Here is a 238620-nt window from a genome sequence, read left to right on the forward strand (position 1 = left end):
TATTGTTATTACATACATTTTGCCATTTCTGAGCAATTTTTGTGACCTAACTAGTTATATCATAAAATTATGTTTACCTTTCAATTTTTTCACATTTTCTTTTTATTTCTTGCCATGTGTATTAGTCAGGTTTCTCCAGAGATATAGCACCAATAGGATACATAGATAGACAGACAGAAAGAGATTTATTATGAGTGACGGAGGCTGAGAAGTCCCATGATCTGCCATCTGCAAGCCGGAGGCCCAGAAAAGCCAGTGGTGTCAGTTCCAGTCCAAGTCCAAAGGTCCAAGAATCAGGAGTGCTTATGTCAAAGGGCAGAAGGTGGATGTCCCAGCTTAAGCAAAGAGCACATCTGCCCTTCCTCTGCCTTTTTGTTCTATTCAGGCTCTCAATGGATTGGATGATGCCCACCCACACTGGTGAAGGTAATCTTTGCTCGTAGTCTACCAATTGAAATGCTAATCTCACAGACGCAGCCACAAATGTTTTACCAGCTATATGGGCATGCCTCGGCCCAGTCAAGTGACACATAAAATTAACCATCACAGCATGTCTCTAACACTTATGACTTAGCACCATATTTACTACTTATTTTTTAAAAGCAACCACTGAGCTCCAAATAGCCCTCAGAACAAAGCACCCAGGGCACCCTTGCCCTTTGACAAGCTTGACCATCTTGCTGCATCAGCATTTTCTGCATGCAGGTGGCCAAGTTTGCAAAGAGTCCACTCAGATCTTGGACTTTACTCAAGTCTCAGAAGAAATTCACTGGGGAGGCCTTCAAATACCAGGGAATTAACAGCTACTTCCAGGTCTCAAGAAATACTGTTGTATAGCCCAGCAACTGTAAGATACGTGAAGTCTCTTCTTGTTATCTGGTCCTGAAAGTCAAAATCCTATGAAAACTGGTGGGAGTGTCTGCTCCCATAAGGCTGTCATGAGGAAGCAGCCAACTTTTAAGCAATGAAGCCCTGGCTCTTTTGGTAAAGTTCTTTATACTTAACAAAAATCGTCACAGTAAACATGCCAATACACACTCTTGTAAACTGAATTATCATTGTTTCTAAGCCTAGGATAGAAGGCAAGTTAATTTACAGGATGTTAGGAAAGGAAATATTTTTGTTAAAACAAAGAGTATTTGGAATTTGTTGTTACTTCAACTAAGATTTTTCTCTGTAATTATAGTTGTCCTTTCTTTGTGACTTTACAGTAAGTGAAGACTAACAAGTTTAAATTGGGGAAGAATAGACTTTACAAACTGTCACCAGTTGGTTTCTTTGGGAGCAGCCTCTAGGATAGCGTTAGATGTGAAACCGTGCCATGTGGAGAGAGGGCAAAGTTGGATTGCCTTGTCAGATTCCATGTCAGGCCAAGATGTCCAGGCCTTTGTGCCCCACCTTACTCCGTCATTGGTGTGAGTTCCTGGGAAGGACATGGCTTCACACTCAAAGCCTCTTTCCCTCAATTTCTTTTACCCAGTGCATCATGCCTGACTTTTAACAAAGAATTATACAGCATATTAAAAGACAACAAGTTTGAAGAGACAGAACAAGCCTCAGAACCAGACTTATGGCAGAAATGTTGGAATTATCACACCAGGAATTTAAGACATGACTAATATTCTAAGGATTCTAATGGAAAAAGTGTACAGCATTCAAGAACAGATGCGTAATGTAAGCAGAGAGGGAAACTTAATGAGGACATAGTGGAACCAAACATCAGTCGGCTGGATCAATTGACATTTGTTAACATACTCATCCAACAATAATAGAATACACCTCAAACTTACCCAGAACATTCACCAAGTTAGACCACATTTTTTAGCCATAAAACATACCTTGGCTTTCAGTCAAGATGGTGGAAAAGACAGTCCCCAGTGTCACTCTCTCCCACAAATCAACCAATTTATACTATTAAAAAGCAACAATAGCCAAGCTAGGGCTGCTAGAGCTCAAGGGAAGAGGAGGAAAGAAATACAGAGTTCATGAAGGAGGGAGAGGCCACAATGACAGAAAGAAAAAACCCCTCTGACTGTTTTGAGCCCCAGCCATTTCAAGGCTGGAGCTGGTGAGCACGTGGAGCAGGGGCTGTCAAAAGCCACAGCTGTGCCCTTCGGATGGAGTTGCTTGGAGGCTGCAGGGTAGAAGAGGACCTTGATGGCCCCCAGGCCAGCAAGACTACTAACAGGGTTCCTGTGGACCCACATAGGAGTGATGAGCTACCACAACTGAAAAAAAGGAGCCACTCAGAGGCCAGTGAGTCATCGCAAGGGATGGATGCATGGCCCGTCCCATGGGAAGTGTTTGGAGCATGGGCAGTATGGGAGATGGGCTCGCTGGGAGAACACTGGGGCACAGCAAGGACAGCTGGTCTGCCCCCCAATCAGCGCAGGACCACTCAGTGGAGACCAGTCAGGAATACAGAACTGCAGGGGGTGTGGTTTGCTGAAAAGATTCAGGCTCAGACCAGAGTTTCCACACAGCCCAGGTGCACCAGATCTCACAAGACCTGGAAATACCTACAAAGTCAAATAGTAAAACCTGATCTTCACAAAAAGTCTTCCCCAGGGAATCAGCAGCAAAGTAGCAATTTAGCTCAAGCAGACTTCAAGAGCTGGTCCACACCATAAGTTCTCCCATTTTAGAAGTAAGCAAAAGACAACAAATTAGTTCCAGTGCAGAGTTTAAGTGGTGGGAACAGCAAAAAAATCCAACATGGAACTGGAAGAAAAAACAAAATACCCACAAACCAGAGACAAAGTTTGATATTAACTAATAAAGGTCTCACATCACCAAAGAACACCTATAAAACCTAGGACTGGAAGTCCCCTGGGCTACCAAGCCAGGGAGCGGGGAGGGCTGGGGGCCTCAGCCATGACCCCCAACACCCACAACCAGCCCAGTGGCAACCACCAGGCCACCACAGGTAGTGCCCTGGGCTCTTTGGAGCTGGAGCAGTGGGGAGCCAAGGTCCTTGGCCAGACCCCAACAACACCCGCACCAGCCCAGCAGCAACCACCAAGCCACTGGAAGAAGTGCCCCAGGCTCCCAAGCTGGGGTGGTGGGGTGGTGAGGGCTTCAGCTACACCTCCCTGACATCTCCACCCAGCCCAGCAATGACCAAACCACCACTGGAAGCCCTCAGGTCTCCTGCAGGAATGAGGGGGTGCCACAGGCCTCAACCCTGCCACTCCTTCCTCCTCCCACCCTATTTCCTTCCCCCTTTCCCTCTCCCCCTCCCCCTCAACTGCTCTGCAACATCATAGAATGTAAAAAAAATAATAAACTTAAAAAAAAAAACCTTAAGAAATTTTTAAAAATATAAATCATGCAAAGTATGCTGTTGGTCATAATGCAAATAGAATGAACAAACAGGCTAGAGGAAGTAGGCTTTATAGTAACTAGACGGTAGGGTGAGCCCATGATCCTGCAGGAGGATGTGATTGGTTTGTTTGGATAATTCTGTGGCTGGCAGGGAGGTGAAGCCTGCTGGATTGAGGAACAGGCAGGGTACAGCTGGGCAGGCTGGTAGAGGAACTAGCCAGGTGGTAGGAATATCTGGTGAGAGCAGGAGAACTCACAGGGCTTTCTAAGTCCCTATGAGGCTCAAAACTGTGAAGGGAGCCCATGAAATTTTGGTCCTTACAATGCAGGAGTGAAGTAGGGAGCTGAATTCATTCTTTTGCATGTGGATATCTAGTTATTCCAGCATGATTTGTTGAAAAGACTCTTCTTTTCCCCCAGTGAATTGTCTTGGCACCCTTGTTGAAAATTAATTGTAGATGTATAGGTTTATTTCTGCACTTCAGTTCTATTTTATTCATCTATAGGTCTATCCTTTTGTCACTACCACACTGTCTTGATTACTGTAGATTTGTTCTGCAATCAGGAACTGTATATCCTTTGCTTTCATTCTCCTTTGTCAAGATCGTTTTCACTATTCTAGATCCCTTGCATCTCTGAGTTTTAGGATCACTTGTTTAGCTGCCAAAAAGGCCGTTGGAATTTTGATAGGGACTGCATTAATCTGTAGATAATTTGGGAGTACTGCCATCTTCACAATATTAAATCTTCTGATCCATGAACATGGGATGTCTGTTCTTTATTTAGGTCATCTTTAATTTTTTCTAACAAATTTTTTTGTTTTTCATTGTACAAGTTTTATACTTTTGTTAAATTTACCCCTACATACTATATTAGATGTTATTATAAATGGATTTTTCTTCATTTTATTTTCAAATTGGTAATTGCTAGTATATAGAAACTCATATCCTGCAACTTTCCTGAACACGTTTATCGGCAGGTATAGGTTGTGTGTGTGTGTGTGTGTGTGTGTGTGTGTGTGTGTGTGTGTATTCCTTAGGATTTTCTGTGTACAAGGTCTTGTCATCTGCAAATATAGTTTTACCTCTTCCAGGCTGAATGGCTTATTTCATTTTCTTGCCTAATCGTCTGGCAAGAAACTCCAGTACAATGATGAATAAAACTTTTTAGTTTTAGAGAGGATATCCTTGTCTTGTTCTTGATGTAAGGGAAGACTTCAGTCTTTCAACATTATAAGTTTAGCTGTGAATTTTATGTAGATGCCTTTTATTGATTTAAGGAAGTTTCCTTCTTTTCCTGTGTTGTTGAGTATTTTTAACATGAAAGGGTGTTGAATTTTGTGAAGAAAACCCCACTAGGTCTTACCATATAATCTATTTTAGATGATGTTCAAGTCAGTTTGCTAGTGTTCTGTTAAGAACTTTTGCACCTATATTCAAAAGGTATATTGATCCATAGTTTTCTTATATTGTGATTTTGGCTGATTTTGGTAGCCTCATATGCTATTGGACAGTCTTTCTAGAAATTTGTCCATTCATGCACTCTATCTTAATTTGTTGGCATACAGTTGTCCAAAATATTCCTTTGTAAGCCTTTTTATTGCTGTAAGGTCAGTTGGAATATCCCCTTCCTTTTTCTCAAGTTTAATAATTTGAATCTTCTCTTTTTTTCTTGGTCAGTCTAACTAAAAGTGTCAATTTTGTTTGGTATTTTCAAAGAAACAACTTTTTTGTTTTATTGATTTTCTTATTTGTTTTTCTACCCTGTGTTTCATTTATTTTCATTCTAATCTTGATAATTTTCTTTCTTTTGCTTGCTCTGGGTTTAGTTTGTTCTTCTAATTTTAGTGTCTTAAGGTAAAAACTTAGTTTATTGATTTGAGATCTTAGTGTAGCCATTTACAGCTATGAATTTTCCTCTAAAGCACTGCTGTAGTTGCATCTTGTAATTTTTGTATTATGTGTATTTTTATTCATCTCAATGTATTTTCTCATTTCTCTTCTGATTTCTTATTTGACCCATTGGTTATTTAGGAGTGTAATGTTACATTTCCATGGATTTGTGAATTTCTCTGATTTCCTTCTGTTATTGATTCCAAATTTCTTTCTGTTGTGACCAAACAACATACTTAGTACAATTTAAATCCTTATAAAATTATTTAGACATTTTTTTATGAACTTACATCTGGTCTGTTCTGGAGGATGTTCCATTGTACATGAGAAGAATGTGTATTTGCCTGTTATTGAGTGAAGTGTTCTGTAGATTTTTTTTTTTTTTTTTTTTTTTTTTGTGGCTGGCCAGTTTGGGGATCTGATCCCATGACCTTAGTGTTGCAAGGCTGCACTCTAACCAATTGATCTAACCAGCCAGCTAGTTCTGGAGATTTCTTTTACATTTAGTTGGCTTAAGGAAATGTTTGGATCTTCTGTTTATTCTTCTGTCTGTTCTGTCCATTATTGAAATTGACATATTTAAGTCTCCAACTATTGTTAAATTGTCTACTTCTTTCTTTAATTCTGTCAGTTTTGTTTCATGTATTTTGAGTTCTATGTTAGTTACATATGTGTTTGTAATTGTTTTATCTTGCTGATGGGTTGACGATTTTATTATCACAACATGTCTCTTGTTTATAGTAACAAATTTTGTCCTCAAGTCTATGTTGTCTGATAATAGTGTAGCCACTCCTGCTTTTCTTTGCTTTCTTTTGCTTAGTATATATTTTTCCATTCTTTTAGTTTTCACATATTTATGTCTTTGAATCAAAAATGTGTCTCTTGTAGAGAACAGATAGTTGGATTTTTTTAGGTCTGTTCTGAAAACGCATGTGAATCCACTGCCTTTCATTTGGAGAGTTTAATTCATTTACATTTAATTTTATATAATTACTGATAAGGTAGAATTTATATCTGCCATTTTGCTATTTGTTTTCTAAATATCTTATGTTTTTGTTGTTGTTGTTGCTGTATTCCTCCATTGCTGCCTTTCTTTGTGCTAAATATATACTTTTAGTACACCATTTTACTTCTCTTGTCATTTCTTTCACTGTATAATTTGAGGATTTTTTAGTGGTTGCCCTGGGGATTACTTTATAAGGTAATCTAGTTCAGATTAATAACTAATTCCTCTTACAAAACATTCTTGGGGTTGACAAAGATTTCTTACATAAATTTATAAAAGGAAATGTTGGTAAATTGGGCATCATCAAAAGACATTGCTAGGAAAATGATAATACATGCCATAGACTGAAAGAAAATATTTGTAATTTAAACTTGAGGATTTTTTGTTTTTGTTTTCGTGTGTGTGTGTTTCTTTTTCTCTTTTTTCTTTTTCTTTTTCATGGCTGGCTGGTACAGGGATCCAAATCCTTGACCTTGGTGTTGTAAGGCTGCATTCTAACCAACAACAGAGCTAACCAGCCAGCCCTATGTCTGACTAAGGATTTGTATCCAGAGTATGTGAAGACTCAAAATCAGTAAAGTTCAACCATTTTTTAAAATGAGCAAAAAACTCAAACAGGCAAAGGAAATACAAAAATGGCCAATTTAAACCACATTGAGACACGACTTCACACCCACTATAATAGCTAATATTAAAAAGATGAACACCATACTGGCCAGCACCCTGCCCAAAAAAGACTGACAATGTGAAATATTGTCAAGGATTTAGAGCAACTGGAAATCATATATTACTGGTGGGAATATGAAAAGATATGAGCACTGGGGGAAAGTATATGACAGTTTCTAACAAAGTTAAATATATCCACACCTAAGAAGCAGTAACTCTGCTCTTAGGCAGAGAAATGAAAAAATGTGCCCACATGGAGATTTGTATATAAATATTCGTAATAGCTAAAAGCCGGAAACAACCTAATGACCATGAAGAGGTAGATAAACATTGTAGTATATCCATACAATGGAATGCAGTTCTTCTGTAAAATGTAAGATTGTTGATACACATAACAGCATAGATGAATTTCAAGAACTTTTTGCTTTAAAAAAAAGCCAAACTTAAAAGGATTCATATCTGATTCCATTTACACAAAGTTAAAGAACAGGGAAAACTAGTCTATAGTGATAAAAATTGCAACAGTGGTTGCCTCTGGGCATGACATGCTACCTGAAACGGGCAAGGGGAAACTTTCTGGTGGTAAAGGAAATGTTCTGTATCTCTTGGTTACACAAGTATATGCATTTGACAAAACTTATTGAAGTTTTAAGTACATTTAAGATCTGTGCATTACTGTGTATAAATTACACATCAATTTTTTAAATAAAGTAATTTTTAAAAATTCAATACAATTACCGGTCACGAAAAAAAAAATAAAATAAAATAAAAAAAATAAAAATAAAAAAAATAAAAATTCAATACAATTAGACACCATTATACACCTATTAGAATGACAAACAAAACAGAAAACTGACAATACCAAGTCTTGGCCTGGTGTGGAGCAATTGGAACTCTCATACATTGCTGGTAGAAGTGCACAATGGTATAGCCAATTTGGAAAAGAGTATTTAGGTTTTTAATAAAGTTAAACATATAGTTATCACCCAGCAATCCAACTCCTAGGTATTTACCCAACAGAAATGAAATGCGTTCACACAAAAACCTGTACACGTGGACTGGCCCCGTGGCTCACTCGGGAGAATGCGGCGCTGGTAGCACCAAGGCCACGGGTTTGGATCCTATATAGGGATGGCCGGTGCACTCACTGGCTGAGTGTGGTGCTGACAACACCATGCCGAGGGTTGCTGATCCCCTTACCGGTCAAAAAAAAAAAAAAAAAAAACCTGTACACAAATGTTTATAGCAGCTTTATTTATAGTGCCCCAAACTAGAAACAGTCCACATGTCCATCAGCTAGTGAATGAATAAACAGTTCAATTCATACAATGGAATACTGCTCAGCAAGGAAAAGACGTAAACTTGTAACAACTTGATGAATCTCAAAAACTGTTAAGTTATAGAAGCCATTTCTGAATGACAACATGATGTAATGTATATGATTTTCTGGAATGGCCACAATCCTAGGACAGAGACCAGATAAGTCATTGCCAGGGGCTGGGGATGAGGGATCGACAACAAAGGGGATGTAGAAATTTGGGGCATAATAGAACTGTTCTGTATGTGACTGAGGTGGTGGGTACATCCACAGAACTGCATATTTAAAAATGATTTTTACTATAAATTACATCTAATAGACTTGAGAAAATCTACAGACTTGTAAAAGAAAGTCATTTTACAAACCAGTGTTAAATAGAAAACTTATTTCAAACTGAAGTTCAATATAGTGTCCTAATTCAATGCAAAGAACTGGCTGGGTGTGTATTAAAGCAGCACAATCACCCTTTGTCTTGCAGCTGAAATACAGTGTGTGGATCTGATTCCAGTCTGTGTGAAGAGAGGCAGGTTCATAACATGGGTAACCTGTTTCATTGCGCTAGATACTCATTCAACAAATAGTGAGCACCTACTGTGCACCTGTCCCCATGCCAGGGACTGATCATAACATGGTAGACAAGTCAGTCACAGGCCTGTTCCCAAGGATCTCACACTGCAGTGAGGAGGACAAGCATATAATAAACAAATATGTAATTCTGATAAAGGACACAGTTATCTTTAGTAAATTAATCACACCTTGTCATTCTTACCAGCAGACAAAGGAATTTCCATGTTCATTACAATACCTTTTAAATGGCCATTTAATTATCTGAAACACTGTTCTTTCTCTATTTCCTTGTTCATTTTAGCTGGGTTGTGAAATTAAAAGAGTCAATTAAGAATTGCCTTGCATGGCACTGATATTTTATGGCTAATATAGGGATGTATACCCATATTTGCCATCACTGTGATAAAAGATAATTTTAAAATGCCCATCAAGAGATGAATAGCTTTAAAAAACTGGTATGTATACACAATGGAATGCTATTCAGCTAGAAAAAGAAATGATATCCTATCATTTGCAGCAACGTGGATGGAACTGGAAACCACCAAGTTAAGTGAAGTAAGTCAGACACAGAAAGACAAATATCACATGATATCACTCATATATGGAATCCAAAAAAAAAAGTTCTCATAGAAGGAGAGAGTAGAATAATGGTTACCAGAGGCTGGGGAGGTGGGGGCGAAGGAAAAGTAGTGAACTAGCAGGTGCAAAACTATGTTCTTTACCCTAGGTGAATCACTGTGCAGTGTATGCATGTGTTAAAACAACACAATGTACTCTACACACATGTACAAGTAAATGTTAAAATTTTTAAAATAATAAAAATGACCAAAAAAGTGGTAGGAAAAAATTGGAAAAATCAATTGCGTTAAATTGTGGAGGGCTTTGGGTATCATTAAATGTGTCAGTTATGACACTTTAGGTTGCAAGTAACAGAAATTAATTGTAGTATTCACTGCTGCACAACAAATTACCCCGTAGTTAGTGTTTGTGTTAGTTTGTTTCTGTTGCTTATTACAAAATACCTAAACCTGGGTAATTTATAAAGAAATAAAATTTATTTCTTACAGTTTCAGAGGCTGAAAGGTCCAAGGTCCACACATCTGGTCCTTGTCCTTGGTGGTGACTCTCCACAGCAATGCAGGGTGTCACATGGCGAGAATGGCTGAGCAAGAGAGCGCTAACCTCACTCCCTATCCTTACAAAGCTGTCAGAACCAAGCCCATTACTCCATAGTGAATGGATCAATTCATTCACTATGGCAGGGTCCTCACTATATAATCACCTCTTAAAGGCCCCACCTTTCAATTGCCATAATAGGATTTCCTACTCTCTTAACACTGTTACAATGGAGATTAAGATTCCAGTGCACAAACTTTTGGAGGACACATTTGACCCAAGCAATGTTTTAAAGCAACATTTATCGTCTCACAGTTTCTGTGAGTCAGGGATTTGAGTGTGGTTAACTGGGTGCTCCTGGCTTAATCAGTCACTCAGAGCTGCAGTGATCTCATGGCTCTCAGGATGGAGGGATCTGCTTCCCGCTCATGCACATGAGTGTCAGCAGGCCCCATGCCCTCACTGGCTGTTGGCCAGAAGTATCAGTTCCTTGCCACGTGGACTTCTCTACAGGGCCACTCACAGCATGGTGGCTGTATTCCCTCAGAGCAATGGATGAGAGAGACCCAAGATGTAAGCCACAGTCTTTTTATTACTGTTATTAGAGTGACATCCTATCACATCTGCTGTATTCTGTCCATTGTAAGTGAATCCCCAAATCCAGCCCATCCTCAAGAGACAGGCTTACATAAGGGAAAGGATTCCAGGAGTCAGGGATTTGGGGGGTCATGTCAGAGGCTGTCTACCACAGTCTGCCCTCTGGCTTCCTAATCATTCGTGTCACTAGAAGCATCAAAATACATACACTCCCTTCACAAGCCTTCTGAAAGTCCTATCCCACTGCAGCATCAGTTCAGAGTTCAGAACATCATTATCCAAATCAAGTTCAGGTACTGATGGGGCATCTCAGTGTAGTTCCTTAGCTACAGCTCCTCACTAAGTTTCTTTCAATCTGAGCATACGTGAAACTAAACAGACAGCACATGCACCTGCATACAATGGAGGGACAAGCAAGGATAATTGTTATGGGCATTCCTGTTCAAAGGTGGGGCTGGGGGTGGAGATAGGGGTGAATTCATAATAATCCTGTAACCCAGCTAACCTAATGTGGACATTCCTTGAGTAGGTCTGAAGACCTGGGAATGATATTCTGCAGCTTTTGGTCCTGCCCTCTGATCTCTTGGTTCTGCTTTCAGTCATCTTTCTTTTCTCTAAAAGGGATCACATTTGCAGCTGAGTAGTTTTCTCAGGCTCCTCCTGCAATAGAATTATGGGGGTCCAAAGACCTTTCCTCAATTATACAATCTCAGTTCCTGTCAGTCCAAGCTGGCAGTTGTTCTGGTGACAGAATACTATTAAAAACTTTGTGGGTCATCTGAGAATCTTTACAGGTTCAACTCTATTTGTCAAAAGCCACAGCCATAAATTTAATTGAAATGAACCCTTCTCTGCCTTGGATCTCTTCTGAGTAGCAAGTCCCATAAGCCTCCTAATGACCTTGTCATCTGAGAGGATCTGTGAGACATACCCAATCTATTTACAGAGCCTTTTGTGTCACTGAATGATAGTTGAGGCATAACTTCTGATCTTTCTGAAGTCTTAAGAAAAGAGTTTACATACAGTCACATCCTCAGCTTCATCTTTAGGGGATATTTTCTTGGCAATGCCATATATTTGTTCTTTGCTGTACAATCATTTCTTATTTTAGCATCATTTGCCATATGTAGAGGCTGAAAATTTTCAAAACCATTGTCTCCTTTCTGTTTAAAAATCCTCTCTCAGTTGATCACTCGCCTCTTATTTTACTATAACCAGCAAGGAGAAACCAGGCAGCATCTTCAGTACTCACTCGATTAGCTACATCACTCAGTTATCCTGTCCTTTCCATATGAATTAATCCATTTCTGTTGCTTATAACAGAAATACCTGGAACTGGGTGATTTATAAGAAAATGAAATTTATCAGTTCCAGTTTCAGAGGCTGTGAAGTCTGAAGTCCAGAAAACACATCTGGTGAGGGTTTTCTTTGGTGGTGGCTTTACAGCAATGCAGGGGTCTCACATGACAGAAAATGGTGGAGCAGAGAGACTCTCATATGCTCTCCTTTTAAAGCCCTCAGAACCTCGCCACCATTATTAATCCATTCATTAGGGCATGGTCATCAGAATCTAATCACCTCTTCAAGGCCCCACCTTTCAATTGCCATAATAGGATTTCCCACCATCTATGGTTACAGTGGGGATTAAACTTTAATGACTTTGGGGGACCATTCAATCCACTGCACCATGTAACTGCAGGCAACAGCACTGCTAAAGTTTCTGCTTTTGCTTAACAAGGATCTTCTTCTAGTCTCCAATAACATATAACATCTTTCTCACTTTTTTAAAGCCCTCTTCAGCAACTTCTTAAAAGTCCAAAACTCTATGAACAATGTGTTCGAGGCAATTTAATTTCATCAACACTCTCCTGAAACCCTGGTTTTAGAACTACACCCACAGTTTAGGTCGTTGCAACAGAAGCATCTCCCCTTGGTACTAAATTCTATATTGGTCAAAGTTCAATCCAAGAAGCAGAATCACTAATATACAGATGCTCCTCAAGTCATGATGGAGTTATGTCCCAATAAAACTACTGTAAGTTGAAAACATTTTGTTGAAAATGCACTTAATACATCTAACCTTCTGAACATCACAGCTTAGCCTAGTCTACCTTAAACATGCTCAGAATACTTACATTAGCCTGCAGTTGGGCAAAATCATCTAACACAAGTCATATGTTATTATAAAGTTTTTATAAAGAAATTTTTTTTTATAAAGAATTTTGAATCAAAATTCAAAGTTCCATTTCTACTGAATACATATCACTTTCACACCACTGTAAAGTTGAAAAATCATAAGTTAAAAGCATCATAAGTTGGGGCCATCTGTATATATATTATCTGCGTATATGGATAATCATATAAGACCTTGCTACAGGGATTGGCCTTACACAATTAACTGTGTAAACTGATTAGTCACTATCTATAAGGCTGTTTATTGTCTGCATCTGATGCTGGATATGGATGTTCACTGGGCAGGCAGTCAAGAAAGCAAGACTGATGGAAACTGAGAGAGAGCAAGAGCAAGCTGGAGTCTACAGTGCATGCTGGAACCCCATAAAGATGGACCGAAACCCATGTCTGCTTCTGACCTTGGTGATACAGAGGTCCTGCACAGGCTGGAAGCCTTCGTCATGAAGCTAAACCACACGCTTCATTAGGAGTCAGAGGATTCAGGGAAAGGCCACAGTTGCAGGCCTGGCCACTGCCTCCTGGCAACAGTGTGAACCGTCAGATACACAGCAGCATCTGTGAGCTCAAAGTAGCTGCTGCTTCACTCCCACTCCCCAAGTTTCCCTTAGGAACTTCCCTGTGGTCCTCTAGAAACATACAGGAAAGACAGTTCTGGTAAATGAAGGTCAGCATAGCCAACTTGACACATCACAAAGCCACCCTATCAGTTTGAGGTACCACTGAGTTATGAAAGGGTAATTCATGTGAGGGAAGTCCTCATATAACCTGAGGCCAGGAATGTAGGGGTTTGAACCCAGAAATGGGAAAGTGTTTTATACTCTGGTTTCTATTCCTCTTAGCCTATTAGCTTTAGTTTCTTTCTTGGGAGAACAACTTTCTTTGCTGTACTTTTCCTGTGGTGGGTGGAAGATGGGTGCTCACAGTTCCCAATGCCCATGACCTGTTCTTGGTTTCTGGTGGTTCCTGTCTGCCCCAGAAATACAACCTAAGACAAAAATGTATGTGCTTCCACTTTATGGTGGAGCCCAGTGCCAGTAGCAGGAGTCAGAGGAGAGGAGAAAGTCAGAGGAGGAGAGAGCCAGGGATGTGGGTATACTGGTAAGCTGGCCACTGCCAAGGATGCCTGCCCCATCTCTCAGGATGTCCCCAAGAAGCCACATAGGCTGCATCAGGGAGAAAAGAGAAGATTTTTATCTCCTAGCTCCCCTCTCTTATTACTCAAAGTCTTGCCCCATGTGTGTTCATGTGTGAGTTCCACAGACTCTGATGCCTCATTGTTGACAGGGAAGCCCCAGGTCAGGAGGTGAGAGGCGCATGTGGCACCTGAGGAGAGGTGCAGTTGGGTTTTTGGTTGGAGTCCACACAGACCCGCTGCACATGGAACAAAGGTTCTGAAGACAGAAAAGTGTGGTGTGACTGAGACAGTTCTATTTCTAAACTCCCAGCCAAGGTTTGCACATCAAGTCAATCAGGTCAGGTGTTCACCCCAGGTTTAGCAAAGTGTGTCAAGAAGTATGAGATCAGATCATACAAATGTAACTGCTGACATTCTATCAGTGTGGAATTGTGAGAAAGTTAAGAAGGAATTAAGGCTCTTCCTGGTTACTACAACAAGAAAATATATATATATACTAATACTGAAAACAAGACAAAATTATAATTATTTGAATATAATATAATTGGCTTTCTATAATCCCCTACCCCAAAACAAATTTTTAAAAATGCTCTTAAAAGATAATGCTCTGTAACTAGTATAATTGTTTTCCTATATATGAATATATATTATAATACAGTATATTTATATAGTATAGTATATAATATAGTATATTTTCTTTTTTTTTTTTTTTTTTTGTCTTTTTGTGACCGGTAAGGGGATCGCAACCCTTGGTGTGGTGTCGCCCGCACCGCGCTCAGCCAGTGAGTGCACCAGCCATTCCTATATAGGATCCGAACCCACGGCGGGAGCGCCGGTGCGCTCCCAAGCGCTGCACTCTCCCGAGTGCACCACGGGGCCGGCCCTAATATAGTATATTTTCTAATATACTTATATACTTATATATTATTATAAGTATATATAATATATAATATAAAGTATATATAATATATGTTATATATACTTATAATAATTATAATAATATATACTATATGGTATATTTATATATAGCTATAATATATAATTATAATATATATAATTAAATATATACTATAATAATATATAAGTATATAAGTATATTAGAAAATATACTGAAGTAAAATTCCCCATAACCCAAAAGATTTCTGCTACAGTCACACTAAGGTGTGTAGACATTCTCCTATGCTGAATGAGGAATATATCAAGATTCGGTTTAGTTGCAATGATAAAAACCTCAAATACCAAGCGCATAAAGATATTAGAAAACTGGCCAGTTAGCTCACTTTGGAGAGTGTGGTGCTGGTAACACCAAGATCATGAGTTCAGACCCCGGTGCCACCCAGCCACTAAAAAAAAAAGAAAAGAAAAATCTGGGATTAGTCCAGCTCAGGTTCTTGGTGACAAGGTCATAGGCTTCTATCTTTTGGCCCTTCGCCCTCAGCACAAAGCTTTCATTTTATGTTTCATGAGGGTTGCTTTGACATCTGCATTCAGCCAGCATGAAAAAGAAATTACTGACATCTCCATTTAAAGACACCTTCCAGTAGCTAAATTACACCAGTTTCTGCTTAGATCACATTGGCCAGAACTTTGCTTCTAACTACACCTCATTGTGACCAAGGCAGAGAAATGTGTACCCAGCAAAAAAGGCAAATGTCATCCTGGTGACAATCTGCCCACCAACAAGGAAGAGGGAGAAGTGGATATTAGTGGATCACTAGTAGTTTCTACTATAGTAAGAGCAAGAGAGAGAAATTATCAGCACCACACTTAACTTTTTGTCTTGTTTTGGTTTTGGTTGTTATTGCTTTCAAAACTGATTCTGGGAGCAAATTGGAACTGGCATCTCCAAGGCCCCATCTGCTACAAAAAAAAAAAAAAAGAAAGAAAGAAAAGAAAAAGAAAAGTCAAGCAAAATGATCAGAATCGACTTCATCAGAACTCTGGAATAGTCAAAGTTTTACAGCCACCAGGCACACATTGAATCAAGAAAAAGGCAACTTAAAAACTATAGGAAAACTTTGTGCCTTTTTATTTGTCCTTGTCCCACTCCCTTCCCAGCTTGACAGTGATCTTGAAGACAGGAGCCCACATCCTCAGTGCAGGACTCTGGTCTTTGGTTTCAGAGGGAGCAGAGCTCACCTAATTTGCAAAGAATTGTATTTGTCTGTTCTGACTTGCCTGGGTAAACCTGAAGTACTGATGCAAGGTGCTTGCCTTTGTTTTGCCTAACTCAGAACTTACCTGAGGGCAGAAAAACAATGGACATTCCTAAAAGTCTTGTAAGGTAAAACAAAACAAAACATCCCACAGCTGTCTGAGGCAAAAGATTATAGGCAAGGAATACAATAGAGAACTGAGAGCCTGAGAGAAAAAGCTGGGGAGAGAGTTTCTTGATGAAAATAAGACATTCAAAAACACCTGTATACTGTGGAATTCAGAAAGCCATGAACATATAGACATACTCAGAAAAGACCTGAGGAGACCCTAAATATTCACCTCTGGCTGATTTCTAAGCTCAGTGCAAGCAGGAAGTGAAGGCTAAGGCAGAGTTGTAAATAGCCTGAGTGTTGAAGGAGTGTCCCAGCACAGAGCCAATCTGAAGCCTGGGACAGGTTTTTTTTTGTTTCTCTTTTTCTCCTCCTCCTGTCTTTTTTCCTCTTCTTAGCTCTTGCAAGAAAATATTTGTCAAAATACAAGCTAAAGAAACAAAGACTTCAAAGGTCACACATGACAACGAATACAGACTTGACATAGTTCAGATAAGTCACTAAACAAACACTTACAGCCTATAGCAAGCAACAACAACAAAAAACCCTGAGGAGGGAGAATAATCTGACTTCCAGAGTTATGACATTATAATATTCAAAATGTTCTATTTTTAATGAAAAATTATGAACATGAAAAGAAATGAGAAAATATGGCCAAGAGAAATTATCAGGAAATGACCCTGAGGAAGTAAAGACATTGAACTTACTAGGCAAAGAGAAGAAAAGACTTCCTAACTCATTTTATGAGGTCAGCATTACCCTGATACCAAAGGCAGACAAAAACATCCTGTTAAAAGAAAACTACAGTCCATTATCCTTTATGAATATAGATGCAAAAATCCTCAACAAAATACTAGCAAACTAAATCCAACAGTATATTAAAAGTGTTTTATACCATAAAGTGGGATTTATCACAGGAATGCAAGGATGATTTAGCATAAGAAAGGGGAATGGGCTGCACCACATTAATAGAATGAACGATAAAAACCACATGATTCTCTCCACTGGTGCAGAAAAAGAATTTGACAAAATCCAACACCATTTCATGCTAAAAACACTTAACAAACTGAAAATAGAAGGAAACTTCCTCTATATGATAAAAGTCACTTATGAAAAACCCACACCAAACATTATCCCCAATTGTGAAAGCTAAAACATTTTTCTCTAAAATCAGGAAAAAGACAAAGATAACCACTTTTACCACTTCTATTCATATTATACAAGAAGTTTTATCTAGAGCAATTAGGCAAGAAAAAGAAATTAAAGGCATCTGAATTGGAAAGAAATAAGTAAAACATGATGGCATAATCCTATATACAGAAAATTCCAAAGATTTCACCAAAAAACAAACAAACAAATGCTAGAGCTAATAAATGAATTCAGCAATTTTAGGGTACCAAATAAACACACAAAAATTTCTATACACGAGTGATTAACAATTTGAAAAATAAAGTAAGGAAACAGTTATATTTGAAATAGCATCCAAAAGGATAAAATCTAAGAATAAATAGAACCAAGGAGGTGAAAGACTTGTACACTGAAAACTAAAAAACGTTGCTGAAAGAAATTAAAGATTTAAATAAATGGAAAGAAATCTTACATTCAAGGACTGGAAGACAATATCATTAAGGTGGCAATATTCCCTAAAGCAATGTACAAATTCAATGAGATTCCTTTCAAAAATCCAGTGGCCTTTTGGCAGAAATGGAAAAGTTGACCCTCAAATTTATATATAATTGCAAGGAGCCCTGGATAGGCAAAACAATCTTTAAAAAGATCAAAATTGGAGGACTCACATGAGCTGATTTTAAAACTTACTAAAAAGCTGCAATAATCAAAACATTGTGATACCAGCATAAAGATAGACAAGTAGACCAATGAATGACAGTCCAAAAATATATCCATACATTTATGGCAAATTGGTTTTTAGCCAGGGTGTTAAGAATATTCAGTGGGGAAAGAAATGGTCAACAAATGGTGCTGGAACAACTGGATATTCAAATGCAAAAGAATTAAGTTGGGCCTATAACTCATGCCATATACAAAAATTAACTCAGACTAATGACCTAAATGTAAGAGCTAAAACCATAATTCAGACCAAAACACAGGGGTACATCTTTATAACCTTGGATTTGGCAATGAGTTTTTAGATGTGACACCAAAAGCACAAGCAACGAAATTAAAAATACGTAAACTGGACTTCATCAAAATTTAAAACTTCTGTGCATTATAGCACATTATCAAGAAAGTGAAAAGACAGCCTACAGAATGAAAGGAAATTTTTGCAAATCATGTATCTGATATGATTCTAGTATCCAGAATATATAAAGAATTCTTACACATCAACAATAAAAAGACGAATAACTCAATTTAAAAATGGGCAAAGGACTGAAATGTTTTTGAGGTTCCCTCTTGGGTCCAGTGAAGGCAGTTGGTTGAAGTAGCAAGACATTGACTCTCCTGGGTTTCTTTCTCTCTGTGGGCTCTTCCCTGACCTTGGACTTTGGCATGATACTTGTACGTACTTGAACGTGTCTCATTGCACCTCTCCTCAATGCAACTCTTGTGTCATTTGAAAAGACTTTTTCCGACCATAAACCAAAAATCACCCCTTTGAGGTGGTGACAGTGCGTGCTGGAAGAAGTAGGATACCTGCTGTGTGTTCTGGGATTAAGCGGTGTTGAAAACAGTCATTCCCTCGGGTTGCAGTCCTTTCATGTGCTTGTGTCTCATCTCTTGTGACACTTGTTTTCCTCCCTGCCCCTGTGGCTTGTCTTCAAGCTACTGACTTCTGAGATTTGCAGATTTTGCAATACGGTACTACTTTTTTGTCTGTAGGTTATTCCTCCAGGGGAAAAGGCAATAATTTCCTAAAACTCATGTGAATGTGAAGAAAAGTGGCATGTTACTGGTGGTGATTCTTGTTTATAGTTCAAAATAGAAATAGTAAAACTATAAAAATTTTTTTTAAATGGGCCAAGGATTTTGAAGACCTTTCTCCAAAAATGATATAGAAATGGTTAAAAAGCATGTGAAAAGATGCACATCAAAAGCAAATCAAAACTACAATAAGATACACCACTAAAGTGGCCATAATTTAAAAAAGACAGAGTTAGCAAGCACGTAGAGAAGCTCTCCTTCGTGGCTGGTGGGATCTAAAATGGTTCTGCCAATGGAGAAAACAGTTTGCTGTTTTCTCAATCAGTTAAACATAGAATTACCATGTGACCTAGTCTTTCTACTCCCAGATATGAGTATGTGCCCCAAAGAATTGAAAACAGGCACCAAACAAGTACATTTGCATACATGTTCATAGCAGCAATATTCATAGCAGCCAAAAAGTGAAATTACACAAATATCCATTAACAGATGAAAGGATAAACAAATTGTGGTATGTACATACCATAGAATATTTTATTCATAAAAATAAATGAAGTACTCATACATGATGCAACATGGATGAATTTTGAAACTGTCATCTTTAGTGAAAGAAGTCAGACCCAAAGGTCATGCATTGCATGATTCCACTTCTAGGAAATAGCCACAGTAGGTAAATTCATAGAAACAGGAAGCAGATTGGTGGGTGCCATGGGCCAAGGGAGGGGAGAACAGGGAGTGACTGCTTAATGGGTATGGGCTTTCCTTGGGGGATAATGAAAAGATTTTGGAACTAGATGGAAGTGGTGGTTGCACAACATTGTGAATGTACTAAATGATAACTAATGGTTCGCTTTAAAATGGTTAATCTTATGTTATATAAATTTCACCTCAATAAAAAAGCAAACACGGATCCTAGATTTTAATAGCACTGGTTCAAAATTTGAGAACATTTAAAACAAAAACAAAAATGAAAATGAAATTTGAGAACATTTAATTGCCATGTTAATTGACAGTTTTTAATTTTGTCAAATTAATATTTTCCGTGCACATTTATATTTAGGTTAGATTATTTCATCTACATCTCAAGTTGGAATTTGACTTGTAACCATGGTCACAGAAATACAGCATTTAGAAAGCTTTATTTGGGAATCATATGCAGACTTAATAAAAAGGGAGAGATTCGAAGTAGAATTTCACGTGGGTTATTCTAGTTCTGTAGAATGAAGTAGCAAACACTTCGATATGGCTAAATGATTGTTGTAGTGAGTGGGACTGAAGCCATGCTGGGACCTAAGACTGCAGGGGCTTTAAGGACACAGTTTTTTCTTGGCATGCATTTTTCTGAGTTTCCTCGTTTCCCATGGTTATTTGATATTTTGAACCTCGGTTATGGGGCAAGATGACATTATTTACATGAATGTAAAGTTGTTTTCCAGTCATCCTGGAGCTATCCAAGGAAGACCGAGGAAGACATCAATAAAGCTATTCTGATTCCACCGCTTAGCAGGACCATGAGATAACACCAAGAAAGGGATTAGAAACCAGGTGGAGTCTTGGCGAGACCTTGCACCTGGCTCCTTTCACGGAGCCCCCACAGCTCACGTCCCCCTCCCTCTTGCTTTTCATTTCCCTCAACCCCTTCTTTAAAAACCCATCAGTAAGACTGAGTCTCTGAGATGGCTTTAGTCTGGCCATTCTCCTTCAGGTTTACTGGAGAGTTGGGTTAGCCAACATCTCTCCTCAGGTCGCTGGTATTCCTGAATAAATGCTGACTTCCATTTTCACCAACATTTGACTTTTGGGTGGTTTACTTTTGTTTTTTTTGTTGTTGTTGTTGTTGTTTGTTTTGGTATTTTATTTTATTTATTTTTTTTAAAATTTTATTTTGTCAATATACATTGTGGCTGATTATTGCTCCCCATCACCAAAACCTCCCTCCCTCCTCCCTCCCCCCCTCCCCCCGAACAATGTCCTTTCTGTTTGCTTGTCGTATCAACTTCAAATAATTGTAGTTGTTACATCTTCTTCCCCCCCCCGTTTGTGTGTGTGTGTGTGTGTGTGTGTGAATTTATATATTAATTTTTAGCTCCCACCAATAAGTGAGAACATGTGGTATTTCTCTTTCTGTGCCTGACTTGTTTCACTTAATATAATTCTCTCAAGGTCCATCCATGTTGTTGCAAATGGCAGTATTTCATTTGTTTTTATAGCTGAGTAGTATTCCATTGTGTAGATGTACCACATTTTCCGTATCCACTCATCCGATGATGGGCATTTGGGCTGGTTCCAACTCTTGGCTATTGTAAAGAGTGCTGCGATAAACATTGGGAAACAGGTATACCTTCGACTTGATGATTTCCATTCCTCTGGGTATATTCCCAACAGTGGGATAGCTGGGTCGTATGGTAGATCTATCTGCAATTGTTTGAGGAACCTCCATACCATTTTCCATAGAGGCTGTACCATTTTGCAGTCCCACCAACAATGTATGAGAGTTCCTTTTTCTCCGCAGCCTCGCCAGCATTTATCGTTTATAGTCTTTTGGATTTTAGCCATCCTAACTGGGGTTAGATGGTATCTCAATGTGGTTTTGATTTGCATTTCCCGGATGCTGAGTGATGTTGAGCACTTTTTCATATGTCTGTTGGCCATTTGTATATCTTCCTTAGAGAAATGCCTACTTAGCTCTTTTGCCCATTTTTTAATTGGGTTGCTTGTTTTCTTCTTGTAAAGTTGTTTGAGTTCCTTATATATTCTGGATATTAATCCTTTCTCAGATATATATTTTGCAAATATTTTCTCCCACTCTGTTGGTTGTCTTTTAACTCTTTTAATTGTTTCTTTTGCTGTGCAGAAGCTTTTTAGTTTGATATAATCCCATTTGTTTATTTTTCCTTTGGTTGCCCGTGCTTTTGGGGTCATATTCATGAAGTCTGTGCCCAGTCCTATTTCCTGAAGTGTTTCTCCTATGTTTTCTTTAAGAAGTTTTATTGTTTCAGGGTGTATATTTAAATCCTTAATCCATTTTGAGTTGATTTTAGTATACGGCGAGAGATATGGATCTAGTTTCATTCTCCTGCATATGGATATCCAGTTATCCCAGCACCATTTGCTGAAGAGGCAGTCCCTTCGCCACTGAATAGGCTTGGTGCCTTTGTCAAAGATCAGCTGACAGTAAGTGTGTGGGTTGATTTCTGGATTCTCTATTCTATTCCATTGGTCAGTGTATCTGTTTTTATGCCAGTACCATACTGTTTTGGTTATTATAGCTTTGTAGTATAGCTTAAAGTCAGGTAGTGTTATGCCTCCAGCTTTATTTTTTTTGCTCAGCATTGCTTTGGCTATGCGTGGTCTTTTATTGTTCCATATAAATGTCTGGATAGTTTTTTCCATTTCTGAGAAAAATGTCTTTGGAATTTTGATGGGGATTGCATTGAATTTGTATATCATTTTGGGTAGTATGGACATTTTCACTATGTTGATTCTTCCAATCCAAGAGCATGGGATATCTTTCCATCTTCTTGTATCCTCTCTAATTTCTCTCAGCAGTGGTTTGTAGTTCTCATTATAGAGATTTTTCACCTCCTTGGTTAACTCAATTCCTAAGTATTTTATTTTTTTGGTGGCTATTGTAAATGGGCAGGCTTTCTTGATTTCTCTTTCTGCATGTTGACTATTGGAAAAAAGAAATGCTACTGATTTTTGTGTGTTGATTTTGTATCCTGCTACTGTGCTGAAATCATTGATCAATTCCAGCAGTTTTTTTGTAGAGGTTTTAGGCTGTTCGATATATAGGATCATGTCATCTGCAAACAGGGACAGTTTGACTTCATCTTTTCCAATCTGGATGCCCTTTATTTCCTTCTCTTCTCTGATTGCTCTGGCTAGTACTTCCAACACTATGTTGAATAGGAGTGGTGAGAGTGGGCATCCTTGTCTAGTTCCTGTTCTTAAAGGAAAAGCTTTCAGCTTTTCCCCATTCAGGATGATATTGGCTGTGGGTTTGGCATATATGGCTTTAATTATGTTGAGATACTTTCCCTCTATACCTAACTTATAGAGGGTCTTTGTCATGAATGAGTGCTGAACTTTATCAAATGCTTTTTCAGCATCTATAGAGATGATCATATGGTCCTTGTGTTTGAGTTTATTAATATGGTGTATCACATTTATTGATTTGCGTATGTTGAACCAACCTTGCATCCCTGGGATGAATCCAACTTGATCGTGATGAATATTTTACGTATGTGTTGCTGTATTCTGTTTGCTAGTAATTTAGTGAGGATTTTTGCATCTATATTCATCAAGGATATCGGCCTGTAGTTTTCTTTTTTGGTTATATCTTTACCTGGTTTTGGTATCAGGATGATATTTGCTTCATAGAATGAGTTTGGGAGATTTGCGTCCGTTTCAGTCTTTTGGAATAGTTTGTAAAGAATCGGTGTCAATTCCTGTTTGAATGTTTGGTAAAATTCTGCTGTGAATCCATCTGGTCCTGGGCTTTTCTTTGTTGGGAGCCTTCTGATAACAGCTTCAATCTCCTTTATTGTTATTAGTCTGTTCAAATTTTCTACGTCTTCACGGTTCAGTTTTGGGAGCTTGTGTGTGTCCAGAAATTTATCCATTTCCTCCAGATTTTCAAATTTGTTGGCGTATAGTTGTTTATAGTAGTCTCGAATGATTCCTTGTATTTCATATGAATCAGATGTAATATCGCCTTTTTCATTTCTAATTTTTGTTATTTGTCTTCTCTCTTGTTTTTTTTGTTAGCCATGCTAATGGTTTGTCAATTTTATTTATCTTTTCAAAAAACCAACTTTTTGATTCGTTGATCTTTTGAATTGTTTTTTGGTTTTCAATTTCATTCAGTTCTGCTCTGATCTTAATGATTTCTTTCCGTCTGCTAACTTTAGGTTTGGATTGTTCTTGTTTTTCTAGTTCTTTAAGGTGAAGTGTTAGGTTGTTCACTTGCCATCTTTCTATTCTTCTGAAGTGAGCGTTTAATGCAATAAATTTTCCCCTCAATACTGCTTTTGCAGTATCCCACAGGTTTTGGTATGATGTATCATTGTTTACATTAGTTTCAATAAATTTTTTGATTTCCTGCTTGATTTCTTCTTGGACCCATATGTCATTAAGTAGAATGCTGTTTAATTTCCATGTGTTTGTATAGTTTCCAGAGTTTCGTTTGTTACTAATTTCTAGTTTTAATCCATTGTGGTCTGAGAAGATACATGGGATAATTGCAATTTTTTTGAATTTATTGAGACTTGATTTGTGACCTAATATGTGATCTATCCTGGAGAATGATCCATGTGCTGCTGAGAAGAATGAATATTCTGAGGTTGTTGGGTGGAATGTTCTGTAGATATCTGCCAATTCCAATTGGTCTAGAGTCTTGTTTAGATCTTGTGTTTCTCTACTGATTCTTTGCCTAGATGATCTGTCTAATATTGACAGTGGGGTGTTCAGGTCCCCTGCTATTATGGTATTAGTGTCTATTTCCTTCTTTAGGTCTAATAGAGTTTGTTTTATAAATCTGGCTGCTCCAACATTGGGTGCATAAATATTTATGATTGTTATGTCTTCTTAATGGATCAGTCCTTTTATCATTAAGTAGTGTCCCTCATTGTCTCTTTTTATGGTTTTTAGTTTAAAGTCTATTTTGTCAGATGTAAGAATAGCTACTCCAGCTCGTTTTTCTTTTCTGTTTGCTTGGTAAATCTTTTTCCATCCTTTCACTCTTAGTCTATGTGAATCTTTATGGGTGAGGTGGGTCTCTTGTAGGCAGCATATAGTTGGGTCCTGCTTTTTGATCCAGTCGGCCAGTCTGTGTCTTTTAATTGGGGAATTTAAGCCTTTTACATTAAGAGTTGTTATTGAAAGGTGTTGATTTATTCCTAGCATTTTATTGGTTGTTTGGTTGTCTTAGGTGTCTCTTGTTCCTTGCTTTCTGATTTACTGTTTGTTTTCTGTGTTTGTTGGTTCCTTAGGTTGTAGATAATGTTTTTGTTAACTTGTTTTCTCTTCATGAATGCCATTTTTATTATACTAGTGGGTTTAGATTTTTCTTAGGTTTTTATGGCAGTGGTAGTTATTTTTCAGGAACCAAACCCAGTACTCCCTTGAGGATTTCTTGTAAGGGTGGTCTTCTGGTAGTGAACTCCTGCAGTTTTTGTTTGTCTGAGAAATATACTATTTGCCCCTCATTTCGGAAGGATAGCCTTGCAGCGTAGAGTATTCTTGACTGGCAATCTTTGTCTTTTAGTATTTTGAAAATATCATCCCATTCCTTTCTAGCTTTTAGGGTTTGTGATGAAAAGTCTGATGTTAACCTGATTGGGGCTCCCTTATAGGTGATTTGACGCTTCTCTCTTGCAGCTTTTAAGATTCTCTCTTTATCTCTGAGTTTTGCCAATTTGACTATGACATGTCTTGGAGAAGGCCTTTTTGGGTTGAATACATTTGGAGATCATTGAGCTTCCTGGATCTGAAGATCTGTGATTTTTCCTATACCTGGGAAGTTTTCTGTCACTATTTTGTTGAATATGTTTTCAATGGAATCTCCGTTTTCCTCCCCTTCTGGAATACCCATGACTCGGATATTTGATCGCTTATGGTTGTCTGATATCTCTCTCAGATTTTCTTCAATTTCCTTGATTCTTTTTTCTTTCTTTTTGTCTGCTTGTGTTATTTCAAACAGCCCATCTTCAAGTTCAGAGGTTCTCTCTTCAACTTCCACAAGCCTGCTGGTTAAACTCTCTGTTGTGTTTTTTATTTCGTTGAATAACTTCTTCAGTTCAGCAAGTTCTGCTACATCTTTTTTCAGGACATTGATTTCCTTGTACATTTCCTCTTTCAGATCCTGTATACTTTTCCTCATTTCATCATGATATCTAGCTGAGTTTTCTTGTATCTCATTCAGTTTCCTTAGAATTATCACTTGAAATTCCTTGTCAGTCATTTCAAGGGCTTCTTGTTCTATAGGATCTAGAGTTTGAGATTTATTAACTTTTGGTGGTGTACTTTCTTGATTTTTTGTATTTCTGGTATCTTTTTTTTGGTGTTTATTCATTGTGGCCGGGGGTTTCACAGTTCACCGGTTTGAGACTAATGACTAACTAGGATGTTGCTGTGGTTGCCAATTTCATATGGCTCCCTCCGTGACTGCTCAGTTGGCCTCTAGTGCCTTGTGTGTGTGGTTGTCTCGGGTCTTGGGCTTCTCCGGGGAGCCACCTTTCTGGTCAGCTTGGACTCTGCTGGGCTGGTGGATCACGTACCACAGGGTGTGTGATCTCTGTTGAGCTTTCACTTCTTGTGCAGGACTTCTCCCTGTTCCGTGTGCTCTGGCCCAGGCTGTTAGATCGTGCAGTGGCGACCCCACTGGGTGTGTGGTTTCTGTCGAGTCTCCCCCTCCCTGGCCGCATGTCTCCCCACTCTGTGCGCACTGTGCTGGGCTGGGGTGTGTCTTCTGCACCCCTCGTCTATCAGCTGGGCCTTCAAGACCCTGCTCGGCACCGCCTCGCCCAGGAAGTCTACCAAGTTTCTGCTGGGCACAGACGACTGGTCTCTCTGGGTGCCTTTGTAGCACTATGTAGATCTTTCTCGGGTCTTGTTCACCTTTGTATCCCCCCAGTATAAACCGAGTCTAGCGCCCACCTGCAGCCTGGTCTCCAGCAGGTTCAAGCGGACCTGGGAACTCTCCTACCACACTATTCCCAACCAGACATTCGTTAGGCTTTTTTCCAAACTGGTGGCCGCAGAGATGGTATCTGCCTCCCAGTAACAGGGAGTTTACCTGGGGCCGGAGTCCAGGGTATGGTGGAGTGACAGTCGGCCCGCCCGTACTTCCTTGCCCTCCCGACACTGGCCCGGGACACCCCCTCCACCAGCCCCGCCAGAGAACGGCGGAGGGAGTGCGAGCGGAGGCCCCCGCGCCAGGCCAAGCAAGTGGGAGGGCTCAGTGATGGCCGAGCAGGGCGGAGCTGCCCGCACCTGGGAAAATGGAGGCAGCACCGGGCGGTGAGTGGCCTGGTGGTGCAGGCGGGAGCCGCGTGGGCACCCACCCCCCGAACAGAGCTGTGCCAGGGATCACTCACAGTGCTGTGCCAGGTCGGGTGCTCGCTCTCTGTCTCTGGTTTGCCGCCTTTCCCAGTTCTCGGCCGCTGCCGCCTCGGGCTGTTCAGTCGCGGCGCGGCTCGGGCGCTCCCAGGAATCTTCTTTAATGCCGGCCTGAAACCTCGAATCCTGAATAGGGCAGCTGGCCGCCTTCAGCGCGGCCCCGGCCTCCGGGATCCTGGCTGCATCCACAGCAGCCCTGGCGCCGTGTTCCCTGTTTCGAGACTCGCTTTTGCAGCTAAGAAACAGTTCTTTTCCTGCTCCACACTTCAAAGCTGTTGTCTGTAAATGAGGCAGCCTCTCCTGCCGGGGGCAAAGTGACGGTCACCCCCCACGACCGGTCAGCATCAGCAGTCCTCCCTTAAGAGATGGTGAGAGGAAGGTCCACAAGATTCCCAGCTGCCTGAGGCCCAGTGGCCACCTTTTCCACCTCAGCTACTCAGCGCCAGCCGCCGCAGCCGCCGCCATCTTGAAAAGCCCTCTTTTTTTTTTGGTGGTTTACTTTTGAAAGGGGCGGGCAGTTTGGCCTGTGCCCAGTAACAGAACTGCCTATACCTAGGAAAATAGTAAACAAAAAACAATTACGTATTCTTGGGGAGACTGCAGAGATTAGTGCCTCCATCAAGGACTTGAAAGATGCAGGGGTGGTGACTCCTACCACATCTCCATTCAACTGTCCTATTTGGACAGATGGATCCTGGAGAATAATAGTGAATTATTGTAAGTTTAACTACATGGTGACTCCAGTTGCAGCTGCTGTACCGGATGTGGTTTTGTTGCTTACGTAACACATCCCCATGTCAATGTTCACCAAAGGGCGACCTCAGCAGAGGAGGATTTGGATAATGAAGTGAATAAGATGACCTGTTCTATGGATACTAGTCAGCCTCTTCCTCCAGCCACCCCTGTAATTGCCCAGTGGGCTCATGAACAAAGTGGCCATGGTGGCAGGAATGGAGGTTATCAATGTGCCGAGCAACATGGGCTTCCACTCACCAAGGCCGACGTGGCTACAGCCACCACTGAGTGCCCAATCTGCCACCAGCAGACACTAACACTGAGCCCAGGGTGATCAGCCAACTACCTGGTGGCAAGTCGAACTGTTTCCATCATGAAAGGGGCCATGTTTTGTTCTTACTGGAATAGACACTTACTCTAGATACAGATTTGCCTTCTCTGCACACAATGCTTCTGCCAAACTACCATCCCTGGGCTTACAGATTGCCTTACCCGCCATCATGGTATTCCACACAGTACTTCTTCCGATCAAGGGACTCACCTGCTGGCAAAAGAAGGAGAGCAATGGGCCCGTGCTCATGGAATGCATTGGCCTTGCCATGTTCCCACCATTCCGAAGCAGCTGGCTGGAGAGAATGGTATAATGGCCTTTTGAAGAATCAGTTACTGCACCAGCTGGGTGACAGTTCCTTGCAGGGCTGGGGAAACGTTCTCCACCTGAGTGCTCAGTGGTGTGTGTAGGGGGTGGGTGTGGGGGGGGTCATCTGCCTGGATTTCTCTTGCTTTCTTCACCTGATGAGGAACCAGGGCAAGGACAATCATGGTCCCAGTATCAGCATGCCATGCTCAAGGTGGAGCCTCCACTCCAAGAGTGAGGACTGGGTACAGGAAGGGAGCCCACCTCTCTACCTCACTTGCCTGGGTCTTCATCTCAGCAACAGGGGGCTGGGGCAGGATGAGAAATACTGAAGTTTTGCTTCTGCCAGGAAGAAAGCCCTCCCACTGGGATCTGGGGCAAAGGCTGCAGCAATCTGCACAGGAGTCTGCTTCTCTGTTCTGGGAGCAGGGATGAGGGAGTGACACTCATTCAAATCCCACAGACTCTTGCCTTTCATACTGAATTTTTATAGATTTTCTTGAACAAATCTTTCTTCATTGGCTGTTTGCCCTCAGGCCCATTTCCAGAGGCTTTAAAGGGTTGTTTTTAGTAAGTGTCATCAGTGTCTCTGGGGCATAGGCCTGTGCAGCAGCTCACACTGCCACGCTGGAAGTCCTAATCTCTCCTGCTGTTTACAAGTTACCTTTTCTTGATCCAGCATTCATTTTGTTGCTGTAAATCTTGGACTTTCAGAGTTCCAACAAAATCGACTCTGACAGTTTTTGCTCATTTTTGTTTGTTTGTTTGTTTTTAGTGTTTCTATGGAGGGATGGGCCCTTGGAGCTTCCTATTCTGTCATCTTTGATGATGACATCTCTATATATGCATAAATGTTTTTCTTTTCTTCTGACATAAAATATATGAATAATAGGTCATTTATATCACTGTTTTTGAGTTACAGGATATCAGGGAGAAAAATGAACATCACCCAAGAACTTTGCACCCTTTCCTCCGGGGAAAGGGTTTGCATGTCTGTGGTTGTACACAGTTTAGTCGTATCATGTTAGGCAGAAGTATGATTTTATTATTGTCTTTATTTGGAGATTGTAGTGGATTGAATTATGTCCCCCCAAAACTCCATGAAGCTTGAAATGTGTCCCCCAAGTTTTATGTATTAGAAACTTAGCCCCCACTGTGACTGTTAAGAGGGTGGGAAATCCTAACTGAAAGGTGGGCCCTTGAAGAGGTGATTGGATTGGAGGACCGTGCAGTAGTGAATGGATTAATAATGAGGGTCAGGGGTGTGGTTCTGAGGGCTTTAAAAAGAGAGTGAATGATGAGGTTACTCTCTGCTCCTGCCTTTCTTGCATTATACCCTGTGTCAGCACCAAAGAAGACCCTCACCAGATGTGTTCCCTGGACTTTGGACTTCCCAGCTTCTGAAACTGTAAGAAATAAATTTTGTTTTCTTTATAAATCACCCAGTTCCAGGTATTTTGCTATACGCAACAGAAACAGACTAATACAGAGATTAAGAATTAATATGGTTTGAATGTGTCCCCAAGGTGGAATCTTTATGAGTGAGGGCTTTGCCCTCATAAATGGATGAATGCCACTATCCCAGGAGTGGGTTTGTTATGAAAGCAAGTTGGATCCTCGCTTGCTCTCTCTTGCATGTGCAAGTGCTGTCAGCATGTGATGCCTTCTGCTGTGTTGTGATGCAGCAAGAAGTTCCTCACCAGGTGTGGCCCGTTGATCTTGGACTTACCAGCCTCCAGAACTGTAAGGAATAAATCTCTGTTCTCTACACCCAGTCTCTTTATGACCCAGTCTCAGATATTCTGTTATAGCAGCATAAAGCAGACTACATCACAAGTGTGACTTAAAGAGATGGGTGCCAAGTTGAGAGGAGTGGGTTGTGATGGGCTTTTCGTTGGAGTGAGCAGGACTGGAAGCAGACCTTCAGCACCAGCAAGTCAATCAGAGCTCTGCAAAGCGAAACTATGCAATAGACTTTGTAGAAGAGTTGATTCTACTCTGGAGCAAATCACAATCTTGCAGCATCCTGAAATAAGAGAAGATGACATCAGAAACCAGGTGAGGTCTTGGTGAGACCTTGTACCTGACTCATAGACATGGGCCCCTCACAATTCACATCTTCCCTCCTGCTTTTCACCTCCCACATTCCATTCCTTCACACACACACACACACCCTTAAAAACCCCTCAGTAAATCTAAGACTTTGAGATGGATAGCCTACCATGTCCTTCAGCTGAATACCTCTGCTTTTCTAACACTATCCATTTGACTTCTGAGTCTTTTTTTCTTTCCTTCTCAAGGGGGCAGGCAGCCAGACCTGAGTTTGGTAACATTTTCAATGTGGTGAGGTTACTGCCCCAGTTGCTCTATCAAACACATACCTAATGTTGTTGTGAAGGTATTTTGTTGAAGTGATTAAAGTCCCTTGTTAGCTGATTTTAAGTAAGGGAGATGATTCTAGATCATTTTAATGGGTCTGATTCAATCAGTTGAAGGGCCTTCAGAGCAGGGTTGAGTGTTTCTGAGAGAAGAAATTCCACCTATTCCACCTGTAGAATGTGGTAGGTAGAAAAATGACCCCAATGATGTCTACTTCCTAATCCCTGGAACATGAGACTATGTTAGGTTACATGGCAAGAGAAGCATTTTAATTCTTTAATTGCAGATGGAATGAAATTTGCTAATCATCTGACCTTAGGATAGGGAGGATACCCTGGATTATCTCGTGGAGGCGGATGTTGTCACAAGGGATCCTAAAGGTGGAAAAAGAGAAAGAAGAAAGATGGGAACACAGAAACCACATGAGAGAGAGGCTACAATGCTGGCTTTGAGGGTGCAGAAAGGAGGCAGGGGTCGAGGAATGTGAGCAGCCTCTAGACGCTGGAAAAGATAAGGACACGAGTGCTTTCTTAAAGCCTCTAAAGAGGAACCGAGTCCTGCTGACATGTCGATTTTAGCCCAGCGAGACTCAAGTTGGACTTCTGAACTACAGGGCCATAATATAATACGTTTCTGTTATCTTAAACCACTGCATTACTTTCCTGTGGCTGCTGTACCGCATCTCCACAAACATGGTGACTTAAAACAACAGGTATTTATTCTCTTATAGTTCTGGAGGCCAGAAGGCCAAAACTCAAGGAATTAGGAGGGCCATGCTTCCTCCAGGGGCTCTGGGGAAGATCCCATACTTTACCTCTTCAGCTTCTGGTGGCTGTGGACGTTCTTGGGTTGGTGGCCCTGGGGCTGCTCACTCCAATCTCTGCCTCTGTGTTCACATTGCCTCTTTCTCCGTGTGTCTGATTTTTGAGTGTCTCTTGTAAGGACACTGCTTATTGGATTTAGGGCTCACTTAGATAATCCAGGATGGTCCAGTCTCAAGAACTTAATTATATCAACAAAGACCCTTTTTTCCAAATAAGGTAACTATCTTAGTTCATTTGGGCTGCTATAACAAAATACCATAGACTCGGTGACTTATAAACAACAGAAATTTATTTCTCACAGTTCCAGATGCTGAGAGGCCAAGATCAAGGTTCCAGCAGACCTGGTGTCTGGTGAGGGCTGCTGTCTGGTTCACAGACAACCATCTTCTCGCCGTGTCCTCACAAAGTAGGAGGAACAAGCAGCTTCCTGGAGTCTTTTTCATAAGGGCACAAAGCCCATCAGGAAGGCTCAGCCCTCATGACCTAATCACCCCCAAAAGGTCCCACCTTCTAATAACATCACCTCGGTGACTGGGTTTTGACATATGAAATGGGGCAGGGGGAGGGGCACAAACATTCAGACCAGGGCAGTAACATTTACAGGTTCCAGGGATTTGATCTGGATATCTTCAGAGGGCCCTTTCTCCAGCTTACCAGAGCCACTGAGTTTGTGGCAATTTGTTATGGCTGAGACTGAAATCTAACACAGGACATTCACTTTAGTCTGTGTCTGAGAGTTCCAGCATGAACTTTCTGACAGTTTACCCTACAGATCTTAGACTTTCCTAGCCAGCTCCTATAGCACATAAGCCATTTCCTTGCAATAGATCTCTTCATATATATCTCCTACTGGTTTTGGTTTTCTGGTTGAACTCTGTATTAGTCCGTTTTGTTGCTTATAGCAAAACACATGGAACTGGGAGATTTATAAGAAAACAAAATTTATTGCTTACAGTTTCAGAGACTGGGAATTCCAAAGTCCAGGGAACACAGCTGGTGAAGGTATTGGTAGTGGTGACAGTGACCCAAGGGTCTCACATGGCAGAAAACGGCAGGGCAGAGAGAGCAAACTTCTCATGTGCTCTTCTTTTAAAGCCCTCAGAACCACGCCCTTGACCACCATTTTTAATCAATTCACTAGGCACAGTGCTACAATCTAATCACCTCTCCAAGCCCCACCTTTTAATTACCATAATAGGATTTCAACAGTTACAGTGGGAATCAAGCTTCTAAAATATGAACTTTGGAGACACAATTCAGTCAATCCACAGCAAACCCTGACTGATATAATACGCCTGTGTAAATATCAGCCTGATAAAGATATAGAACATTTCCAAGTTCCCGGAAATTTCCCACACGCCCTTTTCAGTCCATCCTACTCCTCCCTGACCACTTCACCCGGGAAAACACCCTCCACTTCTATCACCATTGATTAGTGTTTTCTATCGTGGGTCTTCATATAGATGGAATTGTACTGTATATTATCTTTTGGGTCTTATAAAATTACATAATCATTTTGAGATTCACCCATTTTGTGATACTAGCATCAGTTGTTCTTTCTTTCTGTAAAAAATTTTTTAAATAAAATTTTATTATTAGTTGTGGTAAAATACACCTAACATAAGATTATTTACCATCCTAACCATTTTTAAGTGTATAGTTCAATAGTGTTAAGTACATTCAAATTGTTGTGCAGCCATCACCACAGTCCATCTCCACCACTTTCCATCTTGCAAAGCTGAAACTCTGTATCCATTTCCCCCTCCCTACAGCCCCTGGCATTCACCATTCTGTTTTCTATCTCCAAGGATTTGACTAGTCTAGATACCTCATATGAGTAGAATCATACAGTATTTGTCTTTTTGTGACTGACTGATTTCATTTTGCATAATGTACTAAAGGTTCATTCATGTGGTAGCATGTGACAGAACTTCCCTCCTTATAAAGCTGAATAATATTCCATTGTATTATCCATTCATCCATCAATAGACACTTGGGTTGCTTCCACGTGTTAGCTATTACAAATAATGTTGCTATGAACACCGGTATACAAATATCTCTTCAAGACCTTGCTTTCAGTTATTTGGGATATATGCCCAGAAGAGGAATAGCTAGATCATACAGTAATTCTATTTTTTTGTTTTTTAGGAATCATCACACTGTTTCCACAGCAGCTGTGCCACCTTACATCCCCACCAACAGTGCACAAGGGTCCAATTTCTGCACATTCTCATCAACACTAGTTATTTTCTGTTTTTGTTTCTTTGTTTTTTTTTTATAGTAGCCATCCTGATATCCTGATGGGTGTGAGGTGATATCTCACTGTGGTTTGTTCTTTCCTTTTTATCACTGAGTAATATTACATTTGTTTATTTGTTTATCCATTCTCCTATTTTTGCACTTTGGGTTGTTTCTAATTTTTCACTATTATGAACAAGCAAGTAAAAATATTCATGTTCATGTACAAGTCTTTGTGCAGAGATTGTTTCATTTTTATTGAGTAGAATTACTGTGTCTTAGGATGTATGTATATTTAACTTTATAAGAGACTTCTAAAGTGTTTTTCAAGAAGTGTATCTATTTTCTCTAAATACTTAAAGTTATTGCAAAGAAGTTTTTCATACAATTCCTTTAATATCCTCTTATTTTCTATAAGAAACTATTGGTATCTCCCTGTTTATTACTGATGTTGGTAATTTGGATTTTTAAAATACTTTTGCTAGGGTATAACAATTTTATTACTTTTTTTTTTAGATTTACAGATTTTTTCTAAAATTTAATTTCATTTTGACAATATAGAATGCGGTTGATTATTGTGGCCCATTACTGAAACCTCCCTCCCTCCTCCCTCTCCCCCCTCCCTCCAAACAACCTCCTTTCTGTTCGCTTGTCGTATCAACTTCAAGGAATTGTAACTGTTGTGTCTTCTTCCCTTTCTGCCCCATTATTTGTGTATTTATTTATTTATTTTTAGTTCCCACAATTAAGTGAGAACATGTGATATTTCTCTTTCTGTGCCTGACTTGTTTCACTTAATATAATTCTCTCTAGGTCCATCCATGTTGCTGCAAATGGCAGTGTTTCATTCTTTTTTATAGCAGAGTAGTATTCCATTGTGTAGAAATACCACATTTTCCATGTCCACTCATCTGATGATGGACATTTGGGTTGGTTCCAACTCTTAGCTATTGTAAAGAGTGCTGTTATGAACATTGGAGAACAGGTATATCTTCGACTTGATGATTTCCATTCCTCTGGGTATATTCCCAGCAGTGGGATAGCTGGGTCATATGGTAGATCTATCTGCAATTGTTTGAGGAACCTCCATACCATTTTCCATAGAGGCTGCACCACTTTGCAGTCCCACCAGCAATGTATGAGAGTTCCTTTTTCTCTGCAACCTCGCCAGCATTTATCCTTCAGTCTTTTGGATTTTAGCCATCCTAACTGAGGTGAGATGGTATCTCATTGTGGTTTTGATTTGCATTTCCTGAATGCTGAGAGATGTTGAGCATTTTTTCATCTGTCTATTGGCCATTTGTATATCTTCCTTTGAAAAATGCCTATTTAGCTCTTTTGCTATGGGACCATGCCCTTTTTCTAAGCAAAAACAACAGATGGCCTAAAAGGATAAAAGGTGGTGCACAAGGGAAGTTAAGGGGGAGGGCTAAGCATAGAGAGGCAAGGCACGTGCACATTTGACCTTTTCAAGGATTGGCCTAAGCTTGGAAACCCCTGCCTGCTAAGCATATAAATATGAGCTTTTATGTTACAATAAACGGAACTCCCTAACAGAACCCTCACTGCATGTGTATGTGTTTGTTCCCTATCTAGGAGAGCAGCGGTGTGCTCACACATCTCTTGGAATCTCTTTTCACCCCGTGTCTTGGAGGGGAGAAAAGGGCAAACCCTTTGGCCCCAACCCTCTAGGGAGAGGAAAAACCTGTTGGGGTCCTGTGAGGCCACCAGAGATGCCCACATTTTGCCCATTTTTTAATTGGGTTACTCATTTTTTTGTTGTAAAGTTGTGTCAGTTCTTTGTATATTCTGGATATTAATCCTTTATCAGACGTATATTTTGCAAATATTTTCTCCCACTCTGTTGGTTGTCTTTTAACTCTGTTAATTGTTTCTTTTGCTGTGTAGAAGCTTATTAGTTTGATATAATCCAATTTGTTTATTTTTCCCTTGGTTGCTGATGCTTTTGGGGTCGTATTCATGAAGTCTGTGCCCTGTCCTACTTCCTGAAGTGTTTCTCCTATGTTTTCTTTAAGAAGTTTTATTGTTTCAGGGTGTATATTTAATTCTTTAATCCATTTTGAGTTGATTTTAGTATATGGTGAGAGGTATGGGTCTAGTTTCATTCTCCTGCATATGGATATCCAGTTATCCCGGCACCATTTGCTGAAGAGACAGGCTCTTCCACAGTGTATAGGCTTGGTGCCTTTGTCAAAGATCAGATGGCTATAGGTGTGTGGGTTGATTTCTGGATTCTCTACTCTATTTCATTGATCACTGTGTCTGTTTTTATGTCAGTGCCATGTTTTTTTGGCTATTATAGCTTTGTAGTATAGCTCAAAGTGTTATGCCTCCAGCTTTATTTTTTTGGCTCAGAATTGCTTTGGCTATGCGTGGTCTTTTGTTATTACATATAAATGTCTGGATAGTTCTCTCTATTTCTGAGAAAAATGTCATTGGAATTTTGATGGGGATTGCATTGAATTTGTATATCACTTTGGGTAGTGTGGACATTTTCACTATGTTGATTCTTCCAATCCAAGAGCATGGGATATCTTTCCATCTTCTTGTGTCCTCTTTAATTTCTCTCAACAGTGATTTGTAGTTCTCATTATAGAGATTTTCACATCCTTCGTTAACTCAGTTCCTAAGTATTTTATTTTTTTGGTGGCTATCGTAAATGGGCAAGCTTTCTTGATTTCTCTTTCTGCATGTTCACTGTTGGAGAAGAGACATGCTACTGATTTTTGTATGTTGATTTTGTATCCTGCTACTTTGCTGAAATCATTTATCGACTCTAAGAGGTTTTGGTAGAGGCTTTAGGCTGTTTGATATATAGGATCATGTCATCTGCAAACAGGGACTGTTTGACTTCATCTTTTCCAATCTAGATGTCCTTTATTTCCTTCTCTTCTCCGATTGCTCTGGCTAGTACTTCCAACACTATGTTGAATAGGAGTGGTGAGAGTGGGCATCCTTGTCTAGTTCCTGTTCTTAAAGGAAAAGCTTCCAGCTTTTCCCCACTCAGGATGATATTGGCAGTGGGTTTATCATATATGGCTTTAATTATGTTGAGATACTTTCTAGCTATACCTAACTTATAGAGAGTCTTTATCGTGAATCAGTGTTGAATTTTATCCAATGCTTTTTCAGCATCTATAGAGATGATCATATGGTCCTTGTGTTTGATTTATTGATATGATGTATCACATTTATTGATTTGCATTAGGTATCAGGGTGATGTTTGCTTCGTAGAATGAGTTAGGGAGACTTGCCTCTGTTTCAATTTTTTAGAAAAGTTTGTAGAGAATTGGTGTCAATTCCTCTTTGAACGTTTGGTAGAATTCTGCTGTGAATCCATCTGGTCCTGGGCTTTTCTTTGTTGGGAGCCTTCTGATAACAGCTTCAATGTCTTTTATTGTTATTGGTCTGTTAAGATTTTCTACATCTTCTTGGCTCAGTTCTGCTAGTTTGTGTGTGTCCAGAAATTTATCCATTTCCTCCAGATTTTCAAATTTGTTGGCATATAGTTGTTTATAGTAGTCACGAATGATTCCTTGTATTTCAGACGTATCAGCTGTAATGTCACCATTTTCATTTCTAATTTTTGTTATTTGGGCCTTCTCTCTTCTTTTTTTAGTTAGCCATGCTAATGGTTTGTCAATTTTATTTATCTTTTCAAAAAACAGACTTTTTGATTCATTGATCTTTTCTATCATTTTGGGGGTTTCAATTTCATTAAGTTCGGCTCTGATCTTAATGATTTCTTTCCATCTGCTAACTTTGGGTTTGAATTGTTCTTGTTTTTCTAGTTCTTTAGGGTGAAGTAGTAGGATGTTCACTTGCCATCTATGCATTCTTCTGAAGTAAGCATTTAATGTGATAAATTTCCCCCTTAATACTGCTTTTGCAGTATCCCACAGGTTTTGGTATGATGTGTCATTATTTTCATTAGTTTCAATAAATTTTTTGATTTTCTGCTTGATTTCTTCTTGGACCCATATGTCATTAAGTAGAATGCTGTTTAATTTCCATGTGTTTGTGTAGTTTCCAGAATTTCGTTTGTTATTGATTTCTAATTTTAATCCATTGTGGTCTGAGAAGATACATGGGATAATTCCAATTTTTTTGAATTTGTTGAGACTTGATTTGTGACCTAATATGTGATCTATCCTGGAGAATGATCCATGTGCTGATGAGAAGAATGAATATTCTGAGGTTGTTGGATGGAATGTTCTGTAGATATCTGCCAAGTCCAATTGGTCTAGAGTGTTGTTTAGATCTTGTGTTTCTCTGCTGGTTCTTTGCCTAGATGACCTGTCCAATATTGATACTGGGGTGTTCAGGTCCCCTGCTATTATGGTATTAGTGTCTATTTCCTTCTTTAGGTCTAATAGAGTTTGTTTTATAAATCTGGATGCTCCAACATTGGGTGCGTACATATTTATGATTGTTATGTCTTCTTGATGGATCAGTCCTTTTATCATTATGTAGTGTCCCTCATTGTCTCTTTTTATGGTTTTTAGTTTAAAGTCTATTTTGTCAGATATAAGAATAGCTACTCCAGCTTGTTTTTCTTTTCTGTTTGCATGGTAAATCTTTTTCCATCCTTTCACTCTTAGTCTATGTGAGTCTTTATGGGTGAGGTGGGTCTCTTGAAGGCAGCATATAGTTGGGTCCTCCTTTTTAATCCAGTCAGCCAGTCTGTGTCTTTTGATTGGGGAATTTAAGCCTTTTACATTAAGAGTTGTTATTGAAAAGTGTTGATTTACTCCTAGCATTTTAATGATTTTTGTTTGGATGTCTTAAGTGTCTTTTGTTCCTTTCTTTCTGATTTACTGTTTGTTTTGTGTATTTGTTGGTTCCTTGGGTGGTAGATAAACTTTTCTTTTCTCTTCAGCATTTTTATTTTTCTAGTGGGTTTTGATTTTTCTTGAGTTTTTATGGCAGTGGTAGTTATTTTTCAGGAACCAAACCCAGTACTCCCTTGAGGATTTCTTGTGAAGCTGGTCGTGTGGTAGTTAACTCCTGCAGTTTTTGTTTGTCTGAGAAATATACTATTTGCCCTTCATTTCAGAAGAATAGCCTTACAGCGTAGAGTATTCTTGGCTGGCAATCTCTGTCTTTTAGTATTTTGAATATATCATCCCATTCCTTTCTGGCTTTTAGGGTTTGTGATGAAAAGTCTGATGTTAGACTGATTCGGGCCCCCTTATAGGTGATTTGACACTTCTCTCTTGCTGCTTTTAAGATTCTCTCTTTGTCTTTGAGTTTTGCCAATTTGACTATAATGTGTCTTGGAGAAGACCTTTTTGTGTTGAATACATTTGGGGATCTTTGGGCTTCCTGAATCTGAGGATCTGTGTGTTTTCCTATACCTGGGAAGTTTTCTGCCACTATTTTGCTGAATATGTTTTCAATGCAATCTCCTTTTTCCTCCCCTTCTGGAATACCCATAACTCAGATATTTGAGTGCTTAAGTTTTTCTGATATCTCTCTTAGATTTTCTTTAATGTTTTTAATTCTTTATTTTATTTATTTTTTTTTTTGGTCTGTGTTATTTCAAACAGCCCATCTTCAAGGTCAGAAGTTCTCTCTTCTGCCTCTGCAAGCCTGCTGGTTTAACTCTCTGTTGTATTTTTTATTTTGCTGAATGAATTCTTCAGCTCAGCAAGCTCTGCTACATTCTTTTTCAGGGCATTGATTTCCTTATGCATTTCTTCTTTCAGGTCCTGTATAGTGTTCCTCATTTCATCGTGTTGTCTAGCTGAGTTATGTTGTATCTCATTTAGTTTCCTTAAAATTAGCACTCGAAATTCCATGTCAGACATTTCAAGGGCTTCTTGTTGTATAGGATCTAGAGCTTGAGAGTTATTACCCTTTGGTAGTGTACTTTCTTGATTTTTCATGTTTCTGGTATCTTTCCTTTGATGTTTAGTCATTGTCACAGGGGATTTCACAGTCCACTGGTTTGACACTATTGTCTGGCTAGGATGGTGCTGAGGCGGCCAATTTGGTACAGCTGCCTCGGTGTCTGTTCGGTTACCCACTAGTGCCTCGATGCATGGTCGCCTCAGGTCTTGGGCTTCTCTGGGGAGGCGCCTCTCTGGTCAGCATGCACTCAGCTAGGCTGGGGATGGAGCTGGGCGGAGGCAGCAAGGCCTACCTGCTGGGTTGTGTGCTGGCACTGCAGGGCACGTAGTCTCCATGGATCTTGGGCCTCTCTGGCTGGGTGCCTCTCTGATTGGTGCACACTCGGCAGGGCTGGGGATAGAGTCGGTCAGCAGTGATGAGGCCTACTTGCTGGGTCATGCGCTGGCACCGCAGGGTGCGTGATCTCCACAGATCTTGGGCTTCTCCGGCTGGGCGCCTCTCTTATCGGTGCGCACTAGGTCGGGCTGGGTATGGAGTCAGGCGGCAGGGGCGAGACCTACCTGCTGGGTTGTGTGCTCGCACCACAGGGTGTGTGGTCTCTGTGGAACTGGGCTTCTCTGGCTGGGCGTCTCTCTGATTGGCACCCACTCGGCCGGGCTGGGGATGGAATCACGCAGCAGCAGTGAGGCCTACCTACTGGGTTACACGCTGTCACTGCAGGGCACATGATCTCTGTGGATCTTGGGCTTCTCCAGCTGGGCGCCTCTCTGGTCAGCGTGCATTCGGCTGGGCTGGGGATGGAGTCCTTATTACTTTTTTTTAAAGCCAGCTTTTTGGGATTTTTTAGTTTGTTCATCTGTTTTCCATTTAATTGATCTCTGTTCTTGTCTTTTTATTTGTACACTTCTACTTTCTTTGGATTTAATTTGTTTTTGTTTTCCTAACTTTTTTGAGATAGAAGTTTAGATAATTGATTTTAATATTTTTGTTTTCTGATATACGCACTTTGTATGTAAAACTTTCCTTCTGAGCATTCCTTTAGCTGCATCTCACAAAATTTGGTGTTTCTTTTTTTTTTTATTGTTTAGCTCAAAATATTTATTTTCAAACTTCCATTGTGATTTTTTTTCCTTGATGGAAGGGATATTTAGAAGTGTATCATCTAATTCTGTAATATTTGGGCATTTGAAATGTTATCTTTTTTGTTACTGCTTTCTAGTTTAATTTTGTGGTGATCAGAGAAGGTCCTACTGTAGTCTCCTTATCTGTGGTTTTGCTTTTTGCAGTTTCAGTTACCTGAGGTCTCAGTTACCCCCAGTCAGCTGTGGTCAGAAAATAGGTGAGTACAGTACAATAAGATATTTTGAGAGAGAGGCCACATTCACATAACTTTTATTACAGTATATTGTTATAATAATAATAATTTTATTATTGTTTTGTTAATCTCTTACTGTGCCTAATTTATAAATTTCACTTTATCATAGGTATTTAATATAAGGAAAAACAGTATATATACAGTTTAGTACTATCCATGGTTTCAGGTATCTACTGGGGGTTTTGGAACCTATCCCCCAAAGATAAGGGGGGACTACTATAATATTACTTCAGTCCTTTGAAATCTATTGAGACTTGTTTTATTTCCCAGCATCTGGTGTATTTCATGAATGTTATGTGTGTATTTGAAAACTTTAATTCCTCTAGATAATAGCTTGAGGTCTTCATTATAAAGGGGTTGAATGCCTTTCATTCCATACAAAGTATTTTGTATTCTGTTTTGTGGAAGTACTGTTTAGGTCAAATAGGTTAATTGCTTTTTACATTTTTCTGTATCTTTACTTATTTTTATGTGTGCCTGTCCTATCAATTACTAACAGAGATGAGTTAAAATCTGTAATTATGAGTCTGTACAGGGTACTGCAAAGAGTTCATGGAAACATGGGCCGGCCTGTGGCTCACTCGGAAGAGTGCGGTGCTGATAACACCAAGTCAAGGGTTAAAATCCCCTTACCAGTCATCTTTAAAAAAAAAAAAAAAAAAAAAAAAAGTTCATGGAAACATTTGTATTACCTTTTAATTCTATTTTTCCATGAACTTTTTGATGTACCTGTGTGTCTGCCTATTTCTTCTTTTGATTCTATCAATTTTTTCAAGTATTTTAAAGCTTATTCAGTGTATATACACACTAAAAATTATTTTTTTCTCGATGAATTGACCCATTTATCTTTATCAAATGTTTCATCTGTCGTGGTTCTCCTTGAAGTCTACATTGATTTTTTTTTCTCAATATTTTAAAAGTGTTTTAATCAAAGGGAATCTCAAAGTCAACTCAACAACATCATTTTCCTCCTCAAAAAGCCTGACTTTATGTCAGTAAACAGGAAAAAATACTTTTGTCCAAGGCCCCTTCTACAGGGGTCTCCCATGGGAGTCAGAAGAGGAGGTGGTGTCCTGTCCTGGCTCCCTCTGGGCTACAATGATATTAATATAGCCATTCCAACTTTCTTATAATTAATATGTGCATGGTAGATCATTGTGCAACTTTTTAATTCCAGCCTGTGTCCTTATAGTTAAATTATGTCTATTTTAAACATCATATATTTGGGTCTTGTTTTTTTTTTTTTGTCTTTTTTGTGACTGGCACTCAGCCAGTGAGCGCACCGGCCATTCCTATACAGGATCCGAACCCGCGGCGGGAGCGCCAGCGCCGCACTCTCCCAAGTGCGCCACAGGCTCAGCCCAATTTGGGTCTTGTTTTTATCCACTGTGACAATTTCTGTGTTTTAATCATAGTGTTTAGTCCATTTACATTTAATGTAATTATTTATATGGTTGGATTTCAGTCTAACAGCTTGTTCTTTGTTTCTGTTTGCCCTATGTGCTCCCCAACACCCTCTGCCCCTCTTCCCCTCCCACCTTATTGGTACAGTGATGGAATCCCAGACCTTGGTGTTATCAGCACAAGGCTCTAACCAACTGAACTAATTGGCTATCCCTATGTGCTTTTTGCTATTTCTTTTGGGTTGATATATTTTAGTATTCTATTTTATCTCCTCTCTTGGATTTTTAGCTATATGTCTTTTATTAATTGCTCGAGGGAGTACAATATTTTAAAATTATCACAATATACCTTGAATTTGTGTTCCATCACTTCATCTAAAGTGTAAAACACTTGTAGAATGTAACTCTGAGACTCAGCCCCAGGCAGAGAAAAGCAGCAATCTGCCGTTTGAAGGTGTGTGGTATGGGAACAAGAGGTCACTCAGAGCCTGTATTTTGCAGGAGTGGAGGGACCTCCAGGAGCTTCCATAGAAAGTGATCTCTGAATATTGAGACAACTGGTAGACTGTCTCAATCCATTCGCCGGTCAGGATCCATTCGCTGTAACTTTTTGCCTTATCTGGAGCACAGCCAGGGTTAGTTGAACCTCTTGTGGTTGTCATAATGTGGAGACCAGGCTGGAATACCTAATACCCTTTATTATTGTTCTCCATAAGAACAGAGTGTGCCACGAACGGGGAGTGAGGTAGGTGGGGTGCGTGGGGAGTTCAGGGCAATTTTTCTCCTAAGCGTGCTTGTGATAAGCTCACTCCATCCACCGTTTCTATATACATCACTTACCCCGCCTCTCAACATTTTGGGGGACTAGTTCAAGTAGAGTCTTCTTCTGTTAGCCATTCCCACAAGTTTGCGCACGCATTTGCCCATGGCTTAGAAAGCAGATAGGGGCTGTAGAGATGCCATCACTGCAGGGAGGGTCCAACGGGGTCATTTTCTCCCAGTTGGCTCCCGCTCGCAGAGTGCAGGTGTGTGGGCCTCCTGCCTCGCGCGGGCGTCGGACCGGTGCGCTTTGGGTGTCCCCTAAGTCCCTTCTGTCACTCATCCCACCCACCGCCTTGACCCCGTGGAGTCCCGGGACAGGGTGCGCATCCCAGCTTCTTTTGTACCGTGAGCTGGGCGGCTGCTGCGAGGTGTTTCCCTCAGAACGCCTTCGCGACCTGCGGGGAGAGCGGCTGGGGCCGCTGGAGTCCTCCCCTCCTTCCTGCCGACGCGCGCGGCGGGGCAGCTCCTGGCCGCGGGCAGCGGGAGGCGGGCGTCCGGACGGGAAGAAGGAGCGGACCGGGCCGCGGTCGGAGCCCGGGGGAGGAGCGCCGGGAGGAAGAGGCCGAGCCGGGAGAGCCCCCGCCCCGGGAGGAAGGGGAGGAGGCCGGGTGCTTCCTGGAGCATTCCCGGCCCGCCCGAGTGACTCACTCGGGCAGGAAGCTCCCAGGGCCCGCCCGGGACCCCCGAGCCGCCGACGCCGTGGACCGAGGTGAGGAACGTCGCCTTGCCCGCCCCGCGCCTCCGTGGGGTCCGGGCCGCCCTCGGAACCCGGGCCGGGCAGGGAGGCGGCCGGGACTTGGCCCTCGGCGGCGCGGCCTCCCGGGATAGTTACGGTCCCCACGGCTCCCGACCCCTGCTCGCTGGCTCCGGTGGCTCCCGGTTCCCAATTCCCCACGCACGCTGGACCGCGCACCCGGATCCTGGATCCCACGTCCAGGCCCCGGCCCCCGCGCACCCGGATCCTAGATCCCACGCCCAGGCCCCGGCCCCCGCGCACCCGGATCCTGGATCCCACGTCCAGGCCCCGGCCCCCGCGCACCCGGATCCTGGATCCCACGCCCAGGCCCCGGCCCCCGCGCACCCGGATCCTGGATCCCACGCCCCCGCACGTGGCAGCGCTCCAGTGGGGACAGAATACTTTGGTGTTTTGCCTGTTTGGCGTTTTACATGCTGGGAAGTAAAGAACAGACAGATCGTTAATCTCGCACCAAGGTTGTGCGACAAGCAAGATCTGAACCCGTTTTTGTTGTTGTTGTTGTGTTGGTGTTTTTGTGCTCCCCTTTGAGGAGAGGAGGGAGACGTGGTCGGGGTTTGGCTTTGTTAGGAAACGGGATTGGTACGTGGGCAGCGCTGTTCCGCACAGCAGTCTGAGTTGTGTATTTTAAGCCCGAGATGCGTGCGCTTAAGTTGCAGCACATTGTGGATGTGAGAAAAAGGGTGGAAGAGTAATTAGGAAATGGGTTTTGAGCGGTGTTTTCTAAGCTGAGAGGAGTCCGGACGGTGTAGATGGCGGTTGCTTGTTGCGCTCCGTGGGCAACGAGACTTTGGGACGTTTGTCTTTTGCTGCTTTGTGAGCACAGTGATTTTGCTTGATTGAGGCAGCAGTGACTGTGGCTCGCGCCGCTGTCCCACAACTGGGCAGTTGTGCGCGAAGTCCCCGCGGGTTTACCCGCCCGAGGCTGCAGCCGCCCGGCGCTGCCGGCTCGCGTGTCTGGACCACAGGGTCAGCCCCACACGGCCGTGCCCTGTCCCTGCCGACCTCTGATGGTTTCCCAAGGAAAGCCTAGATCTACAGGCTGGGAGCCTGAAAGGACTAATCACATTTTAAATGAACGGCACGGCAGGGATGCGTTTGTAGAAATCCAGGAAGAGGACTGTGCTAACGCTGCCCTCTTCCCCAGTTGTGGTGGAGAACATTTCTGTTAATTACATGTGTTTGTGTGCTGATAGGTCGAGCAAAGAAAACGTGTCCCCTAAGTTTGTGTATGTTTATTTCTATTTATTTTTAAATTTGCACGTAGTAAAATTCACGTTTTGGTGTACAGTTCAATTAATTTTGACACAAATGCATAGAGGCAGGTGAACCACCACCACAATCAAGGCACAGAGCAGCCCCGTCCCCTCCAAAATCCCCTCCTGCCGCACCTGGTCCTCACCCTCTCTCCCTGTCCTCAGTTGCCGGCAACTGCTGCTCTGTTCTCCATTTCTACTGTTTTGTTTTTTCAGAACGTCGTGTACGGTCTACGAGTCTTGCATGTTTCACTTAGCATAATGCATTTGAGTTTCAACCATACTCTAATTTGTCCCTGAGGGGTAAAGATGCCAAGGTTTGAAAGATGGTAGCTCTAGGATACAACATGGAAGACGAAAACAGTATTTTAAAGTGATGAGAGAAATTACAAAACTCAGGCTCATTAAGCAATTTAACCGGTACAGAACTGTGTATGCTGTGTGGATGCTCCTCCATACACTCCATACATGATTTGTCAGTGTGACATCCCGATAAACGCAGCCTAAGTTGACAATATCCTAAGTTGAAAATGCATTTAGTATACCTAAGCTACCAAACATCCTAACGCAGCCGAGCCTGCCTTAAACACATTAGCTTACAGTTTGGCAAAATCATCTAACACAAGCCTATTTTATAATAAAGGGTTGGCTGTCTCATGTAGCTTTTTGAATACTGTACTGAAAGTGAAAAACAGAATGGCTGTATGAATATTTGAAGTATGGCTTCTACTGAATGCAGATCACTTTCACACCATCGTAGAGTCAAAAAGTCAAAAGTTAGACCATCTTAAGTTGGGGGCCAATTGTATACTAAAAGTAAAATTCCCTTAGTACTTCGATAGCCTTTTCTGTGCATGCACAGCTTTTGTTTTCTTGGTAACAGAATGAGAGTATATTGTATATATTATCATATATTCTCACCTAATGTTCAGTTACGTAAAGATCTTGGATATCTTAACATGTTGGTGTATGTGAAGGTACTTCAAAAAGTTCACGGAAAGGTTGTATTTATTATCTTTTATTTTTTAATGTATTATTTTTCAATTCTGTTTTTCCACATACTTTTTGAACTACCCTTGTACAGTTATATATTCACAGATTTGCCTCTCAGTCTTTTTTGTTTTTAGTGTTTTTTGCAACTGGCCAGTAAGGGGATCAGAACCCTTGACCTTGGTGTTACCAGCACCATGCTCCCCAAGTGAGCTAAGTGGCCAGCCCTGCCTCAGTCTTTTTAATGACTGTGGATCCATAATGTGGATGTATCATAATTTATTTAATCAGCTTCCTTTTAATTGACATTATTGTTATTTACCATTTCCACCACTACAGTCAATGCTTGTGTCTGTATCTTTGTGCACATACTCAAGTTTATCATTCTGAAGGTGAATCTGGGTTTAATAGTAGCTAACATTTCTTGAGTGCTTCCTATGCTCTAGGCATCACTCTAAGCCAGGGTTACCTTTCCTGTAAAGGTCCAAATAGTGAATATTAAAGGCTGGACAGTATGTATGAATGAGCATGGGTGCGTGCCAGTAAAACTTACTTACAGAAAGAAGCAGTGGCCTGTAGTTTGCTGACTCCTCTTCTAAGTAGTTTACATAGTAATTGTTCTCACAACCCTCAAACGTAGATGCAATTTCTGTTCCCACTTTGTGGATGAGGAAACTAACACAGAGAGATGAAATACAAATCTAAGGCTACATGCCTGGTAAGTGACAGAGCTAGATTTTGAATCTAATTTTCTGACTTATACTTCAAGTCTTAAAATTGGAAAGAAGCTGCTAAATACTTTCCTCAAATGTTAGGCCCTGTGACCTCAGGCACATACTGAATCATACTCCTATGATGCTTTGAAAGTGATGTGCTTGCTCAGGTACCATGCCAGGGCACCTTTCCTGCTCCCTGGTGGGCCATTGCTCTCAACCCCTCTCATGGGGTGTCTGTCTGTAGTCTGCCTTTTGATCTGTTTCACTAGCATCAGCTGGTAGAGAGGTCAGCTCGGTCAGTGCCCGTGGCCCTGCGGCCACCCAGCTGGCCAGTAGGAGAAAGGACAGAGACTTCTTCAGCAGAGGAGGTCAAGTTGGGTCTTGGTAAGTTTGACTTCTGTTTATGTCTGCTCCAACAGTGATCACCTGAGCCCAGGAAGGCTCGTTGCTAGGCCTATTATAGCCGTGTTCCTTCTCCAGTAACATGGAACCTAACAGATTGTTAGGAAGACCAAATGAGAAAATATAGGAAAAGTACTGTATAAGGGATGGTTACTGTTCGTGCTGTATTTTCTGAAGCTGTTATGTTTGAAAAACATGTTTTATAGTGTGAAGTCCTAACTAACATGTCCCAGCTATTCTCATTGTTTTTGTTACCAAAATTTAGCTGGTCCTTAGAGGCCACAGTAGAGGATGGATTAATTACACCGATGTAATTTAAAAACCTTGTTTTAGCGAATGCAATAAGGTCAGGAAAAGAAATAATAAAAGGCATACAGATGGTAAAAGGAACATAAAACTATCCCTATTTGCAGGTGACGTGATTATCTGTGTAGCAAATCCAAGGAATCCAAGAACTAATAAGCGAAGTTAGCAAGGATACAAGACACCATGCCAACACACATAAGCTGATCTTACTTCAGTATACTAGCAATGTATAATTAGAAATTGAAAATTTTTTAAATATCATTTTGATGACTTCAAAAAATTCAAATTCTTAGGTATCAATCAAATAAAACACATACAGCATCTGTGTGCTGAAAACTACCAAATGATCATGAAGGAAATCAAAGATCTCTTAAATAAATGGAGATGCACACCATGGTCATGGATTGGAACACTCAATACAGTAAAGATGTCAGTAAAAATTCTCTCCAAATTGATCTATGGTTTAACACAGTTTCAATGAAAAATCTCAGCAGGATATAAAAACAAAAATTTTATACAACGGTGTTGAGGTATAGTGTACCTACTTTACAAAATGTACCTACTTTAAGTATACAGTGATTTTTACTAGATTTACAGAATTGTACAACTATCTAAATCCAGTTTTAGGACATGTTCATCACCTCAGTAAGATCCCTCATGACTGTTTACAGTTAATTCCCATTCCTTACTCCTGTCCTCGGTAATCACTAATTTACTTCCTGTCTCTTACAGATGTGTCTTTTCTGGACATTTAACATAAATGAAAGAATGCAATATGTGGTCTTTATATGTGGCGTCTTTCAGTGAACGTTTTTTTGTTGTTGTTTTTTTTTTTTAAAGATGACCGGTAAGGGGATTCTTAACCCTTGGCTTGGTGTTGTCAACACCACACTCAACCAGTGAGCCAACCAGCCATCCCTATATAGGATCTGAACCCGTGGCCTTGGTGTTATCTGCACCGCACTCTCCGAGTGAGCCATGGGCTGGCCCTACTGAACATGTTTTTAAAGTTCATTGGTATTGTAGCTTATATCAATATTTCATTCCTTTTTGTTGATTAATTCCATCGTATGGATATCACATTTTATTTGTCCATTCACCAGTTGATGAACTATTAGCTGTTCCCACTTTTTGTTTGCAACTTTGTCTTTTTCTTCAAGATTGCTTTGGATATTCTGGGTCCCTTGAGATTCCATATGAATTTTAGATGAGTTTTTCTATTTTTGCCAAAAAAAAAGAAAGATGTTGGAATTTTGAAAGGGATTGCGTTGAATCGGTAGATGGCTTTGAGTTGTATTGTTATCTTAACAATATTCCATCTTCCAGTCCATGTACACAGGGTGTCTTCCCATTTATTTGTATATTTAATTTATTTCAGCAATGTATTATAGTTTTTGTAGTGTACAAGTCTTTCACCTCCTTGCTTTAATTTATTCTTAATTTTTTTCTTTTTAATGCTATTGTAAATGGAATTGTTAATATATATATTTTTTTCTTTTTTTTTTTTGGATTGTTCATTGCTAAAGAATAGAAACGCAACTGATTTTTATGTGTTATTTATTTATTATTTTTTTTAAAGATGACTGGTAAGGGGATCTTAACCCTAGGACCTGGTGTTGTAAGCACCACACTCTCCTAAGTGAGCTAACCGGCCATCCCTATATAGGGATCTGAACCTGTGGCCTTGGTGTTATCAGCACCACACTCTCCCAAGTGAGCCATGGGCTGGCCCTTACGTGTTATTTTTGTATGCTGCAGCTTTACTGAATTCATTTATTAGCTCTACCAGTGCTTTTGTGGAATCTTTAGGATTTTCTAAATATAAAATTATGTCATATGCAGTTTCATTTGGTATGAGTCTGTGTCATTAGGTGCATGTATTTATGATTGTTATGTCACAATGATGGATTTACCCTTTTATCATAATGTTTCTAGTAACAATTTTTGTCTTTAAGTCTATTTTATATAATACTTGCCTAATGTGAATATAACTACTTCTACTCTCCTTTGGTTTTTCTTTTTGTGGTATATCTTCCATTCTTTTAATTTTTGAATTTTTTTTTTTAGGTTTATTTATTAATATTACTATTTTTTTTTTACATTCTGTGATGTTGCAGACCAGTTGGGGGGAAAGGGGAGAGGGGAAAGAAATAGGCTGGGAGAAGGAGGAGGGGTGGGATTGAGGCCTGTGGCAGCCCCCTCATTCCCACAGGGGAGACCAGGGGGCTTCCAGTGGTGGCTTGGTCATTGCTGGGCTGGGTGCAGATGTCCAAGGGGTGTGGCTCAAGCTCTCTCCCCATACCACCCCAGCTTGAGAGCCTGGGGCACTTCCTGGGGCAGTCCAGTGGTCATCGCTGGCTAGGTGTGGGGGGGGGGTGTGTGCATGGCTGAGGCCCCTGGCTCAGACCTGTCCCTGGCTTAGTAGCCCAGGGGGCTTCCAGTCCTTCTAGGTTTTATAGGTGTTCTTTGGTGATGAGAGACCTTTACTAGTTAGTATCAAACTTTATCTCTGGTCTGTGGGTATTTTGTTTTTTCTTTCAGTTCTGTGTTGGATTATTTGCTGTTTCCACCACTTAAACTCTGCACTGGAACTAATTTGTTGTCCTTTGCTCATTTCTAAAATGGGGAACTTCCTGTAGGGACCAGCACTTGAGCTCTGTGCTTGAGCTAAATTGTTACTTTGCTGCTGATTCCCTGGGGAAGACTTTTTGTGCAGCTCAGGTTTTAATGGTTGACTTTATAGTTGCTTCCAGGTCTTGTGAAGTCCAGTACACCTGGGTTGTATAGAAACTCTGGTCTGGGCCTGAGCCTTTTCATCAAACTGTACCCCCTGCAGTTCTATATTCCTGACCAGTTTCCTCTGAGTGTTCCTATGTTGATTGGGGGCAGATCAGCTGTCCTTGCTGTGCCCCAGTGTTCTCCTTGTGGGCGCATCTCCCTCACCGCCTATACTCCAAACACTTCCCATGGGATGGGCCTTATGCCAGTCCCTTGAGGTGACTCACCAGCCTCTGAGTGGCTCCTTTTATTCAGTTGTTGTGGCTCCTAACTTCTATGTGGGTTCATGCGAACCCTATTAGTATTCTTACTGGTCCAGGGGCAACCAAGACCCTCTTCTCCCCTGCAGCCTCCAAGCAACTCCATCCAAAGGGCAGAGCTGCAGCTTTTGCCAGCTCCTGATCCGTGCACTCACCAGCTCCAGCCTTGAAGGGGCCAGGGCTTGAAATGGTTGGAGTGGTTCTTTCTTTCTCTCATCATGGCTTCTCCTACCTTCATGCACTCCATAGTCTCTCCTCCTTTTCCTCTGAGGTCTAGTGGACCCAGCTTGGCTGTCGTTGCTTTTTAATAGTTGTAAATTGGTTGATTTGCGGGAGAGAGTGATGCTGGGGACCATCTATTCTTCCATCCTGATCAGAAGCCCCCATTCTTTTAATTTTACCCTATTTGTGTATTTGAACTTAAAATGTGTTTGTCATGGACAGCATATAGTTGGTTTGAGTTGTTTTATTCATTCTATAGATCTCTGCCTTTTTTTTTTTTTTTTTTTAAAGATGACCAGTAAGGGGATCTTAACCCTTGACTTGGTGTTGTCAGCACCACACTCTCCAAAGTGAGTGAACCGGCCATCCCTATCTGGGATCCGAACCCATGGCCTTGGTGTTATCAGCACCACACTCCCAAGTGAGCCACGAGCCGGCCCTAGATCTCTGCCTTTTGATTTGAAGTCTTATCCACTTATATTTAATGTAAATATTTATACGGTACGATTTACATTTGCCATTTGGTATTTGTTCTTTTTTGTCTTATTTCTGGAGAACTGATGGATGCACGTGGGGGCCGTAAATATGGCAGGTATGGCCTAATTTTAGGTTACCTAGTAGGAGGATTTCAGAGCATTCCACGGGCAGGATTTGTATTTGTATGAATTTTTGCGTTGAAGGCCTCTTAAAACGTGGTCTCAAGAAAATAGGGTTGTGGGTTTTTTAAAATCTCTGTGTTGGTTTTAAGCCTGGTGTGCATTTCTGTTCAGCAGAAGCCCATTGAGCATTCATCTTCCTGGTTGCTCCCCCATCCAACTTTTTCTTGATTGCCTCTCCTTCATGTGTGGCTGTGGAGACAGAATGATGAGCATTGAACTCTGGCTTCTAGATTTGTTAGTTGTGAATAAGACAAATGTACAGTGACCTTGAGACCAGCTAATTTGTGATTTGTATTTATCTCAGGTGCTCCACTAGCCAAACTCATCATGTCCTGTTCTTTGCTCTGCCCCAGCACACAGAGGAGTTTTGCACCACAGGGGAGAAAACCCAATGCTCAGAAGGCAGTGGGTTCCATCTTCGAGCCGCCTGTGTGGCCACTTCTTGTGCCTATGTTGTCCTGACAAGGACAGTGGGGATGAGTGTTGATTTCTCCTTGAAGATACTCACAGAAGGACGAGTGCATTGCTGTGAAGAACCACATGGCCCCAAGTCAGAAGTGGTAGTGAGGATGTGCATTATATTTGAATGGCATTCCAAAGCTTGTCTTACCCATGCTGTTCCATTTTAAAGAATTTTCTTTTGTTCTCACAAATGCTGCCTAGAAGGACCAGACTCCAACCAAACCAGTGAGCTTGAAAACCCCTGTTCTCTTGGCTCACTGGGGTTGGTTGCCCCCAGAAATCATTGAATAACTAGGAGTGTTAAATTGAGCAGGATTGTACACATGCACGAGAATTTCACAGGCCCTGGGGAGTCAGCCTTGTTCCTGTCCTGGAGACAACACTGATAGGATTTTGTGCACACAAGCTGTGTTTGTTTGCTTTGATGGCAGGCATGTGGGGGTGGTAGTGGTGGTGTATTATTCAGGGTTCTCCAGAGAAACAGAACAAATAGGATGTATGCACATATATATAGAGAGAGATTTATTTGGGGGAACTGACCACACAGTTGTGGAGGCTAACAAGTCCAAATGTTGCAGGGCAGACAGGCAGGCTGGAGACCCAGGGCAGAGCTGACGCTCCAGCTCGGGTCCAAGGACAGTTTGGAGGCAGAATTTCCTCTTTCTCATGGAAGGTCAGTCTTTTTTCTTTTAAGGCCTTTAACTGATTGGTTGAAGCCCATCCAAAATATAGAGAGTAATCTACTTTATTCAAAGTCTATTAGTGTAAATGTTAATCTCATCTAAAAACTACCTTCACAGCAACATCTTGCCTGGAGTTTGACCAAAAACTGGGTACCCTGGCTTAGCCAAGTTGACACATAAAAGTAATCATCTCAGGAGGTGAATTTTATTTTGTGTTTTAGTAATTTGCATTTTATTTATTTATTTATTTATTTATTGCTGGCTAGCCACTATGGGGATCTGAAACCATGACCTTAGAGTTATAAAGTTGTGCTCTAACCAACTGAGCTAACCAGCCAGCCCCAAATTGTGTATTAGAGAATTGCCTCCTCCTCCGAAGACTTGTTGAGTGTGTACTGTTTGGTAAGCCTCGAGCAGAAGGTATTAGGTGGGGTCCCTGCCCTAGAACCACAGCTGACCGAGGAGAACCAACAGTGCCAGCCATCCCTCCACCAGGGACAGGGCCCACACCCTGGTCACCAGCACCAGTCAGACCTTGTACACAAGCTGCGAGAAGCTGTAAACCCTCTCAGCATCCACACATGGCCCCACATCTACCAGAGGAGAGCAGAGCTGGGTGGGCCCCCTGGGGGATGCCTCTGCCCTTTGGCTGAGGTCTGGAGCAACTGCTATAGGGGACACTGCTGTCTGCCTTGCACTCTTGTGCCACCCTGGCAGATAGTTTTGCCAAGAGTCTGCTGCATGCTACTCGTACTTCAGTCACACATTTTGGGCTCACCTCCCAGGTGGTGTGGAATTGGTCGTGGTCCTGTGAAGGACATTTGAGAAGCTTCTGGAGCTCTTGGTTGCTGTGATTCTGCCCCAGGTCCGGACATGAGGGCAGTTGTGCTGTGTCATCGCCTCTGGGCTGTGGCTGAGTGGTCCTGTGGGCCTCAGGAGGTGTGTGCAGACTCATAGCCTGGTACATGTCTTCCCTACACGCTGCATATGAAGGGCTCAAGTGCCCTTGAGTTCTTCCTTCTTACATATGTCAGGTGCATTCCTGTAGTTAGTGAAGATTGCGTATTCGAAAGTGTGCCTCTAGACCTTGGACCTTTGTGAATTCATTTCGAGAGGTCAGGGGCTCCTGGTCAACAGCTTCTACTGGCTTTCCCAGTCACCATCGCCTTCACCGCAGGAGGACATGCACACCTGAACCAAAGCCCCTGGCTAAGCCCCTCAGCCAGGAGGGCTCTGCTGGGGTCTGTGCAGGCCATCATCACTTGGGGAGAGCTCTCCAAACTTTAGAAATAGGGTGCCCCACTCACAGGCTCTGCCAGCTTCTGCCAGCAGCTCCTGGGAAGGGCTGACAGGGAGCTGTTCTCTCATCCTGTGTCTAGGGTCGATACTTCCAGGTTACTCGGGTTACTTGGAAAAGTTTACAGAAATTACATGTACCTATTCAGAATTTCTCCTTTCATCTCTTATCAGCCTTGTTATTGGCTTCCCCTCAAAAAGAAAGTGGAGGTGGTTTGGGGAAGTGCAGCACATCCCATCCCAGTTGTTTCCCTCTGCTGGCCCCCCAATGAGCCTCTGTGTATTTGTTTATAAATATGAGAGGTGTCTCTGGGGACCATGAATCACAACCTGGGGGTGCTGGATGGGAAAATGTCTTTACCTCGTTCACCGTCAGCCTGGCCATCCCCCAAGGTGCAGCCCAAGGAGGGGCCCTTGTGAGGTCTCCTGAGTCAGGATTTTATGGTTCTCTGAATAATGTACTCACAGTGCCAACTTTGTCGTAGCCTGAAATCATTTGTTTGTTAAAAAAAAAATCTTGCCTTGAAGACTTTTTGATAGCCACTGGAAAAAAAAGATACAATGAAAATTAGCCAAAAAGGAATTTAAGAGTTTTAAATAGGTGGGAGGTGGGTGCCAGGCCATTTGCATGGATTCAGGGATGCTCCTGTCTGCAGGCAGAGCCTTAGCAGCTGCCTCACCCACAGGACAAGGGAGCATCCCATGTTCAAGCTCAGTCTGAACCTTCAAATCTAACATCTATGTATATTGTTAGTTGCAGGAAACCCCACAATGTAAAGAGGCACAGAAAATAGTGCAGTGAACTCTCAACAGTGATCTCATTTCATCTGTAACCTCCTTCCCACAACTGCTTCATCTCATGAGTAAATACTTCAGTATGTAGAAGGGTCCTTCAAAAAGTTTGTGGGAACATAGAACTAAACAATAATACTGATTATCAAATTATTTTTAAAAGCTCTTTCCATAAGCTTTTGAAGTACCCTCGTATCTCTAAGAGATCGAGTTCTTTTAAAAACGTAATTGATATTAGAATTTTGGTGCTTTTTTATGAGACAGAAATGGAAATGGTTTTGATTTTTTAGGATCTCTCACTATTTTCCATAGCTGGTTTCTTTGAGATCCTAAAGATCTGGGATGTGTGAAATTATTAAGTAATTGAAGATGAAAGTTTAGAGTATACATTTTAAAACAAAACCCAGCACTTTTGTGTGTGTATGTACACACACAAACAAAATGGAATACTATTCAGCCTTAAAAAGAAGGAAATCCTGTCATTGGTGACAACATGGGTGAACCTGGAGGATGTTATGCTAAATGAAATAAGCCCAGCACAGAAAGACAAATCCCACGCGATCTCACTTACATGTGGAATCTAAAAGGTGTAACTCATAGAAGCAAAGAGTAGATGGTTGTTGCTGGGGGTGGGGAGAAGAATGGATTGGGGAGAGGTTGGTCAAAGGGTACAAAATTTCAGGTAGACAGGAGGAATACATTTGGGAGAGCTATTGTATAACATGGTGACTCGAGTTAATAATACTGTATTATGTACTTGAAAATTGCTAAGAAAGTAGATTTTAAGTGTTCTCAACACATATAAATGGTAAGTACTTGAGGTGATGGATATGCTAATTATCTCAATTTAACTATTTCACAATGTATACATATATCCAAACATCACATGTGTGCAGTAAATATATACAGTTTTTATTTGTCAACTGTACAAAAATGAAAAATGTAATGAAAAAATGTAAAAACAAGTTATTGAATAGTTTTCTTTCTCATAAAATAAATGAGTTTGGCTCATTCACACAAAAAACAAACAAAAACTCTGTTCTTTTCCATTCTGATTATAAGACTTAAAGATTTTAGTCATGGGGCCAAGGAGCAGAGTTCAGTTCAGGCTTCTGGGCACAACTTTCCTGTGGCAAACGTGGGGCTGCCAGGGCAGGGGCTCTGGTCGGGACACTGCAGTGAGGGGCACATTTCCATTCAGGAAGTTAAGGCCAGCCTGTTGGAACGTTTGAAATTCCTTTTCCCTTATGCTCACAAAAAGTTTTCAGGGGGATATTCCATTTTTTACTCTTTTTAAATAATTTAAAGTTTACAAACGATTGCAAAAATAAAAATAGTACAAAGAACACACACGCAGACTAAACTTTTTTCCATCAGTTTGAGGCCCTTTGCCCTTAAACACCTCAGAGTATATTTCCTAAGGATAAGGATTTGTCTTACACACCCACAGGGCAGTTATCAGCTTCTGGCCTTTTATAAAAAGAATTCACTGACCGCTACCCTAGAGAGTGACATGTGTTAATGTGCAAGAGTGTCCCTCACAGCTCTCGGTAGCCCAGTCTGTGAACAGCCCCAGTGCAGATCAGCAGGAGCCCGGGTACAGAGACCGTTTGTTCAAGGGAGTAGTCTGCACCTGTCACCACAGCGCTTCTGTAGTGCCCTCTGACAGTGTGGATCATTTTAGTAATATAATCGGAGTGGAAAAAGTAGGTCAAATGATTGTAAACAGCAGGTATCCCTTTTATAAAGACTAAACTTAAAAAGTACCTTTTAAGAATATGTAAAGGTATAACTTAAAGGAAAGAAAGCAGGGGGTGGATGCCCAGGTGGGTGGGGTTCGCTGAGTCTCGGCAGCATTCCCGCTTTGTCATGGATAGTGTTACCCATGACATTATTAAACATAACTAATTATTAAACATAATTAATTAAGTTGAGATTGAGTCAGGGTCTAAGAATTAGTATGTATCTGAGGGTCCAGTAAAAAAAAAATTCCTGCCTCTGTCGGTTTACAGAATTTTTTATGGTTCTCAAGTTTTTAAATTAGTACTTTTGAATTAATTCTCTGAGATTACCTGTTGCCATCAGAGTATTTCTCACACAGGTGATTGGCTTCTGATAGTGGTGACAGCAGTTTGCTGAGACTGGGGCTGTGATTAGAAACTGCTTCCTTCCCTGGGTCTGGGCTGCCAGAGTTCTTCCTACTTGGTAAATTTAGAAGTGAAAGAGGAAATTACAAAGGGAAAAGGCTGAAAAGTTTGATATGGTAAAACGTGAAAACTTATGTTTCAAAGGAAAAAGTTATAAGTGAAATGAGCAGGCAAATAAGCTTGACCTGGAAAATGTTTTGCAGCAACTCTCACAAAGTTTTAATATCTTTAATATCATTAGTATAGTGAGTGCCTATGTCAATTGATGAAGAATAAACCAAGATTCCAAAAGATTAAAAAAACGCAATGGGCAAATAACCTGGGGGTGCTGTGGCACAGCCTATCTGCAGAAGGCGCTTCTGTTGGGAAAGTCTCCTGAGAGGTGCCGGTGAGGGCACAGGTCACTGGGCTCTGTCTGTGGGAACCATGTGGTCTCTTGGCGAACACAGAGGGAGATGACAAGGCTGATGGTCACACTTCCAGCCCAAGTGGCTTGACAGCAGGACCCTTGGTAGAGACTGGGTGCCTAAGACCATGGACTCGACCGTAGGCTGGATGCCATCAAGGAGCTCAGATGACACTGGGTGGAGTCTGACCTAGGACGCAGGATGGTCTGGAGTTCCCTGTGGCTGTGCAGGAGCAGGAGGAGGCTGGGCTGTGGGTGGCCAGGGGCTGGGCTGCAGCAGACCCCAGCGGGTGCTCAGCCACACTCAGACTAGCCAGATGGGGATATGGGGGCCGGGTCCTTCCTGGGTGAGGAAAGGACAAAGAGAGAAGAAGGGCGCATATGGGTGATGTGTGGTGCCCAGCGAGGCTGGATCCTGTGGCTGCTGTGTGTCCTTCATCATCCTGCAGCTTCTCCTGATCTGGGAGGAGAGCCCAAGAAGCCGCAGGGAAGGCGGCCTCCAGGCTGTTCTTCAGCCGCTCATTGCAGCCAGCCATGCGTGGCTGCTGATGGCCGCGACATAACAGGTGGGCGACAGAGGCAGCAGGGACTGGAGAAGGCTGAGGACCCCCAGCCAGCATGCCAGGCAGCGTTCCCTTGCCGAGTGCCAGAGGTAGTACCTGGTGCACAGTGGCGCTTGCCCCGAGCCCACCCCCGCCAAGCAGTTGCTCTCTCGTGTGTCCAGGTGGGACTGCTCAAGCCAATTTGGCCGTGCCCTGGAGCCATGGCTGTGGGATGTGTGCCATCGGCTGTGGCAGCCTCCTCTGCCCCCCAGGCTCAGCTGCTGCATCTGGACGGGGAGCCCCCAGTTTAGTCTGGAGATTGGTGGCGCCCCTCAGTCACCTGTGCCAGAGACTGCCATCCTCCTGGTGTGTCTCCTCACTGTGCGTTGGATTCCATGGGGAAGAGGGAGGAATGCCACCGTCACCAAGAAACACTTCGTCACTGAGAAATCACCCTGTCTCTATGGGTCCCAGTAGAAAACCACCACCCCCCAGCAAGAGCCCTGCCCAATCCCGGCGTCCTTCAGACGGGGCAGCAAGTCAGGTTGTCTGGCCCTCACCTGTGTGCCGGGCACGCCTGGCTGTGGGATTCCTGGTTGGCATTTTCACTTTCCTTAGGGATCCACTTGGGGCGAGCGCGCGGGGAGCTGAGGGAGGCCCTGGGCTGTTACAAGAGGGATGGAGACTGCTATGGATTGAACTGTGTCCCCCAAAGTCCGTGTATTAGAAACCTAACCCCCACTGTGACAGTGTTAAGAGGGTGGGAGATCCTATTATGGTAGATGAGAGGTGGGCCCTTGAAGAGGTGATTGGAATGTGAGGACCCTGCCCTAGCAAACAGACCGATCCACTGATGGTTTAATGGTGGTCATGGGTGTGGTTCTGAGGGCGTTAAAAGAAGGAGTGAGGAAGTTAGTCTCTCTCTGCTCCACCATTCTCACCATGTGACACCCTGCATTGCTGTAGGGTCACCTCATCAGATGTGTTCCCTGGACTGTGGACCTCCCCGCCTCTGAAACTGTAAGCAATAAATATTGTTTCTGTATAAACTACCCAGTTTCAAGTATTTTGTTATAATCAACAGAAACAGACTAATACAGAGACCTTATTTGGTGGAATACTGTACCCCTTCCCTGCCTCTTATCAATTTATTTATTTTAACATCAGAATAGTTTTCTTGTGCACATCTGATAACATAGACAGAGGTAGAGCTGTCTCCAGTGCCCTTGCAAGGCCCCCAGGGTTCTGTGGTTTGCAAACTACAGCTGTGGGAAGAGAGAGCCCGTGAGGGTGTAAGCAGGAGAGTGACGTGATCAGAGCTGTGCTTTCTTTGCACAGTTAAGAGGAATCCACGAGAAGATTGCCACAGGCATGTGCAGGTCTGGGGTCTGGCAGGTGGGGGGCAGCATTGGGCCGTGTGGGGCAGTGGCAGGAAGCCTGGGGAGGGGATGTCGAGGGCAGAAAGACCACTCTGTCTTGGGAGACCCCCTCCCAGAGACGGCGTGACCCCAGTCACAGGGGCTTCCGACTGAGGATGAGTGGCCGGGAGCAGCATCCAGGAGGGAGGGCTGAGCCTGAGTGGCATGTGGGCGTTTGCTCTGGGACACTTGGGATTTCTCGGCACACCCCGTTCAGCCTTCAGTGCCTCACCATTGTGATTTTGAAGCTCAATTGATTTTTGTTTCTCTGTTGATGAGGCAGGTGTTTTGAGGTGGTTTTGAGTTCCTGCTTTCAAGAATGGAATCCGAAATTTTTGTACGTTAAAAGAAACAAATTTCTTCAGTAGTGAAGCTGGGCTAGAGGATGTTTGGTTTTTAATTATGGACTCTCTGCCTAGCTGGCCTGCATGCAGCAGCTCCTGCTCTATCTGGGGAGAGTCAGTGGGAGCCTCTGCCAGCACTGCGCACTCCTGGCCACATGGAAGAGCACATTCTGTTAACATGTGGAGAGAAAGGGACGATTGCCTAAAGTCTGCTTTTCATCCTCAGATGATGTATTCTACATGTGAACAAATTCTACAAAAGTATTGAGTTTCTGCTTTGCTGGGAAGTGCTGTTTGCATATAGAAGAGGAAGGAGATCAGCTCACATCTTGCGCGTGTTAGCAGAAACATTTCGTAGTTTATCTTTGGTTATGCTGTGTAGTTGGACAAGCAAAATACTTTCAAGTTGTAAAATTTAAAAATGACTAGTTTGAAAATGCTGAGAGGACCCTCTTTCTAGCAAAACACCCCTCCCTCTGGGTTTGGGCCACGCTGACTTGCAGTTTACACCTGCCATGCAGGCCCTCTGTGTGCACTGCCTGGGCTGTGCAGGGCTGTGTTCAGCTCTGCGTTGTCCCATTGAGGCTTCACCACGCTGTGCAGTCTCTGCGTTGAGATGCCCCAGCAGTTCTATTTCAACAGACACAAAGATGACTCCTTTCAATCCCTGTAAAAAGCCCCCGTGCGCCCCAGGGTGGGAAAAGAAATGGATCTCAAACGCTTATCCTGTAATATGGTAAAATACAGGGCCCCTCTGTGGCCTGGGGCTGGCTGGAGCAGCCAGTGCAGGTTGTCCCTGTGTGTGTGGCTGCCACTTCACGGTGCTCTCGCTGGCCACCAGCCTCACAGGTGTGAGTCCAGTGGGAATCTGCATTTCCACTGCACTCTTGGGATGGTGTGGCCCCGCCCTTCCCTGCCACTTGCCTTGAGCCTCACCTGAGGCACCACCTGCAAAGACACTGCTCTTGTCTTGCCCCTTTGCTTTGTCTTGACTCCGTGGCTGTTTTTCTGGCTTGTTGAACACATATGCCCGTCCTCGCACTCACACCCACATGCACACACTCAAATGCACACTTTTTCCCTCTTTCCCTTTTACTGTCTTGGCACACACACCCCCCCCCCCCCCCCGCTCCAAGATTGAAAGTCAGTCTCACTGCTTTAATTTCCATGAGTTCTTTGCCACCTGAGTGTCCTTTTCTTTTCCAAGACTCTGTTGAGTTTTGCGAGGACTGGTTGTCTGGGATCAACTCGTAACTGAACTAACTGCCAGCTGAACAGTAGAGGCTTGTCTTTCTTCCCAGCCACCTGCCCTCAAGCTGCCCAGAGACAGAGAAAATGATAAAATCATGTTTATTTTTTTAAAAATGTTCTATCATTCAGTGTTCTTGGCTTTAAAGCATGTGATAAATGTTAGGTTTTACAGAATCATCTTGTCTTTTTCTGGAATGCTCACCGTGTGGAGAAGTGGGGTTAAGGAGCTCTGTGAAGGTGGGGTCCCCAAGGGGCAGTGCACAGCGACGCCCTGAGCACATGAGTGTGCACAGGGGAGTGTGGGAGCACCCAGCTCCCAGGGCTGCATGGCCTGGGGGTGGAAAGGGTGGTGGGAGCCGCTCTGCCCTCTGTCTGTCCTGGGGCCTTCTCTCCCCCACCACCCTCCCGTGTCCTCAGGCCTGGCTGGCCCAGCTCTCAGCAGCTGCACTCGCCCTGGTAAGAGTCGCCTTACCTGCTTCTCCATCTGCCTGCAGCGTTGGCCCCAACAGGGCCTTTGCAGGCCCCCAGTGGGCACGCCACTCTGACACTGGATTGTTCTGGGCCCTGGGCCCCGGGCGAGCTGGGGCCTCGCTCTTCTTACTCGTCAGCGTGTTGGGATGACCCCACTTGAGGCAGCCTTGTGGATCACTTGTTAAGAATACGTCAGGGTGAATCTGCAGTCAAGGCGCTGTCTGCGGCATGTGGAAGGAGGGAAGGAGATGGCCGTGGAGCCTCCAGCAGGCCTTGCAGGCACTGCCTTCCAGTGGGTGGCCTGGAGGCCCTTGGCCTGGCACCTAGGAACCTCGGTCTTCTGCCCACATGTGGTCCGCAGATGCCCACCTGTGGTCCCATGAAGCCTACCTGCATTCTCATTATCCCACCTGCTATCCCCTGACACTCACCTGAGGTCCCATGATCAAGCAGGTTAGTGAGGTGTGCAGCATGGTGTAAAGTACTTAGCAATCTTGGGCCATCTGCTGGTCTTCCACCAACCTGTGGTTCTAGCTCACTCTGTGCAGACCACCACGTAGCTGCCCAGAGCAGAGGTGTCCCCTGAACGATGAAGATACTCCATGGACGACTCAGGGACACTCAGAAAAATCACCTGAAGAGCAGCAAAGTAAGATCTGCATGTCTTCCTTTGAAATCTTTATTTTTCAAAATTCTTAAGTTTACAAAATAAATGAATTGATGGCTTGTTAAAACAGCAGTTCCCCTAACATATTTAAGGGGTAGAAACTGCTGATGATAGAAAATCAGTCAAGGAAGAAAAAACATCTCTTTTTGTTGTTAAATGTCATAAACTGAGGGAGAGCATGTTATTTGTGGGTCGATTGACCCCCTGGGGAGGCTGGGGGCCATGCAGACGCAGACCGGAAGTGCTGGATGTTGGCGCTTTGTGGCTGATGCTGGAGCAGGTCCAGTGGCTGTGGTTTACTCCCAGCAGTTTGCTTTTTCTGCTGAGCAAAACACCAGCAAGTGTTGGTTCTTACCAGCCAGTCAGCACAAGGGTGTCCGAACCCTGCCTGGGCCCTTCTACTCAAGCCTTTCTTGGCTCTGTGTCAGTCTGCTAGGGCTGCCATAACGAAACCCCGTAGACTGGGTTGAAATGTATTTTCTCACAGGGTTGGTTTCTCCTGAGGCCTCTCTCCTGGGCTTGCAGATGGCCATCTTCTCGCTGTGTCCTTACATGGTTGTCCCTCTGTGCCTGTTTACATGCTGCCCATGTCTGACCAGATCCTAAGCATGGACAAATATGTACATGTCCACACGAGCTGAACCAGTGGAGACAGAAATGTGATCCTGTCATTAAATTGTTAGTTGATAGCATCGGCAGGTTTGAGTGACGTTCAACATATGTGATTTCAATTTTGCTGTTGGATATTTGCATTGTGGTAAATAGTTATGAAAGATGGTCAGATACAGTCGAGGCTCTGTCCCAGGGTCTATGGACACTGGGCATGTGGTAACCAGGTCAAGCAAGGTGCTCCTGCCCAGGAATGCAGACTTCATGGTGGGACTGGCAGTGGACAGGGAAGGAGACCAGAGGCTGCACTGGTCACCGGTGGAAGGAAATCCTAGTAGGTGACATGCGATCATGGCAGGGCTCAAGGCAGGCGATCCCAGGGTTGGGGTGGCTGGAGTTGGGCACCATGAGTGTGGACTTTATTTCCAAGCAGTGGGAAACTGATGACCAAAGTAGGGTTTGCTGGCAGCAGTTAGAGATGGAGAAAAGTAAACAGATTTAAAAGACATTTTGGAGGTAAATTGTGAGGTGTCAGAGAGAAAGATGTGACGGAGACTTCAGAGACTTGGAATCATAGCGATTCCAAGTTTTCACTTAACAGGGTTGAGCAGAGGCCATCCACATGCGGGTTTGTGGAAGATGCACAGATGGAGAGGCCTTGGAAGTGGCTCTGGCCCTGGCAAGCTGGGTCCAGTCTGTGTGTGTATTCGTGACAACATCTCCGCTTCACATGCCAAGGTGTGTGTTGCAGGGGTGTTTCACTATGAAAAACTTGAAATATGAAAACATGATCAACAGGAAAGAACAGCAGTGTGCAGCAACAGGGCCTTGGCTAGTCCACAGGACGCACTTGTGTGCAGTAGCTAAAAAGATGTTGCAAAAGAATGTTTAACAACTTGCAAAATGCCATGGTTTGAATATGTCCCCCAAGGTTCATATGTAAGCCCCAATGCAGCAGTGTTCAGAGGGGTACTGAAAGAAAGTGAGCCGAGATGCCGGCTACCTTGAAAAAGGGGGACAGCTGCAACAACGGTTTTGCGAGAGTTGATATTAGCTTTTGGGCATGAAATGTACAGAGGAGGGACTATTAGGTTGATGTAACTGGGTGGAGAACTGGGCCGATGCTAAGTTAGGAGGCTTCTCCTAAAGGGAAGGGGGAGGGGCTTGGTGCTGGAGGGGAAGACAAGGCCAGCGGCTATTTCATGCTGGTACTTATTGTGTGCACAATGGCGCTGGCCACGTCCAAAATCCATCATTCCTGCCCTTTCAGTATAAGAAGAAGGGAAAAGGGGCGAGTGTCTCATTCTTCTGAAGCTACTTCCTGCTGGAGATGGGCGAAGATATGAAAAAATAAAAGATTTATGTTGGTGGGCAAAACAAATAGGTGGCAGGGTACTGGTTTTGTGTGGGGAGGCTGTATTCCTCCGGGGAAGGGTCGCTGATTCTGAGGGGCTGATATCCTCCTCGCAGGAACATTTTGGCGACCTTTTGGTTGGTGAAAGCCTGTATATGTTCCTGCAAGAAATTAGAGAAACACCAAAAGAGACAGGGACCAAAAAGTAAGATGAGGCACAGTTAGGGATCCTAGTAGGGGCATAAGCCAGGGTATCCCAGGGTTCAGTGGAATGGTTTAAGTTGTCTTGTATCACCCCAGACTCATTTACATGATAACAGCATTCCTTCCCCAAGAAGAGGCAGGTGCCTTCCTTCTCAGCTGTAAGAAAGTAAAGGGCCCCACGTGTAAGAAAGTAAAGGGCCCCACGGTTCTGTAAAGCAACTGTCGTGAGTGAGGTGACCTGTCACTGGAGGGAGGAGATGCTGTCTATACTTAGTTCTTCTGAGAGTTTTGGATAGAATTGAGAGGCAGTAGCAAGGCCTACTACGCCAATCCCAGTAGCAGGAAGGATCCCTGCCCCAATTGAAAAGGTACAATTAGTGCCCTATGGGAGTGGGGGGCACTTCCTGAGGGGGGTGGGCAAAGTTAGTCCCAGTCCCATCTCCATCCCTACATCTGTCTGGAGGATGATGTCAGGGACAAGTTAAAAGAATATGCAAGATATTGCGTTGTGGGGCAGGCAACAGGATAATGTAGTTTTACAAAGGAAATATATTCCAGTTTTAGGGCATGGATGAGGAGGGGGTAGGTGAGTGGCAGCGTTTGGTATTAGTAAGGCAGAGTGAGGGCAGGCCCCGCATAACGCTGACAGTCCCCACTGAGGTGGGATTAGAGGAAAGTGAAGAGACGTTTGTCAAAACGTTGTGGGCTGCATCGACAGGGAGGGGGTGGCCACAAAAAGTTTCTCACAAAGTGGGAGACAGATGAGTCACTTGGGGACCAGTCTGATTCATTGAGGACTCCGTCATCCCTGTGGACCTGGAACCTCCATGTTCCAGGTAAGGGGGACCATTAAGATAGGAAGAAAAACATGGGAAGGATGCAAAGGGTTAGGGAGCCAAAAGAATCTAAGGGGCACTTGCCACAATGAAATTGCTAAGAAGCATCCTACCGATAGGAGGTAAAGGAGTGCCAGGAGAAATGTTCCCATAATGTTACAATGTTTTCATGCAGCACTGGCCAATCCTGTAGCAAGTACTAGAACAGATAGTATAATAGTAGCTGTGGTTTGAAGGATGTGGAGCAGGCCTGCAAGAGTGAGAGGATAAACGCTGGGGGATAGATCATCCTTTGGGGGGTTTGGGGAAGAGCGGAGGTCCTGGAGATTTTCGGTTTTGTGGGTCCTAAAATGGACGAAGTGTGAGGAGATGTCGGGTTGGAGGTTGAGCAGAGGAGCACCTCTGGCTTGGTGTTAACAGATTCTTTGGGTAAAGTCGCAGGTGCTAGTTTTACCAAGGATGAGTGATACCAAGGGGCCTTTCCTAGTACTTTTACTGCCATGCGGTTGGTGAGAAGTACTGTATAAGGCCCTAACCAGCATGGTGAGAGGGGCTTTGGGATTCAGGTTTTAATATACACTTGCTGTCCCGGGCTCAGTTTACAGTCTGAGAGGGTGGTGGAGAAAGGATGAGGTAATAGAAGATTGGCCTGTTCCCCAAGATCCCTAATGAGTGAAAGAGTAGGGAGATGCTGGCCTAAAGGCGATGAGCTGGAAGGGAGAGGTGTGAGAGTGAAGGGCCTGCCATACATAAGTTCAAGAGGGCTGAGTCCTGTGTGCTTGCGGGGGGCAGCCCGTAGGTGAGTGAGTGACTGACTGGTGGGGAGGCCAAAACAAGGGATGATTTCTGAGGTGAGAGCATGCGTGACGGCTGTAGCATCCTCTGAAGTGAAGGGAAAAGCCACAAACCAATCTGAAAAGGCATCTACTAAGGTTAGAAGATAGCGTGACCTTTTGTGGGGAGAGTAACGTAAGGGCTGAGGAAGCTGTAGCAGGAGTTCATGGCCTATATGAGCTGAATTATGGAAATCTAAAAGGATTTGCTCAGCTTGTGTGGTAGGGAGGACATAGCAATCGGAGAGAGTATACCAGTTGTCCTTCCTCTGTGCTCCCAACTGTTGGAGGTGTTGTATTTCTTGGAGTGTGTATTGGGATAAGGACATGGGGGCCATGAGAAGGACCTGAGCAGGAGACGAAGAGTGGGGGCCTGGTGATTGAGCAGCCTGTTTTCCGGTTAGACCCACCAGTTTGTTTCCCTGGGCTGTGGGGTCATTGGCGGTTTGGTGTCCTCTGCAGTGTATAACCCCAACCTCCTTTGGGAGTTGTGCAGCCTCAATAGCTTGTGTTAGATTTACTGTGGCATAACCTGCCCAGGGAGCAGGCGTGGAGGTGGCGCTCCCATCTATAAACCTTGTAATGGGATGTGGAGAGTGTAGAAAGGGATTGAGAAAGAGGTCTAAAGCCTCCATGCAATTGTGTTCTAAGGGTCATGAGTGTTTGGGGATGAGAGTGGCTGGATTTTAAGGGAGGGCAAGGTTTAAAGGAGAACTGGGAGTTTTCAATGAAAATAAGGTGAATAAGTTGTAGGTGGGAAAGGGAGAGAATTGACTTGGTCTTATGGCTGAGAGGGTCTTGACTGTTTGTTGTTTAAAAGTTAATTTAGAGCTTTCTTATGCTAAAAGGGCAGCTGCTGCCAAGGCTCATAAACAGGGGCTCATTCTTGAGATGTGGTGTCTAGTTGTTTAGAGAGGTGTGTAACTGGGGAGAAGATATCTCCTGTCTTTTGTCCCAAAACCCCGACTGCCAATCTTTGGGTTTTGGTGATTGACGTATAGGATAAAAGGATGAGATAGGTTTGAGAGAGATACAGCTGGGGCTGTGAGGAGAGCAGCTTTTAATTGCTGGAAGGGAGAATGAATGGGCTTTGTGGGATCCAAGGGAATGGCAGGATCCCCTTTGGCTGCCCCATAAAGTGGCTTCACCAGCTGCCAAAGTTAGGAATCCACAGGCAAAGATGCCCTGCAAGCCCCAAGAAAGAAAGGATTTCATCCTTTGTGGTAGGAGTAGAGAGTTCAGAAATTAGACTCTTGAACTGAAGGAGAAGAAATTTGGGTCTTGCTGGGGACACTGGATATCCCCTGGAGGCCAGGAAATTAAGGCGAGCAACAGTGTGAGCCTGTGAATCCTCATAGGAGGGGCTACAAAGGAGGAGGTTATCCACATGTTGTACTAAAGGGCTAGAGGTTGGGGGAAGGTCAGATAAGTCTTGAGCTAAGGCCTGGCCAGAAAGTGGGGGCTGTCCTGAAACCCCTGAGTTAGTACTGTCCAAGTAAGTTGTTGGGATGGCATGCGTCAGGATCAGTCCTGTACTAAATGGTATGAGCTGTTAGGCTTTATAACTGGAAGGATGGGTGCATTAAAAGGCAAGTGGGTAGGCCATGAGAGATGAGAAGAAAGGAGTTGGTGTATGACGGGTTTTAAGCCTGTTAGGTGTTTGTTAGTGATAGGATACTGTGGGACATCAGGGAAGAAAGAGGGGTTCTGCAATTTAACAAGGATAGGGGAATGGTGCATAGCTGTGGAGGGAGAAGAAGCGTCCCATACTAGGGATTAACCTTGTACGAGGGGGAGGAGAAGGTGGAAGGCTCAGGGGCCAGGTCTGGGGCAGCCTGTAATAGGAGTATTGTAGCTGGAGTTAAAGCGTTTAGGGTAAGAGTAGCTTTGAATTTGAAAAGGATGTCCCATCCCAGTAAGGGGACTGGGCATTTAGGTATTATTAAGAATTTGTGTGAATTGGGTGTGATGTAGGGTGCAGGAAAGGGGTTGAGAGATCCATGGGCAGTATTCTGACCCTGTGACCCCTACTATTGTGATAGAGGATGGGGTTGTTGGTCCTGCATATTCAGTAAGGGTGGAGTAAATGGCCCCTGTATTGATGACAAAAGAGATCAGCTTACCTGCTAGGAGGCGAGTTACCCTGGGCTCACGCGTGGTGATCTCTATGGGGGCCTCGGGCTCTGGGCATTGTCAGTCCTCCTCCTGGGCAAAGCCAAGAAGCTCTGGTAGGGATGGCCATGAAGCCAAAGATTATAGGTTGGTGACTGGGCCACTCCCTCTCTGGCAAGTGGCACAGTCAATCCCCCAGTGACCTGGCTGTTTGCAGTGAGGACAGGGCCCTGCATGGGGCCATGGATTGGGACATGCTTGTGCCCAGTGGCCCGGTTGACTGCATTTGAAGCAGTTCTTTGGTGGCTTGCCTCTTAAGGCAGCCAGCTTAGGAGTATGTGAGCCTTGGATGGTGTATTAGTTAGGGTTCTCCAGAGAGACAGAATCAATAGGATATGTTATAATTATATGAGAGGGATTTATTAAGGGAATTAGCTCACATGGCTATAAAGAAAAGTCCCACAATAGGCCGTCTATATAGCGGATGCTGGTAGCGTGGCTCAGTCCAAGTCCGAAGGCCTCAGAACCAGGGATGCTGATGGTGTCCTTGGTGTAAGTTCTGGAACCCCAAACCTGAAGAGTCTCAAGCTCTGATGTCCACGGACAGGAGAGAAGAGTGAATCCCAGCTCCAGTGGATCGAGAGAGAGCTTCACCTCTTTCCTTTGTCTTTTGTTCTCTCCGGACCCCCAGTGGATTGGATGGTTCCCACCCACACTGCGGGTGGGTCTTTCACACCCAGGCCACTCAGACTCTCATACTAATCTTTGCTGGAAACACCCTCATGGACACACCTGAAAAGATTGCTTTACCAGGTTTCTCAGCATTCCTTCATCTGACCAAGTTGACATCTAGAATTAACCTTCACAGATGGCATTAGCCAGGAGCTGGTATTTGGCCAGATCTCTTTTATAGTTTTTTTTCGAATATCAGGGGCTGATTGGGTAATGAAATGAAAGTGTAAGAGGGCCATGCCTGCAGGGGAGTTTGGGTCTATACGTGTGTATTCATGTAAAGCCTCAGAGAGGCAGTTTAGGGACTCACTGGGATTTTCAGTGGATCTCTGTGTGATTTCTCTAATCTTGTCATTATTGACCACCTTGTGAGTAGCCTTTTGGAGGCTGTGAAGTAGGTGTGTGATCATGTTATCCCGGATATCTCAATCCCTGTGGCCAGCCTGGTAATTCCAATTTGGGTCCATGCAAAGAACAGCAATGGCTCCCACAGGCCGCCTACTATTTTGAGCATGTCCCTGAGCCGTCATCCAGACCTGCTCCCTGTACGTGGACTCAGACAATTCCTTCCATCACAGCCACTTCACGGAAGGGTTATAAAAAGCCGGAGCTGAGGTGGGGGTTGTTACCTGAGAAGGGGGAGAAGGGGAGGAGTTGGGCTGAGGACGAGTGTCTGAGGCCAGGTGCGGGGAAGAGAGAGAAATGTGGAGGGCTGACGGATCAGAAGATTGATACAAGTCTGGAAGGAGAGGTCGAGCATGAGCTAGAAGAATTTGAGACACAGGACAGTTGTGACAGAGAAGAACGTGTTCAGAGATAGGAGAAGACCTGAACAAGGAATCTCTACAGCTTTTGCCATTTTGGTGAGTGTCTAAATCGAGTGCCATCTTGTGGCCACTGGGATCCATTGTAACAAGGCCTTTGAGTTTTAATGTCTCCCTGGAGGCCGAGAAATTGGCCAGGAGACAGCCCAAGGGCGTAGACCTTGGAGGTTTGGATTCTGGGGATCCTGTATAGAGGGTGAGAAAGGGCAGTCAGTCCTGGTAGAAGAAGAGTGCCTGCAAAGGGCATCCCTTTGGTGCCCACCTTCTTTTTGAGAGAAAAGCCACTTACTGGCTAGAGGAGCATCCTCCAATAGCTGGGGGGCACAAGAAGAGTTCCTTTGGCCAGGCGCCTGGGCTTCGTAGAGAGCGGAGTCGTAGAGAGTAGTTGGGGGAACGCTTAGAAGTAGGCAGGACAGACCCACTGACTCACCCTGAATTGAGGCCAGTGTTGGATGCGTTGGTCTGAAACGGCAAAAGGAGAGAGTCCCAGAGGAATCCAGTTTGGGCAGGTCCGGGAAGGGCAGCCGAGGGCCAATCATCCCAAGAGAGGGGATCGTCCACAACGTCAGCCACAACGCATCCCAGGTTTCCACACCATTAAGAAAGTGAGCCGAGATTCCAGGTACCGTTCAAGCTTTATTAAAGAAAGAAATCTATACTCAAAATGGAGGACAGCCCCGACAATGGATTTGCGAGAGTTGATATTAGCTTTTGGGCGTGAAATGTATGGGGGAGGGACCATTAGGTTGATGTAACTGGGTGGAGAACTGCGCTGATGCAGAAGCCGGAAAGTTGTTTCCAAGTCAGGAAGCTTCTTGTAAAGGGAAGGGGGGAGGGGTTTGGTGTTGGAGTGGAAGACGAGGTCGGCGGCTATTTCATGCTGGTACTGATTGTGTGCACAGTGGAGCCGGCCACATCCAAAATCTATCAGGTACCTTTAAGAGTGGATTTGGTCATGAGGGCTCTGTTCCCATGAATTGCGAGAGTGGGTTTGTTATCTTGCAGGTGGGCTTATTATGAAAGCTGGTTTGGCCTCCCTTGCTGCTTTGCTTTTTCACACGTGCTCCCTTGCCTGCCTCTCACCGTGGGATGACTTAGCAAGGAGGCCCTTGCCAGATGCTGGCACCTTGATCTTGGACTTCCCAGCCTCCAGAACTGTGAGAAATAAATTTCTTTTCTTTATAAATTACTCAGTATTTGGTATTCTGTTATAGCAACACAAAACAGACTAAGACAACAATTTTATGAAAATTGGAAGAAGCAGCTTACAAAAGTTTGTATTATATTATCTTGTTTTTGTAGGGGATCGTGGGATTATGGATAATTTTTCTTTTCCATATTTTCAGATTTATCTACAACAAATATTGCTTTTTTTTTGCTCTCAATTTTTTTATTGTGGTAAAATACGTACAACAAAGTTTATCATCTAACCATTTTTAAGTGAACAGTTTGTGGCACTAAGTACATTCACATTGCTATGCGACCATCACCACTGTCTTTCCCCACAACTTTTCCATCATCCCAAAGTGAAACTGTGCCCATTACACAAAACTCCCCACTCTCCCCAGTTAGCCCCTGGTAACCACTGTTCTACTTTCTGTCTCTATGAACTTGGTGACTCTGGATGCCTCACATAAGTGGAGTTATCCAGTATCTGTCCTTCTGTGACTGGCTTCTTTCACTCAGAGTAATGTCCTTGATGGAGTTTGGATGTGTTGTCCCCTCCAAAACTCATGTGGAAATTTGATCTCCAAGGTGGCAGTGTTGGAAACTGATTGAGTCATGGGGCAGATCCCTCATGAATGGATTAATGCTCTCCCTGGGGGAGGAGGGGTAGTGAGTGAGTTCTCGCTCTGTTAGTTCCTGCAAGAGCTGATTGTTTAAAGGACCCTGGCATCTCCTCTTGCTTCCTCTCGCCATGTGATCTGCTTGTATCCGCCGGCTGCCTGCCACTTTTCTGCCATGAGTAGAAGCAGCCTGAGGCCCGTGCCAGATGCAGCTGTCCCAGAATTGTAAGCCAAATAAACCTCTGTTCTTTATAAATTACCCAGTCTCAGGTAATTCTGTTATAGCAACACAAAATGGACTAAAACAGTCCTCAAGGCTCATTCATGTTGTAGCATGTGTCAGAATTTCCTTCCTTTTTAAGGTTGAGTAATACTCAGTTGTATAGATATACCACATAAATATTGCTATTTTTATACAAAGAAAGAAGTCCATAACACTGATTTGGAATAAGTTGAGCATCTGGTGTCTTTCCTTGGAAGTGATGTAAGCATGTCACTAATATGAACCAGTCGATACGTTAGCAGTTCTCACTGAGCCTGGCTGCCGCCCTCTTCCACCTCCTCTTCCCCTGCTGTGGGTTCATCTCAGCCTGTCCTGGGCAGAGGCAGGAGGAAGGAGGGTCCCCATAGGCACTGGGTGGGAGGTGGAGGCTTTGAGGCTTCCCAGGGTGCTTGGCCAAACCCATTTTATCATTGACCAATGAGGGGTGGCATGACTGGTGCACTTGGGGCTCAGGCCACAGAAGCGGCAAACAGTGGGACTTAGGTCTGGATCCACAGGCCCTGGCAGCCCCTGTGGGGCCAAGGCATGTCCTTGTGTAGCCCAGTGCCCTCGGAGGCATCGTCAGCTTTCAGGAGCCTGGGTGGGACACCTTGCTGGCTCTGCTGGGTGGTGGCCCAGGCCTGGACTGGCCAGGGCTGCTTTGTGCTGTAGCTGTTCTGCACTTCTCCTTTCTTAAATACGTGCAACAGGAAGATATGATGACAGAAGGAAGTTAATAATGGAAGAAAAAAGGTCATCTTCCTTATTTTGAAAAGTTTCTGCTACATCTATTCATTTATAGTTAGAAACATGAAGAATAAATCTGCTGTTGTTGGGAGAAGTGTTCTATAAATGTTCCATGAAATCAGGTGGTGTTGAGTTCCTCTATGTTCTTGCTGATTTCCTGTCTGTTACTGAGAGAATTGTTGAGGTCTCCAAATGCTGTTGTGGATTTATTTGCCCATTCCTCCTTCCAATTCTGTCCATTTTAGCTTGGTGTGGTTTGAAGCTTTTTGGCGAGATGCATACCCAAATTAGCATTGTTCTGTCTTCCTGGGGAGCTGACCCTTCCCATCATTATGTAATCTCCCTTGTTGTTGTTGTTTGTATTTTGTTTTTGGTTTTGTTGTTGTTGTTGGCAGCAGTGGGATAATGTCCCTTCTTATGCCTGGTAACGTCCTTGCTCTGGAGTCTGTTCTGTCTGCTGCCAATGTAGCCATTCCAGCTTTTGTGTGTGTGTATGTGTGTGAGTGTGAGTGTGAGTGTGTGTGTGTGTGTGTGTGTGTGTGTGTATGTCTGGTAAGGGGATCTCAACCCTTGGCGTGGTGTCACCCACACCGTGCTCAGCCAGTGAGCGCACCAGCCATCCCTATATAGGATCTGAACCTGCGGCCTCGGCGCTCCCAGTGCCGCACTCTCCCGAGTGAGCCACAGGGTCGGCCCTTCTTTTTGACCAGTGCTTACCTGGTTTCTCTTTTCAACCTACCTATATTATTGCATTTGAAGTGAGTTTCTGGTGGATGGTGTACAGTTGGGTTAGGATTTTCTTATCCATTCTGACAATCTCTGTCTTTTAATTGGTGTTTTTAGATTATTTATGATTTATGTAACTATTGATAGGTTTGGATTTAGGTCTACCATTTTATTATTTGATACCCATTAGATCCCTATTTTTTCATTGTTATGTTTCCTTTTCCTGCCTTCCTTTTTTTTTCTTATCCATTCTGACAATCTCTGTCTTTTAATTGGTGTTTTTAGATTATTTATGATTTATGTAACTATTGATAGGTTTGGATTTTGGTCTACCATTTTATTATTTGATACCCATTAGATCCCTATTTTTTCATTGTTATGTTTCCTTTTCCTGCCTTCCTTTAAGTTATTTGAATATTTTGTAGTATTCCATTTTAATTTATCCTAAATTATTTATTTATAAGTTATCTATATTGCTTTGTATTTTTTTTTTAGTGTTTGCTGTAGGGATTGAAAAGTACATGTTTATTATCTTTTCACAGTCTGCTTAGTATTTTACTACCTTTATAGAGTGCAGAAATCTTACCACCACATAGGTTTGCCTTCCCCCTCTTAGGTTATGATGTGTCTGGGTGTGGATTTCTTTGGGTTTATCTTGTTTGAGGTCCACAGAGCTTCTTGAATCTAGATGCAAGTCTTTCTCCAAACTTGGGAAGTTTTCAGTCCATTTTTTCAGCTATTTTCAGCACTGCTTGTGTTCTTTCCTTGCACTCTGATGATACAAATGTTAGACTTTTCCTCAGGTCCCAAAGGTCCCTTTTTTAATAAAAATAAAACATCTTCTTTTATTTTTTTCAGTCTTTTTTTCTCTCTGGTATTCAGATTAGGTAACCTATATTGCTCAGTCATCAAGTTCAGTGAATCTTTGCTCTTGAGCTCATTTGGGGAGTTTTTAACATTTCAGCAATGTATCTTTTAGTTCTAAAATTTCCATTTGGTTCTTCTTTAGATCTTTTTTTTTTCTGACTTTTTTTTATTCAATTTGTGAGTGATATAATTGTTAAAGCATTTTCATAGTAGTTGCTCTAAAGTCTGGTAGATAATTGCAACTCGTGTTATTTTGGCATTGGTATCTGTTGATTGTCTTTTCCCATAGGAGTGGAGATACTCCTGGTTCTTTGTGTGCTGTATAATTTGGATTGCAACTGGAAATTTTGTTTGAATTTTTTTGGTTTTTGTTTTTTTTGTGGCTGGCCGGTAAGGGGATCCAAACCCTTGACCTTGGTTTTGCAAGGTGGTGCTCTAACCAGCTGCGCTAAGCAGCCAGCCCTACAACTGGAAATTTTGGATATTGTGATATGAGACTCTAAGTCTTGTTCAAATCCTATGAGGATGTTGCTATTTTCATTTTAGCAGGCAGACAACCTGGTTAGATTTAGGCTGTGGTTCTGACCTGCCCTCTGTGGGCTATGGCTCAGTGTCAATTATGTTTTCACAGCCTCTTCAGTGCCATTTGGATCTGTCCCACTGGGTACTGCCTGTGGCTTCCCGGGACCTGGCTGTGGTCTCAGGGTTTGGGGTGTGAAGTGAGTCTGATCCACACCTGTGTGGCTTGAGGATAGGCTCAAAATTCATGAGCAATTCTGTGGGCTCTCTCTTCCAAGCTTCTTCCTCTCTGCACTGCCCCTGGGACTTTCTGGGTCCCTGGGGCTTCCCTTTTTGGTTCTGCAGCCAGCATGCTGGGGCTTACTAATCTGTGCCTCTGTGCACTTCCACACCCGTGGGGCCCAGTGCTGGGAGGAATGGTTTGGGGCTCCTTTGAGTCATTGCCTGGTCTAGCCCATCTGCTGCCCTTTCCTTCTCAGAATGCCGTGAAGCTGCCCCCGCATCCTGCCCAGGGTCGGAGCTGCCCCCCTGTCCCATCTGGGGTTGGAGCCGCATCCAGTGAGAAGCGGCTGGAGTGTGCTCACTCCCCTTCCTGGAGCTGGCCCAGAAGCACCGTGTTGGCGATGCCTGCGTTTCTGTGCCTCTCTATACCAGCTGCAGCATCCGTGCTTTCTCTCCCCTGCTACAGCCACCTCCCTGGTTCACCATGCACACTGCGTCTCCCTGGAGATGGTCCCAGGGAGCTGTCCCGGTCTCCTTGTAACCTCAGCCTGTTCGTGCAGCAAGACAGCTGGTGCCGGGGGCAGGGCTCTCTTCTCTTCCATCTCAGTCCCCTGAGTGTTTAAGGGAACCACTCGGGAGACTTCTGCACTCAGGGAAAGCATTGTGGTGCCCTCCGTGGCTATACTGGGCAGACGAGCTGTGGGAGAGGTGCTGCCTCTCCTCTGGCCCTGTGGGGGGTTGTCAGATCCTCCCAGAGAGCCCTGAGCACCAGCAACCAGGGACAGCAGCCACAAGGTGGGAAGGGTGGCAGGAAGCGATGGCACAAGTGGTGGCCCTCGTCCCCTGCACCGTAACACTCCTGGAGGCCGGGAGAGCCTGTCCTCAGTGAGCGTGGAGGAAGGACAGGCTGCACGGGACTCCCAGGCTCCTGACCATAGTGACCAGGGGCTGCTATGAGCACTCAGCCATCCCCAGTGCCTACAGGAGAGGGAGAAGGGGATCAGGTATTGGGTACCCACCTCAGAAGGCTTGTTGGGTGCCCCCTGCCCTTCATCTAAGAACAGGTGACTTTGTGTTCTATTCTAGCCCAGGATGGCGGCCCAGGTGACACTGGAGGATGCGCTGTCCAATGTGGACCTCTTGGAGGAGCTGCCTCTGCCAGACCAGCAGCCCTGCATAGAGCCCCCGCCGTCCTCGCTGCTCTACCAGGTGGGCACCCGAGCAGCCGCGGGTGCATGGCCTGTGACCCTGACCTCTCTTCATGATGGTCTTTCTCTTCCTTTCAGCCAAATTTCAACACTAACTTTGAAGACAGAAATGCATTTGTCACTGGCATCGCAAGATACATTGAACAAGCAACTGTCCATTCTAGCATGGTAATGCTGTCTTCGTGTCTTTGTTTCTTTCTTGGGAATGGCACATTTGGATGGCAAATATACACTGTTTTGGTATTATTATGATAGGCTATGTAGTGAGGAAAGACAGAAGAGAATGAATGAAATGCCCTATATTTTAAAGGAAGGCTTTACTTTTCTTTTCATAAAAACAATGCATGCTCTTTCTGAGACTTTAGCAGGTATGGCCCGGAGGAAACCTTTGTCAGCGTTACAAGGGTGCCCCGTCCTCTTAGTGCCCCTTGTCTCTCTGTGTCTGTGCTCACACAGGCGGGTGTACACCCACGGGGGATGTAGGTTTGTACATGATTTGCATCGTTATTATAATTACATATTTTAATGATCTCATGAACATTTTCATATATCATGAAAATGTGTAAAGAAAGTAATCTTTAATAGCTGTATTATCCATTTTGTAAATGTCCACAATTTAACTACTGTTTCACATTTACCCATTTCTCCTTTTGTCTAATAAAAAATGCTATGATGAACATCTTTATAAATATTGACTAGACTTATAGAAGTGAAGTTAAAGGGTCAAAAGTTGTGAACATTTTAAGATGTGAACATCTTAAAAACATTGTCAGGTTGTAGTTGACATTTTAAAGAGCATTTATGTGTTTTTTACCATTTGATGGCAGTCCTCTTCCCATGGATGCTGTCCATGGATTTTAAGTGCTAAGGGAACTCCAGCTTTTCCTCCTGCACATCCAGGCTGGCAGCCCTGCCTCTGAGTCTTCTCTGTGAACCAGGAGGCTTGGGGGATCCAGTGGAGAGACCAGGAGGACCTGGTGTGTGCTCATGCTGCCCTGGGCAGGGCGTTTGCCTGAGCCCTTCCCCTTATGTCCCCCAGGTCTCCATTGCCAGCAAGTTGTTCAGGGCTGGATGGAGGCAAGTGTATGGCCTTGCTCAGAAGTGCCAGTGTGGCACTGACACCCCTCTCCAGCCTGCAAAGGCCATGGGGGTGTTTTACGTGGTTGTCGTGGCCCCACCACTGCACCCCAGTGTCACTAGCTTCTTAGCAGCTATTTCTTGGCACACAGTCCACACTGCTTGTCTGTCCATTACAAGGAGACAGGGAGAGTCAGGGTAGTTTATGGCGCTTTGCCTAGATTTCAGCCAAGTGGCACCTCCTTCTTCATGAGTTTTCCCCTACCTGCCTTAGATTTGCTCTGCATTCCCTTGCAGAATGAGATGCTGGAGGAAGGCCAGGAGTACGCGGTCATGCTGTACACCTGGAGGAGCTGCTCCCGGGCCATCCCGCAGGTACCCCTCCCGCCCCACCCACCCCGTCGAGCCCCGCCCCGCCCCGGCCGGCCGGCCCGCCCAGAGCATGCTCAGCTCCGCCCCTTCCTTCAATGCCCCACCCCCATCCCTGCCAGGCGAGTCCTCACCACAACCTCAAGCCGGGGTTGGAGCGCCAGCTGGAACAGCTTTGCAGCCACTTCTAGCTGCACTGAAGCCTCTTTAAGTCATATTTGTTCCTTTATTCCCAGGTGAAATGTAATGAGCAGCCTAACAGAGTGGAAATTTATGAGAAAACTGTGGAGGTCCTTGAGCCTGAGGTCACAAAACTGATGAATTTTATGTACTTCCAGGTAAAGAGCAAAATAATCCAAGGGTTTAATGCAGAGGAGTGGGATGCTGGCCTTCCACACATCACTGCCACCAGAACTCACTAACAAAGTTCATGTAAATTAAAGCAGCCACAACAGTTTCTGAGGCAAAGGGAGCTAAAGCCTTTGACAGTGCAAAGCTGGACTGGCCCTTTCAGAATAAAAACTTCTTTTGTGTTTCACTTCTCTTCTGTATTTGAGAGTGAATTTGTGTTTTCTTCGTGAGGCCTGCTTTTTATCAGTTTCAAGCACAATGTTTTGACCTTGCCAATTTGTGCTTTCGATTCATCTGGTTTTTCAGATATTTTCTCTCAGCCTTGCTCAGACATACCATTCCTGGGCGTCCCTGACCTGGCCTTGGCCTCCTTCTGGCCCCTTGGTTAGGGAAAAAGTGGTCACATGGAAGGGACTTGCTGGCTTTTTAAAGAAGTCCTTTGGAAATGTCTGAAGATTTTTTATTATAGCTTCCTTTAACAACAGAAGATAGAACTGACTAGGAAATGAATTTCTGTTTTATCTTGGCCAGCTGCAAAAAAAAAAAGTTGTCCACAGAAAGAAATACCATATTTTTACTCGTATGTGGAAGCTAAAAAAGTTGCTCTTGTAGAAGTAGAGAGTAGAACAGTGGTTACTAGAGACTGGGAAGGGGAGATGGGGAGAGAGTGGTCAATAAACACAAAATTGTAGAGATAGAAGGAATAAGATGTAGTGCTCTATAGCAGTCAAGGGAGATTACAATCAACAACAAATTACTGTATAACTTCAAGTAGTGGGTTGAGAGGACGTTGAATATTCCCAACACAAAGAGGTGACAAATGTTTGAGGTTATGGACATGTTAAATACCTTGATATGATCATTGCACACTGTGTAAATGTACCCAAATATCACTGTACTCCGTAAATGTACACAATTATCATGGGTCAATTAAGAAAAAAAAAAAAGAAAAAAAATTCAGAAACAGAAGTAGATTGCAGGGTATTAGAAACTGGGGGGAAAGAATAATGAAAAGTTATTGGTTCATGAGTACAGAGTTTATGTTTAGGACAATGACAAAGTTTTGGAAAAAGAGGTAGTAGAATGTAATTAATTCCACACAATTGTACGTTTAAAAATGCTTAAAATGGCAGTCCTTATATATGTCTCGTCACTATTTTAGAAAAAGATATTCTCAAAGAAGTGGAGAGTAGCATAGTTACCAGAGGCTGGGAAGGCAAGGGAGGGGGGCTGGAGGAAAGGAGGTGGATCGATGGGTGCAAAGCTACAGGTAGGTGGAGGAGGTTCTGGTGTTCTAGGCTGACTATAGCTAGTAATATTATATTGTCTGTTTCTAAATAGCCAGAAAAGAGGATCTTGAATATAATCACCACAAAGGAAAGATAAATGTTCAGGTGATGGATATGCTATCTACCCTAAGTGTGGATATCTACTCTAAGTGCATGTATTAAAACAACACGCTATCCCACAAATATGTACAGTTAAAAAATAAAAAAGATTTTCAAGAGGAAAAATCCTCTCCTCTTTCCTCACCTCTGGAAGTTACAACTCTATTCTATTGGTGTTTTATTGGAGCATTTTGCTCCGTAATTTTGCCGGAATAATCAGCAAAATTCTTTTACTTTAGGGACGTAGTTGGTAGAGTGCAAAATAATGATTGTCACAGAGCAAAGGCAGTGGGCTTTGCGTTGTAGAAAGGAGTCTCCTTGAGTGACTTGTGGAGACGCTATCCTGGAGCCTCTGAATGTTTCATTGGTGAGCGACAGTGAGTCAGGTGCTGTGCTTGAGATTGGGCAGGGCCCCGTCTCTGACCGGCAGCTTTTCTGCCTTCTGCTCCCTCTGCCCAGCGAAATGCCATCGAGCGCTTCTGTGGGGAGGTGCGGCGCCTGTGCCACGCGGAGCGGAGGAAGGACTTCGTGTCGGAAGCCTACCTGATCACCCTGGGCAAGTTCATCAACATGTTTGCCGTGCTGGACGAGCTGAAGAACATGAAGTGCAGCGTCAAGAACGACCACTCGGCGTACAAGAGGTGTGCGCTGCGGCCGCGTGAGCACCGCTGCTAGGCCGGGGTGCGGGCGGGGGCTGGCCGGGCAAGCTCCGGGTGCTTTCGTAAGGCCGCAGGAGCTCCGGGCACTCAGCTTGGGCCGCTGCATGCTCAAGATGCTGGAGCATGTGGCCCGGGAAGCGACTGGGTAAGGGGCGGGTCGGTTCTGCAGTCCGAGGGGGCACTCGGTGTCGGGGCTGCAGTCACAGAGTAGACGCTGCCCGCTCTGGTCGACACTCGCAGGCCGGGCATCCCCGGCCCGTGTGCACCGTTGCAGCAGTGTGTACACACGCCCTGTGAACTGTCACGGGTGTCAGGGTCACACTGAACTTCCAGATCCTCAGGACAGCTCTCTTGCATGTGGTTTTCTCTTTTGAATGTGGAGAACTTCTGGGGAAGAAGCCATGGTGACTTGGCCTGTGCTTCTGGAACACTGGGGGGTGGTTGGTGGCAGGCAAGAGGGGGGCAGTCGGTGATACAGAGCGAACTGTCTTCCAACTTCTGTTTCCTCTTCTGAACAAGGAATCTTAGTTCTAACATTAAATTGGAAAGGAACTGAATGTTATTTTGCATCTTAGATTATGTCTTTATGGTATAATTGACTTGATTTGAGGATGAGGCAGCAATGAGGATGGAGCAAAGTCACCCAGCGTCCTAAGCCTTAGTCTGTGAGATAAGCACAGTGTTCCATTCATCACCTAAAATCAGCTCTGCACAGAAGCTTAAATCTTCAGAAAAGCCTAGATTCCAGAAAATGTATCTGGAGTTGACCTGTTAATCCCTCTCAGGTAGGAAAGTTTCAAGTTGTCTCCGTTTGGGAACAGCGTTTATGGGATTCCAAGGGTGTATGACTTTATGGTCTGAGTGAGGGAGGGCTCTGGGGGCAGAACCAGCCCCGCCCCAAAGAGCAGTTGCTGTTCCCAGCTGCACAGTCACTGGCTGCGAGCTTTTGAGCAGCTTTCTCAGCCTTTTTGACTTTGTCAGGAAAACAGGGAAGGTGGAGAGCAGCAGTAGTATTTAATATTTAAAAGTTGTTATTTTTTTCTCTCTCAGCAGTAGTACCTTTATTCTAAAGCCCAGTCAGTAAAGTAGTTTAAAGATGGGGCTGCTGTGTGGAAGACAGGGGTACAGGTCCCCCTACAGCAGCTTATCCCCTGCCCCCACATCCTCACCACTCCAAGGTTCCCCTGAGCACTCAAGAGTGGGCCTGGAGCCCCACCACAGCCATTCCGCTGCCTCTTCCTGTGACCTCTGGGACCCCCCCCAAGCAGTAACCCCCACTCCTCGTATGTCCTCACACACCCACTCACCCCCCCTTACACATATCCCTTTTTTTGCACCTGCTGGTAGCTACCAGTACAACCTCTTCTCAGTGTCAATGCCAAGTTAACCCATATGGTTATGATGAGACTTGAGGAAAATAGAAAACAGTATTCTTGATTCCTTCCTTAGTCTTCATGTCTCCTACTCCAGCAACTACTCAAAGCAATAAAGTGGACATGTTTAAAAAGACAAGAAATGTTACCACATCAGTTAATACTAGCTTTAACTATATAATTTTTTTAAAACCCACAGAAATAACAGTGGCTTAAAGAAGATTGCAGTTTATTTCTCTCTCACCTGAAAAGTCCTGAATTAGGTGGTCTGCACCTGATTAGGGGACTCCATAGTGTTCAGGGCCCAGGACTCCTGTTGTCTGGCTGCTCTGCTGTTTTCATGCATTGCCTCGTGTTCCAGGATGGCTGCTTAAGCTCCAGCTGTCATTTCTGCATTCCAGCCAGGAGGAAAGAAGGAGAAAAGAAATGCTCCACTCTCCCTTATATGTAAACTTTCTAGTGCCTTACAGTGTCTTGTATTATATCTCATGGCCCAGCCCTTGGTTTCGTGGCCACAGCTAGCTGCAGAAGAGGTGAGGCACATTGCTGCTCCATGGAAATTTGGGGCTTGTTTCTAAGAAAAAAAGGGAAGAAAGAAATGTTGGGGTAGGTTATCAGTCTTTGCTATGGAAACTTTTCTTTAATTAAACCCCCAAGTTTCTCGGTTGTGCAGGCATACCCTTTTGCAAGCAGTTTCCACTAAACTTTCTTGGGGGACAGCCCTAGAAATGCAGAGTTCCCTCCCTCACCCTGTCACACTGCTTTGCTAGACCTCCCAGGCTCAGCATGTGCCTTGAGGTATTACTGAACCTCACTGCATAGGTACTTTTGTGTGCATCAAGTTGCATACTGCAAACTGGTGGCAGAACCAGAACTCTGGGCGCTTTGGGCACCAGTGGTCCCTGAGATGGCATGGCCAGGAACATGTGCTCCTTGTTGGCCCAGAGGGTTCCCAGCACTGAACCTCAACCATGCTGGCTGTCTTCATCGCAGGTCTTATGGGAGTCACAGAGGGGCAGCAGCCCTTCTTAAACTTGGGGACTGGAAGCCCTGTTCCCCGTGTGGGAGGTGGGTTTCCACCAGCATGGGGGAGATGCCTGTGTGCAGGGGCCCCTTGAGGAGGTCCATCAGCATGGACAGCAGAGTGATGGGCTGGACATATAGGTGGACAAAAGACTGAATGGAGTCCAGGGCTGGGGACTCAAGGAGGCTGAAATCATAACCAGCTTCTAAGATCCACATTTCTGCAGATAACTACAGAGAGAGGAAAGTAAGCCTGATTTTCCCAGATTTTTTTTTTAAGTCAACATGTTGGCACATTGTGAGATGAACTCTTTTTGCTTTCAAAGGGCTGCTCAGTTTTTACGTAAAATGGCGGATCCACAGTCTATCCAGGAGTCGCAGAATCTGTCCATGTTCCTGGCCAACCACAACAAGATCACACAAGTAAGGCTCACGTTCTCGCTGCTCTGCTTGACAGGCTGTGTTGCTGGTAGGGCTGGGAACTGCCGGTGGCACAGGTCTCTCGTGTGTGTTTCAGTCTCTGCAGCAGCAGCTCGAAGTGATTTCTGGCTATGAAGAGCTCCTGGCAGACATCGTGAATCTGTGTGTGGATTACTACGAGAACAGGATGTACTTGACTCCCAGTGAGAAACACATGCTGCTCAAAGTATGTGCGTGGGGTGGACAGCCTTCCTCTCGTCAATAGGCTGTGCTTTGTCTAGAATCCTTTTGCCAACTCTTCCTTACTCTCTCGCTGTCGTGTGTGTGGACAGCAACCCTTCCCCTCACACAACGCGCACTGCAGGCTCTCAACACATCCCGTGAGTGTGTCCCAGCAAGTCACACCTGGTTCTGGGAGAAGGTTCTTGTGGGCCAGGGAATCTTGGGTCAGGGGTTCTCTCAGTAGTAAACTGGTTTTAGTAGAGCTTATCCAGGATTCTACTCGTTAAAAAGCATGATTACTAGGAATTAAACATATTGTGTCACCATAATTAATGTAGGCCTTTGTTGGTCAAGAAATGTGGCCGTTCACCACATTCTTTATTATCATCCTGTGTCATATTGGGGAGGTTTTCACCTGGCATTGCTCATTAGAGAGATGAGAAGGTGGCTTCACTATCCCCTTTGCTCTGTTCTCCACCTCCATGCAGGGTGGCCTTGGGGAGGCCCTCTGCTGGTTGTCCACTGGCCAAGTCCCCAGACCTCTTTCCCTGCAGGAGAGCACCACGAGGCAGTCAGGGCGAGCTCTCTGATAGGGGAAATGGCATGTCTGTGCCACTGGTGCACATGAGTCCATGAGTCCTTATGGAGCACTTGGAGATGTGCATGTGGCTCGTGTCATGTTAAAAATTGTTAGATCACATACATTGAAACTTAAATAGTCATGGGTGGCTATGTATTGGACAGTGCAGCTCTAGCATAGCTCTTCTTCTCAGATTAGGCTAGTAGAAGATTTGCTTTTTCAGCTTTCAGTAACTGGCCTAGAAGTCAAAAAATGTGCCTAAAAAATATATCTTTGTGAGACTGTATGGGGGAACTGTCTGGGGATATAGAATATTAAATCAGAGCAGAGCTTTGCCTAAATACAATTTCTTACACACACGCACACACACTCTCACCCGCTTTCAGAATGAGCTGGGTGACTGCTGAATCTGATGTCGAGTCATGTTGCTTGTTAAATGTCCTAAGCTGATTGTGCATCTGCCCATGCTTGTTAATGCCACTCTGGGGAGAGTGCTCACCCTAGTGCTTGGTGTTAGCAGGTATGAGGTTAATACTGCCAACCTGGAACTGATGACCTGGAACAGTTGCAGCTGTCCTGTCTCACCCTGGGCTTGGCGAAAGTTGGTGCTGGTGTGTGTGCCCTGGGAGGAAGTTGAATAGCCAGAAGAGATGATATACCTAACAGTACAACTTTGTAGGAAGGGACAGCTGTTCCCTAGGATCTTTGAAAAGTGCCTTTTAAGAGAAGAGTGAACTGTGATTTTGAAGTTATCGGTGTAGAGTGTAAGTCCTTCTGGGTACTTAGATTTGCAGGTCTGAGTTTTTTTGCACTGTTTTGTGGTCTCTCAGGTCATGGGATTTGGTCTGTACTTGATGGATGGAAGCGTCAGTAACATCTATAAACTAGATGCCAAGAAAAGAATAAACTTATCCAAAATCGACAAGTACTTCAAGGTGAGTTACATTTTTTATATAAATGTTTTCATTGATGTGTGTGCAATTTGAGTTTTTGGGAAGTGACCACAATCCACTTCAGGAAACACGGGGGCAGGAGGGGCTCTCAGAGTGTGCCCACTCTCCATCTGCCAAGGTGACTGCTCTCTCTCTCCTTCCAACCTACATGGGTTTTGTTGGGTTGAACTTGATGGAAATAGGATTGTGCCATTTGTACTCTTGCATCTGGCTGCTTTCACCCAGGCTCTTCTTTGCAAGATGCATCTCTGTGCAGCCTGTGGCCATCGTTCTCAGGTTTTCAGTCCATTTTATAATTGTGCTGTAACTTGTTTATCCATTCTGGTGTTGGTCTATAGGCATTTGGTTGTTTCTGGGTTCTGGCTGCCCAAATGGGGCTGCTCTGATCTAGTGCACGCTGTTGGCTACATGCCCAGGAGAGGGGCTGGAGTCCTAGGCACACCTGTGTTCAGTGTTAGTGGCCACAGCCTGGTGACTTTCTCACACAGCTGTACCAATTGGCTCTCCCAACAGCAGTGAGCGAGTGTCCCATCATTCTGTGTCCTTGCCAGCACCTGAAGCTGTCATTTGGGGGTGAGGGATGCATGTGTCATTGCGATTTTATTGGCTAGTGTTTCATTGTAGTTTAATTGACATTTCCCTGATGGCTTTCCATGTTATTAGCCTTTTGTGTGTTCCCTTTTGTGAAGTGCCACTTCAAGTCTTCTGGGTTTTTCTCTCCTACTGATTCGTACTTCTTTTTTTTTTAGGTCAAGAAAAAGACTTATTTATTTATTTTTTTAATTTTATTTTGTCAATATACAATGTGGTTGATTACTGTGGCCCATTACCGAAACCTCTTTCCCTCCTCCCTCGCCCCCCTCCTACCCAACAATGTCCTTTCTGTTTGCTTGTTGTATCAACTTCAAGAAACTGTAGTTGTATGTCTTCTTCCCCGCCCCGGGTTTTTTTTGTGTGTGTGTGTGTGAATTTATTTATTTTTAGCTCCCACCAATAAGGGAGAACATGTGGTATTTCTCTTTCTGTGCCTGACTTGTTTCACTTAATATAATTCTCTCAAGGTCCATCCACGTTGTTGCAAATGGCAGTATTTCATTTGTTTTTATAGCAGAGTAGTATTCCATTGCATAGATGTACCACATTTTCCGTATCCACTCATCCGATGATGGACATTTGGACTGGTTCCAACTCTTGGCTATTGAAAAGAGTGCTGCGATGAACATTGGGGAACAGGTATAACTTCGACTTGATGATTTCCATTCCTCTGGGTATATTCCCAACAGTGGGAGAGCTGGGTCATATGGTAGATCTATCTGCAATTGTTTGAGGAACCTCCATACCATTTTCCATAGAGGCTGCACCATCTTACAGTCCCACCAACAATGTATGAGAGTTCCTTTTTCTCCGCAACCTCGCCAGCATTTATCGTTCAGAGTCTTTTGGATTTTAGCCATCCTAACTGGGGTGAGATGGTATCTCAGTGTGGTTTTGATTTGCATTTCCCAGATGCTGAGTGATGTTGAGCATTTTTTCATATGTCTGTTGGCCATTCATATATCTTCCTCAGAGAAATGCCTACTTAGCTCTTTAGCCCAATTTTTAATTGGGTTGCTTGTATTTTTCTTGTAAAGTTGTTTGAGTTCCTTATATATTCTGGATATTAATCCTTTGTTAGATGTATATTTTGCAAATATTTTCTCCCACTCTGTTGGTTGTCTTTTAACTCTGTTAATTGTTTCTTTTGCTGTGCAGAAGCTCTTTAGCTTGATATAATCCCATTTGTTTATTTTTCCTTTGGTTGTGTGTGCTTTTGGGGTTGTATTCATGAAGTCTGTGCCCAGTCCTATTTCCTGAAGTGTTTCTCCTATGTTTTCTTTAAGAAGTTTTATTGTTTCAGGGTGTATATTTAATTCTTTAATCCATTTTGAGTTGACTTTAGTGTATCGTGAAAGGTATAGGTCTAGGTTCATTCTCCTGCATATTGATATCCAGTTCTCCCAGCAACATTTGCTAAAGAGGCAGTCTCTTCCCCAGTATATAGGCTTGGTGCCTTTGTCAAAGATCAGATGGCTGTAGCTGTGTGTGTTGATTTCTGGATTCTCTATTCTATTCCATTGATCAGTGCATCTATTTTTAGGCCAGTACCATACTGTTTTGTTTATTACAGCTTTGTAGTATAGTTTAAAGTCAGGTAGTGTTATGCCTCCAGCTTTATTATTTTTGCTCAGCGTTGCTTGGGCTATGCGTAGTCTTTTGTTATTCCATATAAATGTCTGGATAGTTCTTTCTATTTCTGAGAAAAATGTCATTGGGATTTTGATGGGGATTGCATTGAATTTGTATTCACTTTGGGTAGTATGGACATTTTCACTATGTTGATTCTTCCAATCCAAGAGCATGGTATATCTTTCCATCTTCTTGTATCCTCACTAATTTCTCTCAGCAGTGGTTTGTAGTTCTCATTATAGATATTTTTCACATCCTTGGTTAACTCAATTGCTAAGTATTTTATTTTTTTGGTGGCTATAGTAAATGGGCAAGCTTTCTTGATTTCCCTTTCTGCATGTTGACTATTGGAGAATAGAAATGCTACTGATTTTTGTGTGTTGATTTTGTATCCTGCTACTGTGCTGAAATCATTTATCAACTCCAAGAGTTTTTTTGTAGAGGCTTTAGGCTGTTCAATATATAGGATCATGTCATCTGCAAACAGGGACAGTTTGACTTCATCTTTTTCAATCTGGATGCTCTTTATTTCCTTCTCTTCTCTGATTGCTCTGGCTAGTACTTCCAACACTATGTTGAATAGGAGTGGTGAGAGTGGGCATCATTGTCTAGTTCCTGTTCTTAAACGAAAAGCTTTCAGCTTTTCTCCATTCAGGATGATATTGGCAGTGAGTTTATGATATATGGCTTTAATTATGTTGAGATACTTTCCATCTATACCTAACTTATAGAGGGTCTTTGTCATGAATGGGTGTTGAACTTTATCAAATGCTTGTTCAGCATCTATAGAGATGATCATATGGTCCTTGTGTTTGAGTTTATTAATATGGTGTATCACATTTATTGATTTGCGTATGTTGAACCAACCTCGCATCCCTGGGATGAATCCCACTTGATCGTAGTGAATAATTTTATGTATGTGTTGCTGTATTCTGTTTGCTAGTATTTTAGTGAGGATTTTTGCATCTATATTCATCAAGGATATCGGCCTGTAGTTTTCTTTTTTGGTTATATCTTTACCTAGTTTTGGTATCAAGATGATGTTTGCTTCATAGAATGAGTTTCGGAGATTTGCGTCTGTTTCAATCTTTTGGAATAGTTTGTAAAGAATCGGTGTCAACTCCTTTTTGAATGTGTGGCAAAATTCTGCTGTGAATCCATCTGGTCCTGGGCTTTTCTTTGTTGGGAGCCTTCTAATAACAGCTTCAATCTCCTTTATTGTTATTGGTCTGTTCAGATTTTCTATGTCTTCATGGCTCAGTTTTGGGAGCTTGTGTGTGTCCAGAAATTTATACATTTCCTCCAGATTTTCTTTTCTTTTTTTTTTTTAAAGATGACCGGTAAGGGGATCTTAACCCTTGACTTGGTGTTGTCAGCACCACGCTCACCCAGTGAGCAAACCGGCCATCCCTAAATGGGATCCGAGCCTGTGGCCTTGGTGTTATCAGCACCGCACTCTCCCGAGTGAGCCACAGGCCGGCCCCCCTCCATATTTTCAAGTTTGTTGGCATATAGTTGTTTATAGTAGTCTCGAATGATGCCTTGTATTTCAGATGAATCACTTGTAATATAACCTTTTTCATTTCTAATTTTTGTTATTTGAATCTTCTCTCTTCTTTTTTTTGTTAGCCATGCTAATGGTTTGTCAATTTTATTTATCTTTTCAAAAAACCAACTTTTTGATTCATTGATCTTTTGTATTATTTTTTGAGTTTCAATTTCATTAAGTTCTGCTCTGATCTTAATGATTTCTTTCCGTCTGCTAACTTTAGGTTTGGATTGTTCTTGTTTTTCTAGTTCTTTAAGGTGAAGTGTTAGGTTGTTCACTTGCCATCTTTCCATTCTTCTGAGGTGAGCATTTTATGCGATAAATTTCCCCCTTAATACTGCTTTTGCAGTATCCCACAGATTTTGGTATGATGTGTCATTATTTTCATTAGTTTCAATAAATATTTTGATTTTCTACTTGATTTCTTCTTGGACCCATATGTCATTAAGTAGAATGCTGTTTAATTTCCATGTGTTTGTGTAGTTTCCAGAATTTCGTTTGTTATTGATTTCTAATTTTAATCCATTGTGGTCTGAGAAGATACATGGGATAATTCCAATTTTTTTGAATTTGTTGAGACTTGATTTGTGATCTAATATGTGATATATCCTGGAGAATGATCCATGTGCTGATGAGAAGAATGAATATTCTGAGGTTGTTGGATGGAATGTTCTGTAGATATCTGCCAAGTCCAATTGGTCAGGAGTATTGTTTAGATCTTGTGTTTCTCTGCTAATTCTTTGCCTAGATGATCTGTCCAATATTGACAGTGGGGTTTTCAGGTCCCCAGCTATTATGGTATTAGCGTCTATTTCCTTCTTTAAGTCTAATAGAGTTTGCTTTATAAATCTGGCTGCTCCAACATTGGGTGTGTACATATTTATGATTGTTATGTCTTCCTGATGGATCAGTCCTTTTATCATTATGTAGTGTCCCTCATTGTCTCTTTTTATGGTTTTTAGTTTAAAGTCCATTTTGTCAGATATAAGAATAGCTACTCCAGCTCGTTTTTCTTTTCTGTTTGCATGGTAAATCTTTTTCCATCCTTTCACTCTTAGTCTATGTGAGTCTTTATGGGTGAGGTGGGTCTCTTGAAGGCAGCATATAGTTGGGTCCTTCTTTTTAATCCAGTCAGCCAGTTTGTGTTTTTTGATTGGGGAATTTAAGCCTTTTACATTAAGAGTTGTTATTGAAAAGTGTTGATTTATCTCTAGCATTTTATTGATTGTTGTTTGGTTGTCTTAGGTGTCTTTTGTTCCTTACTTTCTGATTTACTGTTTGTTTTCTGTGTTTGTTGGTTCCTTAGGTTGTAGATAGCCTTTTTGTTTGTTTTCTCTTCATGAATGCCATTTTTATTATACTAGTGGGTTTTGATTTTTCTTGGGTTTTTATGGCAGTGGTAGTTATTTTTCAGGTACCAAACTCAATACTCCTTTGAGAATTTCTTGTGAGGCTTGTTGTGTGGTAGTTAACTCCCGCAGTTTTTGTTTGTCTGAGAAATATACTATTTGCCCTTCATTTCAGAAGGAGAGGCTTGCAGGGTAGAGTATTCTTGGCTGACAATCTTTGTCTTTTAGTGTTTTGAATATATCATCCCATCCCTTTCAGGCGTTTAGGGTTTGTGATGAAAAGTCTGATGTTAGCCTGATTGGGGCTCCCTGTAGGTGATTTGACACTTCTCTCTTGCAGCTTTTAAGATTCTCTCTTTGTCTCTGAGTTTTGCCAGTTTGACTATAACATGTCTTGGAGAAGACCTTTTTGCATTGTATACATTTGGAGATCGTTGAGCTTCCTGGATCTGAAGATCTGTGATTTTTCCTATACCTGGGAAGTTTTCTGCCACTATTTTGTTGGATATGTTTTCAGTGCAGTCTCCTTTGTCCTCCCCTTCTGGAATACCCATGACTCGGATATTTGAGTGCTTAAGGTTGTCTGATATCTAAGATTTTCTTCAATGCCTTTGATTCTTTTTTCTTTTTTTTTTTGTCTGCTTGTGTTATTTCAAACAGCCCATCTTCAAGTTCAGAGGTTCTCTCTTCAACTTCCGCAAGCCTGCTGGTTAAACTCTCCATTGTGTTTTTTATTTCACTGAATAACTTCTTCAGTTCTGCAAGTTCTGCTACATTTTTTTTCAGGGTATTGATTTCCTTGTACATTTCCTCTTTCAGGTCCTGTATACTTTTCCTCATTGCATCATGATGTCTAGCTGAGTTTTCTTGTATCTCATTCAGTTTCCTTAGAATTATCACTTGAAATTCCTTGTCAGTCATTTCAAGGGCTTCTTGTTCTATAGAATCTAGAGCTTGAGAGTTATTATCCTTTGGTGGTATACTTTCTTGACTTTTTGTATTTCTGGTATCTTTTCTTTGATGTTTATTCATTGTGGCAGGGGGTTTCGCAGTCCAGAGGTTTGACACTATTGACTGACTAAGATGTTGCTGTGGTTGCCAATTTGGTATGGCTACCTCAGTGACTCCTCAGTTGGCCACTAGTGCCTTGCGTGTGTGGTTGACTTGGGTCTTGGGCTTCTCTGGGGAGCCACCTCTCTGGTCAGCTTCGAGTCTGCCGGGCTGCAGTATCACAGGGCGGTACCACAGGGTGTGTGGTCTCTGCTGAGCTTCCACCTCCCATGCTGGACTTCTCTCTGTTCCATGTGCTCTGGCCCAGGCTGCTGGGATGCACCGAGGCACTGCAGAGTGTGTGGTCTCTGCAGAGCTTCCCCTTCCCCTTCAGGATGTCTCCCTGCTCTGTGCGCACTAGGCAGGGTTTGGGATGGAGCTGGGCTGTGGCAGTGAAGCCTACCTGCTGCTGGATCGCGTGGCAGCGGCCCCCCCCCACAGGTGTGTGGACTCTACGGAGCTTCTATCTCCCTTGCTGGACGTCTCTGTGCTCCGTACGCATTGGGCCAGGCTGCTGGATCGCACAGCAGCAGTGTGGTCCCCATGGAGTTCCCGCCTCCCCTGCCGGATGTCTCCCTGCTCCGAGCACACTAGGCCAGGCTGGGAATGGAGCCGGGTGCCTGCAGTGAAGCCTCCCTGCTGGATCATGCAGTGGCGGCCCCACAGGGTGTGTGGTTTCTGCGGAGCCTCCGCCTCCCCTGCCGGACGTCTCCCCACTCTTGTGCTCTGGGCTAGGCTGGTAATGGAGCCGGGTGGCGGTGGTGAAGCCTGTCTGCCAGATTGTGCGATGACGGCCCCGCAGGGCATGTGGTCTCCATGGAGCTTCTGCCTCCCCCGCTGGACGTCTCCCCATTCCATATGCACTTGATGTTATGTTTTTATAGTTTAAATCTGTTGATTTGTGGGAGAGAGTGACGCTAGGGACCGTCTATTCCGCCATCTTGACCGGAAGTCAAAAAAGATTTAATTTTGAATTTGATTTGGGGAAGTTTGTCAAAAATATCAAAGGTTTAAAACACTTGATGAAAATAGGATCACAGGTCACCATGGACAGTAGCACTCATTTAATCATCAACGTGATAATTAAAAGGGATTCTGGGACAGCTGCATCTGGCACAGGCCTCAGCCTGCTTCTACTCGTGGCAGAAAAGCGGCAGGCAGCTGGCGGGTACAAGCAGATCACATGGCGAGAGGAAGCAAGAGAGAGCAAGCAAGAGCCTGATTTGTACTTCTTTATACATTCTGGATATGTGTTCTTTATTGGATACATATGTTCTAAAATGCATGCATTGTCCCCTATGTGGCTCACCTTTTTACATTTTCCCCCCAGATTTATTAAGGTATAATTGATAAATAAAAGTTGTGTGTATTTATGGAGTACAAGGTGATGTTTTGATACATGTATACATTGTGAAATGATTAAATCAAGCTAATTAACGTATCCATCACCTCACATACTCATTAATTTTTTGGTGAGGACATTCTTTAGTAATTTTCAAGAGTACAATTCAGTATTGTTAACTATAGTCATGATGCTGCACATTAGATCCCCAGAACTTAACCTTATTCATCCTGCCTGAGTGAAATGTCGTACCCTTGACCAACATCCCCCTCTTCCCCCCACTACCTTTTCACTTTCTTATTGGTGTCATTTGATGAACAGAAGTTCTGCATTTTAGTGTAGTTCAATATATCAATCTTTTCAATAATGTCTACTTTAAGAACTCTTTGAAGACAGTAGGCTCATGAGAATTTCCTACTTTGTTAGCTTCTAGAAGCATTTGTTTCCATTTTCCTCTCACTCTACAAGGTGTCTTCAGAAAGTTCATGGAAGGATTCATATTTTCTTTTAATTATATTTTTCCACGAACTTTTTGAAGTACTCTGGAACTGGCTTCTGTGTATGGTGTGTGGTAGGGGGTTGACATTCTTCTTTTTTTCTGATTATGTTCTGATCAGTTGACCCTGCCCAATTATTGCAAAGAATGTCTTTTCCCCCAATGTTCTACAGTGTTGCCCACATCATAACTCAGGCGTCTCTCTGTCTGGCTCTGTCCAGGTTACTGTCCCATCCACTGGCCCCTCTCCCTGCTCCAGGACCACTGCCTTAACTGCTGCAGTTTTCTAACAAGTCTGCTGATCTGCAAGTTTATGTTGTCTAGTTTTGTTCTTTAAAATTGTCTTGGATGCTGTCCCTTCACCTCTTGAAACACATTTTAGAATTGGTTTGCTGATTTACACATACAATCCCCCAAAAAACATTTTTTCTCTTGGAACATTGGTTGGGATTCCATAGAATGTATAGATCAATTTAGGGAAAAGGGGACATTTTAAAAATATCAATTCTTCCAATACACAAACATGATATATTTCTCCTTTCACTGAAAGCTTTCTCTAGAATTTTTGGGGTGGTATTTTTTTTTTTTTTGGCTGGCTGGTACAGGGTTTGAACCCTGGACCTTGAGTGTTATCAGCCAATGCTGTAACCATCTGAGCTAACTGGCCAGCTTATGGATCGAATTTTTGTTTGGAGGTCTTGCATATCTTTCATTAGATTTATTCATGCTTTTTTTTTTTTTTTATGCTATTGCAGATTGTTTAAATTTTTGTTTTCTAATTATTTGTTGCTAGTATATAGAAATGCAGTTTTTACAAAATGACTAGATATAGATACAAGGTATGCTAATTTTAATGTTGAATAGTGTGTAGGTGTGCTGGTTCTCAAATTGTATTTTGTTCTCAAAGTAAAGGTAGGAGTTCCTTACACTCTTTTGTAGTAGGCGATTTACGAAGTAGCTTCAACCCAAAGTAATTATTAGCATTAGTCATTTTCCTTGTGCTTATGTGCTTGGTGACTAAACGTACATAATGACCTGGGTTTTTTGTCTTTTGACTACAGCAGCTCCAGGTGGTTCCGCTGTTCGGGGACATGCAAATAGAACTGGCGAGATACATCAAGACGAGCGCCCACTACGAGGAGAACAAATCTCGGTAGGAGGAGAGCTGTCTGTGACGTCCTCATTGTGCAGTGTCATAACACTCTCCTTTGACATTCTCCATAGTCTGGAGCTCAGTGTCCGATATGGTAGCCCTTGCCACATCTGGCTGTTTCCATTTAAACTCATTAAGAAATGCAGTTTAAGACTTAATTTCCTTTGTAGCACAATCTCATTTCAAATATTCAGTAGTTAGTGGTTACAGTATTGAACAGCACAGAGTATTACCATTGTCCCAGAGATTTCCACTGGACGGCGCTGGTCAAGAACGTGGAAGTGTGAAGCAATTCTCAGGTGGTGCTGTGCTGGCGAATGCTTAGCAGCCAGTCCTGCAGCGGGTGGGATGTGTGTGTATGTGTTAATTGAGTTTACAGAACTGTCACCTGAGGGCCAAATCAGCCCAGGCCTGTTTTTGTGAGATCCCTAGAACTGAGAATGGTCTTTAAATTTTTAAAAGGCTGTCTTAAAGAAATCAAAGGGTGACTATGTGACCTAGACAGTGTGGTTCACAAATCCTAAAATGTTTACTGTCTGGCCTTGTACAGAGAAAGCTGTGCAACCTCCCTTACAAAGGATCTGTAGCTCACAGTTACAAATGATAATAAATACACAATACAGTAGCCCACCTCACCCACTGGGAATACATTCCAAGACCCCCATGAATGCCTGAGCCGCGGTAGTACCGAACCCTATGTTAATGGTTTTTCCCTAGGCGTACATACCTATGACAAATTTTAATTTATAAATTAGGCACAGTAAGATTAACAACAGTAATTAATAATAAAATAGAACAATTATAGCAATATACTATAATACGAGTTATGTGAATGTGGCCCCTCTCTCAAAATGTCTTATTGTACTGTATCACCTGTTTTCAGATCATGGTTGACTATGGCTAGCTAAAACCATGGGAAGCAAAACTGTGGGTAAGGGGGGGGGACTACTGTACTCTTTCTTGTAGATTCCACATAGCCCGTCGAGCCTTACAGGGTGGTTTTATTGACTTTTGCTGGTTGCCAACCTGTAGTCACTATGATTTTGACAAATGAAGCTGTATCTCAGTCTCAGGGGTTGGCAGACTTTTTCTGTAAAGGCCAGATGGTAAATACTTTAGGCTTTACAGGCCATAATCTTCTTTGTTTCGTTTTGTTTTTTTAAACAACCTGTTAAAAATATGAAAAGCATTTTGCATGGCTCTAGGGCCACGCAAGATGTCCTCAGCCATCCCTGCTGTTGCTGTGCGTCAGCATTTTGCTGGTGCCTCCTCAGGTAATGCAGGTCTTTTCCCTCCGTGACCAGATGGACCTGCACATCCTCCAGCAGCAGCCCTCAGTACAACATCTGCGAGCAGATGATCCAGATCCGCGAGGACCACATGCGCTTCATCTCAGAACTGGCACGCTACAGCAACAGCGAGGTGCGTGGGCACCCGAGTGTCGCCTGTGTTCTTCTGCACCCAAATATTAATGTTAATTGCTTTGAAAAACATAATTTCGTACTACTAAAAAGTACCCATTGTCATTGACAAGGCAGTGAAATTGGTGTTGTCTGAGTTCAGCTGTGTAAAAAGCATCTTTTTTTCAGGAAAGCATAATAGACTTCCCAAAAGAAAGGACAGAGAAGAGGCCATTAATTAAGTGACATTTCCTAGGCTAGTGTCATGATTCCAAGCAGCTAGACGAGAGTGGAGAAGGTAGGACATCCGGAAAGAAAGGGAGTCCTGAGGCTAGAGGTGAGCAGGAGGATCTTGAACATTACGGGGCAACCTTGTGGACACTGTCCACACCCACTGCAGGATGATGAGCTTACCTGTCCCCCAACCACCAAACACTAGTCACCATGTGACCAAAATGACTGAAAAAGAGCCCAGTAGTGCGTGTGCATCGGGGCCTCCTCTGCCCCCCAGTGCAGACCCCGGCAGGTGTTGGAGCCTGTGGCGTGTTTGCCTGCTCTTGTCTCAGCTCTGGTGGCCAGCACAGCCTGCAGGGTGGGAATCAGGGGCCAGCCCCTCATGACTTCAGGATGTGATCATAAACCAGGTTAAGGGGAAGCTCTTACACCACATGGAGAGCTGGTCATACCCCTCCAAATAGGCGTTTTACACCATGCACTTCCTACCTTCCTTCCTTCTGGAGTATTAAGTAGCACCTATATAATGAGATGATGGTTTTAATAAGGAAAAAATCTACCTTTGAATGCTTTGCTCAGTTTATTTTTTAAGAGATTTGTGGAGACGTAATTCACACACTGTACAGTTCACCCACAAAATTGCACAGTTCCAAGACTGTTGAGTTGTGTGATCATCACCACAACCCATTTTTGAAAATTTCATTATCCTAAAAAGAAACCTGATACCCAGTAGCAGCCACTCCCCTCCTTCCCAGCCCCTGACAACCTACTTTCTGTCTCTATGGATTTGCCTGTTCTGGACATTTCATTTATGTGGAATCATAGAATATATGGTCTTTTATGACTGGCTTCTTTCACTTAACACTGTTCTCAAGGCTCATCCATGTTGCGGCATATATCCGTATTTTATTTCTTTCCATGGCTGGACAATATTCTGTTACATGGATATATCACATTTTGTGTATCCATTCATTAGTCGATGGACATTTGGGTTATGAACATCAGTGTGCAATGTTTGTGTGGAGTAAGGTTTCATTCCTTTCAGGTACATACTTAGGAGTGGATAACGTCACTCTGTTTAACATCCGAGGAACTGCCACGCTGTTTTCAAAGTGGATGCCCATTTTACACTCCCACCAGCATGTGTGAGGGCTCTGCTTTCTCCACATCCATATCCTCACCAACACTTGTTAGTTTCTTTGATCCTGGCGATTCTGGTGAATGTGAGGTGGTATCTGGTTGTGTTTTGATTTACATTTCCCTACTAGCTAATAATGTTCAGCATCTTTTCAGTGTGCTAGTTGGCCTCTTTTCAAAAATGTCTATTCAGATCCTTTGTCTGTTTTTCAATTGGGTGATTTGCCTTTTTTACTAAGTTGTGTGAGTTCTTTATATGTTCCATATACCAGACCCTCATTTGACAGATGATTTTCACATACTTTCCCCTATTCTATGAGTTGTCTTTTCACTTTCTTGATGATGTCCTTTGAAGCATAATTTTCAGTTTTTGGTATTCAATTTTATATGTTTTTGTTGTTGCTTGTGCTTTTCCTTCTTTGAAGAAACCATCGCCTAACCCAAGGTCATAAAGCATTACCCCTTGTTTTCTTCTAGAGTTTTGTTGCTTTAGCTCTTGCATTTAGATCTACACTACATTTTGAGTTAATTTTTGCATATGGTGTGAGACGGGGTTTGGTTTCATTCTTTTGTGCATGATATTAAGTTTTTGCAGCACTATTTGTTAAAAAGATTATTCTTTCCTCATACAGGTGCTGTCATCAGATCAATTGACTGTAATCACCAGGGTCTACTTGTAGACTCACTCTGTTCCATTGTCCACATGTATATCCTTATGCTAGTGCTTCACTTTCTTTGTTACCACAGCTTTGTAATAAGGTTGAAATTGGGAAGTGTGAGAATTCCAACTATGCTCTTTTTCAAGATTGTTTTGTCTTTTTTGCCAGTATTGTTTGTGGATCTTTTGAATTTTCATTTGAATTTAGGATCAGCTTGTCAATTTCTGCAAAATGGCAACTGGAATTTTGATAGGGATTGCATTGAATCTGTAGATCAGTTTGGAAGTATTGCTATCTTAACAGTAGTGAATTGTCTAATCTGTGAATATGAGATATCTTTCCATTCATTTAGACCTTCTTTAATTTCTTTCAACAACGTTTTGTCATTTCTAGAGTACATGTCTTGTACTTCTTTTGTTAAATTTATCCTTAAGTATTTTATTCTTTTTGATGCTATTATAAGTGGAGTTGTTAATTTCATTTTCAGGTTGTTTACTCTACTCTTTTGACTAGAGGGTAAGGATTTGTTTTGAGGTGGGACGGCAGCTGGGTTCAAGTCATTCAGAGAAGGTCAGTGGTGCCACCTGCACAGGCCACATTGCCTCCCAGAGTCCCCAGACTGGTCATCTCCTGACAGTGACCAGCTCTAAGTTCTGGGCAGTTTTTTTAAACTCCTCATATTGTGAATTTTTGAGCACAGGAGGGAGAGGGACCAATTGTGGCCTTGCACCATCTCAGGCACTGTCACAGTTTTCTCGCCCAGCACCGTGCCACGGCCCAGGTCAGTTTGAAACAAATCCAGGACAACGCAGCAATGCCTCTGCAGCTGTTTCTCATGTCTCCTTGTAAGGACTCTTTTAAAACATAACCATAATATTATTATTAGACTTAAAAACATTAAGTATTCTTCAGTGTTGAATAGCTGGTCATTACTTGCATTTCCCTATTCGACTCATAAATGGTTTATTTTTTCAAGTTTGTTTGCCTCAGGATCCAAAATAAGATCCAGACACTGAGTTGGTTGGTTTGTCTCTTTGTAGATGTGTTTCTTTTCTGTCTCTCACTCCCTGTGGTGTCCTGTGCTGTGACCTCTGTCCCCTGTGCTTCCAGCACATTGATAGTTAGATCTGGAGGCCTGATCAGACTCTGTTCTTTCAGCCCACGTGGCCCTTCATGGGCTGTGCCGTGGACTGCTGCAGACACACAGCGTGCAGCTGCATCACTGTGACGTGGCCTATCTGCTGCACAGACTCATGAATTCTCTAGGGCTGTGGAATGGTGGTGTTCAAGTTTTGTCTTTCCCTCGCTGCTCCTTGGGACAGAGGAGCCTTGCTCTGAGGTCTAGTTCTTGCAGGTGAATCAGGGTTGTAGCTTGATTTCCTGAGCTTTATGCTTCAGTTTTGAAAATAATTGGTTCCCTAGCATTATCTAAGTTAACAAATTAATTCTTTTTTAGCGCTATTTTGAAGTCAGTCTACTTCAGGTTTATTCTATCTTTCTCCTTTTTCTCCCATGCTGAAAATCCTGGTTCTTAGTGACCCCAGTAACAATCTAACAATACCAGCACTACTAATTACAATGACCAAAAATTATTTTAAGGTTAGTTTTACAAGTAACTTTGACTTTCACATTTCTTCCTTTAGGGGTGTTACATCAAACCATGGTGTTTCAAAGCTGCTTGGGGTGGTTCCTCTCTGAGTGCTCATGGTGTCATCTTGATACACAGTTTTATCCATTGTTCCATTTTTCATTTGAGTTTTAGGGATTACTTTTTCCTTCTAATTTAATCCTATGTCTCAATTACATGAAATACTTCATGGTTCCAATGTCACATCTAAAAATGATATATTCAAAGAAGCCTGCCTTCCCTTCCACCCTATCCCTTCCTTCCCTTGGGTTACCCCTTCTGAATTTAGATTTTTATCTTTTGATGTAAGCAGACACTCATGACACACTGGCTCTGCTGTACTGGGAAGCATGGAGTGAATATGTCTCTCCTAACACCACATCCAGAAGATCCCTCTGGGGGTTGGCAGCACCTTTTCCTTTGCTTTGGAGAGCTGCAGAGCACCTGTTGTTCAGGCTCTGAGGTTGCCCTCCTTCTGCTGCAGTGGAGGGTTTTGTGGCCAAATCATTTTGTATTTTTGCGCATGTGACTTTAGGATAGATTCCTAGAGTCAGTTTGTTGGGTCTGCAGGTAAACATGTCTGTAGTTTTTCTCTTGATGTTTGTGGTCTAGGTAGTCACTGGGTCGGGCCGCCAGGAGGCCCAGAAGACGGACGCGGAGTACCGGAAGCTCTTCGACCTGGCCCTGCAGGGCCTGCAGCTGCTGTCACAGTGGAGCGCGCACGTAATGGAAGTGGTAGGCGCTGCGCCCCCGTGTGTTTGGAAATTCAAGGAACTGAAAGCACAGCCACCTCCTGCTTGGTTAGAAGTGCTTTTCTTCCCAAGCTGTCATGAAATTGACTAGATATTTTTTCTGCAGTAACTTTGGATCAAGAACAAATCAGCTTTTCTTAAGTCTTTGACCCTAGAAATAAGAATATGGATCAATATAAATGTTCTAAGGTGACTCAAGGTCCATTTCATTGATGTCTTATAAATTAAGGGCCTCATCTTTTAAAACATATCAATGGAATTAAATTTGTGCCATTATTATGGTCTTTGATTCTCATTTTTAAAAACATTTTCCTTTTGGGGATCTAGCCATTACTATCTGTTGTTTAATATTAGTAAAATTGTTTCTGGTGCCATATAAAGATTTCAATACCTGTAAGTCATAAGTGTTTTCCCTTTGTGGTTTATTTTAATCAGATAAAATGATCATATTGGGACATGATCATTTGAAAGGAAATTCTCATTTTTAATAGCAATGAAAGAACTAGAGTCTTAGAAATTCAACACACAAAATCCAGGCCCTGTTGCCCGGCGTGTTTCTTAAATCTGAAGTCACATGGCCAGGGTGTTTGCCCTTTCATGGAGATGGACAGTGTGTGTGTGTGACTTTCATAATGCAGCAGATTATGACCTTTTGGTGGCTCTAGTATGGACATGTGCGTCAGACCGAAGTCAGGCAGGTAGCCTTCAGTGCGGAATGTCTCTCCTCACAGTATTCGTGGAAACTTGTGCACCCCACTGACAAGTACTCCAACAAGGACTGCCCCGACAACGCGGAGGAGTACGAGCGGGCCACACGCTACAACTACACCAGCGAGGAGAAGTTCGCCTTGGTGGAGGTGAGCCGCTGTCTGTCCTTCTCACACGCTCTGCCTCCCACTGCCTTTCCTGTCAGGAGCAAAAGCAGAAACTCAGACAAAACTGCCTGCCTCACATCCTTGCTTCTACGTAGGGCAGCCCTTTGCATGATCAGAGTAGTCAAAGCAGGAAAAAATAGGTAGAGAAAGGGTGGTTGTGGTTCCCGGTGTGCGCTGATGCTCCCTGTGGGCAGGTGGTCGAGGCTGTCACGTGCTATGAGTTGTGCATGGGGGCAGTTTCTTGGGTCGGGGACATGAGCCGGAGGAGAAGCGGCCCCACTCCATGCTCTCGGGTACGTGACTTGGCTCCACACACTCCTCGTGGCCTTCGGATGCACAGAAGTTCTTCTTTTCTTTTATAGTGTACTTTTCCTGTCTTGTTTAAGGAATCTTTGTGTACCATATTCTCCTGCATTGTCTTCTGGATGTTTTCCTATTCTGCCTTTCACATTGAGATCTGAAATTCACCTGAAAATTTTTGAAACACCCTACTCCCTCCCCACCCACTGCTCTATCTTGTCAACTTTGTAGGAAATCAGGGTCGCTGCATGTGTGGTGCATTCCTGCTCTCTGTTCTAATCCACTGGCCTGTGTGTGCATCCTTGTCCAACAGCACTTCAGCTGCATTCGGATCTGCCACGGCTGGTGCGTGTGTCTGTCTTCTCAGGAACTCCTTGGTTATTCTTGCCTTTGTACTTTCCTATACATTTTAGAATCAGCTTTATATATGCCACAGTCAAACCTGTTAGCATTTTTATTAGGATATGAATAAATCAGGGCTGGCCCGTGGCTCACTTGGGAGAGTGTCGTGCTGACAACACCAAGTCAAGGGTTAAAATCCCCTTACTGGTCATCTTTAAAAAAAAAAAAAAAAAAATGAATAAATCTATAGATCATTTTAGGTAGAAATGACAAGCATGTCTTTTTTTGAGTATAGTATATCTCTTCATTTGTGCAGATTGTCTTTTACTTCTGTTTTATAAACTACAGAAATATGGGACATCTTTTGTTAGCTTTATTTTCAGGTGTTGGGTATTATAGACAGTATATTTAAAAATTTTTCTAAATGTTTGTCACTGGTGTTTAAAACGTAAAATTTTAAGATTATTTTTTCCTTATATGTACCAACTTGTCTAAACTCACTTATTAATTTTGATGAATTATCCGTACATTCTTTTGAGTTTTCTCCTTAAACGATCATATCATCTATAATTGATGACAGCTTTATTTCTTCCATCCTTCTGTCTTTTCTTTTTTCTTTCTTAAATCCCACTGGGTAGGTCACTAGTTGTTACATAGAGTGGAGGCAGCAGACATCCTTGTCTGGCCTCTGTCTCAGGGGGTTTGCCTTAGGACGTGCCTGCTGTAGGCCATCCTGGGCACCCTTCCTCAGATTAAGGAACTTGCCTTCTATTCCTAGTTTGCTAAGAGGTCATATTATGAATATACATTAATTTTGTTAATATTTGCATCCACTGAAATACTCATATGACTTTTTTATTCCAGTAATGTGGTGTGTTTCCCTTGATTGGATTTTTTTTAGTTTTTCACTTTTTTCTTTGATTGAGTTCTTATTGTCAAGCTAGCCCTGCATTCCATGTATAAACTCGTCTTGATTATGCTGTATTATCCTCTTTGCATATGGCCGGATATAGTTTGCTAATATTTTACTTAGGATTTTTCTATCAAAGTTAATGAGTGAGAGTAACCTTTAATATTGCATTTTTAGAAAAATTAACTTTTTATTTTAGAACACTTAGATTTATAGAAAAATTGCAAAGATGGTATAGAGAGTACCCACATACCCATTTTCCCTTATTATTAATATCTTACATTAATATTGTTACAATTAATAAATCAATATTGATATACTATTATTAACTAAACTCCATACTTTATTTCGTCATTTTTTCTATAATGTTTTCTGATGCAGGATCCCACATGACATTTAATCGTCATGTCTCTTTAGGCTCCTCTCGGCTGCAACAGTTACTCAGACTTTCCTTGTTTGTGATGACCTTGATAGTTTTGAGGAGCACTACTCAGATATTTTGTAGGGATTTACCTGATGTTTTTATTTTTTTCTTGTTGGACTGGGGTTATGGGTCTGGGGAGGAAGACCGTAGCAAGGAAGAGCCCTTCTCGCCACACACATCACGGGCACTGTCCTAGTGGCTTACCACAGGCAATGCCGACCTCCAGCACGTGGCTGGGAGCACATCTGTCAGGTGTCTCTGTTGTAAAGTTACCTCTCCACTTTCCACAGTGTACTTTGGGGAAAGAAGTCACTGTGCTCAGCTCACACCTATAGAGTAGGTAATATTACTGATTTATAAGCTTTAATTCAAGTTTTTTGGATGCTGACTTCGTAAAATGACTCATGAAATGCTCTCTTCTTTTCTAACATCTGGAAGAGTTTGTGTGAGGTTCACATTATTTCTTCCTTAAATGTTTGTTCGCATTTACTGGTGAAGCCTTCTCTTTTGGGTGTGTTTTTTGAAACGTTCAGTTTCTTCATTAGATATAGACGTATTCGGATTTTCTATTTCTTCTTGTATCAGTTTTGGTAAGATATCTTTTCAGAGAATTTTTCTGTTTTCTAATTTTTGACAATATTTTTCATAATAAGTTTCATAATAAGAAATATATCATACTCAAAAAAAGACTTATCAGTTTGTCATTTCTCTGTCAAATGAGCTACAGATTTATTCATATCCTGATAAAAATGCCAATAAATTTATTTCAAAGTAAATAAGTTTTCATAATAAGTTCATTCTTTTGGTAGCATCTTTTTTTTTTTTTCCCCACATACCGTACAATTCACCCGTATAAAGTGTGAAATTGAGTGCTTTGGGTATATCCACAGAGTTGTGTGATCACAATCAAATTTAGAACATTTTTGCTCTCTCAGAAAGAAGCCTCACACTCGTTATTAGCAATTCTTCCCTCGCTTCACCCCCAGGCGACCACCAGTCTTTCTGACTCCGTAGATTTGCCTACTCTGGACACTTCATATAAATGGATTATACGATATGTGGTCCTGTGTGACTGGCTTCTCTCACTTAGCAGGGTGTTTTCAAGGTTCACACAGGTATTTTTGTTCTTTCCATGGTTGAATAATATTCTGTTGCACAGATATATCACATTTTTATTTATCCTTCCATCTGTTGAGGGACATTTGGTTTGTTTTCACCTTTTCACTATCATGAATAATGCTGTTATTAACTTTTGTGTACAAGTTTTTGTGTGGATGCATATTTTCATTTCTTTTGATTATATACCAAGAAGTGGAATTGCTGGATTATATGGTAACACTGTGTTTAACATTTTGAGAAACTACCAGGTAGTTTTCCAAAGTGGTAGCACATTCCTACCAGTAGTAAACGAGGGTTGCAGTTTCTCCATATCCTTACTAACACTTGTTATTATCTGTGTTTTTTATTCTTGCCGTCCTAGTGCATGTGAAGTGGTAACTTATTGTGGTTTTGATTTCATTTTTCTTTTTTTTTTTTTTTTTTTTTTTTTTGTCTTTTTCGTGACCAGCACTCAGCCAGTGAGTGCACCGGCCATTCCTATATAGGATCCGAACCCACGGCGGGAGTGTCACTGCTCTCCCAGCGCCGCACTCTCCCGAGTGCACCACGGGCTCGGCCCACGTTTTTCTGTCACCTCTTCCCCAGGTGACGGAGACACAAAGGAATACTCAAAGCCCATTTCTTCTGAGCAGTGAGAGAAAGAGGCCCCAGCAGGGTTAATTCCAGGCAAATCCTTCAAGGGAGAAGAATTCTTGGAAACTAACCCTGAACGAGGTTTTCTCTCAGTTTTTATGAGGTTTTCTCTCAGTTTTTATTGTCCAGGCAGGAAAGTTACAGAAAAAGAACATAGGTGGTTACAAAAAGAACAGTAAGATATTCGTCATGGTAACAATCATTAGGTTTAGCTGCACCAAGGACATCTGCCCTTAGAGCCAGCATTTTTGCCATGTTACAATTCTTTATCTACAACAGAGACTTTAGCCTAGGAAAAGCTTTCTGTCTTTCCCAAGCTTAGTATTTCTATGTGCAATTCTAAAAAGTTCAGCCCTGTAAAATACATGTGCTTAATAATGTTAGTACCCTCCACATTTGCCTAATAACTGATGGCGCTGAGCATCTTTTCATATGCTTATTGGCCATTTGTGCGTATTCCATATTCCTTGGGGAAATGTCTACTCAGATCCTATTCCTATTTTTTAATTGAGTTATCTTTTTGTTATTGAGTTCTAAGGGTTTTTAAAATATATATTCTAGATACCAGTTCCTTACCAGACAGAATGATTTTCAGTATTTTCTCCCATTCTGTGGGTCGTCTTTTTACTTTTTTAATGGGGGGCAGGGGGGGTCTTTAAAAGCACAAAAGTTTTTAATTTTGGTGATGTCCAATTTATTTTTCTTTTGTTGCTTGTGCTTTTGAGGTCATATGTAAGAAACTGTTGCCTAACCCAAGTTGTAAAGATTTCCTTGTGTGTTTTTTTCTAAGGGTTTTATGGTTTTACCTCTTAATTTGGATATATCATCCATTTTGAGTTAATTTTTTATATAGTGTGAGGTAAGCATTGTGTCAAGGGTCTGTAAGTCACCCTCAAATTCAAGGAATCATTACGACTTACAGGACTCAGTAGTTGTTATATTCAAGGCGACTATGCTTTATTACAGTGACAAGACACAGATTAAAATCAGGAAAGGGAAAAGATGCATGGGTGAAGTCCAGGAGAAACCAGGTGCAAACTTCTAGATGTCCCCTACTACTATTGCAATTGCATGGGACATTGCCAACCAGGACAGCTCACCTGAACCTTGCTGTTCAGGGTTCTTATTGGGGGGTTGGGGGGGATGTCAGGCATGTGTGGCTGACCTCAACTACTCAGATTCTAGGCAACCTCCTCCCCCCCCAAAAAAAGATTCTAGGCCCCCAGATCAAAAACAGGTGGTCGCCATTAGTCACATTGTTAGCATAAACTATCTGGTCAAACTAGTACAGCAATGATCCAAGGCCATGGGCATACAAAAAACACTCTTTGCAGACAGAATATTCCCAAGGCTCAGATTTCAGTTCCTAGATGTCACCCAAAGGCCAGTCCTGAAGATAGGCCTTTCTTGGAAATGTGCAGGGTTTGAGCAATCTAGATCTGCTGAATTAACCTTTTCCTGCACAGGGGTCCAACTTTATTCTTTTGCACACGGAGAGATATCCAGTTGTCCAATACTGTTTGTTGAAAAGATCATCTTTATGCATTGAATGTTTTGGCACCCTATTAAAAATCAATAGGCTATAAATGGGAGGGTTTATTTCTGGGTTCTTAATTCTGTTCTGTTGATCTGTATGTCTGTCCTATGGAAGTATATTCTCAGAATATCCTAATATCTGTAAAGTGTGAAGTAAATGTTAGTTTTTCATTCTTAATGCTGGTAATCTGTGCCTTGTCTCTTTTTTTTTTCTGGTTAGTCTTGCTGAGCATTTGACTATTTATTAAACAGCTTTGTGTTTGTTGATTACTCTTGATTATAATGCTTGTTTTCTGTTTCATTAGTTTTTCTTGTGGCTATTTATTTCCTTCTACTTTGGGGAGGTTAATTTGCTGTTCTTTGTAGAAATTCACAATGAATACTAGGTGATTATTATTTTCAGTGTTTTGACTGTCTGCTTGCCTTTTGGCATGCCTTTTTCTGCTTCCTATGGATATGAATATGTAGTATTTTCATTTTCATTCAAATGAGTTTTTCCCATTTGCATTTTTTATAGAAATTTCCTTTTTTCTTTTTGTTTGATTAGAAAAGCAATGTAAAATCATCAAACAATTCCCTAAAGTAAACATATCGGAAACATAAGTGTGAAATGAGGAAGGTACAGTGCGTGTGAGGCCATTGCAGGGGTGGACTTTACACAGTCTAGTGTATCTTTTCCAGGCCACTTTTATGCACACTCATTGAATGTGCCATTATTGTTTAACAAGTGGGATTTGGGCTACAAATTCCTGTAACCTCTTTTTTTCTTTTCTTGTTAATGTCATATTTGCTTTCCTGAATCTTTTTATTTCTTTTCCATTCAAAGTCTGTTGCAGGAGGGAGTGCCCTTGTGGATGTGGGTTTGTTTTGAGGCAGATGTGCCCTTGTCCTCAAGTTGTTCATGTTCTGATGGGGAGGGCCAGGGAGAGGAGCTGTGGGCGAGGAGGAGGCAGCTTCCCAGCATGGCATGTGCCAGGCCGATGAAGCTTGGTGCTGCTCCTGACAAGGGCCATCCCTGGTCACCCCCAGAGCTAAAAGCTCTGTCCCCTGCAGGTGATCGCCATGATCAAAGGCCTGCAGGTGCTGATGGGGAGGATGGAGAGTGTGTTCAACCATGCCATCCGGCACACTGTCTACGCTGCACTGCAGGACTTCTCCCAGGTGACCCTCAGGGAGCCGCTGCGGCAGGCCATCAAGAAGAAGAAGAACGTCATCCAGAGGTTAGCTGCCCACACCCCTTTCACTCTCCATCTAGAAGTCCTAAGACAGACTTGGGATAATTAAATTTTCATGTATAGACTCAATGCACTTACCTTCAGCCTCCACACGCCCTTTTGGTAAATTAGCTCTAAATGTAATGCAGTGGGTCCAGTTATTAACCTGAACAACCAACACCTCAACTACAGAGTGTCTTAAGGAGTCTGCAGACCAGGGATGGGGAGTATTTACTATGGAGAGGAGTTTATCAAAATCTACCTGACAATTCTGATTCCACAGGCTTGTGGGGACGCACAGTCCCACACTATCCCCCTTTCAACGTGTATTGTCTTCAATAATTTTGCTTTTATTTCTTCTGGTCTGCCCTACAAATCTGTCAAAAGCTATGTAGATATTGCAGAAATCCAGTGGAGATCTTGAGCTTGTTTTCTCTTAATGTTGAGCCTTTAGGTAAAGTTGTCTTTCAAAGACATTCATGTAAAATGAAGCTTATGGGCATTTGCAAATATTTGTCACCCAGCATGGTATTAATTTTTAGTGTTAATAACATTTTACATGTGAGGTTTACTGGTTTACCTTCTGTCAACTCAAGGTTTTCATTTCCCGAGTCTTGCCTGCTGTTTTGCAAGGGCTTAGCCTCACAGGAGGCTCGCTGTGCTGTGCCTTCTGCATGATGTTCAGACACGTGCCTCCCGGGGTCCCTCCTGACTTTAGAGGGGTAGTGTTTACAGATAGGACTTGCTTGGGCATGCCAGGTATAGAAAGAAAGTGCTTGCCTTTGACAAGGAATAGAGCCTCAGCAACAAAGCCTATGGAATGTGCAGCGTATTATCTGACACGTTCCACACGAGGTGACCAGGTCCGCGTGGTGGTGCGTCTGGTCCGCGCGAGGTGCCCCAGGGTCTCAGCAAGTGGAGCTTTGTCGGCCACGGGTCACGTTCCCCCCACCCCGTGGGCTCGTGCCCAGGCTCCTCGAGTGTGTGGGGCCGCAGGCAGGTGCAGCTCCATTGTCGGGGCTGTTTGTGGTCTCCGGCCGGGACCCTCAGCAGGACCCAGGCTGCCTTTCTGTGGTGAGTGTCCAGGAAATACAACTTCGCTTCTGGGCCAGTTGATGCACGTTGCAGCTAAGTGAAATCTTGTGGGAGCAGTAGTGTTCTCGGGAGGACAACCTCTTAAAATTTCGCGTTGAGCTAGTCTGTCCACACGCCCGGCCTCGCTGACCGCCGCACGGGGCTGCTCAGTGTCCTGCAGGCCATCAGGAAGACCGTGTGTGACTGGGAGACGGGGCACGAGCCCTTCAATGACCCGGCCCTGCGGGGCGAGAAGGACCCCAAGAGCGGCTTCGACATCAAAGTGCCGCGGCGCGCCGTGGGACCCTCCAGCACGCAGGTTCTCGTCTCCTCCACCCTGCTCGTGGGGGCGGCCAATCCTGGGCCGGGGGCGGGTCGGTGCTGGGCCGGGGACGGGTCCATCCTGGGCCGGGGCGGGTCAATGCTGGGTGGGGGTGGGTCCGTGGTGGGCGGAGGGGCGCGTCCATCCTGATCCGGGGGCGGGTCCATCCTGGGCCGGGGGCGGGTCCATCCTGATCCAGGGCGGGTCCGTGCTGGGTGGGGGTGGGCGTCACTGTCACCGCTGTGGGCTCTGGCAAAGAAAGCATTGCCTGCGTCTTTTCTGCTGCCTCTGTGGTCCCCACCCAATTAAATCTGGAACATTAGCAGAGACATCGTCTGAGTCTCTGGCTCGTTTTCATTCAGAGTGAATTTGAGTCCATTTCAACTCCTGTTCCCAAAGTAGAGGTGGCAGTCTACATGTCCAGTACTTCACAGAATTCATGAAAAAATTCACACTCTTTTGATTCTGTTTCCCACAAACGTTTTGAAGTACCCTCATACATACTTGCACTGTGTTTCTTGATGGGTGTTTAAGTGCATGATTGTGATTTTTTTCTGTTGGGTCTACAAACGGTCATCCCTAAAGATGAAGAGTTGGGACATGGTGACATGGCTTCTGTGTGTCCTGGCCTTCAGCCGCCCTCTCTCCTGGTGTGCTCAGGCCTTCCCTGACTCTCACACCTGACGTAATCTCCTCCTCGCTTGTCTGCTCCCATCTGGGACTTGGAACCTCTCGCTCCTGTCACTCTGTAGAAAATTACTGGCGAAGCACACTGCTGGCTCTGTGTGAATCGTCTCCAAAGTCTGGGAGGACGGCGCCTGGCCTCTCCACGAGGACGGCCCTGCCTGCCTTCACTCCCCTGTGTCTGTCCCGCGTCCCCGCCCGGGTGTGTGTCCTGTGACTAACGGCTTTCTCCCGCCTCCCCTCCCTGTCTGTCCTGTCTAGCTCTTCCTGGTGCGCACCATGGCCGAGTCCTTGAGCTCTGCCGAGCTGCTGAGGCAGCTCAAGTCTCTGGGCATGGAAAGGCTCTTGCATGTGGTAAACACGTTTCTGAGGCAGTCGTACACCTATCCACCTCTTTTAACCTTTGGTGGTAAGACATCGTTTGTTTTTCTTGTTGACCTTCGTAGTGTGGAGATGAACTTCTCCAGAACAGGTTGTTCTCCCTCAAGCAGCAGCGGCTTGGCCACTTAGATGGGCACTGGACCTCTTTGGAGGAGCTCACCGAGCTGGGCCGAGCGCTCGGCTGTGCAGTTCGGGGCCGGCTCCTGTCAGGGTGTAGCAAGCAGTCCTTCTCCTGTGGTTTTTCTGAGTTTGGTATAACTAACGTACCGTGTATATTTTCTCCCCCACAAATGTTTCCTTGGATAATGCAGCTTTACATGGTGAGAACCATGCTAGAGTCCCTCATTGCAGACAAAAGTGGTTCCAAGAAAACCTTGAGAAGTAGCCTTGAGGGGCCCACCATATTGGACATAGAAAAATTTCATCGAGAGTCATTCTTCTACACTCACTTGATAAATTTCAGTGGTAAGAGATACTGCTGACCAGCGTCTAGCCCGGCATGTTCTAAAACCACTAACAACTTTATCTAGAATGCTTCTGCCTGCCTGGTCATCCCCTGCCCTGGCCCCTTCACACACCTGGACAGCGATGTGTCCTAACCTTTGTGGTGGTGGCTACACGTCCTGAGGCTCCCCCATTCCCTTGCTGGCCCTGGCCTTGGCTGTGTGCTTCGTGCGGCATGGCTGGCCCTGCAACATGAACACCAGGTCTCTGCAGCCCACGCAGGGTCAGAAGCACAGGCAAATGTAAACCAGTAAACCATCTCCTGGAAAGGGACCCATTGATAGATATCAGAAACAGCCCTTGCATGATTTAGTGTGCAGGCAGGTGGGAGGTGCCCTGAGCCAGGTGAGTCCTGGTCCCAGGTGACACCTGGCTACCTTGATTGGGCACTGGTGGATGTTTCCTGAGTGCTCAAGTGGTCTGTGTCCACTCCTTTGCCACTGTCTCTTGGTTGGAATAGCAGGCTTCTGTCTTGGCTGGGGTGCTGCAGGGATTGGAGCAAATACTAATGCTTTTGTTGTTAACTCCAGGAAAGGACAGAAACATTTTTTTTAATCTGTATTTTTGCATTAGCTAGACCTCCCCTGAGTGTACCTGTAATGATGTGTCCTAGATATTGGTTTTTACTCTAAATAAAAAAACCATGATCTCATTTTTTAATTTCTCCTTTTAAAAAGGACATTTCCCCCCTCCCCAACCCCACCAAGAGGCTCAGACGGTTGATGAGTCCTCTGCTGGCAGGAGGGTACTGCCTGCTCAGAAAGCCCAGGGTCCAGCCGATCTTGTCCCTGGTGTGAGGCGCCACAACCCCTTCCTGTCCCATCCTCGCTGCACGGCTGTCGCGGTTGAGCATGGAGGAGCCGGCACCAGCACACAGCCCCCTCTTGTTGTCTCTGCTGAATCTCTTCCTGCTTGGGAAGATAACGTGGTGTTGTTTGAATCCTTCAAGAAACACTGCAGCAGTGCTGTGACCTCTCACAGCTGTGGTTCCGAGAGTTCTTCCTGGAGCTGACCATGGGCAGGAGGATCCAGTTCCCCATCGAGATGTCGATGCCCTGGATCCTGACGGACCACATTCTGGAGACCAAGGAGGCATCCATGATGGAGTGAGTGTTGTCTGTGGTGACGGGGGTCCTCGAAGGCATTTGGGAGCCAGGAGGGGGGGGGTTGGGCTCTGTTTAGCATTTCATTTAAATTGTGTTTCCTGGAGTAAAGCTTCGGAGATTAATACAAGCAGCCAGTTTCTTGGCTTCAGACTGATGTCAGGAGTTCAGGCAGTGAAACTGATCAAGCTCCTGCCTTGCTCGGGTGCTGGGCGAGGCTTGGGCGTGCACATGGATCAGGGGGATGAGTGAGCCTGGGCCTCCTGGGCCTTTGTCACGCAGGGGTGTGGGCTCTTGGGCAGCACAGCTTTTGACCTAGATGAAATTGGGAAAGGAAATACTGAAGGAACAGCTTGGTTTTCAGGGTCAAGGCTCTGCCAGGGCAGAGGGGTCAGAGTCTTTCAACATATGAAGTCTGTGCAAGGGAAAGCAATAAAAGGGGGTGCGTGGGTTGTGGTGAATGATTGGGGACCAATCCTGCAGGTCAGTTCTTTGCTTATCAGTCTTCATGGATCCCTCGTAACACCTGGGTGACCCAAGACCTTCATTGTTTTTTTTTTTAAGTCAGTTCATTCTTAAAATAAGAAAATAACTCAGCTTTGTTGTTTTTAAAAAAATACTACATACTCGTGGTGAAAAAGTTTAAAGCATGGTGAGAAGACACAGGTAGGTGGAGGCCCTCGTCTGTTCATAGCCTGAAGTGAGTGTGCGCCTCCCTGTGAGATAGGCCACACGGCTGTCCCCGGCATTCCCCTTGCCTTGGATATGTGGCAGGTGGTCTCTGGCACGTCTACCATGGGCTCTGGACAGGAACACTGTTTGGTGTTTGAAGTAAGAAATTGTTTTTCCTCACATAGAGGAAAAAAATGAGTTAAATTTCTTGTGGAGTGGGAGGCTGGGAGTGACCACCGCCCACTGCCCTCTGCAGGTACGTCCTTTACTCCTTGGACCTGTACAACGACAGTGCCCACTATGCGCTTACCAGGTTCAACAAGCAGTTTCTCTATGATGAAATCGAGGCAGAGGTAAGGGCCCAGGTGCCTTGGTCCCTCTTAATTTTCTTTAATTTAATTTTCTTTTTCTCTGAGTGTTCAAGGAATTAAACTTTCTTTAAAATACAGGGCAGTTTAATGAGTGAACTAGCATGTTGGTGTGAGCACTTCCACCACACCTCCCTCTCCGTGTCTGCACATGTGGTGATCGATCACTGGGGCCAGTGCCAGTGTCCCTCTTTTTCCTGTTGTGAACACCATCTTTGCACTGCATCGCCCATTTTTTTCTGTAGTACTTTATTTTTGGTTATTATAAATAGACTTCAATGAACTTCCTGGCACATACTTTTTTATTTGCGTCAAATTATTTCTTGAGGACAAGTTCCCACAAGTGGAATTATCAGGTCAGCGTACACAGAGCTGAGGAGACGAGTCTTCTCCAGCTTAAGATATGAGAGAATTTTACCTCAACATACTGCTTTGTGCATCAGGGCCTCCTATGCCTCCTCACAAAGACCACCTGAAAGTGGTTCTTCAGAGAGATGTCCCAGTCCCTGGGTCACCTGTGATACAGGCACCATCTGTCAGCCCTGCAGGTCCTGGGCCGCTCCCCTTGAGCACATGTGTTCTGATCCTGTTGCAGGGTGTGGTACTAGCACCGTCTGCAAGCGAGGGTGTGGCTTCTCAGGGTGTCTTCTGACCAACCTCCTTGCTCAGCACAGCCTTCCTGCTCCAGGGGAAGCAGGGGTTCCCAAGGGTGGGGATGCCAGATGGACAGCACATCAGCTCCCTGGGAGCACATGGTGAAGAGGGACTTTTTTCATATTCATTTGCATTTAAGAGAGTTAGGAACGTTTTTCTCCCTCAGTAAGAACAATTCTGACATCACTTTCACTGGCTATGAAGTGGTCACTCCTGGCCACACCATAATTTGTTTAATCTGCTGTTGTTGGACAGTCAGATGGTTTCTAGTTTCTCTTTCCTAGTAAGAGCCTCAATTAGTTGCCTTAAAATATTTTGGTTTTTAAGTTGTGTTATTTGATCTTGGTTTAGGGAATCAAAATCTAATGTGTGCTTTCTTTTCCTTTAGGTGAATCTATGTTTTGACCAATTTGTTTACAAGCTGGCAGACCAGATATTTGCATATTATAAGGTTATGGCAGGAAGGTATGTGATTTGTGATTTTGATAGGAAATCTTGGATAATTTGATCTGATGTTTCGTTAAAATTTACAATGTGTGAAAAATATTCTCTTCCTTCTATACTAGTTTGCTTCTTGATAAACGGTTACGATCAGAATGCAAGAATCAGGGAGCCACAATCCACCTGCCGCCATCCAACCGCTACGAGACACTGCTCAAGCAGAGGCACGTGCAGGTGGGTCAGGCCTCTCCTGAGCCATGGTGAAAACATGGAATGTATGTGGAAAATATTGGGGTTATCTTATAGCTAACCAGGTTTTCATAGATTTCAGTATGTTGTGTAAGTGTGTGAACATCGTTATAAAGTATTACACTTTTAAAGACAAAAAATTTCTATTGGATAACATCCAACAAAAGGAAAGATGCACAGCACTCTGCAGCCACCCCACACGGGCTCCTGGGAGCAGGTGTGGCCCAGAGGGGTTGGCCCCTCTCCAGGAGCCAAAAAGCCAGAGTATACAAAAGATTGAAGGTGAGGAATTCCTGTCAGCTCAGAATATCACAGACAAGCTTTCTCCTGGCCAGAATGAAGAGTTTAAAATAAAGATTACAGTGCTTGGTTTTTGTCACATTTTTAAAAACATCACAAAAAATAAAATTTTAAAAATGTGGAGAACTGTAGGAAAAATTCCATTTAATTTTACTATCTACGGATAACCACCATTCACATTTTAGAACATTTCTCACCAGGGCTTTGCCATATTTTTACATTGTTGAAGTTATATTGAGGTACAGATATGTTCTTAGGACTCTGAACTCTTACTGTCATTGCAACCCCTGTGAAAAATGAGACATGTGCAGGCCACTCTGTGTGGTGAGAGACAGGTCCTGCACACTGCTGAAAGCAGTGCTGTAATGACAGATCCAGATCCTTCAGTGTGTCTGGTGAGGTTCATGTTTTCTGCCCATGATTTAAGGTAAATTCAGTGCAAAGGACACTGCAGAAGTCATTTAAGGCCTTTGCATGCAGAATTTCAGCTCCAGGAAAGTAGGGTATTTGGTTATGACAACTAAATATATAATTTCATCAAAAATGTTTAAATTTTTACCATATCCTCCTAGAAATCAATTTTGCTCATTTTATCTTTTTTTTTTTTTAGAATTTATTTATTTATTTTAAATTTTTGTTAAATCAAAATTGATTAAACATATTTTGGGGGTTCAACATTGAGATATATTGATCAAATCAATATGACTAGCATAGATATTGTTACAAATCGTAATTATTCTTTATGCCCCTTGTCCAATCTCTCCCCATTTGTTTTATCTTTTGAAATAGGTTTCTGGGTGAAATTTTTTTTTTTTTTTTTGCCTGTTTTTTGCTCTTGCGGTTCTCAGGGTTTTCCTGTCGGCTCTGTCCCTGACGTTCTTCACCCTCTCCTCCCCTCCAGCTTCTTGGCAGGTCGATAGACCTCAATCGGCTGATCACTCAGCGTGTCTCCGCAGCCATGTACAAGTCTCTGGAACTGGCAATTGGACGATTTGAGAGTGAAGACCTGACATCGATAGTTGTAAGTACCACAACTGAATTTCCTTTTGTCCTTATTAATAGGGCGAATTAGTGGTAGGTCCAATTCTCGTACAGGTAATAAAAGAAATGCCTAGTGGAGTTTTGCATATCAAGTATCATTTTTAGCATCTACTTTTAGTATTCAATACTCTAAATTGACCTCAAAGAGCAAATAACCCTAATCTTGAATAAATTACACCTAACTGTGGCAAAAGATAGATAGCATTCTACTTAATTCAATAACATGGTTTTTTTTTTCCTCTTTTTTGGTGTCTGGCCTGTATGGGGATCTAAACCCTTGACCTTGGTGTTACAATGCTGTGTTCTAACCAGCTGAGCTAACTGGCCCACCTCCTTATATTTTAGTAGTAATGAGCTACTAGATATAGATTTTTAACTCTATCACAATAATCGCAAAAAGATGTACATTTTGGAAATGAATTTGATGTGATAAAATTTATACAGGGAAGTCTGAATGCCAAGGCAGATGAAGGGTGATGCAAGTAAATTGGAAAAAGCATGTTCTTAGTTGGAAAGATGAATAGTAAAGATTTAGTTCCCCAAGTTTATTTGGTAAAAGATTATCAAGTGCTCCTGTGACTTTGAAAAGGAAAATGAGGGAGGACTAACCTTGTAAGATATTAGAATGTGTTATATATCAGTAATAAATGAAACTGCATGGTCTTTTTTTCACAAGCAGAAAAAGAAAGGCCAGAGGAACAGGACAGAGTTGGGTGGGGGAGGGAAGTCACACCGTGGGGTTACTCGCTGTCTTCGTGGAGAGGAAGAGCAGCAGGTGCCTCTGTGAGACTCTGTTTCAGGGAGGGTGCAGGGCTTTGTGGCAGGCCAGCAGTCCTGCAGAGGACAACCCGAAAGCAGAATAAAATACAAAAATGAAAATGGAAAAAGCCTTCCCTCCCAGTACTACAAGTGCATAAGGACTCAAAGGTCTCCACTTCCAGAGAGGGCAGACTTCTCAGCTGTGGGGCGTTTGCCAGCTCTTGACAGGGGCTAGAGGCTGGAAATCTGGGCGTGGCCCAGGCAGCAGGCTCTGCTGTACAACAGAAGACATGCAGAGCTTTGGGCAGTTGTGAGGTCTCAAGTAACAATGCTGCAGACTGGATGGGACTGCAGCATGTAGCTGGGTCACACTGGAGATATCTGCCAAATTCTGGTGCAGTACAGGACAGCAGGCTAAAGATCTAAGTGGTAAAATCTCCAAAAGCAGAGCAGAATTTCTCACAGTTTCTTCATACTGAAGGTCAAGACCTGCTGGGCTCTTAATTAAAAGCCTCCTGGAGGGCAAATCAGAGGTAGGAAGAGTCTCACTGGAACTGCACAGCCTCACCTCAGCTCGGTTGCCCGATGGACCACGGTGTCCAAGCCCCAGCTCTGTCTGCCTTGCAGAGGGTATTCTCTGCGGAAATAACTGCTTTGGGAGCCTCCACAGTTTTTTTTATACACAATATTTAGCATTCAATAAACAACTACCAGACTTAAGAGACAAGATCATATAACCACACTTAGAGAAAAAAGCAACAATAAAAACAAACCCTTTGGTGACATTGAGTTAGCAAATCAGGACTTATCTACAATAATTATGATTGATGTGCTCAAGAAGACGGGAGAAAACATGGATAAAAGAGACGAAGGAAGGAGGATTTCTTCAGTTAGAATCCGTAAAAAAAGAATCAAACATGATTTATAGCAATTTGACCACAGGAGAAGACAGGATTAAGGAACAGAAAAACAGGAGATTAGAAAACATCTAAACTAAGGAACAGAGAAAAGTAAAAGTCAATGAAACAGGAAAAAGCATCAGATCCACCTGGGAAGCAGTAAAACTACCTAACGTGTGGTTGGAGTCTCACAGGAGACAAGAGAGGAGGCACCACCCAAGCCTTGTCTGGAGAGGTCATGGCAGAGAAACTGGTGGCAGAGATAGAATTGGCAGAAGATGCTGGCCCTGCTGTGCAGGAGTGTCACTCCAGGTGTAAATCCTGGAACTGGGGACATAGCCACAGCCTGTGGATCATCTGACCTCACCAGACTGACTGTGGGGCTGTGATGTCTTTGAAATGTTAGGAATTAATGTCAGTTCAGAGCTGGCGTTCAGTACTCCTGAGCATTCTCGTTACCTCCTTATCTCCCCTTCTCCAGTGCACGGTCGTTAAGATAAATGGCCACATGTCCGTCTCACTGGGGGAGCCTGGGTGGAGGATTTACACTGTGCACTTTCGTTAGTCTCACGAAGTCCTTCCTCCCCTTCACTCAAGGAGCTCTGGGGCTGGGGACTGGTTGGCAGCAGTACTTTCTTTCATGATGATTCAAGTCAGATTTCAGTGTAGTAGACCTAGAGTGGGGGGATGGTGCGGCGGTGCCTGCAGTGGAGACGGGTGATGGCCTAGTGGGAGCTACCGTGGAAGGGAGGGGGCACTTCAAGGGCTGTGGGGAGGGCGGATGAGCAGTGAGCTTGTCACCTACCAGACCCCTGCTGGGTGCATGCTCGGCCTGGCTTGCTGGCAGCCTTTTCGGTGCAGCCCCTCCACATCCATGTCCCTGTCAAGAACCACATAGCCTGGGTGGGGACTAGAGGCCACTGGGTCAGGGCCTCCTTCCTGCCCATTTGTCCTCACACCCCTGCCTTTATCATCCCGTAGGAGCTGGACGGCCTCCTGGAAATCAACCGCATGACCCACAAGCTGTTGAGCAGGTACCTGACACTGGACAGCTTTGACGCCATGTTCCGGGAGGCCAACCACAATGTGTCAGCGCCCTACGGGAGAATCACCCTCCATGTCTTCTGGGAGCTCAACTACGACTTCCTGCCCAACTACTGCTACAACGGCTCCACCAACCGGTGAGCAGGCCGTTCACAGGCACTCTGGATGCCCTGCTGGGGACATCTGCCCAGGGTGATCTTGGGGCCGCTTGCCCCACAGGCTTCCTCTATGTCCTGGGCCATTGTCCTCTCCTCCTCCTGTTCCTCCTTGTTCCTCATGGGCACAATACTCAGCCCTCCTGGTCTCTTCTGTTTGCAAGAGCAGGTGTGGGCCAGCCCTTGGGTCATGACTATGCATATGGGGATTGTGTGCCTGGGCCAGGGTGGGGGCCGGGCCGGGGAGCCATGGCTCCAGCCAGTGTGACATTGAAGGTGGCACTGACGCCACTTCTCAGTCTCCATCCAGGAACGAGGTGGTATGAGAGGGTCGGTCAGTCAGCTGCCCTCCTGCCCACCAGCCATTTAGTGCCATGTTGAACACCACCACCAAGTGGCCGGTTTGGTGGTGAAATATTGAATGCCAGCAGTATAGTGTGGTTCGGCCTCGTGATATGGCCCAAGTCCTGGGATGCCCTGCCTTGGCCTCTGCACAGTGGGCTGTGGCCTGCCTGGCTGAGGTTTTGTCTTTCTCAACACTAAGTTCTCCTCCTGCTGTGTTGGTGTGTGCCAGAGATGTGTGTGCGCACACGTGTGCCATGAGTGCTTTGAAACATGGGTGCCTTTTGCTTTGCTGCTGGATCTTAACATCCCACCTGTGTATTGGCTGAATTGTTACTGAGTGTTTGGCCCAGAGTTGAGCCAGGACGCTGAGCTCTGCAGCTGGAGAGGAAGGGGTCGTTCTGTGGCCCCCTCATGCCTGTTGCTGCCACTGTCTGTTCAGGACCCCTGGGGGTCAGGGTTGCTTTTCCTGGGGGGAAGCGGCAGGCCCTGGGTGTGCTTGCCAGGCGGCTCTTCTGATGGCCACAGGGCTGATGCTATCCTCAGTCAGAGGCAGGGGGGAACATGGCCGTGGGCTCCCAAGCCACACATGGAGGAGCCAGGTGGGCTTCCGCAGCTCAGGTGGCCTTCTGGGCCTGGCTGAGTGTGGTCCATGGAAACCAAACTTTAAAGACTTTTCAGCCCTATTTAACTAATCTTTAAAATGCCCATTTTCCTGAAACATGTATTTTAAATTGTTATAGTCTCAATTAATTAAAAAAATATTTTATTGCACAAATAATGCATCTTAATTGTAGAAAAATTAGAAATCATAAATACAAAGATGAGGGAAGAAATTAGTTACATCCCCAGAGGTTTCCCTGTAAAAATGTGTCTGCTAAAGTTCTCGCCATGCCATCAAAAACATATATGCATTTTGCATTTTGCAAAAATGAGATTAGGCATGCTGCCATGTACACATTCCCTTCTCACCAGTCGCCGGGGTTGCTCTGTGTTGGTGAAGATGCACTTGCGCTTATGCTGCTTTCTGACCAAAAAAATGCGATGGCCAATGCTTGCGGAATCCTGTTTTTGTTGGTCGCTGAGGTTACCCCCAGGGCGCGGGCTGAGCAAGCTCTCTGGGAGGAACCTGCGCTGGGGATCATCCCTGCATGATGTTCCTGAGGTCAGTGTCATGTCAGGGGGATTGACTTAAAAAACTTCCGCTGCTCTCTGAGAGTACCTGGCCAAGTATTTTTGGCTATTGTTCTCGCTCTCTCAAAGAAGGGGGGGGGCCTTCCCCAGCTGTGCTCTTCTCTCACTTCCTTGGGCTATTCCTCTGGGTTATCTGGAGTCCACACCACTTGGAGCATTATTGAGGGCCACTTCTTGGGGTTGTGGGTACTGCCTGGTCCCCCCAGTGCCTGTGAGCTGTCGTCTCCTGGACATGTCGCATGCTCCGTGGGCAGGCTGGTTTTCACGTGTGTCCCCTGCTCTCTTTGCAAGACTCAGAGTTACTGTCTCGGGCACACCTGTTGGGCAGGGTCCGGTATGCAGTGACCTGAGTCTGGAGCCCAGGGACACCTGAGGCTTGTCATGGGGCAGCCCTCAATGGAGACTCTGCTTTATGTGGTCACCTCCACCTTCCATCAGTGTTGTACATGCTGCTACTTCCCATAGTTTTTGTAAGTCATTAAAGCTTCATTATCTGGAAAAGGCATTTTAAAACAGGATTTTGTATATCTGAATATTATTGAAACCGGAGAAGACACATAAAACTGTGCCACCCAGGATTTTAGTGCCATGCCTGAGGGTTTTTTGAGAGCTGCATGTGTTAGATTCTTGCGGCTGCTGTAACAAAGCACCACAAACTGGGTAGCTTCAAACAACAGAAATGTAGTCTCTTACAGTTCTGGGGACCAGAAGTCCAAAATCAAGGTGTCGCAGGGCCCTGCTTGCTCTGAGACTCTGAGTGGAGTCTTTGCCTTGTCCAGCGTCTGGTGGTGGCCATCTGCTGATCCCTGGCTTACAGCTGCTAACTGCAGTCTCTGTCCCTGTGACACATGGCATCTCCCTGTGTTTTTCTGTCTCTGTGTCTCTTCTCTTCCTTTAAGGACACCAGTCTTACTGGACTAAGGACCAATCCTACTACTCCAGTATGACCTCATCTTAACTAATTGCATCCACAATTACCCAGTTTCCAACAAGTTCACATTCTGAGGTATTGGGGGTAAGGACTTCAACATATCTTTTTTGGAGAAACAATTCAACCCATAGTGTGTGTGTGTGTATGTGTGTGTGCGTGCATGTGTGTTTATTTCTACGTAGTTATCTATATTGTAAAACCATGAGTGCATACTGATATCTCCAATTCCAGTTCAGCACTGCAGAGTTCATTCTAGTCTTTTCTCTTTCCATTTTTCTAACTTCCTTAAACACTGAGAATCCTTGCCTTATTATTCTTAGTATATTTACCCATTTGTTCAATTCTAGAAAACACAGAAATAAGTTTTGGAATTGCTAATCTTTACCACTGTGAAACACAAACCCACCAACTAGAGTTCAGTATTTGTTTTGATTTTTTTTGCCTATAGTCAAAATATTTTGTTTAAAATTTATTCATGATGATGTAGTAGCAGGGTCTGGATTTATTCTTTCGCCTAAAATAAGTGAAAAACTGGAAAAATATGTCAACTGTTTTCAGAAACTGGACATTTCGAGGAAACACATGGGATGAGCCCTCTTATCTCCCTGGCTTTCTGGCTGGAATCACAATTCAAAAGTAACTCAGAAGTCTTGCTTAGTAGAGGAAACAAGTTGGAATTTGGAGAAGCTGAAACAGCTGGAATTTGCAGGGTGCATTATGGGAGAGGAGAGAGCTCCTGAAACCAACACAAGTGCCCTCTGTCTTTACTTGAATGTTCAGTTGTGCATGTGCTTGACAACTGTAAGCTGAAAAATTCACAGCATGCACATGGGGACATCTGAGTTTCTACCGGTAAGAATGGAGGAACCTCACTGAACACCTAGACATTCAGTAGGGTTGCCAGAAGGGTCTTGCCTTAGTGTAGCACCAAACTAGCTCTAGGGTGCTGACTACTATGCCCACTCTACAAATGCCAAAAACAAATCATTAAAAGATGCACCTAATTTGCAAGTAACTTAACTGCTTGCCAAAAAAACCTTTACACTTTCTAAACCATAATAACAAAATGCAGACACTTAACAACGTGACATTATAATGTCCAATACCCAATCAAGAATTACTAGACATGCCAAGAACCAGGAAAATGCAACCTATAACCAAGAGAAAAATCAATCAGTGAAAAGCAAACACAGAAATGATAGAGATCATGGAATTAGCAGACAAGGATGTTAAAACAGCAATTGTAAATATGCTCAAGGACTCAAAGGAAAACAGACAAAATGCAGAGAGAAATGGATGTTATATAAAAGAATTTAATTTAAGATGAAAAATATAATCTCTGAAATGAAAAATTCACTTGGGCAGAATATCAGGTTATACTTTGCAGAAGTTTAATGAATTCAAAATTACAACCAATGGAAACAAATCTAAACTGAAGCACAGACAAAAAAAATCATGAAAAACATGTGAAGAGCATCAGAAATCTGGACATATTGAGTGTTCTAATATGCCAGTATTGGAATCCCAGAAAGAGGTTATGGGTGGGCAGAAAAGAATATTTGAAAATTAATGGCCTAAAATTTTCCAAATTTGAAAACTGTAAACCTGCAGATACAAGAAACTCAACAAACGTCAAGCAGGATGAATACCAGGGAAGGTCCCTCCTGGGCCCAGGATTCATCAGGGTCCTGATAAGGTGAAAACTGAGTCTTGGTTTTGCTGAGACATATGAGTAGGGCCTTAGGATGCTGGTGCCAAACCTTAGTTTTTCTGTTAGGGGGTTGCAATGAGTTTGCCAGACTGCAAAGTCTGAGAGCACAGCCCTCCACAAAGTTGCCTTCATTTCAGACACCAGCCACAGATGTGGGGTCCCCAGAACCACCCTCACTTCTGACCACCTGGCTACAAATTCAGGCCCTCCTTCCCCTGTGTGTGAAAGACTCGACACTTACAGTCACAGTTAGTTGTAACAAAAGGACACAAATTGGGAGAGACACATGGGGCAAAGTCTGGGAGGTTCCATGTGAAAAGCTTTCCTGTCCTTGGAGGTGTACAACCCTCCTGGCATTGGGTGGAACAATACTGAAGGAGGACTGCCATCCAGGGACACTCACTTGAACTTTGGTGTCCAGAGCCTTTATTGGGGTCTCATTACATAGGGGGTATTGACCAAATCATTGGCCACATGATTGAGCTTGACCTCTATCCCGCCTCACCTCCCAGGAGGTCAGCTGACTTCATCAGACTCAAAGCCTCAGCCCCCTAATCACATGCTGGTCTTTCTGGTGTGGCCAGCCCCATCCTGAGTCACGTCATCAGCATAAATTATTTAGGGGCCACTGTGAGTCCCCTCAACCCCTCATTATTGTAAACTCAAGCATGGTCCAGCGGAACCCCACCAGAAATAACAAAGTCACTCCTCTCATCCAGAAATTCCAAGGGTTTAGAGAATGACTCTCAGAACTGGGGACAAAGGCCAGCCAAATCCTTCTACCCAGGAATCAAAAAAATACCTAACTTTGACAAATCAAGAAAAAGTTGTAGGAATGTATTATTTAGAATTCTAGTCTGGCTGGTTAGCTCAGTTGGTTAGAGCACAGCCTTATAACCTTAAGGTCATGGGTTCAGATCCCTGTACTGGCCAGCTGTGCAAAAAAAGAAAAAAAAAATTGTAGAATAAATACAGGTATTATGTGCCATATACAGAATTTTAATAACATTATAGGTAGTAATTACATTACTTGGACAGACTGTATCTCAGCTCTATCATAGACACAATAATCAAGGCCTGTGTTTAAAATCTAAAGCCAGCATTTGGGGCATTCTTACTTTGGTGATCATGGTATCTCCCCTGCCAGGTAAGTATGGGGGCATTCTTACTTTGGGAAATCATATCTTGTTCCTACTGTGTTCTCAGCAAATGAAGGAAAAATTTCTGACACATAGGTGATGTGTCTCACTTCAGAGCACGACTCTCTGCAGTTGATTTGTGCTCCGATTTTCTATTTACTGTCCTCCGCTGCCCCTGCCCCGTCAGAGCCGGACAGAGGCCGATGCATGTGCAGTTTTTCAGCATGGTGCTGACAGGGCTGTCCCAGTGTGGGCAGAGCCTGGGGTCTCTGGGGAACTGGATGCCTTCTCCTGATGGACTTTTTCTGGAACAGGCATGTGTGCGTACACACACGCACACACCCCAGTGCATGCTCACACACATGTGCAAACATAGATGCAGATAGACACAAATACATAAACACACGCATATGCAGACACACAGAAACACACACAGAGAGAAATACATGCAGATAGACACACAAAGGCACAGACATATGCATAAGTAGGCACACATACACATTGTTGAGTGTTGTGATGTGCCAAGGATATTGACATACTGACAGCACAGAAATCCAGGATCCTTTGAAAAATCACACCCGAAAGAGGGAAATGGGTAGTTTTCTTCTGGGACATGAATTGAGGAAATTTGAGGCCCATGGTGATGGGGTACAACAGCAGCACTGCAGTGGGCAGAGGCTGGCCTAGTGGCAGCCCGGTCACACTGTGTCCTGTCTGCATGATGCACTCAGCACTGCAGGCTGCTGGCCACCCCTCAGATTCACTGTGTATCCTGTGTTTCGACAATTACATCCTCTTTTATTTACTAAAGTGCAAAAGGAGTTGATCAGATTTTTAGAATTAAATAGCAAATCCATGTTTCTTTATTACACTGCTTTGCAAGAGTTTTTTTTATGTTTAAATGAACCTTTCCAATTGCAAGTGATAGCCAAGTTTGATCAGCCATCAAAATGCCATCTCTTGACTGAATGAGTGTGGTCACAGCACCTGCGTTTGCCTGTTCTCTCTGGTGAGCCTGTAACTAGCGACCTTGCCACTCATATTACAGGCTGAGGTGCCTGCTGTCATCCAGATGCAGATGTGTGCCTGCGTCTGGAGGCATGTGTCAAGGGCGTGGGTTGGGCTCAAGGTGGTTAGGGTGCCAACAAACCAGACTCTCTCCCTGAGTCTGTCGACTGTGTGTCTGGGGTCAAAGGACACTGGGTCTTCTTTCTCAGGCACCTGATCTTGGGATACATTTATTATATGTCACAATTTTTTAATTAGATAGTGTTTATATCTAATTCATTCTGAGGTTTTTGATTTGCTAGAATTTTCCTATTTGATGATTATATCATTTAATTGGGAGGAAGATTGAATAGATGGGTAATGGAAGAGTTCTAAATTGTAAAAGACTATGCTAAATTTGGTTTTCTTTTCTTTAATTTTTCTTGTTTAGGTTTGTTCGGACAGTATTACCATTTTCTCAGGAATTTCAAAGAGATAAACAGCCTAATGCACAACCCCAGTATTTGCATGGATCCAAGGTAGGTTGTTTTGTGTTTGTATTAAGATTTTTAAGTTATAATGAAGCATCTTTTGAAGTTTAATTTAAATTAGTTCAGTTGCAATGACTTAAATGTATCATGCTATGTATGAAATGTTATTTTTTCCCTTCCATTAGCATCTTCCTGAAAAATAGCAATAATTTAAAACAGAAACTAACCAACCCACCCAAAAAAACCCTGATCTGGAATTAGCTCGTACATGATGTTGGGACAACTCTGGCCATGTGGTAGGTGTCAGGGTAGGCCTAGCCTCATTCCTGACACTAAAATAAGTGAGACTATTGAGAGATTCACGTTGATGAAGCAGAGGCCCAGGAGCTCACCTGAGACACGCAGGGTGTTGGCTGGGGGTGGGGGGACTAGCCAGGTGCGACACCCCAAAGGCAGGTACAGAGAAGAGTTGACATTTAGAAGTGGCAAAGTCAGGCATGCGCATGGCAAGGACGGGCTCCCCAGCACACCTGTGTCTGGTGAGATAACAGTGTCCACGTGGGAGTGTCTGGATTTGCAGCAAGTATCAGTACTATTAAGGGCTTGTATTCTTAGTATTTAACGCACTTTTATGATCCAATATAAAAAAGATCAATGCTCTGTAGTAAAAAAGAGACAGATGAAATAAGCAGACACTTCACAAAAGTATAATAAATAAATAAGCAGGTATCGAGGCTCAACAGTAATTGAAGAAGAAGAATTACAGCAGTAAGAACTACCCTAGAGGAATTGTCCTCAGGGTGGCTGGTGGAGTGTCCCTGAACCCTGTGGTCCTGGGGGCAGGTTGTCCACAATGCTTCAAGATTTACATGTTCCCACCTGCAGGAAGCCGAGCACCTGAGGAAATAGGTGCAAAGCCAGGTCTCCCGGGGTGATCATCGGACGTTGTCTGTCCCATTGCCTAGAGCCAGGCATCTCAGGGTGAATGTGGCCCTTCCTTTAAGCATGTGGTCATGAGCGGATGGCTGCTTTGCCAGCTGTGCATGTACAAGGCTGGGAGAAGGGGGATGCGCTCATGCTGGCTCAGGCGGGGAACTGGGGACTTGGAGGACTGTGCAGCCCCCATAGGGTTTTGGCAGCTGTTTGAAGCCTTGTGATGACAACCAGGGGTAATGAGGGCCAGACCTCATTGTCCTGGGAGCTGTATTCCGGGACTGAGCTTCATTTGTTTTAATATTAAGTGACACAGGTGGATGTATTTTTTGTAGTGATTGTCAAGCTGTAGTCATGGTTTTCAGGCTTGCTCAGTAGTGTCTACCTAGTACCTGCTGTGTTCCTGGGTGTCTCCGGCCTTGATGCAGGGGCTGAGTTCTCGGTGAATGCATGGGGGCTTCAGGCTCTGTAGAGCAGCCACGTGGGCCCCACACCTGAGGGGGCTGTGGATCGGCGGGGCCCACAGGTGCAGATGCACTCCTGTCGGTTTGGTGGCCCAGCCAGCATGGCCAGCACGGCAGGGAGGGGCTGGAGGGAGTAGAAGGCTGAGGACACACAGGGCAGGGTCGTGTTCCACTGTGCGGTGGGCTTCAAGCCCCAGCCCCTCAGCCTTGGGTTGGAGGTCTCCACCTCTGATGTCTCACCTGTGGAGGGGTCCCCAGTGGCAGCTGTCCAGAGATGGGAATGAGAAATGGAAACCCTTGCTGCTTCCCAGGAGACCCCTGGGGTGGGACAGGTGGCACTGGCTTGGGTAGGACACAGGGCAGGGTTGGAACAGAAACTTCCCCACAGCTCGGATGCCCCCATCCCCGTGCTCTGTGCACCCCAGAGAAGCCTTTTCCGTGCTCTCGCACCAGCTGTGGAGTGAGGCTGTCAGCAGCGGTGGACGTGGGAGCATGGAGGCGAGCTGGGGTTCTGCAGACAAGCACAGGAGAGGCTGGGCCTGCCACCCCCACCGCACACAACTGCACACTTTATAAGGCCCAGCTGGGTCTGAGAAGTAGAAAGATATTTCTAACCCTCTCCTTTCAGTCCTCCTGGTACCTTCCTTCCTCTCCCTACAAGGCAGCGGCTTGACCTTGGCCATGGTGGGCACGTTTGCATCCTGGAAGGGGATAGACACCCCAAATCAGGGCTTTGGCTCTGGAGAGCCACCCCTCAGAAAGAATGAATGGTGGGGGTGGTGTTTTCAGCACCATCAGGGTGTCCCCGAGCAGGAGAGGGGGCCTCTTTCAATGTCTGTGAACTGTGGGCAGGGATGTGAGGAAGGGGATGTGAGACTCCTGTTCAGGATTCAGGGATGGAGGGTGATGCTGTAAAGATGATGAGAAATTAAGTTCTCTTTAGTTTTTTAGAGGATAATATATTTTTTTGCACCTCTGTGATGGCAGTTAAAAACATAGTGCAATTCAGTTACTCCGTGACATGCTGATGTTTGAAGGTAGTGGGCTCTCCCTTCTACACACCCAAGATTAAAGGCTGGGAGGGGCCTTGCTCTCCGGGGAGAAGGGAAGTGTTGAGACTGGAAGCCGCATTGACACACGGGAGGCCGGGCGCTGACACTTAGGGAAGGTTGAGACAGGCACAGCCCCCACTCCCGAGACTGGCCACAGGTGCTGCCTGCAAGACGCTGCTCCGCGTGGTACTGTCCTTGCCACTACCCGATGGCAAGTAACTGAGCGTGGACACACAGGGCTTCGTGATGGGCTGGGGCCACCCCAAGTCTGGGCTTCATGTGTCTGCGTTGGCGACCCGGGAGAGCATCCGGGCAGTAGCCAGGTGCCGAGAGCGCAGTGAGCGGCCTCTCCTCCGTGGGCAGGAGGGGCGTGCACATGTGGGCAGGCTGCACGGTCCAGGTGCTGGGAGGCTGTTCCTCTCCTGAAACCTCTCAACAGGTAACTCACACGTTCTTCCCAGGACAGACTGGAAGTTGACTTTCATGCTGTAATCAGTTATACCCAAATCAAAAGGATGTTTTAAAAAAGGATTAGAACAAGTGCTCTAATGCCCCTTTTCTGAAATTAAAATGTAGCGTTTTACCCCTTTAGAACAAAAAGGAATTTTGTGTCATTTTTGAAGACAGGACTAGAAAGTTTGACAAGGAAGGTAAAAATTTCTTGGGCCTCTATGCACTAAAAGATTTGCTATGGACTTGGCTTGGCTCTGAAATTTTTAATCCCTTTCAGACATGACCACAGAATAAGCGTTTGTTACACCCTGATAAAGAGAAAAGAGTTACGGAAGGAGGCCAGGCAGTGAGGCTCTTCTTCCCTCGTCTGCTCTGCGGCTCCTCCCCACCCAGAGTTTGTTGGAGAGGATGGCCTTAGAAGAAGGGGAGCTGGGCCTTGGAGGAGTGCCAGGCCGCCTACACGTGCGGGCTGCCTGGGCGGCGTGCTCCTCCTGTGGTTTGCCTGGGCGGCGTGCTCCTCCTGTGGACTGCCTGGGCGGCGTGCTCCTCCTGTGGACTGCCTGGGCGGCGTGCTCCTCCTGTGGACTGCCTGGGCGGCGTGCTCCTCCTGTGGACTGCCTGGGCGGCGTGCTCCTCCTGTGGTTTGCACGGACTGATCGTGGGAGAGGGTTCGTCGGAGTTGGCTTTTGAGGAAGGGTCCTGAGACTGCACTGTGGGTCCATTCTTGCTGGCCAAGTGCTGTCTGTTGTGGAGCTGAAGGCTCAGGAGACATGTTTTCATTTTCCAGGGTCTTTCCCAGGAACACAGGGAGGCAGCTTTGTGTCTGTTCCCAGTAAGAGGCAGATGTGATCCTACAGTTCTGGAGGGTTCTAGAGTCTGCATTTGCCTTGAGGCAGTCCTTGCAACTTCCCACAATCAGAGAGCACCCAAGCCCTTTCTGTGCTGGTCGGCACCTTGCTGATGCCCCCACAGGAGTGTGCCCACTTTAAGGAATCCACAAAGCCGGTGCCGTTTTGAGGGGACAGAAAGAGTAGAATACTTGAATTTGATTTTTTTAGTGCAACCGTTTGTGACTGAACTTGCACCTCACTGTAACAGATTTCAGCCTCAGTCTGAGAAATTATGTTTGTGTAACTTTTGTTCTTATGACCTAAACCAGTATTTTATAGTTGTTAGATTGTTTGGGCTGTTATACAAGTGACAGTGATATTGACTGTTTATATCATATATAATATATGATACTTTTTTGAGGATGCTTCCCACAAAAAGGCAGAATGCCAAACATTATGATGTCAGGGTTACAGAGAGTATTCAAAACAGATAGCATCACCTGCAAGCACTTGCACGTGTCAGATACTCTTTATTCTGCTGCAGCGTAATTTATAGTGTTTGTAGCTATGTGATTAGGGAATACACAGGAATCCAATTCAAAAACTCCACTAGTTCTTTCTTATGAATCATGAGCTAGGGCTAGCGTCTTACAGGAATAAGGTCAACTTAGAGGAGCGACCCATTAATGACAATGTTATACTTTTGGTTCCTGGTAATGTCGCCACTTACAGAATGCCTGCTCTGAGCAGAACGCCCTTGAACACATTACTGGTATCTTTTTCCTATCATTTTCCTGATTTACGTGAAGTTTACAGGAACATCATGGAAGTTAGAGAACCCGAGCTGCACCACAAGTGAGTCTGGAGCCGTCTCTGGGGGGTGCCACCCACCTGCTCAGTTGCTGGACAGGGCCGCAGTCTCTGCATCAGGCCTGGGCAGCACAGTCTTTTTTGAGCTGAGCTCTGAGGCCAGGCATCCGGAGTGCTTCCCTCCTCTGAGTTTAACTATTTTACAATGTGGTACTTGTAGCTTTGCCCTCCTCTCCTCCCTCTGAGTAGTTAAGTCATGTCTGCTTTTTGTTACCCTCATCGTGCTGTCTCTGAGACGGGTTGTCTCTGGAGTGAGCCTCATGCACAGGGAAGCCAGGCAGTGGTGTGGTCAGGGACCGTGTATTCGTTGAGCAGCACCTTCTGTGACATGAGGTCATTAGAGTTCACTAATGATTCTCATGTTTTTCTTTTTGAGCATTGAACCTGTTATCAAGCAAAAATGTTACACAGAATTCCAGCAGCCAGAGCACAGTGGTGGAGTTGGGAGGAAGGAGTGTGTCTGAGCTGATGCTCTGCGGAGTCTTTCCAGTCTGAGAGGGTTGCAGGGCTTGGGCACAGGACAGGCACTTGGCAGGGCTTCAATTCTTTAATGTGTCCAATTTGGTCAGTGTAGTTTTTTGTTTGTATTTTGGTGACTGGCCAGTACAGGGATCTGAACCCTTGACCTTGCTGTTATAACACTGTGCTCTAACCAACTGAGCTAACTGGCCAGCCTCAGTGTACCATTTTATAATCAGTTTAGACTCAGACTCTGTTTGGGGGGCCCTAACCACTCACATATCTGGTGATTCGCTAGAACAACTCACAGGATTTAAAGTCAGTTGTATTTATGGATACGGTTTATCACAGCAAAAGGGTACAAAGCAGGATTGGTAAGGAAACAGGTGCAGCAGATGGAGTCTAGATGGAACCCAGCACAGGCTTCCAAAGCTCTCCCTCACAGGAGACACATGGGATGTGCGAAGCGTTTCTGCCTAGGGAAAAGAAGCCAAGTGAACCTGGGGCTGACACATAGACACATACCACCTGTGTGACTGGCCGTGGTTTCTGAAACTCCAGAACCCCCAGAAGGAAAGGAGGTGTTGGCCATAAATAATTCTATTTGCACAAATGACCTAGACAAGCTTGTACAGTACGGTCAGGTGTCCCAGGTATAGAAAACAACCTTATCAATTCATAACATAGGGAACATTCCAAGGACAGGCTCTCCTGAAGACACGTGAGAGCTGAACAACCAGGCATGCCATGCTGACTCTTCCTTGCACTCTCTCAGAATCCTTGCAGTCCTGATGTGGCTCTTTGTATGCATAGGAAATATTTAAGACAATTACAAAGGGAAGGATGATAAAGGGACCTAAATGGATGCAGTGTTGGTACACTTCACTCAAAGTAGTAAAATGTTGATTACAGTAGACTGATAAGATATGTATATATGTAATACTTAGAGCATCCACTAAAAAAAAAAATCTATACGAAGAGGTACAGTCAAAATGCTACAGGTAAATCAAAACGGAATTCTAAAAAATGTTTAAGTGACCCATAAGAAAATAGAAAGAATGAAACTGAGGGATGAAAAACAGGGAACAGATAGAAAACAAAGAAGAAAATAGTAGGCATAACCCCCAAAATATCAAAAATTACATTATTTGTTAACATATTAAGTATAAGTAGTCTAAATACAGTTAAAATACAGAGCTTGGGGCCGACCCCGTGGCTCACTCAGGAGAGTGCGGCACTGGGAGCGCAGCAGCGCTCCTGCCGCGGGTTCGGATCCTATATAGGGACGGCCAGTTTGCTCACTGGCTGAGCGCGGTCACAAAAAATAAATAAATAAATAAATAAAAATAAAATACAGAGCTTGGCAGGATGGATTAAAGAACATGACTCAACTATATGCTACAAGAAACTTTATATTGATGATACAGGTAGATTGAAAGTTAAAGAATGGAAAAAGATATACCATGCCAATAGCAATCAGAAGAAGGCAGGAGTGACTATATTAATATAAGATAAAATAGACTTCAGAGTTAAGAATGTTACCAGAGACATCACATAATGATAAAAGAGTCAAAGCACCAGGAAAACATAGCAATCCTAAGTATTTATGCACCAAACACAGTGCTGCTGTACATGAAGCAAAAACTGATAGAAGCGGAAGGAAAAACGAACAACCCACAGTGATAGCTTGGGACGTCAACACTCCCTTCTCTCAGTAATGAATAGAACAAGTAGACAGAAAATCAGCAACAATAGAGAAGAACTGAGCACCACCATCAACCAATAGAATTTAATTGTCTTGCATAGAATAACTCCACCCCACACAGCAGAACACAGATTCTTTTCTAGTGCCCGTGAAATATTCACCAAGGTAGACCATATCCTGGGCCATAAAACAAACCTCAACAAAATTAAAAGAATTGCAGTCTCACAGAGTATGTTCTCTGACCACAGTGAACTCAAACTAGAAATGAATAATAAAAAGATGACAAGAAGATCTCTAAAAGCTTGGAAATAATACACTTCTAAATATTCCACGGGTCAGGGCCGAGCCCGTGGTACACTCGGGAGAATGCGGCGCTCGGAGCGCAGCGATGCTCCGGCTGCGGGTTCAGATCCTATATCGGAATGGCCAGTGCACTCACTGGCTGAGTGCCGGTCACGAAAAAGACAAAAAAAAAAAAAAAAAAAAAAATTCCACGGGTCAAAGAAGTCTCAAGAGAAATTAAATAATACAGTGAACTGAATGAAGTGCAAATATAACAAAATTTGTGGGATGCACTTGAGAAGTGCAGAGAGGGAGATTTATAGCATTGAGTATTTACATTGGGGGTCTCCCTGCCATCTGCACCCATGTCCTTCAGGAGCTTGATGGTGTCCTCTACAGGAACCACCCCGACCACCTCCCACTTGCAGGGGCTGCTCTCTTGGGGCACCGTGTACATCCCTGAGAAGGCAGCTCCCACTGCCTTATGAGAAGTTTGCCTTTCGCAACAGGTTGAAGACTTACATACCAGCAAGGGCAGTATATTTCATAAGTAAACTCCCTGGATCCCTTCATTTGAAAGTGTTGTGTCTGTTGAGTGCGTCTTCGTGCACTGATTCTTCGTCCACATGTGTGCACAGGGACCATGTTGAAAGCTCTGTTCCTTGTTCCCCAGGCTTTGAACCTGGCTTACTCCAGCATTTATGGCAGCTACCGGAACTTTGTGGGGCCTCCACACTTTCAAGTCATTTGCCGGCTGCTTGGCTACCAGGGAATTGCCGTGGTTATGGAGGAGCTGCTGAAAGTCGTCAAGAGCCTGGTAGGTTCCTCCCGACGGGCCTCCTTCACACGGTGTGGACTCACTGAGGTAGAGCAAGTCAGGGAGTCTTCTCTCTCCATCTGGACTGAGATTCTTAACAGATGAGTAGATTCAGTTTAGCTTCAGACACCTGACCATATGTAGTTTGAGTTCTCCCCATCCGTCCTGATTCAAGAGAATGGATCCATGTTATTTTAACTGACTCACAGGAGTTTTGAATTACCAAAATATTGCCTTCCATATAAGAAAATATTGCTCTTTTTATGTGCAGAAGTAGTCCCCCCCCCTGCCTTGTAAAGGACCACTGCTGTCGCCCAAGACTTATAGGAGAACACAGTGCCCTGGAGATGGAGGACAAAACAGGAGCCAGGAGGTCGTGATAGAAACACACTTGTCTCAGCCTGCTTTCTCTGGCTGGCGAGTGTCTGGGAAGGGGCAATTCTGTGAAGACTCCCGTTTCTGTTTATGAAGTACAAGTTTTCTTAAAACGTGGATTTCAAGGAAACATCTGTGTTGGGAATGTACTAGAAATTATTGGCCACGCAGAGCTGGGAGTCTGTGGAGGCTCTGAGGGGTTTATTGGGGCAGAGGGCTGCAGAGAGGTAGAGGCCCAGATGCGAGGCCATGGGGCGCCAGTGGGTCTGTGCGCCACCACTGTGCAGAGGCTCCCATTACGTCAAAGTGAGCGTGGTAGGGGTGATTTGCATGTGTAAGTTGGGTGGTATGTGTCCTGTTTCTGGATACTAGGGGTTAAGTAATGTAACTAAAGGGTTCAGATGCATGTGTATCTGACACCAGGTTGAGGTCAGAGGTTGTGCTTGTACTACCATGTGCATAGAAGCCTTTGGAAGTCACTGAGTTTTTGAAAAGGGAAGGGTAGGATGGTACCATTTGTAGGCTGTAATGGATTTAGTTTTCTGAGAACTTTTTAAAGACTTTCATCTTTTTTTATTATTTTAATATTCTTTCTGTAATCGAGCTCAGTTCTTTAAGTTTCTTTATTGCCAAGTATAGATGTTCATATCTTTTCTGTGATTCACACACTAGCCAGGAGAAACCTTGAAACTGAATTCGCGGCCACCTGATTACAGCCGCAATCCATCAAGGGAAGATGATCTGATCATGAAGTTCATGACTGCAAAGCAAAGCAAAGGCCAATAGAATTCTAAGAAGCTGATAAAGCTACAATTATGTAGCACAGGATCAGAAATAAGTTAGAATATAGAAGAGTTTGGTGGTTTGGCACAGCCGTAACCCCATGACCCTCCCAGACCCTTCCAGGACCCCCTAGGACTCTGCCCCAAAGCACTTGGTAACCTGGCAGGTATTAGCATTCCTGGCCTTGCCACACTAAACATGAAGGAGACATGGTCCAGCCTTAAGGCTGCACGCAGTCCACCAGAGGAATGAGAGCCCGTCCTGGGGGAACTGCCATTGTGGAGCTACCAGTGCGCATGGTGTTGACAGTGCATCTGCGTGGGCAGTACCTGGCCACCTGAGCTCTCCTGCCCTTCTCCTGGTCACACCTCAGTCCACTTGCGTCTTGAGAGGGAGGTTGTGTTTTAGAACATGAGTTTAGTCAGGCATGTAAAGACACCTAGTGAAGGTTGCTTTCCGTGATGGGATTTCATTCCCAGCCAAAGTGATTCTGCAGTCCTGGTTATCGCCGTGCGTTTTGCTAACAGCCTCATTTTCAGAACGTTCGCCAGCCACAGCCTTCCGGAGAGTGGAGGCCAGTGGCGAGCGCAGCCTGTCTCTCCCACAGCTGCAAGGTACAATCCTACAGTACGTGAAGACGCTGATGGAGGTGATGCCCAAGATCTGCCGCCTGCCCCGGCATGAGTATGGCTCTCCTGGTGAGCACGGTGCCTCGTGGCCAGGCGCAAGAGCACTCCTCTAGGGCCCCTCGACCACAGTAAGGGAAATCAAGTCAGAAATTATTGAGAAGGCTAAGGTTGCCTTCCCCGGGTGGGAGGAGGTAGGAGAGCCCCAACCAGAGCCTGACTGTTGACAGCAGAGCTGGGAGGCAGGTCTGTAGGAAGGTATTGGGGCCACATTCACAGATGAGGCACCTGAGAGGTGCTGGAGCTCTCCTACAAGAAAATCACTGCCAGCGTGGGGCAGTGGTGTGACCACCAGTGCTGCTGCCCTCTAGGCTGAAGGGGGACAACGCCTCAGGTGCAAGCCCATGAGGGGCACTGGTCCTGACCCTCCTCCTGCTCAAGCCTATCCAGCAGGACCTGTGAGCAGATGTGCCCTTCAGGGTCCAGGCCCACAGGGCTTGCCACAGTCTGGTTTTGGGCTGTCCAAATAACTAGACTTAATGATGTTGAAAAGTATTATGTTGTGATAAAATTGGACAACAAATTTGTCACTTAACAAAATTGCATTTTGTCTCTTATCTGCAAATATTTTTTTGAAAGCTGGGCAGTTGAACACCAGCCTTGTCTTGTTAAGTGACTTGAGCTCACACATGGTAACCAACGGGACCGTCCTCGTGGGCAGTCCATGGAGAAGGGAAACAGCAGCCGTGCAGGGGCCCTTGTTTAGGAGAATCTCATTTGAATTTGCTGTCAGAAGGTACATGAGTAATGTTGGGGTAGTAACACTAATGCCTACATCCTGACTAGAGATGGGAATTTTAAGCATTGAAGAGGAAGCCCTTTAGGCCAGATCCATCATAGGCAAGGCTTCATGCAGGGGCTGTTGCTGGCGGCGCTCCCTCACGCGTGTTGGGGGATAGCACAGTAAGGGGCGTCCCTTCCTTGAGGGGTCTGAGCTCACTGTACAATGGGAGATGAGCCGCTGGTGTGGGGAGAGTGGGGGGTGTGGGCTGCAGTGCACAGAGGGCCATCTCACAGGTGGCTGGATCGAATCCCATACTTGGTTCTTCTCAGGGTAGTTTTGGCTACTCCAGGTCTGCATGACCACACACATTCTGGAGTCCGCATGTCAATTTTCAGCTGGGTTAGCGCTGAATCCACATATCAAGCTAGGGAAGGCTGGCTCTCTTTCCAGTCTTTTTGTGCCCTATTACATTGTCCAGGACACACCCGCCCTGCTCTGGAACTTGGGGAGAAAGTGTGCAGGATTCCTTACTGAGCATGATGTCAGCTGCAGGGTTTGTAGAGGCCCTTTATCAGATCATGCTTGTTCCCTTCTGTGCCTATGAAGGGATATCGCATTTTATTAAATACTTTGTCTGCCTCAGCTGGAGATGACAATATGGTCTTTCTCCTTTATTCTGCAATGTGGTGATATTTCCTGTCGTCACGGCCTTCTTGAAGATATGAGGTTGACTGAGGAAGAGGTGTTGGTGCTGAGGCTCAGGCTGCGGGGCCTGGGGAGGACATGCCCAGGTGGTGAACAAACCACCGTTGCAGGGAAGATGTCGGGGATGGGACGCTGCAGCCCTCCCCACAGCCGGACACAGTGGCAGTGTCAGGAAAGCGGGTGTTCTTGGCTGTGGACCCCCGCTGCTAGGGCTCTGGCCTCTCCAACCTCCCCCAACCCTGCCTCTGACTTCTGTCTGCCCCACAGGCATCCTGGAGTTCTTCCACCACCAGCTGAAGGACATTGTTGAGTACGCGGAGCTGAAGACAGTGTGCTTCCAGAACCTGCGGGAGGTGGGCAATGCAGTCCTCTTCTGCCTGCTCATCGAGCAGAGCCTGGTGAGTGCGCAGCTGCCCCTGCTGGTGACAGAGAAGGCTTTCTTTATTGGCAGTTCTTTAGTGGGGTGTGGGGAGGGGTGGTGTTGTAGAGCACCGTTTTTTCATGACTATTCAGACTTTAATCTAAATTTGTTTCCTACAATTGAAGACCAAAATGTAGTGTGTCTCAAGAGTGTTTTTCTGTGTGAACATCATAAAATGTTTTATTCTGTGATATTTGCAACCTCTAAACTGACAGATGTGATGCACGTGCAAGGTGCAAAGCACTGCTGCCCAGGAGAGCTCTGCAGCAAGGGAGGGGTCCACACCCGAGGCTGCCAGGCACCTGAAGTGTGGCTTGGTGTGACTGAGGAACTGATTTTAACTTAAATAGCTGTATGCACCCTGTGCTGTGTTGGGGACAGCGTAACAAGGTCACAGCCTGGCCACCCTGCTGCCTAAGCAGTGACATGGCGGGTGCAGCGCTTCCTGGCCCTTTACCCCCATGGGGGTTGTGCAGCTGTTCCTCCAACCTGTGCTTCCCTACAGCTCACGGTTTTATCTTAGAACCAAAATTGTTGATCTTATTCTAAACTTGTACATTGGGTAAATCCATCTTCTAGCCTCCTGAAGGATTGTTTCATTTTGTGTTTTAAATCCTGCTCCTTAAACCCAACCTGAAAATTCTGGTAGCTTGTGTGTGTGTGTTTAATAAGCTTTTTGTTTTAGAATAGCTTTAGATTGCACATTTGTTATTTTTTGTGAGTGTGTGTATCTTTTTCGTGACCGGCACTCAGCCAGTGAGTGCACCGGCCATACCTATATAGGATCCGAACCCTCAGCGGGAGCACACCGCGCTCCCAGCGCCGCACTCTCCCGAGTGCGCCACGGGCTCAGCCCGCACATTTGTTTTTAATACTGGGTTTTACTACCATTTTCACTGTCTTTCTGGTTTGGTTTGGGGGCAAAAATTTGAGCTCGTTGCAGCAGCACATGGATGCATCATTGGCGGCCAAGGGGACGGCCCTGCAGAGCCAGAGTCTGGCCCCCCATCCCGCCCTCCACATGTTGGCCTGGCCACTCAGGTCAGTCCCCTCGTCCCACTGGGCCCCACCCTCCTGCCCTCTGTTGGCCCAGGTGGGCCCATCGCCTCCCTGCTTTGTGTTTTGTCACTGCACAGCGAGCATACCCTGGAGATGACGCCACATTGGAATGTAGGGGCATTCCTCATCCTTCTCATAGCTGCTTGGTACTCCCCTGAATTCACCCTCTTTTTCGGGTTTGCACAGTGTGCAGTCACCATCTGATCCTTCCTGCCCCACCCCCTTCACCTGCGTAACCTAGAGCAGGAGCCCCACGGAAGCAGGCCCTCCTCTGTGCACTGGCCCAGAGCTGGCTCTGCATGCAGATCTTCATGAGGAACTCAGCACTGCTGTGCGGGCGCTGGCCTCAGGAGTGGAAGATAGGTGTGGCGTGGTTAGCCTCCTTTTGGAGCGTCCTGGTGGGGCAGATGCAGCTGACTGACTGCTAGCACCAAGTTTGTGTTAAGTGACAATGGGACACTTGCTGATGAGTACAGAAAGGTCTTCTCTTCTTCCTCTTGGTCTTAGTGTTGCCGTCATCTCTGGGGGGATCCTAAGGGGGTAAAATCTTATTAGTCAGTATACATCTTGACGTTCCAATAACTGTTTCTTTCTTTAATTGCTTGCATCGTTCCTGTGGAATTCTAAGATTTCAGGGTTGCTGTAGAATAGGAGGCAGCGGTGGCTCCTTTCCATCTCCACTGCCGTGGGCTGGTGAATGCACCGCGACCCGCGAGGCCCTTCCCTGTGGCCTCAGAGCTTCACAGTGTGAAGATGAACAGCATTTCCTCTGTTCTTGACCATCTCTGGGTATGTGGTGGGTTTTAGGAGTTCTACACCTCTGTGGTGTGGAAGGTACTTTCTCTCTACATGTGCATCATCATGGAGAATGGGCCTGGTGTGGGGTTTTATTACCTCTGTAACGGAGTTTTCAATACAAGACAGGTTCAGAGCGGCAGCTCACCATTTGTCCTGGACTCAGCGGGGAGAGCTTGACACTTGTAGCAGGGCAATGCTCCCTGGTTCCTTCTGCCTCCCGCACCATTTGCAGAGAACACACACTTCCTTCCGTCAGTGCAGCAGGTCTTGTCATAATCTCTCGTTCTTCTTAAGAGGCTGGTGGCAAAGCAGCAGGGAAGAGGGGGAGAGGGCTGCCAAACTGGCTAATCTGGGAAAATAGAGCCCACATTCAATGCTCGTTTTTACCCATGTCTATACTTAATTAAAAGTAACTAAAATTAAAAACTCAGTTCCTCAGGTGCACTAGCCACATTTCACGTACTTAATAGCCACACGTGGCTGGTGGCTGCAGTAGTGGACAGCACAGACACAGAGTTTTTTTGACAGGCTGCTTAGAGTATTTATTTTGCAATATTTTACACTTGTTTTCAGCACCAGGTTTCCAGTTGTGAGATACACTCCTTAGGTGACCTTTTCTTTCTCTGCTCTAGTCTTTAGAGGAGGTGTGTGACTTGTTGCATGCAGCCCCTTTCCAGAACATCTTGCCGCGAGTCCATGTGAAAGGTGAGCCTGTTTGTCTCTGGCTGGGGAGTCCAGAATCTGCTTTGCAGTGTGGTGTATACTTGGTGTAGCAGGACAGCTCAAGGCCGTGCTGTGAGCTCAGGGCCTGTTCAGTCATAACTGGAAGAGTGGACATAATCTAGTTAAGTGAATACTGAAGAACTGAGATATTTATGGCTGAAACAGATTTATGGATGACATCTATGACCAATATGATGTCTTGGATTTGCTTCAAAATAGCATGGGAGCGGGGGGTTGGGTGTGTATGAAACGAGTGACCCAGAGTTTGATCACTGTTGCAGCAAATGATGGGTTCATCACACTATTCTCTGCTTTAGGTTATGTTTGGAATTTTCAATAACATAAATTCCATCAGTTTGAATTAAAATACCAAATGAGCCAGTTCTGTAAAAGAATTATAAAGAGACTCTACATACATAATGTTAGTTAACTCACAAAATTTTCATTTTTTAAAACAAAATTAAACTTGCAATCATATTTTCATACAAAGGAGAATATAATAAAATATTTTTTCCACTTCAGAGGGGGAGAGACTTGATGCCAAAATGAAAAGACTAGAATCCAAGTATGGGCCACTGCACCTTGTCCCTCTGATTGAGAGATTGGGGACACCTCAGGTAAACTGTGCTGTGACAGCTGCAGCCACTGCAGGCCACATGGTGGGGCTGGGACCTAGGCCCAAAGGCATCGTGTGGTCGAATGGGCCTCAGTGTCTAAATTGGGGTTTGTGACAGGACTGCTTCAGGGATGGTCGTGAAGTTTAAACAAGCCAGTACACGGAAAGGGCTTAGCACACCACTTGGCACGTTAAGACACACACAGTAAATGTCACTTGTTTGTTGTCCTTGTCCATCTCTTCATGACAAAGCCTTTTTCATAGATTTTTAAGAGCAGAAGGAATTAAGACCAGGGTAAAGTGCTACGTCCCCATCACCTTGTGCTGAGTCAGATTTCTCAGCCTTGGCACTGTGCTATTTGGAACCAGATAACGCGGTGGGGGGGGGGGGGGGGAAGAGGCGGGGGGCGCTGTCCTGTGCATTGTAGGATGTTTAGCAGCCTCCCTGGCCTCCACCCACTAGATGACAGTAGACCCACTCCAACTCGTGACAACTAAAAATGTCTCTGGACATTGCCAAATGTCTCCTGGAGGCAAAATCACTCCTGGTTAAGAACAGCTGTGCTCAAAAATTCCCCTTGACCGTAGAATATATTTAATCTCGTAAGACACGATTGCTGACGTGCTTGTTTTGTTGATGCTTGCTTCTAGAAATCCTCTTCTGCAAGCTAAGAGTTTTCCCCCAAGTTATAAACAGAACTGGAATAGTTTGGTTTCAGCACTCTTGTCCTTTCTGCAGCAAATTGCAATCGCAAGAGAAGGGGACTTGCTGACGAAGGAGCGGCTCTGCTGTGGCCTATCCATGTTTGAAGTCATCCTGAAGAGGATCCGGACCTTCCTGGATGACCCCATCTGGCGTGGGCCCCTGCCCAGCAATGGGGTCATGCATGTGGATGAGTGTGTTGAGTTTCACAGGCTGTGGAGTGCCATGCAGTTTGTTTACTGCATTCCCGTGGGGACCCACGAGTTCACTGTTGAGTAAGTGTGTGCTCAGCCTGACACTTTGAAATAGGACAGAGTTCCAGTGAGGTGGAGTAGCTGCTGGGGGAGGCAGGTGCGGAAGTGGGTTGTTCTGGAAATGACCGGACACTTAATGAGCTGGTTTAAAGCTTCCTAAGAGGGACTTCTTACTTGATGCCACAGAGATGACTCAGAACTAGTGTTCAGAGAGCCGCTGAGCCTGTGGCAACTGTATGCAAGTTGAGTGTGCATTTTTCTGGGTGGGAGATCTGCAAAGTTGTTCTTCAGGGAGGGTTTATGATCTTAAAAAAGGTGAAGAAACACCATAGCAGAGGAACCAAAAAAAGGTATTTACCAAAAACAGGGAAAAACCTACTGCTCAGCATTCTCTCCCAGCTGTGGGCAGTGATATATATGGTGTGGATGTGGTGCCAAGAAAGACCCTTGAGAGCGTGGTCGTTTGACCACTCCACTAACTGCTTCTTGTTTCCAGGCAGTGTTTTGGCGACGGGCTCCACTGGGCAGGCTGCATGATCATCGTGCTTCTTGGGCAGCAGCGGCGCTTCGCGGTGCTGGATTTCTGCTACCATCTGCTTAAAGTCCAGAAACACGATGGCAAAGATGAGATTATCAAAAATGTGGTATGTGGACAAAAGTCTTTCACCATATACGGACATTTCGCAAAATTATACTCTATATTTATTACAAGTTTTTTCTGGGAATGTTCTTCACCTAGTACATAAAGGTACCACCAACTGGAGCTTTCTTTTTTATTCCCAAAATGAGTCTAAATATAATTGGCAAGTAAAGCAGCCTGGCAGATAAAATACTAATTCCATTTTCCTTCTCTTTTCAAGGTACTTAGATCTCCTCATATCTTACCTTATAGGATCTGCATTTTCAGAGTACTGGCATGCTATTCCAGTGTTCTGGCTTCCTACAAGCCAAAGTGTGCTTTTTAGTGCTTTTAAAGATCTTTTTGTCTGTGCCATTTTATGGATTCCTTGTAGCTGAATTCTAGAAAATACTCAGCCATTATCTTTTCAAATATTGTAGCCTTTCTTCCATTCTATTTTCTTCTCTTTGGACTTTATTTAGACATATATTAGACCTTCTTGTTTTACTTTGCACATCCTTTGCCCTGTTGTATTTGTTTTCTCTTGCTCCCATAACAGATCACCACAGGCTCTGCAGTTTAAACACCACCATTTATTTCCTCACAGTCTGGGTCAGAAGTCTGGGAACAACATGGCCCAAGCTTAGACTCACGCTATTAGTCAGTCTTCTGTCACTTGTAACAGAATACCTGCAACTGGGTAATTTATAAAGAAACAAATTTTTTCTTACGGTTTGGGAGGCTGGGAAGTCCAAGGTCCACAGAGCACACCTGGTGAGGGCCTTCTTGGTAGGGACTCACCACAGAGTCCCATAGTGACACTGGGTGTCACATGGCAAGGCCTGAGCAAGAGTGCATTCCCACATGCTTCTTCCTGTCCTTATAAAGCCCCCAGTCCACTCCCAGATAACCTATTAAACCATAATCCATTAATCCACAAATGGATTAATCCATTCATAAGTGCACAGTTCTCACAATCCAGTCACTTCTCAAAGACCCCACCTTTCAAATAACACATCGAGGATGAAGTTCCAGCGTGAGCTTTGGGGGGGACGTTCAAACCATAGCACTCACAGAGCCAGAATTGACATCTCAGTGGTGCAGTATTCCCTCTGGAGGCTCTGGGGATGAATCTGCTTACAGGCTCATTTAGGTTCCTTGCATTCATAGGACTGAGGTCCCATTTCCTGCTGGCTGTCCATGTGGCCCCTTCTGCAGCAGTGCACCAAACCTTCTCAGCTTGCGATTTTCCAACGTTCCCTTCTGCCACATCTCTCCTGGCTCTATCCATCTAGAGGAAGTTCTCTGCCCATATGATTAGAGCAAGTCAACCTGGCCAGTCTTCAAGTCCATAGCCTTAGCTACATTTGCTAAGTCTCTTTTGCTGTGTAAGGTCACATATTCACAGGTTCCAGGGATTGGTCGTGGATGTCTCTGAGGAGCCGTTCTGCCTCCTACACCTCCATTTTCTTGGCTCTCTGGGTTATATCTAGAGTACTTTCTTCAGATATATCTAATCTGTTAACTTTTATTTTTAAAAATCATTAGCTTATTTTTTAAAGCTCAATTTGGTTCTTCAAATCTTGGTGGTAACTGATAATTTTATTATCTTAACTAAATTTTTCCCATCTCTTAGTTTTTTACGTACTTCATGTATTATATCTAAATATCTGAAATGTTCCTTTATGTACAAGATTTTTATTACTGGGCTCTTACTTGATTCAACTTTATATAGTCTTCCTCTCAAGATTTGTGTTTGCTCCTGCTCATCTCTGGTTGTGCTAGTTAGAGGGTCCTGCCTCCAGGGTTCTCCGAGTACAGTCCAGCTTACTTCTGGCCCAGGCTGCCTCCTCACCTCACTGCTGCTGTTGGCATTTGCCCCTGAGGGAGCCCTGCTCCGCTTCACCTCCTGCACGGGCAGAACCAGCAATGCTTTTATAAAACTTGTAATACATTAGTTTACTCTTTCCCCACCAACCATATTATCTTCATCTTTATACTCCCAGCTTTTAGCACACAGTTTAATAGCTGTCTGTTGAAAGAATAGGCCTGTAAGTTGTAAAAATGAGTGACTATAGTAAGCATGAAACTGACAGAGAAATGTGCTTAAATTCAAAATCTATTCTTTGTTTTACTAGTTGCATTAAAGAGCTGATAGGTATGTCAAAACAGTTTGCTATAATTTTTCTGAGAAAATGTGAAAATCTTGGCATTTTGAAACATGAAGAATAAATGTACATGTGTTAATAGTTAAATATCCTAATTTTAACTGTTGCAGCCTTTGAAGAAGATGGTGGAGAGAATTCGCAAGTTCCAGATTCTTAATGATGAGATCATCACTATCCTGGACAAGTACTTGAAGTCAGGTGACGGGGAGAACATGCCCGTGGAGCATGTGCGCTGCTTCCAGCCGCCCATCCACCAGTCCCTGGCCAGTAGCTGAAGGTGCACCACATTGCCCACAGCCTTTAGAAACTAACGTCATGTTTTTCTCATCATAAATGGTTTAGTGAGATTTTTAGGGACTATTTTTTTGCGTATCTCTATACCTGATAAACGGGGTGTTTTTTTGGATCTAAAAGCTTAATTTTATAAAATTGACTTATTTTTCTAGACTAAAATTGTATACGCTTTTGTTAGTTAGGATGTCTAAGAATATTGGCTGCGGTGTTGCTGTCATGTTCTTACAGAATTATTTTCAGTTATTCTATGGAAAGTTCCCGTAGGTAGCTGTGTCCTAAAATGCTGCTGAGCACATTCTTCATCCCTTAAGAAACTTACTACCAGTTAATTGTATTAAAATCCTTTACCAATTACCATTAAATTTAATAATTAACTATTTAGGTTTTGTTTAGGGATTTTTCTGATGGTCTTTTATGAACAATCTCTTCTAAATCAATCAGTGTTCCTGTCCCTTCTTTATGTCATTGTTTCAGAAAATAGTGAACTTGATTCCTCTGCTTTCATTAAATCCAGTTGTGACAAAATCTAATCTGTGAGATATGATTTAAAGGTTACAGAAATAAAACTAATGAAATCTATTTGTGTTCATTCATTTTCTACAACCTTGTGCTCACTGGCTCGGGCAAGGTACTCTACCTGAGGTCAGACTGGTCCCAGGTCAGAGGCTGGGTCACCCCCAGGATTACAAGGTGGGACAAGATCATGACACCTTTCAAAACACTGCTCTTCTCAGCAGTATACATACACTTGTAGCTTTACATTTAGGTTTCTGCAGGGATGAAAGGTAAGGCAACAGCCATGCTGGCTGCTCCATTCTAGATGTGATGGACACTCAGTGCCTCTGTTACATGCTTCCATAACCTGGTGGTCAGTAGTTTGAGAAAAGTAGACTGGCCTGGGACAGTGAGTGCTGCAAGAAGGGACTGAGGATTGAGTCCTCATCTCAACAGCCTCAGCTCTCCTTCCCAACTGCTGGTGAACTGTCTCATGTGGCTGGATTTGGCCCATGTGATCTCTAAATGAGAGTCCAGTCTACTACTGGAGTCATGGAAATGGGTAAGAATTGAGAAACTAAAGCCAAATTTTAAAGTATTAGGAATATAAGTTTCTGAAAATCCTGAGTGATGATAATAAATTCTATGCCTGTCTGTTGTGACTGAACAATACAGATAGATACTAGACCAACATTAACTGAATTCACTTTATGTCTTGACCTGGCAGTCATTTCACATCTGAAGTATCACAATTTTCAGCAATCCTAAAACTTTTCTATGGATGCCATTTTCCCATTAAAAATTAGGAGTACCTTCCTTATGCCTTTGGAAACAACACCGAAGTCTAGGAGCACCATGCATAGCACAGAAATAAAGCACATGAACTATTGTGCTGTACTGTTAACCTTGAGTTACATGAAGTTTATTTTAACAACTATATTTTATAAAAGTTACCTAAAAATGTTGCTTTTAGTAATGTGAATTAACAACCCTGAAGCCAGCATTCTGCTACAGACTAAGAGGTGGTATTTGTTCTCACCCTGTAAAGTATGGCATACAATGAAAAATTGACTAGTTTATATTACTTTTTTAAGGCTTAATTATATACCAAATAAAATGTAGTGCTTATGTACAAGATGACTTCAAGTGCTATAAAATATTAAGTAATTAGAATTTATTAGCATTAACCTACACATTCTCAGGGTACTATCACCCCCCCAATGGGTACATAGCACAGATATATAGTACGTAAGCAGATATCTAGCACATCTGTGGTATTAAAATGATGTGGGTGGAGATGGTTAAAAATGATATCTAAAATGGCTCCTTAGAGGGTCAATAATAAAACATAGTTGAAAAAAAGGGAATTTACTCCATGAAACTTGGCAACAGTCAACTCTGCCCTGACAAAGTCAATCGAGTGTGGCATGAGATGTCAGCCCTAGAATCACATGGGGTCTTGTGGGCCCAGTGGTGGCTCAGCCCTGACCCACCTGTGTCACCTCAGAAGTAGCAGACTGGGACATCCAAGCCCATGTTCTCCCTACCAGCCAGGTGGAAATTCGCCAATACTTTTTTCTCAAACGTTAATCAATGGCTGAGTGGATAGGTTTTAAACCTGGATGGGGTTTCATTACACTATTCTACCTTTTTTGCATGTTTGAAATTTTCCATAAAAAATTTTTTTCGTTGTAGTGGGTTAGAAATGATTCTCCTTTGATCTCAGAATAGGATTTTTAGGTAATGAATGAATGAGCCAAAAGGCTCTTGAGTAGGGGGACAAGAGTCCACAGATAAGTTTGGCAAAAGCCATCTAATCAATTCTAATCACTGTTTAGGGATGGGATTGTGTACTTTGACTGTTTTAGGTTGCTGGTTTGATTGTGGCTTGAATGACTATTGACTATTTAACCTACTGATTGTTCTTAAGATATGGTACGGGAACTGCTTGAATGCTGTTTAAATATGCTAAGGAAATTGCTATAGGAAGTATGAGGAAAAGAAAATGTTTACTAAAGACAAAGCTGTTGGTAAATTAACCTAGTTTTTTACAAATTACATTCTGGAATGTCACTTTGTTATTACAAGTTTTACACAGCCTGTTTTTATGTCCTTCTTTGATAACTGAATCAACTGACTTTCCTTGTGAAACTTCCTTGTCTTGTCAATAAAAAGAAAGGCTGATTTTGAATTGGGGCTGCTCCCCTGATGGGTGGCAGTCCCTCCAGGCCTCATTCATGGTACTTTGAGTGAATTCTTTCTCTTTTTTCCGTCTCAGTTACGTAGAGGAAAGTGTAACATTTCACCATATTTTCTGAAAGACCAAAATATACAGAAGTCCAAACACTTTTTTTTGCAGACGGTGGTACAGGCACTGAACCCTGGACCTTGGTGTTATCAGCACCACACTCTAACCAGATGAACTAACCAGCCAGCCCCAAACAAACTCTTAAGTAAAATACCTGGTAGGAAGAGACCATATTTTACAAGCATTTTAAGTTCGTTCTAAGCATTCAGACTTAGAAATCTGTTTCAACTTGTCTTTTTATTATAACGTGAGCTAAATTTAAGAAATAACCCGTCTTCTGATTTTACTTCCCAGAGTTGTTAAAAGGTCTAAATGACAATTTAACTCATTATGAAAATATAGTGAAAGGTACAAGGACTGATGTAAAATGGTAATCAAGGTTCCAGGCATCATGGGATTAGAGTAACTAAAGCATAAACCCAGCCAGGGTGCAAAGTGGCCCTGCAGATGCAGGATGCGCTGACTCAGCAAGGTGCTGTCTCAGATGGCCGCCATATGCACGCAGGAGACCAGATTCACGGTGACAAATTGCAGCCTGAGAAATATTTCCTTGGTGTGATTTCCTACCCTTTTTTGATCTGTGAGTTTCTCTCATAATAATTTAGGATTCCTTTAAACTAACATTTCAAAATTAAAATAATTCATCAAACAGGAGTCATTTTTATAGGAAAGGTAAATCACAGAATAATGTACTTGGATAATTTTGTTCTTTTTTAAAATCGAAAAGCCTTATATGATCAGGGATTGATGAAGTAGGGATGACAAATGTGTATTTCAGACTTTCATCACCAATGAAAAAATAAAGCATTTTTATAGACTTAAAACTGTCAGTGCATTTGGATTTTGGAGAAGGAATCAAAATGTAAAGTACCTCCACAATAAGACAGTGTTAGTAGAAACTGGCCATATACTGAGGTCAAATTGTAAGTTACCACTGTTTAAATATAAGAAAAGTAATTTCTTGGTCCAAATTAGTGAAACTTTAGAAAAGATTGTCTTTAGAGAACATTATTTGAGGACAGTGCTTTTTTAGACACATTCTGATATTCAAATTCACTTTGTACCAAAATCACAGACTAACCATTTAATTACGTCTTTCTTAAAAAGTTGTCAGGTTTCCATTTCTTCGGGAGATGTTTTCACCAGTGTGCTGTTCAATTCCACAGGTTAAGCCTTCTTCATTATTATTAAGAACTTCGTACATACCAGAGAGACTGCCATTCACTGCTTTTTCATCTTTTCGAAAAGACACAGGCAGACTTGCTAGACTAAAGCTGACGTCTTTAAAGGCATGCAATAAGAATATCCCCACAATGATTGTCAAGAAGCCACTCAGAGTACCAATGACATCGTCAACAGGCATATCTTGCCACTCCTTAAAAAGAATAGCTGAACAAGTTAAAACTGATGTTGTAAAGAATACGTAATATATTGGAGTCACGATGGAGGTGTTGAATATATCCAGGGCCCTATTTAGATAATTAATCTGTGTGCTCACACAGATGATGAGGCTCAGCAGCAGGATCCAGGCCAGGGGATGCCGCAGCACAGGCTTTCCAGCAAACAGCTCTTTGATAGCAATGCCCAGGCCCTTAACACAGGAGACTGAAAACGCTCCAATTACAGAGCAGATTGTTATGTACACAAGAATGTTTGTCTGTCCATGGCGAGGTCCCACCACGAAGATTAAAATCAAAGACACAATGACCACAAGTGTTGCAAAGACCACAAAACCTGGAGGAGGCAAAGAAAACTTATATTTAGTCAAATTTCTCCAATATTCCACAGAAGATCAAAAAAAATTTATAATAAACTTAATAGGAAGAAAAGATATGGCCCCCAAATAAAAACCTGTGGAAGATATTGACTAAAAAGTTTTTAATGAGATAGAAATAACACACATGTATTTTAGAGGACCAAAGTCCTTAGCATAGAAGGCCAAAGCCTCTAGTATAGGGGACCAAAGCCCAACCCTTTAGGAAAACACCTAGAAATGCTAAGATTGAGAAAGATCAGAAAACTTTCACAGGACTAAAGCCTTTGATATACATATGAGAATTGAAGCAGAACAGGGATTGTTCTGGGGACAGTTGCTCTTAGTTTAGCTAAACCTAAATGATGGGAAAGTATGTAAGTTAAAATCTTCAAGGACATTCTGTTAGATTAATTATTGCTTGGGGAATGTTCCACATCTCGCCCTAAGCTGTTTCTTTGAGCTTCTTAGGGAGTTAGGCACTTTGCTGATTATCTCATTGTTTCTTTTTGTATACGTCACATAGCTTAGTTTTATGACTCCTTTTGATGGTAAATTGCTTAAACTATTTTAAGTTACACATGCTTTAATGAAGATTGTCACAGCCAGTCTGTTTATATTTTCACTATGATTGATTAACCATCTGTTTTTCTTCTGAAACTTTTGTCTTTACAATAAAAACTGAAGCAAAAACTGACTTGGGGCTGAGCCTGGGCTCTCCTCTCTCGAAGCAGTTTTCCCTTGGTGCAGTCCCTTCAGGCTTCTCACTGCTCTGAATACATGCGCTCTAAGTAATCTTTTGTGTCTCCATCACTGTGAAAGGTGACAAAAACCAGCTTTCTTTTACTGTCTCAGCAAAAGCACACCCACAAAAATTTAGTTAAATGGAAGATTAGAGTATGCTTCATATTCACAAATTGTTATACCACTAACATTTTTATTTTTTTATTTTATTTATTTTTTTGTTTTTCAAGGAATATTTTTAATAACAAGATAGATAACAGGCTTATCTAACGTAATTTTATGTCATTGCGCAAAAGCAAAACATCCTGTTCACTGGGCAAAAAGGACCTGCTTTTTGTGTATATGCTCAGTGCAGTTTTAAAAATACTGTAATTATATTTTCAAAACTTCAGATTTTGAGTAAGTGCCAGTATTCTCTCCTTTTTTCTTAAGGGAAAAGAAAATTCCTTTGAAAATCATTTGAAGCTTGGACAAAAATTCCACAGTTGTATTCCTTAGGATCACTCTGTAGAGTCTTCAAGATTCCTATGATACAAGAGAAGCTTCAAATCAACCTTTGAAGACATTCTGGCTCGCATGATCTCATCAATCAGGAGAATGTTGGTGGCTATCACAGTGCAGGAGTGAAAAAGCTATTTCTTTACACAGTTGTTATCCCATATGCCTACTTCTGCTGCTACTATTGACTCACCTGTGTTCAAGTCCACACCCACAAGATGACCTGATTCTGAATGTTCTGCTTGAATTTTAACTAATGTTTCCTGAAGGTCAAAACCAGAGTTCTGAGCAAGAACCTACGGTAAACATATTTAATGCTTGAAAAGAAAGGATCTAAGCATTGATGGTGAAGTCTACAATAAATGAACAGTATTTTCAATTAATTTAAAACTATACCTCCAAATGAGTACAAAATAGACTATATTCGTCTATTTAAAACAAAAACAAAAAGCAAGCTTGTACTCAAGTATAACCCTTATGCTGCAAATCTTCTTAAAAGTTATCTCTTGCCATCTGAACCTTCGGATATTCAAGCCTCCTAAGAGGAACCAAATACATTAGGATGATCAAACTCGTTTATCAGAAATCCTCATTATGAACAAACCTACATTATCAAAATGGTTTAGCACAGTCTAGAAAATTCACTGTTAAAAGTAGCCACACCTTGGGAATAATGAGCAATACATCAGCAAATGCTTGGACTCCCAGTTGGGCCCTCCCCTTCACACTGGGCTTATGTTTAATCAGGGCTTCTGCCATTGCCACTTCCACTGCCCCAGCACCTGGAATCACACAGCTATCATCAATAGCATTTTTGACAGCCCTCAAGCCATCTCTTATTGTGTCTTTCATTTGAGTGAGTGTGTGCTTATTTGGTCCTTTGATTAAGAATGTGACAGAGCAAGGATTGTTACATTTCTCAATAAAGGTGAACGTCTCTTCTCCCTATGTATACTCATAGACAAGTCCTGTGTGTCCCAAAGAATTAGGATTTAGGTCATCAAAAGAATTTAGAGCTACCCCACCACAAGTAAGAGTCAGCCTCTCCATATTTCTCCTTTTAGCTCTGCACAGAGCTACTACACCTTCCTTTGCGAGAGCATCTAAGGAAAGAGGGTCAATTCCTTTTTGATTAATAACAAATCCTTTATCCAAATCACCACAGACTTTCTTTTTCAGTTCTATTATTTTTTAACTCTATCTTCAATGAATTTTCTTTCAGCTTTTACTAGTTTTTCTCTCTCTTCTGCACTCTTGTAGAAAAAGCTAGAATTCACTTCTGTTTTTTCATATTCTAATGACACATTACACGTGAGGATGTAAGCATCTTCTACTCTTTTCTTCATGTGAGGATACCATGCCCCACAGTCTAAAACAAGCCCTCTGATTAAGCTTATATCAGTTTCAGATTCATATTTCATTTCCATGATCTCAATCATGAAAAGGTTAATAGGTTCATCTTGTTTTTTAATGGCCAAAATGGAGTCCACTACAGCCTCTGTTAAGACATCTGCAAGTTCAGCATGAACTTTAGTACGAAGAGATGTTCTGGCCACATCTATAAAGGGTTTCTCTGTCCATCTCTCTGCTTACTTTGACTTGTTCCAAAAATTGAAGGGCTTATTCTTTTGCAGCTTCAAATCCTTCAGTGATTATTCTGGGATGAAGATCTTCTGAAATGTAGAGATCCACCTATTTCAGCAGCTCTCCAATGATAAGGACATTGGAAGTAGTACCATCACCAGTTATGTCATCCTGGGCTGTTGCTACTTTTGCTATTAAGAAGGCTGTTCGATGATGAATTTGCATTTTGTGCAGGACCATGTTGCTGTCTTTGGTAAGCTGATGTCTCCAGCACCAGAAACAAGCATCTTCATGGTGCCCTTGGGCCCCAGGTTGGTCCTCAGCACATCCTGCAGCCCCGGCGCCACACTGATGTTGACCGCCAGCGCCACCTGGGTGCGGGCCACCTCGGCCTTGGGGTTCAGCATTTTCATGGCCGCCATGGTTGACCCAGCTGAGGAGGAATACGAGACCACTAACATTTTTAAAGCAGCATCTTATGTCTACTTAAGTGTTCTGACTCACAAGGCAAGGGAGACAGGTGCAATTGGAACAAGGACAGAAACTAGTGGAGGAGAAATTATGAGATGCTTCTGAATATTTAAGAACTTATAGATGCTAAAATTGAACAGAGGAGTTATAAATCAATTTTTCCCGAAAAGTGGTAAAATTATCTAACATTCAGGGACAAGAGCTGGAGTAAACAGTTAAGTCAGTAAGAGAACTTGAGGGGCAGCTGGCCAATTAGCTCACGCAGGAGAGCATGGTGATAACACCAATTTCAAGGGTTCAGATACCCCTACTGGCCAGCTGCCAAAAGTAAAAAAAAAAAAAAAAAAAAAAAAAGGACAAATTGAAAAATACTGCTGGGGTTCTGGCTGAATATGGGGAATTGAAACCAGCATGATAATAGCTAATAATTATGTGGCACTACGGGCCAGACACTTTTTGTTTTTTGGTAGCTGGTGGGTACAGGTATCAAACCCTACACCTTGGTGTTATTAGCACCAAACTCTAACCAGCTGAGCTAACTAATCAGACCTCAGCAATTTTGCACTCAACCTTACTTTATGCAGCAATTTGCACTCAACTGCTCTCTTACACAGATACTACCATCTGCATCTTAAGATGAGGAAACTGAGGCACAGAAAAGTCACATGAATTTACTCTGTTCCTTCCTCAAACTCCACTAAGAAAATATATAGTAATAGGATTTTTAAAGAAGCAAATACACAAAAACAAGAATAAGGAGATGATAGCAATAGAAAGCAGAGGATAACTAATAACTGATATTACAGATCCAAGAAAGTGGAATCTTACAACCGTGGTGATCAAAGATTAGAAAGCAACACAGTTCACAGCACAGAACATGCAAAAAGTACAAAGTGCCTCTGAAGAAGGGTCAACATCCCAAGCTACCACTTGAGAGCCAGAGGGACTAAGTACAAGAATAAAGGCAAACTGGAAAGAAACCAGACCCATCAAAGCTTAAAACGACACCTTCGAGGTGAAGGTGATCTATTGTACTCTTATCTGCGTGCCAGAGGGAACTGAAGTTCTCTCTGAAAAAAGAAAACATCATAAGGAACCTTTACACTTTTTAATATCCTAGGTCCAGTATTCAATCAAAAATGCCAAAGACAAAACTAAATGCCTGAAACCAAAAGAAAAAACAGATCATAGAAACAGGCCTACAAACAATCCTAATACTGACGTCAACCTGTAAAAAGACTTTAAAATAACTAAGATTCAAAGACAAAAGCAAACTCTTGGAAATTAAAAATATAACAGCAGAAATAAAAACTCAAAAGAGCTGGAAAATAAAACTGAGGAAATCTCCCAGAAGGCAGAGCAAAAACGAAAAATTAAAAGGGGGAAAAATATAAGAAAATTAATGGTCTGGTTCAGGAGGTCCATTCAACAGATAAATTTCACAAAGAGAAAACAAGGAAGAATGTCAAAGGGGTAATTCAGTTCAGTTCCCCAGAGTAAGACATACATTTTGAAATTAAAAAGACCCACCAAGTACCTAGCACAATGGACAAACATGGACCCACATCTAGGCATGTCAGTGTGAAATTGCAGACACCAAGGGCAAAAGGAACAACCTAAATGCTTCCAAAGACCAAAAAATCAGTCACGTATAAGAGATAAAGAATCAACTGCTTTTGATTTCTCAACAGCAACACTGGAAAGGAGAAGACAATGGAGATCACGGTAGGTTAAAGACACTTTGGGATACAGGAGGTTTCAACAAGTCCCATCTCCTCTTTGCCCTTTCTCATCTCCTCCTAGAGTGACTCCTTTAAAATGGAGGTGCAAATCCGGGATTCAAGAAATAAAGAGATCCAGGAAAAAGTGAGAAGTGAAGGCAATCCCCAGGAGAATACAGGATGGCAACTGCTCTGGCATTCTCAAGATGCTGGTCTAGACTGAGGCCAAACAGAGGGCCCTAGAAGAGAAATCTTGAAAAGAAATGAAACTAAGAATACCTAATATGTTTGAAATTACTGAGAGTAGAATTAGACAACTAGGGAAGAATTTTAGGATGAACTGATAAATTCACAGAAAACTGAGCAAACAAGATAATTGTTAGTTCAGGAAAACCACAAGTCATACAAGAAAAGAAAAGTAGTCATAATATGACTAAGAAAAAGGTAGTGATGGTAATGTAAACAAATAATTTAAACGAAATTACATAGGTACAATAGATAACAGATATAAAAGTTGATGTCTAAAGCCAAAGAAGTAGTAGCAATACAAACATGTTATTTAGAAATACAGAGTTTAAGAACAAAATAGGGGCATGGGTTGGGAGGGTAGGGATGGAAGGGAACGTGACTACTATGTTTCATAATAAGCCATGTAGAACAATTAATGTGCACATAAAATTTTGACTAAAGTAAAAACTAACTTAAAAAGTAAAATGCAGTAAGACTAATAAAACTTTTCTTTTTTCTTACCTGGATCACCTAGCTTGTGAGACATTTCATTTAAGGTCTCAATCTCCTCTTCTTTCGGAGCATGAATGACCATAACTGTGGATCCTAGAATACTTAGCAAACATCCAATTTTCCCATGAAGATTAAGTCTTTCATTTAGAAAGTATGAAGAAAGAATGGCACTAAAATGGGGAGAAAAAGAAGGTTAAGAACTTTAAAATAATCACTTACTTTTCTCATTTTTAAATATCAACACAACTCGTAATTTAAATCATTGAACTCTAACTAAAACTATGAGTTTAAGATTCTTTCTTTCAGCCAAGGTAAAGAAAATGTACATTCAATCACAAAATGAAAATTTCTAGGTTATCACCTTCATCATACACTAAACCTGTATATCTACCATCTTTCTACTGTAAGAAGTCACTATGAAATTTACAATAAAAAGAGCAACAATTAGTACAAATTTATGTTCTAATTAACAATCTATATGCAAACCAATACTTAAAATTTGCTCAATTTTAATTTATTTCCACTGGTTGATACATCTCTCTTATGTTTCATTGAATTGTATATAATTTGCCTATTAAATTATCAAGTTTCAATAACATAGCTAGTTTTATCCATCATAAAAAGAAAATATAGTATAAGCCAATAAATATCATAATGGTACAATAAAAAAATAAATAAGGGTAAAGACTTGTACCATAACCCTATTTTAATATATAGTTTCTTAGGGTGGAAAAAAGGATAGAAATTTCTATCAATCAGCTTTGGGAATAGTAACCAAAATCCAGACTTCAAAATGGGCTGAGTTGTTTGGACTAATGATTAAAATAACAGAAACCTGACAATTCATGAACTGCTTGTTCAAAACATGCACCCCTGGCCAGTCTTCAGGAGGAGCATGTGACCTTGCCCCAGTCAGTAACTATCTGTAGTAGGTATGGAAATCTACTCATCACCAACCACAACCTACCAAAGTGTATGGGTGTTAAATGATAAACGTTCAGACAAGCTAACTTGGAATTTTAAAAATTTGAAATTAAAGTAGAACTAGTGCTGGTTCTGAATACAAGCAAGACAAAGCATAAAATCATTTTCTCCCAAAAACTCATAGCTTGCCTATGCACAAAACTAACTTTTAAAAGCAAATTACTACATAGTGTAAAAGCGAAAGTCAAGGTTGCTGATATATAAATTATGCTGAACACGTAATAAGACAGTACTGAGTATTTCACAGACTAAAACACTGACTACTGTTTCCACATGTGAAATGTAGTGTCCTTACCTTACTAGGACGCTGAGAGCTCCCAGTGGAGTCACAAGTGTGGCTGGTGCAAACGCATAAGCAGCAAAGTTGGCCACCTCCCCAGCTCCCACTTGGATATGAATGGAAAAAAAGGTCTCAGATAGGAATTCATGTAATCAACTTAGAAATGCCTGCATTTTATGCAACATCTATATATTAGTCCAACCATATTTAGTAACTTCCATATTTCTTCCCATCTACTAGTAAGGGTTATGGTTCTCCTGTAAATTACCAACACTAGAATAGAGCCCAAATCAATTAGAAACAACACAAATCTATAATTTAAATTGAAGGAATCTAGTTAATGCTCACATACGTGTTTGAGGAAAAATTTTAAATAGATATTTTTATCCTAGGACAAGAAACACCAATCAATTAAAAGATGTCAGCACTGATATAAAGGCACTCCTCCCAAGTCTTTTTCACTGGCTCCTCTTTTTTTAAACCCTAACTCATACTATGTGCCAGTTCCTGTTCTAGGATCAGAAAATGCATCAGGAACCAAAACAAAGACACTGCTCTCATAAAACTCACATTTTTCATGGGGGAAGGGAGACAAACAAAATGCATATGTCAAGTGTTTAAAAGTGCTATGACAAAAAAACAAAGCAAAGGAGGAAGTAACCTACTTCACGCTGTGGTGTTAGTTAGGGGCTCTCACGTAAGGAAATTTTTGAACAGTCTGAAGTTGAGCAAGGAGGTTTATACCATGCACCTATCTGGGGTAACACTTCCCAAGCAGGGAGAACAGCAAATACAAAAACCCTGACTGAAGAAAACCTTGGGCATATCTGAACACCAAAAAAGCCTGTGTGGCTCCAGCAAGGGGAGACTGGCTGGTGAGTCAGAGGGTGCCAGGCCACTCTGAACAGGCCCTTTGTGAGTCCGATTATGGATTTTATCTGAGTTGAAAAGCCACTGTAGGGGAGAGGCGTAATTTCACAAAAGGATACCTCTTGGCTACAGTGTTTTCTAAAATGGCTATGCCAATTTTCACACAGCAGTCAGTGTAGAAAGCTCCTTTTGTTCCACATTCTCCCCAACACTGGGCATGGTCAGACCTAAATATCTGTTAATTTGTGAGGGTACAGGATGTTTTCAATTGCATTTCCAATTTTCATTTCTTTATTGGCCATGTGAAATCTTTCAAGGAAATAGCTGTTCAAGGTTATCCCCTATTACTGATTTAAGGTAAGTAAATATTTTGGGCATGAATCGTCTGCTGGTTAACCATGTTGCAATTTTTTTTTTTCAAACTTTGCAATGTGCCTTTTCATTCACTAAATAAACTTTTCCCTTTAATTCCTAAAATGTACTCTATAGATGGTTAGTTCCTACTGGAGTTGGTTTTTAAAATTTATTATTATAAGCATATTCATTATTACAAAGTGTGATTTTTCTTTATGCCCTTTACCCAATCTATCCCTCCCCAAACCCCCACTCTGCCTCCCCACCATCTCTAGTGTCCTTAAGTTTGTTGTCTCCTTCTGAAAGTTCAATGTACTGTTTTGGTCTTTTCTTTTTTTGTCTCTTTCTCTCTTCCTTCCTTCCTTTCCTTCTTTCTTAGCACCCAGTTATGAGTGAGAACATGTGGTATTTCTCTATCCTCGCCTGGCTTATTTCACTTACCATAATTTTCTCGACTCATCCATGTTGTTGCAAATGGCAGAATTTCATTCTTTTCTATGGCTGAGTAGTATTCCATTGTGTATATATACATTTTCCTTATCCAGTCGTCCATTGATGGACACTTAGGTTGGTTCCATACTTTGGCTATTGTAAATAGAGCTATGGTGAACACGGCAGTGCAGGAATCCCTCTGACATGATGATTTCCATTCCTTTGGATATATGCACAGTAGTGGGATTGCTGTATAATACAGCAGTTCTATCTGTAGATGTCTGAGAAATTTCCATACTATTTTCCATGACAGTCCCACCAACAGTGTAAAGAGTTCCCCTTTCCCCACATCCTCGCCAGCATTTGTTGTTCTAGGTCTTTTTAATTTTGGCCAGTTGAACCAGTCTGAGGTGATATCTCAATGTGATTTTGATTGCATTTCTCTGATGACTAGTGATGATGAGCATTTTTCCATGTACCTGTTGGCCACTTATATATCTTCCTTTGAAAAATTTCTACTCATCTCCTTTGCCCATTTTTTAATTGGATTATTTGGTTTTTCACTGTACAGTTGTTTGAGTTCTTTATATATTATGGATATTAACCCCTTGTTGCATGTATAGTTTGTAAATATTTTCTCTCATCCCGTAGGTTGTCCTTCTGCTCTAATTGTTTCCTCTGCTGTGCTGAAGCTTTTTAGTTTGACATAGTTCCATTTGTTTATTTTTTATTTTGTTGCTTGTGCTTTTGGGGTCTTATTCATAAAGTCTTTGCCCAGTCCTACTTACTGGAGTGCTTCCCCTTAGTAATTTATGGTTTCAGGTCTTATATTTCAGTTTTTAATCCATTTTGAGTTGATTTTAGCATATGGTGAGTGGTACAAGTCCAGTTTCATTCTCCTACATACAGAAGTCCAACTTTCCCAGCACCATTTATTGAAGAGGCTGTCTTTTCCCCAAAGTGTGTTCTTCCAGCCTTTGTCAAAGAACAGTTGGCTGTAAGAATGTGGGTTGACTGCCGGGTTTTCTATTCTTTTCCAATGATCCAAGAGTCTGTTTTTATGCCACTAACATGCCATTTTGGTTACAACAGCTTTGTAATATAATTTGAAGTTGGGTAGTGTTATGCCTCCAGCTTTATTTTTTTATTCAGGATTACTTTGGTTATTTAGGGTCTTCTATACTTCCATATGAATTTTAGGATTGATTTTTCTATTTTTGTGAAGAATGTCACTGGTATTTTGATGGGGATTGCATTGAATCTGTAAATTGCTTTGGGTAGAATGGACATTTTCACATTAATTCTTTCCATCCAAAAGTATGGTATGTCTTTTGATCTTTTTGTGTCCTCTCTAATTTCTTTCAGTAGTTTTGTAGTTCTCATGGTAGAGATCTTTTGCCTCCTTGGCTAAAATGATTCCTAGGTATTTTATTTTTTTGGTAACTATTGTAAATGGCCTTCCTTTCTTGGTTTCTTTTTCTGCTAGTTTGTTACTGGAGTAAATAAATGCTACTGATCTGGGGGTGTTAATTTTATATCATGCAATATTACTGAAACTGTTAATCAGCTCTAAGAGTTTTTTAGTAGTCTATAGCTTTTTCTATATATAAGATCATGTCATCTGCAATCAGGGATACTTTGACTTTATCCTTTCCAATCTGGATACCCTTTCTTTCTTTCTACAGCCTGACTGCTCTGGCTAGTACTTCCAATATGATGTTAAATAGGTGTGGTGAAAGTGGGCATCCTTGTCTTGTTCCTGTTCTGAAAAGAAAAGCTTTCAACTTTTCCTATTAAAGATGATACTGGCAGTTGGTTTGTCATAAATGGCTTTTATTGGCTTGAGATAATTACCTTCTATGCCTAATTTGCTGACAGTCTTAATCATGAAGCAATGTTGAATTTTGTTGAATGTTTTTTCTGCATCTCTCGAGATAATCATGAGATAATCACATGGTGTTTGTCCTTGGTTTTGTTGATGTGGTGTATCACATTTATTGACTTGCATATGTTGAACCATACTTGCATCCCTGGAAGAATCTCACTTGATCATGGTATGTAATTTTTTTTTTAATGTGTTACTGTATTCTGATCTCTAATATTTTGTAGAGGATTTTTGCATCTATGTTCATCAAGGATACTGGACTGTAATTTTCTTTTTTTGCTATATCTTTATCTGGTTTTGGTAACAGGGTGATACAGGCCTCATAGAATGAGTTTGGGAGAATGGCTTCTGTTTCAATTTTTTGGAAAAGTTTCAAGAGAAGTGGTATTAATTCTTCTTTAAAGATTTGATAAAATTCAGCTGTAAAGCCATCTGGTCCTGGGCTTTTCATTGTTACTGCTTCAATCTCTTTGCTTGTTATTGGTCTGTCTAGGTTTTTTATTTCTTCTTGGTTCACTCTTGGAAATTTGTATGTGTACAGTAATGTATCCATTTCCTCCAGGTTTCCATATGTATTGGCATATAGTTGTTTATAATAATCTCTGATGATTCTTCATATCTCTGTGGTGTCGGCTGTAATATCTCTCTTTTCATTTCTGATTTTTTTTATTTGGGTCTTCTCTCTTCCTTTTCTTGTTAACCTAACTAATGGTTTGTCTATTTTATTTATCTTCTCAAAAAACTTTTCGTTTCATCGATCTTTTGTATCATTTTTTGGGTCTCTATTTCAGTTAGTTTTGCCCCGATCTTACTTATTTCTCTTCGTCTAGTAGCTTTAGGATTGAATTGTTGTTTTCTAGTTCTTTGAGGCATAGATAGGTAATTTATTTGAAGTCTTTCCATTCCTTTTTTTTTTTTTTTTTTTAATCTTTCTCCATTCTTTTGGTGTGTTTATTGCAATAAGTTTCCCTCTTCATACTGCTTTTGCAGTATCCCACAGGTTTTGGTATGATATATCTTAACTTTCATTAGTTTCAAGAATTTTTCTGATTTCCTGTTTAATTTCTTCTTGGACCAATAGGTCATTGAAAAGTGTTGTGTAGTTTCCATGCACTGGTATAGCTTCCAGAATTTTGCTTGTTATTGATTTCCACTTTTAATCCATTGTGGTCTGAAAAGATACTTGGAATGATTTCAAGTTTTTTTAAATTTGCTGAGACTTGATCTGTGACCTAACATGGTCTATCCTGAAGAATGTTCCATGTGACAAGAAGAATGTGTATTCTGTAGTTGTTGGATGAAATGTTCTGCAGATGTCTGCCAGGTACAAATGGACTAAGGTGTAGTTTAAGTCGTTTGTGTTGACTTGTTGCCTGGAAGATCTGTCCAATGCTCAGAGAGGGGTGTTCAGGTCACCCACTATTGTTGTATTGGAGTCTATCTATTTTTTTAAGTCTAAGAATGTTTGCTTTACATATATAGGTGCTCCAGTGTTGGGTATATACATATTTATGATTGTTATGTTTTCTAACTGGATAGATTCCTTTATTGTTATATAATGGCTTTTTTTTTCTTTTTAAAGATGACTGGTAAAGGGATCTTAACCCTTGACTTGGTGTTGTCAGCACCATGCTCAGCCAAGTGAACTAACTGGCCATCCCTATCCCTATATAGGAATCTGAACCCACAGCCTTGGTGTTATCAGCACCACACTCTCCCAAATGAGCCATGGGCTGGCCATATAATGGCCTTCTTTGTCTCTTTCTATGCTTTTTGGTTTGAAGTCTATTTTATCTGATATAAGAATAGCTACTCCTGCTCATTTTGGGGTTCCATTTCCATGGTATATTTTCTTCCATCCCTTCACTTGTAGTCTGTGCTGTCTTTATAGTTGAGGTGGGTCTCCTGAAGACAGTATATAGGTGGGTCTAGCTTTTTAATCCAATTAGTCTGTGTCTTTTGAATGGGGAGTTTAACCCATTTACATTTAGGGTTGTTACTGATAGGTTTGCTTTACTCCTGTCATTATATTGCTTTTTGTACTGATGTCTTATATCATCTTTTCCTTACTTCCCCTTTTATTTTTCATCTTCAATGTTAATTGGATTTTTGAGGTGACAAGATGTAGCTTTCTCTTTCTTCTTACATTTTGGTTTTAAGAGTGGGTTTTGCTCTTACAAATCTGCAACACTGATTATAATTTTTCAGATTCTGGAGGCAGGACTCCTTTGAGTATTTCTTGCAGGGCTGGTCATGTGGTAGTGAACTTCCATAATTTTTGTTTGTCTGGGAAAAACACTATTTCTCCCTCATTTCTGAAACACAATCTTGCTTGATATAGAATTTTTGGCTGGCAGTTTTTATCTTTTAGTATTTTGAATATATCATCCCATTTTCTTCTAGCCTGTAAGGTTTCTGTTGAGAAGTCTACTGTTAGTCTGATGGGGGTTCCCTTACAGTTGACTTGATGCTTTTCTCTTGCTACTTTTAGAATTCTCTCTTTGAGCTCTGCCAGTTAGACTACAATGTGTCTTGGAGAGGATCTTTTTGGATTGAATCTGTTTGGGAATCATGGGCTTCCTGGATCTGAAGGTCCGCATCTCTCCCTATACCTGGGAAATTCTCTGTTATTATTTCTTTGAATAGGGTCAAAGCCTTTTCCTTTCTCCTCCCCTTCTGGAATACCCATGATTCAGATGTTTGTGTGCTTGAGGTTGTCTGCTAGCTCTCTTAGATTTTCTTCATATTTTAAAATTCTTTTTTCCTTGTTTTGGTCTGGCTGGGTTATTTCAAAAGGACCATGTTTGAGGTCTGAAACTCTTCTGCTTGCTCTAGCCTGCTGCTCAAGCTGTGTTCTGTTTTTTACTTCACTGAGTGAATCCCTCAGTTCTAGGATTTCTGTTACATTCTTTTCTAAAGTATTAATCTCTTTGCAAATTTCCTCCTTCATATCCTAGGTATTTTTTCTTATTTCATTGTGTTCTCTAATTGATTCTTCTCTCTTTGAGTTTTCTTAAGATCAGTGCTCAGAATTCCTTTTCAGACATCTCAAGGGTTTCCTGCTCTATTGAGTCTAGTACTTGAGAATTACCATATTCCTTCGGTGGTGTCAAACCTTCCTGTTTATCTGTAGTTCTTGTGTTTTTTCATTGACATTTGGTCAACTTGTAGGACACCTGTTTCTTCTGTTACTCTGCAGTGTGCTATGAGGGAAAAGACTTCCTCCTCTATTTGTAGGTTCTGCTGGTGACTCTTCTTGTATCAATGCAGTTGAGTATGCGGTAGGCTACCATAGCTCCTGCTTGGTTGATGGGCGAGCCTCTCTGGGGCTCAGTCGGTCAGTGGGCAGGCCTTCTCCCCCTACTAGAATTCAATCAAGGAATTTGGCTGTAACGCCTCAAACATCTTTTTACCTATGATAGTCTCACAATCCTATTTATGCATGACATTGACTTCCTTATAAAGGAAAAAAAAAGGCTTAAAGCAAGTCTCTTTCTGGATTTTGCCTGATTACTTCCATTTTCTTATGTACTATTAGTCTTGCCTAGTCCATGTTCTTCTTCATCTTTCTTGCTTTAAAAAAACTTTATCATTCCATTCTTTCTTCCATTAATTAGAAAGCTGAATACTCAGTCTGTTTATAAGATACCCTAGACATTACAACATGCATCCTAACCTGTCTAATGTTAATGTTTAGCCTTGCTCTCCTTCCAGACAATACCAGAAACTTCAAACCCTTTAATCCATTTCCTCCCTCCCAACTTATTTTAATTGTTGTGTTTTTAAATTTTGTGTATGGATATTTGAAATCCATGAGCCATATTTATTATTTTTATTCATCAGCAATCACTCATATGTACTCACATACTCACCACTCTCTTCCTGTATCTCTAAACTCCTATCTGTATCAACTTCCTTCTGCTAACTAAATACCCTTTTAAATCTGCTGTAATATAGTTACACTGTAAGTTTTAGTTTGTCCAAAACATGTTTGTTGCACTATGAGAATGTATTTCCTACTGTTTTCTACTTCCAATGTTGCTGAAAACTCAGCTGTCAATTTGTTACCCCTTTGAGGTAACAAATTTTTCTCTAACTGCTTTTAAGTTATTCTGTCTCTGGTTTTCATCAATTTTACTATGGTGTGTTTAGGTCCAGTTTTCCTTTCACAGATTCTGGGTAGGTCTGACTGGGCTTCTTGAATCTGTGTTTCATAATTTTGGTCAGTTCTAGAAAATTCTCGGCCGTTTCCTCTTCAAACATTGCTTCTGTCTGTCCCTCCATATCCTCTTACCTGTATTCTCTATCCTTTTGTCTCTGCTTGCTTCATTCTAGATTTCTTCCAAACTACATTCAATTCACTGTCTCTCTTCAACCACACCTAAGCTACTGTATTAAACTAATGCATTCAATTTTTGTTAATGCATTTTTTAATTTTATAATTCTTTTCTAGTTCTTTTGCAAATGTGTAATGTTGTTATAATACAGTTTATTGTCATAAACACAGCTGTTTTATGGTTGTGACATTTCTAATATCTGGAGAGTCAACTGGTCAGGTTTCTTTCTGTTGTTTTTGTAAAATTTTCTTAATCTCATGTACTTTTTTGCGGGGGTACATTTTAAAAATTACTTATTGAAACAATTTAAGGTCAAGATGATAACATAACTCCAAGAGAGAACATTTACTTTCTCCTGAGGTGCCAGAGGGCAAGGCTATAGGCTATCCCATGCACACAAATGATTCCAGTGCACACAAATGATTCCAGTGCAGTCCCAAGATGCAGCCTTTCCACAGTACCAGCCCAGAGCAGGTAGTGTTTCTCCATCTTGGCAGCACCAGACTCTGACCCTTGTTAGCACAGTTCAAAGGTTTACCCTATCTCTCAGCCATCTCCTCTCCTCTTGAGTCTCCAATTATCTCCAGGGCATAAATACTCATATCTGCAGCTTATCCTTCTGACTCTAATCCTTTCCTTGATCTTGGTCAAGTAAGTCTTCACTATCAAGTTAACTGTTTGATGCTTTTGAGAGGATGATATTTATCTTTTATCCAGCTTTTTAACTTTATTTCAGCAGGAATGTTGATTCAATACCTAGTCCACCATTACCATAAACGCCAACATTGCTTTTTGTTCAAAAGTTTTGTGTGAGAGTTTTAATAACAAAACTGCTGTTCTCAAGGTCACCAAGGACTTGTACACTGCTAAACTCAACAGTCACTTTCAATCCCCATCGCACCTACTCTAAAGCAGCACCACCTGACACACACAAGCACCTTCTGCCCCTCAGATGCTTTCTTCACTTGGCTCCCACAACATCAAGCTCACTCAGTCTCCTCCTACCACTCTGGCTGCTCCTTTTCAGCTTCTTCCCACTCCTCCTCCTGCACTCTAAATAGACCCGGAATGCTCTCAGGTCTCTATCTTGAGCCTCTTTTTATAACTATTCTCATTTCCTACATGGTCTCGTCCAATCTTGTGGCTTTAAATAGCAGTGGTGACTCCCAAACTTTTATCTCCAGCCTGGACCCATTTGCAGAATTCCCAGACCTATCTAACTACCAACTTCACATATCTATTTGAATATCTTACAGGCATTTCTAACTTTAACACATCCAGATCAAATTCCTGATATCACCCCATCCTGTCAGCCCAGGTACTTCCTACAGTCTTACTGCCTAATGAACATCAATTCAATTCTTCCAGTTACGATAGCCAAAATCTGTCATGTCATCCTCAACTCTCTCGCACCCTACATTTTAGTCAGTGAACAAATCTTGTAGATCCCCCTTCAAAACATATCCAGAATTCTATTACTTCTCACTACCTCTTACCTGATTACTCCAATAGCCTCCTAACTGCTTTCTCCACTGGTGCCCCTATGCAGTCTATGCCTCAACACAACCACCAGAGCGATCCTATTAAAACCTAAGTCAGCTCATGTTATTCTTTTACTCAAAAGTCTCCAATGACTTCCCATCTAACATAAAAGTCAAAGTCCTTTCTATCATCTACAAAGCCCCACATGATCTGAGACCTCATTACTTCCCTGAACTTACCTCCTGCTACTTCCTCCACATTCACTCCCTTAATGTGATACTTGTTTCTTTAATATTTCCTGAAGTTTAGTAATCTAGTACTATGTAACAAAGCACCCCAAAATTTGGCAGTTCAAAACAACAGTAACCATTTACTCTCATGATTCCCATTGGTCAAGACTTTAGGAAGGAGTCAGTAAGTAGTTCTCATTAACGGTCTTTCAAGAGGTTGCAGTCAAGATTTAAGCAGAGGCTGCAGTCTTCTGAAGGCTGGACCCACATCCAAGGTGGCTCACTCCCATGACTGGCATGTAGCTACTGGCTGTAACCCAGGGACTCTCGACAGGTTATTCGAGTGTCCTTACAGCACAGCACCTGGCTTTCCCCAGAGCAAGTGATTCAAGCGATCAAGGAAAAAGGTGCTATGCCTTCTATGACTTAATCTCAGAAGTCAACATCATCACTTCCACAGCATTCTCTGATCACACTGATCACTAACTCAATGTGAAAGGGGATTACACAAAGGTGTGAATACAATAGAAGTGAGAGTAACCGAAGGCCATCCTGGAGTTGGCCAGGCATGGTCAGGCATGGTTGCACCTCATAGCCTTAAGTTACTATTTCTACCAGCTTTAAATGTTCTTCTCCCAAATATCCATGTGATCAGATCCCTTACTTCCTTTATATCTTTTCTTCACATATTATCTTTTCGGTGAAGCTTGCCCTGGCACCATATCTAAAATTTTAAACCTATCTATCCTCCATGTTATACCCCCCCCCTTCCTGACTTTACTCCTTCTCCTTAGTGTGCACACACACACTCTCTTTAACTTATTTATCTCATTTATTGTTTGTCTCCCACCTAGAATGTAAGTTTCACAGGGATAGGAATTTTTCAATTTTTCCTCTAACGTATCTCCAGCATCTAGAACAATATCTGGCATATAAGAGATGATCAATAAATATTTGTTGAATGAATAATCAAGGCTCAGTGTCTGAAGGATAATTTTTTCTTTAAAAAGGATTACTTTTGGGCCAGCCCATGGCTCACTCGGGAGAGTGCGGTGCTGATAACACCAAGGCCCCGGGTTCGGATCCCATATAGGGATGGCCGGTTAGCTCACTGGCTGAGCGCGGTGCTGACAACACCAAGTCAAGGGTTAAGATCCCCTTACCGGTCATCTTTAAAAAAAAAAAAAAGGATTACTTTTTAAAGGTAATCATCAGGTCTTATCAAATACATACCTCTTTTTCAATTTGGATGAGAACCAATGGAGAGGGAAGAACTAAAAACAGGACTTTACAAACTTTCACTTTCAAAATTACCTTCTTAAGGTGAGCAGGATTTTAAAAAATACACAAGTATATCAAACGTGTTAATCAGATAGGTTAAAAAAAAGTGTTGTCATTCAAAGTAAATAAGCTATTAAACTGCTGAATGGCTTTTACAGGCTTAAATATTATATATTTTGAGTTTTGTTAATTAAAAAAAACAAAACAAGATTTACTTAGTTTTTAAATTTTCCAATAATAAGAGGCTCTAATAGTATATGCAAATATTTTAATATACAGCTACATTTTCTTGGAATGTTCTCTTATACATACTTGACAACAGTCCAGCCCACCACAACCATTCTTTAAGATATGCATGGCCACCTTGACCTGTAAATAGAGAAATATTTCACTCCTTTGAAAGATTAGACACCGGTATAAAATGATAACTATTAGTGACAGATTAAGAAATATCTTGGTTGCTGATTATTAGTAGTTTAAATAAATGTTTCTGCATGATTACATAAGAGAATTTCTTAACAATATTTCTCTGATTATCTTAGAAAGGGGGATATAAAAATCATGAGAATATTTTTAAAAGTTTAGTTTTGTACCATACTTTTGAGCGAAGAAACTAAATCAATCCGTATATTCAGCTTATACTTCCTTCTTCTGTTTTGTGAACAGCTTTCATAAACAAAGTAAAGAAAATGAAGCAATAAGAAGCAGCCCAGCCAGGTTCCAAACACTCCGCGGCGCCATGGGCTGAAAACTCAACCGAGATGGAATCTCCCAGTCTGAACCGGTTTCAACCGGTTCTGGGTTTAAACTACCCAAAGTGATATACAAATTCAATGCAATCCCCATTAAAATTCCAAAGACATTTTTCTCAGAAATGGAAAAAACTATCCAGTCATTTATATGGAACAATAAAAGACCACGCATAGCCAAAGCAATGCTGAGCAAAAAAAATAAAGCTGGAGGCATAACACTACCCGACTTTAAGCTATACTACAAAGCTATAATAACCAAAACAGTATGGTACTGGCATAAAAACAGACACACTTACCAATGGAATAGAATAGAGAATCCAGAAATCATCCCACACACTTATTGCCATCTGATCTTTGACAAAGGCACCAAGCCTATTCACTGGGGAAGGGACTGCCTCTTCAGCAAATGGTGCTGGGATAACTGGATATCCATATGCAGGAGAATGAAACTAGATCCATACCTCTCACCGTATACTAAAATCAACTCAAAATGGATTCAGGATTTAAATATACACCCTGAAACAATAAAAATTCTTAAAGAAAACATAGGAGAAACACTTCAGGAAATAGGACTGGACACAGACTTCATGAATACGACCCCAAAAGCACGAGCAACCAAAGGAAAAATAAACAAATGGGATTATATCAAACTAAAAAGCTTCTGCACAGCAAAAGAAACAATTAACAGAGTTAAAAGACAACCAACAGAGTAGGAGAAAATATTTGCCAAATATACATCTTACAAAGAATTAATATCCAGAATATATAAGGAACTCAAACAACTTTACAAGAAGAAAACAAGCAACCCAATTAAAAAATGGGCAAAAGAGCTAAGTAGGCATTTCTCTAAGGAAGATATACAAATGGCCAACAGACATATGAAAAAATGCTCAACATCACTCAGCATCCGGGAAATGCAAATCAAAACCACATTGAGATACCATCTAACCCCAGTTAGGATGGCTAAAATCCAAAAGACTATGAACGATAAATGCTGGCGAGGTTGCGGAGAAAAAGGAACTCTCATACATTGTTAGTGGGACTGCAAAATGGTGCAGCCTCTATGGAAAATGGTATGGAGGTTCCTCAAACAATTGCAGATAGATCTACCATACGACCCAGCTATCCCACTGTTGGGAATATACCCAGAGGAATGGAAATCATCAAGTCGAAGGTATACCTGTTCCCCAATGTTCATCGCAGCACTCTTTACAATAGCCAAGAGTTGGAACCAGCCCAAATGTCCATCATCAGATGAGTGGATACGGAAAATGTGGTACATCTACACAATGGAATACTACTCAGCTATAAAAACGAATGAAATACTGGCATTTGCAACAACATGGATGGACCTTGAGAGAATTATATTAAGTGAAACAAGTCAGGCACAGAAAGAGAAATACCACATGTTCTCACTTATTGGTGGGAGCTAAAAATTAATATATAAATTCACACACACACACACACACACACACACAAAACCAGGGTGGGGGGAGAAGATATAACAACCACAATTACTTAAAGTTGATACGACAAGCAAACAGAAAGGACATTGTTGGGGGGGAGGGGGGAGGGAGAAGGGAGGGAGGTTTTGGTGATGGGGAGCAATAATCAGCCACAATGTATATCGACAAAATAAAAAAAATAAAAAATAAAAAAAAGAAGCAGCCCAACTACAGATTAATTGGTCTGAAAGTGGATAAGCCATTTAGGTGTGGGTCAGACCCACTTACGAGACAGTAACCTTAGAGACAGTGGTCCTATGCTGTCCAGACATAAATAGTGAGTGCTGTGCTCAGTCTGGGGATGCCAGGCTGTACATTCTGCTTTTTCCTTGGCTTTCCTCTCAAACAAATTAATAAAGTCAGGAAGCAATGAGTACTTAAGTTCAGAAGAAAAAACCATGGTGAATGAATACTTTACAAGAATGTCCATCACTGACAATGAGAGTATCTGTCATAGGATCAAGGATGAGGGACTGTAGAACAGGCAAGAGATGCCAATACTTTCTCCTGTGTTCAATAAAACCCAGTAGAGGATGCTGTTTTATGTTTTAAGAATGTTGAATTAGGTCTGGCCACAGAGATGGCACAGGAAAAAGAGAGAAGGTGATATTTTTTACTTCCAAAGCAGGTCTACTCTGAAGCAGAGGTAGAATGACAGAATGTAACCATAATGCCACATAATGCTGGGAGCTCTCATTAACACCCCATACAGAGGAGTCAGAGTGGGGCTCACTCACATTAAGTACCCCCAGGGTCTTGTGACTTGTTAGCAGTTTCTGGGGAAACAACCTATGCCATTCATAAGTTCACTCAGCTGAGTACTCTTAATTCCAAGGAAGCCCTCTTTCTTTCCTGCCAATTTGAGATCATCAGGAAAAATGTATAAAGCAAGTTGGAACTTCTACTATCATGGACAAAAGGATAGCCTTCAAGAAGACTGATTCTATTAATGGAAGCTTATTTCTTTCTCTGCAGACACAGTCAAATTTAAAGAAAAGTCTGGATGCTAATTTGGCATTGGTCCGTCTTCCCACTTTCATAATAATTGCAGCAGTAGGTAGTTAATTTTGACCTCTCCTTACTTATAATTTTCTGGTTACAAAACAATTCACTATAAACATTTAGTATTCTTGAACAGTTCAAAGTTTCAAATATACTCACTAGGAATAAAAATGTGGTCTTTATAGAGAACCTGAGTATGTAAGTGCACACTGTGGTCCTTTCAAGCTGCTCAGGACACAACCTACCTGCTCTCATGGAGCCTTTTCTGGCAAGTCGCAGAAGGCCTTTTTTTTTCAAAATGAAACTCCCTCCAATGAAAATGCTGGAGCTCATAGCCAATCCCAGACCAATATAAAAGTCATATTTTCCACGTCCCTGGCTCATTTCGTTTGTTACTGAAGAAGTTTCTGTGAATCACATTGATCACAGAACAGAGAACTACCGGTACTGGTACTGGAGGCAGGATGATGCAGTCTTCAAATCTAAACAACACAAAACAAAATGAGATTTTCAAAGAATGGTCATGACAACTCACATGAATTTCAAAATTTTACTCCATTTCTCTTTATATTTTCTTTATTACTATGATTGATAATAAATATATTTATTATTTAAATTTAACACCATGGGGCCGGCCCGTGGCTCACTCGGTAGAGTGCGGTGCTGATAAATTTAACACCAATCTAATTATATTTGTTCCAATGGTAAAAGATTGTGATTTAAAACCAAGATAAAATTGAATTTATAAATTCTGGTTCCATATCTAAAAAGAAAATGTTTACAGTCTTAGCTGACAGTCCACAGTAATAAACCTTTGCTAATAAGGAAAAAAAATTTTTACAGAAGAAAAGAATCAGGCATAACAATATACCAGTCAAATTTATAAATACATTTATCAATTTCACAAAAGTGTCCTTTCTGAATAATCTATACTGAGGAACTCAAAATTTCCCCACCATACGTTTTCTTCTCAGAAATATATAATATATATAATATATTATATTTATAGTATAATATATAATACATAACCATATGATTATTTATTTAGCCTATTTGGAGGTATGCTGAGAGAAGGCAGGTTTCACATTATTTTGTTAGCAAACGATGATTACAGCAGAGGGATGTCTGCCAGGGTGTGGTATGTGGTATTGGTGGACTCAAGAGAACCTAAAGAGCACAGCACCAAGAGGGCTCAACCACAAGACCAGACGGGAAGCAGGGGTTTACCAAAGACTGCAGGTTGTTTTCCAAATGGCCAACTCATGAACTGTGCTGAAAAATGAACTAAAGTGTACAAAGCAGAGCAAAGAAATATTTAGCAACAAGGTTTATGTAGTGGATTGAATTATGTCCCCCCAAAACTCCCTGAAACCTGAATTGTGTCCCCCAAGTTTTATGTATTAGAAACTTAGCCCCCACTGTGACTGTGATGAGAGTGGGTGTCACTTTTTGTTGCTTCGCCCCAAAAGCATGTCTCACTTTCAAGTTGCTGATCCCTCATGTTTGCCATAATTTGGCCTAAACTGCTGCTGCATCCTGCTGTTCATCTCCACCACCACCCCCGCCCCCGGCGTGGGACAGACCACTGAAAGTAAGCCGAGATGCTTCTTTCTGTCATCACCTGGGAAAAAGCCTTCCCAACACCAAGAGATTTATACAAAGAAAAGAAAGACCTTTTCAATCTAGATATTGATCATCAATTCCTTTATGAGGAATGCCTTGACCATAAAGGGGGAAATAACATCTTCTCTACAAATGCAGTTCTCTAAATTTTCCTGGCCTTAAAGAGGATGTTTGTAACTTGGATGAGACATCCTGTTCTTAAACAAAAGACTCGTAATTGATCAAAAATCTTACAAAAGACTAGACACTCTGAAAGCAGTAATGTCCTGGATAGATTTAACATTAACAAACTCTCTGGACTCAGAATCAACTATCTTATGGAGCAGAATCCCATTCCAGAGTTTCAACAATTGGTAATTACACTCAATTCACAGCACCTGGAATGGTGCCACTGCAGCTGCCCTGACATGATGATGACATCATCAGTCCTCACCTGAAGTAAGTTAAAAGGACTTGCCATGTTAAATGATAGCTACTTTGCTTTAAATGCTTTTGTCTTAACTGTGCCAACCTGATCTATAGTTTTGCTTTTTCTTTTAAATAAATAAAATGGGTGAAGATGTAGAAGATTCTTAAAGCAAATGTACTTCACAGTGCCTGGTTTTCCAAAGCCCTGCAGTTTCAAATATTGACCTTGTGGAGGACTAGAAATTTTCCTCAGGCTATAAAGTCTCTGGTGTAAGATAAAGATTTGTGGCGCAGCAAGGTTGCTGGCTCAAGGACAGACTAGCTACTGATTAATGTGTAAAGATACTGGAAAATTACTAGAAGGAGAAGGAATGTTTGCTAATGTTTTGTTAATGGATCACTTAATTGCCTTACTGGAATGTCATCTGGCTTGTTTCACTGAAAGTTACCAGCCTATATTGTTAAACTATAACTCCAGGGGTGGGAAATCCTATTATGGTAGTTGAAAGGTGGGGCTTTGAAGAGATGTTTGGATTGTAGGACCGTGCAGTAGTGAATGGATTAAAAATGGTGGTCAAGGGTGTGGTTTTGAGGGCTTTAAAAGAAGAGTCTGTCCGTCTTTCTCTCTCTCTCTCTGTTCTCTTTGCTTCCACCATCTTACAATGTGAGACCCCTGGGTAACTGTCGCCACCAGCAAATGGACTTTGGTCTTCCCAGTTTCAGAAGCTGTAAGCAATAAATGTCATTTTTCTTTATAAATCACCCAGTTTCAGGTATTTTGTTACAAGCAACATAAACGGACTAATACAGTTTATGATTACTTGTAAATGTCAGTCCAACTTGCTAGTATGTTTAGGATTTTTAGTCCCACAATTTAACTACAGAGTCCCAGAACTAATCTGCAACTCAGTCACAATCCTCACTAACTGGCCAAGTTTTTCCATTCTTCAAGTTATGAGATTCTGGCTTTAATGAAAGCAAATTAACTTCCTATCCGCCTAGCCCAATTACTTTACTCATTCACTCAAACAGTATTCACTGGACATACGCTGTATGAGTTAAGCATTATGCTAAGCTCTCTGGAAATACCTAAGGGATGATAACGTACCATAATAATGGTAAATACAGTATTATCACACTGAGTTGATATCACTCCAAACTAAAGAAAAAGGCCAGTGTTTTGGTTTGCCTGTTGAGGCATATTATGCTTTCTATACACTTCAATAAGGATATTCTTCCTCACCCCACTGATTTGGGGCTTGACCATCAAGTCTGCCTTACCCAATGAAAAGCAGGTGTAAGTGTCAGAGTGCCAGTTCCAAGACTACACCCAAAGAGGCCCCTCATATTTCCGATGGCCCCTTTGCACCCTGCCATGGCCATGTGAAGAGCATGCCCCAGGTAGCCCACTGATCACAACAGAGTGAAACACACACAACAGAATTATCCCAGCTGACCCACAGATCTGTGAGCAGGATCATAAATGCATATTCCTATATGCCATTGAGATAGCTAACTGATACACATGAACAGGCTTACTATGCATAAGTACAAAATTTCCATCACAATTTCAAAACACCAAAACTTGTCTGCAGAAAATAGACAATGAAAAGCTGGGTGACAGACATATAGGGGATCACTGTGTTATTCTACCTACTTTTTTGCGTATGTCTGAACATTTCCATATTAAGGTTTTTTTGTTTGTTTTTGTTTTTTTAAAGATGACCAGTAAGGGGATCTTAAACCTTGGTTTTGTGTTTTCAGCACCACGCTCAGCCAGTGAGCTAACCGGCCATCCCGTGGCCTTGGTGTTATCGACACCACTCTCTCCCAAGTGAGCCACAGGCCGCCCCTCATATTAAGGTTTTTAAGACACATTCTTCAATGCTCCAGATCTGCAGGGATGCCAAGATGGAAACATTAGCAAGTCTCAAAAGCAAGGTCACCCCCACAGTCTACGACAAGACCATACCAAAACATTCAAGGCAGAAAGGCACCAAGTTTTTGTAAGTATCAATCATATATAACATGGATGAGATTAGCCGTCCCCTTGAAACCTTTCCAAAATTGCATACGGGATCTGGAAAAGCATCCCTAGTCCTCCCTGTGTTACTCATAAGGCAAGATGATGCCATGAGAAAAGTCCTAGGTGGGGAGTTTGGGGACTCCATCCTACCTCTCACTGGGTGTGTGACCTTGAGTGAGTTACAAACACAAATAAGAAAGAAGCTAAATAATGTAAGGTATTGCCCTCTTTATGTGCCAAACATCGGTCATCACTGCAAGCCTCAATTGTAGCATGCCTGTGAAATAACTGCAGATGGGAGAGCCTCACTGACTGTTACAGAGATGTGAATTCATGCAGGGACAGGGGAGGTAGGAAAATTTTGGAATAAGATGGTTAGGGACAATCACTATTTCTATACAGCATAAGATTATAACTAAAAACAAAAAAGTGTTCCCACCACATCCTACATGAGTGGTTCATCTGTGTTCAGGAGCCAGTCACCCTCACCAGACTGCTGGCTCCTACACATTATTCACCTTTTTAGCATGTGCACCTAGCTTTTGGTAGTCTCAAAATGTCTTAATATATGTTTTCTGGGTGAACACAGATGAATGAAATAATTCATAATTGGCTGTAAAACATAAAGTTGCCTATTCTGAAGTGCCCATTAATACACAGAAAACCACAGCATCATTTAGATCAGTATCCTAACATGCAACCAGTGTCTTACAGCCTACAAACTTGAGAATAGTAAAAAGTTATCAAAGTATGCTGGGAAGTGGTAGTACTAGATGCAAGTGAAGATGCAAAAATAATGTTTACAGAATCTGGGAAAATGGGAGTAAAAAACCTAGCTACCCAAACCCTTCAGCTTTCTCAGCAGATATATCATTCTAATGAGCGCCTCACCTAACTCTGAATGAAGGCATCCCTTAAAATCTCCTGATGTAAAAATCTTCATCATCCTTTAACCATTACCCTCATGAAGCAATGTTCTTTTTTTTTTTTTTTTTTTTGTCTTTTTCGTGACCGGTACTCAGCCAGTGAGTGCACCGGCCGTTCCTATATAGGATCCGAACTCGCGGCGGGAGCGTCGCAGCGCCGCACTCTACCAAGTGCGCCACGGGCTCGGCCCTGAAGCAATGTTCTTAATGATCATGCAAGTTCTACTGAGAAAGCAACTACTTGACAGTGGTATTTTTCACTATAAATTTTTTCAAGTTCTGTGGTTCATAAATCTTCCTTTTGAAGGTCTGAATAGAACAAATCAAACTTATAGTCTGAACACTCTGAAATCAATAAAATGAAACTTTGTTATCTGCAAAGATGATACCCAGAAATAAGTCAGGTTTATCTACAATTCTAATCCCGGTATAATGATATCCTCATTAATCCAAATTCAGACTGTACTTACATGAACCTGACTTTCAAATATCAAATGTAGGAGTACAACTGCTTAATCTACTAGTAAGTATTGATACTTAATGTTAACTTTCACTAAATGCAAGTTACAAACCCGTGGTATAAGGTCTAAAATTAAGACCCAATATTATGAGTTACCTTGACATCTGGTAAAACTGGAAAAGCTTTGAATGGCCTCACCACAAGCCCCACCCCCCACTCCCCTCCCCCGCTCTGCTCCTGGGATAAGATCCTGAAGCCAAACATTTCTCCTTTTCCCAGAAATCAGGCACAGTCCCAGCTTATGCCTGAGTTGTGTGCTTCACTGCCATGCCAGCCCGAGGAATTAAAACAAGCAACTGCATCTTCCTTCAGGAACCAGGGGGATGACAAAGCCTGCCTTCCACAGCCCGTTTCCCCACTCTGTTCTGAGCACAATTTCTGTGAGGCCCTGCATGGTGTGCAGTGTCCTCCTCCCCTGGGCTGAGGACAGATTACTAAGGAAATGCTGTCCATCTCCTCTGCCCCAGTGTCAGTGTCTTGGGGTGGGGATCCCTCCCCAACCAACAAGGTCAAGAGGTGATTAAAACAATACCTAGAATGGAATTTTAATCACTTTATCCTAAGGTCACTGGAAGTTACTGCTCCTAACTTTAACATGGCTTATACATTAATTTTTTCCACAATTATTTTACATAAACTTTGTAAAATAAAACTCTATTGAAAATTGAACAAATGGCCACTGAAAATCTATTTTCCCCTTTCTTTTTTATTTTTACCTGAGTAATAGAAAATTCCAAACATACACAAAGTAAAGGCCTTTTCTGACCATTGTGTACCTGTGGCTTTTGAGAGTCTCTGTGGCCAGGCTGCCCCTCTCCTACCCACAGGATCCTAATGCCCATGAGACAGGCACCCCCACTGCCCACACATCTCATGGCCCTCTCCTTCCTTCCCATGACAGCTAACAGCTCCCCTCCTCCTCCCCTACCTGGGGCCTGCTCCTCACTCAAGGCCAGGGCACACTTCAAGCTGTGGTACAAAAGCTTCTCCAACAACTCCAGCCCATGGACGTTTTCTTTTCTTTCCACTTATTGAGATTATAGTCAGCCTTATGAAATTTTAATTCTCAATTACTGTTCTATCATCAAAGATAAACTCTTCAAGTTCCTCAAAGACAATTACTTTGGTTCTTTGTGCTGGTTTCCCCGCAGAGGGCACTCATTTATGGTGGCAAATTTGATTTATAAGCCTTTCCAGAATTAAGGTTATTTGGTTATTTGTTTCATTTGTTCACTCACAGAACTATACTTGGGGGACAAGGGCGGGGGATAGTAAGCAACATAAAATTTGCAAGTCTTCAAATTATAAAGCAGCCTTCAGCCACTAATGTAAATAATCTCATTTTGACTTAGTTTGAAAATAGGACATTAGTGTGAATGTCCTGAAAGGAATAGTTGCTTTGCTACTCTGAGACCTAGGAATGCTCCCACCCTCTGTAACCGAAGGTCAATCACACCTTGGAGAGCCTACAACAGAGGTATTTTTTACTCTTAATAATTAGCTATGGGCTTCCAGTCAAGATGGCAGAACAGACAGTTCCCAGTGTCTCTCTCTCTCCCACAAATCAACCAATTCACAACTATTAAAAATCAAGGACAGCCAAGCTGGGGCTGCTAGAGCTCAGGGGAAGAAGAGGAGAGACCTATGGAGTTCATGAAGGCAGGAGAAGCCTCGATGAGATAAAAAAAAAAAAAAAAGACCACTCCCACCATTTCAAAACCCAGCCGCTTCAAGGCTGGAACTGGTGAATGCACGGAGCAGGAACTGGCAAAAGCCACAGCTGTGCCTTTTGTATGAAGTTGCTTGGAGGTGGCAGGGGAGAAGAGGGCCTTGGTGGCTCTCGGGCCAGCAAGACCACTAACAGGGTTCCCATGGACCCACACAGGAGTGATCAGCCACAGACAACTAAAAAAAGGGGCCACTCAGAGGCCAGTGAGTCATCGCAAGGGACCAGTGCATGGCCCATCACATGGGAAGTGTTTGGAGTGTGCGCAGCAGGGGAGATGGGCCCACCAGGGGAACACTGGGGCAAAGCATGAAAAGCTGATATGCCCTCCAATCAGCACAGGTCCACTCAGTGGAGACTGGTCAGGAATAGAGAACTGTAGGAGGTGCAGTTTGCTGAAAAGACTCAGGCCCAGACCAGAGTTTCTACACAACCCAGGTGTACCAGATCTCACGAGACCAGAAGCACCTATAAAGTCAACCATTAAAATCTGAGCTGCATAAAAAGCCCTCCCCAGGGAATCAGCAGCAAAGGAGCAATTTAGCTCAACCACAGGGCTCTCAAATGCTGGTCCCCATAGGAACTTCCTCCATTTTAGAAGCAAGCAAAGGTCAACAAATTAGTTCCAGTGCAGAGTTTAAGTTGTAGGAACAGTGAATAATCCAACACAGAACTGAAAGAAAAAACAGAATACCACAGACCAGAGACAATGTGTGATGTTAACTAGTAAAGGTCTTACATGATCAAAGAACACCTTTAAAACTTAGAAGAACTGGAAGCCCCCTGGGCTCCCAAGCCAGGGAGGGGGGAGGGCCACAGGCCTCAGCCATGCCCCCCAAACACCCACAACCAGCCCAGCAATGACCACCAAGCCACCACAGGAAGCGCCCTGGGCTCCCAAGCCAGGGCAGTGGAGGACAGAGGGCTTCAGCCACACCCCCCTGACATCTGCATCCAGCCCAGCAATGACCAAGCCACTGCTGGAAGCCCCCTGGTCTCCCCTGCGGTAATGAGGGGGGTGCCACAGGCCTCAATCATGCCCCTCCTCCTTCTTCCTTCTCCCACCCTATTTCCTTCCCCCTTCCCCTCCCCCCCAGCCAACTGCTTCATATCTTACAGTGTAAAAAAAATAATACTAATAAACTTAATATAAAAAATAAACAAATTAGCTGTGAGGAGAACTGGATAATACAAAGAGAGAATCCCAATGTAAGTTAATAATAATATATCAATATTGGTTCATAACTGTAAAAAATGTACCACACTAATGTAACATGTCAATAACAGGAGAAACCATGTATGTGCTCATGGAGAGGGTATGGGAACTACCTGTACTTTCTGCTCAATTTCTTGTAAAACTAAAACTGCTATTAAAGTAAAAAAGGGGGGGGGGGGGAATTAGCCATGGAGCCATGGAGCCAGGCCAGGCTTATAGACAGCTAAACAAGAAAACTTGCTAAATTTCACTTCAGGTAGGTTCCCAAATCGGAGATGATAAGCTCCAGTTGGTAACCTGCCCATCTTACTTTTCAGAGGGACTCAGATGGAGTAACCCTCACCTCTTACTGTTATTTGCATGTGGCCATTTGCTCAATAAACATACTGAGCAGCTATTATGTGCCAGGCACTGGAGTTACAAAGACAATCAAAGGTCCCTGTCTTCAAGGATTCCACAGCTGAGAGAATTAAAAATTCTAAAAACAATCTATTCAAATTTTAAACACACTTTTAAAAACTCTTAGAATTTCCAGCTTGTTTTCTCTAAATTTTAAACTTAATATTCACAACTGATTTTACTAATATTTATGAATACTTGTAAACTTCTCATTAAATGCAAGCATGTTAAAAATGAAATAAATACATCTCAAAAAAATAAAATCGGGCCACTTTCCAAAATAATGTGGAGAACACGTAATTTAAAGAATAGGAAAAAATGGACTAGTATTCCAACATCTATGAAGAAAACCTAAATTAAGATTTGCTTTGGGCCGGCCCCGTGGCTCACTCGGGAGAGTGCAGCGCTGGTAGCACCGAGGCCGTGGGTTCGGATCCTATATAGGGTTGGCCAGTGGTTCGGATCCTATATAGGGCTGGCCGGTGCGCTCACTGGCTGAGCGTGGTGCAGACCACACCGTGCTGAGGGTTGCAATTCCTTACAAGTCAGACAAAAAAAAAAAAAAAAGATTTGCTTTGCAAAATAACTAACAGTAGGCAACATAATTACCACAGTTAGGAAACTTTAAAAATTGTACCAACTAAAGTACATATCCAGCTTTAAGCCTGCCACAGCACTTTTGACATTTTATTTTCACAAAGGCTTGAAAAGATACATGGTCAAGGCCCAGGATGAACCAGGTACAGAGACGTGAAGTAACTTGTCACATAGCTGGCAGATAGCAAAACCAGGACTACAACCCAGGTCTCCTCATCCTTAGCTTTCTGCCTTTCCCAATGGAGTCACCTTTTAGTCCCAGAGTTGGAACACAAGCAAGTTGGCAGCTCAAACCAGGCTCTCAGTGTAGGTCATCTTGTCTGCCCCATCTGCCCCTCCTTGTGCTCTGACAAGGGCTTCACCATCCTTATTATCCAAAGTAGACATAAGAGCCAAGAGGGCCAGATGGACTCTACCTTTGAAATATAGCCTCGCACCTGCACTGCCTGACAAGACCCTGCACCTCCACATCTCTCTCGACCCTAGTCCAGCTTATAATCGTGATGCTGCCATGCTGCTCTATAAAACACACCTCTGCCAATCTCATTCTTCTGCTTAAAAAGTGAGAACTACTACCCACTGTTTACAGCAAGAAGTTCAAATTTTATAACCCAATAACTAAGACTCTTCACCATTCATTCCAAGCCTACCTTTAAAATCTCATTTCCTATTCCCATATTTCACATACCCTGTATTCTACCCGAGGTCAGCACACTGCTGCCATTCTAACCTACTCCTGCTTTTCCTCCTCCATATCTTTGTTTACACGATTCCTTTCTTCTTAAAGGGCCCAGTTCAAAAAGAATCTCTGAAAGGAAGCCCTGCTTTCATTCCACAAGCCAGAGTAATCACAATCTTTTCTGAATTCCCTATCCTTTAACCTGCATCGTTCTTTGGACACTTATTTTCTAGCCTGTATTACGGTTACTCGTATCCCCTTCACTGTGGCTCCCTGTGAACAGGTGGCTTGCTTATCTCATTTATTTAACTGACAGAGATTTACTGAGTACATACTACATTCTAGAATGTAGGGTGAAACAATAAAATAAAGACATTCATCATATTGGAAAATGGTAAATGCTATGGTGAAAAATAAAGCATGTTAAGGGCACTGGGGAGTTGAGTTGGGGGGCTTCTATTTTAATTAGGGTGATTAGGAGGCCTCGCTGAGGAGGTAACACTGAGCAAAGTCTTGAAATTCAAGATGGGAAAAGAACAAAGCAGAGAGATGCAAGTGCAGAGGCTCTGAGGTATGAACAGGTGTGCCGTTTTCTAGGAAAAGAAAGGCCACTGTGACTGATCCTGAGTGAGTGAGGGTAGGTAAGCAGCAGAGTAAGGTGACTGTCAGAACATGTGGGGCCCTATAAGCTATACACAAATACAAAAGACATGGAAAACATCTGCAATCCATTTATTTTGCCAGGTCATAATTTCTATTCATCTACAGCCATTACTTTATACAGTTCTATTTCAAGTTTATTTGCATAAAACAAAGTTAGATATGCAGAAATGTTTAAGGCTGAGAACTGCTCTAGTCTGAGGGGTGCCCTTAGTTCTACAACACAGAGAAGTCTTTTTTTTAAAGCTCGTTGTCAAGTAGGGGCTTTTATTTTATTTCTTTAATAAACTGTATTGTATTTGCAGTTAACAATATGATGTTATGGGATGCATATAGACAGTAAAATGGTTACTCTAGCAAAGCTAATTAACATATCTATCATCTCAAATAGTTACTTTTTTTGGTGACAAAAGCAGCTAAAACATACTTTTTAAACAAAAATCCCTAATACAAATACAATTTTATAAACTGCAGTCATCATGTTGTACATAAGATTCCTAGACTTCATCCTACATACCTGCTACTTAGTATCCTTTGACATACATCTCCCATTCCCTCTTGGCCCCCGACCCACTGTTATATATTCTACAAAGAAGTGTCTTTCTGTTCAATATCACAACACTTACCAATCAGGTACATTTAGATAAAGCTTATTATACCTTCTATGGAAAACAAATGCAATATTCCAAGTCGTCTGTTTTAAATATGAGTGAACCATTTCTTTTTTTTTTTTTTTTTTTTTTTGTCTTTTTAGTGACCGGTACTCAGGCAGTGAATGCACCGGCCATTCCTATATAGGATCCGAACCTGCGGCGGGAGCGTCGCCGCGCTCCCAGCGCTGCACTCTCCCGAGTGAACCACGGGCTCGGCCCTGAGTGAACCATTTCTATACAATAGAAATACTCTGAAAACAACTGAGATTCTTCATATTATTTTTTTTCCCTGATAATAATAACTAAACCTCACTGAGCACCTACCTTAACACTGTTCTGATGATTTACACACATCAATTCTACTCTACACAATGAGAAGGTATTTTATCACCACTTTACAGCTAAAGAAACCAAACTTCCCAGAGGTAAAGTCAGATGCAGAGGGCCACCCAGAAAGTAAAGTGGACTGTACTTCTACAGGAGGCTGCCCACATCATATTAAAACTTTAGAGTTCTTAATCTTTACTTCTGCTTGGTTTTCACTGCTACCTAAGGTTCGCTTTAATTTTTTCCAACCTCTCATTTTGCATATTATTTTTAAAAATAGTACTACAAAACTTAAATCTCCAATCCTAATTCAGCAACATTAGTTATAAATGAAAATTTTAACTTACATGTAAGTTTAATATGGTCTCTCTTACGGAAAAAAGGCTAGAAGAGGTTAGAGATGATTTATTCACTCTCATTTCCTCGTAAGTACTACCCTTTATTCCCATTTAAAGTTTTAAACCCTGGCAGAGTAGCTCCAGCCTGGAAAGAAGAAAACACATAAGTAGATAAAAGGACTGAATAAAGTTGCTCTAAGTACTTTTTAAAATTTGGTTACTAGCCTCCATACTCATTTTACTTACCAACTAACGCAAAACCTACTCAATCAAGAATAACATACTGCTTCAACAGACAGCTTCTGGAGTGACAGCTCTCTACTCTCCCGTATTTCCCCTTATTAAACAAAAGATACAGAACTTAAGATACAATCCCGTATTAAATAATAAGAGGCACAACCACAAAACTAAACATATCGAGTGTTGCACCACTGTATAGAGAAGAAGTAAGACCGAGTGATTTTATAAAAGTTAAAGGATTAAAACAGCCATGTTCAAAACCTTACAGCAGATCTATCGCTTGTCCGGGCTTCCTCACCGCGGATTATTAGGAAAGCGCGTCCACCTCAGGAGTCGGGGAAAGGGAAGCGGCCCGCAACAACCCCCGGCGCAAGGCGGTTAGGCGCGCCCGCAGGAGGGGCGGCCTCGCCCGCGTCGGCGACCCGGCCCGGCCTCGGCTCACAGCCCCGCGCAGGCCGCTTGGGCCGCCCCCTCCTGCGCTCGCGCGGCCGCAGCCTTCGTCGCCGTCTCGCAGAATGTGTGAGCTCCCGAGGCTGCAGCTGCGCGCGCCACTTCAGCCATAGGCAGCGCCGAGGGAAACTTGCCGGGACGACCGCCCCGCGGACGCCAGCTCCGCCACCGAGGAGGCCGGGGACGCGGCCGAGTGACGCAAGAGGCCGCGCGCACGCGCAGTGCCGCGCGGCGCAGGCTCTGCCTCGGCGCCCTCTCCCGCTGCTTCCGGTTTCTTTACGAGGCTCTAGGCCCCGAAGCGCGAGGGTGGGGGCCGCGGCGCGGGCGGAGAAGGAGGGTAGGCAGTAATTTGCAAGGTGGAGCTGGTCGATTAAGTGTTTAAAATCAAAGTCCCGTCTGGCGCTTATTTAAAGTGCGAATTCCCAGGGGGACAGTGAGTGCAGCCACATTTTGAGCTGCGTCCCGGGCGATGCCTTGGGGGAGCGGTTCCTCGAGGAGGGCGAGAGGCGGAGCCGAGGACAGGTGCCGAGGTGCTGGGGGCCGGGTGGGGCCAGGGAAGCCCGGGCGACTTTACGGTCTTCTGGATCTTTTCATGAGACCCAGTGGTGGGCTACCCCGCCTCGACTTCTCCTGGAATGGAGAAATTCCCTGGGCCCCCACCATCATGGTTTCCTCGAAAGAGGACAGAGACAGGGCGGCTCACTCATAAGAAGTAGTGAAGGGCAACTAGCTAGAAACAGAGCGAGGCCTGGGTAGTAAATCAATGATTCCTTAGTTACAAGTGTAGAAGGTCCCTTGCAGATGTTGTTCCAGGTTGTGACTAGACATAAAAACACTGTTACATGAAATTTAAGTCATATGGGGTGAGAATCTTTATGAATGAATTATATGCTTACTGAAATAAAACACCAAATATAATTTGCCCTTTTCATATGCTAATCCTATTGGGCTGTTCTGTTCTAAACTGTATACACAGTCCCTGGCCATTGTAGTTTTGGTATAGGTCACTATGCTGCTTCTGATTTCAAAACTTTTAATTTGCTGTGAACTTGGCAGCCAGACAACTCTGCATCTTAGGAGTGAGTGGCTTAGAGGATCTATTTTGCTTACTTTTTGGTCTCAGCCCAGTTCTAGTTATATGACATTACACTGAATATTGAAAGATGGTTGACATGTGGATGATGCAGTAGATAGATGGAAAATGACTCCGATTCTTCACCCATCCATGTGCCAACACATTTTGCAGTGCCTTTGCACCTCCACTTCACCCCCTGAATCTGTATTAGCCTCGGGACTGGCCTGCTGGAGGAGGAGAATATGTGGGGCAAGGCGAGTCACAGAGAGCCCAGCTAGCTTGCTGGGCTGACCACTGATTGAGACCAGATTGAGGCAAGTTGGTTCAAGTCCGCAAAACTGTTCCATTTACCCACAGACATGAGAACAAATGATTGTTGTGTTAAGCCACTCATGTTGAGGTGGAGTAGTATGTAGCAATAACTAACTGGTAAAGGTGCCAACAGATACCTCTAGGAGGCAGAGAACTGTAAGGAAAGCAGTGGTTGGCTCATATGAACAGGAATGCTTAGAAGTATCAGTGTGTTAATTTATCCTAATGAATGATTTTGATTTAGCTCTTTCCTGCCAGTCATCCCAGCTAGAGCCCTGCCTCATCACATCAGCATCCTCTCATGACTGCAGCCCAGATTTCCTCTCACATTCATCATCTGGACCTGCCACCTGACACTGTCACACTATGCACTGTGTTGTCTTATAAGTGAATATATACCTTGCTAATGTGATGCAGGCTCCTTAAATGCCCATATCACTTCTCTAGTGCATGACGTTGCACATCCTAATATACTTGAGTGCTCAAGCTGTGATCATGAGGTATTTTTAAAGTTTTAAAATTCTAATTCTTTCTCATACACTGCTGGTGGAATTGTAAAATGGTACAACTTCCTTGGAATACAGGTTGACAGTTTCTTAAAAAGTTAAACATACACCAACCATATGATACAGCAGTTCTACCCCTAGGTATTTATGCAAGAGAAATGAAACCATACATCCATAAAAAGACTTGCAAATGAACATTCCATAGCAGCTTTATTTGTAATAGCCAAAAAACTGGAAACAACCCAAATATCCATCAAAAGGTGAATGGTTAAGCAAACTATGGCATATCCATATGATAGTACTCCAAAAAGTTCATGGAAAAATGGAATGAAAAGATAATGCTAATCTTTCCATGAACATTTTTGAAGACCCCTAGTATGATACGATAAAAGGAAATGAACTATCAATGCTGTATGACATGGCTGAGTCTCAAAATAATTATGCTAGATGAAAACGCCAGACCAAAAAATATATATATGTGTGTATATATACACATATGTGTATATATACACACATATATTTGTGTGTATATATACACATATATTTATGTATATATACACATATGTGTGTATATATACACATATTTATGTATACATACATATATATATGTGTATATATATACACACACACACTAAATGATTGCACTTATATAAGTGTAGGAAATGGAAGCTAATATATACTGACAGAAAGCAGATGAATGGTTGCCTGGGAGTGGAGGGACAAGGAGGGGGAGGAATTACAATGGATGAAAAAGAAACTTTGGGGTATGGCTATACTCACTGTTTTGCTCATGGTGACGCTTTCATCTTATGGCATATGAAATTGTACATTTTATAAATGTGCAATTTATCATGTCAATTACCTCAATAAAGCTGTTTAAATTTTATGTCAATTATCTCAATAAATCTGTTTCAGAAGCATAGGTAAGACTTCATTGTTAATATCATGTATTAGGAAATCAAATAGTTTTCTTACATGTAAATTGTTTATCAATTACTCTCATGTGTTTCGGTTTTGTTACCACAGAAGCATAAGAACAGCATAGCAGATGATAATTTTTTATTTAGCTCTATCCCCTGTCACTAAATTTGCCCCTCGTACCTCTAAAATGAATAGTGGCATTTTAAAATATTAGCATTATGTAAGTGCTTATCATTTAGTATTATTTAGTTTACTCAAGGCCATAAATAACCTACAAATGAAGTAGTGCATTTTCCAAAACATTTGTTGGGAGAGTGTAGGGGAAAACTCTCTGGGGAAAAAAAAAACAAACTCAAAGTGAATTTAGGTTGAACACTAGGATATTCACTCAAAGCCAGGGGTTGGCTTTTAATAATTGCCTCACTTGGTGGGCTGGCCCATGGCTCACTTGGGAGAGTGTGGTGCTGATAACACCAAGGCCACATGTTCAGATCCGTAAATAGGGATGGCTGGTTAGCTCACTTGGCAGAGTGTGATGCTGACAACACCAAGTCAAGGGTTAAGATCCCCTTACCAGTCATCTTTTGAAAAAAAAAAAAAATTGCCTCACTTGGTGAAATGGTTAAGTGGGTGTAGCAGGCAGAACAATGCCCACCCAAAGATGTCCACATACTGATCCCCGGAGCCTGTGACTGTCACCTCATGCAGCAAAAGGGACTATGCAGATGTGATTAAGTCAAGGATCTTGAGATGGGGAGATGGTCCTGGATTGTCCAAGTGGGCCCAAAATAGTTCCCGAGGCCTTTGTGAGAGGGAGGTAGGAGTGTCAGAGAATAAGCTATGGCATTGCTGGCTCTGAAGGTGGAGAAAGGAGCCTCAAGTCAAGGCATGAGGGCAGCCTCTAGAAATTGAAAAGGGCCGGCAACGGATTTTCCCCAGAGCCTCCAGAGGGATGTAATCCTGCTGACACCTTGACTCTAGCCCAATGAAACCTGAGTTGGATTTCTGACCTCCAGAATGGTAAGATAATAAATTTGTGTTGTTAAAAGGCACAGAGCTTGTGGTAACTTGTCAGAGCAGCAAAATTAATACAGTGGGTAAGTATGCCAAATTAAGGTCAAGGAGAAAACACTGACATCCCCAAAATGTCCTCACAAAATAAGGATAGATTCCATTTTATAGACAGGCTACCTAGTTTGACTCCATGCTCTGGCTCATCGCCTCAGTTATTTCATTTGGGCTTATTCTGTTACTTGATCAGCTTCTCTTCCATCTTGCTCGCTATGGACTAGTTCCACTCCCAACTCTTTCTAATGTCCTTGGCTGCAATAAATCTCTCTCTTGAATTTACTTCACGAGTGCACCTTACCTGTCCAACTCAAAAAAGCTTTTGAAACTACCGAGGATCAAAACAATGGTGTACAAGTAAGTGTGACTGGCACTACAACAAATATGCTGACAATGTCACACCTATGGGTCATCAGACGGGGCATGACTAAGCAGCAGCAGAACTCTAGCACAAGGCCTGGGAGGGCAGGGCCATGCCTGATTTCATATACTCCTCAGCATCAGATGCAGAACTCACCTTCAAGAGCCATTGTGCATGGCAAGCAGCTAGAACAAACGGTTCTGTAGTAGTAACCAACCAAGGCTAGTTTTTGTTGCATGGCTGCAGAATTTGGCATTTACATATTTCACAGCCCCAAAAACCTGTCTAGGAAGGGTTATCCATTGAAACATCTGATTGTTTCTTTAAATGATTGTTCCTGATTTCTGTATAAGTATACTTTGATCAGAATGTGAATATTAAATCCTTTTGGATACAGTCTAAGAAAAAATTGTTTTACTCAAAACATTTTTCTCATTTAATAAGATAACTTATAGGACACTAAATAAGATTAAAGGACAAAATTTATTTTATTTTATTTTTTTACAAAAGATGACTGGTAAGGGGATATTAACCCTTGACTTGGTGATGTCAGCACCACGCTCTCCCAAGTGAGCCAATGGACCAGCCCCTAAATGACAAAATTTCTGATGATGCTTGGTGTATTAAAATGTGTTATGGTTTTCTAATTTTCTATGAACTTAAAATGTAAAATGATGTATGTTATGCAACTCAAAAACATGTAAAAGGTATTAACATATTAAAATAGAGCTGGTTTTAATACCATCATTTCATTGGATCAGGAGATAAACACAGGATGATGAATTCCTTCACATATTATGGATTTGCCCCCTAAGACAGATGCACAGGTAGACATTTTCTACATTGTTATGAACACTAAAGGCTATTCATTAATACAAAGAAAACAGGAAAAATTTGAGAAATTTGGGATGATTTGGAACCTGAGGCTACTACACAAGCATTTCAAGTAAAGGGAAAAAAAATAACAAGTGTTCAGCTAGAAATAAATTATTTTATTTTAAAACACATACAGATTAATAAATATTATTGAAAAACTTAATAAATAGCCTTTTATTTACATAAGGCAATTACAACATGCTATGACTACTTCTATAAAGCAAAATATAAGCAAGTCTTAGCCATTGACAGATGTGTACATGTATGCTAATCGGAAGTTCCCCTAATACATTTACATGAAAAAACTTTAATCCAACCAATCAACATTTGACAGTTTTGATCTAGTCTTATTCCTCTTTCATGATTATATTCCATTTTACAAGAAAATAATAGTTATCTTTTAAATAGGCAAAAACAGGAAGGCTACTGAAAAACAATATCCTTTAATTTTTGTAAGGTGCAAAAACACTGACAGGGTTGGGAGGCAAATTATTATATTCTCACAAATAAAATAATACTCTGAACTTTTCAACAAGACCCTTTGGCACTAGTGGTTTGAGAGCTCCTGCCATTCGCTTGGTGTCAGATAGTTCATCATCAGGGTTGAGCTGCTTGGAAGCAGGAAGTTCAACATCGTCCATTACAAATTCAGCACAACGGAATCAATGTGTTTCACAGGTCATTAAATCTCTGTACAACACAAACCTAAGCAGAATGTCTGGGGAGCTCATCACATCATCAGAATGTGATTGCTCAGTACAGCTTTTCAAAATCCCTGCTTAATTTCCATATTTTACAGTAAGATATATATAACCCTTCCTTCTAAAACAAAAAGAAAAATTAAAGTGTCATGGAATCATGCAAATGTTACACTTACTGCTTCCTCTCCTTTCTCTGTGGTCAAAGCTGCATGTTCTACAGCAGTCCTGAGCAGACCCAACGGCCAATGCAAGGGAAGTCTCCACCATGTTACTTCCAGAGCAGTTCTGAAGGCCACCAGAACATCTGAGGCCACCAGAACACTGCAGAAGTGCTAGCGTTTTAAAAACAATTTGGAGAACCATCCCTCCCCTTTAGAGGTAGAAAAACGGAGGCACAGAAAGGTTAAGTGACTCACCTATATTTGCACAATTCAGAAAAAAATAGAGACAAGAACAAATAAATCCTTCTCCCTCATGCTCTGGGCCTTAGGCTCTGCTGTTTAATCACTTTGGATACATTCAAAATAGATATTTATTTATATGATTTTTGTTCTACTGAATATCAACTTTTTACTAGACAACATTTTTTGATGTAACAGAGCTACATTTTCTTAAAATATAATTCTTTTGTGGCATTTAACAGTACATGAGAATGTGTATGAAAATAAATGAGTAGTGATATTGGGCCAAATTATCATTCCTGTTCCTATAATTCTTAATCTTTTCAAGTATACAATGGAGGTATAAGAATCTGGCCAGATGTGAAAAATCACCTATAAACTAAAGGACAAACCCTTAAAATTCATCACCAGTACAACTATGAGGTGAAAGTGAGGAATACAATAATTTGAGGTATTTTATATGATAAACTGTCTTGTTTATTGGTCTTTTTCTCTTTCCAGCTCAAGTTAACAGAATCTAACTATGAATATGAGTAAAACATACGAAAGATGCACATGGACATGTCCTTGGGATGAAGGTCAGTGCTAAAAAGTTAACGATATAGTTTTGGTCCCTGAGAATGTGGAACACCAAGACTCCATCCAGTCTTGCCTGATGGGTGAACAGCCTCCTTGGTGTCAGACACACTGAGAAGGACAACTCCTGCAGATCATGGAAGCTAGTCCACACAGGCAGGAACAAACCTTCAGCTGGAACATGCTCCCTGCCTAGTTTCCCATTCAGTCACAGGAAGCCTGAGTCAGGACGGAACAGGCACCAGGGAAGAGCGATGGGCAGCTCTGTGAGCCAGCAGAGCACTCTCTCCACTCTTCTAGACTAGCTGAGCAGCTAGGAAAGAGAGGTGTCATCTCCCAACAAGAATTACATAGCACAGCAGCAGCCTGTTTCCAAGGACTGAGCCTTTATCCACACCCAAGAGACACTGCATCTCCAGTGCTTTACAGAAGTCTAGGAGCTGTACTCAGAAGTCCAGCACAGTATTTGCAAAGAGCTGAGCTATCTAAGGAGGAGCATGACAGACTACTGCACATTTAAATATGAGAGGGTACTTCAAACAGTTCATGGAAAAATAGAATTAAAAGATAATATGAATCTGTCCATGAACTTTTTGAAGTGCCCTTGTAGTGCTCTCTCCTATCAGAAAACAGATATGAAACTCATAGAAGAACAGAGACCAGCACACAACTGCTGGGATAAGCTTCTGGAAGTAAAACTGAGTGTAACATATTGGCTTGAAAAATAGGAACTGAAAGAATATTTCTTATTGCTGAAAAAAGAGCAGCTAAGTATATAAGTGTACTTCAAAAAGTTCATGGAAAAATAAAATTAAAAGACAATATTATACTGCAGCTGCCCCACACTGGTCCACAGGTTCTGGGGTTGAATTCTGTCCCTCCAACACTGTCAAAATGCTCTCTGTGTTTCCAAGAGCAACAAAAAATCTCCAGGGTTGAGGACATGCCTATGGACTTTACCTGGGAGGAATGTGAGGACTTGGACGATGTTCAAAGGACCCTGTACAGGGACGTGATGCTGGAGACCACAGCAGCCTGGTATCGCTGGGGCACTGCATTGCCAAACCTGAGGTGATCTCCAAGTTGGAGCAAGGAGCAGAGCTATGGATGGAAGAAGAACCCCCAAACCAGAGCCTACAAGAACACACTTCTTCCAGAGAGACTGAAACACATGCTGGATAGAACCTGACAACCATAATATAACAGGAATTGCACAGACATCATGAGTCAGCATCCCAAGATTCAAAGTGGGCAGCAGCCTTCTGAAAATAGTGGACATGGGGAAGCCTCCAACACAGAGACAGTATTATTTACACATAAGAGGGTGCATATGGGAAAGAATGCCTGTACATGCACTGTACAGGGGAAAGCCTGTGGTAAGTCAATTCACACTGCCTAAGAGATAACTCAGGTACAGAGGAAAACTTTTCAATGTGATGTATGTGGGAAGATGTTCTATAAAAAGTCTAAACTCATGAAACATCAGAAAATACGTACAATAGAGAAACGCTATAAATGTAGTGAACATAAGAAATCCCTCATTAAAAAATCATCCCTTATAATATGCCAGAGAAGACATACAGGGAGAAGCTTTATGGATGTACCAATGTGAGAAATCCTTTCAGAATTCAGACCTTACTGTATGCATCAGAGAATTCACTTGGGGTAAAGGTCCTAGTGTGGAAAAACCTTTCACCAGAAGTCAAGCCTCAGCAGGCATCAGAGAACTCACACAAAAGAGAAACCCGATGAATGTACAGTCTTCCCTCGGTATCCACAGGGGCTTGGCTCCAGGACCCCCACAGATGCCAAAATCGAGATGCTCAAGTCCCCTGTATAAAATGATGTAGTATCTGCATATAACCTATGCACATCTTGCCTTATACTTCACATGATGTCTAGATTACTTATAATACTGAATACAGTGTAAATACTATGTAAATAGTTGTTACACTGTTGTTTTTTATTTATATTATTCTATTGCTGTATTATTATTTTTTACTTTTTACTTTTTTCAAATATCTTTCATCCACAGCTGGTTGAATCACAGATGTAGAACCCGTGGATATGGAATGCTGACTATAATTGTGGCAGATTGAATAATGTCCCCCCCCCAAACTCACTGAAGCTTGAATTGTGTCCCCTAAGTTTTATGTATTAGAAACTTAGCCCCCACTGTGACTGTTTAAGAGGGTGAGAAATCCCATTATGGTAACTGGAAGGTGGAGCCTTGAAGAGGTGACTGGATTGTAGGACCATGCCATAGTAAATGGATTAAAAATGGTGGTCAGGGGCATGGTTCTGAGGGCTGTAAAAGAGGACAGTCTGTATTTCTCTCTGCTCTGTTCTCTCTGCTTCCACCATCTTGCAATGTGAGACCCTTGGGTCACTGTTGCCACCACCAGGTGGACTTTGGACTTCCCAGCCTCAGAAACTGTAAGCAATAAATGTTGTTTTTCTTTATGAATCACCCAGTTTTGGGTATTTCTGTTATAGCAATACACAAAAAAATGCACTAATACAGTAATGAACATGGAACTTGTCAGAAGTTACACTACAGCAGGCATCAGAGAACTCACACGAGAGAATCCTGTATGGCAGACACTGGCTATGTATTCAGCAAAAAGCTCTCTCTTTTCTCTTGCACACACAGTGAGCCTGCATTCTCAGCCTCCCATTACTGTGTGGGACCACGTAACTGAGCTCTGATCAGGGAAACATGAACATAAGTGAAGAACATTATTCCAGGCCTGGCAACAAAAAAGTGTCCATGCAGTTCTCCCTGACTTCTCATGCCCTCTAGGACCAAAGTGAAGATGGCACCCTAGGGTGGCCTTGGGAGCCATAGGTGGGAGAAGGTCACTGTGATTTAAGACAAAAGGAATTGATTGGAGAGGGCAGAGATCTTCCCTCCTCTATCCCAAAACCTTCCTTTGTACTTCATATGAGTGAGAAATAAATATCTAATGTGTTAAAAAAATAAATTAAAAAGATTAAACAAATCTTTTCATGAACTTGTTGAAGTACATTCGTTTTCACTAATGCTCTAAAAGGAAAGGACTGTAATGACAGTCTCCGTGATGAGCAAGGCCACAAGGAAACTCAATTCCTTCCCAACAGTCCCACAACGGTCAGGGCTGCACTCCATGTGTGCCAGGGAGCAGATGGCCCTCCTGCTCCAGAACCTTCTCCAAAGAGATGGAGGGCTTTGCAGACCAGAAGAATGCTCCATGGTGATCTCCTGGTGCAGGGTTTGGGTTAAAATCTGTAATTGGCCCTAGACTTGATCAGTGAGCAGAACAGGAACCAATCTTCACAAACGCGAAGATCTGGATGAGAAAACAAGGTATTGTCCAAGTAGAAGAGGAGAGAAGCAGCCTATTTCAATCTCTATCAAGAGCAACCTGCAAATTATGATCCCAAACCTTTGATTTTAGAGAGGGCTTGAAAACAACTATACGGTAGGCATTCTTTTCTTAGTTATATCAGAGACAAAACCCAAAGAATAGTAAAATAATGAAATTGTTTCACATGCGTTTACTTTTAGAAAGACCAATAAGAGACCCCATTCTAGGCCCTCCCCCAAAGCTCTCACTTCAGGGCTTTTTTTCTTTGCATTTCCAAATGAATTATGAAAACATAAATTTGTAAAATAAATACTATTAAATCAGTGGTTATATGTTCTATGTTAAACTCGAAAATTAAACTGTTGCTCCACTGGTCATGTCATTTTACTTTGAGGCTAGTGTCATACACTTGAAAAATAATGGATAATATGAACTTTGTTCCACTGGAAGAAAAGCTGTGAATGCTACCAAAGTAATGCTGAACACATGTAAAACTGAGAGATCCTAACTGTTCGAGGACCATTACCTTCAAGAGAAAAGCTATTAATACTTGGAGATTTTGTTTTACTCCAGAAAAATCATAGGAAAGATCATCAAGAAAACATCACCTCTAAGTATCCATGGTATAATTATGGATTAAAATATAAGGTACACCAATAGATGCAATTAAACTAAGCTTCACACGTAAACTGTAGCAAAATAATCATGATAATTTCCATATGACGTGTAAATCTTGTCATTATGCTTGTATAGCCATGTTTTCTTTGAATATCTCAAACTCCTGACCTAGGAACCTATTTTTATGCCTTAAAAGTGTATTGATACTACTACATGACATTTTCAGAAAGTTCAGTTCAATAAATTAAGGCCTATATTCCTAAAAATGCTGATGATAAAAATCAAATCTTCAAGAGCTGATGAAAAGAGTAATGAACTTTTTAAGCATTTGTTAACTGTCAGTTGATAAAATTTTTTTAAATTCTTAATAATTTTGTTGCTGCTCTTAGTTTACAAATCACTGACAACCCTTGATCATCACATGTACTTTTAATTCATAAAGGTATTTTCAGCTCCATGTAAAACTAGTCTTGCTTTATTTAGCATCTTTGTTCAACATTTAGGGAACTATTCCTTGGGTCTTTACTTTAGAAATGTTCTTTTTGCCTGCAAAAACATTTTTTTCTTTTTTTCTTTTTTTAAAGATGACCGGTAAGGGGATCTCAACCCTTGACTTGGTGTTGTCAGCACCACGCTCACCCAGTGAGCCAACCGGCCATACCTATATGGGATCCGAACCCGTGGCCTTGGTGTTATCAGCACTGCACTCTCCTGAGTGAGCCACAGGCCGGCCCCATTTTTTTCTTAGTGAGTAATTTTAATTGGGTATTATTAAATTTCATGTTCTATTTCACATATTTTACTAAATCTCATCTTTCAAAAAGTTCATGGAAAGATTCGTATTATCTTTTAATTCTATGATTTTATTGGTTATGAATATTCATGATACAAAGCTGATTGTCACCCCTTGTGCTCATGATGTGAGGGCTAGATTCATACTGGAAGCATACCCATTACCACAAATTGCATTTGTACCACATATCCCCCACCCAATTATCCTCAACCTCCTTCTCCCTCCCCCTTTGCCCCCATTCCATTTTGTAGTCCTAGGAATGTTCTTTCCCTCTGGAAGTCCAATGCACTACTGTGGTCTTTCTTTCCTTCTTTCTTTCTAATTCTGTTTTTCCATGAACTTCTTGAAGTACCCTCATATATGTCCTACTAAATAGTTACTCTTTCATTTAACACCTTCATTATCAAGTTAAATAATTTATTTGTTCTGAGTGTTCATAAATGCTTGCTGAAAGAGAATGTGGATATATTTGATACTGGATCCCAGTTACATAGAATGAACATAAATAAAATACCTCATGCTAATTAGATCAATTATCTTGAACTGTACGGTAACTACATGCTACACAGATCAATTTGCTTTAATGTGTGTTTAGTCCTATCTTCCAAAGGATATACTATTATTTCTAACTGCTTTACACGTTTATAGTTTAAATATTGAAATATTAAACTGTAGTCAAGGAAGTTGCATTATTCTAACCTAAGAGAACATACACATAGTAATAGTCAAATTAAGTGAATAATTCAAGTGATAAAGGCACTGAAATTGATTTGAGCTACTGAAAAGTCATTCTGCCAATGGAACCCTGCATCATGTTCGTAAACTCCTCTATTTGCTATTAAAACTTCTTAGGATGGGCAGGGGGAGTCAACTTGTTAGTGGATTAAAAACAATTCAATTTATATACCTCTTATTTTGATGGCATACCTGAATGTATACATGCTTTACACAAACTAACAGAACTACAGACGTGTTTACTGCACAGAGCCAGATTTCAAGACAATGATTTTTCCCACTTCCAAAGTAATATTCTAAGTAAGAATATCTGCTCTCCTGTAAAGACTAACAACAAAGAGCCCACCTTTATTTTCTATTTAAATAATGTTAAAATGTTTTTAAAGGAAAGAGTATTCATGAAAGCTTCCAGGTAAATGGAAATGAATATTAGATTCATCTCCTCAGAGAGAGATGACATTCAGGCAACTACTGGGCAATTTGGGGCTGCAGAGGGCTGGGCCCCCACTCTGGTCCTGAGCTGTATCCCCCACCATCTCAAGAATACCCCTTAGTACACAGGCAACTCTATTACCAGTTATCAAGGGTCTCTCCCACTTTACATGCAGTCAGGACCAAAAACCAGCTCCTGTGCCTGCTGCTTGAGCCACTCAAGCCCCAGCTACATCCTAGTCTGTTTTCACGTTAGATTTGTTCATCTCCCCAAGGTTGAAATTGAACTCTTTGAACACCTGTATGAGGACGATCCCCACGGAGACAGTGGTGAATCCGCAGGCCATTCCCAGGAAGTCCACAAAGCCCACGTTGCTCCACTCGCGGAAGAGGATGGCAGAGGCCAGCAGGACCAGTGTGGTGAACACGACGTAGTAGATGGCCCCAAACACCGAGGAGTCGAAGCACTCTAGCGCCTTGTTGATGTACCTGAACTGGACGATGATGCTGCAGCCCAGCACGGCCAGCAGCACCAGGCACAGGCACAGAGCTCGCTGGCTAGATGGGTTGTTATGTACGATGTCTTGGGCTGCCAGCCCGATGCCCTTGGTGGAAGGCACGGTGAGGCTCCCCAGCAAGGAGCAGATGCTGATGTAGACCATGATGTTGGTGGGCCCGTGGGCCGGAGCAATCCAGAAGATCAGCAGCAGCAGCATGAGCAGCACGATGCACAGGTAGCCCACAAACACTGGAAAACAGGCGGCACAGGGCTGGCGTCACCCAGTCAGAGCCTGCACCCCCACCCATGTCCCACCTCTGTTGCAGGGATGGCGCTGGGGGGCAGGCAGGCATGCATCTCAGTGCTCTGGCTTCAGTTTACCAGATCCACTGACTTCATTCCACAAAAGTTATCCCCATCATTATTTTCACCACTAAAACATTCATAGTTCCTAAATGTTTACATGGTCCCCTATTAGTACCATTGTTGTAACAATAAAAGTCAATTGTGGATGCTTTGTTTTTTTTTTAAAAAAAGCCATTCACAAATGGATTTTTCTTACTTTAGAGTCCACTCAGCAAAGCCTTACTGAATGCCTATCACAGGCGACAGTGCTGGGGGCATGGGGTGGGGGAATCTTAAGGAAAATCAGGAAAGCTGTGGGGAATGTGCAGCTGTTGCAATGATAATAATTGGGGGCTGAATGTGGTGGGTAGAGGAATGTGCAGACAGCCCCACACAAACAAAAACTATCCCATTTTCCTCACAATTTCTGAATGTCTCCTTGGACTTTTAGATGAAAAATATGTTTATCATAATCAGAGCCTAAAACCTATTTGATGTATACAACAAAGTAACATTTGCATGGACTTAATATACACTAGATTTTTCAGAAAAGCAACTTTCACATAAAATGAGGGAGGATTTTTCTTTCTTTGATCAGAACTTCACCATATTGCTGATGGCAAGACCCCCCAATTGTGTGAGTCAATAACACAACCGCTCACGTCAGCGTCTACCTGCAGCTGCCAGATTCTCAGTAACTCCATGCACGGTGCAGGGTCTGTGGCTTCAATGTGCCTTCTCCTGTAGTTGTACCTGAGCATTTACATATTATAAAGTACTGTCTTGCTATTTCTCCTTTGTGTTACGGTTGGGGCATTATATGGATGGCTTTGAAATTATGTGCACGAGGAGGTTATATTTTGCATGAATTTCATTTCCAGTTTGTAAAGAGGGCGCTGAACCTAACAGGGCTGGAAACTGCCTGGACATGCCAACCAGCAAGCGTGGACACACGAAATAGCAAGTGTGGAAACGCAGAACGGTGGGTGTGGACAAGCAAACCAGAAAGTGTGGACATGCAAGCCAGCAAGTACGGATACAAACCAACGGTGTGGACACGTAAACCAGCAAGTGTGGACACGCAAACTGGCAAAAGCAAGCGTGGATGCACAGAACAACAAGTATGGATATGCAGACCAGTAAGTCTGGACACACAGAACAGCAAGTGTGGACACATAAACCAGCAGGTGTGGATAAGCAAACCAGCAAGTGTGGACATGCAAACCAGCAAGTGTGGACACGCAAACCAGCAGGTGTGTATAAGCAAACCAGTAAGTGTGGACACGCAAATCAGCAAGTGTGGACACACACATCAGCAAGTGTGGACATGCACACCAGCAAAAGCAAGTGTGGGCGTGCAGAACAGCAAGCAGGCAGTAGGACCCCTGCTCCCAAAGGTAAGAAAAAGGAACTATAGAGACCTGCTCTGGAGAAGGGTTTAGGAAGACTCCATAGGGAAGAGACACTGGGAGGACAGTTGAAAGCTGCCTGGGAGCTTGACCTACAAACTGTGGAGGTGCAATGAAGGGCAGAGAGATTGGCACATGCAAACACAAAATACTACCAAACTGGGGTATGTTGGGGGATCGGCAGATGATCAGAAGCAGCTTGAATGCAAGTGTGCAGGCGTAGCATCAGGAGAAGGAGCAGGGCCCGAGTGTGGAGCAATTTGGGAAGGGGGGTTGCAAAGGGCTTTGAAGCCAGGAAGGGGCATAATGGGATTACATTTCAGAAGGGTCCCAGGCAGCACAATGGCTAGGGAAGGCAGTGGCAGGGGGTAAGAGGGGTATGAGAGTTCGTGCCCAAAGGCAGGCAGTGAGTGCAGAGGAGCAGGAGGAAAAGGTGGGCAGCGGCCAAGCAGGCAGATGGGGGCAGATTGGGCACACCAGCCAGAGGGGCACGTGGACAAAGAACCCCAGCAGCAACAGGAGAACTGAGCAGCTTGGAAAGAAAAACTCATGTCTGAGAAAATCTCTATTTTCATGCGTTTAACCTCAATTTTTTATTCTTTATCTATAGAGCAAGCAGCCAGATGCCCCTCAGCTTTGTGACTCTTACTTTATATCACCATTTCTCAACAGCTTTTTCATCATCCTCCCTCCTGAAGAACCATCCTGCACTTTTCTCTCCTAATTACCCCCATGAAATTTTAATATCACATCTATTTATGTATTTATGTATTATATATAAATCCATGATTTACACATTAAAAGAATACAATATTTTTTTGCCCCCAAAGACTAGTTGTCACTTTCTGCGGGTGGCAGCCTCACCGAGCACACGTGCCTTACGTTCTCTTTTTAGAGAAACTTCCATGTTTACTCTGAATACCAGAGATCACATATCAGACGCCAAGGGTTTCAGAAATATAAACAAGTGCTGATTGAAATTTCTTCTGAGGCAAGTATTTGACAAAACTTCATTCTGTTGTTTTTACCTTTAGAAGGAAAACTTTTTTTTTTATTTAGGAAACACTTAACCTAATAAATTAAGTGGCTAGAATAATAACATTTTATATTCCAGGTTTTTAGAAAAAAAGTTTTTCATGTTAAAAAGAAAAAGCTTTTTGCTACCATTGTATCTTTAAACCAAATTTTTATGGTGATATTCAAATTGGACATTTCTTTGCACAAGTCAGAACCTGAATATATTGGTAACATCACATTTACCAAAACATAATAAGCCTTTGGATATGTTCTTCTGGAAATTATGTAAAGTAAATTCTTCAGGACACTATTATCTAGTTCTGATCTTTTTCTCATGTCTTTGTACTTTTTTTGTTTGGGGGCGGGGGTGGGGGGGACACACAGTTGGCTGGTAAGGGGATCTGAACCTTTGGCCTTAGTGTTATAACACTGTACTTTCATTTCTCACAGTATTGGAAATATGTTGACTTTCATGGGAGAATATGAATATCACAATGCTAAGTACTCAGGGATAAAACACTACAGGGATATATAGTCTTGGCTAAATTTATTATGAGTCTCTTTTCAAGTTTTACAGCTGTTTCTGTTGCTATGTCCACCACTGCTAATTGAGAGCCACAGAAGTCAAGATCCCCAGGCAAGCTCTCCTGCCAGTGCGCTAGAGAGGAGTCACCTGGATTGGTCAGTTTCTCCTCCAGCTCGGCCTGTGTGGTCACACTCTCGGACTTCGGGGAGTGGATGATGAGCACGACAGAGCCTGCGCAGCTCAGCAGACATCCCAACTTGCCCAAGATGTTGAGCTTCTCCTTCAGAAGATAAGAAGCTAAAATGGACCTTCAATAAAAGAGAGTAATCATTAAAATTCAAATCAAACCATTCGACCTATTCCTACTAATTACAGATAGCTTGTCTAGAAAAACCACATTTTCTTTATAGCCATATTTTATTCTTTATTTACTTTTTAAGAATAGAAAAAATTAGGGGGCTGGCTAGTTAGCTCAGTTGGTTAGAGCGTGGTGCTGATAACACCAAGGTCCAGGGTTTAATCCCTGTATGAGGCAGCTGCCAAAAAGAAAAAAGGAAAAGAAAAAATTAGAAATTTATTAAAATTGTTATTTAAACACAAATAGAATTTTCATACCAATTCCATGATAACCACTACATAGTTCATGGCAGTCTTGTTAGTATTTTGGAAGGTATGAAATATACCATAGTAGGAAAAGCAGTGTTATGATTGACCAAAAAAAAAAAAGCAAACAATCAAGAAAATGAGGCCAAGTGGGAAAAAAGGGTAAAAAATTGTGAAAATAATTACAATTAATATATGATAAAGACACTGAAGTTAAAATAAAGTAACAAGTGCACAAACAGAAAATGTACAGTCACATTGCTATTTTAATGCAAAAAAAAGTACTCTTTATAAAACATCTATAATGTTTAGGTGTGTGATGTGTTTCTTCTCTCATTTCCCTATATAACATCAATACACAATCTGAACTGGAAAACCTGGGCTTTCAGTAAGTCATGATATTGGACATTTTCATTTTACTGGTGTTTATGTGAAAGACACTTGGGAAACATGAACATCCAGAAGGAGGGCACTCCAGGCCCAGGTATGTACTGGATCATTTCCTTGAATCTTCATTTTACAGATGAAGAAACAGCCTCAGCAAGTATCAGCATTGAACCTAAGCCACAAAGCTAACAGATAAACCACGGTGATGACACACACATAAGGCCAAAGCTACCATCTTCCCACTATACCACATTATGTCCCTGTCCCTAGACAGCCTTGTCCTCAAGGAGCCCTTTGCAGTGTAGTTGTGGAAATACAAAACATCATTGAAAGAACCAATAAAAGATAAGAATACATGAGTGGATATTAAATTGAGGGGCTCCACGAAGTTGCCAAGAGAAGTGGAAACTAGAGAAGTGGGAGGCTCACAAAGCAAGAGGTGGATGATAGGCAGGCTATGCCAAGGGGCAGGGTCCACCATGCACGAAACCATACAGGCGGGAGTAAGCCTGGACCAGGAGCCCAAGTCACCTCTTACTCCATTGTAAAATACCAGAGAACAGTGCCCATTTTTAATTGGGTTACTTATCTTTTTATTGATGAGTTGTAAGAGTTTTTATATATTCTAAATATGAAGTTCATGGAAAAATACAATTTGAAAGACAGTACAAATCTTTCCATAAACTTTTTGAAGTACCCTCATACAAGACCCTTATCAGATGTATAATTTGGAATTTTTTCTCCCATTCTATGAGTTGTCTTCCCACTTTCTTGATGGTATCCTTTGAAGCTCAGAAGTTTTAAATTTTGATGATGCCCAATTAATCTTTTTGTTACTGACTGTTACTGCTTGTGCTTACATGTCATATCTAAAAAACCATTCCCTAGTTCAAGGTCACAAAAATTTACACCTATATTTTCTTCAAAAAGTTTTATACTTTTAGCTCTTATATTTAGGTCTTTGATCAATTTCTAGTTAACTTTTGTACATGGCATGAGCTAGGAGTACAGCTTCATTCATTTGCATATGTGTATCAAGTTGGCTCAGCACCATTTGTTGAAAACTCTTCTTTCTCCTGAATTGTCTTGGCACCCCTGACAAAAAATCAATTGACTATAAATGTGAGGGTTTATATCTGGAATCTCAGTTATATTCTATTGATTTACATGTCTATCCTTATCCCAATATCACACTGTTTTGATTACTAAAGTTTTGTAGTAAATTTTGAAATCAGGAAATGGGAGTCCTCCAACTTTGTTCTTATTTTTCAAATTGTTTTAGCTATTCTGAGTCTCATAAATATCACTATGAATTTTAGAATCAGTTTATCAGTTTCTGCAAACAAGTCAGCCGGAATTCTTATAAAGGATACACTGAATTTGTAGATGGATTTGGTAGTACTGCCATCTTAACAATATTAATTCTTCTGATCTGTGAATATGGCCCATTTAGTCAGGTCTTTAATATCTTTCAAGAATGTTTTTATAGGCTGGACCATTAGCTCAGTTAGTTAAAGTGCAGCCTTAACACAAAGGGCATGGATTTGGACTCCCTTACCAGCGAGCTGCCAAAAGAAAAGAAAAAAAAGGAACATTTTTTTAGTTTTCAGAGTATAAGTTCGGCACCTTTTGTTAAATTTATTCCTAATTATTTCATTTGTTTTGGTGCTATTATATGAAAGTGTTTTCTTAGTTACATGTTGGTTTGCTCACTCCTACTCTATATAGATACAATGGTTTTTGTATATTGATCTTGTATCCAGCAACCTTGCTGAATTTTTTTATTAGTTCTAATAGTTTCTTAGTGGATTCCTTAGGATTTTCTACATATAAGATCATGTCTTCTGTCAACAAAGATAGTTTGACTTCCTCCTTTCCAATCTGGATGCCTTTTGTTTCTTTTTCTTGCCTAAGTATCCTGGCTATAACCTTCAGTACAAAACTGAATAGAGGTTGTGAACATGGATGGTTTTCCCTTGTTCCTGATCTCAGGGGGAAAGCATCCAATTTTTCACCATTATGTATGATGTTAACTGGGGGGGTTTCATGGAGGCCTTTGCCAGTTTAGGAGGTTACTTCCTATTCCTAGCATATTGAGTGTTTTCATCATGAAGGGGTGTTGAATTTTATAAAATGATTTTTTTTCTGTGTCTGCTGAGATGATCATGTGGTATTTATCCTTTATTCTATTGATGTGGTATATTACATTACTGTGATAAATCCCACTTGGCCATGGTGTGTATATATTTTATATATTTTTTACATATTGCTGGATTCAATTGGCTAGTATTTGGTTGAGGATTTCTCCATCTGTATTCATAAGAGAACTGGTTTGTAGTTTTCTTGTGATGTTTGGTTTTGTTACCAAGGTAACATGGCCTCATAGAGTGAATTGGGATGGGTTCCCTCCTCTACTATTTCTTGGAAGAGTTTGTAAAGAATTGGTATTCTTTATATGTTTGGTAGAATTCACCAATGAAACCATCTGTGCCTGGGCTTTTCTTTGTTGGAAGTTTTTTGATTACTAATTCTATCTCTTTACTTGTTATAGGTCTATTCACATTTTCTATTTCTTCTTGAAACAATTTCAGTAGTTTGTATCTTTCTAGGAATGTGTCTGTTTCACCTAAGTTATCTAATTTGTTGGCATACAGTTGTTCATATTATTTGCTTATAATTCTTTCATTTCTGTATAGTTGGTAGTAATGTCTCCTCTTCATTTCTGATTTTAGTAATTTCAGTCTTCACTCTTTTTTGCTTTGTCAGTTTAGCTAAAGGTTTATCAATTTTGTGGATCTTTTCAAAGAACAAACTTTTAGTGTTGACGTTTTTCTGTATTATTTTTTTTATTCTCTATTTCATTCATTGCAGTGTAATCTTTATTACTTCCTTCCTTTTTCTTGCTTGGGTTTAGTTTGCCGTCTTTTTCCAGTGACTTAGATGGAAGGTTAAGTCATTGATTTGAGATCTTTTCTTTTTTAAAATGTTGGCATTTTTAAAAATGCCCTCTGCATACAGCATTAGCTGAATCCTATGAGTTTTAGCATGTTGTCTCTTCACTTTTATTCATCTCAACATGTTTTCTAATTTCCCTGGTAATTTCTCCTTTGACCCATTGGTCATTTAGTAATGAGCTGCTTAATTTCCACATATTTGTGAATTTCACAAATTTCACTGATTTTGCTTTCTAATTCCATTGTGATCAGAAAAAGTACCTTATATGACTTCAGTCCTTTCGAATTAATTGATGATTTTTTTATTACCCAGCATATGGTCTATCCTGGAGAATGTTCCATGTGAACTTGGAAAAAAGTTATATTCTTCTGTTGTTGGGTGGAGTGTTCTATAGATATCTGTTCTGTCTAGGTGGTTGTCTATTTTTCTCTTTATTTGGTCAGGTTTTGCTTCATATGTTTTCAAGCTCTGTTTTTAGGTGCATATTGGTTTATAATTGTCATGTCTTCCTGATGGATTGACCATTTTGTCATTATAAAACATTGTTTTATCTCTGATAACATTGTTTTACTATGTATTTTGTCTAATATATAGTTTGTCCAACTTTCTTATGGTTACTGTCAACACATCTCTCTTCCTTCTGTATTAATCCATTTCTGTTGCTTCTAACAGAATACCTGAAACTGAGTAATTGATAAGAAAATGAAATTTATTTCTTACACCTCAGAGGCTGGGAAGTCCAATGTCCAGGGCACGTATCTGGTAAGGACCTTCATGGTGGTAACTCTACAGCAATGCAGGCTATCACATGGTGAATGGCTGAGCAAGAGAGCTAAGCTCCTCACTTGCTCTCCATTTTAAAGCTGTCAGAACCACATCCATGACCAACCATTAAACAATCAATGGATTAACCCATTCACAATCTAATCACCTCTTAAAGGCCCCACCTTCCAATTACCATAATTGGATTTCTCACCCTCTTAGCACTGCTATAATGGGAGTCAAGCTTCAGTGAGTTTTGTGGGGGACATCCAATCCACAGCAACTTTCTTTTATTTTCAACCTATTTGTATCTTTGAATTTAAAGTGTGCCTCCCATAAAAGCATATAGCTGGATATTGTTTTTTTAATCTTGCCTGACAATCTTTGCTTTTTGATTGGACTGTTTAATCTATTGACATTTAATGTTTTTATTGATAGTTAGATTTATGCCTACAATTTTACTTTTTTTTTTTTTTTACATATTTTATGTTTTGTTTTGTTTTTATTCCCCTATTCCTCATTTACTGTTTTCTTTTGCATTAAGTGAATATTTTCAGTATAACATTTTAATTCTTTTAATGAGTTTTTCACTACACTTTTTTTGAGTTATTTTCCTAGTGGCTTCTCTTGTTTATCAGAACACATTTCAGATTGATACTAACTTCACTCCAGTGAGATATAATAATGTTACTCCTGGTGCTGGTTGGCTAGCTCAGTTGGTTAGAGTGTGGTGCTGTCACCAAGGTCCAGGGTTCAATCCCTGTACTGTCCTGCCACCAAAAAAATGAATAAGTAAAATAATAATGATGATGATGACGATGATGATGACCATATCCTATATAGCTCTATTTCTTCTTCCTCCTTTATGTGTGGGTAAAAATAAAATAACCCCAAAATACATTATTATAATTATTACTGTATATAATTTTATGTCTATTAAGAAACTGAGAAAAGAACAATTATATAGTTTTTTATATTTACCTTCTTTATTTATCAGACACCCTTTCTAATATTCTTATTGTCTTTCAGATATTTACTAAGTGCACAAGTATTTATTATACCTGGTTGTTTATATACATTTTATTGAAAATTAGGTTTAACATTAGTGGAAAAATGTATTTTCCTATGTATGAATTGGCAGTTCTTGTCCTTGGCCATTATATCTATTGAGATTTTCATATTTATTCTGATCAATTTGAAGAAATTTTTTATAACACAGCTTTAATCATTGTCATACAGTAGTCCCCCTTATCTCTAGGAAATACATTCCAAGACCCCCAGTTGATGCCTGAAACTGCAGATAGTACCAAACCTTGTATATACTATGTTATTTCCTACACATAATACCTATGATAAAGTTTAATTCATAAGTTAGGTATTCATAAGTTAGGTAAGAGATTAACAACAATAATAAAAAATAGAATAATGATAACAATACATTGTAATAAAAGTTATGTGAATGCGGTCTCTCTCTTTCAAAATATCTCATTATACTACATCACGGGTAACTGAAACCGCAGAAAGTGAAACTGCGGATACAGGGGTACCACTGTATTTTTTTTTTTTTTTTTTTTAAAGATGACCGGTAAGGGGATCTTAACCCTTGGCTTGGTGTTGTCAGCACCACGCTCACCCAGTGAGCAAACCGGCCATCCCTATATGGGATCCGAACCCGTGGCCTTGGTGTTATCAGTACTGCACTCTCCCGAGTGAGCCACAAGCCAGCCCGGGACCACTGTATTTGACTGAAGTATTTTTCCCATTCTATTTTTTTATTGTAGAAAATTAACTTTTTAACTTTTATTGCTTCAAACTTCAGAACTTCTTGTCATTCCAAGATCTGAAAAAGATTCTAGTTTTTTTTAGGTTGTGAAAATAAAAAGATATTTTCTTATATGGGCTCTGGAAACATAGATAAACATCCTTTTCTCCTTTTTTACAGAATGAACCTCTGCATTACTTACTTTGGGTTGTGCTAGAGATGCAGATTTGTGCAGTGAAAATCAGAGACACAAGCCATCTGTGGCTATAAGCCTCAGCTTGGGCAGGTAGTGATGGAGACACTGGTTAGTGCTCTGGGGCTTTAAATTGCACACTGAACTCTGCTTTGCTGATGAGGGACAACACACCTGACCATATCATGCAAAATCATCTTACGAACTATGCACTCTCATGCAACAAATCATTTAATGCTATATTTCCATACTGCTGTATTTCCATACTTGGCTACCCTGCATATAATGTTTAATTCACTCAGATCATATTTTGATGGTGCTATGATTAGTATTTACACTGATGTTCCTATTGCATACCAGTTTTCCCAACGCTATTTTTTTTTCTTGGTTCTTCAAGAAAAACCAGCACTATTTATTAAAGAAAAAAAAAAAGATCCTTTCCTTTAGATTAGAGGCATGACAGTTAAATGCAGCTCCCAATCCTAGACTAGATCTTATACTAGAAGGAAAAATAATGGCATAAAGGATAATGGTATAAGTGGTCAATTGACAAAATTTAAATATGGAAGCAGATTAGATATATGTATATTAAGGTTAAATTTATCAAAATTGATCATTGTGCTGTGGTTATTAAGATATTTCTAGTCTTAGGAAATACAAATTGATGTGTTTAGGGCTGAAGCATCATGATATATGTAACTTATTCTCAAACAGATCCCCAAAAACCCAGAAAATGAAAAACAGAGCAAACACTACATTCATGTAGAACAATGGTTCTCAACTGCAGGTGATGTGTCCCCGCCAGGAGACATTTGCTGAAGTTTGGATACATTTTGGGGAGTTGGGTACTAACGCCATCTGGTGGGTAGAGGCTGCTAAACATCCTACAATGCACAGGACAGCCCCCAACAATAAAGAATTATCATTTGGCTTAAAATGTCAACAGTGCCAAGGTTAAGAAACCCTGATATAAAGAAAGCAAATGAAGGAGCAAGTGGGTACAATGTCACCAACAGATGTGTCCACGAGGGGGGATGTGGGTGCTATTTTGATTTTTCTTAATCTTGTATCTTTTCTGTAATTTGGAAATTATTTCCAAACAGAGTTTTCTTAAACCTCTTTTAAACATATTATGTTGTGATGATTACCTTTTTATACAATAAACCTTTTGCAGAGAAGAGCAGACCTATTCTGGGGCTCTCTATTCTATTCACTGATATATATATATTTTTGCAGTGCCACATTCTTTTCATTTGTTTCTATGTAATTCTCATCACATCATCAAGACTAGAATTTCTTTTAAAATATATATACATATATACAAGTACATACGCATACTTTGATATTTTTGTTTGCTTTTTCCAAATTAATTTTAACATTCTTTCTTCTTTCTTTTTAAAAAAAATTTTATTAGGATCCGGGTGAATATCATCTCCTGAAGACTCAGAGTAGTGAACATTTCTCGTGACATGATTAAATTATCAAAGTACATGAAAACAGTTTTTAGGAAATTAACTAGTCAAGGCGTTTTAATATGTGCACATTAAATGTGCCACATGCAAAGATCACAGGGTCAGTTGTCTATCTGCCTGATGATCTCTCTGGGGAATGGGTTGGGGAAGCTGGAGGAGTGATTCCCTGGCGTGCCCTCCCAGCTTTCCAGGGCCATCCAAAATGCAAAGTAACACCAAGCCACATGTGATAGCAGGCATATATCTGGATAAGAACAATGTGCTACAAACACATTTTCAAAGCTTCACATGTAAAAAACATATATGTGGTTTTTAGGCCACAGAACTGTAAAGCCTAAGTGACTTTAAGGGGTAAACATAAACATATCCATCTCAGACACAGTTCCCTGCAAGGATTTGGGGTCTGTCTATAATACGGCAGAAAACTAATGTATCCATGAGTGAGAGATTTAGATTTTATTTCTCTTCTACCCAATCTTTGTCTATCATTTCTTCAAAGGTATAGCAGAATATAAATAGGTTCATGAGAGGATATGTGTTGAGCTACTTAATCAATGTCTGGTAAAATCATTTTTGTAATAAGCCAAGTTAATAAAGAGAGACTCCATTTGTGATGTTTGACGGCTGGCAGCCTTTAAGTCCCCACTCCTCCCCTTTCCACTTTGTTCCACATTGGGCAACCTGATAAGAAAACCTGCTCACACTCTGATCCCTGGAGTCCTTGGTGGCCTGGTATGGGCAGAAATTTCAAACACACAAGCCCCAGCCTGAGCAGGTGAACCTTCACCTGGCTCAACCCAAACTGCAAGAAAAACCCCAAACCCCCCTCGCTCTAGCCTCACTATGGACCAAACCACAGCCTTTCTCAAAGGATCCATTTGCTGTTGGTTGTATGAGTCATAAACCCTATTTCACACTCATTGGTGCCTGCATGTCATTTGCCTCAACCTCCATGATTTCCTGGGGTGAGGTAGGGGGCTGCCCAGCACCCAGCAAGGGATGCTAAACACCCAAATAAAACACCAACAGACAGACTCACTTTGCTTAATGATTTCTCAGAATAACTTGCCAAGGTGCTGAAAAGACTCTAGTCTTTAAGAAGGTTTCCACGATAAAGACTAGGAGAGTGGTAGCAACAGATTCATGGATATCAAGGAATATGTTAGAATTCAAAATATACCAAAGCAAATTTCTAAGAGAAAGTTTAATAATTCACAGAATGACATTTGAAGGGCTAACAATAAACGATAAGGAGTGGAACACTGAACACCTACCTTCAGCTATAATTTTACTTTTATTATTTTAAGAGAAACATTTAAAATGAAACTTTTTTATATCTAAACTACACATTAAATATCAAAACACAGAATCTTAGCTCTCACCCAAACGGCACTCCAAGGGCACCCAGGGGAGTCACCAGGACCGTGGGGACTGCTGTGTAAGCCAGGAAGTTTCCAATCTGGCCAACGGCCACTGCCAAGAGAATCACAAAGATACCACTTGCATTTATAGAGCTCTCCTTCAGTACTGATCACAGAGTTGAATTTTGCAAGGCTCTGCTCTGAAAGGACTACTTCCTTTCCATTGCTTGTGAGGAAGCAAATCTGGGGTGTCACTTGCATGTTTGAGGGTAATGGTGGCAGAGAGCAGCTTCTGGTCCAATTAGCTGGGTGAGCAGTTTCAGCTGGCTACGGAAATGCACTGACTGGCAAGAGACACAGTGAGTATATTTCCACTCCCATAACATGTCCTTGTTTTAAGATAAGTGGGCAGAGCTTCCCGTGTGCCTTTGAGTAGGGCAGGCAACTGCCATAACGACATGCTGCTATCTGCAAAGGACTACACCAGCACTTCACCAGATAGAGCTTAACGGGGAGCTCTCCCATGCACAGAATCAGCATCTGCTAGGGAATGTCTTGCCTAGAAGACAGTGTGTGACAAATAAACCACATGACATTTCTGAAATCTCTAATACAACTGTCCTTCATATATCAAGAGCTCTGAACTCTAATCCTATCACTTATACTCACAGGACAGCACATGACCTTGACAGGTCTTTAAGCTGAGTCAAGAAGCTCCCCTTTGTTACACGGACTGTGCTGAGTCACATGAGGCAGCCTCACACACTGGATCTCCCCAAATGCCGACTGCCTGGCTGCAGATCAGTGAACAGGTGCTGTCTTAGTTTCTGCAGGCCAGGCAGTGTGACCTGGAGTAAATTCAGGGCTAATCGAGGGGCCTTCCTCCTCATCGTCCTTCTATATTCGTCCATCCACTCCCTTCCAATGAGAGTTCAGGAGAGTTCAGAACCTGGGAACAGGTGTCGTGATGAGCTCGTCCCCACCCCACCACCTGCCCAGACAAATGACTGATCTGAAGAAACAGAGGAAAAGGCCAGACTCTACCACACACGCTACTTACTTGCAATTGTGCCGGCCCACCACACCACGTCTGTTAAATAGGAAGTACCTATAAAAGAATTAGATACAAATGTCATGGGAGTAGGCTTACAAGCTACCTCTGTGAGCAAGTAATAGGTTTACGAGCTACACATTTAAAAGAGAAAATTTTATATGAAAACTAAAATTGAAAAAAGTAATAAATGGCATACTGTTTATTCACCCTATAAAGAATCTTTAGTCTATAAACAGCAGCATGAGAAACCACTAAAAGTGGCACTTTTTTTTGCAACCAACACAGGTTGAACCAAAAAAGCAAATGAGATCTTTGTACATCGGCTTTCTTTGGCTCAGTAAGCCACTACGAGACACAAATACTCTTTGGAATGGAGCTTTATGTTGATTTTAAATGAGATCTAGTCTTTTAACGTCCAATCCTCTCGCACATTTACTGTAACCTATTTATATGATAATTTTACTATAATAGGGCTCAATGATTTCCATCCTCTCGCACATTTACTGTAACCTATTTATATGATAATTTTACTATCATAGGGCTCAATGATTTCCTGCTTAAACAAGTTACACAATCTTTATAATTAGTACCTTTCTCATATGTCCTTTCTTTCAACCATTTGGGCATCAGATCTTACACTCACTGGGCCGGACTGGTGAACACCTGATGGTGATCTCATCACTTGGGCTCCCGAATGCAATGCCCCTGGGCACAGACACACCTCCAGTGGGGCCCAGGCCTCTGCCTCTGTGACAGCTACACTGCAGAGCATGAGGCTTCTAAGCAGGGCAGCTGTGCTCCACTGCTGGCCGCAGCTCTGCCTCTGCTGCCAAGATCCAGCAGAAGAAAAGGAACTGACACTGCTGGGATGCCTATCTGTGTCCTTCTGTGTCCACCCTGAGCCCAGGGTGTTCTGTGAGTCAGAAAGTTTAGCTAAGCATAAGAATGTCCTGTGGTGAGCCCTGCAAAACAGTTATCAGCTATCAGTACATAATAAATGTTAAATTTCCTGAATGAAGTAATCACACTGTGGCTATTTAAGAGAATGTTTCTGTACCCCCAAAAAAGCATGCTGAATAATTAAGAGGGAAAGGTAATGAGGTCCATGTCCAGAATACTGATGTGAGAAGCCCCATGGACCAGTTTCCCAGCAAAACCACCATAACTAAGGAATATAGTATTTAAGAGATAAATGTAAAGTTTCTGCAAATTGTCTTAAGGCCATACAGCAAATATCTTTTTCATTCTTCATTTTAGTAATTTGAATCTTTTTTTTTTTTGCTTGGTCAGTCTAGCTAAATATTTATCAATTTTATTGTTCTTTTCAAAGAGACAATTTTTGGTTTTGTTGATTTTCTTCATTATTTTTCTGTTGTGTCTCATCAGCACCGCACTCTCCTGAGTGAGCCACGGGCCGGCCCCCTGTTGTGTCTCATTTATTTCTACTCATTGCTCATTATTTCCTTTGTGTTTTAGCGGCTCTTTATTCTACTGTCTTAAAGTGGATGATCAGGCTGCTGATTTGATATCTTTTTTAAATTTTTATTTATTTATTATTATTTGCAGGGGGTTGGCCACATTACTACAATTTTAATTTCAAAGCAGTGAGGGGTGTACTGTAGATTGGATGCTCTGCCCCCCCCAACCCCCCCACTGAGGCAAAATCCCCACTGTAACTGTTGAGGGTGGAAAATCCTATTACGGTCATTGAAAGCTGGGGCCTTGAAGAGGTGATTAGATAGTAGGAACATGCCATAGTGAATGGATTAATAATGGTGGTCAGCAGTGTGGTGTGGAGGGCTTTAAAAGGAGAGAGAATGTTTCCCTCTGTTCTACCATTTTGCAATATGAGACTCCTGGGTCACTGTCACCACCACCAAAACCTTCAGAAGATGTGTTCCCTGGACTTTGGACTTCACAGCCTCAGAAACTGTAAGCAACAAATTTTGTTTTCTTTATAAAATACCCAGTTTCAGGTATTTTGTTATAGACAGCAAATGGACTAATAGTGGGTGTAAATATCTGTATTAGTCTGTTTCTGTTGCTTATAACAAAATACCTGGAACTGGATACTTTGTAAGAAAATGAAATTTATCACTCACAGTTTCAGAGACTGGAAAGTCCAAAGTCCAGGGAACACATCTGGTACCTCAGAATCACACCCATGACCACCATTATTAATCCATTCATTAGGAAATGGTCCTCAGAATCTAATTACCTTAAGGTCCCACCTTTCAATAACCATAATAGGACTTCCAACTCTCTTCACAATCACACTGAGAATCAACCTTCTAATACATAAAACTTGGGCAACACAATTCAATTCATATTAATATTCCAAGGAGATCTTTTCTTTTTTAAATATAGGCATTTGCAGCTCAAAATTTTCCACCAAGCCCTGTTAGCTCTATCCCATAAATTTTAGTGTTTTGTTTCATCTTCATTCATCTCTAAGAATCTTCTAATGGTTCTTGTGATTTCTTCTTTGACTCACTGGCTATTTAAGAGCATGTTGTTTCATTTCTGCTTATTTGTGAATTTCCAGAATTTCATAAATTTCCCACTGTTATTGATTTCTAATTTCATTCAACTGTGATTGGAACACATACGTTGTTGTTGTTGTTGTTTTGTTTTTGTTTTTGTTTTTGGTGGCTAGCTGGTACAGGGCTGAACCCTTGCCTTTGGTCTTATAACAAGAGTGTATACTTTGTATAATTTCAGTTCTTTTCAATTAATTAATGCCTGTTTTATCACCTAGTATATAATCTATCCCAGAGAATGCTCTATGCCCACTTGAGGAAAATATGGATTGTGCTATTGTTGGGTGGAATGTTTTACAGATAGGTCTATTAGGTCTAGTTGGTTTATAGTGCTATAATCATGTATTTTCTTATTGATCTGCCTAGGTTTTTTATCTTTTATTAAAAGTAGAGTATCAAGGTCACCAACTATTATTGTTGATTTGTCTATATCTCTTTACTGTCACTTTTTGCTTCATGTATTTTGGGGCTCTGTTGTTAGGTGCATATATATTTTAAATTGTTATGTCTTCCTGATGGATGGACAATTTTATTATTATAAAATGTCCTCTTTGTCTCTAGTAACAATTTTTTTCTTAAAGTCTACTTTGTCTGGTATCAGTATAGCCACTCCAGCTTTCTTCTGTGTATAAGTATATATTCTTATTCATTATTTTAAATCACTGCCAACATATTTCATTCTACAACATCTTGAAGCTCATTTTTATGGAAGATTTACACAGTAATTTATTCAATAGCCTTTTATAGGTCTGTATATAATATAAAAAAGATTATAGGGACTCTGGAATTGAGGAAAAAGTCATAATCTTTCCTCTTAGTGTCTATGTTGAGGACAGGGAAGAGACAAAAAAATTGTCTCCTTTTATTGTGATCAACATGGTTTGGTCATGAGTTCTTGTGAAGTCACAAGATCACTGAAAGCAGCAGCAGGACTGTGGGTGACCTTCCTGCAAGGAAAGTTGGTCCAAGGATGCCAGTGGCCAGCACAATGGGGCCCCAAGGCCCTCCCCTTCCACTGCTATGGTTTTCCCAGCACCACTGACCATCACATAGCACATGCTTTTAGCAGTTTAAAACTAACCATGTTATCAAAATGGGGAGGAACCTGGGATACCAGGTACCTGGGAATGGGGAAGTGACATTCCTCCGTTTACGAAAGGGTCCAGGTCAGTCCAAGAATTTCAGGCCCTCCCACTCATACTCGCCAGCAAGACTCTGTATCTGCTGAATTTTAAAAGGTGTCTAGGTCACTCTCACCGTTTAAGGCAATATCAGGCAAAATTTTTCTGTTCCCATAGATACTAAACAAGTCAGATTCTTCTCTGTCTAGACACCTGCTCTGGACCCCTAGCTACAGAGTGAAGTGAAGTTCCTACATGTGGTCCCCAAGGGCCTCAGTCCAGGAGCATCCCCTGTGCTCCATCCCGAAGCAAGTGCATGGCTTTGTGTGCTATCCACCTGTGCCCAGCTTCCTTACTGGGCCCGCTACTCCAGAGTTCTTCCTCCCTTTTCACCCAGGAGCTGCTGGGAGCCTGCATTCCCTATCAGCCCCTGTCACAAATAGATATTTTCTGTTATGTCCTAAAACCACTGGGTTTCTTCATGGTTTCACCCTAAAGTGTCACAATCTCTAAAGCTCCTAAAGTCACTCTTCTGGCACCCTCAAAAGTCGCCTGTTCAAGCCTATGCCCATTCTCCTCTTCCCAGCGAATGCCTGTCCTCCATTACTCTTAGGCCCTCTGGCCTCAGCAAGAACAGGGAGGACTTTCTGTTTGTTTCACTACACTCGTGCTTCCTCCCCCAACTCCTAGATGCAGGCTGCAGAGGTTATAGTAGCTAAGTTTCTACAGCTTTTTCTCACATGGGAAACATTGGATGCTAACTGAAAGCTGCATGGTTTTTATAATAGCTGAACTAAAAGACAAAGTAGGGTTTGTGTAAACACAAAAGACACTTGTTGGGTATATCAACCAGCAGTGATGTTGTCCATCCATGCACTTAGAACTTCTAAGACCTTCCATTTATTATAAATGTGTATCAGAAATGTCCTTAAAATGCGGCTTCGTAGTACAGAAATATAGAAAGCCATGTAATTTATTTACCTTCTGATTATATCACAGAAAAATTACTGCCACCCATGTGTGCTCCTAACGGCAACAATAAAAGTTGCTGCTAACAGCAGAGCAAGAGTGGATCACTACAACCTTTGTAAATTAATGCCTTGAGTTCAAAAATGGATGAAAAGATGCTACACATTTTTTACAGAGTTCTTTGAAAAGGACTATGAGTCAAGAAATATTCTTTCCTGTCTGTGTCGGGGTAGGTGGGGGGGTCCCTCTGAATGGTCTAAAGGCCCTGTCCTGCTGTCAAGGGGGAAGCCCTGTCCACTTCCCACAGCAATACTCAGAGTCCAGCTGAGCAGGGCAGCGCTCAGGGAGCTGGCCTCATGACCCCCAGTGGCCCCTGCTGCTATCCAAGGGGCTGACCCCTGGTGCCCTGCCCTGGACACTGGCATGCTGGTGTCCACTTCTCCCACTGTGGTTTGCCCACCACCGCTGTCCTGGTCAGGCTCTGCCCCAGGCCCAGTGTAGGGCCCCATGGGGCCTCTGTGAATTGTACATGTCACCAAGTGCCTTCAACACAGCCTTCTCCTCCTGCCATTGCATGAATCCAGTGATGGAGCCCCTGGCACCCCCATCAGCCCTCAGCCTCCAGCCACACCAGCTCAGCAGGTCCCAGGCCCCTCCTTTCCAGGAGACCATGTAAATATGTACATTTCTCAGGCCATGGCCAGCAGGGGCTGCCCCTGCCCATTTTTCATGCAATGACTTGCACAATTATCTTTTCAAAAGTACTTGGATAATAATGAAATAAAACTATTTCTTTTTTTTTTTTTTTTTAAAGATGACCGGTAAGGGGATCTTAACCCTTGACTTGGTGTTGTCAGCACCACGCTCAGCCAGTGAGCAAACCGGCCATCCCTATATGGGATCCGAACCCGGGGCCTTGGTGTTATCAGCATCACACTCTCCCAAGTGAGCCACGGGCCGGCCCGAAATAAAACTATTTCTAAATCCATAAAAAAAAAAAATTCTTTCCTAACATCAACACAGCTAGACGCAGGCATTAACTACAGTGAATCTGAGCACTGGCATTCAACAACTTATGAATGGATTTAGTGCTTGAAGCTGTTTTGCATGTAGGTTATTAGATATGCGGAACTTATTTCCCTAAAGAAATAGTCTGGCAATCATGAAAAAGAACAGAGTTGCAGGATTTATACTGTTATTGAGATTTACTATAAAACTACATAATCAAGACAGTGGCATGAGGATAAATACAAACAGTGCAATAGACAGAGTTCAGAGAGAGATCACCCGTGTACAGTCAATGGAGAAAGTCTCTTCAACAGATGGTGCTAGAGCAACTGGAGACTGGTCAGAAAAATACTCAAGATGGCTTACAGACCTAAAGGTAAAACTAAAACTATAAAGCCCCTAGAAGAAAACATAAGAGTATGCCATCATGACCTGAGGAGAGACTAAGATTTCTTAGGCAGAAATCAAAAAGTACCAACCACATAGCAAAAAAGAGATAAACTACACTTCATCAAAACTAAACATTTCTACTCTTCAAAAGGCATTAGAAAATAAGGACAAGCCACAGAGAAAATATTTGCAACCCCTATATCTGACAAAAGACCCAAATACCTATCTATTTATCTGTCTACACTTTTAGGGTTAGGGTTAGGACCTCATCTATCCATAGACAGACAGACAGATAGATAGATCTCCTACCCATCAATGATAAAAAAATACAATCCAATAAAATATAGGCAAAAGTTTTGAAAAGACATCTCACAAAAGAGCATATACAAATAGCCAATAAACTGTTTAAAAGATGCTGAATATTCACTAAGTACCAGGGAAACAAAAAATTAAAATCACAGTAAAACATCACTATACACTCACTAGAATGGCTAAAATTTAACAAACGACAATACTAAATAGCAAGAGAATGTGGAACAACTGAAACTGTTGTATATTGCTGATAGGAGTGTAAAATGGTAAAACTATAGTGAGAAAATGTTTAGCAGTTTCTTAAAATTTAATTATATACCTACCCCATGATCCAGCACTGCTATGCCAAGGTATGAGGGGTATTTAAAAAGTTCATGGAAAATGCATACTATGAAAAAATATTATGCATGGATCGTACATTTTTTTGCTCCAAAATAAACTTGTACTAACTTCTTATAACATGTCTGAACAGGATTTAGGTTGATACACTAAGAAAGTTTAGCCACCAGTTTGAAAAGAGACCCTATCAGAGCAACATAAATTCTGCTAAAATTGAAGAACAAACATCAAATTTATGGTGAAGCTTAGGTGGAAGAATGGTGAAATTACTGTTGCTTTACAAAAAGTTGATGGGGACAATGCCCCAAATAAGTCAGCTGTTTACAAATGATAACTGGTTTTAAGAAGAGATGAGATGTTGAAAATCAAACCAGCAGCAGCAGACAGTCAACATCAATTTGTGAGGGAAAAATTAATCATGTTTGTGCCCTAATGGAAGAGAGCCAATGATTAATAGCAAAAACAATAGCCAACCACACAGTCATCTCAACTGGTTCAGCTTACACAATTCTGGCTGAAAAATTAAACTTGAGCAAACTTTCTGCTTAATGGGTACCCAAACTTTTGTGCCCAGGTCAGCTGCAGACAAGAACAGTTTTCAATGGACATTTTAAACAAGTGGGATCAAGATACTGAAGCATTTTTTTTTTTTTTTTGTCGTTTTTTCGTGACTGGCACTCAGCCAGTGAGTGCACCGGTCAGTCCTATATAGGATCCGAACCCGCGGTGGGAGCGTCGCCGCGCTGCCAGCGCAGCACTCTACCAAGTGCGCCACGGGCTCGGCCCTGAAGCATTTATTTGAAGAACTGTAGCAAGAGTTGAAACATGGCTTTGCTAGTACAATCCTGCAGATAAAGCACAATCAAAGCCATAGCTACCAAGAGGTGGAAGTGGTCCAGTCAAAGCAAAAGTGGACCAGTCAAGAGCAAAGGTCATGGCAACAGTTTTTTGGGATACTCAAGATATTTTGCTTGTTGACTTTCTTGAGGGCCAAAGAACATAACATCTGTTTATTATGAGAGTGTTTTGAGAAATTTAGCTGCAGTTTTAGCAGAAAAACATCTGGAAAAGCTTCACCAGAGAGACCTTCTCCACCATGACAATGCTCCTACTTATTCCTCTCATCAAACAAGGGTAATTTTGCAAGAGTTTAGATGGGAAATCATTAGTCATTCACCTTAGAGTCCTGATTTGGGCTCCTTCTGACTTCTTTTTGTTTCCTAATCTTAAAAAATCTTTAAAGGGAATGTATTTTCCTTCAGTTAATAACATTTAAAAAACTGCACTGACATAGTTAAATTCCCAGGACACTCAGTTCTTTAGGGATGGACTAAATAGCTAGCATTACCACTCACAAAAATATCTTGAACTTGATGGAGGTTATGTTGAGAAATTATCTTTTAACTACATTTTTCTGTGAACTTTTTGAAGTCCCCTCATATTTATCCAAGAGAAATGAAAACATTAAGTCTAAAAAAGAAGTATGTATGAATGTTCATTGCAGCTTTATCCAAGTAACAAAAATTTGGAAACAACCACAATGTTCATCCACAGAAGAACGGATAAGCAAATTGTGGTATATTCAAGCAATGGAATACTACTCAGCAATAATAAGGAACATACTACTGATACACATATCATGATCAATCTCCAAACTATGCTCAGCAAAATAAAAGTAGACATAAGAAAATACATATTGTATGATTCCATTTATATGAAGTTCAAGAACAAGCAAAACGAATTCAGTCTATGTAGATAGATATCAGAAGCGTGGGCACCTTGGTGTGGGGAGGAAAAGGATAAGAAGGAACTTTCCAGGAAACGTTCTAGAGTGATGGCAATGATCAACTTCTTTACATGGGTGTTGGTTACACAAAAAAGGATACTTTAAAAAGTTCATGGAAAAAATAGAATTGAAAAATAGTATAATATTTGCATGAATTTTTTGAAGGACCCTCATATTTATTTGTCAAAACTCATCAAACTGTACTTTTCAGATCTGTGCAGTTTACTCTGTATACTTATATCCCAATATTTAAAAAATAAAGTTTATAAACAGTAGTTAAATTTCTCAATGGTGATGATGGTTTCATAGGTATATACTTATCCCTACACTCATGTAGATGTACACATTAAATATGTACAGCTTTTAATATGTAAATCATACCTCAATAAAGTGGTTTTAAATTTTTTTAATTTAAATTAAAAAGTTAAATTTCTAGTTTAGCCATACAATACAACTAACCACTGTAATAGAGTTTCTCACAGTTTCCATGGGAACTGTCATTCTGTGTTTCAAGTGGAAAGTAAGAGTCCACTATGAATTAACATACTCTTCTTCCTCTCCCTACTCCCTCCAGGAAAGCTTGGTGCAATATTTGTATTCTGTTTCTTTACTCTATCCAGCTACCAAATATTTACTGGCAACCATGAATGTACACAGTCCTTAGCAGATACAAAGACTTACTCATAAGACATAGTATCCACCCTTTTACAGAGCTGTCCTTTTCCTCTTCACCTTCACCATAGAGGATCTTTCTCTTCCCCTTTGCCTATCACAGAGAATGAGGCTACCGCCACCCACCCCAAGGGCAGAGAAGCCAAGGGGGCATATTCCTACTTCCATGACAGGTAGATGCCAGGTATCATACCTGTACTAGTGTGCTCTGTTGATGGCAGCAAGAAAATCTGGAATAACAAGCACTCAGTCACGTGTACTACAAAGGAACTATGGCAGAGAAAACCCAAAATGATGGAAAAAAATATTTTGAGTACATGTTTATGTTTCCACTATATTTAAATATGAGCAAGCATGTCTCTCTCAAGCACTGCTGGTAGGAAGGAAAATAGATATGACATACCTGGAAATCAACTTGGCAATATATACCTACAGTTTATAAAAAATCATCACTTTTAAAACTCTATTTCCAAGGAGCTATCCAAAAATAAAAAACAACATTCAAAGATTTACATGCAAAGATATCCATTATAATAGCAAAGAAATTGGAAACGTCCATGCCCTATAAGGGGAACAGTAACATTCATGTAGCCACTGAGTATGTTTTCAAAGAATATTTAACCACAGGAGAATGAGCTCACAACAGACGGAGGCAATCGCAGGATAAAAACTGACACACAGGATGGGCTCAATGTGTCCTGTCTCATTTTTTAAAGCACATGACTAAGAGGTATACCATCCAATTGTAATATATGGGTCTTAACTGGATCCTGATTCTAAAAGTTAAACTGGAGGAAAACCTAGGAGATAATCTCAGAAATTTAAACACTGACCTGATATCTGAGAATATTGAGAAACTATCGCTAATTTTTCGATGAAATAAAGGTACTCTGGTAGTGTTTAACAAAGAGATACCCACTGAAACACATAGATGAGATGGTATTTTGCCTTGAGATTTCAAAAAAATTCCATGGGGGTGGGGGTGGGGGTGGTGCTGGCGCTGGGGTATTACATGAAGCAGGACTGGCCAAGAACAATGGCCACTGAAGTAGGGTAATAGGTACATGGGGTTCACTACACTATTTCCTCTACGTTGTTTATGTTTGAGATTTTCCATAATAATAAGTTTTGGGTTTTTCTTAAGATTTTAAGGATATATACTTCTCAGAATGTCTAATGGGTGGTGTATTTATTATTCTCTGTATCCTACATATGTGTTGCATATATTTTGTACATAAAATTTTTTCACTAAAATTCAATTTTGAAATATAAGTATTGAATGTGACTAGAATAAAATGTATCCCCAATTGTAACAGCAGCCATCTCAGAGTGGAGAAATGGATAATTTTCATTTTCCTATTGCATTAGTCCGTTTCTGTTGCTTATAACAGAATACCTGAAACTGGGTAATTTATAAAGAAATAAAATATATTTCTTACAGTTTGGGAGGCTGGGAAGTCCACACAACCGGTGAGGGCCTTGTTCTTGGTGTTGACGCTCCACAGCAATGCATGGTGTCACATGGCTAGAATGGCTAAGCAAGGGAGAGCTAACCTTCTCACTTGCTCTCCTTACAAAGCCATCAGAGCCACTATTCCATAGTGAATTATTCCATAGCCCATTACTCCATAGTGAATGGACCGATCCATTCACTGAATAATATTATTACTGAATAATACGATTTCCCACTCTCTTAACACTGTCACAGTGAAGATTAAGTTTCCGGTACATGATACCTTTGGGGGACATATTCAACTCATAGCACCTATTCATAGTTTTCTGTACTTAACAAATTTGAAACAATGACCATGTATTCTATATCAGGAAGAAATGCTTTCTAAAAACACAACTACACCCAGGTTCTGGGAATTCATGACATACTCTGCTGGATAATTACATCACACCACAAAGCTCTGACTGCAGGAACACGCCAGGGAGACCCCTGTCCCTGCACGGGCCGAGGACGCTGCCTCGCAAACTGGTCCAGGCAACACCTAAAAGGGGGCAGTTTACATTCACAGGCTCCTGGCCTGGAAATATCAGGCAGTGTGGAATTAAACATCTCCTTTAGTACCTCATGGTTGTCATCAGTACCATGCTCTAACCAACTGAGCTAACCAGCTAGTCATTAGTCCCTCATGGTTAAAACAAACAAAAAAAGGATAGTTACATATTAAGGGTTAACTACTGGACTGAACACATCAATTACATTATATTCAAACTATACCTATAAATATTTTTGAGGACAAAATATACTCTGTCCAACAGCAGTGCAATAAGACCAAGGGGGTATTTATTTCATGTAGGAACTTACATTAGTGGTCTCTTCCTGCTTTTATCATACGAAAATGAAAATAAATTATTTGCCCGCATGTATTTGGGAATTATCTATACTAATAATAACCCAGTAACAGAGTACCAGCCTTTTCAAATAAACTGTGAAGCCCCTCCTCAGAAAAGCCTTATCTGTAAGTGGATTTTTCTGTCTTCCCCCTTGCCTTCCCTACAGGGAGCAGGGTGAGAGAGAACAACTTCAAAGCTGGCCCCAGTTGGGTTCAAATCCTGGTACCATCAGTTCTGTGATCAGGCACACATTATGATCTCTCCAGACCTCAACTTCCTCTTCTGTACCCTGCCTTTCATGATTCATGTCCCGATAAGTCCCCTCCCACACTAAACCTGAGCTGGCCTCGAGCAAGCCAGCAGAACATGGCAGAAGTGGCGTTACAAGGATCCATGCAGTTCCCACAGTGGTCCTTGAGAGCTTGGTCAAGAGGAAGCTATCCGCCATATAAGTGGCCTGACTTCCTTGAGACCACCACACTGTACGGAAGCTCCAGGCAGCTGGATGGGGAGAGGCCACGTGGAGGGAGGAAGGGAGAGAGGGCTAGGAAAAGAGAGATGCTCAGCAAGCCCCCAGCCATTTTAGCCACCCCAGCCTTGTGCATGAAGAAGCCACCTTACACGGCCAATCCAGTCAAGCACTGAGATGACTCCAGCCCGGCCACAATCTCACTGTAACCACTTGAAAGACCCCAAGTGAGAGCCGCCCAGCTGAGCCCAGACAACCCTCAGAACCCTGATGATACACAGGTCTGGAACACCATGGGGCTTTGGTAGCAACGCCTCTTTATCGTCCCTTCTCATGGAAACACTATCAAGTAAACCAGGCACAGGCTGCAAAACATTCAAACGCTCCTATCTCTCACACTATCCTTACCGCGTTGATCCCCTCTCACGGTTAGATAAAGATCAGATAGGGTTACAGGTATTCAGATCCAGTGTAACTCTGGATTATGTTACTTAGCAGAGGCTGCAGGTAAAGGAGGTCATCTTTGAGTAAGGTGAAGACAGCAGCTCTGAAATCCTTTCATAAAATAATAAGATTCAGTTTCACCACCTTACTCGTTACTCAAGGCTAGTTAAACACCACCACATGCCTCCTAGTGGCCAGGACGTGTGTCCTGCCTTTGAAGAGCAAAGATCCAGGTGGAATACAACAGACCATAAACCTACAGGTTTCAGGGGACAGGAGGGGCTGAGGACAGGAGTCAAGGACACACAAAGAAGCAGTGGAAACTAACCTCTGTCTCTGTCTCCATCTCTGCAAGGGAGTGGGGGGTGCAAGCACCTGGTATGTTCCTGGTGTCAAGAGCAAGAGAACAGCAGGAAGGCAACGAGAAAGCATGTGTCTGTCCTGAAGCCAGAGAGCCCACCCTTCAGAAACTGGATGCATGGAAGGCTTGCAACAGGAAGTGGGACGTCTGCATCCCAGGTTCCACCCATATGAGACTACACCTCTAGGTGGTACTCCTCTCAGGGAGGAGACTACGAAACCTGAAAAGAATTTTTTTTTTAATTTTGGTAAAATATACATAACAAAATTCACCATCTTAAGCATTTTTAAGTTCTGGGGCATTAACTACATTCACATTGTTGTACAACCATCACCCACATCCATCTCCAGAAATTTTTCATCTTCCCAAACTGAAACTCAGTCCCCTCTAAACACTAACTCCCCATTTCCCCTCCCCCAGCCCCAGGTGACCACCATTCTACTTTTTGTCTCTATGACTTGACTACTCTAGGTGCCTCACATAAGAAGGGCTGAATAACATTCCATCGTATGTATAAACTACATCCATTCATTTGTTTGGATACTTGGGTTGTTTCCACTTTTTGGCTTCTGTGAATAATGCTGCTATAAATATTGGTATACAAATATTGAGTCCCTGCTTGAGTCCCTGCTTTCAATTCTTTTGGGTATATATATAGTCAGAATTGGAATTGGTGGATTATATGGGAACTCTATGTTTAAGTTTTTAAGGAAAGGCCAAACTGTTTTCCTTAATCAGCTTCACCAATTTACATGCCCACAATCAACGCTCAAGGGTTCCAATTTCTCCACATATCTGCCAACACCTGTTCTTTGTATTTTCTTGATAACAGCCATCCTAATGGGTGTGAGGTGGTATCTCATTGTGGTCTTGATGAAAAGGATTTTTTAAAGATCACCTCGCTCATCATGGTCTAGGGCATCCTCCAGGGAGTTAATTATTTATCCAATTCTTTAAGGCCTCCAGCAAATTCCCGAGCACACAACTTTCCTGAGACTGTCTCTAGGAAACCTATCCCAGGGCAGTCATGCCACCCCCTCAATGACCAGCACTCCTGCACAGGGAGCCCGACTCCGGTCTCATGCTCACTCATGTGGTCTGGCTCCTCTGCACCTCCTGAGCCCATGCTATACTGCCGGAATTCTAACGTTATAGCTGGCTTTACACAAATGCCTTCACACCCAGTGATCACTTGTTTCTCTTATGTGTGTCCCACTTTGGTGGGCTCTAACACCAGACACACCACAAATGACCTACGTCTCCTTGCCCACTTTCCACTCACATGTCCCTCAAAGGCATGCAGGAAGCAGGCAGTCCCATCCTGAGCCTATGTCTGGCCTACCGGGAGCTTTATTTGGCTGATTCATTGGAAAGGTCCTTAAAAGTGAGAATGAAAGCCAGTAACAGAGGAAGATGTACCCCAAGACTCCAAAAGGACTGCAGCCAGAACTGGACTCCCCTGAAGCTGAGACTCTAGAAATACTGCTGCCTGGCAATTCATTTAAAGTTTAGACTTTCAGTAAGACACAGCTTTTTACAGCGTAAGAAACAGTCAGGTCAGGTCTCCCTGAATGCAAGGAGATGACTCTCCAGCTCTACCAGTCTACCTCCTCTTTCCTCCCTCCTCCTCCATTTCAGTTCTTTCAAAATGGTCAACTCTGCTGCTTGTTAGCAGATGTGGAAAAAGTATGGGGAGTAGATTCTAAAACTGCTGTGTCCTCAATACCTACAACAGTGCCTGGCACATAATAAGAGCTTCATAAATATCTGTTGAATAAATCAAAGTAGACTTGAAACAAAACTATATGTCTGTCTTCTACTACCATGAGTAACTCAGCTAGCCAAATCAGTGACAGTGGGTGGTTTCTGGGGAAGTATGAAATTAATGAATACCACATTTTCACTTTTATTAATATAAAAGCATAGTATGTAGGTATAAATAACAGCATCCACTGTTTTTTGAAAGGTTGATCTGTTGTTTATTTGCTTATTAAACCAATTCCCTTAGGCCGGCCCGTGGCTCACTCGGTAGAGTGCGGTGCTGATAACACCAAGGCCACGGTTCGGATCCTATATAGGGATGGCCGGTTTGCTCACTGGCTGAGCGTGGTGCTGACAACACCAAGCCAAGGGTTGAGATCCCCTTACCAGTCATCTTTTTTTAAAAAAAAAAAAAAAAAAAAAACCAATTCCCTTGAACACATAAGCTGAGCTGAAATAACACATTTAGTTTTACTCACTAATTTTTTTTTTACTAATTAAAATCTTTATTCAGTTTTCCCTAATGTATTGCATTTGGTGGTCATGTGTCCTTAGGCTCCTCCAGGCTGTGAAGGTTTCTCAGATTTCATGACCTTGATCTAAGGCTGGTCAATGCATTTTGTAAGATGTTCCTCAATCCAGGTTTGTTTGGTTTGTGTGATGTTTTTCATGGTTACACTGGGGTCGTGGGATTTGGGAGGATGACCACAGAGGTGATGGGCCTTCTCACGGGGTCCTCTCAAGGGCACACGGGTTGTTTATTTTTGAGTCACAGACCCTGCCTCCCGCCTGTCACACAGGCAGTTGCTCCCTGAAGAAAGTGCACCTGTAACTACCAAACGGTGTGTACCTTCGAGGCAGACACATGTAACCTTGGAAAAGCATACGTGGCTTCAGAGAGATTTTATGTGAAGACCACAATGCTTTCACTTCGAAAATTGTTTAAAAATTGCTGAATCCTTTAAACAAGTTAACATGATGTTATATTTCCACTTGAGACGGCTGAGCCCTTCATCACTCTTCTGAAGGCACTCCTGGCTCACGATCCAGGGAACTCAGAAAATTCCACCTGGCTCTGGAACCTGCACTGCTACAGGAGTTTGCTTTCTCTCACAGCGGCGGCCTGTGGCCCGCCCTGGCCCGGCAGCTCAAACAGAAAGCACGCGACAGCCGCCGGCGGCCTCCCGGGCCCGGAGCACGCTCGGCGGCCCATCCTGGGATTGCTTTTACACCTGCCCTGCGTTTTCTGCACGCGGAAGAGCGCTCGCGTTTTCGGAAGGCTCAGGTCTGGACCAGAGGCGCTCGGCCCAGAGTCCGGGAGAGCGCAGGCCCCACAGGGCGGGCAGGAAGGCCCCGAGCGGCTGCCGTGGGCCCGGCAGCGAGGGGACAGCCCCCGCCGAGCCGCCGCCCCGCGCCCGCCCCGCGCGCGCCCTACCTCGCCGCTTGGCGCGCACGATGCCCTTCTTCTGCAGCACGAACGTGGACCCGTTCACCAGGCTCGACACGACGGCCACGCCCAGGCCGAGCGACACGGCGGCGGGGCTCGGGCTCCGCGCCCCCTCCCCGGCCGCCGCCGCGGCCGCTGCAGTCCCCATTCCGCCCGCGCCCGCCCTGCGCCCGCGCCTGCGCGCCGCGCCCAACGGGGCGGGGACCGGCGGCGGGAGGAGTCGGGGACGGGGGTGAGGAGCCGGGGACCGGGATCCCGGGACCGTGGGGTAGGGGGGGGCCCGGGGGACGGGATTCGGGGATCCGGGACACGGGAGTGTGGGTCGGAGGGACGTAAAGGGGTGCTAGTGCGGAGGCGTTGAGACGCGAGGGGGCGTAGGACCGGGCTGCAGGTGAGGAAGGAGGAAAGGCGGTGGGCGGGGAGGTAGGGTTCCCAGATGTAGGAAATAAAAATGTAGAACGCCCAGTGAAGTTGCATCTCAGATAAACAGCGAATCATGTTTCACTCTGTCTCCTGCAGAATCTGGGTGGGAGAGCGCCGACAGGACGCCGCCCGCGCTGGGATCGCAGTCCCCTTGAAGCCTTTAGTCGGAGGCCAGGACGCGTCAGCTGCGGGAACTCTAATGCAAACCCCGCAGGTGGTGAATCCTTTCCTCCGCCATTCTTCGCCCTGTGAAGTCATCTGCCTCCACACTGGAGCAGTGAGCTTGTGATCATGCCGTCTAATTTCCTCATTTTAATTTTTAATAAAATATGTAAAAAATTGCAGAAAGCCTGGAAAACAGCAAAAAGTTACTTAAAAATTACTCATTCCCAAAGCGCTCACCTCATTATTATTCTTTTAGGTGTTTTCCCACATGTGTACAGGCTTTTATATGTTTCCAATTACAATATACAAAATTTTCCTTTTATTTAATATTACAGTCGGCTTCTATGTTGCTACCTAATTATAATTATTTTGATGACAGTATCATTTTCCCTAAAGTTAATTACCATATTTTGTCTGACCATTCAGCTATTGTTAGTTAAGTTGCTACCAGTTTTTTATATTTTAAATGGTGCTATAATGAGCATCTTCATAAGTTTTGAAATTCCTAGGTTAAAAAGTAATAATATTGGGCCGGCCCGTGGCTCACTCGGGAGAGTGTGGTGCTGATAACACCAAGGCCCCGGGTTCGGATCCCATATACGGATGGCCGGTTCGCTCACTGGCTGAGCGTGGTGCTGACAACACCAAGTCAAGGGTTAAGATCCCCTTACCGGTTAAAAAAAAAAAAAAAAAAAAGTAATAATATTGGATACAAACCTTTTTGCAGCTTTTACACGGTATTATTTTGTGATGCAATATAAAATCATATACTATTTCTGTATGAAAACTTGTATGGTGAATGAACCTATCCATCGATTATTCTTTCTTATCATGGTAACATACAATGTACTTCAAAAAGTTTGTGAAAAACTAGAATTGAAAGATAATACAAAATTTTCCATGAACTCTGAAGTATTCTTATACATATAACATGAAATTTGCCATTTTAAACCATTTTTAAATGTACAATTCACTGGCATTAATTACATTCACAGTGTTGTGCCACCTCACCACTATTTCCAAAACTTTTCCATCAGTCCAAAAAGAAATTCTGTAGTCCTTAAGTAGTCATTCCCCATTCTCACTCACCCAGTCCCTGGTAACCTCTAATCTAGTTTGTGTCTCCATGAATTTGCCTATTCTAGGTAATTTACATAAGTGGAGTCATACAGTATTTGTCCTTCTGTGACTGTCTTATTTCACTTAGCATGATAGTTTCAAGGTTCAACCATGTTGTATCATGTGTCAGAAGCTCATTCCTTTCTATGACTGAGTAATATTCTATTGTACGTGTATACAACATTTTGTCTATCCTTTCATCTGTTGACAGTCTTGAGTTGTTTCCACCTTTGTTCTATTGTGAATGATGCTGAAACCAACACTAGCAAAAGCATCAGTATGAGTTCCCGATTTACATTCATAGGAATGGAATTGCTGACTCATGGTAATTTTATATTTAACTTTTTGAGGAACTTTTAAGCTTTTCCACAGCAGCTGCTGCATCATTTTACATTCCCACCAGCAAGGCAGAGTTCCAATTTCTCCACATTCTCCTCAATACTTGTTATTTTCTAGTTATCTTTTTTAAATAGACATCCTAGTAGGTATGAAGTGGTTGCTTATTCTTTGTGAGTATACTTCTGAATATCAATTATGTTTCTTGAAATAAGCCATAGCTTTTATCATAGACCTCAGCAGAAGCAAGCAAGTGAAAGCAGCAGGAAGAGCATTCCAACATAATCACAATTATTTAGTTTATTGATGCTGCCCATATAAAAAAAAATGATGACTTCAGTGCTTTTAGCAAAAAGATGCATGCTCATCATTTTCAAAAAACTCAAGAAATACAGTAAATGCCAAAGAACATAAAACATCAATCCAAATTCCATGACCTCAAAATAACCATTATTACCAAGTAAAAGAATTGACACATTTTATCAAATTTAAAACTATATTTTACTTGAATTTAACAGAAGAAAAACTGAAATGAAACTAAAGTAACTACTGAAGTTGAGATAAACACTATTTTACCACCAGAGATATTACCTCCCAAAAGGCATGTCTAAAATTGAAGTTAGTGAAAAACATGAAGTTGAAGTTATTATGTTTCTCTTAACTGTTTTCATTTTAGACAGTATCAATTGACTCCTTGCAATGAAAGACTAGGAAATCAGATCACTTTCCAGCGCCCTGCAATGTTTTGCAGTTATTTTTTACTTTGTTAAGGCATATAGCATTTACAAACTACTGTGTATTTGTAATTCCATATTTATTTGAGCTTAAATAAATATTTAAGTGAGTTCAATGCTCACAGTGCTCTTTTACCGAGTTTTCCCATTCATCTTGCAATCTTTCAATTTGCTGGAAATTTTTCGATGAATGGTGGTATACATACATTAAAAATAAATTCATCTTTCAATTCATCTTTCATTCATCTTTCAATCTTTCAATTTGCTGGAAAATTTTCAATGAATAGTGGTATATATACACTAAAAGCAAACAACCAGGTGCTATAATCTTTCAGTTCTCATATGTAATGGAATGTTTGCCTAAACTACAAAGAAAACAAATTTAACATTTTCAGGCCACAGTTTCTTTCCCTAAAATATTGCAGGCATTGTCCCATTGTCTTATGGCACTTAACTGTTTTATATATAAAACAAAGTCTAAGGTCACAATCAGGGATAATTGAACACAAACAGGGCATAAATAATAAAGAATTATTGTGAATTCTATTGGGTATGATAATGAGATTGTGGTTATATTACTATCTTTATTACAGACAACTACTTAAGAATGTACAGGTGAAATGGTTCTCTTGGGGACTTGCTTTTAAAAATTTCATAAGGAAGAAAGTGTGTGAGCACATGTGGAAATAAGTTTTCCAGCAAATGACATCTGTTATCACCTCCAGGGAGGAGTCACACCACAGGGAAGATAGCAAATAGCCTAACAGTGCCTGCCACCAGAAGCAGTAGTCCCAGGATTCCCACTCACTCTACAGTTTCCAGAGGGTGCAGTCCTGGGCCAGGCCAGCCCCCTGCAGGATGGACACAGGAAGGAGGCCCAGCTGGACAGGGGCAAAGCCTTCCCAGGTGCCAGCTGATCACTTTTACTAACCACATCCAGAAATGCCACACACTAACTAGTGAATAATAAGCTTCTGGAGCTGAGGAAAGGCTTTGGGATGATGTATTCTAGATCAATATACATATTTTACACAAGTTGGAATCACCATGGAAGCCAGCTGCAGCCTGCTTGGAGGCCACAGCAAGCGGAATGAATTTCAAGTGCAATGGAAATCATTGGGGTGGGCTTTAAGGTTCTAGGAACAAGAAAGATTAATATTTTTTAGTGATATGGATGGATTCAAAATGAGGTTTTGAGCTAGACCCATTACATTTCCTTTTTTATTTGAAAAATCTTCTACCTCCAAAAATCTCACAGCTTTTCTGCAGAGGTAATACCTAGGTAAGGAGAGGAAAAAATTCTTTGTGGGAGTGAAATTTAAGTGTTTTTGATCGTGCATAGCTATCAGTTATTTTTGTTTTTATGCTTGGTTTATTGTGAAATAGAATATATACAGAAAAGTACATAAAACAAATGCATATAACATATTATTATAAAGTCAATTCCCAGGTACCAACCTCCCAGGCCAAGAAGTTGTTTGTTGAGAGCAGCCCGTGTGCCTGCCTGCTCCCTCACCCTCACAGCCACTCCCCCTCACCCCTCCCGTACTACTCTTCCACTCTCCTTTAGAGTTTTATATCCCTAAGTATAGTACAGGGACTAACAAACTACAGCCTGTGGACCAAATCTGGCATCTAGCCTTTTTTCAAAATTAAGTTTCAGTGGAGTGTAATCACACCCATTCCTTGACATGTTATCTGTGGCTACTTTCATGGAGAGCTGAGTAGCTGCTGCAGAAAAAGGCCGGCTGGCTAAGCCTAAAATATTTTCTGTCTCTTTTCAGAAAAGGTTTGCTGCCCACTGGTGTAGTGCAAGATCTACCATGCTCCCCAGCTGCTGGCAATATTGGTGGCTATGGGCTCAGGGATGCCCATTTCTCTGGTGATTTCCCTGGGCTGTTTAGGGGACACCTAGCCAGAGAGTTCCTTTGTGTAGCCCTCAGCCAACTGATGCTATTATAAACAGAATTATCTTTTAATTTCACTTCAAATTGTTGGTAGCTAGTGTATAGAGATACAATTGATTTTTATATTGATTTTGTATCCTGCAAACTTCCTGAGTTCTTTTGTTAGCTCTAATAAATTTTTAGTAGATTCATTAAGATTTTCTGTGTAAAGTTTATGTCATCTGCACATAGAGATAGTTTTACTTCTTCCTTTCAATCAGATGGCATTTTACTTTTTGTTCTTGCCTCATTGCCCTGGCTGGAACCTCATGTTGAATATGTTGAATGGGAGCAGCAAGAACAGACATCCTTCCCTTATTCCCGATGTTAGGAGGAAAGCTTTCAGTCTTTCAACATTAACGATGATGTTGGGTGTGTTTTTTGTAAATGCCCTTTGTTTTTCTTTCTTTCTCTCTTTCTCCCTTTCTCCCTTTCTCTCTTTCTCCCTTTCTCCCTTTCTCCCTTTCTCCCTCTCTCCCTCTCTCCCTTTCTCTTCTTTTCCCCTTTCTTTCTGGCAGCTGGTGGGCATGTGGAACCGAACCCTTGACCTTCGTGTTACAAGGTGGCACTTGATGGAGTTTGGATGTGTTGTCCCCTCCAAAACTCATGCGGAAATTTGATCCCCAATGTGGCAGTGTTGGAAACTGATTGAGTCATGGGGGCGGATCCCTCATGAATGGATTAATGCTCTCCCTGAGGCAGGGGGGATTAATGAGTGAGTTCTCGCTCTATTAGTTCCCGCTATAGCTCATTGCTTAAAAAGACCCTGGTACCTTCTCTCTCTCTCTCTCTCTCTCTCTCTCTCTTCCCTCTCTCTCTCTCTCTCTCCTCTCCCTCTTGCCTCCTGCTTGCTGCTTTCTGTCATGAGTAGAAACAGCCTGAGACCCACGCCAAATGCAGCTGTCCCAGAATTGTAAGCCAAATAAACTTCTCTTCTTTATAAGTTCCCAGTCTCAGGTATTTCTGTTATAGCAACACAAAACGGACTAATACAGCACCCTAACCAACTGAGCTAACAGGCCAGCTCCTGTAGATGCCCTTTATCGGATTGGAGAAGTTCCTTCTATTCCTAGTTTGTTGAGAGTTTTTATCATTAATGCATATTGGATTTTTGTCAAATGCTTTTGCTGCATCTATTGAGATGATCATGTGTTTCTTTCCTTTTTTTTCCCTATTAATATGATGTATTATTTTGATTGATTTTTGTATGTTGAAGCAACCTTGCATAGGTGGGATAAATCCCACTTGGTCATGATGTATAATCCTTCTCATATGCAGGCGGATTTGGTTTGTTAGTATTTTGTTGAGAATTTTTGCATCTGTACTTTGAAGGGATATTGATCTGTAATTTTCTTGTGATGTCTGTCTGATTTTGGCATCAGGGTAATGCTGGCATCATAGAATGGGTTGGGAAGTGTTCCCTCCTCTTCTGTCTTTTGGAAGAATTTGTGAAAGATTGGTCCTAATTCTTTAAATGTTTGGTAGAATTCATCAGTGAAGCCATCTGGTCCTGAGCTTTTCTCTATGGGAAGTTTTTTGATTGCTAATTTAATCTGCTTATTTTTTATAGATCTATTCCGATTTTCTATTTCTTCTTGAGTTAGTTGTGGTATTTCATGTCTTTCTAGAAATTTCTTCATTCCATCCAGGTTATCTTAATTTGTTGTTATACAATTGTTCACAGAATTCCCATATAATCCCTTTTATTTCTGTGAGGTTAGTGGTAATGTTCCCACTTTCATTACTGATTTTATTAAATTGAGTACTTTTTTTCTGTTGGTCAACCTAGCTAAAGGCTAGTCAGTTGGTTGATCCTTTCAAAGACCTGATTTTTGGTTTTGTTGACTTTTTCTATTGTTTTTCTATTCTGTTTCATTTATTCCCACACTAATTTTTATTATTCATTCTTTCTAATTGCTTTGGGTTTTGTTTGGCCTTTAGTGTGCTCTTTTTCTAGTTTCTTGAGTTGGAAGGTTGGATTATTTATTTGAGAGTTTTCTTCTTTTTTAAATATAGGTGTTTTCAGCTATAAATGTCCCTTTCAGCACTGCTTTTTCTGCATGCCATTAATTTTGGTATTTGGGTTTTCATTTTCATTCATCTCAGAAACATTTTATAACATTTCCTTTGATTTCTTCTTTGACTCATTAGTTTATTAAAAGAGTGTTTTTTAATTTATACATATTAGTGAATTTACCAAGTTTTCTTTTGTTACTGATTTATAATTTCATTCCATTATGGCAAGAGAACATACTTTAATTTTAGTCCTTTTGAATTTATTGATGCTTGTTTTATGACCGAACATGTGCTCTATCCTGGGAAATGTGCCATGTGTGCTTAGGAAGAACGTGTGCTCGACTGTTGTTGAGTGCAATATAGTATAGATGTCCGTTAAGTCTATTTGGCTACAGTATTGTTTAAGTATTCTATTTTCTTTTTGTTCTTCTGCTAGTTGTTCTACCGATTATTAAAAGTAAGGCATGAAGCACTCAACTATTACTGTTGAATTATCTATTTCTCCCTTCAATTCTGTCGATTGTTTTGTGGGTTTTTTGGCCACTGGCCAGTACATGGATCCAAACCCCTGTCCTTGGTGTTACCAACACCACGTTCTAACCAAGTGAGCTAATTGGCCAGCCCCAATTCTGTCGGTTTTTGATTCACATTTTTTTTTTTTTTTTGTCTTTTTTGTGACTGGCACTCAACCAGTGAGTGCACTGGCCAGTCCTATATAGGATCCGAACCCGCGGCGGGAGCGTCGCTGCGCTCCCAGTGTCACACTCTCCCGAGTGTGCCACGGGCTCGGCCCTTGATTCACATATTTTGATGGTCTGTTATTAGATGCATAAGTGTTTATAATTATAATATCACTTTTCTATATGGAGACTTTTATTAATATATAATGTCGTTATTTGTCTCCTAACCTTTTTTTTATTGAAACATAATTGATTATACATATTTGTGGGGTACCAACTTGAATATCAATACCTGAGTACACTGTGTGATGATCAAATCAGGATAATTAGCATATTCATCATGACAAAATATAATTATTTCTTTGTGTTGAGGACATTTGATCGCCTCTCTTTTAGCCTTTGACAACATGTGGTAAGTTAGTGTTAATTATAGATGCCTGGCTAGACTTTATCACAATAGAACTTATTTTTCCTAACTAGCTATTTTGTGTCCATTAACCAATTTCTCACTATCCCTCCTCCCCCATTCCCACTTCTAGTAACCACAAGTCTGTTTTCTTCTTCTGAAAGTTCAAGTTATTATGATTGTTGCTTCTTTCTTTCTTTTCTATTTATTTATTTATTTGTTTGTTTGTTTGTTTACTCTAACTTATGAGTGAGAACATGCAGTATTTCTGTTTTTGTGCCTGGCTTATTTCATTTAACATAATTTTCTCCAAGCTCACCTGTGCTGCTGTGGCAGAATTTCATTCTTTTATATGGCTGAGTAGTACTTCATTGTGTATATATACCACACTTTCTTTATCCAGTTGTCCATTGATGGGTATTTAGGTTAGTTTCAACTCTTAGCTATCGTAAATAGAGCTGCGGTAAACATAGGAGTGCAGTATCCCTTCAACATGATGATTTCCATTCCTTTGTGTATGTGCGCAGCAGTGGGATTGCTGGATAGTATGGTAATTCTGTCTGTAGTTGTTTGAGGAACCTCCATACTGTTTTCCATAGTGGTTGAACTAATTTACAGTCCCACCAGCAGTATAGGAGCGTTCCCCTTTCTCTATATCCTTGTCAGCATTTGTTATTCTCAGTCTTTTTTGTTAATAGCCGGTCTAACTGGGTGAGATGAAACCTCACTGCTGTGATTTGCATTTCCCTGATGCTGAGTGCTGCTGAGCATTTTTTTATATACCTATTGACCATTTGTATGTCTTCTTTTGAGAAATATATAGAAACATATTATGATGAACACTTGAAAACAAAAAATTTTTAACTATCTGATTTAGAAAATTCAAAATTGTCATGAGATGTAGAAAAGAAATAAAATAAGGAAAAAAACTTAGATCACAATGAGAAATTAGTTTTGAGCTTGATTTCAATCTCCCATGACAAAGTCTGTCAAAGAAAATGAATGATAGTTACATATTTAACAAATTACACAATATATATAATGATTATTGTACCCTAAAAGAATTATGTAAAGTTAATGTTTGATTAAAATATTTACATCATTGGTGCTTTGTAGACTGCTTAATAGCCTTTTTTTTTTTTTTGATTCTTTAAAAAGATCAACAAAATTTGCAAACCTTTACCTAGACTGACCAAGAAAAAAAGAGAGAAGACAGAAATTACTAAAATCAGAAATAAAGCAGGGGCATGGTAGAGAGCAGTTGCTTCTTCTACTATACTGGAGTGGGCTTTGAGGAGAGATATTTCCTCTTCTTTTTCCCATCTCTGCTGGTGACTCTCCTTGTGTTACTGCAGTCAGGTGTCTGGCAAACCACCTGCACAGTAGCTGTGCCTACTGCTGTGGCATTGAGTTGCTTTTGTGGCAGCTGTGGCTGTGGCAGTGGCTGTAGTGAGCCACCTGCAAGGAAGTGGTGTTTCTGGCATGCTCTTTGCCTGTTTTCCAGGGCAGGGGTCAGGGAGAGATGCTGTCCTCAGTCCCTGCCTAAGGACCCCAAGCATGCTCTGTTTCTTGCCTTTTTCTGGTCAGAGGGGGCTGGCCCTCAGCTCCTGCTTCAGTTTTCTTACTATTAAGTTGTGTTCCTTCTATATTCTGGATATTAATCCCTTGTGGGATGCATAGTTTGCAAATATTTTATTCCATTTGGTAGTTGTTTTTTTTTTTTTTTAAGATGACCGGTAAGGGGATCTTAACCCTTGACTTGGTGTTGTCAGCACCACGCTCACCCAGTGAGCTAACCGGCCATCCCTATATGGGATCTGAACCTGGGGCTTTGGTATTATCGGCACCACACTCTCCCGAGTGAGCCACGGGCCAGCCATTTTTTTTTTCTTTCTTAAAAAATTAATATATAATGTCCTTCTTTGTCTCTTAACCTTTTCTGATTTAAAGTATATATTGTTTGATATTAGTTCAGCTCTTTTTGTGTATATTTTGAATGATATATCTTTTTGCATCCTTTTACTTTCAACCTATTTATTTCTTTAAATTGAAGTGTTTTTCTAATATAGCATATTGTTGGAACATGCTTTCTTTTTCTTTCCTATTCCTTTTGGTCATTCTGTGCTTTTTTTTTTTTTTTCTTTTCTTTTTTTAAGGATGACCAGTAAGGGAATCTTAACCCTTGACTTGGTGTTGTCAGCACCACACTCTCCCAAGTGGGCTAACCAGCCATTGCTATATAGGGATCCGAACCCATGGCCCTGGTGTTATCAGCACCACACTCTCCCAAGTGAGCCACGGGCCAGCCCCATTCTCTGTTTTTCAATTGGAAAGCTTAATCCTTCTACATGTAATGTAATTACTGATATGGTAGGAATTATGTCTGCCATTTTGCTATTTTTTCATTATGTCTTATGTCTTTTTTGTTCCCCAGTTCCCAAATTACTGCCTTTTTGTATTGAATAGATATTTCTTAGTGTATCATTTTAATTTTCTTATTTCTTTTACTACGTAATTTTGAGTTATTTTGAGTTATTTTGTTAGCGAATACCTGGAGGTTATAGTTAACATCTTAATCTATAATACTCTAGTGTGGATTAATACCAAAATAATTTCAATAGTGCATAGAAACTTTGCTTCTTTATATCTCTGTTCTTCCTCACTCTTGTGTGCTGCTGTCATCATATGAATCACATGTGTAGTGGACTGAATTATGTCCCCCCAAAACTCACTGAGGCTTGAATTGTCTGCCAAGTTTTATATGTTAGAAACTTAGCCCTCACTGTGACTGTTAAGAGGGTGGGAAATCCTATTATGCTAATTGAAAGGTGGAGCCTTGAAGAGGTGATTGGATTGTAGGACCATGCAGTAATGAATGGATTTAAAATGGTGGTTGGGGCATGGTTCTGAGGGCATTAAAAGAAGAGGAGAGTCTGTCTTGCTTGCTCTACTTCCACCATCTTGCAATGTCAGACCCCTGGGTCACTGTCACCACCACCAGATGGACTTTGGACTCCCCAGCCTGAGAAACTGTAAGCAATAAATGTCTTTTTTCTTTATAAATTACCCAGTCTCAGGTATTCAGTTATAGCAACACAAAACAGACTAATACAACATCCTTATACATTGTGTGTCCATCAACATAGATTCATAATTACTGCTGTAAGTAATTGTTTTTTGAATTTAATATGGGGGAAAAGAGTTATGAACAAAAATATATTTATACTTTCTTTTCTATTACACAGTAATCTTAATGTGTACTCTTTACTTCTTTGTTGACTCAAGTTACTGTCTAGAGTGCTTTTACTTCAGCCTGAAGGACTCCCATTGGTATTCTTAAAAAGCACATCTGCTAACAAGAACTTCTCTCAGTTTTTCTTCATCTGAGAATGTCTTAATTTCTTCTTTATTTTTGAAGGACAGTTTGGCCTGATATAGAATTCTTTTTTTTTTAATTGATATGCTGTAATTGTACATGCTTATGGGGTACAATCTGATGTTTTGATACATCTATCTATCTATCTATATATATATAACATATATATGTCAGGGTAGTTAATGTAACCATCACCTCATGCATTTATTATTTCTTTGTGGCAAAAACATTCAAAAGCCTCTCCTCTAGCTTTGATGTGATATACAAAACTGTTAACCAGATTCACCATACTGTGCCATAGAACACCAGAACTTATTCCTCCTGTCTAATTGTAATTTTGTATCTATTGGCTAACCTCTCCCTGTTTTTCCTTTATGCCTTCCCTCCCCAGTGTCTAGTAACCACTGCAGTACTGTCTTTGATGTAAAATTTTTGACAATTTTTGTCTCCCCGAACTTTGATTATGTCATAGGCTGGCTGGTTAGCTCAGTTGGTTAGAACATGGTGTGCTGGGCTGAGCCCGTGGCACACTCGGTAGCGTGCTGCGCCAGCAGCGTGGCGACGCTCCCGCCGCAGGTTCGGATCCTATATAGGAATGACCGGTGCACTCACTGGCTGAGTGCCCGTCACGAAAAAAAAAAAAGAACATGGTGTGCTGATAACACCAATGTCCAGGGTTCGATCCCTGCACTGGTCAGCGGCTAAATAAATAAATAAAATTTAAAAAGAGGAATTTTGAATATGTCATTCCACTGCCTTATTTCTCTTTCTAATGAGAAATCAGCTGTTATTCTTATTAAATATGCTTCATACCTGATGAGTTACTTCTCTCTTGCTGTTTTCAAAATTCTCTCTCTGGTTTCAACAATTCAAGTATAATGTATTTCAGTGTATATCTCCTCACATTTATTCTCTTTGGGATTTGTTGACCTTCTTTGACATGTATCTTCATGCCTTTCTTCAGATTTGGGAAGTTTTAGGCCTTTATTTCTTCAAGTATTTTTTCTGCCCCTTTCTCTCCTCTTCTTATGTAACTTCGATTATTTGTTTATTTGTACTCTTACTGCTGTTCCATATGTCTGTGAGGCTCTGTTCATTTTTCTTTATTCTTTTTTCATTCTGTTTTTCAGACTAGATAACTTCAATTAACCTATCTTAAAGTAACTGATTTTTTTTCTTTTCCCTGCTCAAATCTGCAGTTTAGCTTCTCAAGTGAATTTTTCATTTCAGTTATTGTACTTTTCTTTCTTTTTTTTTTTTCTAAAAGATAGCCGGTAAGGGGATCTTAACCCTTGACTTGGTGTTGTCAGCACCATGCTCACCCAATGAGCTAACCAGCCATCCCTATACGGGATCCAAACCCATGGCCTTGGTGTTATCAGCACTACACTCTCCTGAGTGAGCCACGGGCCAGCTCCAGTAATTGTACTTTTCAACAATGGAAATTTTACTTTGCTCATTTTTATCTATTTCTTTACTGATATTATCTATTTGGTGAGACTTCATTCTCAAAGTTTCCTTTAGTTCTTTAGCCATGGTCTCCTTTAGTTCTTTGAAGTATTAAAATAGCTAATTTTAAATCTTTTTCTAGAAAGCCCAACATCTGGGCCTTCTCAGGGACAGTTTCTATCCACTGTTTTATCACCACTGTGTATGGGCCATATTATCTTGTTTCTTAACATATTTCATATTTTTTTGTTGAAAACTGGAAATTTTTAATAACATGAATGGAAACTCTATAAGTCAACTTTTCTCCTCTTCCCAGAGTTTGTTGTTGTTGCTGCTTGTTGTAGTTATAGTGACCTTTCTGAACTAATTCTGTAAAGTCTATATTCTTCGTCATGTGTGGCCACTGAAGTCTCTGTTCTGTTAGCTCAATACTTGGCTTTTGGAAATACCGAGAGTAATAGATTCAAAGTATGGGTTTCTCTAGAGAGAATTTTGGTTTGGCTCCATGAGGCTCCCAAAGGTGCTGCCAATATGGAACAAGTGCTTGGCTTTCAGTTTTTGTCTATGGAGGTAGTGTCAATTTCAAACCTTAAAAATATGTAGTTCTATGTTTAAAAATTCTGAGAGGATGTTTTAAACTTTGTTTCTATTTAGTGCTAAAACAGTTTTCTTATTATTTTTCTTCAGTGGCTAGAGTTTTTCTAGTCTACAAGTCAAAATTCCTGCAAGGATTCTGGCTTCATATGTGCATGTGAAAAGAGTTGTCTAAATTACATTTCTCCAGGGCCGGCCCGTGGCTCACTCGGGAGAGTGCGGTGCTGATAACACCAAGGCCACGGGTTCGGATCCTATATAGGGATGGCCGGTTGCTCACTGCGGAGAGCGTGGTGCTGACAACACCAAGTCAAGGGTTGAGATCCCCTTACCGGTCATCTTTAAAAAAAAAAAAAAAATAAATAAATAAATAAATTACATTTCTCCACCTCATACAGGCCCACCTTTTCTCCTTAGCTTGTTGGATCCAGGTTTCCAGGTTGCAAGTAAATGTAACAACTCCCAGGGCACTATAACCTTGTCTCTTTTACTTTTTGAATCCCAGGTCTACAGGTTCTAAGTAAGGGAAATTACTGTAGATCAAGAAAACCTTGATTCCTCTGCTTGTTGGAATCAGAGTCTTTAGGTTCAGAGTATGGATAACTGTTCTCTGAGCAAGAAAACCGTTTCTCTTCTGCCTGTGCTATTACAATTCTCTAGGTTCTGAGTAAGGGCAATTATTTCCAGGGCAAAAGGCTTTATGTCCTCTGTGGGTTGAATCCCAAATTATAGGCTCAGAGTAGGAGCAGATATTCCCAGAGTACCAAATCTTGTCTCCTCTGCTTATTAAATCTTTGGTATACAGGATCCAAATATGGGAAATTATTCCCTGGACAA

The 238620-nt window shown here is 42.1% G+C and overlaps 3 protein-coding genes and 1 pseudogene across 6 annotated transcripts; 1 reads left to right on the top strand and 3 right to left on the bottom strand.

Annotated features, from left to right (window-relative positions):
- The first annotated feature begins 43968 nt into the window (after window positions 1-43968).
- On the top strand, window positions 43969-144384 carry CYFIP1 (cytoplasmic FMR1 interacting protein 1). Of its 2 annotated transcripts, none has more exons than XM_063090697.1 (31): window positions 43969-44078; window positions 75912-76034; window positions 76112-76201; window positions 77408-77485; window positions 77716-77817; window positions 79678-79859; window positions 82600-82696; window positions 82791-82919; window positions 84326-84430; window positions 93522-93613; window positions 94918-95035; window positions 99283-99405; window positions 100154-100279; window positions 106615-106781; window positions 108021-108168; window positions 109548-109701; window positions 110690-110846; window positions 111772-111868; window positions 112926-113002; window positions 113104-113212; window positions 114429-114548; window positions 117208-117407; window positions 124181-124268; window positions 131942-132085; window positions 133851-133941; window positions 135626-135756; window positions 138269-138341; window positions 138882-138976; window positions 139715-139953; window positions 140429-140576; window positions 142830-144384. In XM_063090697.1, the coding sequence occupies exons 2-31, from the start codon at window positions 75918-75920 to the stop codon at window positions 142992-142994; spliced, it is 3762 nt and encodes a 1253-aa protein (XP_062946767.1). In that variant the 5' UTR covers window positions 43969-44078; window positions 75912-75917; the 3' UTR covers window positions 142995-144384. The 2 variants fall into 2 exon arrangements, with proteins under 2 accessions (XP_062946767.1, XP_062946768.1); XM_063090698.1 differs by having other exon boundaries at window positions 93525-93613.
- On the bottom strand, window positions 141172-181689 carry NIPA2 (NIPA magnesium transporter 2). 3 transcript variants are annotated; one of them, XM_063090700.1, is made up of 8 exons: window positions 181327-181689; window positions 180830-180965; window positions 168968-169204; window positions 165776-165832; window positions 154608-154698; window positions 153338-153498; window positions 146898-147550; window positions 141172-142460 (listed from the first exon to the last, which is right to left on the bottom strand). In XM_063090700.1, exons 3-7 carry the CDS (start codon window positions 169104-169106, stop codon window positions 146916-146918), a joined length of 1083 nt encoding a protein of 360 aa, XP_062946770.1. In that variant the 5' UTR covers window positions 169107-169204; window positions 180830-180965; window positions 181327-181689; the 3' UTR covers window positions 141172-142460; window positions 146898-146915. The 3 variants fall into 3 exon arrangements, with proteins under 3 accessions (XP_062946770.1, XP_062946769.1, XP_062946771.1); XM_063090699.1 differs by lacking the exon at window positions 141172-142460 and having other exon boundaries at window positions 144668-147550; XM_063090701.1 differs by lacking the exons at window positions 141172-142460; window positions 165776-165832 and having other exon boundaries at window positions 144668-147550.
- On the bottom strand, window positions 149336-150640 carry LOC134373175 (T-complex protein 1 subunit zeta-like; annotated as a pseudogene).
- A 12713-nt stretch (window positions 181690-194402) lies between the features above and the next one.
- On the bottom strand, window positions 194403-224687 carry NIPA1 (NIPA magnesium transporter 1). The gene is made up of 5 exons (XM_063091058.1): window positions 224528-224687; window positions 208584-208631; window positions 207545-207635; window positions 198176-198336; window positions 194403-194980 (listed from the first exon to the last, which is right to left on the bottom strand). The coding sequence occupies exons 1-5, from the start codon at window positions 224685-224687 to the stop codon at window positions 194469-194471; spliced, it is 972 nt and encodes a 323-aa protein (XP_062947128.1). The 3' UTR covers window positions 194403-194468.
- Between the last annotated feature and the right edge of the window lie 13933 nt (window positions 224688-238620).

The sequence above is a fragment of the Cynocephalus volans genome, chromosome 3, assembly GCF_027409185.1.
Source record: "Cynocephalus volans isolate mCynVol1 chromosome 3, mCynVol1.pri, whole genome shotgun sequence".
Lineage (NCBI taxonomy): Eukaryota > Metazoa > Chordata > Mammalia > Dermoptera > Cynocephalidae > Cynocephalus > Cynocephalus volans.

Bases quoted from the DNA above. Each gene is read 5' to 3' on its own strand.
- CYFIP1 (XM_063090697.1), top strand. From the start codon at position 75,918: ATGGCGGCCCAGGTGACACTGGAGGATGCGCTGTCCAATGTGGACCTC. The intron at 76,035-76,111 runs GTGGGCACCCGA...TCTTCCTTTCAG, and splicing joins CGTCCTCGCTGCTCTACCAG to CCAAATTTCAACACTAACTT. The intron at 82,920-84,325 runs GTATGTGCGTGG...GTGGTCTCTCAG, and splicing joins AGAAACACATGCTGCTCAAA to GTCATGGGATTTGGTCTGTA.
- NIPA2 (XM_063090700.1), bottom strand. From the start codon at position 169,106: ATGAGCCAGGGACGTGGAAAATATGACTTTTATATTGGTCTGGGATTG. The intron at 153,499-154,607 runs GTAAGGACACTA...TCCCCATTTTAG, and splicing joins GCTCTCAGCGTCCTAGTAAG to TGCCATTCTTTCTTCATACT. The intron at 147,551-153,337 runs GTAAGAAAAAAG...TGCCTCCTCCAG, and splicing joins TCACAAGCTAGGTGATCCAG to GTTTTGTGGTCTTTGCAACA.
- NIPA1 (XM_063091058.1), bottom strand. From the start codon at position 224,687: ATGGGGACTGCAGCGGCCGCGGCGGCGGCCGGGGAGGGGGCGCGGAGC. The intron at 207,636-208,583 runs GTAAGTAGCGTG...TTCTCTTGGCAG, and splicing joins GTGGGCCGGCACAATTGCAA to TGGCCGTTGGCCAGATTGGA. The intron at 198,337-207,544 runs GTGAGAGCTAAG...CTTTTATTGAAG, and splicing joins GCCCTTGGAGTGCCGTTTGG to GTCCATTTTAGCTTCTTATC.